Source organism: Kogia breviceps, chromosome 17 (assembly GCF_026419965.1).
Source record: "Kogia breviceps isolate mKogBre1 chromosome 17, mKogBre1 haplotype 1, whole genome shotgun sequence".
In the NCBI taxonomy this organism is placed as follows: domain Eukaryota; kingdom Metazoa; phylum Chordata; class Mammalia; order Artiodactyla; family Physeteridae; genus Kogia; species Kogia breviceps.
In genome coordinates, this window is record NC_081326.1 from 10,616,374 (window position 1) to 10,870,470 (window position 254,097).

The window sequence follows — 254,097 nt, forward strand, 5'->3', positions numbered from 1 at the left end:
GAGGCCCGCATAAAAAAAAAAAAAAAAAAAAAAAAAAAAAGCTCATGGTCTAGTGCAGTGGTTTCCAAAACTTTTTGATCAAGCATTCCTTTCAGCTTAAAAAAAATTTTCTGAGCACATAGCTCTGATCTATGTATATGTATTTATTTATTCACAAATGCTATACATATACTGATGTAGACTTTAAAATATGTCAAAATAGAAAATTTTAAAGGATGAGAAATAATTATAAATAGAAGCACTGAATATAAAATTGTATCCATTATTACCTCATTTACCAAAATATTAAATTCCAGATGGATTAAACACTCAAGCGTAAAAAATAAAATATTAAAAATCCTTTAGGAAAATCTTGGAGACTATAGCAAAGAACTAGGGGAGACCTTAAATGAAAGTGGGAACCAAGAAATTTTTATAAAAAAGAAGAAATGGTCATATTTGACTTGTTTTTAAACAACATTTTTTTTTGGTATGGAAAAAAGATACATAAGCAATGTCAATGTTAATAGATTTGGGGATAAATTTGCAACTCAGTGGGCAGATAGTAACGTTCAAAAATTGATTACAAATTGGGAGTTCCCTGGCTGTCCAATGGTTAGGACGTGGTGCTTTCACTGCCGTGGCCCAGGTTCAATCCCTGGTGGGGGAACTAAGATCCCACAAGCCACTAGGCCAAAAAAAAAAAAATTGATTTCAAGTTGTCAAGGAGGGCGTAAATAACCCTATGGAAATTGGGTTAAGAATATAAATTGGTATTTAATCAACAGAAAATCCATATGGCCAATAAACAAGAAAAGACATTTAAATTCACTTGTAATAAGGGAATGCAAATTAGTATAACAATGAGAATAATCACTTGACGCTGATCAGACTAGCAAAAATCAAAATGAAACAAATTTCTGGTGGGGATACTGGGTAGGAAGAGGACTCTCAGGTAATGCTGTGAAAATGTAAATTATTACAGCCTTTTAGAACGCAATCTAGAAAAATCAATTATTAAAAATAATTCATGGGCTTCCCTGGTGGCGCAGTGGTTGAGAGTCCACTTGCCGATATAGGGGACACGGGTTCGTGCCCTGGTCCGGGAAGATCCCACATGCCGCAGAGCGGCTGGGCCCGTGAGCCATGGCCGCTGAGCCTGCGCGTCCAGAGCCTGCGCTCCGCAACGGGAGAGGCCACAACAGTGAGAGGCCTGCATACAGGAAAAAAAAAAAAAAAATTCATATTTGATACAGCAATTCTTTTCTCAAGAATCTAAGCCACAGAAACAAAAAGCACCAGTATATAAAGACAGTAAGAACAAAGATGTTTATTGCAGCATTGTTCATGTTGGAAAAAAAAAAAACCCTGAAACAATGCCAACAAAAATATCCAACATCAAATGAATGCATATCAATAGTGGAATGTTTTAGTAAATGACAGTATAGCTAAAAACCATGGACCATTATGAAAACTATATTAGAAAGTCATTAAGAAAAGGAAATTAGAGCTCTAGGAAGAGACACAGTGTTTAGTGATAAAAGTAAGATGCTTAAAATTATATGTAGTGTGGGGCTTCCCTGGTGGCGCAGTGGTTGAGAATCCGCCTGCCGATGCAGGAGACACGGGTTCGTGCCCTGGTCCGGGAGGGTCCCACATGCCGCGGAGCAACTAAGCCCGTGAGCCATGGCCGCTGGGCCTGTGCGTCCGGAGCCTGTGCTCCGCAACGGGAGAGGCCACAACAGTGAGAGGCCCGCATCCCGAAAAAAAAAAAAAAAAAAAAAAAAAAAAAAAAAAAAAAAAATTATATGTAGTGTGATCTGATTTTTGAAAACAACAACAAATATCCTACACGTTTATATATTTTTAGATGTTATTGTGTGAGCATGGAAAATATATAGAGAGAGATAATCTAGGTTTTCAGCATATATTACATGAATAAATAGGGTAGGATCTGGGGGACTAGGAGCCCACCATACCAAGAAAAGCTAAAAATAAATAAAGTAACTTTGGGAATTCCCTGGAGGTCCAGTGGTTAGAACTCTGCTCTTTCACTGCAGGCGGCCTGAGTTAGATCCCTGGAAAATAGGATCCCACAAGCCACGCGGCACAGCCAAAAATTTTTTTAAAAATAAGGTAACTTTACTAGGGGGCTGCAAATGTAGTTTTATATATAATGTATAAATTTGCATTAAGTAAAATCATATATGTAATAAAGCGTATCTATGTGTTAGGTTAAAAGGCAAAATGGTATTTAGCAGTTCCAAGGAACTATTTTTTTTTAAGCGGTACGCGGGCCTCTCACTGTTGTGGCCTCTCCCGTTGTGGAGCACAGGCTCCGGACGCCCAGGCTCAGCGGCCACGGCTCACGGGCCCAGCCGCTCCGCGGCACGTGGGATCCTCCCGGACCGGGGCACGAACCCATGTCTCCTGCATCGGCAGGCAGACTCCCAACCACTGCGCCACCAGGGAAGCCCTGTTGTACATTTGTAAGTATGTGAGTGACAAACTAGTGGTCACCAAACAGTCTGAGGAAGATACATATGAGGCAGGAGGCTGGTGGGGCAACCAGTGAGCCTTACTTAGTGCCTCAATGTCTGTAGGACCTAATTCAAAAAAGCTACATGGTGCCGTATGGTTCAAACAAATCTGAGTTTGACTACTTGCTGGCTGTATGACTTTGTCCTAGTAGTCACTTTGCTGCTGAGGACCTCAGTCTCTTCTAAAAAACAGAGATCATGGCACCTGCCTTCCAAGATTGCTGTGGAAATTAGATAAAATAGTGTACGTGAGAGCACTCAGACCAGTATCTAGAAGATGTTCCATAAATGTACATTTAGTCCCATGTCTCTCTGTAAAAAATCTGCTATCTAGAAAAGATCTGATAAAAGCTAATTTATAATGATAAAATTTAAGAGTGCTTGAATACTGGCGGGAAACAAAAGAAATGTCACTGGTTACCTTTAGAGAATTTGAAGGAACCAACTCATTTTTCTGAAAACTGCTAAATAGAGAATCAAACCAAGCATTAAATTTGCCTTTCTTAAATGTACTACACTTCAGTGTAACAAAATTGTTGATATGAGATAATTATTCTGAAAAGTGGTAGCTATTAAGAAACAAGCATCAACCTGCTTTCCTTTACAAACATGCCTCAAGGTAACCCATTAGCTAACAAATGAAAAGGGATGATAACATATCCCTTTGTGTTACTGTTTTGCAAACCATAATCAGATCATGGATCTAGGCAGTGATCATCAATAGCTGTTAATGTTACAAAAAGAAGCACATGAACATTATGTAGCTTCTGATGTAAGAATACACCACCACATATGAAGTATTCTTGCCAAAAAATTGAGCCTGAATCAGATCAAGCCTTTATATCTAATCAGCAGTTTACAGAAAATAAAAGGAGACAAAGGAATTGTTAAATGTCACCATAGGAATGCAATCAGCAGAGTCCTGAATGTGGGAAATTTCTATGGGACAAAAGTCTCAGTTTCTTCACTAAAACAAAACAAGAAATAGTGGGGGGCGGGGCGGGACAGCGTGCTATGTAGATTAAAACAGATTTCAGAGACATATCCACAAAATGTAATGCATGGCTTTGTTTAACATTCCAATTCAAAGAAACCAACAATAAAAACAATAAATAAATGAGACAACCAGGTAAATGTACACACTGAATTGATGACATTAAGAAATAATTATTAATGTTTCAAGCCTGATAATAGTATAGATATGTTTTTCAAAAGAGTCCTTCCTGGCGCTTTCGCTGCCAGGGGCCGGGGTTCAACGCCTGGTCAGGGAACTAAGATTCCACAAGCCACATGTGTGGCCAAAAAAAAAAAAAACAAAATAAAAAACAAACAAAAATAAAATAAAGACTCCTTATCTTTTAGGGATACACACAGAAATATTTATGGTTGAAATGACATGCCTGAGATTAGCTTCAAGAGAATCAAAGAGTTTGCTTGTATGAGGCCTTGTGGTTTATTCCCTGGCATCACCTCTAAAAAAGAAACAACAAAAAGAGTCAAAGAGGCCAAGAAAGAGCATAGGTGAAACCAGTAGGAATAGGTGGCTGGTTGTTGAAGCTGTGTGATGGATATATGAGGATTCATTGTACTGTGCTTTTTACTTTTGTGTATGTTTAACATTTTCCAGAATTACAATATTTTATACATTTATTTATTTATTTATTTTTGGCTGCGTTGGGTCTTCGTTGCTGCACACAGGCTTTCTCTAGTTGCAGTGAGCGGGGGCCACTCTTTGTTGTGGTGCGCGGGCTTCTCATTGTGGTGGCTTCTCTTGTTGTGGAGCACAGGCTCTAGGTGTACGGGCTTCAGTAGTTGTGGCTCGCAGGCTCTAGAGCGCAGGCTCAGTAGTTGTGGCACTCGGGCTTAGTTGCTCCACAGCATGTGGGATCTTCCTGGACCAGGGCTCAAACACGTGTTCCCTGCATTGGCAGGCAGATTCTTAACCACTGCCCCACCAGGGAAGTTCTTGCAGGCAGACTCTTAACCACTGCGCCACTAGGGAAGTCCCCAGAATTGCAGTTTTAAAAACAAAACTATTTAAAAACATAAAAGAAGAGCTCTGTGGGTCAGTGTCTATCCCAAGATCTGGTTTAGAGAAGGAAATATCACAATCTCTGGAACACACTGACCTTTTGACCTATTTGGATATACATCTTTAAGGATATACTGTACATCAGATCGCTTTGTACACTGATCTGAGAAAAATAGTTTCAAGGCTTAGAACAACCAAATATATCCAGTAGTACATGATTAAATCACAATAGCTTAACAATTCTTCATTGGACACCGTGGTAAAACACATTCATTTGTACTGAGATTTACATGACTGAAGCGGATTTAAACACTATTCTCTCTTAACAATACCTGCCTTGAAGCCAAGAGCCCTGAAGTATTAAGCATTAACTGTCATCTTCTGACTGTCCCCTCATGTGAGATCATGTTGGCCCACCAGTTAGCTCTGACCAGTAGTGCTGCAGCTGCACCTCTCCTAGCCACATCCAGCCTCCCTTTGTCTTAAAGTGTCCCTCACATGGGTACTTCACTGTCCTACCCAGTGGTCTTTTACCAGCTAGGTGTTCCTAGATTCTAACTCAGGACCTCTTGAGGCCCATTTCAGTGTGATATATTTTTTATAGACAGGCAATCAGAGCTGTCAAAAAGCAGAACTAGAGAAAGGGTCTCGATTTCCAAGGAAAGTATTGTGTAAGGCTTGCAGCTTATTCAACCTGTCTCACCAAATAGGGCTGTCCTTAAACCTAATATGAGAAACAGACTGATGGACACATCTGGACATTTGTCTGTCCCTTACTTTACTAATTCAGGGTCACAATCACATGAACTGACTGTTTGTCCTTCATGGCTATTATTAATTGGGCTCTTGTGATAAGGCATGCATTGCCCTTAGTATTTTATAAATGTTACACAATCAGTCCTCAGGGCTACCCTTCGAGGGTGACTATTTTCCCCACTGCCAGGAGATTGAGGTCAGGAAATTGAGACCTGCAGAGACTTACAGGTGGCAAGTGCAGAGGCGTATTTGAATATAGGTCTGTCGGACTTAGAAGCCCACAGTCTTTCTACAATAGAATTCTGCCTCACCATCAACCAAAATGAACAAGTGGGAATCTAACCTCATGTTAAATCTCTGCGAGGAAACTGACCCACATCTAGCCTTGGTCATCTTTCTATTGCCTAATATACACTTAATAATGATAAATCTCTTTGCCTAAATAACAGTATTATAATCGTTTAATTTCCTGTTAGAAATCTGGAGGCATATAAAGGTCAAGGGACTTTTTCAAGCCTGTATGTTGAGTAAGAGAGAAATCTTGCTGTTTTTTTCTCCTCTATATAATAAATACTTCAACTAGCAGATGAAATTTCAGTTATTCTGGATTCTGCCAAGAAATCTGAGCCATTAATTTGGGTAAAGAATTCCAGGATCAGAAACACTAAAAAGAAAAGTCTATTGTCTTCTAAAATCCCCAAATGGATTGCCCTGTAACCTTCTACATTTTAAGAATTAGCTATACAGAACAACCACCTAAAATTCTGGGAAGGAGCCTGGGTATATGTATTTTTTTAATTTTGTAATTTACTTAATTTTATTATACAAGAACACATATTAAATATACAAAAGTGGGGACTTCCCTGGTGGCTCAGTGGTTAAGAATCCGCCTGCCAGTGCAGGGGACACAGGTTCAAGCCCTGGTCTGGGAAGACCCCACATGCTGCGGAGCAATAAGCCCATGAGCCACAACTACCGAGCCTGCACTCTAGAGCCCGTGAGCCACAACTACTGAGCCTGTGTGCCACAACTACTGAAGCCTGCGCACATAAAGGCCATGCTCCTCAACAAGAGAAGCCACTGCAATGAGAAGCCCGTGCACCACAACAAAGAGTAGCCCCCACTCACTCCAACTAGAGAAAGCTTGCATGCAGCAAGGGAGACCCAACTAGCCAAATATAAAAATAAATAAATAAATTTTAAAAAATAAATATACAAAAGTTATTGAAATACAGAAAAACCATAATTCTACCCCCAGAGAGGAACACTATTGACATTTTGTTATATATATCCTTCCAAAGTTTTCTATGCATATTACAATATATTCATATTTGCTTTTTAAATCAATATGGAATCATATTTTATATATTTTAAATTAATCATGCCTCTCTATGGGTATATGTATTTTTAAACAAATTCCAAAGTGAAATTTAAGAACCACTGATCTTATGAATAGTCAGAAATTGTATTAGTTATCTATTGCTTCCTATCAAATTACTCCAAAATGTAGCAACTTAACACAATAATCATTTATTATCTCATAGTTTCTGTGCATGAAGAATCCATGTGTGGCTTAGCTGGATGTTTCTGGCTCAGGGTCTCTCTCAAAGCTGCAATCAAGGTGTCAGTGGGGCTGCAGTCATTTCCAGGCTCAAGTGGGAGAGAATCTTTTTCCAAGTTCACTCATATGGCTGTTAGCAGGATTCAGTTTCTTATAGGCTGATATATAGATGGTCAGCGGCCTCCCTCAGTTTTTTGCCATGTGGACCTCTCCATAGGACAGTTCACATCATGGTGGATGGCTTCTCAGAGTGAGTGAAGGAGAGACCAGGAGAGAGCAAGCAAGATGGAAGCTACAATCTTTTTGTAACCTAATCTTGGGAATGACGTCCCATCTTTCTTGCTGTAGTCTATTCATTAGAAGGGAGTCACTAGGTCCAATCCACCCTAGAGAAGAGGAAATTACACAAGAGCATGAACACCTGGCAGAGATCTTTGGGGGCCATATTAGAGGCTGCCTATCACAGGGATGTAAACAAAGAATTAAAAAACAAAGCGGTAATATATGTGCACCAGGAGAGGTTAGATTTAATGATATCCCAGGAGCAACTAGTATACCCAGTATCTAGATTTTGATTTCTAAATACCACTCCAGGACTCCTTGAAGAAATGGAGAAATGGCTGACTCTAATGCTGGGGCAGGAAAAGTACAAGATCAGCCTGGAGCCTCTTGTAGTTCAAGAAAAAAGATGATCAAAAAGCTAAAAAGGAGGGACTTCCCTGGCGGTCCAATGGTTAACACTGCGCTCCCAATGCAGGAGCAGTTTGATTCCTGGTTGGGGAACTAAGATCCCTCATGATGCACAGCACAACATTAAACAAATAAGTAAATTAATTAAATTTTAAAAAGCAAAAACGACACAAGAGTCAACCTAAGAGAGCTTCCAATGGTCAAGCTGGAATAATTTGAGCAACAAAATAAAAATCATATATAGAATATAAAATGAAGTATAAAATAAATGTACATGCATATTTATAAATAAATTATTGAATACAAATAAATGGGGGGTAGGAAGAGAGATGAATCTTCTTTACAGAAGAATTCCAAATAATTTGTATAGATATTCTACTCCAGGGGGTGAAGCTTAATCTCTTACTCTCCTTCAGTGTGGTCTAGATTTAGTGACTTGCTTCCAGAGAATATGGAAAGAGGGAAAAAATGCCACTTTACAGTGGAGAAACTAGCAAACACTACCATGGTCCAGGTGATCGGGGTTAACATCAGCAGTAATTAAGTCAGCATGTACCCCTGATATGATGTGCTGAGAAGGGCATTCCACCCATACGGTATTTTTCCCAAAATTTATAATCCCAGTCTAATCATGACCAGACTCCTCAAGACTGTCGTGGTCACATCAAGGTTATGAAAAACAAGGAAAGACTGAGAAACTCTGACAGACCAGAGCAGTCCAAAAAGACACGATGACTAAATGCAATGTGGCACCTTGGATTGAATTCTGGAACAGAAAGAGGATTAGTAAAAACTGAGTTAAGTCTGGAATTTGTACCAGTGTTGGCTCCTTAGTTTTATAAATGTATTATGATAACGTAAGATGTTAGCATTAGGGGAAACTGGGTGAGGAGTACACAGGAACTTTTTGTACTATCTTTGCAAACTTTTCTGTAAATCTAAAGTTATTCCAAAATAAAGTTGATTAAAAACAAAAAGTGAAGCATCCTACTTATAATTTTTAAAGTGTGATGACTGGAAGATTTCCCCCTAGGTTAGCTTCTGGCTGAGCACATTTCAAACTCTCTTTCTCTTCCACCAGCTAAATACTTCTAGTGCTAGGTGCCACGGGACACATCCATTTGTGAGATGGAATAAAGCACGGCTAGGAGTATTCCTGGAAGCCATTCCAACACAGGGAGAGTCAGCAATAACTTAGGGAAGTGGCTCAAATTCATCTCAACTCTTTTCCCCTCACCCAGATTCCCCAAATGCCCATGGCCACTCCAGGGTACCTAGGATGAAGGGAAATGTGAAGGAAAGGAAATTGGAACAGAAAAAAGCCTTAACCAATCCCCACTGAGGAGAGCTTTAAGACATCTTCCTTTTAAAAAGAGTCGAAAGCTACATATGATAAGGTGAACTCGGTGCTAGGGGCCCACCTTGGGTCTTGGAAAGACCTGTTGCAAGTCCTGGGGCCCGGGCAGAAGCTTCATTAGTTTAGCATAGCTCCACCCTGTTAAGATCTCAGGAGAAACAGGTAAACTTTGTCAGAAATGCGGCCATGCTTTGCCCTGCCCCTTTAGCTCAGGAGATGCTGCTCTTTTCATCCCAGCCCAAGCGTCAACTCCTTCCGGATATGCTGAGAACCCGGGGCAGGCTTAGGCAGGTCTCCCAGGCCCCTCCATATCTCCATTATAACATTTGGTTATATAAGTTAAGTTTGTTGCTAGCCTGTAGGCTCACTGAGGGCGTGGTTCAAAGCTTTTAAAAATCTTTGCACTGTCATAGTGGGCCCCAACAAGCCCTTGTTGAGTAAATGAATTAATGCTCTTGCTGAAGGAGGGAAGCCCTCGCCAGGGGGAGACTGGGGGTCCCAGGATAAGAACATCGGCGCTCAGCTGTCTGCAGACTGACCTCTGGGATAAATTACAATGGGAGGGTAAGAGATGCAGCTAATCAAGCCAATCAGCAACAGCCTCATGCAAGGCCATACAGAAATAGGTTTCTCATTCTACCTGTGAATCTTTTATCGGTACCACACACGTTACCATGCTTAATATATTGTTAGCTATAAACGTAATAATCATTTTCATGACAGAATGATTTGCAATCCAGAGTGTCCTAGGATATTCAGCTATTAAAAACCATGTGTCCCAATGAATCAGACTAAACAGATGCTGGAACTGAAGACTCAGTAAAATCCTCATCCATCAGGCACATTGTACAACCCCACACCCTCACTCTCCCTGAAGACAAACACACCGGGGATACAAAGTCTGTAAAAGGCAGCAGAAGATAAGCCGGGTGAGCACAAGCCCCTACAGCGCGGGATGAAAGAGCTCCACACTGGTTAGCTTAACAAGGGCTTAAGATTCACAGCTTCTTTCAAGGTAATGCACACTTGCTGCTACATTCATTATGTGCTTCTCCCTACACGCCTAGAGCTTGAGGTTTACAAGGCACTTCCCAGGGCAGGGAAGTGAAGACGAAAAGCAAGGTCTACGAGCGAGCGCACGCCCCCTAGCCGAGCCCCGCGCGTGCGCACACTGTGAAAGGCCGCTCCAGGCGCTTCCGGCGGTCGTCTGGCTTTCCCCTCCCGCTCCCAGTGCCCGCCTCAGGGCCGGAAGAAACCGCTGATTGGTCAGCCTGGCCCGGGGTCGGGGCGGAGATAGGGTGATTGGCAGCAACGCCCCGGGTCAGCCAAGCTGGAAGCCGGAGTTGCTGCACGGGGCGCTTGGCTGCCGGGCGGCCGAGGTAAAGTGGGGTTAGCGACTCTGGAAAGCGGTTGGCGTGGGGTCAAGGAGGTGCCGCCGGGCCAGACGGCGGTGGGAAACCCTGGTGACAGGGTAGGCGCTGAAGAAGCCGGGCTCGGGTTTGCGGGGAGGCCGGCGGGCTCCGCGGGCCGTTTGGCTGTCTGCGCCGCGGCTGGAGGGAGGCGGAGAGGAACTGGGGCAGCCGGGGTGGCTGAGGACCCGGGTGGGGCTGGAGATTTGGCGGAGCAGAGGGAATTTGGCCGACTTACCCCGAAGGCTGGCATTCACCCACCCCACAGCTGCGCCCCCCCGCCCCCGGGCTTCGGTCGGTCGTCCGGAGCCCGCAGTTGGCCCGCCGGCCGTCTGGAAGGCCCTTGGCTGCGGTTCCCGTGGGTGTTGCTCTTTCCCGGGACCGGCGGCCGGACTTGGACTTGGCGGGCGCTCCTCCCGGCCAGGCCTCGGGGATTCGGAGGGAGGAGCATGCCTACCGGGTGGCCGGGGAGGTTTAACCAGCCTCCGCTGACCGGCGTTACCGTTTCACTTTCCGCCGCCCAGGACTTTGCCAGTGTCTTCCTGACCAGGACCAGGATTTGCATTAAGCCCCAAGGGGGAAAGAAAAAATCGACCTTTGGACATTTAAAAACACATTTTATTATGGAAATCTGAAAAGTGTACAGAGGTCGAGAGAATAGTGTAAATTTCACCAATTCAACAAGTATCATTAAATGGCCAGACTTGCTCCCTCTCCCCGGGTTATTTTGAAATGTACCCCAGACATATCTTTTCATCTCTTTTAAATATTTCTCATGACCAGTAATCATAATTCTTTTCCAGTTATTTGCTTTCTAGAGAGGTTGAGTAAAATGAGGCACACTTGAAGGCGTAGACAGCGTTAATTTAGTTTGCGCTGCAAGAATGTGGGCAGTTCTCTGACGGTGCAGTTTCATTACCTGGTGCTCAGCTTTTCAAAATCGCTGAAAACAAAGGTGCCAAATAATCTAGTTTTGTCTGTAGCTTTACTGCTTTTGAGTAGCATTATGTATTGATTATTTATTGAAAAATCTTTTTTGTATTGATAATTTATATTTACCGAGGTTTTGATATGTATGAAGCACTGTGAAATTGTTTCCGCCTATTCATTTAACTTTTACAACAGCTGTGTGAAGTAGGTATTATCCCATTTTATAGGTGAGGGGAATAGAGGCTTAGAGAGGTTAAGCAATTTGCCTACGATCACACTGATGTAGCGGGCAGGGGCTGAAATTTAGGATGCTGACCCTGGTCACTGCAAAGTTCTTGCTCTTTTAACCATAAATGAATGTCCTAAGAATTGTGGAGTAAATTAACTGCTGTGGGAAATTCTGTTGAGCTACAAATCCATAATGGGGGGAGGGGAAAAAAAAAAACCCTGGGTATTTATGCGTACAGTAGTAAGATAGGTATTTTGGTTTCTTTGAAACAATAAAAGGTTAATACAATTGAATTTAAAGTTATGAGCAAAGTATATAAGTGTAGTTCAGTAAATAGAATTTAAAACATTTATTTTATAGAATATGTCCAGTTAAAGAGGAAGGGAAAAAAATAATCTCTGCCGCTTTCGGCACTTAGCATATACTGGCAATGTATACTGGATACTTTAATCTGTATCCCTCATCTTTTCTATCTTATATTACTTCTTAGAGAGCATCTTCATCTTCATCTTCATCCAAGTAGTTTTAGAGGAGTGAGGACTAGAAAGAGACAGCTGGGCTTGTTCGGAGGACAGCAGAGAAGACCTGTTAAACTGGAGTTTCGGATTCCTACTGTAGGGGAGTAGTTCCAAAGTCTAGAAGTAAGGTTAGACTCTCACATGGAGGCACTTGAGTGCCAAGTTTAAGGAGTTTGAATTTGAGCAAAGAAGTGACATGATCACAGTCTCATGAGAATATAGTGAGCTGGCCCTGTCAAAAGTGGCTTCACCTGAGATGTGAAGCAATTAGTGAATTAACCTGGTGGAAATAGAAGTTGGTAACTGGTGAATGTATGGATATAAGGAAAGGAGTGGAGAAAAAAAATACTCGGGAACTAAGATCCCACATGCTGCGCGGTGCAGACAAATGAAAAAAAATAAAAAAAAAAAAAATAAGAAAAAGAAAAAAGAGGGGAAGAGACAGCGTGGTACGGTGGTGCAGCAGGTTCTGAAGTGCTGATAAACTTCAGTTTCTACCCCTTTGTTTTCTTGGGCAGTCTTGGTGATGAGTGTTATTACTATATAGCTGCTTTTTGAAATGTTAACTACTCAGCTGTTCATCTATTCTTTTACGTTTATTTACTGTTGATAGAACTTACACAATTTAGATAAGCAACAAAAAGTGATACTGTAATCTCACCATGTAATGATACAGAAGTGCATAAATATAAAGAAGAAAAGGTAGAGAATTCCTTCACCAAGCATCAGACACAAGCAGTGTTAAGCTTTGGTATCTTTTCAGATCTTTTCTTCTGTGTACATGTGTACATAGAATACCTATTTCACCACTATTTCTATGCTTTGTTTTATTTTTTAAAAACAGAATCACATATGTGTTAGTCATTTAGATTTTTATCATGAAATCCTTTCATGTATAGCTTTTTGTTTTAATGGCCATAAAAGAATAGGTATGTTGAATTTAACTATTTCCTTATTGATGGACATTTAGTTTGCCTCTAGAGTTTCTCTTTTACAACTGATACTTCAGTAACTACCCTTACTAGCTTTTAAAAACTAAACATCTTTCTTGAAACTAACACAACATTGTAAATTAACTATACTTCAATTTTAAACAAAGTGTTAAAATTTGAAAAAAAGTGAACACCTTTACTTATGAAGGTATAATTTACTGAATTTTTCCATAAGGGAATTTTTTAATACACATAATATGTAGGTGACAGTAATTATTACAAAACTTATCAAAATCACATTTATAGTGAATTTTCATCAATTTGCTTGGCCCAAGGAAGCACTTTTAGTTAGTGAAAAATATTATTGACTTCCAAGTAGTGTGAGTGTTTTTTTCTGCTGATGTCCAGGACCACGTAAGATATTTGAGCAGTCTTTTCGAAAGATTGTTTTAAAATTGATGCCAGAATACTTAATTCATTTGCATGGGAATACTTAAAATAATGCTTTAAGGAAATTCCTATCTCTTTCACAGGAGAGTTATATGTCAGAGATCCTCACATGAAAATGGCACATCTTTAGTTCAAATGGAAATATAAAGCTACCTCTTAACTTCTTTTATAGCATATGGAGAGAAAGTTAACTTCTAAAAATGTTACAGAAAATGTCCTTTAGAAGTTTAGTTTCATATCTATAGCCCATTAACTTGAAAGAATTTTCATCAAGTTTTAATTAGGTTATGTTCTTAGGTTTCTTATCTAAACAGCCTTTTTTTTTTTGTTTTTGAGAGACGTAGTACAGGTCATGAGATTTATTCATTTGTGGACTGAAAAAAGTTAAACTTATTATATGTCAGACTCTGTGCTAGGTACTGGGAATGTAGCAGTGTACTTAATTTGCATGAATAGTATAGAATATTAATTCAGAATATTGCCAGTAAATTGTACCCATAGGTTGAGTACTATGTTATTGTTTTATAGTGTGGTAAGTGTTCTGACTTAGTCTCAGCCCAGACTGACTTGAAATATAGCAGTGGTCACTAGACTTAAATTTTATTCAAGTTTAATTTCCAGAAAGTAGGGTAGGGCTTTGACAACTTTTTATTATAAGTAAGCATTAAAAAAAAAATCAAAAATAACATTCATCTACTGTCCCCACATCCTAAAAGAAAACGCATTTTCATACTAAAAACGTAAGAAGGACATATTCTCAAAATAAAGGACAGTAACTTTATTTTATTTATTTATTTTTGGCTGCTTTGGGTCTTCCTTGCTGCGTTGGGCTTTCTCTAGCTGCAGCGAGCAGGGGCTATTCTTCGTTGTGGTGCGTGAGCTTCTCACTGTGGTGGCCTCTCATGTTGCGGAGCATGGGCTCTAGGTGCCTGGGCCTCAGTAATCGTGGCTCATGGGCCCAGCCGCTCCGTGTCATGTGGGATCTTCCAGGGCCAGGGCTTGAACCCGTGTCCCCTGCATTGGCAGGTGGACTCCCAACCACTGCACCACCAGGGAAGCTCAGGACAGTAACTTTAAATTGAATAAGTTTTTGTTTCTGTTTTTTACTTCATGGTCCTTATTTTTCTTTTGCATCATTGTTTGCAGCCAGAATGTAGACTGTCGTTTGGGATGCACTAATATGGTTTACCTGATCTCTTAGTTTTCTGAGAACAGGAAACCTTATTCCAATAATTTAGCCAACCAAATAGCTAAGAATGTTCTATTAATCTTTTTAGACTCCTCTGACCCCAGAATGAAATGGTCACACTCTTCTGTTACATTGTAAAGATAATTAAATGGCCATTTCCTTGAATAGTTCCAAAGAGCTTATAAAAATAAGCCCCACATACTGTTGTAGCTTTTAAAGTTTTTGGAATTTTAAGTTTAATGACAACTTTGGTATCACTGCTAACAGGTTTATTGTGAAACTATTGCTAATAACTTTTTAATTATAAGTATCTCAAAAACATACACTGCATTAGTTGAAACAATATTATGTTGTATTATCTTCGATTTGATTGCTCTACACTTTAATTGGTCTACCTGCACACACATAGTTTCATAGTATTTGTGGCGGGAAAAGAAAGTCTGTTTTCACAGTTTATCTGTTTCTCCTTTACTCTTGGTTTTCTCTTCTACTGCCTTGCCAGCTACCCCACCACGCTACTTCTGCACGATATTTCTGTATGTCTGGTCTACGCTAGAGTAGGCTTGACTATAAGCCTGTACTGTCATATAATCCTAGAAGTTAAATTTTACAAACCCACACACATATACATACATGAAGAACCTAGAAAACAAAGTGCAGCCTGATTCTTAGCTATCTTTTTTTTTTTTTTTTTTTTGCGGTACGCGGGCCTCTCACTGTTGTGGCCTCTCCCTTTGCGGAGCACAGGCTCCGGATGCACAGGCTCAGGGGCCATGACTCACGGGCCCAGCCGCTCCGCGGCACGTGGGATCTTCCCGGACCAGGGCACGAACCCGTGTCCCCTGCATCGGCAGGCGGACTCTCAACCACTGCGCCACCAGGGAAGCCCTTAGCTATCTTTTTAAAACCTTTTTTCTTGTGAAGTGTAACGCACACAAAGTGTAACACAGAAAGATGCACAGCCATAAATATACAGCTCAATAAATGATCACAAAGCAAATATCCATGCAGAGACCACCCAGTTTAAGAAATAGAAAGTTGTCTGCCCTCCAGAGAGCTCCTTTATACCCCCTTCCAACTCTTACCCACCCCATCCAACGGCAACCACCATTGTAACTTCTTACACTTTAGGTTTGTTTTGCCTTTTTATGATTTTCTTCATGCCTTTAAGATATAGTGATGTCCCCTTTTTCATTCCTGATACTGGCAAAGTGCCTTTTCTCTCTCTTCTCAGTAAATCTCATTAGAGGTCAATTCTTTTTTTTTTTTTTTTTTTTGCGGTACGCGGGCCTCTCACTGTCGCGGCCTCTCCCGTTGCGGAGCACAGGCTCCGGACGCGCAGGCGCAGCGGCCACGGCTCACGGGCCCAGCCGCTCCGCGGCAAGCGGTCAATTCTTTTTATTAGTCTTTTCAAAGAACCAACTTTTGGCCTGGTTATACGTCTCTGTCTTAATAGTTCTCTGATGCTTTCAAATAGAGGATTTAAACAATTTTGTCCCCTAGTTTACTCGTCCTCAGTGGGAGGAGGGTTTGTCTGAAATTACCTGGTTCACCTATAAATAGAAGTAAAATTCCTCTTAAGCTATCGGTTTGAAATTGAGACAGTATAGAAAAGGCACTAGCTTGGGGCTTAGATGCCTTTCATTTAATGTTCACATATTAACTGAGTAACTGTTACATACTGCGTGTTGTGCTACATGCTGGGGTCACTGTGATGAATAAGATAGAGTCTTTGCACTTAGGGTGATTGAAGTGCCGTGGAGGAGGTAAGCAGTTTAGGTACATTGTTTTAAAACGCTATGTAAGAGAATACAAACAGGAGGGCCCTAATCCTGGTTGATCAGGAAAAACCCCTTTATGACCAAGTCATAAAGGACCTCCTTTGGTATTGAGAATGGTTAGAAGGGGATAGCAAAATCAGTGGAGAGGGTGGTGCAAATAGTCTAGTTAATAGATTTTTACAATAGTATAGACTTAGAAGAGCAGTAAGGGCAATGGAAATGGAATCTGATATGTTGAGGAGGGAAAATAGAACTTGATTGTAGAAAATGAAAGAGAAAGAAGGAGTAAGTGACTAGGTGTGCCATTTTCTGAGGTAGGGAACATGTAAGCAACAGATTTAGGAGGAAAGTTGAGTTCAGTTTCAGATTTCTTTGGTTTAAAAGAAGATGGGAAAAACCAGAAGGTAGCATGGGATTGAATTTAACGGGGCAGAGGAAAGAGAATCCATGTAATACAGGATGGAGCTGATGTCATGAGACCTGTGGGTTGGGGGTGGGGAGGTGTATAATCCTGAGCACTTAGTTGGAAGGAGGGACAGGAGAGAATGGGGGACAGACTTAGCGGGACAGAATAGGTGTGGATGCAGAGATGCCGTTTGGATGGCATGTGGCGTGGCAGGATGTTGAGGGATTTTCTGTCAGAAGACTTCTCTGTTATTTAAAGTAGTAAGCTTGGTCATCTGCTGAGAAATGATGGAGCAAGGGTTAGAGAGATTTGGGTAGCATGGAGAATGCTTGAAATAGCTGCTCCGGAGAATGGAAGAGTGTGGGAAGAGCGGAAAATAAGATTTTCCTGAACGGTAGGCAGCAGTGAAGGCCCAGTTGAGACCAGAGGTAATACATTTGTAACAACATCAAAATGTGAGATATACTCATTTTTCTACAGCCCAATTGTAGGAAGTGTAGGCTTGTGGACTCATCAAGTTCTGGCTTGTAGAATAAACAAAACAGTAGAAAAAGGAGTTGAAAATACTAACAAAGCAGTGGTTCAAGTGAGTTGGGGCTTCATGAGGTAGAAGAAAGTGAAAGTGGGAAGGGATTCATTAGGTTGAGAGAAAGTGCAGGGGAGGAGGCTGAAGGTCTCAGTGTGGTTCAAGGAGCGTCTGAGTGAAAGCTGCAAGGTGAGCTATTTGGGTTTTGTAACTTAGATATATATATATTTTTTTGGCTGTGCCAGGTCTCAGTTGCGGCATGTGGGCTTCTTAGTTGTGGCAGCATGTGGACTCTCAGTTGCAGCATGCATATGGGATCTAGTTCCCCGACCTGGGATCGAACCTGGGCCCCTTGCATTGGGAGCATGGAGTCTTACCCAGTTGACCACCAGGGAAGTCCCTAGATTTTGTTTTTAAATGAAAATTAAAACATGTATTTTTGTAGTATTGTCTAAACAGTACAAACCGTACAAAGAAAAATTTACTTCTACCCACTCTGGCCAGTTTTAATAGTTTGATGTATATCTTTTCATAAATGAAAAGGTCGAAGATTTTTTTTATTGTTTTACAGAAATGAAATCATACTTAGTATATTACTCTTCCTGTATCATATATATACCATCAAGTCATTACATAGACTGTGACTCACTTTTAATAGATGCATAAAGTTTTTAATATGCACATACAGTAATTTATTAACAGGTGTTTTGTTGGTGAACATTTAAAGTTGATCCCAGTTTTGTGATTAGAAAAAGCACTGCAGGGCTTCCCTGGTGGCACAGTGGTTGAGAGTCCGCCTGCCGATGCAGGGAAGACAGGTTCGTGCCCTGGTCTGGGAAGATCCCACACGCCGCGGAGCGGCTGGGCCCATGAGCCATGGCCGCTGAACCTGCATGTCCGGAGCCTGTGCTCCGCAACGGGAGAGGCCACAACAGTGAGAGGCCCGTGTACAGCAAAAAAAAAAAAAAAGAAAAAGCACTGCAGAAAATATCTTTATATATATTCTTTATGTATAATGCTTTTATTTCTGCAAAAGAAATTCCTGAAAGTTGCATGACTTGGTCAAAGGCTCTGTGTGTTTTTAAAAACTTCTATTTGAAGCATAACTTACATTAAGAAAAGTATCTTGGTAAGCTTTCACAGAGTAGACACGTGCAAGTATCTATGTCAAGAAATAGAACACTGCCAGCATCCTCAGAAATCCCTCTCAGGCCTCCTACCAGTCAGTACCTCTGTCTCCAACAATTAAAAACAAAACAAAACTAAGTTTAAATTAAAAAAAATTCATAATCTATGATGAGATTGCTTTCACTTTTACCTGTTTTAGCTCATGATGTAAATAGACTCAAACAGTGCTCTGTTGGATGCATCATCTCTGTGAATATTATAATCACTTCACACCAGCAAGAATATATGTTTATTGGTGTATTAGTGCTAATGAGGCCAAAGTGCAGAATTCCATTTAGGAGAGGACTTGGAGTAGAGAAGAAGTCTCGGTTGAAGTCATAGCTGAGCGATAGAGAATGATTCAGGTGTCCTTCAGTCAACCCTAGTGAGGGACAGAGTGTGGTAAAGCAGTGCTTCCTAAGGAGAGCTTTTTTTTTTTTTTAAATGAAGGTATAATTTCCATACAGCAAAATTCACTCCTTTTGGCAGACATTTCTTTGAACACGGTCACGTAACCACCACCACAATCGAGATATAGACTACTTCCATTTTTCCCAAACCTCCCTTGTGCTTTGCTGTAGTTAATAACCCTGGTGGCCACTGCTCTGTTTTGTTGTCTCTTTAGTTTTGCCTTTGAGGGAGGGTTTTTCAAAGAGCTTATTAGAGCAGTGATTGGTTGGAAACAGCCTTGTTATAAAGTAGGAGAGAATAAGCAAGCACAGGACCCTTTGAGAAGGCTTTGAAGCAGTTTTCTAAAGGGACAGCCACATTTCAGTTCAGCGAGGGAGGGGATGCATACCTTCAAACAGGGTTCCAGAGAGCACGGTGGAGAAATTTGGAGGAAAGGGTAACTAGGAGGCCACCGACTATGTGACCTCTCCTCTGTGTTTTGTGTTTATCAGTAGCAAGAACCATTCCCCATATTGAAGTTTCCTTTTTTTTTTTTTTTTTGGTGACAACACCTCTCTCATTTTTCTATTACCTCTTTGATCATTTTTTCCCCAGTGACTCTTGTTTTCTCTGCTTGATGTGCAAGTATTTCTTGAGGCTTCTATTCTGGCTTCATTTCTTACTCTGTATGAGTTAGCCCGTTCCCTCTTAGGCTGCATCTCCTTTTTCTAAGCCGGTGCTTCCTAATCTTTCTCTCTGGCACAGACTCCTTCCTGGCAAGAATAATTAAAAAAAAAAAAAAACAAACAACTATCCGCTTAAAAAACGAGCGAAAGGGACTTCCCTGGCAGTCCACTGGTTAAGACTTCGCCTTCCAATGCAGGGGATGCGTTTCCATCCCTACTTGGGGAACTAAGATCCCACATGCCTCAAGGCCAAAAAACCAAAACATAGAACAGAAGCGGTATTGTAACAAATTCATTAAAGACTTTAAAACTGGTCCACATCAAAAGAAATCTTAAAAAAAAAAAAAAAGCGAGCGAAAGACACTTCTTAATGGAAGGTATCAGAATGCCCCCCAAACCTGTGGAGAAGCTACTAGAATTGCTAAAATTAAAAAGACGGACAATACCAAGGATTATAGAACAACTAGAGCTCTTGTATATACCTGCTTGCGGGAGTGTAATTGGTACAAACACTTCAGAAAAATGTTAGTTTCTACAGATTTTGTAAAGATTTAGCTATATATCTATCTCTATATAATCTGATGATCTAGCAGTTTTACTTCTGGGTGTAGACTCAAGAGAAATTAGTTCTTTTTTCATTTTTGGCTGTGGTGTGCAGCATGTGGGATCTTACTTCCCAGACCAGGGATGGAACCCACGCCCCCTGCAGTGGAAGCGTGGAGTCTTAACCACTGGACTGCCAGGGAAGTCCCAAGAGAAATTAGTTCTTCTTCTTTTTTTTTGGGTTTTTTTTTTTTTTTTTTTTTTTTTTTTTTTGTGGTATGCGGGCCTCTCACTGCTGCGGCCTCTCCCGTTGCGGAGCACAGGCTCCGGACGCGCAGGCGCAGCGGCCATGGCTCACGGGCCCAGCCGCCCCGCGGCATGTGGGATCTTCCCGGACCGGGGCACGAACCCGTGTCCCCTGCATCGGCAGGCGGGCTCTCAACCACTGCGCCACCAGGGAAGCCCTAATTCTTCTTCTTTTTAAAATTAATTAATTAATTATTTTTTGGCTGCGTTGGGTCTTTGTTGCTGTGCGTGGACTTTCTCTAGTTGTGGCAAGCGGGGGCTACTCTTCGTTGCGGTGCGCAGGCTTCTCATTGTGGTGGCTTCTCTTGTTGTGGAGCACGGGCTCTAGGTGCAGGGCTTCAGTAGTTGTGGCTCGTGGGCTCAGTAGTTGTGGCGCACGGGCTTAGTTGCTCTGCTTGTGGGATCTTCCCGGACCAGGGCTCGAACCTGTGTTCCTTGCATTGGCAGGTGGATTCTTAACCAGTGCACCACCAGGGAAGTCCGAGAAATTAGTTCTTATGTGTACCTTGCTATGTTATGTGCACGAATTGTTTCAGCAACTTTATTTATAGTAGCTAAAAAAATGGAAACAACCCAGATGTTCATGAACAGTAAGATGGGTAACACAACACTGTAAATCAACTCTACTCCAATAAAGTAAAACAAAAAACAAACAGAAAAGCCCCCAGTAAACTGGGCAAGTAAACTGTGGTACAGTACCACAACAAAATACTGAACATCAGTGAAAAAGAACTGTGATTCACAAATTATATGGATAAATGTCACAGACAATGTTGAGTGACAAGTCAGACACAGAAGAGTACACGCAGCCTGCAAAAGTGATAGGCTGTAAAAGTTAGAGTAGGAGTTAGATAGGTGAGGCATGGGTATCGACTGGGTAGAGGCCCAAGGGAGCTCTTGGGGTTCTTCAGATGTTTCACATCTTGATCTGGATGGAGGCTCCACAGGTTTATACATGTATAAAAATTCATTGAGCTGGACATACTTAAAATTTGTGCACTTGCCTGTGTAAGTTATATCTCAATTTTTTAAAAAGTGATAGGTTTTCCAATTACATAAAACCATCCTTTTTCTCTGACCAGTTTTTTGTCAGTCATCTCTAGCTTATCTTTGGCCCTTTGCACTTTTTATTCCTGTTACCTCTCAGAATAGGCAATTATAGATGTTGGTAATATTAAAATATATGTCTCACCAAAGTTTTAGTCCCGACCATTTCTTAGTTATCAATAAATTATATGTTCCTGTCAGCGCTTAGAACTCTTTCATTGGGTACTTTGATCTGTCCTTTGGGCTGGGCTCTTTGTAGTTCATGTTTCACCCAGCGTCTGGCATATTTGTGGCAACTTTACCCCCCCCTCCCATTCTTTGTAATTCTTCATCAGGTTCTCCTCAAAGTGTAGACCACAAATGTTATTTCTGGTCCACAAAGGGATAAGCCTATATCAGAATGTAAATCAAGTATATCACTAAGTCCAGGGGTCCGCAACCCCTGAGCCGCGGACCAGTACTGGTCCAGGGCCTGATAGGAACCGGGGCCGCACGGCAGGAGGGGGGCAGGCAGAGCCTCATCTGCTGCTCCCCACCGCTCGCCCAGTCCGTGGAAAATCTGTCTTCCATGAAACCGGTCCCTGGTGCCAGAAAGGTTGGGGGCCGCTGACTGAGTGCTGCGTACTGCTTTTTTTTTTTTTTTTTTTTAAGGCTTCCTTGACAAGGAAGCAGCACATTGATTTATAGTCTGGTGTAAAGTTGTCATGTTGGAGACCAGCACTTCAGGTAAACTGGTTTATGCCATGTGAGTTCATAATTCTATCAGATATACAGGATATTGATGGGGAGGTGAGGAGGGTGAGTGGCAGGGCTTATAGTGCCCGTGAGTGTGGCTTGTCGTGATTTTATTTTATTTTATTTTATTTATTTATGTTTGGCTGTGTTGGGTCTTTGCTGCTGCATGCGGGCTTTCTCTAGTTGCAGCGAGCGGGGGCCACTCTTCACTGCGGTGCACGGGCTTCTCACTGTGGTGGCTTCTCCTGTTGCGGAGCACAAGCTCTAGGTGTGCAGGCTCAGCAGTTGTGGCTCGCGGGCTCTAGGGCGCAGGCTCAGTAGTTGTGGCGCACGGGCCTAGCTGCTCCACGGCATGTGGGATCTTCCCGGACCAGGGATCGAACCCGTGTCCCCTGCAATGGCAGGCGGATTCTTAACCACTGCGCCACCAGGGAAGCCCTGTCGTGATTTTTTGACCTTCTGGCCTCTGAATTCCTGTTTTATGTTTCCAGAATTCCTTTATGATTTTGGTGGGAGCCAGAACCGGCTTGTAACTATAGCCAGGTAGATTCGGCCAAGCAAATGCCGCCAGTATGGACAGCAGCTCAGGAGCCAGCGGGACGGGAAAGTGGGAACTGGTAGCTTCTGTTCTGTCAGGGGTGGCAGTAGCAGTAGCAGTTGCAGTGGTGTCTTCCAAGACCAGTTCTGCTGCAGTTTTGGATGTCTTTCCTGGCTGTGTAGCCTATAAGTTTCTTCTAAGATTGTTGTCTACTGGGTGCCTTTCTTCCATAAATATATTTTCTACTTATGTCAGCCACGGTAGGTTTTTGTTGCTTCCAAGGTAGAACCCTGACTGGAAAAGAAATACTTAAAAAAATAAAAAAAAATTGTACCATTCGTGTATTTAAAGGTTATCACAAGTACATTTTTTAAAAAATTTGTTTTATTTATTTTGGCTGCGTCAGGTCTTAGTTGAAGATTTTTTTCCTTAAGTAAATTTATACACACAAAGGTTTAAGATGTAGACTAAACTTACTTTGTGAGATGTGTTGTAGACAGTAAAGATTCTAAATAATAATTATTTCACTTTAGTATTTACATTTTAAAATTTCAGTGTGCTTTATGGACCATGTGCTGCTATGTATGCCTGAAGTACTTGAAATGCAAATTTGGAGAGACTTTGCCATCTAAATGCTTGGCTGGATTAAACGCCTAATTAGGATGGTTTTTCAACAGGTTGGAAGCATGCAATCGGTGAGTGCTTGAAACTCATTTTTAAAATCCAGACATTTTTGAGAAAAATGAATCTTATGTATGGCCAACTTATGTAGTATTTAATTTGCTTACTACTTAAATCATGGAAGTGAATCTTTTACCCAGAATCCTAAGTAAGGGATGGGTTGGTTACATTGAAAACTTAACGAATATTCATGTGACTGTTAAAAGCAATGCATTTGTTATTAGTGAGGAAAAGGCTTAAATGTATATAGGAATCATTGAATAAAATATGTTTGACTAATGCTTGACAACTCTGAATGTTATAGAACTATTAATATTGAATGCTCTTATAATGTGGTTTATCACACAGCTGTTTAAAAGGTAAGTCATGTCTCCTACAATATAACAACTATAGATAAAAAGAAAAAAAAATAGTGTAATATGGTTATTCTGTGCCAAAGATGTTCGGATCTTGATATTTTAAAAAGTATTTTCTACTAATACATCATTTTTTTTTCCAGATCCTGTGTAAAGTTACTAGAGCAATACTTGTGCCAAGCATATTTTGTGGAATGTTTCTCATTTTCACATTCAGTGTCATTGGTGACATGGAATTACGTTGTATTCATTAAAGATATAGGCAGGTTACATAATTTGAATATGAGTATACTTTTCAATGCACTACTTTTACTTTTTTGTTTTTATTTTGTGTCTCTTTGAATCTTGCTGAGAGAAGGTTGAACGTTTTGTTCCCCCAGTCCCACAAAGTTCCATCTATTTTCTTTGGAGATAAAAAGCAAAGAACCAAATAACATTACCCCCCCCCCTTTTTTTTTTAAAGATTTTTTTTTTTGATGTGGACGATTTTTAAAGTCTTTATTGAATTTGTTACAATACTGCTTCTGTTTTATGTTTTGGTTTTTTGGCCCCGAGGCATGTGGGATCTTAGTTCCCCAAGTAGGGATGGAAACCGCATCCCCTGCATTGGAAGGCGAAGTCTTAACCACTGGATTGCCAGAGAAGTCCCTACCCTTTTATATATTTACATAATTTTGAGTATTATCTTTCGGATAAACAATAGGAAGATGGTTTGTAAAGTTAATACTTTCATCTTTTTCAGTTATGTCTTCTCATGTTTTGAACTTAATGCAGTATACCACTTTTCTCAATTGCTACTTACCATCATTTGGCTACATAGGGTAGATTAACGTTTCAGTACTGACAGCAGAAGAATTTCTTTTCAGGAAGTCAGGAAGCTTTTGTTGCTAATGATTCCCCAAAAGTGAAACTTTACAGTTTATGATTCCTGTTTATTTGCAATTTTAGTAAGAAGTGTAGTTGAGTGGAAAGGTTGTAGGTCTTGGATTCAGACAAACCTGGATATGAAATTTATCTCTGCCAGTTACTTTCTTCATCTACAACTTACAGGTAGGAAGAACTCCTATTGTACAATGAACCTGTGGATTACATGGCAGTGTATGTAAAATACCTGTCACAGTGGCCTGTATGTAGTGTAGGTACATTCAATGACGGTTAATTTCCTACTGTCTTGCTCTGTCATCCCCTGCCCCCGCCCCAAGTCAGGCAATGTGACCAGTGCTGATTGAGGCCAAAGTGCAGAATTTTGTTTCAGGAACAGATAACACACTTTATTTAGCTTAGTTTACTTATTTAGCTTTGTTCATTTTGAGCTGTAACATGGGTGCCTGTCATCAAAGAATGGACCAGGTGAGAGAGCATTAACTTGCTCCCAATATTGTAATCACAACTGAGGGCCTTTTCTACCAATAGATGGAAAGATCATTTTTTTATGTAACATATAATCATAACCTTTAATCAGTTAACTGAAAATCTATATGAAAATAAATTTTCTCCTAACATTAAGCAATTTGACCCTTTGGAGTTATTTCCTATCTTAGTTTCTGGAATCTCTTAGCCTGCTGCTTAAGAGTAATCTGAATATTTAAAAAAAAAAACTTTTTAGTTCCATCTTTCAATGATAAATACATATTTCTCACTGCTTTGATATATAAGTGAACTTGGTACTATATCTGAATGTATTCAAGAGCAGAAAATGTCTTCATTCTTTGCATATTTTATCTGCTTTAAAAAAAAAGTGCAGGTTTTGAGATCTGCGTTTTGTTTTTGCCATTAGGCCAGCTGGTGATGATTAGCTCTTTGTATTTTACCGTGCACATCAGCACCATCATAATAGCTGCCACTGATCGGCTTAGTATGCCCAGTTTTTTACATGTATTTTGTGTGTTCACTAGGACAACACTTTTTTTTTTTTTAAACAGATGAGAAACCTGAGGTTCAGAGTGTTTAACTGACTTGTGCAAAGTTACCTGACTAAGAAGTGGCAGAGCTGTAACATGTATCAATTTTGATTCCAAAATCCTCTTTTTAGTGTACTTTGCTACCTCTTATAATAGAAGGGGAAGAAGACAATATTTATTAAGGTCGTGTTATATTTAAATACCTTAACTCAGTTTTTTAAAAAAATTTATTTATTTTACTTATTTTTGGCTGCGTTTGGTCTTCGTTGCTGCTCATGGGCCTTCTCTAGTTGCAGCGAGCGGGGGCTACCCTTTGTTGCAGTGCACGGGCCTCTCATTGCAGTGGCCTCTTTTGTTGCGGAGCACGGGCTCTGGGCGCGTGGACCTCAGTAGTTGTGGCATGTGGGCTCAGCAGTTGTGGCTTGCAGGCTCCAGAGCTCAGGCTCAGTAGTTGTGGCACACGGGCTTAGTTGCTCTGTGGCATGTGGGATCCTCCTGGACCAGGGCTCGAACCCGTGTCCCCTGCATTGGCAGGCGGACTCCTAACCACTTCCCCACCAGGGAAGCCCCTCCCTTAACTCATTTAAGGCTCACAGGCTTATGAGGTAGATACTGTTCCTGTTTTATAGATGAGGAAAGGGAAACATAGAGGGATCAATAATTTGCCAGCTTTACGCAGACAATGATAAATGGTAGAGCCGAGCCTACTTGGAAAACCAGGCCTGTATGCTGCCGTGGCCTCTATGTTTTCTCTTCACTGCGTTCCATTTGGCCTCAACATTTGTATGAATTTAAAACTATATACAGTTGACCCTTGAACAGTGTGGGTTTCAACTGTTTGCATCCACTTAGATGCAGGTTTTTTTCAGTAGTAAGTACAATAGTACTACATGATACATGGTTGGTTGAATCCGCAGATGTGAAACCCTGGATACAGGAGGACCAATTGTAAAGTTATATGTGTATTTTGTTGGGAAAGTGGGGGAAGTGTTTGGCGTCCCTAACCTGAGCATTGTTCAAGGGTCAGCTGTATTCACATTTGTCCAAACTTTCTCCTCATTCTGTTATTATTATATTTATGCCGTTAAGTAAAATCGTTTTTAAACTAGAGAAAGCAAGCTATGAAACTAATGTGATTCTGGTTCATCTCAGTATTTTATGTTGAAAAGTTACAGCAATTATCTAATTTGTATTGGGAATATATTTCCAGTAATACTTAAGAATTGCAACCTTGTTTTCCTCTTCTCTTTTGGAGGTAGAATGTGCGTGTGGCCGGGAGTTTAGATAAGGAAGGAGAGAACTGACAGAAGGGTTGTCTTCAGTCGGGGGTTTCACAGTTGTTACAGAATTTCATCTTCCTGTCTCCACCCCCTTCTCCCCAGCACATACCTTTTATTTTCCTCTGGTTCCCTTGGAATTAAGAATTTATACTTTGTTGGGTCCTGGACTCCTTAAAGATTTGATTAATGATATGGACCTTCTTCCCAGAAAAATGTTATATATGTACCTAATTTTGTGTGTAATTTCAGGGGTATGTGAAATTATATATCAGAATAAGAACCTTGGGTTAATAATTACATAGTTTTTCTTGAGAAAAATACATTTGATTAGAATTAAGTTTATATTTTTTCTTGCTAAATGGTGACTCTCAGATAGAAGTATAGATTTAACTAGTCTCTAAGAAATCAATTACCGTATAAAGCTTGAGTGCAGTCATCATGGTGAGACAGATGACAGTTTCAGATTCCAGCCTCACACTTCAACACTTCGACAATAGCATTTCACATTGTTAAAAAAGAACAAATTGCTTTCCTGTTGCCATCCTCCTCCTGCTGTCATCACTTACAGACTCTGTTGCTAGATGCTATGGACTGCCATTACTAGACTCGGACATGCAAACATGCACGCCCCACACAGATTGATTAGTACATTATTTATCAGCAGTTCTTATAAATAAAGCAAAGCAGTTTTTTTGTTTAATAATAATAATAATTAGGGCTTCCCTGGTGGCACAGTGGTTGAGAATCCGCCTGCCAATGCAGGGGACACAGGTTCGAGCCCTGGTCCGGGAGGATCCCACCTGCTGCGGAGCAACTAAGCCCATGTACCACAACTATTGAGCCTGCGCCCTAGAGCCCGTGAGCCACAACTACTGAAGCCCGCGCGCCTACAGCCCGTGCTCCGCAACAAGAGAAGCCACCGCACTGAGAAGCCCGCACGCCACAACGAAGACACAACACAGCCAAAAATAAATAAATAAATAAAAATAATAATAATTACCGTTAATTTTTTCTTAATGGAATTGAATCCTTGTTTCTTTTTTTTTTATAAATTTATTTATTTTACTTATTTTTGGCTACGTTGGGTCTTTGTTGCGGTGTGCGGGCTTCTCATTGCGGTGGCTTCTCTTGTTGCGGAGCACAGGCTGTAGGCGCGTGGGCTTCAGTAGTTGTGGCGCACGGGCTTAGTTGCTCCGTGGCATGTGGGATCTTCCTGGACCAGGGCTTGAACCCATGTCTCCTGCATTGGCAGGAGGATTCTTAACCACTGTGTCACCAGGGAAGCCCAATTCTTATTTCTTAATGAAATCGAATTGTCTAGTAATGACAGTTTTCTCCCTGCCCTCTCTCTTAGATCTGAAAAGATATTAATGACAGTTCATCTTTAGAGGAAGCCTTTCCTTCTCCAAACAAGTATACTGACAAGACACAGTTCAGCCACCAGTTAGGGTAGGAGATGCACTTGGGCCATACAGCCTCCCAGTGCACAGATGGTGACTTTCCATACCATCTGTTCATTATTTCTTCACAGCCATTTACAATTTCTCCCCCTCCATGAGGGCTGAATAGAAAAAATAAAGTTAAGACCTAGTTTTAGACTTCTTGGAAGTTGGCTGCTCCTTCCCCTTACTTTTTCTTCAATCCAGTGAAGGTTATGGCTCCTTTCTAAATATCCCAGTCATGAGCTTATATAGACTCTTGCTTCATAATTTTGGGTGCTGACTGCTATGCAGTTCACAAGTAACAGCACAGCGTCATGTCAGTCCACTGTGTATACTTGAAAAAATAATCACACAAGGCAATCTGTTCTTTTCCTTTCCTTAACTTTGTATCAAAAGCCTAAATAGTCTACTTACGCCTTATAAGTAAAAGCTGAAGCTTTGGCCACCTTCCCTTGTTGAAGACACCTGGTATGCTTTCCTTCTGATATAAAGCAGATGGGAAGATAATAGTTGAAACTTAGCCCTGAAGCATGCATAGCAAGGAAGGCTAAAAGCTGGCAGAAGTCTTAGTTTCTGACCTTGGCAAGTCCTTTTTGAACTTTTCTTCGTGAGCTTTTTTGTCCTCTTCATCTGCAGTTAAGATCTTTGCTTACTGAGGGATGGAAGATTCACATTAGACTATGTAATTTTCACATTATGATGCATAAATAGCATTCTCCTGCATCATAGGGGAGTTTTGACTTATGGCTTAAATAGAAGACATGAGAAATAATTGAATGGTGTAGTTACTATTGCCCTGTGGATATTTTTTTAAAAGGTCGATGCCTATTAACATGTATAATAAGGTAAAGAGTTTGCTTAAATACTGTTTTAGAATTACTCGCCCTTCTTATTTTTTCTTGGCCTCTTTTTTTAAAAAAATTTTTTAACATCTTTATTGGAGTATAATTGCTTTACAATGGTGTGTTAGTTTCTGCTTAATAACACAGTGAATCAGCTATACGTATATCCCCATTTCTCTTCCCTCTTGCTTTTCTTGGCCTCTTACGTTGAGTTTGTAAGACTGTGATTCTTCCCTTTTTCCTCTGGTCGGATGATTTTCCTCCTCTTAGTCCTCATGTTATTAACACTTTTCATGTGATAATCCTCTGTATGATCATTGGTTTGAATGACTTGCTTTCCTGAACTCCACGTAATTCTCTTCTAAGCGTCACAGTAACTTTACCTCTTAATATTCTTTGTTTAATATTCTTATTTCAGTATTGATGTCTTCGTATCTTTCCACTGACCAGTTTTCCAACCTGTCCATCCTTTTTTTTTTTTTTTTTGTGGTATGCGGGCCTCTCACTGTTGTGGCCTCTCCCGTTGCGGAGCACAGGCTCCGGACGCACAGGCTCAGCGGCCATGGCTCACGGGCTTAGTTACTCCGCGGCATGTGGGATCTTCCCGGACCAGGGCACGAACCCGTGTCTCCTGCATCGGCAGGCGGATTCTCAACCACTGCGCCACCAGGGAAGCCCTGTCCATCCTTTTAATTTATATTTCTAAAGCAGGAGTTATAGTTTTTGTTGGTTATAGTAACCAGTGTAGGTTATAGTACTTTCTGGAACTCTCCCAGGTAAACAGTCAGTGAAACTTTGAACATTTTTTAAAATCCATTTAAAAAAAATTGAAGTATAGTTAATTTACAATGTTGAGTGAGCTTCAGATGTACAGCAAAGCAATTCAGTTATACATATATTTGTATATATCTGTTCCTTTTCAGATTCTTTTCTATTGTAGGTTATTACAAGACATTGAATATAGTTCCCTGTGCTGTACAGTAGGTCCTTGTTGTTTATCTGAAACTTTGAACATATTGATGATGAGAATTATATGAGCAGAGGCAGATGCCAGAGGTATAATACATATACCCTACGGTCCTCACTTTGATTCATACTGTTAACCTTAAATTGGATTTCATTGCTAAAATCTAAGAAGTCAGATTGCTTCTATGCTCGTTTTACAACTTGTGCATGCTTTTAGAATGGTCTGAAGGTCTAGTTAGGGTTATGTATTGGAGCCATGGCTGTTTACAGTAACATTGCTTGGTCATACTGTAATTCCATTCTTTAAATTAGAATGGGCGTGGAGTGACTTTAAAAAGGGGTCAGTGTCCATTGCTCAGAATACATGCCAGCTGATTTGGTACTATTTATTTAATAGTTTACGGATGCAGTTGAATGTCTCAGTTGAATGAATTAGTAAATAGTCATATCATTCTCATTCTTTTTTTTTCCAAATTGCTTTTAATAGTATACCACCTCTCTTTACCTCTTCTGTCCAGGCTTTCAGGTATAGCACTCAAAACAGATGGATAGTTTTTCTCTTTAAGGAAAGAGCATATACTTGGGGAGAAGTTTCAAGGTACAATTCGTAATGATTTAACATTCTGCCTGTGCATCTTTTGTTTGCTTTTTGCTCTGGAGGTTTCTGTTTGTTTTTGCTTTCAGCATAGCTTAATGTCCTCTGTGTATTATGATTTCATCGGAACAATTCTCCTCATTTGCGTTATCCTCACTAGCCTATTTAGTACTTCTGTATAAACTAGGAAAAGACACCTTTCCCCTGAGACAAGGCCTCACAAGAAGATGTAGTACAACTGGATTTTGGCCCCCACTCACCCTTGGCCAGGCCTTCTTGTGTAGCAAACAAAATGCAGCATCCTGCATCGTACAAATTCAGATTCTGAACTTTGTACTGATCTGCATTTGTTTTGAAAGTCTATTATAATGTAAGTAGCTTGTAGTTTTGAAAAACTTATAGATAAAATTCTAAAAATATAGCAGAGGAGATAAAGTAGTTTCCTCTGCAGAGTCGTATGAAAACCTAATGAAAATAGATGAGTTTTTACTCCTAATATAATTTTATTTTACAATGACTAGTACTAGTATTTTTTTTATTTTTATTTTTATTTTTTAAACCTTTTGGCCATGCTGCAGGGCTTGTGGGATCAGATCCCCAACCAGGGATTGAACCATCAGGGAACTTCCACTAGTTGTTCTTATACATTTTTATATAATGCTTTACATTAAACTTTATTGCATTAGTAACAACCTGCTGTATATATTCTTTAATTTTTAATTGAGAAATATTAGCTCATTTCCCGTAACATAGAGCTTTGTGATCCCATAATTAATGTGTCAGCATGTCATGCAATTAATTGTCCAGTGCTTTGTATTAACAGTTCTGTAAGTCTTGTAATTAAACTTCTGTTTTTTCCTACTTAGGTACTTTGGTCTGGGAAGCCATATGGTTCATCTCGAAGTATCGTAAGGAAAATTGGTACTAATTTATCTCTGATCCAGTGTCCAAGAGTTCAGTTTCAGGTACTGTATTTTATATATTTCACATTTTATATTAATATGTGCATTGGTGATGTAAATAGGCCAGACAGCTTTAAAAGTACTTTTTGAGCCTCTCCCCACTGTCGATGCTGCTATCAATAAAATAAAAGAGGATAAAAACCACGGTAAAGTCTTTCTAATTTTAGTTCCTCTGCGAAGCGATTATTCAAGCTCTGTAAGACATTTATCCTTAAGAATACATGCGCAGACTTAGAAGCATATAATAAGCCAAGCAGTTGTTAATTCCCAGGTGACCTTGAGCACTGTCTTCTAGCACCAAATCAGGAGTAGCTCAACTCTGCTTGGAGATAAGTTCCTATTTTCTTGATTTGGGTTTTTGTTCCTTACGGTTGTTTTAGTGTGAGAGATGTATCACATAGCTTTATTCTTGTTTTCCAGTTAATTCTCTACAGTTGTAATAAGAAAATCTTTTGGTTTTAAGTATACACATTTAAGTATATAAAGTTCAGCAGATAATCGATACCAATTTTAAATAATAAATAAGCGTGTGAAATGTGGAAGATAAGTTTAACTCATAATTCAAAAGGTCAGAAGTGCCCCTGCGAGCTTATTAGATGTCTTACTTATAAGTCACTCCTCCTTGTAGAGAGAGTTAAAAATCTGTTTCTGAGTAAGTGGTAGAAATTAGCATTTGTTCAGGTTGACTAACAAGGTTGGTCATTGTTATGCCCACTTGCAGATTGACTGGCAAGACCTTTGTGCATCAATCTAGAGATTGACAGATTGGAACTTTCCAGAAGTAATTTTTATCAAATGATGGGCTTAAAAAAAAAAAATCAAAATAGAGAAACCTATGATAGTAATTCTCTCGAGCACAATTTCTGAGACTTCAGTTCATTGAGACACCAATTGCTGATTGCTTTATTTGCCAGTTTCCCTCAAATAACTATTGTGTTAACTAAGACTTAGTAACTATTCTTCTGATTGCTCCATTCCATTAAAATTTTATCTGCTTAACCTAGTTGCAGGAGAACTTGCTTCAGCATTTGTGTTCACACAGCTAGAGATGTATGAAAGGATGTAGAGATAATCCAGCATTTTCTGGTGGCAACCCAAATCTGCCTTGACAGTCAGTGGGCCGAAGTACTAGGGCCAGATTCATTTTCTTGGCAGGATTCCCTTTCTCAATGTTACTAGTCACTTAGAAGTGTCTGAGCAGAATAAGAGTTTTAGGTTTAGTACAGGAGCTGCATTTGAAAAGAGATAGATTAACATAAAGGAGAGGAGTAAGGTAAGAGAAATGTTGGTGACCTACTTGAGAATGTAGTAGAAAACAGAAGACATTTGTTTATAGGGAGATTTTTTACTTCCAGGCAGTTTTGTAGCATGCTGCGTCTTTTCAAATTCAGCATCAATCTTAAAGTGAGTGTTTTATCTGCTACTTATTTAGATATTTTAAATCTGCTATCATTCTTCTGTATCTTCTGTTTTTTTAATTTAATTTTTTTTACTACATCTATCAGAAATATTAAAAATGTAGAGTCTTCAAAAAATATAAGGGATGCAGTTTAAGAGTAATAAAATTGACAATTCATTTTTGCTATTTTTTGGGGGCTCATTTGGAGGTTTGATTGATATGGAATGTATTTGGACTGTCTGGGAATCCAACATGAGTAAATACTGCTACAGAAAGTCTGGAACTGGGGAACCACCGTGGGACCCAGGGAGGGAGACAAACGTTGAAATAGGTTAAACTTAAGAATGAGGTGTTCATGGGTCAATTCAGAAGCAGGAGTTAGTAGCCAAAGCCAGTCCTTTGTTGTCCTTTGGGTGATTTCACTGTCTTTTGGAACTTAGTCTCATATTTTCTTTTCTTCCTCTGCTCCTGCTGACTTTCACTTCTATTCCTTTTCTTGTACCCAGCACTCAATAGGCATCACCTCAAGTTGGTCACCCTCACAACAGTTTCACCTCCAAAATCTTAAACCTCAGTATGTTCCTTCTCAATCACACCATCTTTTCATTGTTACCAGCTGACCCATATATCTGCAGACAAGTAAGACTCACGTAAATGATGGGCAAGACAGGCATGTTACTTTGTGTTGTGAGGGTTAGACGAGATAATCCATGCAAAGCCCTGAATATCGTAACCGGTACCTAATTAGTGCACAATAAAAGTATGCTAGTGGTGGGATTTTATTGTTACTGCCACCTTGCAGCAGAATAGCAGATTAACTTACTTGGTTGTCTAAGTGAAACTCCCTGATTCTACAGATTGGATTTTTTTTTTCTTTTGGCCGTGCCGCTTGGCATGCCGGCTCTTAGTTCCCTGACCAGGGATCAAACCCATGCCCCCTGCATTGGAAGCCTGGAGTCCTAACCACTGGACTGCCAGGGAATTCCCAAAACTTTTGCCTTTTTTTTTTTTAAACAAATTGGATTTCTGTATATTTATAGGTTCACAAATCAGAACACAGATCAGCACATTTATTTACACCTTCATCCAGTGAATGGGCCCAATGAATATTAGGCTGGGAATAAAATGAGGTAATGAATGTTAGAAAAAAAACATATAAAAGCACTCAGTGTTTCTTTGCTCTTTTTGCTGGAATGGGGTTCAGAGGTTTCGATTTGCAGTGATTCTCAATACTGGCTGCATAATTAAATCACCAGGAGCTTTAAAAAATAAAATATCCATGCTCAGGCCCCATCCTCCAAGGCCCCAGCCTCCTCGCAAAAACACTTAGGGAACGTATAAAGAATATAAGGTGTCATCCAAGGCTTACTAAATCCGAATTTCATGTATTCGATTTTTTTTTTCATTTGTTTTTTAAAACCCCTTCAGAAGCTTCTTATGCAGCCGAGTTTGAGGACTTCATTTACAGATTGTGTTTTAGTATTTTGCTAAAGAAAGTTTTCAGCAGTAACATAGTTATCTCTTGGCAAATTATGAAAGTAATCACTAAAGCACCTTTGGGGTCATTTTTATAAATTTCAAATTTTGTGAGTTAAAGGAAAACATGGAATTTAAGTGTGGCTTATTGGGGTAATAAATACTACACTTAGAAAAATCTAAGGCAAACAAAAAAGTGCTCTTGCATACCATCAGGTAAGGGGAGGGTGGGGACTCGGCCCTGTGCTACAGTAGTTTGAATCCCTGCTCAGTAACTTGCAGAACTCTGGGTAATTTAGCCTGGATTACCATTGTTTTCCTGTGGAAACCCTGCCCCAGGCTATTTTCTCGGCTTGCTAGGAGTGATTGTTGGAATTGGTGGTGGAGGGAATGTTCTGTAACCAAACAAGTAATGAATAAGATTCTCACTAAAGTCCACACACTGTGACTAAAGGTGGAAGTCAAACAGCCGCCTGCCACATGAGCCCCTCTTTTTTTTTTTTTTTTTTTTTTTGCGGTACGCGGGCCTCTCACTGTCGTGGCCTCTCCGTTTTAGAGCACAGGCTCCGGATGCGCAGGCGCAGCGGCCACGGCTCACGGGCCCAGCCGCTCCGCGGCACGTGGGATCTTCCCGGACCAGGGCACGAACCCGCGTCCCCTGCATCGGCAGGCGGACTCCCAACCACTGCGCCATCAGGGAAGCCCGAGCCCATCTTTATTTAGCAAATCAACTTGAAATCCATGCATTATGTTAGGTGCTGTTGGTCAGTGGTGAACCAGACAGACACGATCTCTACCCTTCCTGGGATATGGTTCAGTGGGAGAGATATTAGGCAAGGAAGTATGCTGATAAACATAAAACTATAATTTGTACTGTGTGCAGTGGAGGAAAAATTGGTGTAGCCTGGGGAGACTAACAGTGGTGGTCTGGGAAGGCATCCCTGGAGGAATGACAATTAAGGCTTAAAAAGAGCCAGCCCCTCAAAGAGTTAGGGAGAGGGAGGGAGGAGGGGCAGTCAGTGTTGGCCGAGAGAACAGTAAGTGCAGAGGTCCTGAGGCAAGACAGCAGTTACTGTTGAGGAACTAAGACGAGGCCCCTCTGTCAGGAGCTGGTGAGGTGGGAGACATAGTGTGGTATCATGGTCTTTGATGTCTGAGCCATCTGAGGATAAGTACCTGCATTCATACTAAAATTCATTGTTAAACTTCATATTTTTCCCAGTTACTGTCTGATCATCTGGACTATGCTAGCCTGTGATGTCATACTGTATGTGATGTCCATTTCTTGGTATTTTTAGCTATAAAATGGCCCTTAAGGGTAACTGAATCCAGATAAATGCATTATGTTTTATAAATTTGGTAACATGGCATAGGAATTTGAAGCCCAACTCAGTAAATAACTAAAGTTTGTGATGTTTTATTCATTCTCAGTAATTGACTTCTTATAGACTTGTTTTTCCATGGGGATACTGTTACTTACCTTCCTAGGTTATTTTGAGAGATACACACACACACACATTTCCTTCCCTCTTGTCTCTCTGGTCCTTTTTCTTCTCCCTATTCTCCCCTCACCTTGCTTCCCTCCCCCATTCTAGGTGTGTCATGAATAGGAAGGGTTAATAGATGCTCAGTTTTTTTTTAAAGTGACCACATTACTCAGCAATATTAGTGCCTGTCTCAGCTAGAATATTTAGTTTCGTGTTCTTTACTCAGGTATACCTCCTGGCCTATTGGTGTCACTGTATGTCACTATATTAAAATGCAGAAATTCTGCTTTTACTTTTTCTTACTATGACAGGAATTGGTAGAAACAGGAATAAAATCTGTAATTTAAAATCTAGAAGTTTTTTTACCGTGTTGCTTTTAAGAATACATGTTTTGCATTTGGCTGTAAACAAAAGGTGGTAAAATAGACTGAGTATATTTACTGTTACACCGTTTTTGGCAAGAAACTGAGAGAATCCTAGTTCCCAGTACCAGTGTGTTTATTTTAGGAAAAGTCACATGAGGACAAAGCGAGCTCTTCTAATATTTTATTCTAAGTATTTCAACTTTTGTACAAGCTTTATACTTTTCTTTTATGCGTTTTGTTAAATAAATCAATTTCTTCAGTGTAGTTTTACATTATCAGAATGTTTAAAATTACCTAAAATGACTTCGGTAAAATTCTTGAAATATAATTGAATCTTGGATAATTTGAATTGTTTCAGATGTTGATTTGAATTTCTTAAGATCAGTAAAAATACAATGCTCTTACTGAATTTTGCTCTGAATGAAATGCTTTTCTTACTTTCTGAAAGGAATTTGGATACTGATAATCAATAAGCACTAATTTTATTTTAAATTTTATAATGCCCTTGATTTTGACAAAAAATTTTTCTGTCATTTTTTTTTTTTTCCCCCTACTAACAATAGCTGTGGTAGGACAGGACCTTGCTGGAACCTTCAGTAAGTTGACCTTTTCTTTTTCAAACTTCCCATCCGTCATCCATGCATGTCAATAGTGGTGTCTAAATCATACCTCCAAGAATTCCATGCCCTCAGTCGCCCTGCCTACACTGACCTCACCTAAACTAGTACTTTACTAGGTGAACTGTACTTCCTGTTTCATTCTTACGCTACTGAGTGCCCATTTCGGCAACAACTGAAATGGCCTTTTTAAAAAAGATCAGATTTTTTTCAGTTTTATTTTGTTTTTTTCTATGAGTTTCCCCAGGGACTTTGTTAGGCTTCTTTTTTGGTGGCATAAATCACTGTTATAATGTAGGTACATGACTTAAATACTAAAACTACTTTGTTTTGTGGGGCAGGATGTCAATTGGAAATGATACAGGTATTATCAATTCTGGAATTGGTTCTTCACAGTATCATTAACATTTTCATCTCATTGAGTGCATGTTATAGACATGGTATTATTTCAGTGATTAAATATAATCAGTGCTCAGTAAGATTACAGACTAAGTCCTCGGAGTAATTGTTTTTTTTTTAAAGTTTGTGCAAAAAGCAACATTTCATGTTTAATATGCAAAGTGTTACAGGTGTAAAATTGAGAAATATTGTATGATCTTTACATTATAAAATAAAATACTTTGAAAGGCTGTCACAGAATGGGTTTAACTTATATTTTTGAGTATTAGAAAAGTATTTTGCTTCCTTTTATGAACAAAAATATCTGGGAAGAAAACAGTAATTTTTGTAGCTTTTATGGGAAGGTAAGAAGTCTTAAGGTCAAAACTAGATTTTTATTTATCTTAAATATACCTTTCTTCCTACCAACTGGTAAGTGTGTTGGAACAAAATTTTATTTTCTAAACAAAGAGGTAACCAAATTGATCTTCATGAACTAGCACCTTAAGGAAGGGACCATTCAGGTTTTAACCTTTATGATTTGTCACTTGTACAAAATAGCCCATTAAATACTGTATCTTCTAGGAGCTTCCACAGAGCTTGGGGGACCTTCCTGTTCCCGAATCTCCATGTAACACACTTAGAATTTCCATTTTATAATGTTATGGGAGTATTAATATACCATTCTGTTCTTAGTAATGGATAGAAACCAGAATATTGCCAGATTCGAAGGCTCTTGAGACCAGATGTGATGCCCAGTTCATTTATATTATTTAAGTTGTACAGGATACCAATTTACTGAAAACTATTTGTTTATTGACTTTAGATAAATTTCTGAAACATATAAGGGAGAAGTAGAATAATGTTCTTTTTGGTTTTTCTTTGATCATATCCCTTGACAATGTACTTGCTGAAGCTTATACTTTTTTTCTCTTCTGACCACAGTTACTCCACTGTGTGCCTTAAAACACTGGGTTTTTTTTTTTTTTTTTTTTTTTTTTTTTTTTTTTGCGGTACGCGGGCCTCTCACTGTTGTGGCCTCTCCCGTTGCGGAGCACAGGCTCCGGACGCGCAGGCCTAGCGGCCATGGCTCACGGGCTTAGTTGCTCCGCGGCATGTGGTATCTTCCCGGACCAGGGCACGAACCCGTGTCTCCTGCATCGGCAGGCGGATTCTCAACCACTGCGCCACCAGGGAAGCCCAAAACACTGGTATTTTGAAAGCTTTTTCATCTTAATTCCGTTATTCGTTTTTTTGTTTTTGTTTTTGCCCAGGATTAAGTTCTTAAATCTCTACTCTTCTAATATACTTGTTTTCTTTCTTGCCTATACCCCCTGCCCTTCCCCAAAGCCATAATTTAAGGCATTTTAAATACTTGATGTCTTAGTATCTTGTTGTTAAAATGTCAGTTTTCTAATGCTACTCTATGCAGTGGATACTGTTGGATAATTATGATATCTGAATGCATGTACATACCAGTAGCCGATATGTTTAGTTAAAACTTTATTCTTAATATTAAAGATATATTATTTAAAAATTAAAGATATATTATTAAAAAATTTTAACCATATCAGTAGTATGTGTTTGTATGGTATATTTTACGGCTGAGGAACAAGTATTATTTAAGTGTAGCTTCCAAAAGCTTCATCTGGCAATGATAATAGTAAGAGGGTTCAGACAAAGCATGGGTTACTGTAGAAGCTTTCTGATAAATACATGTAAATCTCTTTGGCCTCTTAAACGTTTTTCTTCAATTAAAAAGTCTGCATTTTCTTTTTAATTTAAACCTTACTTCAACTTGCACTTGCAGGAAGTATTACATTAATCTGATAACTATTATTCATTGGGCATCTGGCTCTGAAGCATTACTCTTATAACGAAACTTAAATTTAATTCAATTAAGTTATTTTTCCATTTTTTGAAGGTCAATTTCAGAACTTGCACGCTTTTTCTTTGTTATATTTATTTCAGAATATTCTGTTCCTTCATCTAGGTGTTTAAGGTTAGCTAGAGAATTCTGTTCTACTGCTATTTGTATTTTTGGTTCTTTAATATAGTTAATACTTTAATTTAAAAATCAAGAAATCTAATGATATTTGAAAAACGTATTTTCATTATTATAACAGTGTATCTATATAATATCCATTTAAAAATATTCCCAGATTTAGCACAAATTGGTCACTATACTTTTTTACTAAATCTCTTCAGAAAAGAACTGTTTTCTAATGTTTAAATTCTAAAAATTTTCTTAATGTTTTAGGATGAACAGAGGTTTTTGGTTTTTTTTAATGAGTCTCATTTGACCTATAAAATTAAAGTTGAATGAGTTAAATTATAATTCAGAGGTTGCATGCACTATTAAACAACAGTATGACATAACTAAAGGTCTCTTTCGTGGAGACCTTCAGTGGAAATGCTAGAAACTGTCCATGTGTTTGTAATGCTAGAGCTGATGATTTTCCTTAGGTAAGAAAATGTTTTATTCTACCGTTTTGGTGCTAGATGAAGAACTTTCCCTATTTGTAACTTACAGCTTACCAGCCCTACAACAGAATGGAGCCCCAGACAGCCAGGAGAGGATGCAGTGGTGTCTTTTGCTGATGTTAGATGGGTAGCCAAAGAAGAAGGAGAGTGTTCAACAAGACGAAGGTTAGTCTGGATGGCTGTCAGAGCTGAGATGCTGTATTTAGTATTTCGAGATGATACATTTACAGTATGTCCTTTTATTAGCCTAATTTGATCTCTAGTAACCCAGTTCTTTTTTTTTCTTTTTTTTTTTTTTGAGCAGTCATCTTTTCTGTTCATTTTAAACACTCAGCTGGTATTTGTAAAGTTCTTAGAGACCTGTAACTGTGTCCTAGTCCTTAAGAATTACAGAATTCCTTGTCCTTTGGAAGTTTACATTCTAAAATGAGAAATCAGAAAGACCTATCATAAATATGTTTTGATAAGGAAGTAATTATAATGGTCTTATTGAGGCAGAGGAATCACCGTGGATCATATTAGGAAATTTGTATAGTCAGGATAGTTTTTTTTAATAGATCTTTATTGGAGTATAATTGCTTCACGATACTGTGTTAGTTTCTGTTGTACAACATAGTGAATCAGCCATATGCATACGCATGTCCCCATATCCCCTCCCTCTTGAGCCTCCCTCCCACCCTCCCTATCCCACCCCTCTAGGTGGTCACAAAGCACCGAGCTGATCTCCCTGTGCTATGCTGCTGCTTCCCACTAGCTATCTATTTTACATTCGGTAGTATGAATATGTTGATGCTACTCTCACTTCGCCCCAGCTTGCCCTTCCCCACCCTGTGTCCTCAAGTCCATCCTCTATGTCTTTATTCCTGTCCTGCCACTAGGTTCATCAGTACCTTTTTTTTTTTTTTAGATTCCATATATGTGTTAGCATATGCTATTTGTTTTTCTCTTTCTGACTGACTTCACTCTGTGTGACAGACTCTAGGTCCATCCACCTCACTAGAAATAACTCAGTTTCGTTTCTTTTTATGGCCAAATAATATTCCACTGTATATATGTACCACATCTTCTTTATCCATTCATCTGTCAATGGACATTTAGGTTGGTTTCATGTCCTGGCTTCAGGATGAGTTTTGATTCAAAGGACACAGTATGCAAGAGTTAGAGAAGTGCTTTCATTTATTTGATAGAGCCTGAATAAATTATTGACTACTCTTCAATCTAATAAACACCTATTTAGCTTATTCACTCTTCTTATCAGGCGTCAAGGATACATAGATAAAATAAGACACAGTCCCAGCTTTCCAGGAATACTTGGAAATACTTGCTAGAAGAGATTACAAAAGGAAATCAATAATAGCGATACTGGAAAGACTACTAAATAAATACAGAAGGCCACTGTGGGATGAGAGGTTCAGCAGGGCTTCTCAGGGGGAGGGGATGATAGAGCTGAGTGCCGACGGGGGCAATAGGAGCCACTCAACTAGGAAGGCTGTATTCCAGGTAAAGTGAATGTGGTTAAAGGTACTAATCAGCAGACCATGTGGCATGTTCGGGAAACTCCACATGGCTCCATGAGGCTAGGGAGTAGCAGAGAAGGGTGAGCTGTAGGAGATGAATATGTAAAGTAGGTCGAGGTTTAAAGGTCATACATGTTAGGCTAAGAAGTTTACACTTTTTCCTGAAAGCACTGTAGAGCGATGGAAGAAATTAAAGCATCATAATAATATTATCAAATTTGTATTTTAGTTAAATTTTCTTGTAAACAGTGTAAAGAATAGAAGGGAGCCAAGTCAGGAAATAGGCTAAATAAGAGATAAGACTAAATAATAAATAAATAAATAAGAGTGTGACTAAATTAAGAAACCGACAGAAGGCATGGAGAAAAAGGACAAAATCAAGAGATACTCAGAAGAATTTTAAACTTTTTTAAGAAACTTTTTGGGTATTGGGGTTGAGAAAGGAAGAGTCTAGGATAACTCCCAGGTTTCTGGCTAGGATATGAGAATGGTGGAACAATTAATAAGAATATAGGAAAACAGATTTCTTTCTGGACGGTGGGAGTAAGATGTACTCCAATGTGGAATATGCTGTGTTTGAGCTTCCTGTGGGACATTGACATTGCTCTCGAGACAGTTTATGTAGCTAGATATTGATGAGGAATACTTGCCCTTCAACATGTGGATAGAACGGCTGGTACCCAGAGTACTCAAGGAGCATATATAAGACATGAAGAGCATTTGTATCCTGGATAAAGCTGGCATTTGGGAGTAAATCAGGAGAAAAAAGAAAAGGAAAAGAGAAAGAAGGGACTCCCCTACCTGCCAGAAGTAGCTCAAGAGGCAGAAGGAGAACCAGCAGAGAGTGTTGTCATGGAAGCAGAGGTAGGAGAGCTTCAGGGAAGTAGAGTAAACTTCCATCAGCGTCAGGTACTTAGAGGCTAGGTAAACCAAAAACCTAGCAAGTTTCCATTTTGTTTTGCAGTTGAAAGATTATCATTGACTTTAGCTAGAGAGTAATTTCATTTGAGTGGTATTAGCTGAATAAAATAAGAGTTAAGTAATCCAAGAGCAAAGAAGAAATTTGATTTGAATGACAAGTAGGAGTGAGGACATAGCAGTAGATGAACAGACCAGATTATTGCAGGATTAGCAGGTAAAGAGCCTTTTTTTTTTTTTTTCCTTTAAAGTCTTTATTGAATTTGTTGCAGTACTGCTACTGTTCTGTGTTTTGGTTTTTTGGCCGCAAGGCATGTGGGATCCTAGCTCCCCGACCAGGGATCAAACCCGCAACCCCTGCATTGGAAAAAAATATGGAACGCTTCACAAATTTGCGTGTCATCCTTGCGCAGGGGCCATGCTAATCTTCTCTGTATCGTTCCAATTTTAGTATATGTGCTGCCGAAGCGAGCACAGCCTTTCTTTTTTAAGATGTTTATTTTATTTTTTTGATTAAGCTTCTTGAGATAATTGTAGATTCTTCACATGCAGTTACAAGAAAGAATACAGAAGCATTTCCTGTCCCCTTTACCCAGTTTTCTCCAGTGGTAACATCCTGCAAAACATGGTACACTATTCACAACTAGGATATTGACGCTGGTTAAGTCAAGATGCAGAACATTTCCTTACTACAAGGACCCCTCCTGTGGCCCTGTTAATGGCCACACCCACTTCACTTCCATCTCCAACCCCTCCTTAATGGCAGTCACTTATCTGTTCTCCATTTTCACAATTTTGTCGTTTCAAGATAGTTATATAAATTGAATCATACAATATACAACCTTTTGGGACTGGCTTTTTTCACTAAGCATAATCTCTAGTGATTCATCCAGATTGCTGTGTGATCAGCAGTTCCTTCCCTTTTAGTACTGAGTCGTATTCCTTGGTATGGATGCACCACAGTTTGTGTGACCATGCCCCAGTGGATGGACATCCGGATTGTTTCAGTTCTTGGCTTTTATAACTAAAGTTAATGTGAATGTGTACAGGATTTTGAGCCAGCATTAAGTTTTCATTTCTCTGGAATAAATGCCCATGAGGGCAATTGTTGGTTTATATGAGTCATAAGGTCGTTGCGTGTTTAGTTTTAAAGAAACTGACACACTATGTTCCAGAATGGCTGTATTATTTTACATTCCCACCAGCAGTGTATGGCTAAGCCAGCTTCTCTGCTTCCTCACCAGCATTTGATGATGTTAACTTTTTTCCTTTTTTTTTTTGCCATTCTAATAGGTGTGTATTGTGAATCTCATTTAGATTTGTGTTTCCTTATTGGCTAATAATGTTGAACATCGTTTCATATGTTTGCCATCTTCATATGCTTTTGAATAAAATGTCTCTTCACGTCTTTTGCCCATTTTCTAATTTGGTTTTCTTTTGCAAGTTCTTTTTTTTTTTTTTTTGCACTACGTGGGCCTCTCACTGTTGTGGCCTCTCCCATTGCGGAGCACAGGCTCCGGATGCGCAGGCTCAGTGGCCATGGCCCAGGGGCCTAGCCACTCCGTGGCATGTGGGATCCTCCTGGACCAGGGCATGAACCCGTGTCCCTTGCATCGGCAAGTGGACTCTCAACCACTGTGCCACCAGGGAAGCCGCGAGTTCTTTATATATGCTAGGTATGAGTCATTTTTTCAGATGTGTGGGTTTGTAAACATTTTCTCCCAAATGTAGGGCAAGTAGGACAAGTTAAATCTTATCTTTTCATCTATTTAACTGGGTCTTTCACAGAGCAAAAGTTTTATATTTTAATTCATTCGTTTTTCCCTTTTACAGATCATGCTTTTGGTGTCAGTGTAAGAACTCTGTGCCTATGTTAGATCCTTTGGATTTTCTCCTGTTTTTGTTTTTTTCAAGTTTATAGTTTTGTGTTTTACAATTAAGTGATTGTTTGTCTGGTTTTGGTGTCAGAGTAATACTAGCTTCAAAAAATGAAGCTATCTATTTTCTGAAGAGATTGTATAGAACTGGTGTTAATTCTTTAAACATTTAGGAGAATTATCCAGTGAACCATCCGGACCTGTTGATTTCTTTTTGGTGAGATTTATTTATCTATCTATCTATCTATTTATACATACAGAAAGGCATTTTATTTTAAACATAGCAGTGTGTACCTGTCAATCCCAAACTCCCAGTCTATCCCTCCCTTCCACCCTTCCCCACTGATAACCATAAGTTCATTCTTTAAGTCTGTGAGTCTTTTTCTGTTTTATAAGTTCATTTGTATCATTTTAGATTCCGCATATAAGCGATATCATATGATATTAAGTGAAGTAAGCCAGACAGAGAAAGACAAATATCATAGCTGTCTCTGTCTGACTTACTTTACTTAGTATGATAATCTCCAGGTCCATCCACGTTGCTGCAAATGGCATTATTTTATTCTTTTTATGGCTGAGTAATATTCCATTGTATATATGTGCCACATCTTCTTTATCCATTCATCTGTTGATGGACATTTAGGTTGCTTCCATGTCTTGGCTATTGTAAACAGTGCCTGCAGTGAACATTGGGGTGCATGTATGTTTTTCTCTGGATATATGCCCAAGAGTGGGATTGCTGGATCTTATGGTAGCTCTATTTTTAGTTTTTTTAAGGAAGCTCCATACTGTTCTCTGTACTGGCTGTACCAATTTACATTCCCACCAACAGTGTAGGAGGGTTCCCTTTTCTCCATACCCTTTCCAGCATTTATTGTTTGCAGACTTTTTGATTGATGGCCATTCTCACTGGTGTGAGGTGATATCTCATTGTAGTTTTGGTTTGCATTTCTCTAATAATTAGTGATGTTGAGCATCTTTTCATGTGCTTCTTGGCCATCTCTATGTCTTCTTTGGAGAAATGTCTTCTTAGGTCTTCTGCCCATTTTTTGATTGGGTTGGGTGTGTTTTTTGTATTTTGAGCTTTATGAGCTGTTTGTATATTTTGGATACTACTCCCTTTCTGGTTGCTTCGTTTGCAAATATTTTCTCCCATTGTGTGGGTTGTCTTTTTGTTTATGGTTTCCTTTGCTGTACAAACGCTTTTGAGTTTAATTAGGTCCCATTTGTTTATTTCTGTTTTTATTTCTGCTACTCTGGGAGACTGATTGAAAAAGATATTGCTGTGCAATTTATGTCAAAGGGTGTTGTGCCTATGTTTTCCTCTAAGAATTTTGTAATGTCTGGCCTTACATTTAGGCCTTTAATCCATTTTGAGTTTATTTTTGTGTGTGGTGTTAAAGAATGTTCTAATTTCATGTTTTTACATTTAACTATCTGGTTTTCCCAGTACCGTTTATTGTAGAGATTTTTCTCCATTGTATAGTCTTGCCTCCTTTGTCATAGATTAATTGGCCATAGGTGGAATTGAGTTTTGGTGTGTTTTTAAAATTATGAGTTCAAGTTCCTTAATAGAGTTATGTGACTATCTTACAAATTTCATATTGGAAGAGATGTAGTAGTTTGTATTTTTCAATTTATTGGTCCATTTCATCGAACTGGTTAGATTTATGTGTATAGAATTGTTTGTATTATTTCCTTATTATCCTTTTGATAGCTACGTGGTCTATAGTAATATATCCCGTTTCATTCCTGATACTAGTAATTTATGCCTTCTCTTTTTAAAATATTTGTCAATTTTATTAATCTTTTCAAAGAACAAGCTTTCTCTTTCATTGATTTTTCTTTTTTTTCTTTTCTTGGTTTTCAATTTTATTGATTTCTGCTCCTATCTTATTTTCTTCCTTCTGCTTACTTAGAGTTTATTTTGCTCTTTTTCTAGGTTCTTTTTTTTTTTTTTTTTTTTTTTTTTTTTTTTTTTTGCGGTATGCGGGCCTCTCACTGTTGTGGCCTCTCCCGTTGCGGAGCACAGGCTCCGGACGCACAGGCTCAGCGGCCATGGCTCACGGGCTTAGTTGCTCCGCGGCATGTGGGATCTTCCCGGACCAGGGCACGAACCCGTGTCTCCTGCATTGGCAGGCGGATTCTCAACCACTGCGCCACCAGGGAAGCCCTCTAGGTTCTTTGGGTGAGAGTTGATATTATTAATTTGAGACTTTCTCTTTATTTTGAATTTTTGAATTTTATATTATTTATATTTTATACAGCAGGTTCTTATTAATTATCCATTTTATACATATTAGTGTAGATATGTCAATCCCAATCTCTCAATGCATCACACCACCACCCCAGTCTCTTATTGAAGAGACTTTCCTCCATTGTATATCCTTGCCTCCTTTGTCATAGATTAATTGACCATAGGTGTGTGGGTTTATCTCTGGGCTTTCTATCCTGTGCCATTGATCTATATTTCTCTTTTTGTGCCAGTACCATATTGTTTTGATTACTGTAGCTTTGTAGTATAGTCTGAAGTCAGGGAGTCTGATTCCTCCAGCTCCCGTTTTAAGTCAGGGAGTCTGATTCCTCCAGCTCCCGTTTTTTTCCCTTCAAGACTGCTTTGGCTATTCGGCATCTTTTATGTCTCCATACAAATTTTAAGATTTTTTGTTCTAGTTCTGTAAAAACATGTCATTGGTAATTTGATAGGGATTGCATTGAATCTGTAGATTGCTTTGGGTAGTACAGTCATTTTTGCAATGTTGATTCTTCCAATCCAAGAAAATGTGATATCTCTCTGTTTGTATCATCTTTAATTTCTTTCATAAGTGTCTTATAGTTTTCTACATAAAGGTCTTTTGTCTCCCTAAGTAGGTTTATTCCTAGGTATTTTATTCTTTGTTGCAATGGTAAATGGGAGTGTTTTTCCTTAATTTCGCTTTCACGTTTTTCATCATTAGTGTATAGGAATGCAAGAGGTTTCTGTGCATTAATTTTGTATCCTGCAACTTTACCAGATTCATTTATTAGCTCTAGTAGTTTTCTGGTGGCATCATTAGGATTCTCTATGTATAGTATGTCATCTGCAAACAGTGACAATTTTACTTTTTCTTTTCTGATTTGGATTCCTTTTATTTCTTTTTAATCTCTGATTGCTGTGGCTAGAACTTCCAAAACGATGTTGAATAATAGTGGTGAGAGTGGACATCCTTGTCTTATTCCTGATCTTAGAGCAAATGCTTTCAGTTTTTCGCCATTGAGAATGATGTTTGCTGTTTGTTATATATGGCCTTTTTTATGTTGAGGTAGATTCCCTCTATGCCCACTTTCTGGAGAGTTTTTTATCATAAATGGGTATTGAATTTTGTCAGAAGCTTTTTCTGTATTGAGATGATCATATGGTTTTTATTCTCCAATTCGTTAATATGGTGTATCACATTGATTTTGCGTATATTGAAGAATCCTTGCATCCCGGGGATAAATCCCACTTGATCATAGTATGTGATCCTTTTAATGTGTCGTTGGATTCTGTTTGCTAGTATTTTGTTGAGGATTTTTGCATCTATATTCATCAGTGATATTGGTCTGTAATTTTATTTTTTTTGTAGTATCTGTGTCTGGTTTTGGTATCAGGGTGATGGTGGCCTCATAGAAAGAGTTTGGGAGTGTTCCTTCCTCTGCAGTTTTTTGGAAGAGTTTGAGAAGGATGGGTGTTAGCTCTTCTCTAAGTCTTTGATAGAATTCACCTGTGAAGCCATCTGGTCCAGGACTTTTGTTTGTTGGAAGATTTTTTTTTTTTTTTTTTTTTTTTTGTGGTACGCGGGCCTCTCACTGTTGTGGTCTCTCCCGTTGCGGAGCACAGGCTCCGGACGCGCAGGCCCAGGGGCCATGGCTCACGGGCCCAGCTGCTCCGCGACATGTAGGATCTTCCCGGACCGGGGCACGAACCCGTGTCCCCTGCATCGGCAGGCGGATTCTCAACCACTGCGCCACCAGGGAAGCCCTGTTGGAAGATTTTTAATCACAGTTTCAATTTCAATACTTGTGATTGGTCTGTTCATATTTTCTGTTTATTCCTGGTTCAGTCTTGGAAGGTTATACCTTTCTAAGAATTTGTCCATTTCTTCCAGGTTGTCCATTTTATTGGCATAGAGTTGCTTGTAGTAGTCTCTTAGGGATGCTTTGAATTTCTGCAGTGTCTGTTGTCACCTCTCCTTTTTCATTCCTGATTTTATTGATTTGAGTCCTCTCCCTCATTTTCTTGATGAGTTTGGCTAATGGTTTATCAATTTTGTTTATCTTCTCAAAGAACCAGCTTTTAGTTTTATTGATCTTTGCTGTTGTTTTCTTTGTTTCTATTTCATTTATTTCTGCTCTAATCTTTATGATTTCTTTCCTTCTGCTAACTTTCGGTTTTGTTTGTTCTTCTTTCTCTATTTCCTTTAGGTGTAAGATTAGGTTGTTTATTTGAATTTTTTCTTGTTTCTTGAAGTAAGCTTGTATTGCTATAAAATTCCCTCTTAGAACTGCTTTTGCTGCATCCCATAGGTTTTGGATCGTCCTGTTTTCATTGTCATTTGTCTCTAGGTTTTTTTTTTTTTATTTTCTCAGTGATCTCTTGGTTATTTAGTAACATATTGTTTACCCTCCATATGTTTGTGTTTTTTACATTTTTTTCCCTGTAATTGATTTCTCATTTCATAGTGTTGTGGTCAGAAAAATGCTTGATATGATTTCAGTTTTCTTAAATTTACTGAGACTTGATTTGTGACGCAAGATGTGATCTATCCTGGAGAATATTCCATGCGCACTTGAGAGGAAAGTGTAATATGCTGTTTTTGGATGGAAAGTACTATAAATATCAATTAAATCTATCTGGTCTATTGTGTCATTTAAAGCTTGTGTTTCCTTATTAATTTTCTGTTTGGATCATCTGTCCATTGGTGTAAGTGAGGTGTTAAAGTCCCCCACTATTATGGTGTTACTGTCCATTTCCTCTTTTATAGCTGTTGGCAGTTGCCTTATGTATTGAGGTGTTCCTATGTTGGGTGCATATATATTTATAATTGTTATGTCTTCTTCTTGAATTGATCCCTTAATCATTATGTAGTGTCCTTCCTTGTCTCTTGTAACATTCTTTATTTTAAAGTTTATTTTATCTGATATGAGTATTGCTACTCCAGCTTTCTTCTGATTTCCATTTGCATGGAATATATTTTTCCATACATTCACTCTCAGTCTCTATGTGTCTCTAGGTCTGAAGTGGGTCTGTTGTAGACAGCATATATATGGGTCTTGTTTTCATATCCATTAAGCGAGCCTGTGTCTTTTGGTTGAGCGTTTAATCCATTCACATTTAAGGTAATTACCGATATGTATGTTCCTATTACCATTTTCTTAATTGTTTTCAGTGTGTTTTTGTAGGTCCTTTTCTCTTGTGTTCCACTTAGAGAAGTTCCTTTAGCATTTGTTGTACAGCTGGTTTGATGGTGCTGAATTCTCTTAACTTTTGTTTGTCTGTAAAGCTTTTGATTTCTCCCTCGAATCTGAATGAGATCCTTGCCAGGTAGAGTAATCTTGGTTGTAGGTTCTTCCCTTTCATCACTTTAAGTATATCATGCCACTCCCTTCTGGCTTGTAGAGTTTCTGCTGAGAAATCAGCTGTTAACCTTATGGGAGTTCCCTTGTATGTTATTTGTCGTTTTTCCCTTGCTGCTTTAATTTTTCTTTGTCTTTAATTTTTGCCAATTTGATTATGTGTCTCGGCGTGTTTCTCCTTGGGTTTATCTTGTATGGGACTCTGCGCTTCCTGGACTTGGGTGGCTATTTCCTTTCCCATGTCAGGGACGTTTTTGACTATAATCTCTTCAAGTATTTTCTTAGGTCCTTTCTTTCTCTCTTGTTCTGAGACCTCTATAATGTGAATGTTGGTGTGTTTAATGTTGTCCCAGAGGTCTATTAAACTGTTCTCATTTCTTTTCATTCTTTTTTCTGTATTCTGTTCTGCAGCAGTGATTTCCACCATTCTGTCTTCCAGCTCACTTATCTGTTCTTCTCCCTCATTTATTCTGCTATTGATTCCTTCTAGTGTATTTGTGATTTCAGTTATTGTTCAATTGTTTGTTTGTTCTTTACATCTTCTAGCTCTTTGTTAAGCATTTCTTGTATCTTCTGAGTCCGTGCCTCCATCCTTTTTCCGAGATCTTGGATCATCTTTACTATCATTACTCTGAATTCTTTTCCAGGTAGGTTACCTATCTGCACTTAACTTACTTTTTCTTCTGGGGTTTTATCTTGTTCCTTTTTCTGGAACATATTCCTCTTCTGTCTTGTTTTGTCAGACTTTCTGTGTTTGCAGTCTCTGTTCTGCAGGCTGCAGGATAGTAGTTCCTCTTGCTTCTGGTGGGTGAGGCTGGCCTAGAGGCTTGTGCAGGCTTCCTGGTTGGAGGGACTGGTGCCTGCCCACTGGTGGGTTTGTCCCTCTCATGGGTAGGGCCATGTCAAGGGGTGTGTTTAGATGTGGCTGTGGGCTCAGAAAGACTTAGGCAGCCTGTCTGCTGATGTGTGTGGTGTGTTTTCACCCTGTTGGTTGTTTGGTCTGAGGTGTCCCAGCACTGAAGCCTACAGGCTGTTGGATGGCCCAGGACTTGGTGTCAAAATGGCAGCCTCCGGTAGAGCTCACGCTAATGAGTACTCCCTGGTTCCTCTGTCACCAGTGTCCTTGTCCCCACAGTAAGCTACAGTCCTCCTCACCTCCCCAGGAGACCCTCTAAGACCAGCAGGTAGGTCTGGCCCAGGCTCCTCTGAAGTCACTGCTTTTTCCTTGGGTTCTGGTGCACACAAGACCTTGTGTGTGCCCTCCAATAGTAGGATTTCTCTTTCCCCGAGTCCTGTGGAGTTCCTGTGATCAAGCCCTGCTGGGCTTCAAAGCGAAGTCCTCTGGGGGCTCCTCCCAGTGTCAGACCCCATGACTAGGGAGCCTGACGGTGGGGCTCAGAACTCTCACTCCTGTGGGAGAACCTCTGTGATATAATTACTTTCCAGTTTGTGCGTTGCCCACCTGGTGGGTATGGGATTTGATTGTATCATGAATGCGCCCCTCCTACCATTTCGTTGTGGCCTGTTCTTTGTCTTTGGATGTTGAATATCTTTTTTGGTAGGTTTCATGCTTTTTTATCAATGGTTGTCCAGCAGTTAGTTGTGATCTTGGTGTTTTCGTGAGAGGGGGTGTGTTCAAGCCCTTCTGTTCCGCCATCCTGTCTCCTCGCCTGTCGGGGGCCCACAGCGTGCGTGCAGTCACTGTCCCGCTGCACTGTAGCCTCGTTGTTTGGCCACAGGCTGGCCTGCCTTCGATGCCCATCAGGCCGGAACTCAGCCCTGCCGTTATTTTTTTAAAGTACTTTTTCAGCCTTGCCATTTCACTCCTCTCCTTCTGGGACCCTAATGACACAATTATTAGATCTTCTGTTTTAGCCACACAGGTCACCGAGACTCTGCTCATATGTTTTCCTAGTTCATTTTTTGTTTTCCAGATTGGATAATTTCTATTGTTCTGTCTCTGAGTTCACTGATTCTTCCCTCTGTCTTCTCCATTCTGCTTTTGTTCCTATCTGTTGTGTTTTTTATTTCAGTTATTTTACTTTTTGGTTCTAAAAGTTTTATTTGGTTCCCCACCCCCCCTTTTTTTTTTTGCTGAGACTGTCATTTTCATTTGTTTCAAGAGTGCTGCTAAATGCTCATTGAAGCCTTTTTATTATAGCTGGTTTAAAATCTGTCAGATAATTCTAACATCTCTTGTCATCTCAGAGTTGGCATCTTACTGATTGTCTTTTTTCATTCAGTTTGTGTTCTTTTTGGGTCTTGGCATGAAGAGTGATTTTATTGAAATCTAGATATTTTGAGTATCTGAGACTTTGGATCTTACTTCAGCTCTTTCTTTCAGCTGGCTTTCACTAATAGCAAGGGAGGAGTGGGTGCCATCTTGTTACTACCAGGTGGGAGCAGAAGTCCAGGTTTCCCACTCGGCCTCCATTCACCCCCAGGGCAGTGCTCTGTATTACTGCTGGGCGGCGGTGTGTGCCCCAGCTCCCCACGCAGCCTCCTGGGGCACCATCCTAGCAGATAGGGGAGGCTGCCTCACTGATGCTGGATGGGGTGTAATTCTGCCCCCACACCCCACCCCAGATTGTCTCCACTGTCTTACAGGGAGGTGAGTAAGTCCCTGCTTCCTCTGACACCATCTTGTAGGGTTTGAGGCATCTCATTACAGCCTAGAAAGGAGGGAAGTTAGCCTTCGTTCCTTGGTGGAGGTGGGGCCACAGTGTTTTCTGTGATGTTGGCTGGAGTAGAGCAGTTATTTTATATAAGTTATCTATTGTGGGAGGCTGCCCCTTTCTTGGTCCTTTGGCTAAGAGAGCAGGCTTTTGTTGAGACTTTTTCCCCTGCATCCATTGGCATTTCTGGGTTACCTGTTACTCTAGCGCCCAGTCTGGGATATATGAGGTAAAAGGAAACTCAAGGAACTCACTCCTATGCTGGGTTTGTTTTTTTTTTTTTCTTTTTCTTTTGGATCCCAAGGTCCAACTTAGTCTGCCTTCTCTCTGCCTGAAAGTCTTTTTATTTGCACTTTTATTTTTCTTGTTTTTTTTTAACTTTATTTTTCTGCTGCATTGTCTTTTTAAAAAACTAATTAATTAATTTTTGGCTGCGTTGGGTCTTCATTGCTGTGCATGGGCTTTCTCTAGTTGCAGCAAGCAGGGGCTACTCTTTGTTGCAGTGTGTGGGCTTCTCACTGCAGTGGCTTCTCTTGTTGTGGAGCATGGGCTCTAGGCATGCAGGCTCAGTAGTTGTGGTGCACGGGCTTAGTTGCTCTGCGGCGTGTGGGATCTTCCCAGGCCAGGGCACGAACCCATGTCCCCTGCATTGGCAGGCGGATTCTTAACCACTGCACCAGCAGGGAAGCCCCTGCATTGGGTCTTTGCTGCTACATACAGGCTTTCTCTAGTTGCGGCAAGCGGGGGCTACTCTTCGTCGCGGTGCGTGGGCTGCTCATTGCGGTGGCTTCTCTTTTTGTGGAGCATGGGCTCTAGGTGTGCGAGCTTCAGTAGTTGTGGCACATGGGCCCTACAGCATGCAGGCTTCAGTAGTTGTGGCATGTGGGCTCAGTAGTTGTGGCTCGTGGGCTCTAGAGCACAGGCTCAGTAGTTGTGGCATGTGGGCTTAGTTGCTCCACGGCATGTGGGATCTTCCCAGACCAGGGATCGAACCCTTGTCCCCTGCATTGGCAGGCGGATTCTTAACCACCGCACCACCAGGGAAGTCCGAAAGTCTTCTTACATTTGTTTTATATATGATGTCCAGAGATTATAGTTGTAGTTAGGAGGAAGAATAGTGAAAAGTTCATTTGTTCCATCTTCCTAGAAAAGTCTCTAAAGGGCTTTTCACACAAATGTCATGTTTGTACTGATATGACGTTATGGGGTAGCTATTATGGGGATTGTGATTATAGAGTAATTGAGTTGGCATAATGGATTTGGATAATGGATTTTGTCTATGATGTTGAAAGTAATTGGCTAAAGGATCTTTGGAAAGGTGCCTGGAAGCATTCTAGGTAAAGATAATCTGAACCTGAACAAAGTGAGAAGGAAACAGAGGAGACCCAGCTGGATTTGCACGATGCTCTGGAGGAGGAAGTCGACAGACAGGTGGGAAGTGGCCCCAGAGTTCCAAGGTTAATGACATGGCCCTTGTGACTAGAGAGATTGGGCAGACTTTTTGTTTTGCTTTGTGGTGCTATATCACCTTTTGCATCAGTTGTGATTAACTGTGGATGTGTGTAATAAATCTAGATGGCTGGGAAAGGTACTCTGTGTTATGTTCCTGTGGCTGATATCCTGATAAACAGGCTGACACATCTAAGTCTCACCATCTTCCTAAGGACGGGAGCTTTGAGGAAGCCCTATTTGATCAGTTTCACATACCAGATAAAGTGTGCTTTGTACAGATTGATGAGATTGCAGATTTACCATATCATGTATTTTAATCAATAGGACAAAATAGAAGGATGAAAGCTGATGGAATTTTACTTTGTCTGGACAATTATTTAATACTAGTACTCTTACCAGGCAGTTTGAGTCTTTTTTCATCTGTCATTTTGATATTAACTGCATTTCCGTGGCAATTTTTTATAGCTTAAACTTGTAACTTAACTCATAACTGTAACTTAAATCTTAAAAACATAATATGAAGTAGAGTACTTTCAAGATTTATATATTGCCATTTGAGTGTTTCCCTGCCTGTCACGTTTATATTTATGTAAAAGCCAAAGCTATTCAATGTATTTGTTTCTTATTTCTCCCTTGAAATTTGTTGATGGCATTTCTATAACTGTTGGTTACAATTGTTATGGTATTATCTCTCTGGGAAAGTGGCATGCACATGAGTCCTTAATTGGTTATTGTACAATTGATTGTTTTTTTCAAATACACTGAACTTCAGTTTTTTCATCTCTAAATTGGAAGTACCAATACCTACTTTGAGAGGAGAATTTTGAAAGATAACATGAGAAAACTTATAGCACAGTGGCATGCACAAGTAAGTCCTCATTTTCTTTCCTGTTCTGTATATGTTTTCATTTCTCTTTGAATTGACAGAATGGCCTCAGGATTGGAAAGAAATCTTCATTTTTATAAGAAGCATTGAGATCCTTTGAAAGAATCAATATAACTGATAGTCTTGTCTCAGATAATTAACTTGTTCTCTTTCATAATAGTAGCCTATGGAGAAATGTATAGTGTTTGGACATAGACACAGCATAACATTTGCACCATGTGTGAAGAAATTAAAGACTATAATCTCTGTGGCTTCTAGCAGACATCATAGGCATTGTCATCAAGTCTTGTGTTTTTTAAAAACTAAATTTATTTATTTATTTTTGGCTGTGTTGGGCCTTCGTTGCTGCACGCGGGCTTTCTCTAGTTGTGTCAAGCGGGGGCTGCTCTTCGTTGTGGCGCGCGGGCTTCTCACTTCGGTGGCTTCTCTTGTTGCGGAGCATGGGCTCTAGGCCCACATGTTTCAGTAGTTGTGGCTCGCGGGCTCTAGAGTGCATGCTCAATAGTTGTGGTGCATGGGCTTAGTTACTCCATGGCATGTGGGATCTTCCCAGACCAGGGCTCGAACCCGTGTCCCCTGCATTGGCAGGTGGATTCTTAACCACTGTGCCACCAGGGGAGCCCCTGTCATCAAGTTTTTGATTGCTTTTGGAATATAACATTTTTAAAAAATTTATTTTTTTAATTGACATATAGTTGATTTACAGTGTGTTAATTTCTGCTGTATAGCGAAGTGATTCAGTTATACATATACATACATTCTTTTTCACATTCTTTTCCATTATGGTTTGTCCCAGGATATTGAATATAGTTCCCTGTGCTATACTGTAGGACCTTGTTTATCCATTCTATATATTACCAGTTTGTATCTGCTGACCCCAAATTTCCACTCCATCCCTTCCTCACCCCTTCTCCTCCTTGGCAACCACAAGTCTGTTCTCTTGTGAATCTGTTTCTGTTTCATAGATAGTTCCTTTGTGTCATATTTTAGATTCCATGTATAAGTGATGTCATGGTATTTGTCTTTCTCTTTCTGACATACTTCACTTTGTATGATAACCTCTAGGTCCACCCATTTTGCTGCAAATGGCATTATTTCATTCTTTTTTATGGCTGAGTAGTATTCCATTGTATATATATATGTACCACAACTTTTTTATCCGTTCATCTGTTGATGAGCATTTAGGCTGTTTCCATGTCTTGACTATTGTGAATAGCACTGCTATGAACATAGGGGTGTGTGTATCTTTTTGAATTAGAGTTTTCTCTGGATATATGCCCAGGAGTGGGATTGCTGGATCATGTGTCAGCTCTATTTTTAGTTTTTTAAGGAACCTCTATACTGTTTTACGTAGTGACTGCACCAATTTACATTCCCACCAACAGTGTAGGAGTGTCCCCTTCTCTCCACATCCTTTCCAGCATTTACTTATGTATGTATTTATTTTTGGCTGTGTTGGGTGTTAGTTGCAGCATGTGGGCTTCTCTCTAGTTGTGGTGTGCGGGCTCCAGGGAGCATGGGCTATGTAGTTTGTGGCACACAGGCTCTCTCATTGGGGCGCACAAGCTCAGTAGTTGTGGTGCGTGGGCTTAGTTGTCCTGCAGCATGTGGGATCTTAGTTCCCCGACCAGGGATCAAACCCGCATCCTCTGCGTTGCAAGGCGGATTCTTTACCACTGGACCACCAGGGAAGCCCCTCCAGCATTTGTTATTTGTAGACTTTTTAATGATGGCCATTCTGACTGGTGTGAGCTGTATCTCATTGTAGTTTTGATTTGCATTTCTCTAATGATTAGTGATGGTAAGCATCTTTCCACGTGCCTGTTGGCTATCTGTATGTCTTCTTTGGAGAAATGTCTATTTAGGTCTGCTGCCCATTTTTCATTTGGGTTGTGTTTTTGTTGTTGAGTTTTATGAGCTGTTTGTATATTTTGGAAATTAAACCCTTGTTGGTCCCATCATTTGTACATATTTTCTCCCTGGAGTAGAACATTATTTAAGGAATGTTGAAATGTTTCAAGTTTAACTCCACTTTGTTCATTCTTTATTAATATGTTAATTTCTAATTGTATCTAATTCTTAGTGCCCACGTACGTATCAAACTGAGTATGTATTAAATAAAAATTTACAGGTTCATAGGATTTGAAAGTATTTGAGGTAGCCCTTTTTCTTACACCAGAATGTTTGTAATCTAATGAGTTAAGATGAATGTATTTACAAAAATCTGATATAAGAATAGTGAATAAAGTGAGACTGAAGCCTTTGACTAAAGAGATCAAGTGTAAAAAGGAATGTGCTGTTTTCTAAGGAGTGTCGGGGAAGAACCCCAACCTCACAGAGCATGACGGTGGGTAACAAGACTCCAGAGGAAATGACTCAGCAAGGAAGCAGGCTGGCCGGCCACGGCGCCACAGGTGCCAGTGTGGACCAGGAGACACAGGTCAGGGCAAGACCGTTTCCTCCTCACAGCACAGTGGACACAGGTGTTATTCATTCCCATTTTAATCTCAAGTATTTGACACTAGACATGAACTAATAATGTACATCAGTACAGTACTGCATTCAAGGAAAAAATGTCATTGCCACGAAATATCACTCATAGGAAGATCCAGCTTTTAAAATACAAAACAGGAGACTTGTGTTGCACAGCATCTAGAATAGGCAATGAGTCCCACCAGCCATCTGGCTCTGCAGCCTCACGACAGCCCTGCCTGTTCCCCCTGTGGTCCTCTCATGGGTTACTTCCCTCAGGATAATTTCCCTAGTCCAGTTGTCTCTATCCAGCTATTTGCTCACTTTGAAGAATACTGTTAGCCTTCTACCCACCTTTGTGCTTTCAGGGAACTAAATGACCAGTTTCCCCCGCTTCCCTGCACCCTATTGACAACAGCATGTATTTCTATACCTTTCTAAGCTCTTCTCTCAACTAAAACAGTGAGGGAGAGTCAATAAACGTCATCCAGGGAACACCGCCTTTCACAGGGCACTGGGCTCATTTAAAACAGTCTCAGATTTTGAGTTTTCATTAACTGTGAGGTAAGGGGAAAGGACCCCAGAGGTACATTATATTTAATTGAGGATTTTCTTTAAAATAGTCAGTGGAGCTTAAAAAGCCCTTCCTGTCTGTGTATGTTGTACTTCAGAGTGGCCGCCTTTGATACTAGCATTGAAGAGGTAAGCGAGCCAGACACTTCGTGTGGACGGTGCTCTGCAGGGGAGCCTGCACCCTGTGCCGTAAGGCACTTCAGAGCCAAAGCAAACAAAAAGGGTAGAAATCTCGCCAGCACAAGTCAGTATGCAGACCGTATTTTTAACCTCTTTTTTGGAGTATAATTGCTTTACAATGGTGTGTTAGTTTCTGCTGTATAACAAAGTGAATCAGCTATACGTATACATATAATCCCCATATCTCCTCCCTCTTGTGTCTCCCCCTCCCACCCTCCCTATCCCACCCCTCTAGGCAGTCACAAAGCACCGAGCTGATCTCCCTGTGCTATGCAGCTGCTTCCCACTAGCGATCTATTTTACATTTGGTAGTGTATATATGTCCATGCCGCTCTCTCACTTCGTCCCAGCTTACCCTTCCCCCTCCCCGTGTCCTCAAGTCCATTCTCTAGTAGGTCTGCGGCAGACAGTATTTTTAAGAAACAACCATACTTTGGCTCTTTGTCTTTTGCTTTTGGGACATCCGTACTTGATGCCTCTTTTGTTCTTTCTGTTTTTTATATTTGTTTTCTTAAAATTTCTCTGAATTATACACAAATTTAGTAGAAAAGAGCATTTCTTAGTTTGAATTGCTTTTGCCTCTATATTCTAGCTCTTTAATAGCCTCGTATTCTGAAGGATGGCAAAACAGATTGGTTCTGAGAACGAGTTATTTGTAGACTGCCTTATAAAACAGATGTCTGTGGGAAAAGGGTGTGTGTGTGTTTATAGTTTTAAAGGAAGGGACATGTATGAGAATTTTCATAAAACCTAAGCTTTTCCATATATAAGAATATTACAGAGCACCTCTTTATTTTTTTGCCTTTGGTTCTCAAGCTTCTGTAAATGTCAAATCTTTCTGTGTCTTTGAGAATACATGATCATTTCAGGATTATTTTCCTTTTCCAGCTTCTAAAAATCCACATTTAAACTTCCACATTTCCTATAATTTGTTTGAACCCGTAGCTGTCAACAGTACTTCACACAGGGAAATGCAGAATCTATACCAAAGTTATAAAAATAGTATAGACATATAAAATACAGATGATCTGACACTGTTACTTACATCATTTTGCTAAAGGTCCTAAACTTTTTTCCTCTTACCCTGGCACACTGGTTTTCAAGATTAATGAGTGCTTATCCTTTAATTCTCAGTAGGTGCAAAAACAAAAGGATAGAATTCATCTGGAGGAGTTACTGGGAGAGGTAGAAGCTTAATTCTTATTTTTCTTAAACAGTGTGGTTTGCTGTTAAGTATTCGTTAATTTCCTCTTACAATGTATTTTGGCTGGAAGATATCTGAAAGAAAGGAAGCTGTTCAAACATGCCTTGTAGTTGATCTCTTAATCGAAATCGCCCTATTGTCCAGTTCTGGGTATCGAAGTGTAAATGTTTATGGAATTAGATGATTGGCTTACTTGAGTGATAACATTTTAAAACAAACGTGAGGGGCTTCCCTGGTGGCGCAGTGGTTGAGAGTCGCGGACGCGGGTTCGTGCCCCGGTCCGGGAAGATCCCACGTGCCGCGGCTGGGCCCGTGAGCCCTGGCCGCTGAGCCCGCACGCCCGGAGCCTGTGCTCCGCAAACGGGAGAGGCCACAACAGTGAGAGGCCTGCGTACCGCAAAACAAACAAACAAACAAACAAACAAAAGCCGTGAAAGCATATAATACTTTTGGATCCTGTGATCTGGGAGGGTATACTCACTCCTAAAGTGACTACGAGTTCTTGAAAAAAGTTATTATAACATCTTTTTTTGTTTAGTAGCACTAAAGATTCTGGCATTCAAAACTTATCTTTATTTGCTGTTATAGAGTTTATGAAACCTCTTCACTCATACATAATATGAAAACCAATCATCATCCTTGCTTACGTTCCCAATGAAATATTCATTCTCTTTAGGTAAATTTAGATAAACAAAGCAAAACCCAACTTTCCTGGAAAACGGGAGACGGGCGGGGGTGGAGATGAGTCTTTACCTCCAGGCTCTCGTGCTTCTCTCTGCTCAGCTCCACGTCCACCCAGCAGTCACCCTCCAGATGCTCCACCCTGGCTGCCTGTGGTGAGGCCATCTGTCCCCTGTCCTGAGAGCTCTCTGCCTCTGATCCAGCCCCCGCTCGAGACCCCCAGTCTCCGTTCCTGCTAGTAGACTTCCTTCTTTCTCCACTGTTGTTTTGAACAAGTGTGATACTTTAATTGTACATTTATTTGAGATTTCTATATTTTACCCAGATCTTTTCTCAGGACTAGAATTCTGTCTCTGCCAGTATTCTACCAGTGGTTTCCTTAGTTCTTTCAAAAAGTAGTATTTTTAAAATAGTACTTTAAAACACTTTTTTTTTTTTTCGGTACGCGGGCCTCTCACTGCTGTGGCCTCTCCCGCTGCGGAGCACAGGCTCCGGACGCGCAGGCTCAGCGGCCATGGCTCACGGGCCCAGCCGCTCCGCGGCACGTGGGATCTTCCCGGACCGGGGCACGAACCCGCGTCCCCTGCATCGGCAGGCGGACTCTCCACCACTGCGCCACCAGGGAAGCCCTAAAACACTATTTTAAAAGTAGTGTTTTAATATGTTTTATTAAACAGTTGTCAAGAATATAGTTGAGGAAGCATATTAAATATTTGACATTATACTGATTAAATAAAATTACTCTATGTAAATATCCTCCCCCCAAAAAACTTAAGTAGACTAATTTGTATCTTCTTGTAATTTAATGTTTATTGTATAGAGACGTTTAACGAAATCATTTGACCTACCCTATGAAAGGTAAGTAGAAATCAAAATTCAGTCTGTTATATTAACAAAAAGCCATAGTGATTAAAAAAAATTTTAATGTCTTATTAAAATTACTTTATTTATTGCAGGTTGATTAGAGCACATGCATCTGAACTTATATAACATATAGTCTTTCAATGAACATATTAATGTATTTAATCAGAACATTGGTATTTTTTCTTATAAAAGTTTTTACCTTTGTTTGATCGTCATGTACTTTTTTTAGACATTTCATCACCTGTTTCTTCCCAGTGTGGGGTAAGAAAGGAAATGGTAATTAAAGCTTTGCAAGCCCAATATATTTTCCTACCCCACAGATATTCCAAATTAAATAAAGTGAATGAGGTTAGTATTATTAAAGTTGATTGCTAGCTAGGTAATAGGGTTAGGCAATAATGAGGACATTTATTCTCCAAACGTTTTTGTTTAATAATTAATACTACAGGTAAAAAACAATTTGCAAGCATCCTCTGTGTATGACAGTTTAATTAACAGGGCATAATCAAAATCAGATATGAAGAAAAACAACTGAATTCAGTGCAAAATACCAAAAGCTAAAGGTCCAAGAATTCATTCATTCAGACACTAAGTAGAATAAATTATCATAGCTCTCAAGCAAAAATAAAATAGCAGTATTCAGTTAAAGGAAAACTGAAATACAGTATAATGTTGGTGAATGTTATAACAGTCAATCTAAGTTTGACTACATCAAACAGAAGCCCAAAATAATGGGAAGTTTATTTTTCTCAAGTCAAAAACCTCCAGAGTGGATTGTCTGAAGCTGACAGTGGCCGCACTGTGTCCTCAGGGACCAGCCAGGCTCTTTGCCATCCTTAGCTCTGGCTTCCCTGTCAAGGTTAGCTTCTGGCCTTCAGCGACTCTCCAGGCTCGCAGGAGCAAGAAAGGTGGGCGGGGCTAGAGATGAAAGGACCTTCTTTCTTGTAGACTTGAGTCCCTGCCCTCTAAGCAGCCTTCCAAGGTGGCTCACCATCTTGTCAGACCCAGCTCGGTCACAGGACCACGTGAGACTGTGAGGGAAACTGGCACATGTTAATTAACTTGACTGTGGTGGTTATTTCAAAGTGTACACACATTAACAAATCATCATGCTGTACTATATATATATCTATATGTATATATGTGTGTGTGTGTGTGTGTGTGTGTGTGTATATACACACACACACAATATTTGTCAATTATCCCACTATAAAGCTGGATGAAGAAAAAAGAGAAAAGGGCTTAGAGGCTGGCAAAACCTAATTGTAGAAAATAGGAGGAAATGGATAAATATATAAATTGACAGTTGAAATCTGAATTTTATTCTCAACCTATGAAGCAGTGCATATTAGAAAACCTTTCTTTACGCTCAAGTGAAAATGAGACCATCTGTACAATTACTGCATGGGTTCAATTATAATTACTTTCCCCCCTTTTCAGTTTCTTATGCTGTAATTTGGCCCATATTGTTACAGTGTGTCTTGCAGTTTGGTGTGTTCTATCACAAGTGGAAAACATGGACATCGAGATGCAGAAACCAAGACCCTGAGGAAGGGCTGATGGATTACTGATTTGATTTGATTGTCAAATATAACCAATAATTTGTTTACCTTTTAAAAAAAAATATTTATTTGGTTGCACTGGGTCTTAGTTGTGGCACGTGAACTCTTAGTTGCGGCATGCACGTGGGATCTAGTTCCCTGACCAGGGATCGAACCCGGGCCCCCCCCCGCATTGGGAGCGTGGAGTCTTACCCACTGCACCACCAGGGAAGTCCCAGTTTACCATTGTTAACAGCATTAAAAGTTGCATCACCTGAGTTCAAACCACCAAAACAAAACATGAATTAGCAAAAACATTGTTGGAATCTTTGATTCCTCTGGATAGTGCTGGCTTGTGCATATCATGTAGAGATAAAGATTAAGAAGAACGATGCCAACAGAAACCTGGCAGTGGTGTGTATCTACATCAGGTTGATAAGTGCTTTGTTGTTTTGAAACTTACAGCAGGGGTTTCATGTAAGGTCAGCCTGAAAAGTGGTTCTCAGATGTTTTGTTCTGCTGTGTTCTGATTAACTTTGAAATGATGATTTTTTATATTCCCTAACAAAGCCTGTGACAGCCAACCTTCTGTCTTCCTTGCAGGATAGAGATCCGGTCGAGGCAACCCCTTCAGGATGATCTTCCTTTCTTTGAGAAGCCCCCAGGCAGGCAGTTTTCCTTACCAAACCTGTCTTCAGAAGAGCCTTCACTGCAGACCATGACACTGGCCAATGAGGAAGCACTGCAGAAGATCTGTGCCCTCGAAAGCGAGCTTGCTGCCCTCAGAGCTCAGATTGCCAAAATTGTGACCCTCCAAGAACAGCAAAACCTCAGTGCAGGTCTGGAAGTCCTACGTTTGTTTTAACCAGCAAACTGGAAATTAGGAGAATGCCACTAATTTGAAAAGGAAAAAAAAAAAATGTATATATAGAAGTGTAACTGAATCACTTTGCTGTACACCTGAAACTAACACAACACTGTAAATCAACTATATTACAATAAAAGTTAAAAAGAAAAAAAAAGTAACAGCCATTGGGCTTGTTGGAAAATCAGGGGTCAGTCCTCTGCATTGTTCAGTTACAGGACCCAGTCAAAGTTAAGTAGTTTTTGTTTGTTTTGAACAATTTTAATGCTGTCAGAGAGGATGATGAGTGTATTTTGAAAACACAACATATACATACATTGATACAGTTGAATTGCTACTCGTGAATGCAGTGGTAAACTTAGTTGTCTGTGATAATGGCACCATTCACATCAGACAGGAGGTAATTGCAAAAAACAACCCTGACAGGGTTGAGTGCTGTTTACTGACCTACATGTCCTGAGGCAAGTACTTGGCCTTTCTACCTCCCTTTCCTGCTCTAAGATGGGGATAGTAGTTACCTATGGTAGGGAGTAAACGTGGAGATTATATACAATACCTTCAGCACATAGTAGCTATTCAATAGTCATTTTTCTCCCTCTTGCCCGGAGTGGAAACTGAATTCAGGTCCTTTGACTCCTGGACTACTACTGTTGTTTTTATTTGTGTGGCACTGTCACTTTGGAGAAGAAACTATAGCCTTGAAATCCTAGCCCATTAACCTGTTGGGAGGTAGTGGTTGTTTTTCCGAGTGTTGTTCCCTGAGTCCTGGCGAGACTCAGCAGAAGCCAACTCTAAAGGTTCAAGGATAAGACAGACTACTCTGCCTCTGAGCCACTTTGCTTGTGGTCCTAGAGTTTAATGTAACCCCACGAGGAAACCTCATCCAACCTGGGTCAGGCCAAGATGGGCGGAGGGTGCGTGCACTGGCCGCACCTAGTGTTACTTAAGTGAAATCTGCACGTAACTTATGAAAAACTAAAGTCCTGCCCTTTTCTGTTTAACTTGTGAATTACATTTCTCTTGCTTTACCTCCCTCTTCTGGCAGACTAGAAAACTGCTGTAAATTGTGAGATAATTTGGGGATTTATGTTAGACTTCTATTTACAATCCAAATCCCTTGAGCAAAAACTCGTGTGCATTGAGTTCCCCCTAATTAATATAGTTCACCCCCAGAACAACTCTCTAATCTCCAATTATGCAGAAAGATGAATTTTTAGGTCGTTTTAGAACCACTTTAACTCTTGGTTACTTCTTGTTTTGGAAATTAACTGTAACTTTTTTTTTCCTCCCAGAATTTTTTTTCAACAACAAATCTAAAACTTTAAACACACTTTGGTCAATGTACATTCTAGTTAATGCTCAATTAAATCTTGTATGTAAATATACTTAAAAAGAACCACAAATGTATCAAATGGTTTTTTCAAATACTTACTCTAGTACTAAATAATCAAACTATATACTGAAGATAGTTATGTTTGCAGTACAGATGCTCTGTTTCATCTAAAAGTAGCTACACACTTGGCAGCAGTCACACTTGAACACTGGAGATCACAAAAGCACCCTGTTAAGTTAAATGGAATGTTTCCATCTGGAGAGTTTGGGATTAAATGATACAGTGACTGAGATGCAGGCATTTAGATTCCAACCAAGTAACTGAAGCTTCCTTTCTACTTACGTAACTTCGATTCTTTTTAAGGATACTGTTTTCAGATATAAAGTCCTTAACATAATGTTGCTTTAAAATAGTTTATTTGCCTATTACCAGCAGGATCAAACTGACTTTCCCTTGTTTCTGTAGGTGACTTAGAATCTACGGCATCCGTTGCCACAGCGCCACCCTCCGTCCCGCCAGCTCCCCCTCCGCCACCTCCCCTCCCTCCATCAGGGCTCCACCAAAGCACATCCGCTATTGATCTGATTAGAGATCGAAGAGAGAAAAACGCTTGTGCTGGAAAGACTTCAATCAAGAGAAGTCCAAAGAAATCTGATATGCCAAATATGCTGGAGATCCTTAAAGACATGAACAGCGTGAAACTTCGGTCAGTAAAAAGGTGAGGATACATTTGCCTTCTTTCTCACTTCCCTTGATTTTTTTATGCCTAAAACCAAGTCCTAGGTTTCTTTTTTTCTTTTCTTTTTTTTTTTGAATTTTTGAATTTTTTTTATACAGCAAGTTCTTATTATCCACGTTATACACGTCAGTGAATACATGTCAGTCCCAATCTCCCAATTCATCACACCACCCCCACCAACCCCCGCCACTTTCCCCCCTTAGTGTCCATATGTTTGTTCTCTACATCTGTGTCTCAGTTTCTGCCGTGCAAACCAGTTCATCTGCACCATTTTTCTAGGTTCCACATATATGTGTTAATGTATGATATTTTTCTCTGACTTACTTCACTCTGTATGAAAGTCTCTAGATTCATTCACATCTCTATAAATGACTCAATTTCGTTCCTTTTTATGGCTGAGTAATATTCCATTCTATATATGTACCACATCTTCTTTATCCATTCGTCTGTCAGTGAGCATTTAGGTTGCTTCCATGTCCTGGCTGTTGTAAACAGTGTGGTGATGAACATTGGGGTGCATGTGTCTTTTTGAATTATGGTTTTCTCAGGGTATATGCCCAGTAGTGGGATTGCTGGGTCATATGGTAGTTGTATTTTTAGTTTTTTAAGGAACCTCCATACTGTTCTCCACAGTGTCTGTATCAATTTACATTCCCACCAACAGTGCAAGAGGGTTCCCTTTTCTCCACACCGTCTCCAGTACTTATTGTTTGTAGATTTTCTGATGATGTCCATTCTAACTGGTGTGAGGTGATACCTCAGTGTAGTTTTGATTTGCATTTCTCTAATAATTAGTGATGTTAAGCAGCTTTTCACATGCTTCTTGGCCACCTGTACGTCTTCTTTGGAGAAGTGTCTATTTAGGTCTTATGCCCATTTTTGGCTTGGGTTGTTTGTTTTTTTTAATATTGAGCTGCATGAGCTGTTTATATATTTTGGAGATTAATCCTTTGTCCATTGATTCATTTGCAAATATTTTTTCCCATTCTTAGGGTTTACTTTTTGTCTTGTTTGTAGTTTCCTTAGGTCCCATTTGTTCATTTTTGTTTTTATTTCCATTACTCTAGGAGGTGGATCAAAGAAGATCTTGCTGTGATTTATGTCAAAGAGTGCTCTTCGTATGTTTTCCTCTAAGCGTTTTACAGTGTCTGGTCTTACGTTTAGGTCTCGAATCCATTTTGAGTTTATTTTTGTGTATGGTGTTAGGGAGTGTTCTAATTTCATTCTTTTACATGTAGCTGTCCAGTTTTCCCAGCACCACTTATTGAAGAGACTGTCTTTCCTCCATTGTATATCCTTGCCTTCTTTGTCATAGATTAGTTGCCCATAGGTGTGTGGGTTTATCTCTGGGATTTCTATCTTGTTCCATTGATCTGTATTTCTGTTTTTGTGCCAGTACCATATAATCTTGATTACTGTAGCTTTGTAGTGTAGTCTGAAGACAGGGAGTCTGATTCCTCCAGCTCCGTTTTTTTCCCTCAAGATGACTATGGTTATTCGGGGTCTTTTGTGTCTCCATACAAATTTTAAGATTTTTTGTTCTAGTTCTGTAAAAAAATGCCATTGGTAATTTGACAGGGATTGCATTGAATCTGTAGATGGCTTTGGGTAGTAGTCATTTTCACAATGTTGATTCTTCCAATCCAAGAACATGGTATATCTCTCCATCTGTTTGTATCATGTTTATTTCTTTCATCAGTGTCTTATAGTTTTCTGCATACAGGTCTTTTGTCTACCTAGGTATTTTATTCTTTTTGTTGCAGTGGTAAATGGGAGTGTTTTTCCTTAATTTCTCTTTCAGGTTTTTCATCATTAGTGTATAGGAATGCAAGAGATTTCTGTGCATTAATTTTGTATCCTGCAACTTTACCATTCATTTAGTTTTGGTAGTTTTCTGGTGGCATCTTTAGGATTCGCTATGTATAGTATCATGTCGTCTGCAAACACTGACAGTTTTACTTCTTTTCCAATTTGTATTCCTTTTATTTCTTTTAAATCCCTGATTGCTGTGGCTAGGACTTCCAAAATGATGTTGAATAATAGTGGTGAGAGTGGACACCCTTGTCTTGTTCCTGATCTTAGAGCAAATGCTTTCAGTTTTTCGCCATTGAGAATGATGTTTGCTGTGGGTTTGTTGTATATGGCCTTTATTATGTTGAGGTAGGTTCCCTCTGTGCCCATTTTCTGAGGAGTTTTTTATCATAAATGGGTGTTGAATTTTGTCAGAAGCTTTTTCTGCATCTATTTAGAGGATCATATGGTTTTCTCCAATTTGTTAATATGGTGTATCAACATTGATTGATTTGCGTATATTGAAGAATCCTTGCACCCCTGGGATAAATCCCACTTGATCATGGTGTATGATCCTTTTAATGTACTTCTGGATTCTGTTTGCTCGTATTTTGTTGAGGATTTTTGCATCCATATTCATCAGTGATATTGGTCTGTAATTTTCTTTTTTTGTAGTATCTTTGTAAGGTTTTGGTATCAGGGTGATAGTGGCCTCAGAGAATGAGTTTGGGATTCCTTCCTCTGCAGTTTTTTGGAAGAGTTAGAGAAGGATGGGTGTTAGCTCTTCTCTAAATCTTTGATAGAATTCACCTGTGAAGCCATCTGGTCCTGGACTTTTGTTTGTTGGAAGACTTTTTTTGGGGTTTTTTTTTTTTTTTTGTCTTACGCGGGCCTCTCACTGTTGTGGCCTCTCCCGTTGCGGAGCACAGGCTCCGGACGCGCAGGCCCAGGGGCCATGGCTCACGGGCCCAGCCGCTCCGCAGCATGTGGGATCTTCCCAGACAGGGGCACGAACCCGTGTCCCCTGCATCGGCAGGCGGACTCCCAACCACTGCGCCACCAGGGAAGCCCCCCTGTTGGAAGACTTTTAATCACAGTTTCAATTTCATTACTTGTGATTGGTCTGCTCATATTTTCTCTTTCTTCCTAGTTCAGTCTTGGAATGTTATACCTTTCTCAGAATCTGTCCATTTCTTCCAGGTTGTCCATTTTATTGGCATAGAGTTGCTTGTAGTAGTCTCTTAGGGATGCTTTGTGTTTCTGCAGTGTCTGTTGTAACTTCTGTTTTTTCATTTCTAATTTTATTGATTTGAGTCCTCTCCCTCATTTTCTTGATGAGTCTGGCTAATGGTTTATCAATTTTATCTTCTCAAAGAACCAGCTTTTAGTTTTATTGATCTTTGCTATTGTTTTCTTTGTTTCTGTTTCATTTATTTCTGCTCTGATCTTTATGATTTCTTTCCTTCTGCTAACTTTGGGTTTTGTTTCTTCTTCTTTCTCTAGTTCCTTTAGGTGTAAGGTTAGATTGTTTATTTGAGATTTTACTTGTTTTTTGGGGTAGGCTTGTATAGCTATAAACTTCCCTCCTAGAACTGCTTTTGCTGCATCCCCATAGGTTTTGGGTCATGTTTTTGTTGTCATTTGTCTCTAGTATTTTTGATTTCCTCTTTGACTTCTTCAGTGATCTCTTGGTTATTTAGTAGCATATTGTTTAGCCTCCATGTGTTTGTGTTTTTTACGTTTTTTTTCCCCTGTAATTAATTTCTAATCTCAGAGTGTTATGCTCAGAAAAATCTTGATATGATTTCAGTTTTCTTAAATTTACTGAGGCTTGATTTGTGACGCAAGATGTGATCTATCCTGGAGAATGTTCCATGCGCACTTGAGAAGAAAGTGTAGTATGCTGTTTTTGGATGGAATGTACTATAAATATCAATTAAATCTATCTGGTCTATTGTGTCATTTAAAGCTTGTATTTCCTTATTAATTTTCTGTTTAGATCATCTGTTCATTGGTGTAAGTGAGGTGTTAAAGTCCCCTACTATTATTGTGTTACTGTCGATTTCCTCTTTTATAGCTGTTAGCAGTGAGGTGCTCCTATGTTGGGTGCATATATACTTATAATTGTTATATCTTATTGGATTGATCCTGTGATCATTATGTAGTGTCCTTGTCTCTTGTAACATTCTTTATTTTAAAAGTCTATTTTATCTGATACGAGTTTTGCTACTCCAGCTGTCTTTTGATTTCCATTTGCATGGAATATCTTTTTCTATCCCCTCACTTTCTGTCTGTATCTCCGTAGGTCTGAAGTGGGTCTCTTGTAGACAGCATATATATGGGTCTTGTTTTTGTATCCATTCAGTGAGCCTGTGTCTTTCGGTTGAGCATTTAATCCATTCACTTTTAAGGTAATTATCAATATGTATGTTCCTATTACCATTTTCTTAATTGTTTGGGGTTTGTTTTTGTAGGTCCTTTTCTCTTGTGTTCCACTTAGAGAAGTTCCTTTAACATTTGTCGCAGAGCTGGTTTGGTGGTGCTGAATTCTCTTAGCTTTTGCTTGTCTGTAAAGCTTTTGATTTCTCCATTGAATCCAAATGAGATCCTTGCCAGGTAAGAGTAATCTTGGTTGTAGGTTCTTCCCTTTCATCACTTTAAATATGTCATGTCACTCCCTTCTGGCTTGTAGAGTTTCTGCTGAGAAATCAGCTGTTAACCTTATGGGACTTCGCTTGTATGTTATTTGTCATTTTTCCCTTGCTGCTTTCAATAATTTTTCTGTCTTCAATTTTTGCCAATTTGATTAGTGTCTCGGCATGTTTCTCCTTGGGTTTATCCTGTATGGGACTCTCTGTGCTTCCTGGACTTGGGTGGCTATTTTCCTTTCCCATGTTAGGGAAGTTTTTGACTATAATCTCTTTAAATATTTTCTCTGGTCATTTCTCTCTACCTTCTCCTTCTGGGACCCGTATAATGCGAATGTTGTTGAGTTTAATGTTGTTCCAGAGGTCTCTTAGGCTGTCTTCATTTCTTTTCATTCTTTATCTTGTTCCACAGCAGTGAATTCCACCATTCTGTCTTCCAGGTCACTTATCTGTTCTTCTGCTATTGATTCCTTCTAGTGTAGTTTTCATTTCAGTTATTGTATTGTTCATCTGTTTGTTTGTTCTTTAATTCTTCTAGGTCTTTGTTAAACATTTCTTGCGTCTTCTCAGTCTTTGCCTCCATTCTTTTTCCGAGGTCCTGGATCATCTTCACTATCGTTATTCTGAAATCTTTTTCTGGAAGGTTGCCTATCTCCACTTCGTTTAGTTGTTTTCTGGGGGTTTTTTTTGTTCTCTCATCTGGTACCTAGCCCTCTGCCTTTTCATCTTGTCTTTCTGTGAATGTGGTTTTTGTTCCACAGGCTGAAAAACTGTAGTAGTTCTTGCTTCTGCTGTCTGCCCTCTGGTGGATGAGGCTACCTAAGGCTTGTGCAAGTTTTCTGATGGGGGAGGGACTGGTGGTGGGTAGAGCTCAGTAAAAGTTTAATCTGCTTGTCTGCTGATGTGTGGGGCTGGGTTCCCTCCCTGTTGGTTGTTTGGCCTGAGGCGATCCAACCCTGGAGCCTACCTAGGCTCTTCCTTGGGGCCAGTGGCAGACTCTGGGAGGGCTCACGCCAAGGAGTGCTTCCCAGAACTTCCACTGCCAGTGTCCTCGTCCTCATGGCGAGACACAGCCACCCACTGCTTCTGCAGGACACCCTCCAACAGTAGCAGGTAGGTCTGATTCAGTCTCCCCTGGGGTCACTGCTCCTTCCCCTGGGTCCCGATGCTCACAGTACTTTGTGTGTGTCCTCCAAGAGTGGAGTCTCTCTTTCCCCCAGTCCCGTTGAAGTCCTTCGGTCAAATCCCATGAGCCTTCAATTCTGATTCTCTAGGAATTCCTCCTCCTGTTGCCGGACCCCGAGGTTGGGAAGCCTGACGCGGGGCTCAGAAGCTTCACTCTATTGGGTGGACTTCTGTGGTATAAGTGTTCTCCATTCTGTGAGTCACCCACCCGGCATTTACGAGGTTTGATTTTATTGTGATTGTGTGCCCTCCTACCGTCTCATTGCGGCTTCTCCTTTGTCTCTGGATGTGGGGTGTCTTTTTTGGCGAGTTCCAGTGTCTTCCTGTCGATGACTGTTCAGCAGTGAGTTGTGACTCTGGCGCTCTCGCAGGAGGGAGGGAGCACACATCCTTCCACTCTGCCGTCTTGAACCAATCTCCCAAGTACTAGGTTTCTTGAGAACTTTGTTTTATAACGTGACTACATGAGTAGCTCTAAGTTTTTAGTTTAAAAAAGATAGTTAACTGTGTACAGGAGCCTAAGAGATGAGCAGAACACACACTTGCAGGTCACTTTCCAGTTTCTCCCCTAATTGCACTTGCAGGCTTCTCGTTACTGTGCAGGCATTTCCTCCAGTGAAGCTGAGCTGCGCCCCTGCTATGGCCGTCACCGGGCTTTTGGAGAACAGTGGAACCCTCACTGCCCTGAAGGAGCACATCATCTCTGCTCCTGAGAGCACCTGAGTGACAGTTATTGGGCACCTTTGGGCTCTTTGACTGAGCCTTAAATCTAGGGTTTGCACGTCGCTGCATCAGCACGTGTCAGTGTCTTTGTCAAGTGTACGTGATGCGAGAGAAGTGCTGTCAGGCTCCCCGTGTGCCTCCCGGAGGGGTCAACGCCCCCTTGGTTTATATAAGTTCATTTCTCAGGTCAGAACAAGATGCGAAGCCCAGACGGGTGGATGCCGCTGACCCCGCCGCCCTCATCGCACAGGCTCTGAAGAAGAAGTTTGCTTATCGGGATCGATGTGACAGCCAAGGTGAAGTTGAAAAAGGAATTCCGAAGTCTGAATCAGAGGCCACCTCCGAAAGAGTGTTGGTGAGTACCGGGCAGAGTTCTGTCCTCGTACGGCCTCCGGTAATTCACTTCACTGCCGCACACCGCAAGCCACTCCGCTGTGTTCGCCTGCAAGATTCAAAAGGATGTATGCTACAGGCTTGAGTCCCTGCCTACAGCTAGAGCACCTACTATGGAAGAGCACGCAGAAGGAAGCAGAGGCTCACCCCTGGTTTCACTGCCTAGTGTCTCCTGTGTTAAATTTTCCATGTTGTTTTATTTAAGTATAATGAAGTGAAATTCATTACAATAAAACTTATATCTGAGGACAATAAAAATGCTGTGATATAGAAAGGAAAGATCATTTTCTCCCAGGGCACCCGTGAGGAGGTCTCCTGAAGAGGGAGAGACACTGACCAGGGTCTTGCTGGCTGTGGGCGTGCCAGAGGTGGAGACTGAGCTGGCTCATGGAAGCTGTCGGATATATTAACTTATACATGACCTGTATTCTGGGTACTGTCACCGGGGGGGTATGTGTTTATCTGTTCAGAGATGTAGGTAGCTTAGAAATCCCAGCATCTCTGAAAGTCTTCAGACATTGAAAAGGAAACTCTGTACCTTCCTCAGGTAATTAGAGTTTGCTAGGGCGTAATTTTGTTGTCTCTTTGCCTTTCACTCTTTTTTGATGTCATGTTTATAACAACCTGTCAATTCATAAAGGTTTTAATATTACCTAGCTGTTTGGTTTTTCAAGAAGAACATACCTTTGATCCATGATTGGGAGGGGGGCATATCATTACTGTTACATGAACCAATGTCTTTTTTGTTTCTTTTCTAGTTTGGACCACACATGTTGAAGTCTACAGGAAAAATGAAGGCTTTAATTGAAAATGCTTCAACTTCCTAATAGCAAGCTGAGCAAGACTATCCTACTAGTTCAGCTATTGGTGTATTAGGGCTGTTCGGCTAGTAGAAATCAACACTATTTGGTAAATACCTGAATTTAGTGTCTCCTTTTAAGTCTCAGAGGATTAAGCTATAACAAAAGCACTCTAAGTTTGTTTGCTTTTAAGAGAAGGTCCGTTCTGAGGTTTTCTATAACATATTTATATTCTGACATATTTTTAATGTGTAGCCAAGGTGTTTAGATTTCCAGTCTGGAAAACAATTATATAGATTTCAGAACAAAGAAGGGACCTTTGTAGATGTGAGTTTTTAATTCTTAACGCTAATTTATCTGTACAAATGTTTTATGTGCATGTATTTGGATATAAAACAGGACATGAACTTCAGCAAGGGGCTGACGAGGGTGCTGATAGTGTCATGTTTTCAGTGATCATTTCTATTCAATGATGGAGCAGGTGGGATAACCGAGTTGTTGGAGTGAAATGTTTTTGAGATTGGAATTTCTTCTTACCTTGAACAGAACTTTTTATCTTAGATTCTCTCTCACGTTTTCTTGGATTGGAGATGGGGTTTGAGTAGGAACCAGATAATGTTTGCTACTGAAATTCCATAGTGCTTTCCTTTAAAGAGGGAAGTCAAGGATCATGGAAACCGTTTTCACCGTAGTGCCATCCAGTGCTGAGGAAGAAAATGTGGTTTTCAAATAGTGAGGAATCAAAATGGTTGAAATAAATCTCCTTTAAAGTAAAAACTAGAATGTACCATCTTTTTCTTTCAGTTTAATAAATGGCATTAAGATAACTCGCTTCTGATGCTAATACTTCTGGAAATGTCAGCAAAATGGAGTTAAAAAATATGGTCAAAATAGTAGCTTTATAATGAAACACTGAATAGGCGAAAGAATTTTCTGTAACTTGCTTATCTTTGGTCAGAATGCTGTTTCGCTGAATGACATTATGTAGCGTAAACCTTAGGTGCTGTTGGGAAGTAGACAACTGCCTTTCTCCTCCACGACGTCTAAGGAGTTGCTACGAGTGATCATTTTTAAATGCTGCATGTATCTTCATGATTTTCTGTATTTCTGTTAAACACACATAGTTAACGTCAGAACCTCCTACTATGAGTAGATATTCGGATGTATTATTTAAATCTAGTGAAAAGAAAGTTGTACTTCCTGGGGGGATTAGGAGATGGGAAGACCCTTTTAAGTTATTGAAAACATGTGCAATGTTCTAAATAATAGCAAATATTAGTTGGAGGTAATTTTCATGGTTTGGTTATTCAGCTTAACTTTGAACTGTGGCTTATTTTACACGTGTTGATATATTGTTTCTGATTGTTTTCTGTGGTTTAAAAATTCTGCCTTTAAAAGGAATTCAGAAAATTCGCCTGATGTAAATTTCTTAGGAGGTCAAAGTATGTATTATATTTGTATCAGTATTGAATTTTGGGCAGTGCTCCAATTACAAGGAAGTTACTGTTTTGCAATAAAACAAACTTTTACTTTCCTTGGGCCATGATGCCTATACAAATACTTTCCTTTTTTTTCCCCCCACAATAGGCAAGATTCTTTTATATTATACATGCAGCTTCTTTAGAATTATTTGCTTTCTGCATTTTTCAAGGGGAAATATATTGCCTAGAATATATCACCTCTCATTCATCTTTCTCTTAAAGGGACGTCATCATTAAAAAGCAAAAGGCAGTCACTTGGGATGAGTTTCCTCAGGGTTCTCAGGCCTATAATCCACCTCTAGGACTGGTGCAAGCTCTTTTCTTATCTTCCCTACACCCATCTCATTCAGTGTCTGGTTCTCCCACCCAACACAATACCTGAAGTGAAAGATCTTAACAATAGTTAGCTAAACTCTACATTTTACAGCTGAGGCTCAAAAAGTTAAGTAACTGGTGTAATGTCTTCTCTCCTGTGATTTTGACTAGTCTAGGGACTCACTCTTATAGAGTGGACCCTTGAAAATGTGTGTGTGGGGGGGCGGGACTTCGCCTTCCAGTGCAAGGGGTGTGGGTTCCATCCCTGGTCAGGGAGCTAAGATCCCACATATCCCTCCTGGCCAAAAAGCAAAACATAAAACAGAAGCACTATTGTAACAAATGCAATTAAAAGACTAAAATTGGTCCATATCAAAGTTTTAAAAAAGAAAGAAAACGTGGGTTTCAGGGGCACTGACTCTCTCTTATCCCCCAGTCGAAAATCCACGCATTGCTATCTGTCTCTGCCTCAGCGACAAATGAATTGGTGAATGACTCACCCAAGGGTGGGTAGGAAGCTGTGACACAGTCTGGATCAGGATCAGGACTCAAACCTTCGTTTCTTTTGATTCCACGCACTATGATCTCTGGTCAAACACAAACGTCTCCCCATATGTAATTTAAAGATCTGTAAAATAAAAACACAGGTACTATATTATTTATTGAAACCAGTGCACATGTAAGTGGACCCATGCAGTTCAAACCTGTGTTGTTCAAGTGTCAAGTGTATACATAATGCGTGGGGGTTACAGAGTGCTGGACCTGGAGTTAAAACACGATCCGTGCTTGTGCTCCCGGCCAAGTCACACCTCTGTTTTTAAAATGGGAATAATGCTCAGTCCAAAAAGTGAGGATTCAATAATGATTCTGAACACGTTCTGTAAATGGCAGCGTGCTAAATAAGTTATTACATGATTTTAACACAAGGTCACTGTAGTTCCCAGTAGACGATTTCTCCAGTGTTCCTGGCACCCGGAGAAGGTGCATTCTGTGCACAGGCCTGGGTGGAGCGAGCGGTAGGTCTCAGGCTTCAGTTCTGGTTGTCTTGCCAGTCGTAGGCCCTCCTGCAGAAGGGTCCTGTCCTCTTTTTTTCTTTCTTTAAATTTTCTGACCACCCTGCACGGTATGCGGGACCTTAGTTCCCCGGCCAGGGGTCGAAACCGCAGCCCTTGCAGTGGAAGCGCGGAGTCTGAACCGCTGGCCCGCCGGGGAGGTCCGCTGTCCTCTTGCTGTATTTAGAGCTCCTCTGAGTCTGCCTCAGTGGTGAAGGAAGGAAACACGAGGTAACAGCTGCTGGAAACACACCATCCTCTGGTAGCTTCTCCCCAAACAGGAGTTCTCTCTGTAGGTTAGCTGTGGCAGATACAAGTTTAAACTTTGAGGCGTTAGCCCAGCAGCACCAGCTCTGGGATTGCCCAGCAGAAGGAAGCACTTGCTTTTACAACAGTGTCACTCTTCTGCCTGGTGCTGTCCCAGTCTCTCCCGTGGGCCTTTAGCCCGTTCCCGGGGGTCCTCTTCCCCCTTCCCGTGCTAGCGTCAGCATTCTTCTGAGCTACCCCACTGAGCCTTTTTCTTAAAATCCTTGTCAGTTTTCCCTTGTAAACCTTGTAAGCAGGCTAGTTCTTCATTCGTACTGGTGTGATCACTTGAGAACAGACAGGACAATAAAAATAGCATACCCATGGAAGGATCCAGAAATCCTGGATGTTTCCCTGAAAGCTGTTGTCCTCAGTCCACTTGGTAGGGACTGGAAAACTTAAATGCTCCTCTAGCTGGAGCTTCTCAAACCTCTCTCCCCTGGAAGATTCTCCAGCCTCTTCTAAAGGTCAGAGAGCTCCTTCTGTAAGCTGAGAGAATAATAACATGAGCGTAATTTAGACATTACCAGGAAGCTAAATAAGATGATCCAAATAGCGCCTCCCGTTCCATCCCAACCTGCCGTGGCTGTTGCAGGGCAGTCCAGTGTCTCCGAACCGCTGTCTTCCCAGCTGGAAAAGCTGTAATTTGGGGAGAAAGACACTCTTCACAACAGATTTTTACCAGAGTTGTGAACAGCTTTCTGTTCACATGGCCTAGGAGCCGTCCCTCTCCACTGGACAGTCACGCTTGCTATCAGGGGATGAAAACGGGTGAGAAGCAGGTGTGGTGGGACATCGCTGTGTAACGCAGCTGCCATCAGCGCCGTGGACAGCAGACGGGCCTCTGCGAGGGGAGCGCCAGCCAACGCAGAGACGTCTGTGACTCAGGACGCAGCCCCGACAAGCTGGCCCGGATCCCCCCTTGGGAATCTGAATAGGAAACCTTGAGGCGGGGGCGGGGGGCACAGTTGGTACCCGGAGCTCAGATAAGCACGCCACGAGGTACAGGTGTACCTGGGAGCGGTTTATACAAAACAGATGAGGAGGACGTGAACGAGGACACAGACCGAACGGCGTGTCGGTACCTTATTTTACCTTCACGAGGCAGACATTTCGCAGGTTAGGAGGCCACTCAGAAGAAGATCAGGTGACTCGCGAATACACGACAGAGGACCTCAACACGGTCCCTCTAGCCCCGAAGACGACACTTCAAACCCTTCACTGCCTTTCCAAGCAGACACTCCGAGGTAGAGAAGAGAAAGGAAGAGGAGGCTCTGTCTCAGAGCACTCAGACCCCAGGGTCTGCTTCCACAGCCTTCGGAGGGTTTGTCTCACCACCGTGGACACGAATCCTCAAGATAAAGCCCCCGCTGCCCTGCAGTGGTCTGAGCGAGACTCTTCCCTACAATGGGAAAGGGAACCCCTATCTTGTGAGGATGCTTAGATGGGAATTCAGAAACTGTGTTCTGCAAATGTGCAACTGGGCACTTTAAACACATTCCTTTACGATACTTTCTTCAAAAGATAAAGCCCCTTGGGATACCATGCAGCCTCCCTCCCGATTCTTTATAGGATGCGGCTCGACAGTAAAGAAACACTTCAAATTGATGCTCAAAAATCTCAAACAATGCACAGCTTACACATAAATGTAATATAAGATGAACTTTCTTAACAAGACTATTGATGGGACCAGTGGAAAGTTGCAGTAAACCAATAGGTGACTGTGCTCCAGTTTTAAAATACAGCTAAAAAGAATCTAATATTAAAAATGGGGGTGTTTCTCTTTCCCTGACCATTCTACTAGACTTCAGGATAGGTTCAGGACAACTTAGCGTAGCTGTAAAAGTTAAAAAAAAAAATGTTACCATGATTGATAAAAGTTACTGGTATTTTACTAAAAGTATCACAGTGAACATCTAAGACTTACATTTTAGAATCAGATTTGAAAGTTAAATGATTTTGCCAGTCACGGATGTTAGTAAGATTCAATAATTACTGGAAATGGTGTCATTTTCATCATTAACCCGACAAAATCATTCATTCTCAACAATAATACCCCAACACTTTACACTCATTTTGTGCAATATAGAAACCTCCCATATTACATAACGTGTTTCTTTCCACACGTCATTTTGTCACCCAAACATTTTGAGAACAGAGACCCCGTCTCCGTATTTAGTTTTAATACCTTTATTACATCCAGTGCAGTTCTGCACACGACAGGAACTCGGACACTGTGGCCACATGACTTCGGCACTGACAGACTCGTTTCCACATAATTGCTCACGATGACAGACAGCTGGAAAGGAAACACAGTTCCAAGTTAATTTGCCCAACGTTTACTGACGGCACAGTTCACGCTAGCCCTATGCTAAGCACAAGAGACAAAAAGGTGGAGACGGCTGCACGCCCCTGGCAGTCCCCCCCCCCCCCGCCCCCCAAGCAGCGGTCACTTCCCCTGGAGACAGCGGACAACTGGGGGCCTGCCTTCCAGAGGACACGGGTTGTCTGCAAATCCTCAGCAAACAAGGCATGGCTCAGGCTAAGTCTTGCACGTATCTGGATAACTGTGTTTCAGAGAGATGCTGCTAGTATGGTGATTAATGTCCCCTTTATTTAAAAACATTCCTGGGCTTCCCTGGTGGCGCAGTGGTTGAGAGTCCGCCTGCCGATGCAGGGGACACGGGTTCGTGCCCCGGTCTGGGAAGATCCCACATGCCGCGGAGCGGCTGGGCCCGTGAGCCATGGCCGCTGAGCCTGCGCGTCCAGAGCCTGTGCTCCACAACGGGAGAGGCCACAACAGTGAGGCCCACATACCACAAAAAAAAAAAAAAAAAAAAAAAAAAAAAAAAAAAAAAAAAAAAAAAAAAAATTCCTGAATGCAGATTAGCTGTCGGTCATTGCCCCAAGCAGGAGATACTGATTGGGAGGAGATTTAAACAAAATATTTATACATGAAAAAAAGTACACATGAAAACACTGCAAACCTCCAATGTGAAAATTTTAAAAGTTTTAAGAAAATCGAAAGCTTTAAGAGTCGAGAAAGAATTTTGGAGAGAGGGGCTGTTATAGGAATCTTCAAAGAATTATTTGCACCTCTAACCTGTACCTAAGGTACAAACATATCTCCCAGGTTGGACAGAGGACATAAAATGTTTACTTCTTTTACGTAAAGAGGATCATCATGAACCACCACACTTACAGAGTGCAAATACTGAGCAGGAACCAGATTGTTCTTGTTAAGCTAAGGCTTACCACAGTTTTCTCTCCGAGGACCTTTAGCCTAGAGCAGAGGAGCTGCCCCCATGACGAAGGGCCGGCCCAGAGCCCGAGAGGGCTGCTGCAACGCTCAACACTTCTTTGAAGTCTCCTGTTTTATCTTAAAAGCGTATGTGAATTTCGCATTCTCTTCCATGATATTTAATTACTTACTTAAAATGTGACCTTCTAAATTGCTGTACTGTTTCCTCAAATTTTTCTAGAAAACCGATGTTCAAAGAATATAGGTCCCGTTGAGGCAGCAGGGCTGTGCACGGTAATACCACAGATATGTCACAAAACATATCTTTGCGGTGGGTTTATTCTATGTGTAGGGAGGAGATGGGAGCAACCCTCAGGTGTCTCCCCCTGGAGGATGGCAAGAAGAAGATAATCCTCTGAATAGCCAAAGTGAGAAACACGTAACAGGTCAGAGAAGAAGAAACCAATCATACGCCGGCAGACTGAGCCCAGGCAGGCCCAGCTGCGGCAGGGCCGAGGGTCTGACGTGTCTGCTGGATGTGCCAGTCGAGCAGGCGTGGAGGAGCAGCTCCCGGCAGAGCATCTGTAGCCCCGTTCAGGGGAGCCGTGGTCCACGAACGAGTATCAGCAGGTACGTCCCTGCAGGATGCGTGAGGCGACTTGCCTCCCTCGCTCAGAATCCACGCTCAAGCAACCGGCTGATCGGCCTTTGGCTTCCCGAGAATGTCTGCCTAAAGGGAGAGGATGATGGATAGTTAACATTTCTCATTGTAAATTAAACTATTAACGCTTAAAAAAACCCCATCAGTTTCTGTGAAACTGGTTGGTGTGAGTTTGCTGTGAGATACAGTTCTGCTTTCCACGTGCTGACATACTAGGTGTGTGAGCTTGCAAGTTTCCTTATCGGACGCTGCGTGCGTCAGATTTGCCAAGACGATACTCCTCCTGTAAGTGGCCAACTGACCTTCCCCAGGTAGCCCTCGGCTCCACCACCTTCAGACTTCCTTCCGCGCCCAGCTGTCCGGTGTGGCGGCCACAAGCCACATGTGGCGACCGGGCACCTGAAACGTGGCTGGTCCGAACTGAGACGTGCTGTAAGCAGAAGATACACGCCAGATTTCAAAGACTGTAACAGAAAAAAGAACGTAAAACATCTCAATCGTTTTTTATGATGACTACATATTGAAATGATAACATATTTTGGATACGTTGGAATAAATATTATTACAATTAGTTCCAGCTGTTTCTTTTTCCTTGTTTTAAATGTGACTCCTTGGAAACTGACAACCACTCAGTCGGCTCCCACTGGATTTCTCTCCGACATCGCTCTTCTGTGCAGGTAACGACTGTGTTTGAGTTCAAAGTTTACACGTATCCCTTCTAAGGAAACGGACTTGGCAGGATCCAGGAGAGGCCCAGTGGTACCTTTCTTACGCTGACACCAAAAGTAGTATTAAGTGGCCATTTCTTACTACTTGACTTTTCAAAGGCCAGTACGAGTAGTATTTTAGTACCTGCACGAAGGCCTGAGGTTCCCGCCGTGGGAACAAAGGGCTGTGGAGTCAGGAGGCTGGGCTCCGAGGCGACTTCTCCTGGCTGTTAGGACTCCGCGCACCACATCCCGGCCTCGGCTTGCTCACCCGTGAGGCGCAGGCAGCACACGAGCCCCCAGGACGCTGCCTGCGCCCGGCTCTGCCTGGACAAACGCGTGGCGGGCGAACGCCGGAGCCGAGAAGCGAAGTCTTTGCTTCCCTAGTAATTTAGCGTTATGGTTTCCAACGGACGGACTTTAGAGGTAAATATCAAAGAAGAAAATGTGAAAAGATAGGTTTTTATTCATCAAAAGTTAACAGCAACAGGCACGTATTAAAATGAGTATGGCAAAGCCTTTGACAAACGGCTTTACACTCAAGCTTTCTCCCAAGAAAATGACTGTTGCAACAAACTTGTAAACATAATTAATAAACAGTCCTTTACAGTAACAAGGGAAATACAGTTGAACTAAAAGAAAGCACCGGTTTCTCTTAAAACTAGATTACAGTTGTGCTTACTACACATAAGACATTTTAAAACACGTTACAAAAGTGGAATGTTGTAAGTTTAAAATTAGTCCTTAGATTTTGTCCTAGAAAACATCTGTTCACATCAAAAGGCCCATCAAAGGGTAACGTTTCATCAAAGGGGGAGGGACAAGAAAACAATGCACTTTTTTCAAATCAAAACAAGAAGTTTGGTCACTTAGCTTTGTGCATAGTTTAAGGCATCTGGAGCGATCTGTTAACAGCTGACCTCCCTTCCCCTCCCCACGTGTGGCTGCTCATTATGTCACATTCTAAAATAATAAATAAAAGCTGACGTTCCCAGTCCTTCCCACGTGGATAAATAGAACACATGCACAGTCACACATGCACGAGCGTGCCCCACACACACATCCGCACACACACAACATACCTCTCGCCCCCTGCAGCGAGAGGGACTTCAGTACCCTTTTGCTCTGAAGGACACACTTGCCCATCCCACCTTATTTCAGGTCTGCAATACCCTGAGCTGATTATGGTGTTTTAAACATTCCACCCTTTTCTTGCATGTGCAGGTCAAGTGTACACGAGTGAAAACAACATGCAACGTCTTCACTGCGGAATCATAACACAGCTAGGACACGGGGGTGCGGCCCCTCCCGCCCCCAGTTAAAAACTAATCAGAGTTAAAAAAAAAATTGCATTGCCAGACAGCACTGGAGTGAAAGCTCGGCGGCACTCTAGGATAAATGCTCAGTTTCCAGTGCACAAAATAAAACGGTAGCAAACGGGAGGCTTTGGTGGCATCCAAAGAAGAAGAAAGGCAAACCGGGGGAAAGAGCTGCAGTTTAGGTTTGATCTTTTAAAATTCTTAGTGGTTCCTTCACAATCATGCTCCAAGGCGGATTGAGAACCAACATTTCAGAGCTGGTCTGTAAACATCGAGTCTGGCCAGAGGCGCAGAGGCTGGGCACTTCACATTTCCGTTTTCTCCGAGAGAACTTAGTGGAAGGTACAGGTACACGCTGTTGCACCAGACGGGTTAAATTCCAAAGATTCCCGCTGGAGGCTTCGGTTCGAGTTTCATGATGCTCCGAGAAGCACGAGGGCCACCGCAAAACTTCCTGCAAAACTTCGTTATTCCCTTCGCTTCGCTCCCGCTGGGCTTTGCATATTCAAGGTTTCACACGAAAGCCAAATGCATATTGCTGTATGTTCGGGTCTTGTAATTAAAAAGTGGGTTCAAATGATCCAACAGAGGAAATCTTGGAAATAAATAATGCTGGCGTCATTCACTTCCCTTGGCAGTCAAGAGTAAAGTTCTCTCACCTCAAGACCCCATTCACATTTCTAGCGACCTCCAGAGGCAGTCTGCCCACTGACTGGGGGGGGGGGGGGGGGGCGGGGTTAGGATAACCGGTTCTCCTGAGGTAATAACTGTGAGTTCAGCTCCTCAAATGCGGCGTCAGTGTCCTCGCTGCTGGACTGTTCTCGCTGCAGTCCCTTCCAGCTGGCTTTGTTCAGCCCCACGTGTCCGAGCATCGTCTGGGACAGCCTGGTGTTGGAGAACCGGGCCCATTCTGTGAACAGAGGCTCCACGAGATACGTCATAAAACCTGAGACGGTAAGAGAAAAGGTATTAGTGGATGTTCTGAAGCTTTACAACGTCGAGATAGTGTTTACTCTCTTAAGTCCTATTCCAATATTACCTCTTATTTTTCAAAAGCTGTGTGTGTAGATGTACATATCTTCTCTGCAGAATCTATTTAGGTAACTTACTGAAACCTGAAGTAAAGGTGAACCGACAAACACAGCCCATCTCTTCTGACGACTCCTCTCAGCTGCCCCAACCATATCCTTCTATTTCAGCAAACCCGCGGCGGCCCTCTCAACCCTGAGAAGCAGGGCGCAGTGCGCCCAAGGCTAAGGGGGTCCCCCCGGGGCTGCGGGTGACGAGGCCGGACTGAGGCGCGGCTGCCCTACCGTCCGGGCTGGTAATCGTCACACCTGGTCACGCGCACAGTGGGCCCGCTAAGAACCTCAGGATCTCTAAAGCCAAAACGCATGCCACAAAGTGTGAGTCTAAAACGAACAGAGGAGGTTAGTTTAGACAAGTTAGGAAAGTGAACATCAAAAGTGTACCAGGGGCCTACTTTACAGACACTTCCTACAGCCGATCTCCCTTAATTCACAGTCAGAAAAGGAGGAGGAGTGGTCCCGGGCCCGTCTGCATCGCTGGGTTACACAGCACTCGAGCCCACATTACAGCTGACTTAATACTACGTAGTGTCTTACACAGGGTGAAAGAAGCCTCACCTTAACAATCAGATCACATCTATCGGGAGAAGCAAATGACATTATCCTCCTAAACTTCTGATCAAGGACAGGAAAACGTACATTCAAATTCTATCACTGCTTGTTTAACAGTTTAAAAATTTTTTTCATCTCTAAAACCTTTTCAGCAAAAGACCACATGGACCACAGACAACACAGGTTCCGTTTAGCCAACAAAAAAAATCTCACTGGAACTAAAGCACCCACTGCGGATTCCCAACCACTGCGCCACCAGGGAAGCCCGACATTTCTTTCTTTCATCTCTTCCATCCCCTCCACACGTTAACTGAGAACCTTCTAGATGCCAGGCACTGCTCTGGGGTGGCCATGGATAAGCAGCGGACAGACAGACAGACAAGATGTGCTCTCCACCAGTTACGTCCGGTGAGGAGAGAGAGGACACGGGAAAACGGCAGCACTGCAGTCACAGAGCAGAGCGGCTTCTGGCAGCCAAGCCACCCCCTCAGCCCTGGGTCCGGCTGAGCCAGCCGCCAGCGCCCTGTCTTTTCCGGGTGCCACGGTCCAGTCGTGAGCGGCCGGAGTGTTGTACCCAAGTGCAGGACCTTTATTACCGCAGGTTTCACGCGATCGCTCTTCCTCGATTCTCCCACTCTTCCAACTGGCTGAGAGCTGCACCCTGCTTCCCACCCATCAGCTCTCACTTCTGGCTCTGTGGTTCCTAGGATTCTTTTAGGTCTTAAGTGCCTGAGAACAATGCACGGGCCGGGGCCAGGGACACAGCCAGGTGGCAGGATGCTACTCGTAAGCTGCTCACCCGCCTGTGAGCCCCCCTTAACCGTCCCACAGCCCATGCGCCTCCATCTCTTCTCCTCAGATACCACAGGGCGCCGTGTCACATGCCTCACCCTTGCCCGGTACGTGACAGGACCTCGTGTTCCTACCCAAGACGAAAGCCGCATTAAGTAAACACGACTGCCACCTGCGGACCGCATGCCGGCTCCGAGTAACCGCTGCTTAGCACAGAGTTCATTCCAATCGTCCCCTGACCCACCCTCGGAAGAGAATCCCTGCAAGCCCCGATTCACCTAGGATATGATGTCAGAAAGACCACCACCTTGTCACCGGTAACAAACTGGGCGAACTGGGTGGAAAAGGGCACCAGCAGTGCCTGTGTCCTAGGGTGCCGCGAGGGGTCAGCGGCGCACGTCCGCTGTCACCGCCTTCTACCTACCCCTGCCCCCGGGGGACCGGGTCCACAACTGCCCGACGCCGACAGGGCCGGAAACGACGAGAGCGGTTCAAGCGATCCAGCTTCTTGTCCCTTTCGAGAACTGCAGGTTTTTTAACCTCATTTGCAACGCCCCTCACGCATCAAGGCAGTAATTTACCGAGGCACCAAGTAAGCTGCAGTGTGTGCACAAGCGTCCCCTGCTCTTCAGCTCGGTCCCTGCCGCCCGTATCTCATCTGCTCTTCCGCGCTCGAAGGTCATTCCCTTGAGGGCCAGGCCGGGGCAGACGGGCTGCTTTTGTCCCGTCGCCGCCCGCCCCGCCCCCCCCCGCCCGCGCCTCGACTGCTCCCTCTGCGGCCGCATCACCGCTCCCCGCCGCCTCCCCCGAGGACCCCCTGCAGCACGGCGTGGGCATATTCCGTCTCCGAGTTTCTCACCCCGCAGCGCAGTCCTCCTTTCCGGGTACTATTAGCAAAAAGGCCGCAGTGCTGTGCTACCTTCCGAGCTTCTAGAAATGTCTCCCCCCGAGGTTTCTGCACACACTTCACTATTGTCAACCGAGTCCTGAGAGGCCCTGCTCGCTGTCGGCCTCCAAGATTACGCCCGCCCCTCCGTGTCCCTCTGAGTGACCCCCGCTGGGCAGTCCGCCCACCACGCCCCGAAGCCGGCCCGTCCGCAGCAGGCCGCGCGCTCCTGAACCGCAGCGCCCTCGCCGCGCTCTCGCTCGCGGTCACGGTCCACGCAACAGGCCGCGCTCGAGTGACCGCGCCCCGCGGGGCGGCGCTGGCCCGGGGGACCCCCCCCCCTCGAAGGCCAGGCCGGCGGCACCTGGAGCCGTGACGACAGGCAACCAGCGCCTCACGATGGGGGGGCGACTGCCCGGAGAGAGTGCAAGGTGGCTGCTGGGGGTGACATCGGAGGTGGATCCTCGGGGAGAGGAGGCTGTTAGGCGCACGCAGGACCTGGCGAGGCACAGAGCGCGGGGGGGGGGGCCCGGGGGCCCCAAGTTGCTATCGGTGGACGAGGGGGGGGAGGTGCTGGGGAGGAGACGGAAGAGGCAAGTCGAGGCCACGTTACAGGGGCCTGTGTGGGGTGCCGAAGGGCTACAGCTTCAGCCAGCAGGCAGCGGCGACCCCAAAGCCGGCAGTCATGGAAGCTGGTCTGCCCGTGACCGTCGGGCCCGGCGGTCCCGGAACGACGCCCGTGAGGCTCCCACATGGGAGAACGAGGCCTTCTTTCCATGTTAGCACAGAAAGTTATCGCTACCTGCTCTACTTCTTAGGAACTCAACTCAAACGAGAGTCAATTATAAGAGCCAAGAAACAGGGGAAAACCGGAATAAACTTTCTTAAGTTATTTAAAAATTAGAAATAAGCATAATTTTAATACTGATATTTCAGATGTACCTCTCTTCTTGACAAACTTAAGATCGGTGGCGTTTAAACAACCCGTTATATCTAAGTATGCATAGTTACCAATCTGGATGTTGGCGATAGATTCGGTCTGACGATCGCAAAGTGGACTGACACCCAAGTGGTACTTTTTTTCTAGATCTCCTAGAAATTCAAAGAAGAAGAAAAGAAGACTTCTTAACGTGGAATAGACCTATTGGTTAAATATGTAATGAAAGTCTTCATCTTACCTGTAAGTTCCTTAGGGATAATGTAACACACTTACTCCTCATGAGAGGACGCCTTCTAAATTAGCTCTTTTTTAAACTTTAAGTTATTCGTACATAGAAAAAGGCTGCCAAGCCGGTGTCCTTATTTTAAATGGAGAGGGTGGAAAACTTTTACTAGGTGTTATCCCAAGACTGTAATTCTGTCAGCACTGTAACTTAAAACTCAGATTTCTGAAAGGAAGGTGCATGGAACAAAGATCCTTGGTTCCTGGCTTCAAATCACAAAACATGTCTTACGTGGTCATATATGGCCACGCCCTCCACACAAGACAAGGATGGAGCAAAAGGGCAGGAAAAGCCTTCTGTACAGAATAACGTGCAGCCGGCTCCACGTCTAACTCGTAAATGCCTACACACACATCAGATCACTTCAAAAGAGAACCGCTATTTTTCAAAACAGATGCTCAAGTTGTGCATTACTGGTTATATGTACATCGACTGTGAATTGTCATTACAACTATCAGGCACCTACCGCTAGACTCCGCAACTGTCTGAGTTATTTTATTCATATGATGCTAAAAAATGAACTGAATAGATTATCACTCAATACTGTAACTTGCCTTGATGGAAGAACTCCTCTGTTACTTTTTCACTCCACTGCTTGCTTAATTCCCAGGTCCGACATGGGTTACAAATATCAGCACATTTCAAAGCCATCTAGCAACAAGCAAAATATTAAAACTGTCTTGAGAAAAAGTAAAATTTCAATTTTACTAAGCTGAATGTACGCTAATAGTGGGGAAAAGAACACCTTAGAGAAGAAAAAGAAAACGCTGCAACAGGAAATTCATTATCCTTTATACTGATTTTACGATACTATTAGTTGTAAGAATCATTTTTGCAGAAACACTGAAAGCCTGCTAACTGAATTATACACGCTTGATAATTCTGGAGAGGCAAGCATAGGAGTGCACTAACCAGAGAGCCACAAGGAAATCAGCCACTTCCCTCTCATTTTTTAGATCTGAGAACTTATTAAAATAAAATGAAATGCTTTCCCTCAAGATGTTAACCACTCAAAGACTACACGAGAATATTTCATTTTTTTTCTAATAGTCATACGATTTGCTCTAGAAATAGAATCTCTCCAAGCTCATTTTACCTGTAAAACCAAATGCCTATGCCTGGTGTCTTCCAGACATAAGTCGCCTTTGTCCAGATGGGCCCTAAACAAGGACAGGTACTCGTTCTGCCGGCTGATGTCCGTGGCCAGTATCAGAGCGCCTATCTGAGCCTCCATCTGTTGTCTGGAATTAGAGAAACATAAAGAGAAATACAAGTCTTTCAACTGAATAGCTACTTCTTGATTACTTTTTCCTTAAGTCTGAATACTCAGAAAGCTTTACAGGGCCCTAAGATATTCAACTTTTAACCTACCAAAAAGATGGATTTAAAGAATGCATTTTAAAAACCTACTAAAATAATCTAAAGCTAAAACCAAGAGAGTTTGTAGGAGAATACCAATATGCAAACACTCCAAAAAGAACGACTAAAGGTGGAATCATATGCCGAAGAAAGTCTATGTAAGATTGGCATTGCTGCTTGAGAATATTCTTCTCTGGCATGCAGCGAACGGCTCCGGACTCTCCTGGCGCCTGAGGCCTGGGAGGCAGAGGCCGGGCAGATGGAGGCAGACCAGCGCGTCCAGCCACTGACTTCTGCAGGCTTCTCAGGGCCTCTGACGAAAACCTGACGGAGTTCCACCAATTTAATAAAGTTTAGGCTCAACTACGCTTTCAGGGCCAAATTCAAGAATTAATTATCCAAATTTTCTGGAAGGGAAAAGGTAACATGTTAATACAAATAACAAATACATAATATCATTTTAAAAACCACCTCAGAAACAAATACCGTATGCTAATGCATGCACATGGAATCTAAAAAAAACGGTACTGAAGAACCTAGGGGCAGGACGGGAATAAAGACGCAGATGTAGAGAATGGACTTGAGGACACGGGGAGGGGGAAGGGTAAGCTGCGACAAAGTGAGAGAGTGGCACGGACATATACACACTACCAAATGTAAAATACACAGCTAGTGGGAAGCAGCCGCATAGCACAGGGAGATCAGCTCGGTGCTTTGTGACCACCTAGAGGGGTGGGATAGGGAGGGTGGGAGGGAGACGCAAGAGGGAGGGGATATGGGGTTATATGTATATGTATATGTATAGCTGATTCACTTTGTTATAAAGCAGAAACTAACACAACATCGTAAAGCAATTATACTCCAATAAAGATATTTTTTTTTTTTTTTTTTACGGTATGCGGGCCTCTCACTGTTGTGGCCTCTCCCGTTGCGGAGCACAGGCTCCGGACACGCAGGCCTAGCGGCCATGGCTCACGGGCTTAGTTGCTCCGCGGCATGTGGGATCTTCCCGGACCGGGGCACGAACCCGTGTCTCCTGCATCGGCAGGCGGATTCTCAACCACTGCGCCACCAGGGAAGCCCCAATAAAGATATTTTTTAAAAAAAACAGTTTCAAGCTAAATAAGAGAAATGTTTAAAAATTCCTTCTGTTTCAATGGGCCATCACAAACATTATCTTTGTATAATGATCAGTAAAGAGCAGTCAATAGATTAAAAGGCTCTACGATGTTTTTTGGGGGGACCTAGTCCACCATCTTCTTGGTCTGCCGACTTAACGAATAAAGTCGTATTTCTTGCTTCAAAAAAATATAAAATAAAAGGCTCACAATATTGAATAGTAAATAAACCCTAAGCAAACATAAAAGAATGCTATTATGCAGTATTCCTTATTTTCAGTTTTTATTTGTATTAAAATATGAGAATTCAACAGGGTTAATCATCAAATGCAAAACATGATAAAAAGGGAATAATGAAGCAAACAATTTATCTGCCTTAGTCAAGAAAGAGAGAACTTAAATATGCAAACACTGTGTGGTTTAAGCAGTTTTTATATTTGCACTATGACAAGAAACAATTTTACTTACCGGAAGTACTGTCATAACTCCAAATGGTATCCATGAATACAGATTTAAAAAAATAAAAAGTCCAGCTTTTTTCTCAGGGACATTACCAAAAACATTTTTGTTTTTTTATGAAGTTGTTTTAAATTGTGAAAGGGAGAAAGGAAAGAACAATGACAGTAACTTAAATCTTGACACCTAAATTGTATTTTTATGTCTCACCTTTTTTCTAGAGGTAGGTGGTTTATATCCACTGACATGGTTTTCCTAAGTGCACCTTCTCTTGCTGAGGCATCATTAAAAGCTTCAGTTTGTGGACCAATGACATGAGATGTTGTTGACCACCACCATCATTATCATATTGGGCTCATTTACATTAACGCTTTTTATTAGCCTTTCAAATGGCCTGCTCAACATCAAATGCTATTTTCTAAAAAAAATGTAGTATTTTCTGTTCTTTCAATTCATTAGTCTATCCTATAACCCTCGCAGTGACTGTAGGACTATGTTATTGAGGATACAAAGCATTCTTTTCACGTCTTATCAGTTTTGAAAACTTCCTGGAACAGATTTTAATGAATCTATTTCTTATACAGATTGTTTACTTTCTCTCCAATTTACCTTTACAGCTAGAACTTACGGTTTTATTCATAAAATGGAAAATGCATAAAATGGAAATATGTAATACCATTTACATAAATAAGCAGTAAACCATGACTGAGCCATTGTGTATTTGGAGTGGATTTTATAGTATCTATGAGTGATCCTTCGTAAGAATTCACTGAAAAAAAATTACCACTGACTATTTCAGAACAGGTTGAAATTATTAAAGTTTTGATGTAAATTTGCAAAATGAGATCATTTACCCGAAAATCGTGGAACACCTGAATATAACAACATAATTTTAAAAACTTTATACTGTTGTTTTTGCAACTTAATTTCCACAGTTCATAACTAATTAATTTTGTCTTAATCCAACCTACCTGCTTTCTAATGGCATATGTGAGAATAAACCGGATTCTCTCAATAAACCCACCGCAGATCTCCAGTGGTGATTTTCCAGTACTGAGGTATTCTACAAACAGAAAAGGGCATATCTGAGTAAATGGTAAGTCTTTTTCTGAACATAAAAGAATTATTTGTAAGTAATATCAATCTGATTAAAGTTCGAACATTCACTGAGAATTTGTTTACTCCTTTCACTTCTTTAAACATGACACGTTTTCTAGAATGCAAGGATATTCAATTTTGAGGATGAAGTTGCACTAACCTTGTATAAAGTTGCCAAGTAATGGTTAGTTTTAATAAGGAAAGGTTGATTAACACCTGGGTGATCCAGATCGTGCGTGGCAGCTGCAATTAAGCTCAGCAAGACGTCCCAAGGAGTTACAGAATCGGCAAGCTGCAGTGCGGCAAGGAGTAACTGATTACAGACATATTTGAAAGCCACTCTGCGTCGTTACAGTAGCTGTGCTACATTAGCCCCGACCGAGCGCCGGCGGTCTCCTCCCGCCACGTTTCTCAGACAGCTCATCCCGGCCACGGAGTGCCTGCCAGGGGCCGGTCTCCTCACGACCCTGGCGGCAGGCGTGGTATCAGGGTGTCCCTGCCCACGTGGAATTCATGGATGCAGCTCATCCTTCATTTGAAACTAGCACGATTGCCAGCTCAAGTACAAACCACCCTTTTGAGAAACAAAAGTTTTCAAACAACAGAGAATTGAGGATTTCTGTTACTGTAGTCAGAGAAGGCCTATATGAGGTTATAAACATTTTTTTATCATGGTGAGAACACTTAAGGTGAGATCTACCCTTTTAACAATGTTTAAGTGTACAATACTGTAAACCTATGACTGAGGGTGTGTGTTTATCAATAAATTGGTTACTGAGTTTCAATCAAGAACCCAAACGTGGGCTTCCCTGGTGGCGCAGTGGTTGAGGGTCCGCCTGCCGATGCGGGGGACGCGGGTTCGTGCCCTGGTCCGGGAGGATCCCATGTGCCGCGGAGCAGCTGGGCCCGTGAGCCGTGGCCGCTGGGCCTGCGCGTCCGGAGCCTGTGCTCCGCAACGGGAGAGGCCCCAGCAGTGAGAGGCCCGCATATCTCACACACACACAAAAAAAGAACCTAAACACAAGGTTACTTCTGAGGTCCCAAATGTTGAAGGACGCTACTGAGTAATCACGGAGCGGAAGTTTATGTCAACTTGGTAATGAAATCCTCTCCCAATGGATGGACAGTTCAGAACAGCACACACAGCGTATTCATCTCAGGAAAAGCCATCCTGTACACTAGCCATTATACTCTCAACAGTCATTTACTATTCTTGATAAAATAATCACAATAAATAAGCTTATTTACCTGACTGAAGTTTTCAACGACAAAAAATGCTCCCCTGGAGTGTGTCGCACCTGCTTTTCATGAACCGCCTCTCGCTTCCCAGCAAGCTTCTACTCACCCTTTAAGGCCCAGCTCCACCAGCCCCTCCCCAGCCCACCTCCCTTCTCCACCTGCAGCCCAGCCCTCGCCCAGCCCCAGCCCACAAATGACTGACTGCGTTCTTGCAGCACATTTCACATCCTGCCACACTAACACTGCCGGAGCGCAGCGTGCGCCTGTTTAGCTTTACATTAGGGCAGCGCTCTCTAAACGTGTAGGGTCCTGTGCCCTAACAGTAGAAAAGTATTCTGAGCATAGGCCACCAATATAGGTATACTTACTTACAGGTTACAACACGGAGCCAACCCATATTGCACATGATAAAACACGGATGAAAACTGAAAAGTTTTAAAATATGAGATAAAAGAATATTTGATTCAAATCCTAGTATATTCTTTCTATGCCAGAATGGATTTTTTTTCCATCCCCTGCACCAAGTTCATCTTGGTCTGAAAAAAATACCACTGTCAGAGGGCCTGAATCCACGGAAATAGTGTAAGCTGTTTGAGGGCAGAGAATGTAAACTATTTATTTTTGTATTACCTGTAAACGGTATATAGAGAAACTCAACAAATGGGTAGAAGATGGTGAAGACCATTATTTCCTCTTTAGGATATGCAAAAGCATTAAAAAAAAAAAAAAAAGATTTAAAAAGTGCTGCTTGGACTTCCCTGGTGGCACAGTGGTTACAAATCCACCTGCCAATGCAGGGGACACGGGTTCGAGCCCTGGTCCGGGAAGATCCCACATGTCGCGGAGCAACTAAGCCCCGTGCGCCACAACTACTGCGCCTGCGCTCTAGAGCCCGTGAGCCACAATTACTGAGCCCACGAGCCACAACTACTGAAGCCTGTGCACCTAGAGCCCGTGTGCCACAACTACTGAAGCCCACGCACCTAGAGCCCGTGCTCCGCAACAAGAGAAGCCACCGCAACGAGAAGCCCGCGCACTGCAAGGAAGAGTAGCCCCCACTCGCAGCAAGTAGAGAAAACCGGCGTGCAGCAGCGAAGACCCAACGTGGCCCAAAATAAATAAATAAATAAAAAGAGTGCTGCTTCCTGATCAAGATGAACAGGGGGCACATTCCATGGAGCGTCCTGCATATAAAGCCACATCCCCTCCCGACATAAGGATGTAGGCATGGCTGTGGATATCTTATGAACATGTGATTTGTTAAGCAATATTCAGAAGTGTTATATTCTTATGATAACTCTGGCAGAAGAACAGACGTGTACCAGCCTGGGAGAATGCAATAATCCAGAACTGTTAAAAATTAATGTATGGCTTACACATGACATCAAACAGTCTCAGGCAGATTAAAGAGTTAACTATTAAAAATAGAAACATGAGAAGCAGCAGTTGGGTTGTTAAAGTTCTGTGAAGCAAAAGTAAGTTCTAAGCTTGAAAACAAATCACACATGCAAAAAAAATTTTGAATAAAAATGCAACATTTCTGCTTGTTACGAACATCTTTCATCAGAAAAAAAAACTTTATGGGTTTCCTAACAAAGACAAGGAAGTCAATGACATTAATGCAATTTTTAAAATTAGATTTTTTTTAACAAAAGACAAATGTTATTCCCATTTTGACTGTTGCTATTAGGTGCTGTCAGGCTCAACTGGAACAAAATTATAATCTATATTCTGAGGTTCAGCTTTGAGGACATAAACAATAAATACTAAAGTTAGAGCTGATACAAGTGCGCACAGAAGGAACTTTCAATAATTTCTTGGTTTTCAAATTTTTTTTTTTTCTTTTACTTAGAAGAGCCAGGAATTAGCTTTTACATATAAATCATAAGATATAAAAACCGAAAGCAGGACTTCCCTGGTGGCGCAGTGGTTAAGAATCCGCCTGCCAATGCGGATTCCCCCGTGCAGGGGACACGGGTTCGAGCCCTGGTCCGGGAAGATCCCACATGCCGCGGAGCAACTAAGCCCGTGCGTCACAACTACTGAGCCTGCGCTCTAGAGCCCGTGAGCCACAACTACTGAGCCCGCGTGCCACAACTACTAGAGCCCACATGCCTAGAGCCCATGCTCCGTAACAAGAGAAGCCACTCTCATGAGAGGCCTGTGCACTGCAACGAAGAGTAGCCCCCGCTCGCCTCAACGACAGAAAGCCTGCACGCAGCTACGAAGACCCAACGCAGCCAAAAATAAATAAACAACAATTAAAAAAAAACAGTAACAGCAACAATCCATAAAATAAAAGTTGGTGTTTAAACAAACAAACGGAAGCAGATTTCCCACTAAACACTGTATATAAGGCTTTCTCTTCACGGTCCCTCCCCTCTGCACCTGGATTCTTCTCCGTGGCTGCCTCCTTCTCAAACACCGCCTCGCGGTTGATATGGTTCCGTTGTGAGCTCTCGCCAGCCACCCAGTCATTCCCCAGCACATCACCCTATTTACGTGCCTTCAGAGCAGCAGTTACCACAGTAGAGGTCAAAGTTCTGTTTCTCAGTTTAAAGACTGCCCTCCCTGCCCCCCACCGGGAGGGCAACGTTTTGAAGGCCAGGAACCTTTCCTGTCTTGTTTACCACTGGATTCCTAGCGCCAGGAAAACGGACAGAACACATGAAAGTGAAAACACTCGACAAGGCGATGCCATGTAAAGGACCAGGAAGTAAAAGACGTACAGTCAACGCTGAGTGACTCTGTTTCTATTTTCTTATCTCTATGATAAGGGAGAAGGGAAGTGCTGTATTTTAAATCTTAGTGATTTTTTCTGTATCCTTAACTGAAGCTTTGGCTGAAGGGTTCACCGAGTATGTTAATGATGAAAAGTGTTGAAAACAAGAACGATCAGAGCTACATAGGCAAAAAGTGTTTAAAATTAGTGCTGCCAGAGCTGCATGGGTTCGACAGCGTCTGTACCCACGTTCGCCGTGCACCCTCTCTGGTCCTGCTGGGTGCTGCTGGGTGCTGCTGCCTCTCAGCCCTGGCTTCGGGCTGGGCACGGCCAGTCAGAGGGCAAGGCCTTCACAGCCCCGTGGACGAGGTTCATCTCCTCTGTGTCCCACGAGGCACTCAGCTCCATCATTCCACTTCCCTGGCCGGATGGTGATTACTCACCAATTTCTCCCCCAAGACTGTTCAACAGAGACACTTTAGGCTTGGCCCAAAGTCTGTTTTTAAACTTTAACTAAAAAATTGGGGTGCATGGGAGTATTCATTTATCAATACTACACACCTAAAATGTATGCATTTTACTACTGCATATAAATGATGCCACGATAAAGTTAATTTTTTTTTTAAGTCATAATAGACTTTAAAAACTGGGGTACTTTCACATCCTCCACATCCCTTGAAAAATCAGCAGACTGGCAACCACGCGGCTATATTCTCAGAGCTGGCATCACCTGGCGCCAACTGGCTCAGTCGGCCTCCTTCCCTCCCAACATGCAGCCGAACTCCGATCCCTGGGGAGGGGAGGCGAGTTCCGAAGCAGGGCTAAGGGTGGCAGATGTAACTTTACAACCTCCAGGAACAGGAAACGTCCACGGGCAAACACGGCTTCCAGGAACATCTACAGCCGACGGTCCCCAGCTCTGATTTCTCCGCTATGCCTCAGACTCCTATCCAACCCTCCACTAGACACCTGCATTCGGACACGGCTCGAATACACGGCACCGCACGTGCCCACGATGGAGCTCACCACCCCTGCCAGCCCTCCCTCCCTCTCTGCACTCTCCCCCTCACAGCGACTCCCACCTGCTACCCAGCTGCCGGGGACAGTCCCCACCGACTCCTCTCCCTATTTCACTCCCCTAGATGCGTCCCGACTCCACACCCTCCGTGTTCTGATTCCCAGGAGATCTCCCCAACCGCCCGCCTCTCTCCTGCCCCAAGGCTACCGAAAGAGCTCCGGACAGGAAGCGTGCATCTTTCTGGTCTGGTCTGAGTTATTCTCCCCCCAGCAGCCAGGACAGCTTTGTAAAGTCTCCCGCTTCCCTTCCGTAGCTCCCTATTCGTCACGGGACCCGACGAGTGTCATCCTTGCCCTCGTGGAGCTCAGCGTAGACGCCAGGTGACTCGACGTGTGTGGCCGGGGCCGTAGGGCCAGGCCCTCGCTTGGGCTCCTCCAGCCTCATTCTTGACAACCACCCCAGTTCTCTAGCTGTCAACTTCCAAATACAGCCACACCTGGAAGCTTGATCCGGCTACATCTCACTCTTGTGAAGGAAGCTTCTAATTTTAAGTCTGATTAAATCATTAACTTAAGGAAAAGTATTGGAAATTAAATCAAGGGCATTTTCTCAGGACTTTCACTGACTGTAAATGCCAACACCTTACCTTGGGTTCTTTTAGGTAACAGTGCATGGCCTGAGTCACATCTGCAGCGTGGGCTGCGTTGTGGTAAGGGTTTTGACTGTGGTAATCTTCTTGGATCATAACTGCGTCAAAGGAAAAAAAAAAAAAAAAGACCCCAAATTTAACTGCGAACAGGAGGCACGTACAAATACAAAAATTGCAACAATTATGCGTTCTCCACTTACCCTTCTCATGTGGCTATCAGCTAACTGTTCCGATTCAGGGAGATGATAATCACTTACCATAACTCACATGTATACCCAAGGCATCAACCCCACTTTGACTCTTGTTTGAAACGCTTTACATGGCATGAAGGTATTCATGTCAAAATTATAAAATTATTTTTTCCTTTTTTTCTCTTTTAAAATGTCAATCTATCATGGTGCCACACTCCTCTGACTTTTTTTTTTTTTTAATTTAAAAAGAGTTTCTCAGTTTAATAAAAACTGTACAATTCATTCAACAAATACTCACTGTAGTAGATACTGTTCTAGGAACTAGGAATTCATCAGAGAACAAAAATCTCTATGAGGCTACAATAATACAGATACTGGGGAATGGGAACACGGTCCTTGGGATGCTCCATCAGGGAGGTGAGTTTCGGATCTGCAGTTAGTTTTTCGGCAGTAGGGAAGGGTGATCTGTTAACCCTGCCTTCTCTGCTCAGTGTCTGCATTACGCTACCACGAAAAAGTAGACTAGGAGGAGGGGGCAGAGCTGTCCCCACTGCCACCAAACCTGCACCGTGGCCCTCACAGCCTAACACTCAACCCAGTGATCTCCAGGTGTGGTGAGCCAACGCCAAGGTGGTGAACTAGGACTCACTGGTGAGAGGTGAAGAGCATTAGAATTCTGTATTTACTTGGATCCCATCGTTTAAAATAGTTTTCTAAATATTCGTGGTTAATATCTATTTATGTGTTTTATAACAGATATTAAATGTACAGTATTGCAGGCATACAATTTGTAAGTAAATATGCATCAGAAGTTTCTCAACGTCTTAGGTAATAAATTTATCTTAGTTTGCTAATTAAGAGGAAAGAAAATATTATCACCTCCGTTACAAAAAGAATCCTCGTGCTGATTTTCTTCTAACGATTTTCTTTATTGGGTGAAAGACTCCAATTTTTTTCCTAGCAGAGTGCTCTTAAATATCACTCTGCACACCAAAGCATATTCAAAATAATCTTTGAAGCTTTCTGTCAAGAGATTTCTGGGATCAGAAAAAGAGGAGACCCAAGTGCAATGTACCTGGATCTTTTAAGGTTTTAGCCTTCAAAAAGTTAAGAAAGGACAGAAACTGTGTCATCTTTGTGAGAAAGCCGTGGCTGACGTGGGAGGCTGACAGCAAAGCTGACCCAGCTCCTCACCACGCACCCCCAGCCCCCAGCGGCACTGGGCCTTCGCAGCTTCCCCACCCAGAGGTGTGCCCCCCACCCCCACCTGCCGGGCTCTGGCCACCGGGATGCGGCGACAGCAAGGCGGGCCAGCGTCCAGGCTGGGCTCGGGGGGTCCGGGTGTGCCAGCGCTCTCCTGCTGACCGGCCCCTGCTCTCTGAACAAGCTCGGCTTGTCGTAAAATCTTTTTTTTCCTTTTTTGTTTTTAAAGCGGCTCTATTATGCTGCCAAACTCCCCTGCCTCCTTTTAATTTCACAGGAGATCATGCAGAGCTGAGCCCGGTCAGGCCCGGGGTCCCAGCTGAGACCCACGACGCAGCTGTGTGGCTCGCTGGGTGTCAAGGGCGGGGGCCCAAACACGCTCCGCCAGACCAGAAGCGGCGCTCCGCAGCCCCGCAGACTCGGGGCTAAATAAATGTGTGGTTTCTTTTAAAGCCACTAACTTTGGGGTGAATAGTTTCAGAGTAACAGCTGATATAATTGAGAGAAAAGTTAAACAAGTACCAGTACAAATCTTATTGCTGTTAAATGGGTTAGAATCACTTACCTAAAAATCTACGAAGTTTCATCATATCTAAATGGAAGTACTCAATTAATCCATGAAGACTAAATAAATGAAAGGTTAAACTTACTAGACTATTTCCTAAAAAGGAAGAAGAGGAGATATTAGCAGGAATACAAGCTAATGTAACTGTACTGTGCTTCCAAATATAGGTTTGAATATAAAACATAAAGAGTACTAAGTCCTACTTTTTGTCTATCTAAAATTTACAACTTATTTTACCAGTTTTGAATTTAAATATCACATGTTCTTTCTATTCTAAGAAAAAAAGATTTTCTGGTTTATTTTTCCAAAACCAAACAGCTGGAAGATAAACATTTTTGAATAGATGAGTTTTTTTTTTAAAGACACCAAAATAATTAGAATTGATAGAAAACTTTGAAAATTGTCCACACTGAGTAAGTTGCATTCAATTTCCCAAAGCACCTAAAACATGGCTGCACTTACCTCCTCATAACCATCTCTCCACCACGCTGCTCTGAATGGGGGTGTCCCAGAGCAAAGCGCCTTGGCTGCATATGCTATGTTATTTAACAATTAAACAGACTGTAGGTTTTAATGCTATGTTATTTAACAGTTAAACAGACTGTGTGAGCTCATAAATTACTGCCGGCCTTCAGACAATAATAACATAAACATGATTCCAGTATTCTCGAAAGAAATCTATGATTCTTATAAACATGTATAAAAGACCCAACTAGTCCCACAATGAAAATCTGTAGTAATAATATTTATGAAGAATTACAAAGAACTATCAGGCTAAACTAATTATCCAAGACTGCCTGAACAACTGTTTCGAAGCCCCTAGATGAGGAAAAAAGTAATCTAACTGGAACAAGGTTTGCATAAGCAACACTGGAAAGGATGTGGCAACCAAGAGACAGTCTTCCTAAAAACCATCTGACACATCACCTTCAAACAGAAAGAAAAAACCGTTTCAAATCTTTTCCCTTTAAGGAGTTAAACGTAAAAATGCATTCAAATCCTAGTAGCACTCTACCGGTACAAACATGAGCCCATGTGGTCTAGAATCATTTGTGAAGAAGCGAGCTACGCTTCTGTTATAACCACTGTAACAACCAACTTTTCTTAGCGCATATATAGAGATATTTCAGAATGTATACTCAAAAAACAATCTGGTTTTAAAAAATGGGCAGAGAATCTGAATAGATATTTTTCCAAAGAAGACGCACAAATGGCCAACAGGCACAAGAAAAGCTGCTCAGCATCACGAATCATCAGGGAAACGCAAATTAAAACCACAGTGAGCTATCAACTCACACCTGTCAGAATGGCTATAACCAAAAAGACCAGAGATAACAAGTGCTAGCCAGGATGTGAAGAAAAGGGAACCCTTGCCCTTGGTGCACTGTTGGTGGGATTGTAAACTGGTGCAGCCACTGCGGAGAACCACGGAGGTTCCTCAAGAAATTTAAAGTAGAACTACCGTAGGATCCAGCAATCCCACTTGTTGGTATATATCTGAAGGAGATGGAATCACTATCTCAAAGAGATACCTGCACCCCCATCTTCACTGAAGCATTACTTACAATAGCCAAGACATGGAATCAGCCTAAGGGCCCATCGATGGACAAACAGATAAAGAAAACGTGGTGTATATGCAGTGGAATATTACCCAGCCGTAAGAAAGACGGAAACCTTGCCATATGCGACAACACAGATGGAGTTTGAGGGAACTGTGCTAGTGAAGTAAGTCCGACAGAGAAAGATAAATGCTGTCTAATCTCACTTATATGTGGAATCTAAAACAAAAACAACAAAATCTCGAGCTCACAGACACAGAGAACAGACAGGGCGGTTGGTTGTCAGAGGTGGCGCAAGGGGACAGAATGGGTGCATTGTGTATTTGAATGCTGCTGAGAGCAGGTCTTGAAAATTCTCATCACAGTGAATAAAACCGTGACTATGTCTGCTGACGGATGTTAACTAGACCCACTGTGGCAATTATTTTGCAGTACATACAAATAGCAGATCATTACATTGTATGTTTGACGCTAACATAATGCTATATGTCAATTATGCCTCAATTTTAAAAAAAGAACGTATATTCGTTCTGTATATTTAGGTAATCACGGGATTCTCCCAAAACTGTTTCCCAAACCCAATGAAATAAATTACCAATTTCTAGGGTCTAGAGCAAGTTCTAAGAAAGCTGCAATCAAATGGTAAACTACCCTCATCTGGAATTCAGGCAAATGGCAGTAAGAAACGCATGTTAAGGTCCTCCACCAAGAACCCTAGGGGGATCTGACAAGAACCAATCTAACAAAGTGTACCACCCATATCAAAATTAAAAACTGTATGCAACGTTTTTTCTCATTTTCAGTTTATAAGATACCAACTGACTTAATACCAGTAAATAAGAACACAAGTCAACGAAACATTTCAAAGCAAGCGATGATGCTTAGTCGATACGTGAAACAAGAAACAGGCATAGAAGAAGTTATTTTATATGAGAATGGAAACAACTTCTTGGAAAAGAAAATTGTACTTATAGAAAAGTTACCCTTTATATAAAGATACATCGAAGGACGGACCTGCCTAAGGTGTTACGGCTCTCGACAGGCTTTAGGATGCGATTCTCTTCAATACTTGGGAGCTGGCAGGACTGGGCTACGGCTATAACACAGGCCTGGCAACGAGGGTCCTCATGCACCAGGTGACTTTGGGGGGGGTGACAAGCCCTATGTTGCTACCTCATGTAACCTAACTCATTCCTGCAAAAGCAACATCAAAACTATAGCCTACCAGATCGTCACTACTTCCCGCCTTGCAGTGGACAAGCTGGGAATCAGGGTCCTGTTTCTTCCCTGCCCTCCTCACAGTATCATTTGGGAAATCACCAGAGGAAGAAACACAGAACACACCGACAGGACCAACAGCAGGAAGGGAAAACTATATTCTTGGATACTATGTATGTATATCATCCAGAATTCATTTCAGGCTAAGCAGCTTTGAAAGGAAAGCAGATCCAATTAAATAATGCAAGTTAAAGGAATTTTCTTCTGCCCGTTTGTTTCCCAGTAACATCTCTTCATGTATAGACTTCCTGTAACTTTTGGGTGACAGCAGTGAGCTGAACGCAGACGTCACCAGCTGTGAAAGCACAGGTGGGTGGCTAACCATGGGTCGTCTCTGCTACAACCCCCAACAACTGCAAGAAGAAACCATTCGGCCACCTTCTCCACAAAAAAGGAGTGAGATGATTAAAGGAAAGCCGAGTGCTGAGCTAACTGCACTAGTCACTGTCACCTGCGGTGTCACCCTCTCTCCACTTCTATCGCCACGCCCCCTGACCAGCAGGTATGTTCTTTTTCAAAATAAAATCCAGAGAAATACAATCAACGATTTCAGCGGGTGACAAGTGTCCCAGGAGACTAAGAATAGGCTATGAGCTGTTAGTGTTTACGTGAGGCTAGACCCTGAAGGTGTTAAGGGCCGCACGGTCTCATCTATGTTTATCTTGAGGTAACGACTAAAGTCATATTTGTGTTGCATTAGGAGAGGGGAGTTTCCCAGGTCTAGAAGAAGACGAGGCACCTGTATTTTCAAAAAGGGGATGGCTGCAAGGAAGACAGCTGATATTAAGAGCCTCTGACAGGCCCTAAATGATATTAGAGCCTTTTCCGTGTGGACAGGCCCACGTGGGGGCAGGGAGCGGAGCAGACGCTAGTCACCAGAGGGCAAAGGAGAGGGGAGCAGGAAGAGAAAAGGGGGAAAAAACAAAAGGCAGGCAAGCAGGAGGGAGGCTCTGCCACTGAGGAGGACTTTACTGTCTTTACACTTGCGCCGGGGCCGGGCCACTCCACTTTATTTTCGGTCAGCAGCCCACAGACAGCTAGAAGCTGACCACAGAGGCACCCTCCCTATGCCTGGCCATGCAGCCCAGAGCGAGTGATGCAGCGGCACTGAAAAGCTAGACGCGTGCTCTTCTCAAGATGAATACAGTCCTATTTGCTTGTCCATTTCCCATATTTGGCTTTCTTAAGAGAGGAGCTTTATTCCAAAGCAAAATAAGAAACAACAAAAGTGATTTCAAAGTATAGCAGTGAATCACCTATTTATTTCATTCTCAACCCTCAGAACTGACTTCCTCTCAGTGAACTTTCCACTCTGCTTCATGTAAAACATATTAAGGCAAAAGGGGTAAAAAAGTCTAGTTGGACAACAGGTACCACCTTTTTTTTTTAATGCCCAAAATGTTACACTAAATAAAGAATGATTCTCAAAGGGAATTCTGTTCCCATTCCCAAACAGAATAAAGAAAAACGAACCCTTCCCGCAAAGCAGAACAAAACTCAGAAAGAGGCAAACAGACCAGAACCACCTGTCTTTTTCAAAGTACTCATACTTGCTGTAGATCCTGATGCACCCCCTCAAGAAGCCACGAGCCTCTTCCCCACCCCACCCGACCCCGCCATGGAGAAGCTGTGCCAGAAGGAACCACTGTTGCTGATCATACACACGCCATCTCTCAAGTGAGCAGAGAAAGGAAAGCCTAGGAGCCAGAGCTAGCAGAAAAGCCATCTCTCAAAAGGTCCTTAATCTACCACAGATCTGGGGCTATCAAAACTGGAATACAAGATCAGAGGATGGCGCTGTGACTACAGTACAAAAGAAACCAAAAAAGCAACATCAAGAACAGTGAGAGAGTGATGTTCGCCTTGGGTTATTAGTAACAGTAGCGTTAATAAGGGATGCCCAGGTGACCATGGCAGTGATTACTACCAAGAGTAATAATCACAAAATAAAATTGTAGATGGATGCTCTAGGCTTACAAATCAGTCACTAAAGAAGCAACACAACAAAGCTCTCTCTGCCAGGAGGGCTCCTAACCTAAGCAAGTGAAAGCAGCAGCCCACGAGCGGCTGTAGCATCAGGGCAGCAATCTCAAGAATACATTAACTAGAGTAAGTCAAATTCTTCACTTACCATTTGTTAGTCTATCAAATAGAAAGATATCAAAATTCCAATTTCCAACTTTTTCCAGCATACACTGAAATGAAAACCAAACATGCCTACTGTAATTTAATTTCAGTAACATTCTCTATCTTTTGTAGATAGTCCGCAGGGAAGTTAACGAAAATGGGAAGTGGTTGATTTACTTTAAGACATGTTAAGTATCATTCTCCCTTTCATCATGACCTTTCCAAACGGCTCCAAAACATGTCCAGAGGGATAAACTCCATTTGAAAAAACAATTATTATTTTGTTTTCCAGTTAATAAACGTATAGGTAAGGTTAGTGTTCCCTTCGACTTATTCCAATACTCCCATGAACGGTCAAGAATTCTAATATAACTTAACATCACAGAAGTGTGGTTCATACACTGCATGGTCTAGAAACCAGATTTTAAAAATCGAATAAAAGTAAATTATAATAGCCAAATACTTGCTATATCCCAGGTACTGTTACAAGTGCTTTACTCTTTACTCACTCTTACTCTTCATATCGACACTATCAAGCAGGCATTGCTTTCAATCCTCATTTATAGATGGGGAAAGAGGCAAAAAGTTCTAACTTGCCCAGCAAGAAAGTAACAGAGCTGGGATCTGAAGTCAGGTGGTCTGATTCTGGAACCTAGGAACCAGACACCTACACTATACTACACTTACATTATTTGTTGTTTGGTTTTTGAAAATACACTCCCAATTTATGGGTATTTATTTATATTCTTTAAATATCCTTATAAAATAGTCAATAGCAGTTACTACATTAATTTTTAGGTCGATGGTTATTTCAGCCAAGTAAATAAATCCCACAACCCTAAAACTCAAATAGATATGTTTACACCATGTATGTGTAACCTGAAAATTTTGTGGACTGTGTTTTCAAGAAAAAATTTTTATTTTGTATCCAAAAGTCCACTGTTGTATACATTTATGACCTAATCGACATCAACGACATTGAGGCACTACTGGTTGAGGTTATAATACTAACAACCAATGATACACATAATATTCTCATTCTAAAAAACAAAACTTGTGAACCTTTTAAAATTTAAGGAAAGCGTCAGTACTTTTCCACTGATTTGTTTTATCAAAGTGGGAGGCAAATTTTTTCACTTTAGTATAACCATAGAGTGGGTACCCCGACCCTATCTACACAAACTGACAACATCTGGCCTGTTAAGTATTAAGAATAGTTTTACAACTATTAGAAACGTAAGATTATTGAAAAATTCTCATTTGGTCAAAAACAACCTCAACTAACTTCCACCTTCATTAATATACTTCTTTTAAACTATATAAAGAAAACAATGCACACAATCACAGAGTTTAATTTTTAAAAAATCTAAATCTTCCAAATGTCTCACTGATGCAAGAGACTATGAAAAATCATTTGACTGAAAGTCATGAATCTTGCTGTGTTGGGTTTACTTCGAACCAGCTGGGGGAGCTCACCCAAGTCCCTTGTACTATTTAGTCCCTAGTGTTCTTTTTTTTTTTTTTTAAGGCCATACTGTTCTTAACTACAGAATACAGAAATTAGATCAGATGATCCATAATATTCTTCCCAGCGTTAAGTGTGATCTTATAGCTTAACTTTCCATTGATCTACTTGCTGTTATAATAAATCGAAAACACCTTCATTATTTTAGTTACTTCAGAAATGTTCCTTGCTCTGTAATACCTAATTATAGGATGAACAGCTAGCTAGCTGCTCTAAAGGGAAAACCTGAAAAATGGGTTCAACTGATTTCACATACCAAAAAAAGGCTCTATAAATCAGTACCAAATGGGAAAAACAAGCCTTCGTTACACTTATCTAAAAATTAATGTTTTCTTGCAAAAGCTATACACACCTTAGCTTGTCCATTATAATCATCATCTAAAATGTCTACAGAATTCGAAACGCCGGTACCGCGGAAAAAGCGCGACGATCTAAGATACCGCTGGAAACTCAGTAACCTTCTGATATTCCTTGCAGACACAGAAACTTCGATTGCAGATTGAGCTGAAATAAAAGGAGTAAAAGGTGAGTAGAGTGACTCAAAACTGTGCATACCCTGTCTTTGTTGTACCCCTTCTAGTCACATACAAATATTTCTTAAAATTAATCAGCTGCCATGCCATATTTCTAGGAGAGAAGAGGTACTTTATTTGTACTTTCAATTAAAGAGGTAAGAATGAAGGGGCAAATCGCCAATTTTATCAGCACTTAGAAAGCTAATGAGGAGTGTGGTGAGATTAATAATCAGTTTTTTTTTTTAACTTCCTAAGAATTATTACCTTTCACTCCATCGCTTCAATACACTATACAAACACTATGAAGCAGAAAGACAAAATCTAGTTTCAAACTATCCTTCATATTGAGAAGCCAGGTCCCAAGTTATATATGAGACTTTAAGAATTAATTATTCAACTCAAACATCTCAAATCCTAATGAGGTATCATTTCAAATCTTTCCTTAAGAGAATTTTATTCAGAGGAAAAGGAGATGGAATGGAGAATAAAGTAGCTTATATATACCCTGTAAGAGTTCTGAAGGACAGGGATAAAAATCCTGCAAGATGAAAAACTCTAGGAAAAAAAATGTGGTTCCACATTGGATACGGATATGTTTTCTTTCCATGAGTCTAACCGTCATGTGTCCCTGCAGTGTTGGAATGAACCAAAGTTTCTGGGGCACCAGACAAAATAAAAGACATTGGTTACAAGCTGTCTTGTAGGGCATGAATGTTATCTTTAAATTCTAGAATCTAAGTGAAATGTTCATAATGCAAAACGTGAAAGTGAAGACTAAGGATCAACAGATCATCGTCTCTCATCTTACCCTCCATTAACATCCCACAGGTGGAATGACAGGGAATCAAACACATTCTCTCTTGTGTGTCCAGTCGCTAACTGTTCTGTTAACCTCTATCACCCAGTGTTTTCTCATCTATAAAATAATGGCAATAATATCTAGTTCAAAGGGTGCTGGATTAAATGAGATAATATACACATGAGTCAGATATATAATAGGTATTAAATAAATGATGGCAATGTAGAGGATAATCAAATTGATGTTGATGCCACTGCTTGGAGGTATGCATCTAGGTAATTATGCTAAGTTCCACATCTGTTTATGTTGCTCTAAATAAAAGTATTCACTGATCCCTCATCATTTTAAAATGAACTCCATCTTCTTGGCCTGGAAGAAAAGGCTTCATGCTCCAGGTTCTGGCTCTCTCCAGACTCAACTCAGATGACATCTTTCTGGGAAGTACACCTGGACACCTAGATACACATTCCCCATCTAGGAGAGATGGGAGGCACCTCCTCTGGGTTCTCAAGGCTACCCGTGCAGACACCTATCACACTACTTTTTTTTTTTTTTTTTTCTTTTTGCGGTACGCGGGCCTCTCACCGTTGTGGCCTCTCCCGCTGCGGAGCACAGGCTCCGGACGCGCAGGCTCAGCGGCCATGGCTCACGGGCCCAGCCGCTCCACGGCATGTGGGATCCTCCCGGACCGGGGCACGAACCTGTGTCCCCTGCATCAGCAGGCGGACTCTCAACCACTGCGCCACCAGGGAAGCCCTATCACACTACTTTTGATGCTGTTATTACAATTGCTTATTTATCTGTCTCCTTCAACAAATGATGACCTCCAATACAGGCACGGATTATTTTTTTTCATCTTTGTATTCCAAAGCCTAATAATAGTGCCATGTAGGTATGTAATAAATGCATACTGTTTTTGAAATACCTGATGAGTTTCGAGGTTCCCATACACTCACATAAGCCAGAAATAAGATAACTCACAGTTACATGGGTTTTTTCTCATTTTTCATCCCAGTGGATCTAAAATAGAGTATCTAGAACAACTGTGGAGTTAAATTTTTATCTTTATCAATGTAACTTACATTAAAAGCACTAGAACCAAAATGGTAACGTTATTAATGTCAAGAGATTATGTTTGAACTAGAATTAGTATGTTTGAGGAAATGTCAAGAGATTATGTTTGAACTAGAATTAGTATGTTTGAGGAAATGAGGTTAGTTTAATAAGTTCAGTGAAAGTAATGTTCCAAGTGCTTTAAAAAAAGATATCTAGGGCTTCCCTGGTGGCGCAGTGGCTGGGAGTCTGCCTGCCAATGCAGGGGACACGGGCTCAAGCCCTGGTCCAGGAGGATGCCACATGCCGCGGAGCAACTGAGCCCATGCGCCACAACTACTGAGCCTGTGCTCTGGAGCCTGTGAGCCGCAACTACTGAGCCCGTGTGCCTGGAGCCCATGCTCTACAGTGGGAGAGGCCACCACAATGAGAGGCCCATGCACCGCAACGAACAGTGGCCCCCGCTTACCGCAGCTGGAGAAAGCCCGCGCGCAGTGGCAAAGACCCAGCGCAGCCATAAATAAATAAATAAAATGAAGTTTTTTAAAAAAGGTATCTCATTTAGCCCTCAACAATGTAAAAAAAAAAAAAACGAGTATTATTATCTTCCACTTTATACATGAGCACACTGAATCTACAAGAGATTATGTATAAGATCATACAGCCAATATAGGATGACAACTAGATTTCTTTAAAAAATAAATTTATTTATTTTGGCTGTGTTGGGTCTTCACTGCTGCACGTGGGCCTTCTCTAGTTGCAGTGAGCAGGGGCTACTCTTTGCTGCAGTGCGCGGGCTTCTCTTTGCAGTGGCTTCTCTTGCTGCGGAGCATGGGCTCTAGGCACGCAGGCTTCAGCAGTTGTGGCACTTGGGCTCAGTAGTTGTGGCTCGAGGGCTGTAGAGCACAGGCTCAGTAGTTGTGGTGCACAGGCTTAGCTGCTCCGTGGCATGTGGGATCTTCCCGGACCAGGGATCACACCCGAGTCTCCTGCACTGGCAGGTGGATTCTTAACCACTGCACCACCAGGGAAGTCCCTGACAACTAGATTTTAAAACACAGATCTGCTGACAAAGCCTGTGTGTCCACAGTATTACTCACAAGTTTCTTATTACATCTGTACAGTATGGTTTATTGACTGTTTATGATAAAATTCTGTGTATACCATTATTCAAAATTGTCCTTATTTAGATGAAAGTACGTACAGAAAGAAACACAGAGGGAAAAAAGCTAACACACAGAAATAAAAGTATTCAATTAAATACACACATATATATATTTATTTATTTGGTTGTGCTGGGTTTTAGTTGCAGCATACAGTCTCTTTAGTTGTGGCATGCAAACTCTTAGTTGAGGCATGCGTGTGGGATCTAGTTCCCTGACCAGGGATCGAACCCAGGCCCCTTGCACTGGGAGTGCAGAGTCTTAACCACTGCGCCACCAGGGAAGTCCCAGAAATACAAGTATTTAATTAGACCCTTCTAGTCTTATTCCTAGAAAAGACTGGACCTGGAAGGGCCAGAGTGGAGTGACACGAACACATGGGGAGCAGATGAGAACTAATTAAACCAAAGTAGAAATGCAATACAATTAACGCATTAGAGCCAAGGCATTTAGAAAGCTTCTAAAACATGTTGCAGAAGACACGTATTCTATTCATTATGGAAAAGCAACCTAAAAGAGTTCAAGGTCATAAGCATGACTTCATGAGCATTCCCTTCAATTTACTATCTTAAATCACACACAAAAGGTAACAACTTTATCACTGGCAATTCCTTCGCATCCTGTGTGTGGACACTGATAGTAGGATCACTGCTCCCAAACTGTATGTCCAAACTAATCCACCCTTGAAGTAAACTTGAGAATCTCTTTGGGAGGATAATAACATAAGGTCCAAAAAATTAATAAGCCTCATTTGAAGGGGCTCAATCCACTGTGCTAAGTCCCTACATCAACATGGCAGGATTCACACTGTCAATGGTTAAGACAGATGGCACTGTCTGGGAGTCAGGGCTCTACTCACGAGATCACGGCTGTACCTCCCTCTGCCTTATTCCTATTTTCTAGGTGACTTCTCACAAGTCACAACTTCTCAATGTCTCATTTTCCTTAACTGAAAAAAACGAACCATAATTCGTGTCTTTTTCCTGTTTCACAGAGCCCTGAAGTTGGGACTCATGATCAAGAGTTCTGTTTTGACCATATTAAGTTGAGCACGAGTATTAGATATTAACTGAAGGGGAAAAGCTCACTCAGCATAGGAACCCAGTGCCTTCCAGCAAGACTAATCCCACAAATAACCTATACAACAGGATAAGAAACAGACCTTCACTTAGTGATAGAACCAGCCGTAACAATTACTGATTATCTCACATAATCTAAGAAAGGACAGAGAACCGGTCCAAATGAAATGGCAAATCATCCAGTGAAAAGAATTTTCTTCACCTAGGGGGCCTGAGGAGCCTACACCTAAGAAGAATTCATTCTAGAAAGAACTGAAAATCCCATGAGACTTTGCAGAGATGGTAATTAAAACTACCTTAGAGCTTTGCCTGAGACTTGGTATAGGACCAAAATGGGGGGAGGGGTGGTGGTATCTGATTTTTTTTTCATTTATCTAATTTTTAATATGTACTGCACTCACTTTTCAAAAATGAAAATCAAGGAGGGAAAGAAGGAGGGAGGGAGAAAAGAACACAGTGAAAAACCTTACCCCTACCCAGTTTCTGATCCAACCAACCGCCAAACTCTCCCCTAAAATGATCACCTTTTAAAAGTTTTGCGGGTATCCTTTCTGAGTTTTTGGATCAAATATATGGAAACATCACTATATACTACGTTTCTACTTCTTTTACGTAAATGGCAGCATACCATATAACCTGTTCTGCACTTTGTTTTTTAACTTATCTTAGAGCTCTTTCCCTATCAGTACACAGAGACCTTCCTCATTCTCAGGCTACAAAGTATTCCATCATATGGATGGACCATAATCTAGTTAACCAATCCTCTACTGAAAGGCACTGCTACAACTTCACAATTTGCAAAAATACCTTCATTTTATTAAATATGCTTATATTTCCACTACTTGTTTTCCACTACTTGTCAGCTTTAGATATCATCCTTTAATGTTTTATTATTACAAACAGGAAATAACACTACACAGGAAATCACTCTATATCCCATCTTCTTTCCCTTTTCCTCTTCCAGTGTTTGTTACTTGTTTGAGTGCTCTTTTCCCCACCTTTCACTCCAATCCCCATTTGCATTTTAAGTTCAGCTCTAGCATTAAATATATTCAATATTCAGGTGCTTTTACCATGGCTGCCCCAGTTATCTTTCTTTGCCTTTGGGTTTCAACTATTTGACTATAATGTATCTCTGTGTGGATCTCTTTGAGTTTATCCTGCTTGGAGTTCACCAAGCTTCTTGGATGTGTATATCCATGTCTTCATCAGATATGGGAAGTTTTCCACCATTCAAATCATTTTTTCTGTCCCTTTCTCTCTTCTTTCTCCTGCTGGGTCTCCTACGAGTCATTCGTTGGTACACATGATGATCCCCCCACTGGTTTCTTGGGCTCTCATCATTTTTCTTCATTCTTTTTTCTTTCTGCTTCTCAGTTTGGATTATTTCAATGTTCTTATCTTCAAGTTTGCCAATCCTTTCTTCTGCCTGCTCAAATCTGCTGCTGAATCCCTCTAGTGAATTTCTCATTTCAGTTATCATACTTGTCAGCTCCAGAACTTATTGGGTTCTTTTTTATAATTTCTATTTATTGAGATTCTGATTTTGTTCATACAACGTTTTCCTGATTTCCTTTAGTTCTTTGCCCATGGTTTGCTTTAGCTCATTGAGCACTTAAGACAGTTGATTTAACATCTTTGATTAGCAATTCCAATGTGTGGGCTTCCTCAGGATGGCTTTTTGTGAAGTTCTTTTTTTCATATGTATGGACCATACTTTCCATTTTCTTTTTATGTTTTATAGTTTTTAATCGAGCACTGGACATTGTGAGTATTATGCTGGGGCAACTGGAAATCGAATCTCTCACTCTTCCAGGTATTTATTTCTGCCTGCTGTGGGCGGAAGCCATCTGTTTTGTGACTATTTTGTGACCAAACTATTTTTGTCTTTGCATATCTATTTGACTTTGTTTATTCCTTGTTGTGTGTGGTCACTGAAATTCCTGCTACAGTATCTCTGCGGTCAGCCAAAGACCCAACACAGATTTCCCTTAAATGTCTGGCACCAAAGGCTAGGGGATGGGGAGAGAAGTACCGATTCTTTAAATCTCCTGGTAGATGCTTCTGGGCAAAGCCTCTGCAGCTGAAAGGGCTGAAACCAAGGCAAACATCTGTGCGTAACCCTCAGGATCTGCCAGACTGACGTCAAGAAGCAACCCCCAATTTCTGGAGGGCTAGGTCCCCACTGCCCACCTGGCTTTAGCAAGTCACTAAAGAAACACGGGCCACTCTCCCCACAGGTCGAGGGGCTGAGGAGTGGGGGATGATCACTGGTTTGTGCACACTGCTCAAATGCCAAAGAACAGCAGCCCCTCCCTCATTAAGCACTCCCCTGGTTGTCGTAAGAGTCCAGTCAGGGTCCAGAGTCCTGAAATAGTTAATTCTGCCAATTTTTTTTCCAGTTTAGTGGCTGTTTTGATGGAGGAATCAATCCCTAGAGCTTCCTACCCTGTTATTTTTGAGCCACACTGTCCCTTTCCTTTAAAAGGTGTTCTTCCTGGTCCTTTCTGGGAGTAGCTGCCCTAAGCCTTCTCTTCCGCTCAACCTGGGTTTGAGAATGGGGACAAGGTGCATGGAAAGGCTTAGCAGTCCAGAAACAACAACTATCAACAGCCTGGTGGCTCCAGGTATTTTTCTATGAATTATTTCCTATACACATGTAAACATACAGTTTCTCTTTTATCCCAGACAGTTCACAGCATTTTTTTAACTTAAGAATTCACGAACATCTTTTCAAGTCAATAAATGGCACTTCCATGTGCCATCATTTTTACTAGCCACATATTATTCTAAAGTATGAAACTATGATAATTTACTAAATCTTTCTGCTGTTAGGCTGCTCCTTTCATTTTTCCTACCAACAATTCTGTAATAAACATTCTTATAACTCTTATAACTGAATCTTCGCACACGTCCTGATTCGCCTAGAACAAACCCTCAGAAGTAGAACAAGCACATAGGAACACATTTCAATGGCTTCTAAAACACACTATCAAACTGAAGAACAGGTTTTCTAAAAGAAAATTAGAGAGGTTTCCAGAACTGTCCTAGAATAGCTTCCAAAATATGATCTAGGAAAAGGGAATCAGTAACTATGAATCAAGGATGAAGCATGATGAGATCATGTTAAGGTGGGAAATTTTAGTTTCTTCAGGTTTGCTTCACCCCCTCCCCAGCCTTCCTCCACCACAGACACACACTGATTCCCTATAATGATTAAAATAAAATTCCTATACTGAAACAAGCAAGTAGAGGCCACTGTTGAGAAGGTATCAAGTTGAATATGTAGTATCATTTAGGAACAGATAAAAAGAGGATACATGGGGCTTCCCTGGTGGCGCAGTGGTTGAGAATCTGCCTGCCGATGCGGGGGATGAGGGTTCGAGACCCGGTCCAGGAGGTTCCCAAATGCCGCGGAGCAACTGGGCCCGTGAGCCACAACTACTGAGCCTGCGCGTCCGGAGCCCGTGCTCCGCAACAAGAGAGGCCGCGACAGTGAGAGGCCCGCGCACTGCGATGAAGAGTGACCCCCCGCTCGTCGCAACTAGAGAAAGTCCTCACACAGAAACAAAGACCCAACACAGCCATAAATAAATAAATAAATAAACTCCTATCCCCAACATCTAAAAAAAAAAAAAAGAAAAGAAAAGAAAGAGGGTACATGGGGAACTGGGAACAAGAAAGAGTGATCCTGAGAACTTAACTAGTACTTTCATTCAGACAGTTAAATGGCTAAAAGGCCCACCCCCTGGCCATATTATATAAAACCTGACCCTATTAGCCAATATTCTCACGAACTCATTTTGTGACATGAGACACACCAGTATTTATTTCACAGCATAACAGACAACAGATTAAAGCTGTCTTTCTTAAAGCCCAGCTTCCACCAGGCTAGGACTATTTATTTTAAGTCTCGGGCTTGTTCTAATTTACATGGTTACCTACATTCCAATCCAGCTTAGAAAGCCGACAGGGCTCAGTGACTTAATCAAGTTACTATTAAGAACTGTTGGCGCTGCTGGTTCTCTTCTAAAATATCACATTCCCTCACTCTGTGATCACGAACGAACTAATCAGCCCACCAAAGCTAAATGAGCATCGTTACTTAATGATCATGGAAATTACTTCCAGTCATCTACTCCTGGCTTCTCTGAGCCAGTAATGAAATGTGGGAGAGCAGCAAATTTAGAAGCCATGTTTTTCTCTTGCTCTTCTCCTTCATATCAGAAAGTGGACAGAAAAAAGAAATATAGGTAACAGGTTAAGGAAACAGAAGGGCTGGAAAATCAACACGTCTTAAGCAGTATCACTCCCAACTCTCCTACAGACCCTCTCCTCTGTCATCTAAACGGCATGGCAAGGACGTCACCGATATTTAGTTACTAGACAAAAGAGGTTTTTAACAGAAAAGACATTGGATCTTGAGACTTGACCGCTACTTGCTTTAACTGTCCACAAGAGGGAGTCCTGCAGTCACTATACCTGCTACCTTAAACCGTAACAATCATTTAGATGCATGAGCATGAATTACCCTTGGAGACGGTTATAAATTTTTTTAAAAAAATTCAGTGCTGTAAGGTTTTAACTCTAGTCTAGGGCAAGGTCATATTGAATGATAACTGAATAAAAAATATTAAGACATTCTTCATTCTAATCTCCTCTTTAATTTTTCTTAAAAAGAACGGAAGGGGGCTTTCCTGGTGGCGCAGTGGTTGCGAGTCCGCCTGCCGATGCAGGGGCCGCGGGTTCGCGCCCCGGTCCGGGAAGATCCCACGTGCCGCGGAGCGGCTGGGCCCGTGAGCCGTGGCCGCTGGGCCTGTGCGTCCGGAGCCTGTGCTCCGCAACGGGAGAGGCCGGAACAGTGAGAGGTCCACAAAAAACAAAAACAAAACAAAAAAGAACGGAAGCCATATCAGAAAGCCTACGGTTAATACTGAATAAACACATTTAGCTACATCCAAATTCAAGTTTTCTTGGAAGAATTTTTACATTTAGCATGCGTGGATAAATGGAGAAAAAACAGCTAGGTGTTCAGAGCAATGGTCTTCGGTAGAGTGGCTGGTTCTGATGCAGAGAAGCAGTACAGCAGCGCAAATAAAGACGTCGGCTTTGGGGTTCTGCCCCTCTTACTAGTTTTGTGATATTAGGAAAGTTATTTACGTTACTGAACCGATTGTCAGTTTCCTCACTGTAAAACAGGCCTTACAGAACTGCTGTAAAAATCAAATGAGATAACTCAGCAATATGTCTTTTGGGGCAAAGAGTAAACACTAAGTTGAATGGCTATAGTTGTTACAGGTATCGATTTTTTTAAAACAATATGTATAACTGACATATAACATTGGTTTCATGTTTAAATATTTTTAAGCACATGACTTCATACTATTTATTTTAACAAAGCCAGATTTACTCTTCATGATAGCATAATTTCATCCTGAAGGCCACTGTATACTTTTACATACTGTAGAATTAAATGCACATATTTAAAGATTTCAAAATATGCATACGTCATTACTTTAAAATAAATATATAGACATTCCAAGCTTCACTACAAATCAAAGAAATAAATGAGCTACTCATAATCTAAAATTAGATCCATGTTAACATGAGAATAAACTAATATCCTTTCCCTTAAGCAATTCTTATAACTTTCGTTTGCAGAATTCAATATTCACTTTGACAGGATTTGATAAAACAGTCAATATAAAACCCTTTTTAAAAGATTACTCTTATTGTTATGGATTAGGCATTTCTTTTCTCCTTCATATTAGAAAGTGGACAGAAAAAAGAAATGTAGGTAACAGGTTAAGGAAACAAAAGGGCTGGAAAATCAACACGTCCTGAACAGTATCACTCCCAGGTCTCCTACGGAGACGGGATATGTGACACGTTGGGTCCCTCTAACGCTCACACTTAGGACTTGAACACAGCTCTTTATCTGTTACATTCCTAATCCCCCTATTAGTGAGCTGAGAAAAAAAAAAAAAGGAAAAGAAAGCACACAAATCTTACTGTATAACATACAAAATAAGCTTAAAGTTAAATCTCCAGTTTCTCCAGTTCTCCAAAGGACAGGCAGAATTAAGCTATCATTAAATTTTATTAAGGTCAAGGTCCAAACCATATCGGTTCCCTAACTTATGCTATGAAGCTAGAGACGATATCTAGGAGATAAGATATTCTTTCAATTTGAGACAAAAAAGAAACAAAAACCAGTGGTTTTTCAAATGCAGGCACTTCACGATCTCCTGGAAAACTCGATACATTTTATAAAATACATACAGGTGGGGCAGAATGCCCTGTTTCCGGACTCGATTCAGCACAGCAGGACTCATCTCCACAGGCACCGCCTGGGCAGGGGGGCTGTTACAGGAAGGAGGCGGGAACACGCATGATGGACAGACAGGGGAAAAGGACATGAGATTGTTTCCTGTGACTACGAACTATGACAGAAATCTTTCTGAAACAACCAGATATGATTTCAAGATAAATGAATGACTGGGAACAAACTAAAGTTTAATAGAAACTCCAGACAGATATGGCCTTAGTCTATAATACCAGAACCGTAAGCAGTAGAGGCTGGCACACTCACATCTGAACGAGAGACTGAATTACACATCACGGACAGCCACCTCAGCAAGTCAAACAAATAATGGCTTAAAAAAAAAAAAAAAAAAAAAAGGTTGTAAATAGGAAAGTGATGACCAGGCAGTAAGTACAGTATGAAAGATAATAAGAAAAACAATGTAACACAGAAAAAGTCACGGCTGAGGGAAACGTCACACAACAACTTCTATTCTTAAAGGGAAGAAGCAGTAAAAGCTTCGGAATATAAGAGGACCTGAGTTTGTGTGGGAGTTTACTATACATTAAAGACGAAGATAAACTAAGACAATAAAATCAGCAGGACATAAGCTTTAAAGCTCAAAATAAACGCAGAAACAGATGTTCCTTCTGATCGTATCACTAAGTATGAAACAAGTATCCAAGTCTAACGCAGCCCTGTTAGGAAGATAAGAAACAACACAAAATCAAATGCACCTGAGGGTCTAAGGTGAAACTCAAGAATTTTGTCTGCTTTCAGAGTGGGTCATTGTAATAAAGACAACATGAGACATTTGATTCAACAGAAGGGCAGTAGCCAGCCTGAATTCAGTTTACAGCTAATACAGCTCATACTTAGAGAAATACGAATGGGACCCTATGAAGTCTAACTGGTAGAAGATATCCAGTTTTAGTCAATTGGATACAACATCTCTACAATGAGCCAGAGGCTGCCAGAAGCCAGGAACAAAAAGATGAGTAAGGCGAAAAGCCTCTTAGGCTGCAATGTAAATATCCTGAAAGGTTCCCTAGCATGGGGTGGAATAAAGTGCTAAAATGAATAAAAAGGCTCAAGATAATGGGCAAAAAAGCACATTTACATAGCATGGAACACTACCATGTGTCAGGAGTAAAAGAAAACGGAAAACTGCGCTTGTGTGGACATGAAAAATCATTCTCCTGGTGTTACATCTTGTCCAACATTGGCAGAGAGACCATGGCTTCCAGTCTGGATGACGTCAATGAGCTTTGGTGAATTCCATGAAAATTTCAAGCTGGCAGCTTCCCTTACTACTTAATAACCATGCCAGAATCTTTCAAAGAAGATATCAGTTTTTCTAAGTGCACATGTGGAGCAGAATTATAATAATGCTTTTATGTTTAAAGATATTAGAATTTGTTACTATATATAAGCTAAAAAGAATGTGTAGCTAAAAGAATAATTTACTAAATTTAGGGGCATTAAATTTAGAGCAAACAAGAGATGAATTCTGACAAAAAGTCAATATGGAATCCATTTCATTAAGTCCAACTAATTTAAAAGTCAAAATATTATATTTCAAGAGACCAGGTGTACGGCCAATTGGACATAGAAAAATATCCGTAGGAAAGTCTGGGGCTCTTAATCCACCCTACGGAAACCTGGTTACTAAAGCCAACATACTCCAAAGGAGGAAACTGACAGGAGGGAGGCTCCCGGTTCTCTCTCCACAGAGGGCTGAGCGAAAGCAGAACTCCGAGAAAGGCTGCGGAGGAGGAGCTGCCACGTTAAGGGGGGGGGGGATGCTCAAGAGCAACGAGCCCCGTCAGGGAGCCCCAGCTCTGGGGCACTTTCCAGTTCACACCACCAGCCAGCAGCCTAGCATCTCGGACACTCCCTGATCAATCAGCTTCTCCCCCCCCAGCCCTCTTCTCTAGCCCCCATTCATTACCTCTTTCTCCCAATTCGGTAGCGTGTATATCGCTCATCATTATTGGGTGCCTCAGACCTCGAATTTTCACAACATAAGGTCAGGAGACTACATAGGTTAAAATTAGTTGAGTGCGGGACATCAAGAATCAGTTTATTAAAGGCTGGAGGACCAGAAATCTGGACCTTAGTGGGAGTAATTCCTAGATAGGGCAGGTCTGAAGGGTTAGGGATCTTCTAAAAATGGGATGAAAGCTGAAGTTTTTCAGGAGGTGTCAAGGAAGTAGTAATGTTAACACCGAAGTTTAGACATTTGTCAGAAACTAATCATCTGCCCATTGAGAAAGTGGACCAATCCTTAAGAAAAGCAAAGTTATATAAAATGATCACATGCTTAGAAGAGTTAGCTGCATTATCTGCTAGTAATCCGATAGCCCTAAACACCACTACAGGATTCCATGGGGGGACAGACAAGGGACAAAGAGGTTAAGTAAGAAGCACCAGTCTTAGTTTTTTGTTATCGAAACAAATAATCAGTGATTAGCATACTGTGAATACTCACGGATTGTCATGACACTTTTAAAGTAGTATAACCAGAAACTGCTTTCTATTCAATAAGCAGTTTCACATCTCCTTTTGGGCTGAATAAAAATGTCTGACTAACTTGAGCATCTGAAACTTTCAGCAGAACCTTTAAGGAGCTAAGAGCTTCCACATTTCATAATAAACACAACCCATCATATAACTCCCACTGATACGCATGTTCTATCTCAATTGCAAAATGGAACACTCCCCAGAGTTTTGAAAAAACTATATTCCAAGGAATGTTTCTGATCAGCCTAAAATAATGTCAACAATGACTTCCTTACATGAAAAATCCCTTTTCTCAAACTATATAAATATGCATGATATATATTATCTTTTGCACTATAACATAGGTAATAAGAACACAAATAAAGGTAAAAGAATGCTTCATAAAAATCTCTTCAGTGAGAGATGATACCTGGGAAAATTTGTTTTCCTGCCCCATAGAACCAAGATAATAACACCTGATAAATTCACAAAGAAGTTAGCATGAACAGTCTACTTAAAGCAGCAGAGACCAAAAAACAAACAAACAAACAAAACCCCCAAACAACAGCAACAAAACCTAGTGAAGAATGAAAGCTTCTGTACGATAACTTAAAAATTATAGTAGAATTTATTGATTAAAGCAGAATCTGTGACAAATTGCCAGACTAACCCTGACTGCAGATTTACACCAGGTCTTTTGCAAACACTTCCTGGCAAAGAGGATTCATGATCTTCAAAATCCCTCCACCCTCTGTAACCATGAATACAGGTTAGTTTCAAAACGTCCTCCCAAAGTTTGAATTCTCCCATTTCTTTATAAACAACCACAGACCTGGTCTAATACCAGTTAACAAATCTGCACTCCGACTATCAACCCATGGTTTTTAATAAATGCATAATTTAATTACCATACTTTAAAAACTTTTTGTTTAGAGATCATTTTGAAACACAACTAAAAAATGCAAAAAGTTGCAAAACTAAATAGTACAGGGAATACCCTTTATCACGTACCCTTTACTGAGATTTGCCATTGATAACATTTTATCCACCTGCTTTACCATTTGTAGCGTGTGTGTGTGTGTGTGTGTGTGTGTGTGTGTGTGTGTGTGTGTGTGTGTGTGGTGTGTACTTGATTCTTTTTCTGAATATCTGAGGGTAGGTTATAAACATTCTGGTCTTTTACCCTCAAATACTTCAGTGAATAACGCCACAACCTAATACATGTTCCTATTATAAATAAGACCGATGTGAATGTCTTCGCACATACATTGACATTTGTGTAAGATTATTCCCTTTGCATACACGTCTAGTGCTGAAATCAAAGAGAAAAAAAATGTTTACGACTCTTGATGCATCGTGACGAACTGCCTTCTAAAACGTGTGTAATAACGCAAACTTCTATCACTAGCACCTTAGCTGATCGTTTGCTTAACTTTCTAAATTTGATAGGAATTTGTTTAGTCGTGAAGTTGAACACTGTTTCTGTATTTAATGTACTCATGTGTTCAGCTAATTTTCTTCTTTTGCCTCTTTATACCCTTTCAGAAAGACTCAAGGTCAGAGCTTGCTGCATGATAATGCCCATGGCAAATCCTATTGTGAAGATCCATTTGTAGGAATCCTTACGAAAATAAGGATTTATGACAAAAGATAATCCAAACCACAAAAACTCAAGGCAGAAAAAACTGCAATATTTACATAATAAAATTATTACTGAGGTCTCACTTGCTAATTTTGGAGCCTGTAATTGTCCTCTAACTGGATAAACAGCTAGAGGAGAATGCACCTTGAGATGGGAAACCCAAACACTGTTTCTAGTAAACCGTATATATGAAAGAATCTTTCAATAAAAGCTCAATATTGCAGTGTCGATGTCTAATTTCTAGGCCAATTTAACAAAGACTATTATGTTCAGCGTGGAGAAAATCGCAATCCAGAAACAAGTTAAAACTATTCCAGCACCTAAACACACATCAGCAGCACCTCACAAATAGAACACATAGAAGAAATACACAATTACAGACAAGTAGTAGTTATAATGTACGAATAGTATAATACATGTTTCTAACCTGTCGATATGCATTTTCTCCTGTATTTTAAGCTTTCTCTCTCTTTAAAAAGACCCTGCCCTGGGAGGACAGATTACAAGACAGAATCCTAAAAGTAAGGACAACGGTTAAGAGACCACCAGAATAACCCCAGACAGTGGTGACAGAGGTCTGAATCAAGCAGGATAGGAGATAAGGAGGACAGAAAGGAGAGGAGAATGACAGCTATCTTCGGTTACTAAATACATGGGACTGAATGCAGACTGGATGTAAGCAATGAAAGAACTGAGAGAGACAAGAATTTTACAACAGGGAAACTTAACAGTGAGTTTAAGGTAAAACCAAAGAGATGCAGAGAAACCGTGGGGTGAGTGAGGAGCTGTACACAGAGAAAATTCTAGCTTCAATGAATTTAATACACCTATCCAGAATTTTGTATTCAAAACATTCTAGAAACTGTCTTAACTTCAGCATGCAAATACTTCTGTCACTGTGAAAAAGAAAACCTTATTTCTAATTGTATGCAAAGGAGGGGGCACATTACCGAAGCCTGACTGCTCCGACCCTCGCGGGATCACGCCCGCCCCGCAGCCTGGCCGGGTTCCCGGGACGCGGCCTGAAGGCGGCAGGCTCTCTGGGAGGCTTCAGCCGCGCACCGCCATGCGCTCACCCCCTGATTAGATCACATTTCACAAAATACACTCGATGAAAATTTTTTTCTTTTCAGAATTCTGAGCTGTGTGATAAACAGAACCTACGACACGAGTAGGAAAGGATGACTCATTTTTCTCTATTTAAAAAACCCCTCCAAATTACGTTATCATTTTGGCTTGGAGAGATACTCTTGTTTTATAATAACTAGAGGGTCAGTTCCACAGTGACAATTTCCAGCTACAGCCTAGAGTCTGAGAACATCTGTCACGATGGGGTCGTGAAGAGAATCTGCATACCCAGAAACCGAGTGGCCTCTGCTGTCCTGAGACACCAGACCCACAGAGTCTCCGCGTGGGGAGGTCAGGATGCAAGTGGAGACCCCCAAGCCCGGGGCAGCTGCACACTGCTTTCAACCATTTCTTGCCACTAGGTTTCATTTTTCCCCCAATCTGAGCATCTTTATCTCTCCGAAGGAATATTTTATCCGTTTACCTTTACTGCCATCGTTGATACCTTTGGTCGTACTTTTCTCATTTTGTCCTTAAGATTTTACATCATTTGCTCCTGGTTTCATAACGATTTAGAAGATAAACATCCTATTTGAATTCCAGGAGAGAGTACCTCCAACAATTTGGTCATTTCCAACTTCCCTCTCCCACAGAAATGTCCCATTATGTCTCCTATTGAAGACTTCCAGCATCTCATAACAATTGTAATTTTCCAATCGCCTCTTTCACCAAATGCAGTAGAAGACGAGGGGTAGTAACCTAGAGACTCCCAATGCAACTGTGCTTTTCTTTAGGTCAATATTGAGACTTAACCATTTTACTGATATCCTTACTCAGAGCCAATCTTGGTATATTACAATATTTACAAACAATTTTATTTAAACTTTTCAGTGAGTAATATGTTCACATGAATCAAAATTCAAAAGGGTGTACAACAAACAGCTTCCTTCTCTCTCACGTCCTCAAGCCGCCCAGTTTCCCTCCTGGAGGCAACCCATGTTACGAAGGTCTAATGTGTTGCTACAGAAAAAAACTACATATTGAATCACTCGCGCGTCCTTCCCCAGACGAACCCACTAAGCCTGGAGTATTATTCTTTTAGGCTGTTGGTATTCTTTTTGCTAATATTTTTTTCCAAAGATTTTTTTTATAGACATTTACACTCAGAGTATTACATTTGCCCCTTGAGAGTTATATGTGCTCTATAAAAATAACTCTGGGGCTTCCCTGGTGGCGCAGTGGTTGAGAGTCCGCCTGCCGATGCAGGAGACACGGGTTCGTGCCCTGGTCCGGGAAGATCCCACATGCCGCGGAGCAACTAAGCCCGTGAGCCATGGCCGCTGAGCCTGCGCGTCCGGAGCCTGTGCTCCGCAACGGGAGAGGCCACAACAGTGAGAGGCCCGCGTACCGAAAAAAAAAAAAAAAAAAAAAAAAAAAAAAAAACTCTGAGTGACTCCTTTTTTCGTAATCTGAAGGAATTTAAAGTGCTGTGAAACTAACGCTCAGTCTCTTGAAGGGTCTGCGAAATCTGCCTGTAAAATCTCTGGGGCTCATGCTTCTAGAGAGGCGACTCTTGTGCAGCTTTCTCCGACATGCCGACCCCAGAACTCTTCTACCCTCTTAAAATTTATTTACTGCCCCAGAGAGCTTTAGTTTGTGTGTGTTATATCTATGGATATTTTCCATAATAGAGAGTTAAACAAAAATTCAAAATACTTATTTATCATTTCATTTAAAAATAACGTAATAGGACTTCTGGTTCCTGGATCTGCATATAAGGAGCTTAGAAGTTGCCATTCTGTCCTAACAACACATAAAAAGAGCTGAACAGACTGAAAAATCAACTGTTCTTAGGATCCACCGAAGAAGGGAGGAAAACAGGGCAACTCACTGCCCCAAGATTGGAGGGACAGGCGAAGAGAGACAACTTACTGGCAGGGACTCACAAACGGAAACCTCCTTGGGAACTGGTGCCGGGGCAGCGAAACCTGAACTCTAACTGACGAACTTCTGGAAGCTTCTCTGAGAGTTAAAAACTCCAGGTAAATCCAGTCATGGGGGGGGGAGGGGAGGGGCAGAATTTTGTGAGATTCACCTCCAGGAGCTTGACCAGGTTAATACCACAGTAAATGTCTGCCAGAACTCACACAAGAAGAAGGTACCGATCTGAAAAGGCCTATATCTATTAAAGAAATTGAATCAACAATCAGCAACCTTCCAAAACAGAAAACCTCAGGCCTAGAGGGGTTCACTGGTGAATTCTTTAAGGAAGAAATTATACCAATCCTCTAAAATCTCTTTCAGAGGCTAGAAGCACAGGTAACACTTCCTAACTCACTCTAATCAGACATTATAAAAAAAGAAAACTACAGACCATTCTCTCTCATGCATATAAATGCAGAAGTTCTCAATAAAATATTAGCAAACCAAGTCCAAAAGAGTCTCCTTCCTCCAAAGAGGATTAACACTTACTTCTAAGCAGGTGGCTTAGAGGCACTAAAATCACAGATCACCTTAATCTAATCATTATTTGAGAGAGTTTAAAGCTGGGATTTATTTCTAATATAAAGCACTTCGGGTCTCTAACTGAAGCATAGAGAGTTTACCAGGACAATTCCCCAACCTTGGTGAGCTACGAACACCTGTTTTTGTTTTTCTAGCCTCAAGTGTCCAACAAAAGCTCTGCTCAGCTTCTCACCCACTTTTCCCGGCATCAGCAGATGCCACTAAGGGGAAAAGTAGCCTGAAATGCCTGGCTCAACAGCACGCTGATACACTCAAATACATGTCTTTTCCATTGTGTCCAGTTTTTCTAATATTTAAAATTGTAGTGTTAATCCAAATAATTTATCCAACATTACCAAAAGAGGAACTCCTCCAAAACCAGATTTAATATGGTTAATATTTAAGGGTTTTAGAAGCCCTGTTTTTTTCCCGTTTTCCCTCCCATTATGCACTGGAACCAAACAATGTTTGTTTTCAAAATACGCATTCTACCAAACATCTTTCAGGGGTATGTGTATTTTTAAATAAATCCAAGGGATATATACCTTGTTAACTATGAGGTACCTTTATATAATGTCACCTGCACAAAAACATTTTATCTAGAGTAGTGAAGACAAAACATTTAGAATAAAGCAACTTCTTGAAAATATAGCTTTTAAAAAGAAAAAAAGTACCAAAGTAATTTCACATTTAAATTAGAAAGAAGAAAAACCATATCAGCTTTCATATTTTGATACTTTCCAATTCTACTTGCCTCAAAACATTTACAAACATTATTTAGAAATAGAGTCATTTATCATGACCCAGTATTTTAAAAACATTTTAAACATAGTATGTTTTTCCTTGTATTCGTTTTCCCTTGGAAAATTACATAATTTTATGAAGATCTGAAATTAAAATTACATAATTTTACGAAGACCTTTTACTGGAAGTCTGAGAGAAATACTGTGTCTGCTAACACTCACCGTGAAAAATACGAAAATCAATATATGGATGAGAACCTCTTCTTTCTGATTCAAATCCTGCTCGACTCCTTACGCGTACATCTCCTGGACAGAATCAGGAATAAAACATAAGTTTAGAAGGCTGCTGTTCAGGAGGAAGCTCCCACATGCAATAAAGGTCTATGTGGGATCAAACCCATAACTCAGGCTACCAATGATATAAATGGAATAAGTAGTTAACAGCTGATTTATTTGAAAGGGTTTACAAATTTTTGGCACTGAGTTATAAGGCTAGATGAGGGTTTTTTTTTTAACCTACCCCTATAATAATGATAATCTCTATTTTAGAGTCACCTTCTGAAAGATGATTCATGTATATGATAATCCAACCTCATATCTTATTACTCACGTGGAGTTAAAAAAAATCCTCAGCACAAAACTTTAAAAAAGCCACAATGAGAAGCAAATATTTATTAAGTGTCTACTCTGTGCCTAACACTATACTATAAGGGATATAAAGAAATAGAAAATATATTACCTATTCTCTACAGAGTGAAGTAAGTCAGAAGGAAAAAAACAAATACCGTATGCTAACACATATATATGGACTCTAAGGGAAAAAAATGTCATGAAGAGATTAGTGGTAGGACAGGAATAAAACACAGACTTACTAGAGCATGGACTTGAGGATATGGGGGGGGGAGGGTAAGCTGTGATGAAGTGAGAGAGGGGTGGGACATATATACATTACCAAATGTAAATTAGATAGCTAGTGGGAAGCTGCCACATAGCACAGGGAGATCACCTCTGTGCTTTGTGACCACCTAGAGGGGTGGGATAGGGAGGGTGGGAGAGAGGGTGATGCAAGAGGGAAGAGATATGGGAACATATGTATATGTATAACTGATTCACTTTGTTGTAAAGGAAAAACTAACACACTATTGTAAAACAATTATACTCCAATAAAGATGTTTAAAAATATATATATATATTACCTATTCTCAAGTAGCTAATAATTTTTTAAATGAACAGAAAATGAAAATGTTAAAGATTTTGCCTGAAATGTTTAATTTGATCAATCTTCTTTTTTCTCATTGACAGTGGGTATAGTCAAGGTCTTTAGTTGGGTCTTAAACTTTGTTGTTTATAAGCTCAGCACTGTTTCTTTCTGTATTCATATGACTTGGATCTACTTCTCCATACAGCCACATAACCACTGCAATCTTCTGCCAGGTACTCTTTTTGTGCCTTGTAGACATTATTTCACTTAATTCTCTCACCAACTCTGAGAGATAGGAATCTTAACCCCCATTTTCAGATGCAGAAACTGAGACTTTTAGACGTTTAAGAGCATGCACATGCCACAAAGCTAGTGTAAAAAGGTGGGCCAGGGTTTAAAGCTAGCTCTGCAGGCTCCAAAGGCAGCACCTTTCCCACTACACTTCCATAGCGTCTGAGTTTATAAACCTTTAAGTCTCCAGTCCCTATTCCTGTGCCCTCGCAACTCCGCTTGCCTGGAAGGCTTTCCTGCTTATTCTCTGTTTCAAGGTGCCTGCCATCCACCATGGGTCCATCCCACAACGATTAATCACTTCTCTCACGTGGAGATGCCTTCACTCTCTATCAGATGTTTACTGAGCACTCACTACACGTCAGGTAACGCAGCAGTGAGCAACATACATAAAGTCCCTGTCTTCATGAAGCTCACCCTTCCACGGAGTGACACAGATAATAAAACAAATAAAAAATTTCATTCTATGGCAGATGATAATTAAGCGGCATGTAGAAAACTAACGCGAGGAAAGAAGAGGGAGGGAGGAGTCGGGGAGACGTGGTCATGCCTGTGCTCAGAGACCTCAGTGAACAGGAGGCATCTGCGCAGAGACCCGAAGGCAGTGAAGGAGGGAGCCGCACGGCTGCCTGGGTGGAGACGGGTCCAGCCGTAGGGAGAGCAGGTATGAACACCCTGAGACAGGGGCACGCTTGTCACGTTCAAGGTCAAGCAGAGAGGCCCGCGCGGCTGGAGTGAGGTGAACGAGGGGAACTGGAAGGCGGTGTGGTCAGAGAAATAGGGCCACGTCACACCGGACCTCCAACGGGCTGTTACTCCAAGGTAGAAAACTATCGGAAGATTCGCAACAGAGGGGTGAGATGGACTTAACTTAGGTCTGAAAAGGTTCACTCTGGCTGCATAGACTAGAATCAAGTAGAGATGCACAGGTAGCCGTAGGGAGACACTTAAGGAGTGAGTGCATTCAGCGAGGCAACAGCTGCTACGGCCTGCGGGGAGGGGGAGATGGGGAGATGCTGGTCAAGGGGGTACAAAGTTTCAGTTATGCAAGGGAAGTTCTGGAGATCTAACGTACAACTGTGTGACGACAGCTGCCGATAAAAAGCCGGGTAACTGTGGTTCAGTTAGGGATGGTAACGGCACTGAGGTGGTGAAATTCTGGATACCACTCTGAAGGCATCGGCCAAGAGGGTTTGGTGAGGAAGTAAACGCAGAGGAAGTTAAGAAATAAGAGCCAAGGATGACGCCAAGGTTCCCGACCTGACAACCGGGAAGAATGGAGTTCCACTTTCTGAGATGATGAAAGAATGCAAAACCACAGACCTGGGGAACACACATCTTTTAACACATATGTTAAATGTGAGGTACCCATAACCACGTGGAGACGTTCTGCAGAGTGAAGAAGACAGGAGTCTGAATCTCTGTTTTAAGGAGAGCAGAATCCTGACACGGCTACAGAGAGAGACGGAGACAGTAAAGAAGAAAAGGCTCAACATTTCTGGGGGAAAATACGCGCTAGAGTAGAACGGAACTAGGCAGGTAAGATACACAAGGTAAATTAAAGAGGGAAAAAGGGAAGAAGAGCAAAAACTGGACACTGGGGAACACACAGGCTCAAGGCTAAGAAAAGGAGTTAGTGAGAGAGGCGCGAACAAGCAGAAACACCCCAAGCCAAGTCACCGCCCCAGAAGCAGGTGAAGAATAAGGGTGACTAAATAGCATAGAAATCGAGCAAGGGATTCTGAGTACAGGAGAGCAGTCATGAAGAAAAGACAGTAAGAAAAGATGCGTAAAGGCGCCCACTGGAATCTTCATGTTTTTAATAGCATGCATTAAAGTACAAGGGATCAAGGAGTGCACAGATGAAGAGAAAAATCTGGCAAAGAGAGAAGCTACACACATGTATGTGTGTGTGTGTGTATCGATTATACATGTATATATACACACATCAAATTCATTTTACCCTCTGGACTTGAGTGATACATTAAAGACTTAAGAACTGAGACCAGGAGAAGACAAATGGCCTTCTCAGCAGCCAGCTGAGAACAAACACATCCAGTGACAGGACTACGTGATCAGGTAATTCACGGTCTCGTCTTTGGTCATGTTACCGTTTAGTATTCAGCAACTGTACCAATCTAAGACTCTTTTTATGAAGAATAATCAGGATGCAACTTAAAACTGTATACTAATCACAGAGTCCCGGTTACTAAGCCAGAGATTTCTCAATTCCCCAAACTCTAAGATGCCCCTCTTTATTCACATCATATTAATTTTGGCTTCTAGACTCAACTTCAAAGTAATAGGTCATTTCTGCTGCAAACAGTGATGAAAAGCTACCTAATGAAAGATAGCTCGATCTTGAATAACAGCAGGTAACAAAATTAACTGATATTGGTGCAAAATAAATCATTCTTACCTAGCATACGAATGTACAATGCAGTCTGATCCGAGCTGTCATAGGAGATAGCTCCACGCCTCTAGAAAAAAAAAAAACCCACACATTTTAATGCATGACAATTTAAAATGTGATATACAATTCAATTCAACAAACACGTATGTATTATTTTTTGTGACGCACTGTGCAAGAGAAGTTGGGATATACAAAATGAAATTAAATACGGCATTTGCTCTTGAAATCTCTAGTTGCGAGGAAGACAAATAATTACAATACGATACGATTAAGCATTACTGGGGAAGTGGATACAGAGTGAGGAACACAGTAGGTGGAAATTTAATGTCAGAGGACGTCATTCAAGCCCACTTGAAGAGAGAGCTTCTGCAGAGGTAGACGGAATTGATGGAGAGACACAGTTCAACGACTTCACTATCCCCTTCATTTAAACATGAATGAATACGCAAACAAGAATCAGCAGACATTTGAAGAAACTCTTTAGCTAGAAATACATGGAACAAAATGAAAAACCAAATGGCCCAGAAGCTACAAGAAATAAGAGAATTAAAAAAAGGTAATTAGTGCACTCAAAGACATTTGAGTAAAACAAAAAATGGGGTGTCACTGAAAGAGAACAGATTTAAAAATACATTTTGAGCTTAAGAATAAACAGGTATCAAAAGTATCCTGCAACATTACTCAAAATGGCCCCCAACTGGAAACAATGCTAATGTCTACCAACTAATGCGGTACAGCTGTACAATATTATTCAGTATTCAATATCTAGTGTTGTTGTTCAGACATAAAAAGGACTGAAGTCCTGATACATGTTTACAACATGTCTGAACCCTGAGAACAGTATATTGAGTGGAAGCAGCCAGTCACAAAGGACCACAAAGCGTGTTTCCAATTATATGAAATATCCCCAACAGGCAGATCCACAGAGTCAGAAAGTAGACTGCTGGTTGCCTAGAGTTGGGAGAGTTGGTGGGAAATGGAGAGTGAATGCCAGTGGGCACAGGGTTTCTACCTGCAGTGATGAAAGTGTTCTCAAATTAACTGTGGCAATGACTGCACAACTCTGTGAATACACCAAAAAGCACTGAATTTAAAAAAATCAACCCACTTTAAATGGGTGAATTGTATGGTACATGAACTATACCTCAATAAAGCCATTATAAAAAATAATGAGTCTTGCAAATATTTTAAATATAATTACCAAAAAAAACCCCCAAAACAAATAAAAACAAAAAAAACCCACCTCTGTAAGACCTGAAAACACCCTCAGCAAGTTCTGCCAACTCCACCCTCACACTCATCTCCCTTCCTCCGTCTCCACTTCTTCGTTCTGTCTCAGGCGACAGCATCTCTCACCTGCGATGTTCTGCCCCGCTGACTGGTTTTCCTGCTGCATCTCTTGGCCCCCAGTCCATTCACACAGAAGCAAGAGTGAACATTCCAGCAACTGCTCAGAAGTCCTCCAACGGCCCCCACTACGCTTGGAATAAGCTCCAAACACCCAACTCCTCTCCATGAACTGCCTACCCCTCAGTCCTCTTGTCCTGCCGTCCCTCTTTCTACCACGAAGAGCCGGCCACCCTGGCCGCCCTGGCCTTCCCCGACCACGCCAAACGCACAGGCTTGGTACCGGCCGCTCTGTCCAGGATCGCTGCATCACCGCTCCCTTCTCACCTCTCAGGTTCCAGATGAAATGCCATCTCTTCAGCGAGGCAGTCCCAGACTACCAAACCTAAAGTCACCAGACAGCCACCCTCCCCAAAGCTCCTTACGTTCAAGCTCTGTACAGCACACCTAGCTGACCTGCTCCTGTGAGCTTGTTCTAAAACAAAAGCTCCACAAAAGCAAGAACCATGTCTGACTTATTCACCACGGTATCCCTGGCCCTTAAAACTACTATTATTTAGTAGATGCGAAATAAGTATTTGGTAAATAAATGACTGAATGCACTTATTGTAAATAAATTAGTGAATAATCATTTACAGATTAAGTTGATGAACAAATTAATGAACAACAGAATTGATATAAAGACAAACTAAACATCTAGAAGATAAATTAACCAAACCTCATACCAGAATCTAACCTCTGTGGAGGGAGAGACTTTGTTCAATGCTGTATCCCCAGATATAGAATAAATCCCAACATTTAGAATAGTGTCCAGCACATTCTAATGTAATCAATAATATTAGCTGAATAAACAGGCAAGCAAATTCTTAAAAAACAGTAATAAATAGGACTAGCGTCATGAGCTATTATAAAGCAGTGTGACACTACAGAGAATCTAGAATCAAATCCAAGAGTATACAGAAATTTTGTATATGCTAAACAAAGGATCTAAAATCTGTGGAGAGGAAATTCCCTGGCGGTCCAGTGGTTAGGACTCTGCACTTTCACTGCCGAGAGCTGGGGTTCAATCCCCGGTCGGGGAACTAAGATCCCACAAGCTGTGTGACACAGCCAAAAAAAAAAAAGGCTGTATTATTACCTTCCTACTCCAAAATAAATTACACATGGAACAGAAATTTTAATGTAAAAAAAAAGCATGAAAACATGACTGTATTTAAAAAAAATCTCAAATAACAACAAGGACCTACTGTATAGCACAGGGAACTATATTCAATATCTTATAATAACCTATAATGGAAAAGGATCTCAAAAAGAATATATATATGTATAACTGAATCACTTTGCTGTACACCTGAAACTAACACAACATTGTAAATCAACTATACTTCAATAAAGTTTTTTAAAATTTAAATAACAACTCAAAAAGAAAGCTTAAATAGGAAAGGCCTTTCTAACTGTTCTAGAAAATCCAGAAGTCATGAAAACCAAATCAATTTGGCCACATAAAAGTTAAATTATGTATGGCAAAATATAGCATAAACATAGGCAAAAGACAAACTCCAAACGAAGAAAAATGAGTTCAACAGATACGACAAAGGGCTAATTTTTCCCTGCTACACCTAAAAACGAAGGGAGAAAAAAGAAGTGTCTTACAAATCAATTACAAAAATGATGAATAATAGTGTAGAAAACCAGGTAGGACATAAATACTCACAGAAAGAGAAATAATAAACTAATAAACACAAGAAAAACTGCTGGACTTCATTAACAAAATACATACTAAGGAAATGAGATAGTATTTTTACATATTAATGATCTTCTTTCCTCACAAACCCCTGGCATGAAATTTACAACTCTTCGACATATACCTAGAAATCTCAAGGAAAAAAATCATTTTTTTTTACTGTTATTATAAAGAAAAGTTACTGTATTTAAAGCCCTCATTTGGATTAAGTATGCAAAATAGCTCCCCAAATCATTGTTATTATCTCCTCAGTGCTTATCATTTAAGAGAAAAACATTACTTAAACTGCTATGACTTAATGTATCCTTAAACAAACAAACAAAAAAAACTAACAGTTCAGGAAACAGAAAAGGAACACAGGTCACCAGCAAAAATAAAATTCTAATTTTCAACATTGGCTGCCTCCATGGAAGCTGAAGGACAGACACAAGGGTAGGAAGGAGGACTTTTCAATGAATAGCTTTTGAATTTTGTAGCATGTGTAGTTATTATATATTCATAAAACACATCGAACTAAAATTTAAAGTAAGAATGTACTACACAAAGAAATCTACGAAGAAATGGATGATCTCAGAACCCAAGGGACTAAATCATACAGAACACACTCCTGGCAGCATCATGATGAATAAAGGTCGTATCTTCCACCAACAGAAGACCCTGAGCCTCCTGCAGTGTTTCACGGTAAACTACTTATTCTGGAGCAAACGGCCACTGTAATCACTTGGTATTAAGAGGCACGACTCACACCTGCTGTTCCCATCTCTACCCCAAGACATTTATCTTATTAGATTTCAAGACTCCCCTTAATACCACCATATTAGAGGAAAACCTAGTAGTCTGGAGAGCACATATGTGGAAATAAATATTTCTACTGGCCAAATCATATTCATGAAACCACAGATATAATTATGTAATAGTTTGCCATGGTCAGGACCTATCAACCCACTAGTATCCAATCAAATTGGGTAAATAGCTTGTTAAAACAAATTTTAACCTGTTATCTCTAAGTTCTCTTTAGGAGAAGGGTGGCTTTTTTTTTTTTTTTTTTTTTTTTAATGAGGGGAGGGTATTTACTAAAAGAGCCACTAATTAGAAAGGTAAAGTCTCATTTATCACTTCAAGGGTTGAGAAAGACTAACATCAGCTGTTAAAATAGTACAAGTAAAAAACTGGGTAATGAACATAATCTAGATTATAACTATGACACTAAATTTATTTTAAGGTAATCACTTTAGACTTATTTATAGAGGCACTAACTTAGGGTCTGTATTAGTTAACCATTACAAAAACTTGGCAAAAAGGGTAGAATTTAATTTTAATATATTTAACAAATTACTTAGGGATGTGCAAAATATTCAAGTCATTTAATTCCTTACTAATTTAAGTAAGCCTGGTCCACAAATACTTAGCTTAAATGCTATCCTAACCGGCAAGACACAACTCTCATGAAACAAATCCAAATGAGATAACAGAGAAAAATTTTAAGAATGGATCTTAAAAAAAGGTGGACCCACCAATGAATACGTTCTGAGTGATAATTTACTCATGTATTGCCTCGCAGACCAAGATTTAAATGAATATTATTAAACTGTAAACAGTCTAGGTAAAATAATCTAAAGTAACTCTTTTTGGATAAATACACTATAAATTATAAATTGTAACATTAAAAATTTGATTTCCATGTTAGAATGTTACTTTAAAAAATAATTATATGTGCTTTATACACCAAGACTGCAGCACAGATTTAACCTAGATCTTTGTAAAAGGCTATCACTTTTAAAGCCATATACTAGTAAAATCTTTTTAATAAAGACAGTAAAACAAATGTAATCAAATTCCCCAGTCACACTGTCAGTCATTAAAGACTCGGGAGCTATCGATCGTCCACATTCCCAGCTCAGCTCACCAGTGAATGGAAACAACTGAGAAGCTTCTACTCGAGACGCTTCTAATTTAGCCATCCTGGGAACAGCTCGTAAAGCAAACTAGAGTAAGTGAAAACACGGGTGAGGCCGAGCTAATCAGAAAAGGACAGCCGCAGCATAAACAAGTTAAACTCTAAGGTTCCAAAAGATCCACCACCCCACGGACCGGAGTTCTGGGCGCCCTGGTAAGACACCCAGCCTTGCATCAGGGTGAACCGCCGCTCTTCCGCAAAAGATGACTTACAAAGTAAATGACAAAAGGCGTAAAAATTGTTCCTGACATTAGTTAATACATAACTTCTAAAGACAGACATTTTTTTTGTTTGTTTGTTTGTTTTGGCGTGGCTTATGAGATCTCAGTTCCCCAACCAGGAATTAAACCCGCGCCCTCGGCAGTGGTAGCTCCGAGTCCTAACCACTGGACCGCCAGGGAATTCCCAAGACAGACATGTTTTAAAACTGAGCAAAGATATCTTAAGCGCTATGGTTTTTATCTTGTTTGGGTTTTCCAGTAAAATGATCTATTGTGCAAAGGCGTGTGTATTTCCCTTAGATGGTGAAGTAATGATACATTAACTCCTTGCTGCGCTCCTACTCTGTGCCAGAAAATGCTCCAGGCTCTTTCGTACAGAACCTCACTTACCCGCGCAAGACCTCTGTGAGGCAGGTCTTATACGCCGGGTTTTGGGGATTAGTAAACAGGTCACAGGGCTTAATCACAACGGCGCTAAATACATTTTTGGGTAATGTTACAAAAATGGTAACACACTACAAAAGATGAAGCCCAAAGTTCTGAAAGCAGTTTTCTCTGATGCAGTAAAGTGAGTTTTTTCAGACTGTATTCATCTTACATATGCTAGGAAAGCGTTCGCACCTGAGTGCCTATCCAAGTACGAATCCATCCATGGAACACTATCCTTCCCAATTCTCTTCCCTATGCAAACAATATATTAAAAAAAAAAATCGCACTCTTAAAATACTAGCATTCTTTTTGTTTAAAAACTTGGTTATAACAAAAGTTAAAAAATCTCTGAAAACATCCACAATTCAACTAATGCATTATTAATATTAACGTGACCTTCATTCAGTAACTTGGCGAGCTAATCCTTTAAAAACAATCAGTAAATTGGTGTGAGTGCAACAAAATTCTTAACTTACAAAACACAAGATTTAAAAAATCTGAGTGCACTGTTTTGCTTTAAGAGATTTCTTCAATCGTAACAGGACTGCTTCAAGAAAAAGACAATTATGCTTAAAACAATATGCTTAAATGTGAAAAACATTACACTATCAGGGATTCAAACCTCGCTTGAAGAAGAAATATAAAAGCTTTTGTGTTGCTTGTTAGCAAACACAGTGACGGCCTTATACATTTTAAGTTACTATTCACACTTTTCAATTTCTTAATAAAGGAAGACAAAAGCTCCCTGGTGGATGAAAGACCATCATTTTTATACAAGTATAGAAAAATAATTTCAAATAGTATAATCTTAGGTATTTCCTACTTTGGACTCTCATTCGGATGGCAAAGGCTAGCATTCTAGCAAGCATTTCTCTTCTTTTTTTTAAAATCATAGCATAATTTTAATAGGGAATAATGAAGACAACTTAATACGGAATGCTAGATTCAGCTGATGAAATACTATAGCAAGCATTTCTTAAGCCCGATATTTGGAATCCAAATTTAAAAACAACAGATATATAATAATCTTACTCTTTTCAACATAAGGAAATATATATAAGGAATATATTTCAGCAGCAGGGAGACCTTAAGTGAGAACATGAGAGACAGTGGTATTTAGTTTTTAAGGTTTTTAATTGTTTCGAAATCCTCAATAATTATACTTTAAATTTATAAGCAACAGTAAATTTGCTATCTCCAGAAAAGAATGTTTAAAATACGTACACCAAATGTCTAAACTGTTTAACTCCATAATCTTAAAAGTTGAACTTCTTTAAGTGTAAAACCTTCTTTAAAGGAATGATCCTAAGGAAAGCTACCTCGATACCAAGGAATGATACCATAATAAGCCCTTCAGGAGGAATAGGTGGGAGGAGAACAAAAATTACATGCGGTAATCTCAAGCTTCTCAGCTGACAGGTAAAACGTGTCTTTTAATCAGAGAAATAAAACTGAGGCAAAAGGAGAAGAAATTTGACTAGCAAGTTCATTCCTACCCATATATAAACTAACGATTAACGTCACAATCCTAAAAATAAAGATGGCCTACCTTAGAGGCAATCCACTTGATAAGAACCAAGGCCAGACACCAGATCAGCGTAATTCCCATTGGATCAATGAAAAGCCCCCTGCATAGCCTCCCTCCTCTCCCAGAGAGCAAGGAGCAAGGAAGATTTGTTGGGATCTGACAATAACCAGCTGTCCCGAGGCAGAAGCGAGGGGACACTGCCTGCCTCGAACCTCACGCAGCTGCCTTCAAACAAGGGTCACGTGACTCTGAGAAAAAACGCTGCCAGCCGGCCTTCCTACCGGCGCACGGTTAATGCCACGGCCCAGGGCTGGGGAAGGAGTCAGTAAAGCTGGAAGAGGGGAGGAAACACCTTCGTGAGCGCTGACCTAACAGTCTCACAAAATGCAGGCAAACGAGGTCCCCAGCTGGCGCCCCACGCACATCCTCGACCTTCACACCAGGAATGCTTTCAAATAAATTCCAAAAAATGTTTGGCAGTACTAAAAATTTCCTCATCGCCTCCACATAGACCAGCGTCACAGGTATAATGTCCTGGCATTTAAAAATACGGATGCATTTTACTCTCTTTTTTCAACTTTTAATACTGAATTTGGTCAACTCTATTTCCTTTAGAGCTAGGATTACTTTATGAATGCTAAAGGGCTTTCACAGATAATGTTGTGCTATTTAACATTATAATTCACTCACTATGGATTTATTGACAAAGGCCAGCCTATCTGCATTTTTCAAGCAATTAAAAGTACAACTATTTCTAAGCCCGACTTGCAATCGAGCTTACATGACAGTATTTGTGTTACACGTCTCATTCTTCTCTCGGCTGTGGGTCGTGACCTCGGGGAAAGCACAGTGGGCCTCTCTTCATCTTCATCATCTCTCACAGCAGCCAGCAGAGAAGAAGCCTTTCGTGCAAGTATTCATTAAGCTGCAACTAGGTACCAGGCCCTTTGCTGGACGCCCAGCCCGGGGTATCAATCTTTGAGTGAAAACGGAAAGGGCTCCTGCCCGCCCGAAACTTACAGTTGAGTCAGTCTACATCAATCAAAGTCTGCAAATAAATACAAAACTGCAACTGACACAAGTACGATGGAGCGGCCACGGGAACCGCCAACAAAGCCCCGGGTCTGACCTGGTTAGGAGGTCAGGGGCTTCTCCCCAGAGGGCCTGAAATGTTCCTGAGGTGAACTGCAAGGGCAAGAACACGAAGAGGATGGGAAGGGTGATCCTCACAGACATGACGACGCACAGCAAAGACAAGCAGAAGATTTGGGAAGAAGCGCAGAGGAGGCTGGAGGGCAGGCTGTGGGACCCCCACAGCGGCGGCCCCGAGAAGGGGCTTCGTCTGCACCCTGAAAGCTAATCCCACCCTACTGGAGACTCTGGCAGGTTTTGGTCAAGTGCAGCTCATCGGGGTAGGGGCTGGGGGGAGGTAAGGAGGCCACAGCGGAGGCCCAGGAGAGGCGCCCACGGGCTGTGTTGGGGGGAGACGTGGACGTGGCTGGGAAACACTCCGGATGCCACAGAGCTACATCATGGGCTGCAGTTCGCGGCGAGACAAAGGCATCTGCCTGGTGGCGGTACCCACATGACGGTTCTAAAATATTTGAAAACAGCCCAAATAGTTCAAATACCAATGCTGTTTTCATTATCCAGTCCCCAGTAGGAAGAGTTTATTTTTTTTTTTAAGTTAATTCTCCACCTGTCAAAATGAGGCATAAATTCAAATTACAGATGCACATCACAATTTTTCTAAATTGACGCTATCCATAAAATATGGCCATACATTTCCCACTACACCTTATACATTATATATATATATATATATATATATATACACCTCTTCTTTCTACTGAACTAACAAGCTGTAATGCTAAGCCTTGCACAAATGAAGATAACTTTTTTAGTCTGTCGTGAAACTAGGTGTGACTTGAGGCTGTCAGGCAGGGTCTTGGATTACTCTCTGGGCAGAAAGGTTCCAGCCAGCAAACTCGAAGCATGCCCAGGAACAGGACAGAGCGGCCAAATGTCATCAGCTCCGCTCTCAGGAGAACTACTGGTGGTCATCATTCATTATCTGCCGCACTAGCCTGGGCTGCTACCTCCGTGCTCAGCCCAGAAATACCTCCTATCCTCACAGTTCCCAGCCAGTCAGCTGCTGGACAGGTTGAGCTCTAAGAAGCAAACACGATACTGTTATTTTTGGTACATTTTGATAAATGCCTTTTTGGTTAACGGTGAGGTCAAGAATCTCAACTTGCTTTTCGTCTAAAAGTGGAGGATTGGGACTTGCCTGGTGGTCCAGTGGTTAAGACTTCACGCTTCCATGGCAGGAGGCGCGGGTTCGACCCCTGGTCGGGGAACTAGATCCCACATGAGGCAGGGCGGAGCCGAAAAGAAGTAAGTAAATACAAGTGAAGGACTGAACAAGGGAAGAGGGAAAGAATCAGGACTGAGACACACAGGGAAAAAACAAAGGCAGTCAGTCCTAAGAATTCTCTCATTTAAATGAACTTCTGTGGAGATCATCCCACCATCTCAAAACTCTACTGGGTTTGGAGTCAAGAGCCTGGGTTTATTTCCCAGCTGTACTGCCAAGAGCTGAGTGAACCTGGGTGAATCACCACCGGTAAGGGCCTTGCTTTCCTCCCTTCACAGGAGTTGAATAACATCTGTAAAAGAATACCTCACTCGTAGCAGGCTCTCAATAACATTTAGCCAAGTCCAAATTAAATAATTAAGACCTAACAATGACCATGACCTAACCACTCCAGCTCCACCCCAACTCTGGGCTTAACTGAAATCTCATGGTTCGTGAGGGCAACGTGTGCTGTGCTTGCCCAGTGCCCTGGGAGCCTCTTCTGAGGCCCGGGGGGGCTAAGGTCATTTTTCACACCAGTGAACAGGCTGGCTCCCTAAAATGGTTCCCCAGCATCCTCTTCCTTAAACATCTACTGTATGTCTGACACTGAAATACAGAGATAATCGAGACACAGTCTTTCCAGATCAGAAAATTTCTTATTTGGATAGAAATAGCTACTAAGTTTATGCCTAAAATCATAGCTCCTTCGTTGCTGATGACACGTTTACATCACTCAAATCTTACAAAAAACTCAGGCAATCCAAGTTTTTCTTAAAACAGTACACTTACCTTTCTTAATGGCACGGACCTAAGGGCTTTAAAACTTTTTCCTATTCTGAGATATGAAATATTTATCACTAATTCATCTTGATAAAGTATAAGGCTTCTCGGGCTTCCCTGGTGGCGCAGTCGTTGAGAGTCCGCCTGCCGACGCAGGGGACACGGGTTCGTGCCCCGCTCTGGGCCACTGAGCCTGCGCGTCCGGAGCCTGTGCTCCGCAACGGGAGAGTATAAGGCTTCTCTTAATAAAAAATTTTCAATAAGACAAAATAGAAACAAAAGCTGTTATCAAATTGTATTAACACTCCTTTACGAGATTATGTCTATTTCTTAGAAAATTATCTTAAAATTAATCTTTCTAAATATAAAATAATTTATTATCTCATAAAGAAATAGTTGCCTCTTTTACAATAACAAATGCATTCTTTTGCATTAACTTTTCTCACCAGTCTCAAAGCCTTAGTGAAATATGACAGAGCAACAACAAAAAATCACTTGACTATACTAGAAAAATTAATGCATAGGAAACAGCTAAGTTTTTGAAAACAGAATTTAATACTATAAGAAAAAAGTATAAAACTCTTTACATTTCTGGGGCTTATAAAATTAATATCTGAACAGTCAGGGTATTAAAAGCAAATCTCACTATTTTAGGAGCATGATCAGTAGGAGGAAAAAGTACAGCTTTGATCACTGTGTCTTAAGAGAAGTAATCCAAGCACAAATTTTATCCCTGGGGCTCTTTGCCACTCACAGGACACCTGTCAATCTTGGCAATAGCCTTTAGCGATCCATATAGAGACTCAGCATGTCCTGCTCTTGACCAAACTGGGCTAACTTCATCTGCATTGACATCAGTGTCTATAATTTTGGAATCCTGTTGACAAGAAGAGCCTATCCCAGAGTTCTCTATACAAATGCAGTGTCTGCTGGAAATTATAACCAAACTTATAATAGAAAAATGTGAATACTATAGTCTAAACCTTCCAACTGTGCTTTTATCATTTTGAATTCCAGCCAATTTTAATACCAAATAGTAAATCCGGGTGGGGTTTTTTATTTCTTTTACTAAAAACCACATATCGGAGCTTATTATTTTTCAAATGTTATGAATTTCAAGAGATATGAAACTGACCAAAAATTAATCCTTGATAAGTAACAAAAATTATTTTAAAACTATGGTAACAAGGGAGTTTTACCACCTAATTAAGACCTTTGTGTCATACTGATTTAGAGTTCTGAATTAAGCTTTCTGTTGGATAGTAATTAATGGCAATGAACATGTGATTAGTCTTGGTATGAAGGAAGTATTCAATACTAAAAACACCCTGACCTTTTACGAACATTCAAGTCTCCTGGTCCAGAAAACTACATTTTATGATATTAAAAGAACTCAGAGATTTGCTTATTGAACGACTGTTCACAGTATTTAAAAAATTATGGGAATTTGCTCCTCGCCATGTCTTCTCACAAGACTTTCAGGATCAAGTGATTCCCGGCCAAGAAACGAAAGCAGAATCGTCCCATTCCCCAATGGATTCGAATGAAAACTGGTAATAAAATCAGGTACAACTCCAAGAGAAGACACTGGAGAAGAACCAAGCTGGGTCTATAAGGAGCCTCGCGTATGAAGTGGCACATATTTATGCTGTGTCAAGGTCACTTGCATCTTACCATGTCACTCTGAGGACATCACTACTATCTGAACAGCTGGGTGTGTCTTATTGGGAAAATGATTTTCCTCTTTGTGCTTCTGCATTAGTGTTTTGGCTCAGTAGTAAATATGTGAGACCTTTTGTCGGAAAAAAAAATTATGGAAAAGTAGAAATGGTCAAAATTTCCAGAAGGAAAAAAAAAAATCAGTGGTGTAGATTTGACAACTGTAGAGTTTGGACTTAGGCTGCTAGTATATAAGACCAGGAGAATGTCACAGACACTGAACACTTTAATTTCAGCAAGGCTGCACACACAGTCTCTGGAGGCATCCTTGAGAACAAAACAGAGCAATGTTAGGCTGACTCCTAGCTGACTGAACAAACATAACCAGAGTTTAAGTACCGGATATCAAGCTAGCGGAAGAATTCTAGAGGTAGCTAACAGAACTCTACATTTGACTTTGTCTTGTTCTACAGTTTATTTATTGGGATGCAGATCGGACTAATTCATATCATATCTGCATATAAAACACGAAGTATAAACCACCGTGCTTAATTACAAAATAACTTAAAAAGGGAATGAAGTATGAATTTTAATATAAAATAAACCGCATGCATATGGAACAGTAGAAATGGAGTTTACAAGTTTCCTTAAAAAAAAAAAAAAGGGCCAGAATGTTTAAACTCTAAATTAATAAGAGACAGTAAGTAAAGGCAATCTTAGGAAGCTCTGAGAGTCAGATAAGCATCCAAGTCAAGGATACTCCACTGTTCTCAATACAGGCCACATTTATAAGACTGAATTCAGTTCTCAATATTACACTGGAAGATGCATTCATACATAACATTTTTAAATGCAGATAAGGATAATATATAAACTGCTATAAGATGAAATAAGCCAAGGAGTTCAGCTTTATTCTGTGAAATTATGAAAGGTGGAAGTAGACCAATGGGCACAAGTTTGTGGAAAATAGAATTTGATTCAATATTACTTTCTAAGAACTTTCTACAGTTAGAACCATGGAAATTGAAAGGAGCTGCCTCAAACTAGCCTCTGTCAAGGGGGTTGTGGAGCAGGCTAGAAAAAATGACCTTCAAGGTCTCTGCCAGTTCTAAGATCCCACAATACTATACCTGACTTGATTTCATAATCAAAGAAGCCTTTCTAAGAAAGCTGTTATTAAAGGCTCTTCAATGGGAAATTCATCCCCCACCACACCCCACAGACCTAGCCATAATGATTTCCTCAAAGTTACTAACATCTAAGTGGTTACTTGGTATTTATCTCAAAAGATATATATATATACATATATATATATATATTATTTTCTTTTTTTTTTGCGGTACGCGGGCCTCTCACTGCTGTGGCCTCTCCCGTTGCGGAGCACAGGCTCCGGACGCGCAGGCGCAGCGGCCACGGCTCACGGGCCCAGCCGCTCCGCAGCACGTGGGATCCTCCCGGACCGGGGCACGAACCCGCGTCCCCTGCATCGGCAGGCAGACTCTCAACCACTGCGCCACCAGGGAAGCTCCTCAAAAGATAATTTTTAAATGAGAACTATTTTTAGGTAACGAAAAAAAACTTCACGCTAAAAATAATACTACAAACTGACCACTACTTGTGGGTAAATATATATCAAAATATTTATAACATAAATACTAAAGAAGAAAAATACTAATCTCTCAGAGATTGGTCAAATTTAAAAAGGAAAAGCCACTGTCAACAATTGTTCCCCTATCCAAACCAATCAGAGTAGAAGCACAAAAAACTTTCTGAAGTATACTTGAGGCACACTGAAGAGTACTATTTCATCTCCACATACAGTACTGCAAGGGACAGAAGGAGATGCAGAAAGAGATTTTGAGATCTCCACTGTGTTGGGCACGAAGGATGTAACATAACTGGACACAGTCCTTGCCTTCACACAGCTCAGATCTTTGTGGGGACTACAAACAGTCATAACAAATAACCACGATTACAAGCAAATCTTTGATGCTATGAGTGCCAACTATGACACGTAACCCAGGATTCAGTAGTAGCTAGGAAGACCACTGGGGAAAAGTGACACATAATCTGACCCTTAAATGATTTTATAAGAGTCTGTCACACAAGAGGTGGAGGAAAGAGTTCCAAGCACAGAAAAAGCAGTATGTGCGAAAATCTGAGGTAAGCAAAATCACGGCTTGTTTATAAAAATATAAACAAGGTTCAGTAAATGATAGGACAGCTGGTGGTGGACTAGCACTCCCATCATGAACAGCTAGAGAACTAGGCGATCTCTGTGAAACACCACCGTCAGATGCTAGACAAGCAGTACAGGACTCTGATTCCTGAGAGAAGGGGGAAGAAAACAAACGAGGTGAGACCTGTAATTGCCCAGGTTTCTTGAAAGCAGTTACCAAACCCTGAAGCAGAGCAGAGTAACCCTGCAGAGCAAGAAGTCTCACAAAGTTGAGGACACAGAGACTGGAGTTCAGGGAGGGTACAATACGCGGATTTTGCGGGGCAGAGTACCAGATGGGAAGAGCCGTGAAGATAACGGGCTCTAGAAGTCTGAAAATGGGTCTCCTTGAGTCTTTGGCTAAATACTAAGCTAGCCATGTGTAGAATGAGATACCATGAGGCTGGGAAAAGAACAACTACAGGGGAGTTGGGAAACATTTGGTCCCCACCAACCACAGTGAACAGCTCTCACAGAATACCTGGGACATTCCATAGCGACCCAAGAAATGCCACAGCACAGGAGAAGGGCAAATGTAGCCCATCAATACAGAACGTTCTACTGGAGGGCACTGTTCTGGACCCACACTAACAATGCTTAAAATATGACTAAAAGGATCAGGCTGATCCACAAGCAACTAAATTGCTTACCAGATCAAAACTCAACACTCTTTTAAAGATAACAAGTGAAAAATAACAAATTAGGAGAATAAACAAGAAAATGTGACCCCAAACGGGGTGATGGTGGGGAGTCCATAAAAACCCAGAAATGAACAAGATGATGGAATTGGTAGATTAAGGACTTTTACAATGTTATTGTAAATATATCCAAAGATTTTAAAGAAAATATGCACGCTATGAAAAAAGAAATTGAAACTTAAAAAAAAATGGATCACTTATAGCTAAAAAATACAACATCTAAACTAAAAATTCGCAGTTGGGTTTAACGGCAGACTAAATGCTACAGAAGAGATCAACAGAAATTATCTAAACATTTTCCAAATTTGATGACAATTATTAATTCAGATGTCAAAGGAGCTCAAGGAACCCCAAATAGGAGAACACAAAGAAAACCACACCAAGATACATCACAATAAAATTACTAAAAAACAAAACAAACAAACAAAAAAACTGATACCAAAACCAAAGACATTACAAAAGGGAATCATAAACCAAACCACTCATAAACATAGTCACAAAGATCTATAAGAAAATATTAGTAAATCAAATCCAACAATATATGAAAAGGAAATAAATGCATTATGACTAAGTGGAGATTATCCCAAGAATTCAAAATTGGTTTTCTGTTAAAAAAAAACAATAAATGTAATTCAACATATTAGAATTTAAAAAAATCATATAATCATTTCAACTGATAAAGAAAAGGCACTGAACAAAATTCAACTCATTTATGCTAAACACTCTTACTAAACTAGGAATAAAAGGAAACTCCCTCATCTGATAAAGAACATTTATTTAAAAACCTACAGGGCTTCCCTGGTGGCGCAGTGGCTGAGAGTCTGCCTGCCGATGCAGGGGATATGGGTTCGTGCCCTGGTCTGGGAGGATCCCATGTGCCGTGGAGCAGCTGGGCCTGTGAGCCATGACCGCTGGGCCTGTGCGTCCGGAGCCTGTGCTTGGCAATGGGAGAGGCCGCAGCAGTGAGAGGCCTGCATACCGCAAAAAACAAACAAACAAACAAACAAAACCCTACAGACATCATCATACTTAAAAATAAAAAATTAAGTGCTTTTGCCCTAAGATCACAAAAAAAGACAAGGATGTCTGCTTTACATCTTTAATATGGTATTTAAAGTCAGAACCAATGCATTAAGGCAAGAAAAAGAAACATACAGCATACAAATTGGAAAGAAAGTAGAAAAACTGTCTTTTATTTGCAGAAGACAAATTTAACAGAAGATGAGCAAGATCTGTACAATGAAAATTATAAAACATTTTTGAGAGAAATTAAAGACCTAAATAAATGGATAAAGATATCATGTTGTTACAAGACTGAATTGTGTTTTCCCCTAAAGATTTGTCAAGGTCATAACGCTCAGTACCTATGAATGTCGCGACTTTACTTGGTTCCTTGCAGATGTAATCAAGTTTAAGATAACGGTATACTGGGTTAGAGTGGGCTTGAAATCCAATATAACTCATGTCCTTATAAGAAGACAGAAATCTGGACACAGACACACAACCACACAAATGTAAAGGCCATGTGAAGACAAAGGCAGAGACTGGAGTAGTGCATCTACAAGCCAAGGAATAACAAGGATGGCCGGCAATCACAAGAAGCTAGAAGAGACAAGGAAGGATTCCTCCCCAAGAGCCTTCAGAGAGAACACGGCCCTGCTGACACCTTAACTTCTGACTTCTAGCTTCTAGAACCATGAAAATAAATTTCTGTACTATAAGCCATCCAGTATGTAATACTTTGTTTTGGCAGCCCTAGGAAACTAATACACATGTTTACATATTGGAAGGCTCAATATTGTTTCCAATTTTTCTCAAGTTAATCTATAAATCCAACACAATCCCAATTAAAATTCCAGCATTTTTTTTTTTTTTAAAGCAACTGACAAGCAAATTCTAAAATCTATATGGAAACACTAAAGACCTAGAATAGCCAAAAATGTTTTGGAAAGAAAAAAGAAGATTGGAGGACTTGCACTACCTGATTTCAAGACTTAATTTAAAGTTACAGACAATGTGGTTTTTACATAAAGGCAGACGTAGAGCACCAGAACTCAACAGAGAGTTCAAAAACAGACCCACACTTATGTGGTCAATCGATATTTGACAAAGGTGCCCAAGTAATTCAAGGGAAAATGTAATCTTTTCAACAAATGGCACTGGAAAAACTATATAAACTTTTGAAAAAGAAATCTCAACGTACAATCTCATGCTATACAAAAAATTAACACAGATCATTATATCCAAACATAAAGGCTAAAACAATAAAATTTCTAAGAAAAAGTATGAGACTATATTCATGATTTGGGGTTAAGTAAAGATTTCTAGATACAAAAACACTAGTCATAAAAAATGTTAACTATGCTTAATTTTAATTAAAAACTTCTCTTCAAAGACAGTGTTGAGATATGAAATGCAAACCACAGACTCAGATATTTGCAATATAACTATCTGACCAAGGATTTGATCCAGAATCTATTATACATATATTAATGACAACTCATATCTTAATCACAGCTAATTCAATTTAAAATATAGGCTAAAAACTTTCAAGTCACAAAAGAAGATATACGAAGATATACGAATAGCTAATACACACACGAAAAGACGCCCAACATGTTTAATCACTGGAGAAATGAAAATTACATGAAAATTAAATTTAATGAAAATTAAAACCACAAGATACCACTGCAGACCCAACAAGAACAGCTAAAATTAAAAAGACTGGCAATATCTAGCGTTGGGATGTGGAGCAATTAGAACTCTGCAAATGAAACATACGTCCCCAAAATGACCTGAACATGAATGTTCACAGCTTCACTCATATAGGCATCCCTCAGAGAGATTAAGTGTTCAGTTTCAGACCACTGCAGTAAAGCAAATGTCACAATAAAGCAAGTCGCATGAATTTTTTTGTTTCCCAGTGCATATAAAAGTTATGTTTACACTATCCTGTGGTCTATTCAGTGTGTAATAGCATTACATCCAAAAAAACAATGTACATACCTTAATTTAAAAATACTTTATTGCTAAAAAAAAAAAAATGATAACCATCATTTGACAATGCAGGGTTGCCACAGATCTTCAGTTTGTAAAAAACACAATACCTGCAAAATGCAATAAAATGAGGTATGCCCATAGTCAAAGCTGGTAACAACACATTGCATCCAACAACTAATTAACGGATAAATAAACTGCGGTATATCCATACAGTGGAATACTGCTCAGCAATAAAGTGAAACTACTGATATGTGCAATGACATAGATAAACCTCAGAAAACACTGTGCTAAGTGAAAAAAAAAAAATCAGGAAAAAAAGACTACATTTTGTATGATTCCATTTATATGAAGTTCGAGAACAAGCAAAACAAATCAGTAGTGGTGGTCTGGGGCAGGAGCCCAAGGGAACTTCTGGGGGTGATTGAAGAGCACAGTATCTTGATTAGGATAGTAGCTGCATAGGTGTTGTACACATTTGTTAAAACTCATCACATTGTATAAATTATACCTCCATAAAGTTTAATTTCAAAAAGAGGAGCAAACTCTATTCCCTCCCACCCACAAAGGAAGTTTAGTACAGGTTACAGTGTAAAGTGAAGGTGGGAGTGGTAAGGGAATTAGAGTAAAGAATAAGGACTGTCAACAGTATTGACAGGTCTGAATTGTGTACAAAGGACAAAAGGAGAGTGATGCAAATTATATTCTTTAAGGAGAGTGATGCATAAATTATATTCTTTAAGGAGAGTGATGCATAAATTATATTTTGGAAAAAATACTTTGGGTGCCAGTGGATGGAATGGATTAATACAGTGGAAGACTTCAGTCTTCAGGAGCTCTCTAAGAAGGCTGCTGCCTTAATCCAGAATAAGACAACGGCTGAGATTAGGGTAGCAGTCACAGGAACAGAGAAAGGTAACAGGGTTCAGGAGACTAACGTGCTCTGTTTCAGGAGAGGGCTCAGTGCCCCAGGGACAGCGAAGTGGCAATGTCCATCCAGGAGTCTGGCTTGTGGTGAGCTGAAGAAGGGATTTGGGAGTAATCCCCTCCCAAGAACTCAAGACCATGTGGTAAGATTACTCCAGGGGAAAAGATTAAGACGGTTAAAACCAAAATCTTCAGGCTTACAAACAGGAAAGGACTGGGAGGGCAAAAGACCAGAGCTCGCAAATGGTAACTATTCAAACTAAACAGCACATCCCCAGGCGTTTATTTTCTCTCACACATAAATAACATTCCCTCTTATGCCTCTGTAACATTAAAGCCAGTAAGAAACAGCTTTAACTGTAATGCAAAAAGCAAGTGACAAGAAGGCCAACGCCCAACAAATTTCAAGCTGCCTCCCCTGCAGGGCTTGTCATGGTTTCTTCCAGGCCTAGGCTAGAGAAGGAACTTTTGGTTCAGCCCCTGCCTCCAATCTAGGCTCCCTTAGTTCCTTTACAAAATGAAAGCAAGATACAGCAGATAATATTAAAAATTCTGCCATCCAGTTCTGTAACAGACACTGATTTGGAAGAAGCAGCTAAGAATAAATTATAGCTAATAATCAAGACAAAACCTGTGTTCCTATTCCTATTATTATTTACCTGGTGGCTGTAATGATTCGGTTTAAGTCTCTGAGATCACAGGAGTCATTTGATCACAGGATCATTTCCAACAGCAAACTAGTTTAGAGAATGGACCCTACCATTGAAAACAACTGAAAATGCTGGAAAATACAGAAAATACCTACTGAAATGAATCCATGAGCTGGTAATAAAATAAGGAACACTCAGGAAAAAACTAAGTAAAGGCAGGAATGCATAAAGGCAGGCAGAGTACTGAAGCTGGCTCTCACTGCAAGGTCAAAGTAAAGTGGGTGAACCTGAACTCTGTGTTTTTCACAGCGTCCTGAGTATATTGAACAAAAAAAGCCCAAAGCCCAGGGTCGGGACAAAGTATAGAGCACCTCCCAGTAACTACTGCTAATGGGATACAATGAGCAATAATAATAACATTCTGTGCTCATTTAAAAAAATAGCTTGAATCAAATCGTGCAATTTGACAACCATCAGCTAGGAGAACACGATACAAATTTCTGCAGGCTAGCAAAAAGATCGTCCTCTTTTGAATTTGCTACCATTTTGATGAACTTGATTGCAAAGGCAATTAAGACTAATGCTACCTTAAGGAGCTCGAACTGGAACAATGTATCAAAAGCAATTTGGTAAGGTTCAGAAAAAAGAACTATTTTCTCTTAAATTAACACCATTTGTTTACATTTAATAAAGTGAGAACACAAAGCCTTCTGTACGTCGCATACGTAATTATAATATTTTGTTTAAAACAGAATAGGCAAAGAATTAAAAGGGCAAAAATAATTTACTTTGAAGTACATGGTACTTCTTTGTTCAAAAGAAACACCTTTATAATCAATACTCTACAAAGAAATTTAAAACTTAATTTATATCATTTAACAGCAACAAATTCTCTCATTACAAATAAATTTTCTTCATAGACACAAAAAGCACAATAGAGGTTTCCAGGGGCTGGGAAAGAAGGGACTAGCATTCACTGTTTAATGGGTACACGGTTTCTGTGCGGCCAATGAGAAAGCTGGGCAAATGGAGAGAAATGATGGTTTGTGCATCTAAAAATGGTTAAAATAATCAATTTTATGTTAGGCGTCTTTTAGTACAATTTAAAAAGTACAGAGGAAAAATATTTTCATCTAATTTTCCTCAAAGTCTGGAATTCTCTTCAGTTTGAAATTCATGCCAATAACTATCTTCTTAAAATTGAACCAGGAGAGCAGAGACTTCGGATCACGTACGCGATCATGGGTTCAAATCTGAGGTCTACCCTTCCTATCATGGAGTCTTTATACAAAAGTTCCATTCTAAAAGCCTTGGCTTCCTCCAGCTGGATAATGGGAAAGTAGACAGCTAAGGTATGCTTAAAGGTAATCCAGGAACATCACCGAGGTGTTCTTACCCAATTCTCCAACACAGTCCCAGGGAAGGGTCATTAACTAAAATGTATAAGCCTTTAAAAATCATTTAACACCCTCTAACCAGTGCTTTAATATATTCAGGCATATCAAAGACTCAAATCAAATTCTATAAAATGGCTTTCCCCTCTCTACAGGGCAGACATTAATCAACCCAGCTCCTATTTAAATGACCAGGTTCTCTAAGTTACAATGTAAGACAGCCATGGAATTAAAAAAAAAAAAAAACCTCATTAACTTACTCATTGTTTTTGCTCATGGTAAAAGCTTGACCATAATGCTCCCCTTGTCACATTTTTGTCAGTCATTACCCAATGGTAAGAGTCCATTTTCAGTCAGTGGCACCAAAAACAGGCAGGCACGTAACAATCAGAAATTTACCCAAGTAATTCAGGGTCTCAGTCACAGTTCTACCCCTTCTGGAGATCCGACATGGCGGGCATAGGCGGTGGTTAGCCTTCCTAGGGGTCCAACAGTCCGTGCACCCCACACGATACGGGTTCTCTTCTGACATCCTGCACTGTGTGTAATTTTATACCATTATGATCTGCATATAATGCTGTTCTGACATCTTAAAAACCTTTCTGACTGGGGAGACTGGCCCCTCCATGGGATAGCCAACTCTTAAAGATAGCCAGAAGCATGCAAACCAGCCCATCCAGAGCCAGACCTCCATGAGACCCTTGCATCTCAAAACAACTTATCATCCCAGGGTCAGGTACCAGGCAACTAGGGACCACTCCCGTAGCCCAAAGCCTGCAAAATGATTCAAAGTAACCAATCCTGAACCATTCACTCTGTCCTGCCTTGCCTCTCCCTAGGAAACCTGAATAGAGGCCATGGCCTAACTTTCCCTTCACCCCTGTCTTCTGCCTTCTGACCACGTGGTGTTTTCCCACGTGGCCCTGTGTGGCGTACCAGGGCTCCTGTCTCTAGGACCGTGAGCATAATACACCTTGTTTCTTCGTGAGCTTTTCCCCTGTCTCCTCTGTGGCTGATTAATGTGACTGACCATCTCATAAAAGAATACAAAACACATCCACTGACGAGAAAATACAAAATGATGTAACACTGAGAGTTCAGTAGTTACGTTTAAATGGATTTTATTTAATTAATCACAGGTGTATCTACTTATATTTGAAAAACAATAATATATGTATACGTATGAGTTTGTTTTTTTAAGTTTACTATTGCAAATACATGTGGATTCATGAATCCCTTGCCAAAATCCCAGATTCTTCTGGGATTTGCCATTATCAATTAGGAACTACTGGTCAGAGGATGATAAGGCCAGGTGTGTGTGTATGCATGCCTTTCCCCTTCCCCCTCATCCCCACCCCAATACACACACTTCTGAAAGAGATATGCCCCCTTCAGTACACTATCACATCACTTAAAAAACAAAAACAAAAAACCTGATAAAACTGAGGGGGAAAAGCTGATATGAGAAAAACTGATATCATAAGAAAAACCTATACGATCAAGGTTAAAAGGGGTGACACGCCAAAGAGCACAAAATCTTTAACCCTCTCATCAAATTGCATACACAGCACCTTATCATACATCCTCCCCTATACCCTATTAGCAGCATTATTTTTCATTAACAAGAAGATACAGAAAACCAGTTAATATTTGCCTTTTATGGCACAAATTTAACCTTATTATCTCATTTTCACCCTTTATGTACCCCAATTCCAACCAAAAAATTTGCTCACAATTTCCTGATCAGAGCCTGGACATGACCACTGCCACACCTGTACCCAAGTCATTTCCTCTATCTGGAATAAATTCCCTTCCACTTGGGAAAGTCACATCAGTTTTAACGTCTCCAACATGCAGTTGTATAAAGAGAAAAACAATCAGTCATTTGGGCCATCCCAATGGCTTATTTCAAGATTTACTGAGGAAGCGTTAAAAAGAAACAAACAAACAAAAAACTAACTGAAATATGTAATTTGATACAGCTGAAATATTTATTGTATGAACAATTAAGAGCCAGTTACATGAAGTACAGGCAATTTGCAACTGATGAATAAGATATATTTAAAGAGTTTCTTGTTTTGAACCTGGAATACAAATTGGTACTATGCAGCTGCATTCCTCATTTGAGGTAACGTTTCAAGTACAATTGATTTAAAAATTATGACTCCTGTTCACTGAAAAGTTTCTGAAGTGTTGAGGAGAAAACAATTTTCAAAATTAGACAAGTAAACATTTAATTGAAAGGCAGTTATGAACCTCTCTCCCTCTATACAAATTTAGTTACATGTATTATGATACTTTACAACTTACATGAGTCTTTCTTACATTACTGTTGGAGTATAAATTGATAGAAGCTTTCTGGAAGGTAGTTTGGCAATGTTTCTCAAAAGGCTTTAATCTACACCTAGCATTTTAACTAGTCATACCACTCGTAGGAAACAATCGTAAGGAAATTACTGTAATGGACTGACTGGTTGATTACTAAAGTGAACTATGGACAACGTACAGTCATTTAAAGTCAATGCTATAAAACATAAATGTTCTGTCTTCAAAAAGATTTAATTTAATTCTTGGATACTTTTAACTATTTCAAATTTGTAGTAAAAACAGTGCACATATTCCATATGTGAATACAGAGAGAAAGTAGATGACTAGTTGCAGGCGCTGGGGAGGGAGGAGTGAGGCATGGCTGTGGGTAGAGTTTCTTTTTTAGGCAATGAAAATGTTCTGAAATTAGATCATAGTGAAGGTGTACAATATTGCAAAACTTTGTGAATCCACTATGAAGTACATTGTACACTTTAAAAGGGTGAATTTTATGGTATGTGAGTCATTTCTCAAAACATGCACATATTCAAACATTTAAATTTTAACTCTTTGGGGGCTCCTACCAAAAAATTTATGCTCCCAGAGTAACTTGTTTTCACATATATCTTAAATTAGGCCATCCTCTGGCATCTCTGTATATGGCTCTGACTGTTTCATACACATGTTACTGATTAGCAAAGTTTGGGCTCTGAATTAACCTTCTCTTTTTTCACTTGCGCCTGTGCGTGGCTCCTCGTGTAAAACTGTGCTCCGCCAAAGGAACTAATAAGCTCCATAAACAAATGCAAGGCAAAGCTCAGATGCATCTGTTCAGCATACATTTTCATTAAAACGAAGCAGTTTTCTACTAACAGATGAACATGTAAGAACACACTGGGGCTGTATATTATAATTTTAATGCTTAGTACAACTTGGGCTTACTTTCCTGACTTTATGACAAACAAGATGGACAACATTTTAGGTATCATTACTGACAATACATTGAAACTAACACTTCCAACTATTTTTCCTTCAAACTTCTGGATCGTTAATTTAAAAATATTCTGAAACTGCAAGGAAATCTCTAAGTAAAATGCTGTTAAGCTTTTTTAAACAGCTTTCTTGAGATACGGTTCACAAATAATACAATTCCCCCGTTTAAATACACGGTGCAATGGTTTTCGGTGCGGTCGCACACACATGCAACCACCACCACTGTTAATGATATTCTTCGCACCCCAAAGGAAGCCCCGTACTTGTGAGCAGTCAGTCCCCATTCTCCCTCCCCCAGCCCACAGCAACGACCTATCTTGTTTCTATCCTGACAGCAATCCAATGTTTGGATATTTTATATGAATGGAATCACACCCAATGTGACCTTTTGTGTCTGGCTTATTTTGTGTCTCAGCATGTTTTCGAGGTTCACCCAAGTTGTAGCATGTATCAGAAATTGATTCCTTTTTCTTGTTTAATAATATTCCATTATGGACATAACACTTTTTGTCTGTTTATCAGCTGATGAACATTCAGCGTATTTCTACCATTTGCTTATTTAATAATGCTGTTACTGAGATAAACATTCACGGACAAATTTCTGTGTGGCCCAGTTTTCCTTTCTCCTAGGTATCTACCTAGAAGTGAGCCTGCTGGGTCATGTGGTAACTACGTTTAGCATCTTGAGGAACTGCCAAACTGCTATCCAAAGAGGCTGTGCTGTTTCACGTTCCCACCTGTAGTGCATGAGGGTTCTGATTTCTCCACAGCCCTGCTAAGACTCATTATCTTGATTTTTTTATTCTAGCCATCTCTCACTGTGGTTCTGATTTGCATTTCCCTGATGGAAAAGATGCTGGAGCATCTTTCATGTGTTTTATGGCCATTTGTATATCATCTTTGGAGAAATGACTATTCAGACCCTTGGTCCATTTTTTACTTGCACTGTCTTTTTTTTTTTTTTTTAAATTTATTTATGGCTGTATTGGGTCTTCGTTGCTGCACGCGGGCCTTCTCTAGTTGCAGCAAGCAGGGGCCACCCCTCGCCGCGGCGCATGGGCCTCTCATTGCGGTGGCCTCCCCTGCTGTGGAGCACAGGCTCCAGTAGTTGTGGCACGTGGGCTCAGTAGCTGTGGCTTGCAGGCTCTAGAGCGCAGGCTCAGCAGTTGTGGCGCACAGGCCCGGTTGCTCCGTGGCATGTGGGATCCTCCCGGACCAGGGCTTGAACCCGTGTCCCCTGCACTGGCAGGCAGATTCCCAACCACTATGCCACCAGGGAAGTCCCTCGAGTTCCTTTTCTATCCTAGAAATGACTCCCTTATTAGGTATATGATTTGCAATTATTTTCTCCCACTATGTGGGTTGTCTTTTCGCTTTCTTGATAGTGTACTGTGGAGTACAAAAGTTTTTAACTTTGATGAAATCTAATGTACCTATTTTTTTCTTTTGTTGCTCATGCATTTTTCAGATCAAACAATCCTTTCCAAATCCAAGGTCATAAAGATTCACCCTATGTTATCTTCTAAGTTTTATAGTTTCGGTTCCTAAAATGAGATCTTTGATCCATTTTAACTCATAAGGATCAGTTTCATCCTTTTGCATGTGGCTAGCTATTGAGTTGTTCTACCACAGTTTACTGAAAAGGTACTCTTTCCGCATTGAATGGTTTTGGCACTTTTCTCAAAACTCAGTTGATCAAAGACACATGGGTTTCTATCTCAACTCTCAATTCATTCCATTGATCTATACGTCTATAAGTACAAAAGGAAAGTACTGCAAGCTTAAGTGCCAGTACCACACTGTCCTGACTGCTGTTGCTTTGTAGTACTAAGTTTTGAAATCAAGGAGTGTGAGTCCTCCTATTTTGTTCTCTCTTTTTGAGAGGTTGTTTATTGCTATTCTGGGTCCCTTGCAATTCCATATAAATTTTCAAGTCAGCTTATCAATTTCTATAGAGAAATAAGCTGAGATTCTGTGCTGAAACAACAGATCAACTTGAGGAGTACTGCCACCTTATCAGTATTTCATCTTTTGATCCATGAACATAGGGTATTTTCCCATTTATTTGGATTTTTGATTTCTTTCAATGTTTTGTAGTTTTCAGAGAATGTTTTGCACTTCTTGTTAAATTTATTCCTAAGTATTTCATTATTTTTTTTAAAAATTGAAGTAACGCTGGCTTACAATATTATATGTTTCAGGTGTACAACAGAGTAATTTGATATTTTTATACATTACACATCACACAAAGTTATTAAAATATTAACTATATTCTCTGTGCTATACATTATATCCTGTGACTTATTTATTTTATACCTGGTACTGTGTACCTCTTAATCCCCTTTACCTATTTTGCTTATCGCCCCACCCCCCAATTCATTGGTTCTCTTTATCTGTGAGTCTGCTTCATATTTGTTAATTTGTTTTGTTTTTTAGATTCCCACATATAAGTGAAAACACACAGTATCTATCTTTCTTTGTATGGCTTATTTCACTGAGCATAAAACCCTCTAGGTTCATCCATGCTGTCACAAATGGCAAGATTTCATTCCTTTTCAGCACTGAGTAATATTCCACTGTGTGGCACACACACACACACACACACACACACACACACACACACACACATATAATATATGTATGTATCCATGTATAAAAATAAACACCATGTTTTCTTTATCCATTCATCTGATGATGGACACTCAGGTTGTTTCCATACCTTGGCTATTGTAAATAATGCTGCAATGAATATTTCTGTGCGTATATCTTTTCAAGTTATTGTTTTTGTTTTCTTTGGATAAATATCTAGAAGTAGAATTGCTGGATCATACGGTAGTTCTTTTTCTTTTTTTAGTATTTATTTATTTGTTTGGCTGCGCTGGGTCTTAGTTGCACATGTGGGCTCTTCAGTTGCAGCATGCAAGCTTTTAGTTGCGGCATGCAAGCTCTTAGTTGCTGCATGCGGGATCTAGTTCCCTGACCAGGGATTGAACCCAGGCCCCCGGCATTGGGAGTGTGGAGTCTTGACCACTGGACCGCCGGTGAAGCCCCTGGTAGTTCTATTTTTAACTTTTTGAGGAATTCCCGCACTGTTCTCCATAGCAGCTGCACCAATTTACATTCCCACCAACAGTGCTTAAGAGTTTCCTTTTCTCCACATCCTCACCAACACTTGCTATTTCTTGTCTTTCTGATGAAAGCCATTCTGACAGGCATGAAGTGAAATCTCACTTTGGTTTTGATTTGCATTTCCCTGATGATTAGTGATGTTGAGCATCTTTTCCTGTGCCTGTTGGCCATCTGTATGTCTCCTTCGGAAAAATGCCTATTTGCGTCCTCTTCCCATTTGTCAGCCAGACTGTTTGTATCAAAAAAAAAAATACCTAAGAATAAATTTATCCACTGGGGTAAAAGAACTGTGCTCTGAAACTATCAGACATTGATGAAAGAAACTGAAGACAACACAAATAAATGGAAAGATATACCGTGCTTGTGGACTGGAAGAACTAACGTTAAAATACCCAGATTACCCAAGGCAATCTACAAAGTCAATGCAATCCCTATAAAAAGACTAATGGCCTCTTTCACAGATCTAGAACAAATAATCTTAAAATTAGTGTGGAACCACAAAAGACCCCAAATAGCCAAAGCAATCTTGAGAGAAAAGAACAAAGCTGGAGGTACCATGCTCCCTGACTTCAAACTACACTACAAAGCTACAGTAATCAAAACAGTATGGAATTAGCACAAACACAGACACACAGATCAATGCAACAGAATAGAGATCCCCCAAATAAACCCATGCACATGTGTTCAATTAATCCACGATAAAGGAGGCAAGAATATACAATGGGGAAAAGATAGCATCTTCAGAAAATGATATTGGGAAAACTGAACATCTACATGCAAAAGGATAAAACTGGACCATTTTTTTTACACCACATACAAAAATAAACTCAAAATAGATTAAAGACTTAAATGTAAGACCTGAAACAATAAAACTTCTAGAAGAAAACAGACAAGTATGTGATGTGACATTGGTCTTAGCAATATTTTTTTGGATCTGTCTCCTCAGGCAAAGGCAACAAAGGCAAAAGTAAACAAATGGGACCACATCAACCTAAAAAGCTTTTGCACAGAAAGGAAACCATCAACAAAACGGAAAGGCAACCTACTGAATGGGAGACGGTATTTGCAAAGATATGTCCGATATGGGTAATATCCAAAATATATAAAGAACTCATACAACTCAATATTAAAAAGACAACCTGATGATTTTATTCTTTTTAATGCTACTGTAAATGGGATTGTTTTGATTTCATTTTCAGTTGTTCTAGACTATAGAAACAACTGATTTCTGTATGTTAACCTTGCAACCCTGCTGAACTAATTTATTAGTTCTAATAATTCCTTAGTATTTTCTAAAAAGAAGAGCATGTCATCTGTGAATAGAGTTTTTCTTCTTCCTTTCTGATCTGGATGCCTTTTCTTCTTCTTGCCTAATTGACCCGGCTAGAACCTCTAGCACAATGTTGAATAGAAGTAGCATGACTGGACATCCTGCCTTGTTCCAGATCTTATGGGGAAAGTTTCACCATCAAGTATAATGTTAGCTATGGGTTTTCATAAATACCCTTTATCAGGTTGAGGAAGTTCACTTCTATTGCTAGTTCTCTGGGTGTATTATTATTATTGACATGGTTATTACATTAATTGATTTTTGAACGTTAAGCCACCCTGCATTCCTGAGATAATCCCACTCGGTCAGGGTGTATAATTCTTTACATATGTTGCTGGATTCAGTTTGTTAGTATTTTGTTTAGGATTTCTGTGTCCATATTCATATGATATATTGGTCTGTGGTCTCCTTTTCCTGTGATGTCTTTGTTGGGTTTTGGTATCAGGGTAATGCTGGCCTCATAGCATGAGTTGAGAAGAATACTGTTAATATCTGCAATTTTTCTCAATGAATGAAAAATTTTATCACACAGTCAAAATAAAATAGAAAAATAAATACCGAAGCTGATAATATGATTGGAAGAGCCATCCACAGCCCTGTGCAGACAACACTGTGGGTTGTATGTTCAATGTCCACCCCTCCTTCCCTCCTTCCTAAAGCAACATTTTGTTCAGGTGTCTAGGCAGCCATGTGCTTCAGGGGAGTGCGGGCAGCCTCAGCCCTGAAGAGTGGGCCCTGACTGGTCCAAACCAGTCATAATGGGTCCATCTCTCTTGCCAGAGACTGAGTTAGAAATGGCCACGTAAAACAGGTGTGATGCAAAGTCTGTGGTGGGGCACCTCATGGGATGGGTTTCTTTGAACTTAAAATGAGACAAAAGGGAAGACAGCCCATTTCTTCCTCTGGAAGCTGTCATGTCTGAATACATGGAACTACTAAAGCCACTGTGCAGCCATGCCATGGGCACAACTCCAACCTACTGAAGCTAGCAAAACAGAAAGACAGAAAGAACCTGGGTCTGTAATGATGATACTGAGCTGCTGAATTAACCAAATCTGGAGCCACTCTTGAGTCTTCTTGGTAAGTCTTTTGTTGGCAGAAACTGGAATTCGTTTTTTTTTTGCTACCTGCAACTAACAACACTCTATCTGTATAACGAGTGGTGAGCTGGAGCCAGCGCACACTGGCTCAAGACAGCCAGTTCTGCACTTATCCCAACATCTCGTTCACTGACTTTACATCGAGAACTTCATATCAACCATGCTAAGAGTAAGGACACTACAGAAACTGGCAAACACCACAACTCAGAGATCCAGTCATTAAAACACTTCCCAGCATGCCACTGGATATAACCCAATTTCAAATTTTCTGTTCATTAAACCAACCTTTTTATTCCCATAATGAAGCTATAAATTAGCATTTACCAAATTTACCAATAGAATGCTGCATATATTGGGGTTTCTAATAAGGCTTTATTTAGAAAAAAAAAAACCCCTCAAGTATCTGAAATACTGCTATAAAATACTCCATATGAAAAATTACTGATAATGTAAATTTAAAAATGATTATAAAACATTATGCACAGTAAGAGACAGAAAGAGAGAATATATTTAGATAGACAGATACTAGGATTGTTGAGCTCGACACCAATATGTTCACACTGTCATCTCTGGGTGGTAGAATTACAGATGATTCTTATATTTTTTGCATGACTATTTTTTTCCCTAAATTTTCCATCATGAACATGTATTACCTTAGTAATGAAGAAAAACACAATTTATGCTTTTAAAAGGAAGAAATTTAGTGTTTTTTGTTCATGAACACAAGAAGACACTATTTTTATTTCATTTGTATCCAGGTAGAGCCTATATAATTCTCTGCAGGTAGGAAGATAGTTCCAGGTTTTAAATCGGATGATTCTGTGCTACTATCTATAGTACAAAGTTATAACCTTGTTCTCTGACACTACCCCCAAGAAGATGTTGCAGGCAGAAAATGAATTATAATATGCATTATAAGAAGAGTGCTGAATTCACATAATCATTTTGAAAATAAAATCTAAGCCAAAATCTCTTCCATTTTGAAATACGTACGTGATATGATCCGTGAAACTGCATTAACTCTATTCTTAAAGATAATGGAGTCAAAAGATTTGGTTTCTAGGTCTAGAGGTCAACCTTATTAGCCCTATGCCTCTGGCAAGCAGCAACCTCTCTGAACCTAAACCTTCCCATTTGTTAAATGGGGCTAATACCTACCCATTTCTCTTCACAGTATGAGACAAAGTAGATGAAAGAACTATTAAGTGAAAGATGGTATTATGTGTCACCACTTCATTACAGACACATCTTAAGTCTTGTAACAATTTTATTTTGTTCCACTCTGTTACAAAAGACATCCTTATAACTAACAATGTATGATGCTAGTTTCCCTGGTAACCAGTTAACTTCCTCACTGCTTTAAAAAGCTCTGTATTTTAAAAAAATTTTCTTTGCTTTGCTGCCTTACTGTTTTCGACTTGCCTCAAAAAATACAAGAATGATACCAAGAGAGTACTATTACCGCAACATGATACTGATGGGGAGAGAAAGCTATAGATAATTTTCTGTAAGGGATATTGCTGCAAAAGTCCTATAACAAAATTCTAGCAAGTAGAACCATTAAAAGAATAATATACCTTAGCCAAGTAAGAATCATTCCAGGAATATAACAGTAAGTTAATTTTAGATAATTTAGGATAATTTACCAAATTAGTAGATCAAAGGTGAAAACCTTTAAGCATCTCAAATGCCCCAAAATGCATTTGAATAAAATAAAGAACCATTCCCAAATAAATACTCCCAATGAAGTAAAGATAAAAGGACAAAGTTATCATTATTTGCAAGTGATTATGAAATAAACAAGAAAAGGTACTGAAAAACTATTAGCAAATTCAGTGTGCAGCTGATGACAAAATTAACATACAAAAATCAATAGTTTGGGCTTCCCTGGTGGCGCAGTGGTTGGGAGTCCGCCTGCGGATGCTGGGGACGCGGGTTCGTGCCCCGGTCCGGGAGGATCCCACATGCCGCGGAGCGGCTGGGCCCGTGAGCCGTGGCCGCTGGGCCTGCACGTCCGGAGCCTGTGCTCCGCAACGGGAGACGCCACAGCAGTGAGAGGCCCGCATACCGCAAAAAAAAAAAAAAAAAAATCAATAGTTTGTCTATTTACAAACAGAAACCATAATGAGAGAAAAGATTCCGTTTACAATTGCAACCAAAGAGAAGTAAACCTGAGTATAAACAACAAAAATGATAATGGACTCTAGTTTTCATCTCTATTGAGGGATCTCAAAAAAGACTAGAAGAGAAAGATTCAGTATTAGGATGAGAGCAGCCGTATCAGTTAGGCTCCTGGCAGGAAAACTGGCGACACACTTCAAGGAGTAACCGAGGAGAAATTCATGAAAGAACTATTCACTAAGGACTGGGCAGGGTGAAGCTCCCAGAGGGTAGCAACAGCCGCAGGAAGCTGGTACCACTGTTACTTCGGGGCCCTATGGGCAAGCAAACACCAGGAGGTGAGCCTTCGGGAGACAAACAGTGCTCAGAGGGTGACAGGCTGGGAAATACACCCTCACCTCTCTTCCCTCCCACCCTCCCATCTCCTACTAGTCCTGCCAAGTCCAACAAGAAGCCAGCGACAGCCCGGAGGAGGCAGTCCATGAAGGTCAGCCTCCTGAAAGCACCGAGCAAGAGGGAGGGAGTGAATACAGTGAAAAGTGCAAAAAGAATATCCAGCACAGCAGCTATAGTCTCTTTCGACTGTTCACTCTATGCCAGACACTGCTCTAACCACTTTATCTGGATTGATTCTCATAATGCCAGTTTGCCCAAACAACAAATTCCAACAATCCCAGTAAAAACACCCATAGGATATTTTACGGGTTGTTGAGAGGGGAGCTTCTGACTAATGATAAATTCTTCTAGAATAATAACCATGCATGCACAATCAGGTAGGAGAGAAAAGAGGGGAGAATAGTCCTATAACCTATTTTTAAATATTATTAAGCTATAATTATTAAAACAGTTTAATCCTGGTCCACGAATATGCTCACTGAAACACAACAGGGCCCAGCGATAGACAAAACAGACACAACTTCACACACGATAAAGGCGGCATTTCAAATACATGGGGGAGAAGGTGTGTTAGTTGATAAGCGATTTAGGGGAAACTGGATAGTACGTAGAGGAAAAAAGCTGGATCTCTGCCTTACTCCTTACACCACAATAAATTCCAGAGATGGAGCAAAGATCAAAACGTGAGAAACAAACTGTGGAAATAAAATTATCGAAAGAATAATGCAAAAGACTGCAGGAGCATACATGAAAGATCTATTATCTTGAGGCACAGCAGATAACACTCTATAAGTATGCCACAGAACCAGAAGCCTTAAAAGGGGAAACATTAAACATTTCACTAAGTAAAACTACCACACACACAAAATTACCATAAAAAGTAAAAAGAAACTAGATAAAATATTAGTAATATTATAAAATGAATTTATTTCCCTAATGGTGGGAAATTACGCTTATGATACAAGAAGATATTTTACATATTATTTTAAAATATAAATGCCATTAAAATAAAAACATGCATAGTATCACTTATAACTAAAGAGAAGCGAAACAGACCTAATGAGACACTTTTTTATTTTAACCCATCACGCTGTCAAGGACTGGAAACACTGATAATACCTCACTGCCAGTGAGAGTGTGGAGATGACAGAAGAAAGAAACAGCTGGTATCCTGCATGATTCAAACTCTCACCATCTAACTCAGGAACCAGAGTGTGATCAGTTTTCAGATGGAGCCCTCATTGTCCAGACTGTCCCTACTCTGGCCATCCAAACCTCAGGAACTAAACAGACTTCAATAACACCTCATCTTTCACTACTTGAACTCACTGTACAAACTCTCACTATGCTAAGTTAAGAAAAGATCTGGACAACAAGGAATACGCTGTGAAGTATACGCGGTTTTGTAGTGAGAATGTCAACTGATGCAACCCTTTTGGAGCTATAGCAAAATTGTAAATGCATGTAGCTTTCGACCCAAGTTCTTCCCCTTCCAGAAATGTATACCATGGACATACACGGGAATGTAAAGATATGTGCACAGGACATTCGCTGCAGCACTGTTTATAAGAGGCACACAAAAAAATACTGTTAGCCTAAGTATCTTCTTTTTTCTTTGGCCGCACCAACGTGGACTGCGGGATCTTAGTTCCCCTGCCAGGGACTGAAGCCGGGCGCCGGCAGTGAAAGCGCTGAGTCCTAACCACTGGACTGCCAGGGAATTCGGTAGCCTAAATATCTTAGTTGACAGGGGCCTAAGTTAAAGTACATCCATGCAATGGAATTCATGAGTTCCTAGTCTCCCGGAAATGTCTGATACTGGGAAAAGGCCACTTAGTGAACTCTCTCAAACTAAGCACCAAAATGTAATTATAAAATTGAAAATGATAACTGATTTTCAAGATTTTGACTTGAAAAATAACAAATATAAAAACAAGTTTAAGTTATAGTTAACAAGATTTAAGTTATAATTTTAACTATGCACAAATTCTAAGAATAAAAAAAAGAATCGTGTTGACTTTATTTTTTAGTGTAACCTTTTCAACAAAACTGTATGATAACATAATGTAATACATCCTTCATGTTTGTTTCTCAATCACAATGATCATCTTTTCAAAAATATTGAATGACTTTATCCATTTTTCCTAAGGGTCTCTCTCTCTAATCATTTGCATCAAAAGTCACTGCAATCGAATCAGGCTCCCTTAAAAAAACAGCTAGCATGTTATTACGACCCCGCAATCCCACTACTGGGCATATACCCTGAGGAAACCATAATTCAAAAAGAGTCATGTACCACAATGTTCATTGCAGCTCTATTTACAATAGCCAGGACATGGAAGCAACCTAAGTGTCCATCGACAGATGAATGGATAAAGAAGATGTGGCACATATATACAATGGAATATTACTCAGCCATGAAAAGAAACGAAACTGTCTTATTTGTAGTGAGGTGGATGGACCTACAGTCTGTCATACAGAGTGAAGTAAGTCAGAAAGAGAAAAACAAATACTGTATACTAACACATATATATGGAATCTAAAAAAAGAAGGAAAAAAAAAGGTTCTGAAGAACCTAGGGGCAGGACAGGTATAAAGACACAGAGGTAGAGCATGGACTTGAGGACATGGGGAAGGGGAAGGGTAAGCTGGGACGAAGTGAGAGAGTGGCATGGACATATATACACTACCAAATGTAAAACAGATAGCTAGTGGGAAGCAGCCACACAGCACAGGGAGATCAGCTCGGTGCTTTGTGACCACCTAGAGGGGTGGGATAGGGAGGGTGGGAGGGAGATGCAAGAGGGAGGGGATATGGGGATATATGTATATGTACAGATACACACCATTGTAAAGCAATCATACTCCAATAAAGATGTTAAAAAAAATAAAAACATCTAGTATGTTATCATCTTTGATCTTCAGTTGGCAGTCTGTCAATAGCTTTGAATTTTTTAATGTCACACCCATGAATTTTATGAAAACCTGCATACTTTTTGCAAGATAAGCAATTTCATTTTGCAGCCGATTTTACTATATTTGACCTATAAAAATGTTAATAATGCATCAGGAACAATACTTAAGTGGGAACAAAATTTAAAAGTGGTGCTTTATTACTAAATTTTTTTCTTCCAATAATAAATCTAGTAACATACAAACTAAGCAGTCTCTAAGAGAATGACATACCTACTATACTGATACAAAATGCTCAAGATTTGTGTATTTACGGAACAACGTTTATTATGATCCCATGTGTTTAAAAAAGATTTTCCTATGTATACTTGTAATACATCAAGGTGTTTATATGTGAACAAATTTGCAAAAAATCCTTCAAGAAACTATAAACACTACTTACCTCTGGGGAATTGGGAAGGAAAGGTTTCCTTAACTGCATTCTATACCCTTCTGAATTTTTAAATTTTACCACAAGGAGGTATTACTTTTACAATAATGATGCTGGTGATGATGACACTATAACTAAGCTTTAAATTAAGTATCTAGTAATGATATAGAAAACCTGTGATTCCAGCTCCCAGGAGTTTAAACTAAGTCCTAACTTAGAAATCTCAAATGCTAGTTAATGAAAAGCCTTTCAAAAGACATTCTTACGCAATACTTGACTACCCTAATAGTTTTTTTCCAAATGTATTACTTCAGAGGGCAAACTTTTTATTCCATTATCCTTTAAACAGGAATGAGTTTTAATCGAACAAAGTTTAATGTAACAGTGAGTCAAAAAATTCACTGATATGTTTTAGATCCCACATTGCAACTAACTTCTCGGAAACTACCATTTCTTGAGTTCTGGATCATATCAAAGAAAAATATCCGCAATTAGAAGGACAGGCTACTACAGTACCCCTCTCTTTTCCAACTAGCAGGGCCAGATTTTCTTCATGTACTTCAGCCAAAGCAACAAGTTCCAAGCAGACTGTCTGCTATTAAGCCAAAACTAATGAGATTTGCAAAGTGTAAATCAATGCCACTCACCTCATTAACGTTTTTGCTTTGGAAAATATAGATTTTTTTTCCATTAAAAAACATTATGTTAACATGCAATTGGTATTACAGTTATTATTAAGTGAACAGTATTTGAATTTTCTATTTTATTTTCTCATACGACAACATATCAATAGATGAAACCCATATAAACAAAAGCTCTTTGGAGTCTTCCAGCAATTTTTTAGAGTGGAAAGGGGTCCTGAAACCAAAAATTTTGAGACGGTACAGACCAAAAGGCAAACAGCTGGGAACAATTCATGTACAACTGGCCTGAATGAATTATCACATGGTGGGGGGGGGGGAATGAAATGTTACAGATACTTAATTTGTTTTTAGATATAATTCAATGCCTTTCTAAAAAGCTAAGAAATGGGAAAAAATGTATTTAAAGTTCTCATATTAACCTACATATTTAGATTTCCAGTGTCTTCATTTCATCCTGTGGATCTGAGTTACCATCTGGTGTCATTTCCTGACAACCTTTAGAACTTCTCCTATTTCTTGTAAGGCAGGTCTGCTTGCCACAAATTCTCTCAGTCTCTGCACAGGAATGTATTTCACCCTCGTTTCTGAATGATAGCGTTGCTAAATATAGAATTATTCAGAAGCAGCTGTTTTTCTTCCAGCACTTCAGGTGTGCCACCCCACTGCCTCCAGTGTTTGTGACGAGGAGGCAGCCGCTGATCGTACCCATGATCCTCTGCATGCAATGAGTGCTTTTTCTCTTGCTGCTCTCACGGTTTTCTCTTGTCTTTCAACAAGATTGTCTATGTTGTGTCTAGGCACAGGTCTCATATCTATCCTACTAAGATTCACTGAACTTCTGGATGTGTAAAGTTTTTTTTTTTTTTTTTTTTTTTGGTACACGGGCCTCTCACCGCTGTGACCTCTCCCGTTGCGGAGCACAGGCTCCGGACGCGCAGGCGCAGCGGCCACGGCTCACGGGCCCAGCCGCTCCGCGGCACGTGGGATCTTCCCGGACCGGGGCACGAACCCGCGTCCCCTGCATCGGCAGGCGGACTCTCAACCACTGCGCCACCAGGGAAGCCCCTGGATGTGTAAAGTTTTCCATCAAATTTGGAAAGCTTCCCAAAAGGCTATTTTCTGCACCTTTCTCTCTCCTTCTGAGACTCCCATTACACCTACGTTGTATGCTTGACTCTGAGGCTCTGGTTCATTTTCCTCCAATCATTTTTCTCTGTTTTTCAGATTGAATCATATCTACTGGTCTGTCTTTAAATTCACTGATTCTTTTTACTAGCATCTCAAAACTGCTGTTGAGCCCCTCTACTGAATGTTTCATTTCAAGTATTGTAGTCTTCAAGTCTAGAGTTTCCATTTTAACTTTTGACTTTGGAATACATTTAGATTTGCAAAGAAGCTGCAAAGACAGTAAACAGAGTGCCTGTATATGCTTCACCTAGCTTCTCCTAATGTTAATATCTTACATAATCATGATACATCTGTCAAAAGAAAGAAATTAATATTAGTACAAAACTATAGACTTTATTCAGATTTCACCAGCTTTCCCATCAATGTATTTTTTTCTGTTCCAGGATCCAATACAGGACACCACATTGCATTCAGCCATTACGTCTCCTTGTCTCCTCTAATCTGTAATAATTTCTCAGTTTTTCATGACCTTGACAGTTTTCAAGAGTACGGTCAGGTGCTCACGTAGCAAGTTTCACTCTGTCTGCTGTTTTCTCATGATTGGACTCAGGTTCTAAGTCCTGGGAAAGAACAGTACAGAGGCGAGTGGTTTGTTTTTTGTTTCTGTTTGGTTTTTAAAGTAATTTCTATATCTTTACTGAGAATCTCCATTTGTTGATTTGCTGTTGTTACATTTTCCTTTAATTGTTTAAATATGGTTTCCTTTGGTTCTTTTAACATAGTTATAATAGTTGATTTGAAATCATTATTAAATCTAACATTTGGGGACATTCAGAGACACTTCTTTTGACTGCTTTTTCTTCCTGTGCACTAGTCACACTTTTTTTTGCTGTTTCCTTCCGTGGCTTGTAATTTTGTTGTTGTTAAACCTATGGATTTAATATAATATAGCAACTCTGCACTCTTGATTCTTTTCCCCCTAATAGGTACTGCTGCTGTCTTACTTTTGTTTCTGTCTGGTATCATGTCTGGGCTAAGTATGTGAACTCTGTCTCCCCGTGATATGCCACCACTGATGTCTCTGCTCAGTCTTGTTTTAAACATATCTTTTTATTTTTAAGCCTGACTTCCTAAGGGGTTGCAGCTTTGCATAATTTCATGGTCAGCTTGTGACTGGACAGAGGTTATGCTCAAGCACCTCGAGCCAGTGAGGCTCCCACCTCTGCTGATGGGTACGTGCAGGGGTAGGGAAGCTCCTGCGACATTCAGTCCGTCTTCCAGTTTGCCCCAGGTTTACCTTTCCTCAGGCCCTCTCGCATCTCCTAGGTGCATGCATGGAACTTCAGGGTCAGTCAAGAGTATGTGAATACCTGGGGCCTGCTCAGATCTTCTCTGTGCTTACGCTCAGCCTCATCCAGGAGTACGTTGGCCCCAGACAGTACTGCAGTATGCTCCGTGAGCAGAGCCCCCGGCCCTCCCACGCACCTCTGAAATCCACGTCCACAGAAAGTGCCACTGAGCGCCGCCCGCCACTCCGAAGAGCTGTGCCCTCTTCAAGGTGAGGTCTTCGCGGCCTGCTTCTTGCTGGCAGAACGTCACGCCAACCGAGCTGGCAGAGACTAGGGTGGAATGTGCGTAGCTCCAACCAAGGATGCCAGAGATCCCCATTTTCCTTACTCCAAGTTCGACAGCATTACACTTTGCAAAGCTTTATGCGATCGGCCTTTTGGTCAGTCTCCAGAGCAATGAAATGGTTGCTTTACAAAAGTACTGTAGAAATAAATATTCTATTCAAATGTTCATACTCTTTGGACCAGGAATCCCAGTTCTGTAAAAAACCACCTCAGGGAAACCCACAATGTGGAGAAAGCTGTGTACAGCACATTCCTACTGTGTTATTTCTCCCTTACAGCCTCCTGTACGGCTAAGTGGAGCCACGTAGGTTCTCACCAATGCGACAGGAGTGGCAGAGATGCCGCAGCTTCCTGCTCACCTCCTCTATGTAAACCGCCCTGACACCCCTCTCTTCCCCCTGCCACAGACGGGCGGCAACTCACAGACAACCATGGCAAATGAGATCCCTGTGTTACTTCAAGGAATGGAGTCACTTCACCAGCCCGTATCTATTTTCAGGCTACTGTATGACAATCAAAATAAAAAGGCATCTTATTACTGAGTAACATTACAAATCCACATTTTAAAAAGTAACATATTCTGAAAAGCTACAAAATTAAATGTACCCATTCATCACAACTACCTTAAAATACATATAAAAACACGGCAACTGCATAAAAATAATCATGCTATAATGGTAGGATTATGGATGATTATTCCTTTCAAACTTTCAATAATATTAAGTTAGCCTGATAACTTACAAGGTTGAAATTGTTGAATTACATCTGCTTTGAAATATTTTCCATTCTGTTTTAAGACTGTCTTAAAAAATGGTTTCAAAACAGATTTAAAGGATTTTTTAAAAAATAAATTTTCCCTATTTTTAATTTATTTTTAATTCTTCTGCCGTGACACATGTGGGATCTTAGTTCCCTGATCAGGGATCGAACCCGTGCCCCGTGCACTGAAAGCGTGGAGTATTAACCACTGGACTGCCAGGGAAATTCCAGATTTAAAGGATTTTTATCCTATCCACTTTCATAGTGGTATAAAGCATGGATCCTCTGGCCAATGTTCACATCCAAGGTACCTGGTCTGCAATCCTGCCATTGTGTTCTTTCTTTAACGATGCAGAATTATTTACTCATGTTCCTCTAGGGTACTAGCTAACGGCCTTACCCAAAGACTGGCTTCACATAACTAAACTATTTCTACTTTGTAAAAAAACAAACAAAACACAAAAACACAACAACAACAAAAAAACCTTTTCCTTCATCTTTCACATCTGTATTTCTTAGAGGAAACAAAAGTCTAGTCTCCATGCGTGCAAGGGGATATACAGAACCTGAACCAACAAGAAGCTTTATGCCTTTTCTCACCAGCAACTTCCCTTAACCTAAAAAAATCTTTCTGGAGAAGGACAAGAGCTGGCCCCACTACGAAAAGCAAAGCTTTTAAGACTGAAGTCCCTACACCCCAGAACTAAGAAACTGAAACAGCCAAGCCCAAAGAAAGCAAAACAGAGCTGCTAAAAACTCTGTTGTCCTCTCATTTTTCAAACTACAGTAGTCAGTAGTCCCCTCTTATTTCAGGTTCCGCACTCCACGGTTTCATTTACCCCCGGTTAACCACAGTTCAAAAATATTAAATGGAAAATTCCAGAAATAAACAATACACAAGTTTCAATATGTGCATCCTTCTGAACAGCGTGATGAAGTCTCGAACTGTCCCACCTGGGACGTGAACCACCCCTTTGTCCAGCGTATCCTGCCCATTAGTCACTTAGTGGCCCTCTCGGTTATCCGAACAACACCGCATTTCAATGCTTGCATTCAAGTAACCCTTATTTTACTTAATAATTATTCACTTAATAACGGCTTCCAAGTGCAAAAGTAGTGATGCTGGTGACTCAGATATGCCAAAGAGAGGCCGTAAAGTGCTTCCTTTAAGGGAAGAGGTGAAAGTTCTTGACTTAAGAAAAAAAAAAAATTGTATTCTGAGGTTGCTAAGATCTGTGGTAAGAACAACTCTTCTATCTGCAAAATTGTGAAGGAAAAAGAAATTTGTGCTAGTTTTGCTGTCACACCTCAAAGTGCAAAAGTTATGGCCACAGTACATTTTAAGTGCTTAGTTAAGATGGAAAAGGCATTAGATTTGTACACTAAGATTTTGAGAGAGATACATCCACTTAACTTTTACTACAGTGTATTATTATAATTGTTCTATATAATTGTTCTATTTTATTGTTGTTGTTAATCTCTTACTGTACCTAATTTTTAAGTTAAACTTTATCACACATGTGTACAGGAAAAAACAGTGTATGTACAGGGTTTGGTACCATCCACAGTTTCAGGCATCTCCTGGGGGTCTTGGGACATATGCCCCACAGACAAGGGGGGGGGCTACTATATACAGTCTCTCTAAACATGCAGCTAACTTATACTGGTATCTTGGTATTTCCAAACCTAGTAAGTAAACAAGGTTTGAATAGGGGAAATGTACAGAACCCCATAAAATGTAACAACAAATCTCTCTAATTATAGAAAAAAGAGATGGCCCTGACGCCCTCTAACAAGATGTACTATAAAGTATCATTATTTCTAGAGACACGCTGTCCAGCGAATCAGTAGCCACTGTGGCTATGGAGTGCTTGAAATGGTGCTGGTCAGAACCGAGATGTGTGCTCCAAAAATACATAAAATTTACCACTAACATCTTTTTTGTATTGATTACATGTTAAATTAATAATATTTAGGATAGAGTTGGTTAAATAACATACATTAAAACTAATTTCACCTGTTTCATTTTACTGTTTTAAAGGTGGCTACAGGAAAGTTTTAAATGACATACATGGCTCACACTGCATTTCTACTGGGCATCACTGGTGTTATACCTGAACCAACCAGTCTAGCTTCTAACAAGAAAAATTTTATAACCATTTTCTTTTGGCTTAGTGTTCTCTAGTTCCACACTTATATGCTAAAGAATAAAGAGGGTGGGCTTCCGTGGTGGCACAGTGGTTGGGAATCTGCCTGCCGATGCAGGGGACACGGGTTCGAGCCCTGGTCCGGGAAGATCCCACGTGCCGCGGAGCGACTGGGCCCGTGAGCCACAACTACTGAAGCCCGTGCACCTGGAGCCCGTGCTCCGCAACAACAGAAGCCACCGCAACGAGAAGCCTGCGCACCGGAACAAAGAGTAGCCCCCGCTCGCCGCAACTAGAGGAAGCCCGCGCGCAGCAACGAAGACCCATCGCAGGCAAAAACAAATAAATAAAGTTATATTTTAAAAAAAGAATAAAGAAGGTGTGTTGACCTGGGGCTATATCCCACAGTGTACTGAAGAAAAGGGCTACCTATAACCAGTCGTCACCTGGTTACTCAACAACAAAGGTCTATAATCCATTAAGACAACCAAAGCCCCAGGAGAAATCCAGAGACTTTTTTGTAATTTTATTTATTTATTTATTTATTTATTGGCTGTGTTGGGTCTTTGTTGCTACGTGCTGGCTTTCTCTAATTGCAGCGAGCGGGGGCTACTCTTTGCTGCGGTGCACGGGCTCTAGGCGCGTGGGCTTCAGTAGTTGTAGCACGGGGGCTCAGTAGTTGTGGCCTGCGGGCTCTAGAGCACAGGCTCAGTAGTTGTGGCACACGCGCTTAGTTGCTCCGCGGCATGTGGGATCTTCCCGGACCAGGGCTCGAACCCGTGTCCCCTGCACTGGCAGGCGGATTCTTAACCACTGCGCCACCAGGGAAGCCCTACAGACCTGTTATAAAGTCCTCAAGGTTGAAAACCCATCCCTGATCCTGCCCATGTCATTTACCAGCTTTATATGAGGGGGTCTGGATACTACTACCACTTTGAGGCCCTCCAGAAGTCCTTCAGTCGTCAAAGAATTAAGAGTGGCCACCTTGAGATGGCATGAGATCCTTTAAGACAGAAATGACTGTTGCCACAGCAGCGTATGAGGTGGCATCGCGGGAAGAGGGAAATAGGAGGGAGCGTGGGGAGAGCAGGAAGCTGACTGTAGTATGGGTCACTGACAGGACTTTATAAAGGTTTGACGCATTCGTTTCATTTGCTAAATATCTACTCTGTATGAAGCACTGGGCTGAACAGAGCTAAATAAACAGTGACCACTCTTAAGGAGCTCATAGTTTAACCAAACTGAAATCAGGACAGATAGGCACACGAGGTGGCTCTTCTAAGAGTTAACCCTCGGCTAGAACCTTAAGGATGGACATCAGAGGTGGTTAATAAAATTAAATAAATCAGTAGACAAAGAGCTGCGGCTAAGTGCACTCAGGAGGCAAGGCAGGGTGTGGTTAAATGGGAGCACGAGTATTCTAGAGGTATGATGGGAGGACTCCAAGAGCCCTTTGGAATGTTGTGTATGTTCCTGCATGACCTGTGTACGTGTATGCGTGTGTGTGTGTGTGCACACACGTGTGTGTGAGAAATACATTACAATCAACAGATTCTCTGATAGTAGTCTCCAAACTTGTAATGCATTTATTTATGAATTAGATATATATAATTTTATGTACTCCATGTAACATAAATAAAATTAGAATCTGAAACAATAAGGTTAAAAATAAACATAAATAAACATTCTAAAATTTTATTTTTACATCTTCAGTGGCTTTTCTTGCACAGCCCTCTTGAATCCTGCTCTAAGGGACTTAACCAAACAAACAAAAAAATGACAAAAAGGAAATTTAAAAACACCACTGATGGGGAAATAAATGTGGAAAGCCTTGAAAAAGTTATTAAAACTACACCTCAAATGGAAATGAACTGAGGCCAACCACAAAAAAATTCTTGAAGTCACTTCTGGAAAGTTTTTCTCTGAAAATGAATTTGGAGTATTTTCACTGTGATGAAAGAAAAATGAAAATGTTGGTTCTATACACTGCAGGTAACCTATGTTTTTGCTTTTATCTTCAAATTGTCCTCTTTTATGTTAATATTATAAGCCATTAAAAATCCTCTATAAGACATAAATTCTCTCTAAAATTTTAGAGATTTTAGAAAAGCCATGTAAAATGGGTCCTACTTTCCATTTTTCTTACTACAAAATTTGAGTTACTATCACAAAATTAAAAATGTTTGCAGAAAAAAAAATGTTTGCAGGAGGGGGATAGGTTACATGCCAATTGCTTTAATGGTGAGAATGCTTAGAAAGTACATTCAGAAGTTCTCAAGTCATTCATTTTCAATATATTTTCCAAGCATAAAATTTTTCCTCCAATTTCACATTCTTGGTTCTATTCTGGAAAAGTACTTAGGTCACCCTCCTTTTACAATATATGTAAAATACAAAGAGATAATTAGCTGTAATTTGTTACTGAAAATTAATCCATACAACTTATTAAAATGAAAAAGATCTTTATCAAATTAGTACGCTGAAGACAAAAAGTTTGTGTGGAAGAATTCAAAATGCTGAAAACTTTTATTAACAAAAATTCTCTCTGATGACTACATCATTAAAGAGATAAGACTTACTAGATAAAGGCTTAGCAGTACAGGTAGAACATCATTTTATTAAAAATAGGTCAAGGGACTTCCCTGGTGGCACAGAGGTTAGGAATCCACCTGCCAATGCATGGGACATGGGTTCAAGCCCTGGTCCGGGAGAATCCCACATGCCGCAGAGCAGCTAAGCCAAAACTACTGAGCCTGCGCTCTAGAGCCCGCAAGCCACAACTACTGAGCCTACGTGCCACAACTACTGAAGCCTGCGCGCCTAGAGCCCGTGCTCCGCAACAGGAGAAGCCACCGCAATGAGAAGCCCGCGCACTGAAACAAAGAGTAGCCCCTGCTCACTGCAACTAGAGGAAGCCCGCACACAGCAATGAAGACCCAATGCAGCCAAAAATAAAGAAATTTAAAAATATAAAAATAACTCAAAAAGGTAGAGGTGTGCCACAAATATGACAACAAAGTTTTCATTATCAATATAAAATTTTAAAACTGATTTAAAATATACTAAGCTGCCAATAGAAAAATAGGCAATGGATATAGACAATTCCAAGATAGTTAGTAGGTAACTAATAAACATATATTCCAAGTTTAATATCAAGAAAAATCCAAGAAGTGGAAACCAAAAATATTGAAAAGGTATGAAAAGGCACTCATGTGCTGCTCATGGAAATGTAAATTGGGGTCACCTTTCTGGAAAACAATTTGGCAATATGCTTTGATCTAATAATTACATTAGGAAATTTCAAAATTCAGAGAAAGATTTGTGTAGGAAAATGACATAACATTATTTTATCTCTGCACAGAAAAACACTGGATAAAAATGTTCTAAAATGTTAACAGCAGTTGTCTCTGGGTGGTAGACTACTGATGATGTTTACTTTCTTCTTTATAACAAGCAAATTAACTTCAGTCGAAAAAAAATTAAAGTTACTTTTTAGAATCCCTTTCAACAAATATCACGCAGCTCTTTTTGTAGAAACAAATAGTAAGTGTTTGCTATTTCTAGTCCAAATGGACGGGGCTCCCATTTTAATTCTGGATTTTTACCTCTCACTCACCAACACCCCCATAGGAGCGCCACCGAAAAGCGCTCTAGTCAGGGAGAGGTCCAAGTTCAAATCCTAGCAACACCATTTATGGCCGTGTCGCTGTGGGCGGCACCATTTATGGCCGTGTCGCTGGGGGCGACACCATTTATGGCCGTGTTACTCTAAAACTCAATGCGTCCTTAAATAAGATTAAACAATTTTAGAAATTAAGATGGCTCCAATACCACAGAGGGCAGCTCAGAAAGGATGTGAAGATGAAGGCGCAGTTTGGGGGCAGGGAACAGGCTGGGACTACAAAATAAATGATCAGAATACAGTTTGGGATTCATCCCAAAGAGAGTCATGGTGACCTATGATCTGACACGAGAAGCACGAGACTAAAAGAGTGAGGTTTTCTTCTTTCTTCTGTACTGAACACTTCCTGTGTGTTGTACACGAGGGACACAGCAGTGAACAGTATAAGCAGCGAAGAGCGTCAACAAGATCTCTGCTTCCAGACCACACATTCTATGGCGGCAGGGATGCAGAGTGGAAGCGAGGCAGAAATGGACAGATGCAGTTAGCGGTATATGTGCCATAAATGAAACAAGGTAACAGATAGATGGCGGAGGGGGGCTTTGAAATAGGGTGGTCGGGGGAGGCTCCCCTGCAAAGAGTGAGCTGAGACTTGAAGGAAGAGGAGCCACGGAAGATCTTGGGTCTGAGGGCAGAAGAGGTGCAAAGTCCAAGACGGGAACGGACCTGACAGTGTGCACAGGCAGCAAGAAGACCACTGCCTAAGGAGATGAGACTGAAGTCAGGAGGGGTCAGATTTTATGGGGCTGTAGGATGAAAAGGGGCTTGGATTTTATTTTCATTGTGGTAAGAACCCACTGATGTTTGCAGCAGAGGAGCATGATCTGGTTGCATTTAAAAAATGACTTCGGGGAAGGTCCCTGTTGGTCTAGTGGTTAGGATTCAACATTTTCACTGCAGAGGCCCAGGTTCAATCCCTGGTCAGGGAACTGAGATCCCGCAAGCCATGAGGCGCAGGCAAAATAAGAAAATAAAAATAAAAATTACTTCGACTGATCTGTGGTGAGAGAAGTCTAGTAACAGGATGCTACGTACCTTGAACTAGGCAGGAGGGACAGCACCCGTGGCGGCAGAGCCAAGCAGAATTCCCACAGAGGCTGATTGCAGCTCTTTCTTTCAAACCAACCGTAACGGTCTCTCGTAACACCGTCCCCGGTTCTCCCAGCTCCGCTGTGCCACCACTGAGCTTCACACACGATCCTAATCAAGCACTGCAATCACACATTTACATGGCTGTCTTTCCTGATGGACGCACTCTAGGAATGGAGGCAGGAAGCACGTCTTACGTGCCTCTGAAATACCTAGCCAGGTGCCCGGCACACAGAGTGCTCCATAAACATCTGCTAATTGCAAGAGCGACCAAATACATTTTTAAAAATTTTCAAAGCCATTTGTATTAGTTTCCTAGGGCTGCTGTAACAAAGTACCACCAGCTGGGTGGCTTAAAACAACAGATTATTCTCTCTCCGTTCTGGAGGCCAGAAGTCCAAAATCAAGGTGTCAGCAGGGCTGTGCTGCCTCTGAATGAAGGCTTTAGGGGAGAATCCTTCCTTGCATCTCGGTAGTTTCTGGTGTATCCCAGCAGCCTTTGGAGTTCCTGGCTTGTAGCTGCATCACTCCAATCTCTGCTCCCTCTTCAAACGGCTTCTCTCTTGTGTGTGTGTCAGAGGCTCTGTGTGTCCTCTCCTCTTCTTAGACAGACTTCAGTCACTGGACTTGGGCCTTGCCCTAACCCATCCTGACTGCATTTGCAAAGATCCTCGTTCCAAATAAGGTCACATTCTGAGGTTCCAAGTAGACGTAAATTTTTGGTGGACGCTATACAACCCATTCCACCTTTCAACACGAAAATGGACTGCCTTATAGAGCGGTAATCTTCTCATCCCCAAAATCTTTAAGCAAAAACTGAGCAGCCAAAATCAGGATGTTCCACAAAAGAGACTTCTGCATTGCTCAGTGTGCCCTTTAACCTCCTTGGTTTCAGTTTACTTACCTGGATGTTGAGGGGGCTGACTTCCACAGACTCTTCCAACATTGATGTTCTATGATTCCAGGTCATAAATATTATAGCAGAAAGCTTACCTTCTCAGCTCTGAAATAGGCATAATATTTTTTGTAAACTATCTGCCTCCAAACTCACTTCATTTTTCCATTACAAATGCAGTGCATTCCTCCATACATCATTCCTCCACTATAATTCCATTTTAATAAACCACTTTGAATACCTACTATGTGCCAGTGAATAACTCGTTTCTGACCAACCTATAATAAATTATTAGCTAACCAGACCTAAGTTTCGTCATAACTTTATTTCTACTTAAATGATATTCCACCTGAGTGTAAGTTACTTTTTTAATGTTGTTTTTTTTAAAAAAAAATAATTTCTCTGATTACAAAACAAAAAAAAACCACCAAAGTACAAAAATAGTAAAAGTTACCAGAAACCCCACTACCCAAAGACAGCCACTGTTAACATTTTGCTGAGCGACCTTCCAGACTTGTATACACTGGTGTATACAATAGCCTCCATGTTTTTATTGACAAATACAGATATATTACATAGAAAGTTCAATCAACAGGCTATAATATATACATGCCACTTTTCAGCTAAAATTTTCCCCATTCAAACTGTTATGTATACCCTTCCAAGACAAATATGGATCTGTGGCATCATTTTACTGGATACAGAGGTTTAGGCTGAATTAAAACACCGTATTTTAACAATATCCAATGATGAGCACTGAAATAACCTAAACATCCATCAATACCAATATTGCAAATTGTTGCCAAAAATCTATGCACATGTATCTTAGCAAATTGTTTTAACTGTCCTTTTGGATAAATTATAGGACTGCATAAAGGGTAATATTCACATTTAAAATTTTGATTTGTAAAGACCTACTGTATTCCCAAAAGACTGAATCAAATGATGCTCCCAGCTCCATTATAAGAATACCTATTTTCAGGACTTCCCTGGTGGCACAGTGGTTGGGAATCTGCCTGCCAATGCAGGTGACACGGGTTCTAGCCCTGGTTCGGGAAGATCCCACATGCCGCTTAGCAACTAAGCCCGTGAGCCACAACTACTGAGCCTGCACTCTAGAGCCCGTGAGCCACAACTACTGAGCCCACGCACCACAACTACTGAAGCCCACGTGCCTAGAGCCTGTGCTCTGCAACAAGAGAAGCCACTGCAAGGAGAAGCCCATGTACCACAACAAAGAGTAGCTCCTGCTCACTGAAACTAGAGAAAGCCAGCATGCAGCAAGGAAGACACAATGCAGCCAAAATTAAATAAATAAATTAATTAATTTAAAAAAACAAAAGACCCTGTTTTCCCACACCCTGCTAAGATAGGGTTTTGCCAGTCTTTGCCAGTAAGAAAATGTTTCCCCCACCTCCCAAATTTTTTTAATTTATTTTATTTTGCATTTCCTTTATTACTAGCAAAGCTGAACCTGTTTTCCTATATTTGTATTTCTTCCTGGAACTGAGTGAGTCTTCTGCTAACCTTCTGCTGAGTAGTCTTAATTTTTTTCCTATAGATCTTATTATATTGCCCTGTTAAAAGTAAAGAATCTGGGCTTCCCTGGTGGCGCAGTGGTTGAGAGTCTGCCTGCCGATGCAGGGGACACAGGTTCGTGCCCCGGTCCAGGAAGATCCCACATGCCGCGGAGCAGCTGGGCGCGTGAGCCATGGCCGCTGAGCCTGCGCGTCCGGAGCCTGTGCTCCGCAACGGGAGAGGCCACAGCAGTGAGAGGCCCGTGTACCGCAAAAAAAAAAGAAACAAGAAAAAAAAAAAAGTAAAGAATCCTTCAAGGACTAAGGCCACTCACCACTCCTTTTTAACATCATACTGGAAATTCTTGCTAATGCAATAAGACCATAAAAGGAAATAAAAGGTATATTGATTAGAAAGGAAGACATGAAACTCTCTTTGTTCACAGATCGCATGATCATTTATGTAGAAAATTGGAAAAAAACAGACAAAAAACCTCCTGGAACTAATGAGTTATTACAGCTGGGTTGCAGGGTACAAGGGTAATATACAAAGTCAATCGCTTTCCTATATACCAGAAATGAACAACTGCAATTTAAAATTAAAAAAACAATTCCATTTCCATTAGCACCCCACAAAATGAAATATTTAGGTATAAATGTGTACAAGATCTATAGGAGGAAAACTACAAAACTTGGATGAACCAAATCAAACAACTAAATAAATGGAGAGACATTCCACATTCATGGATAGGAAGACTCAATATTGTCAAAATGTCAGTTCTTCACAGCATGATCTACAGATTCAATGGAATCCCAATCAAAAATCCCAGCAAGTTATCTTTTTTTGGGGGTGGGGGGGCTGCACCATGAGGCATGTGGGATCTTAGTTCCCTGACCAGGAATCGAGCCCAGGCCCCCAGCAGTGAGAACACAGAGTCCTAACCACTGGACTGCCAGGAAATTCCCCCAGCAAGTTATCTTGGGGGATATCGACAAACTGACCCTAAAGTTTATATGGAGAGGCAAAAATCTGAGAATAGCCAATTCAATATTGAAGAAGAAGACCAAAGTCAGAGGACTGACACTACCTGACTTCCAGACTTACTATGAAGCTACAATAATCTAGAGAGTGTGGTACTGATGAAAGAATAGACAAACAGATCAACGGAACAGAATGGAGAGCCCAGAAATAGAGCCACAGAAGTACCGTTAATTGATCTTTGACAACAGAACAAAGATAGTCTGAAGCAAAGATAGTCTCTGTAACAAATGGTGCTGGAACAACAGGACATCCTCATGCAAAAATGAATCTAGATACAGACTTTACACTCTTCACAAAAATTAACCCAAAAAGTACATAACGAATGAGAACCTACTGTATAGCTCAGGGAACTCTACTCGATGCTCTGTGGTGACCTAAATGGGAAGGAAACCCAAAAAAGAGGGGATATATGTACACGTATAGCTGATTCACTCTGGTGTACAGCAGAAACTAACACAACACTGTAAAGCAACTATACTCCAATAAATTTTAAAAAATTAACCCCAAACGAATCATAGACCTAAATATAAAATAAAAAACTATAGAACTCTTAGAAGAAAACAAAGGAAAAAAAATCTTGATGAGCTTGGGTATGGTGATGACATTTTAGATACAGCACCAAAGACACAGTCCACCAAAAAAAAAAAAAAAAAAAAGCTGAAACTTCTGCTCTAGAAAAGACAATGTCAAGAGAATGAGAAGACAAGCCAGGCACTGGGAGAAAATATTTGCAAAGGAGACATCTGATAAAGGCCTATTATCCAAAATATATAAAGAACTCCTAAAATTCAACAATAAGAAAACAACTCAATTAAAAATGGGCCAAAGACCTTTAAGAGACACTTCACTGAAGAAGGTATACAGATAGCAAAAAGCATGTGAAAAGATGTCATCAGGGAAATGCAAATTAAAACAATGAGCTATCACTACACACCTATTAGAATGGCTAAAATCCAGACCACTGACAATACTAAATGTTGGTGATGATGTGGAACAACAGGAATTCTCATTCACTGCTGGTGGGAATGCAAAGAGGTACAGCCACTTTGAAGATAGTTTGGCGTTTTCTTACAAAATGAAATATACTTTTACCCATATGATCCTACAATCACACTCCTCTGGTATTTACCCAAAGGAGTTGAAAACTTATGTCCACACAAAAAAACCAGCAGATGTTTGCAGCAGCATTATTCACGGTGCCAAAACCTGGAAGCCAATTAAGATGTCCTTCAGTAGATGAATGGATAAATAAACTGTGATACATCCAGACAATGAAATAGTATTCAGTGCTAAAAAGAAATGAGTTACCAACCCATGAAAAAACAAGGAGGAACCTTAAATGCACATTACAAAGTGAAAGATGCCATCCTGAAAAGGCAGAGGACTGTATGAATCCAATTATATGACATTCTGGAGAAGGGAAAACTAGAGAGACAGTAAAAACATTCAGTGGTTGTTGGGAATTGAGGGGTAGGGATAATTAGGCAGAGCACAGAGGATTTTTAGGGTAGTGAAAATTCTCTGTATGATACTATACTGATGGATACATTTCATTACACATTTGTTCAAGCTCACAGACTGTACAACACCAAGAGTGAACCCTAATGTATATACATAGTATGGAATTTGCATGATTATGATATATCAATTTAGGTTCATCAATTGTAACAAGTGTACCACTTTGTTGGAGGGGAAGTTGATCATGGGGGAGGCTAAGCATGTGTAGGGACAGGAGATACATGGAAAATCTCTGACATTCCTCTTAATTTTACTGTGAAACTAAAACTGCTCTTAAAAAAAAAGTTCGCTTTTCACAATAACGTCATTGTTTTTCTTAAAATATATGTGCACTATGAAGAATTCAAGCAACAAGTAAAATGAAGTAAAAAAAATTCTACCACTCACCCTCTCACCCTTTCATACATAGTAAACACGTAAATGGTTTAGAGTGAGCTCTTTGTATATCAAGAATATTCTTTTATTTGCTAAAATTCTTTTATTCCCTAAAGTGGAAAAAAAAAGTTTTATTCTTAAGTTAATTTTTAAAATACAGGTGAAATATGTGTTCCTTTTAAAAAGGTTATTCCTGCTAAGTTACACATAAGTCACATTTTAACAAATATCTTCCTAATAGGCCCAATACACTTTCAGTAATGGTTTTGCTTTACCTGACTATATTTTAAGTAGAAGTAACTCAGACATTTTAAAAATTGAGTGTGTTTGTCCTTTAACTTGTTCAAATAATCACTGGTCTATCAGCAAATGCTACTCAAAGGAATAATGTTCAGTAAAGAAAGACTGCTACTTACGGAAATCCTATAAATCAATCCTTTTATAAGGAGTAGGGGTATAGTGAGAAAAGCAACAGATTAAAAGTTGGAAGAACTAAGTTTACAGCTTTAATTTTTCCACTCTCTAATTGTGTGATCCTAGAGAAATCCTGACCTTTTTGAGTCTCGACAACCAAATCTTCAAACTGTTGAAGATAAATTAAATTACTTATAAGGTCTCTTTCAAGCATTAATATTCTGATTCCACTCCTAAAGAAGGCCTAGAATGATTAAGTATGGAGATCCAGGATTATGAGCAATCAAAGCCAGGAAAAAAAAAAAAAACCTGATGTATAAGGTATTATCTCTGTATGCCTATGGAGAACAGTAAAATACAGCATCAAGGTAATAAGGTGAGATACAGTAAGCAGTGGTCTACAAACTGGGTCACGCATACATACCCTGAGGAGCACCCGGGCATGGAGAGTTTCAAGGGAATTGATTTCTAGGTCTTCAACTTCCACACGTACAACTTTCTAGAACTATTCTACTGACACGTCAGTTTTCATTTACCTCCTCTCCCCTTTCACCTCTCCTCTTCTGCCCTACATAAATCTCTACAAGTCCTGAAACTTACTGCGGAGCTGGAGGCCTAACAACAGCTGAGGAGCCAAAAGGAGAGCTGCAAATATTAATGCTGAAAAAGTTAATTGCTCTCCAGACTGGCTATCAAATTTTTTTTTTCAAATCAAGTGGTCACCAGCTCTTATTTCCATGAAAATGGAAGGAGAACCAAATCCATTTGCTACTTGAGAAAGCCTTAAAAGTATTTTTGATTGTGGACTCAAAAGAATGGGTGATACTGTTAAAATAAAGCACTCTTTATTATCATCTACGAAATTTGTGGACAAGTTTTCTCAATACTTTAAAGTAAAAAAGGAAGAGAATCAGTGCAGAACCTCATCTTTTCTAATAATACTTATAAATGGATAAAATAGATTTCTAAATGATTTAAAATAAAATGCATTTCCAATTAAAATTTTACTATTTAATACTTATTAAATTTAATAACTCACATGTTGTTTTGACTGTCCACTGGTTATCACTGTATTGGTAACTCAATCCCCAATAAATGTGACACAGCCTTACAGACACAGGAAATGTCAAATGTTTTAAATTATAACTGTTTTTGCATACAACTCAGAAGAACTGGGTGACACTGCTTAAGTGCTTTCTATTTCCATCTACTACATTAATGAATGAATTTACTTTTGTTGTAGAAAAGTATGACACTGTGATAAAACGCTTTCAAGTATAAAAGAATACATTAGGATAAGAGTATGTAGAGACTGTCAAACAGAAATGAGTTCAAAGAGAAAAATAAGGAATGTAAAGATTCTGTTAAAATTAAGAGCTTGCTCACATTTTATTAAAACAGATGATGGGGATACCAAATTTTAAAAATTTCCCTGGATGTATTTAAAACTGTGATTTACATAATACACCAAAATCTACATCATTTACAAATACACTTGGAAGAAAAATTCTAGATACGTGAGAAGGTATCCAGTTTTTTGTGGGTTTTTTCCTCTAGTTCTTCAAAGGGATCTGTGAGCAAAAAATATTTGAAAACCCTTGTAGTAGAAGTCAAAATATGTCATTAGTCTTAACCTTCATCCTAAGATACTGCCTACTGGACACCCCAGCCTGGAGGACTCCCAGACACTTGAACTCAACATATTTAAAAAGTAAACTTATAATGTACTCCACCGCCCTCCCCCAACCCTCCACACACATGCACAAAAGAGGAAAAGAAGAAATATAAAACCTGCCTCTTCTTCCTTTTGTATTATTACTAGCTTCATGATCTACCTGGTCTCCCAAATTTAAAAGGTGAAGTTTTTGTTTGTTTGTTTGTAACCTCTCAAATCAAATCAGTTCCGAGGACCTAATTCCTGACTTCCTATCTCTATTCCTTCCACCACTGCCGCTGTTCAAGATCTCTTCATGCGCTGTCATCAGACAGCTCTTCTTTAAAACAATAACTATACTTACATTTACTTCCCAACATCCCCCATGGAGAGTGAAGCTACTTTATCATTATCAGAGCGATACAAAAACACCTGTCATGCATACAGCTGAGGTACGCAAAGAATTATAGAATCATGAAGTCAGACAGAACCAGAAAAGTCAAACCCCTTGACAAGAACCTCATCCAAGTATCTTTCGGGAATTTTTAATCTCATGAGGCAGTGTACTTCCTCTCTGGACATCTCTGTCAGAAATCTGGGCCCAAATACAACTTGTTTGACTTTTTCTAGGATTATTGTAGTTAAAACGGAGATTCACGTTAAAAGAAGAACACGTAAAATTGCACAAAATGCTAAACAAAAAGTTAAAAATTACTTATAATTTCAGCATCCACAGATGGCTTCAGTTAGCATTTTGGGATATATATTGGCTTTTTGTCCTTTTGCAATCATGCACAGTATGTGAATATGTATATATTTTGTGATTTAATTTTAAACAAAATCGGGATAAATCTGTAAATACCCTGAGGTATTTTTTGTTTGCTAGCTTAATGCTGTAAGCAATTCTTCATGCAATTAAATATTCTTCAAATTCTTCCAAGTATTTTAGTGGGTACACAATACAGAAATAGTAGAAAATACTAAAATTTATTTAGCCATTTGTAAACTATTTACACTATACATACTTTATAAATTCTTCAATGCATTTTAGTGGTCTCACAATATAAAAATAAATACCATATACTCACAATAAGAAATACTATAGTTAATTTAACCATTTATAAATTATTTGTTTTCAATTTTTCAGTGATAAATACATGATGAATATCCTTGAAGATCATTAATCTTTATCTACATTTCTAGTTATTTGCTCAGGACAGATACCCAAAAGTAAATTATCAGGCAAAAGTATTAATTTTCTAAGTATTACTTTTGCCAAATTACTTTTCAGAAAACGTAAAACAATTAGACTCTACTAGCATTACATGAGTATAATCTTCAAGCTATACACTCATTTTTTTTTTAAATTTGTCAATCTGAAAGCAAAAATCAGTATCATTCTTTTAACCTGCATTTCTTTTATTACTAGTGTGCTTAAACACAAGATCTCCCTTTCTACTTCTATTGTTTCTACCTATTGGTACTCATCTACCCTCTGAGGTAACATCCTTTTTCCACACAGTAAGAGGAAGTAGAAGAGAACACATGGGCTTTAGGGTCAGAAGGACCCAGAGTTTAATCCATTTCCAGTACCTAGTTGTGTGGCCTCGGACAAGTGACAACTTTAAGCTTGGATTTCTTCCTGTATATTAGCAACTGACCTCACAAAGTAGGAAAGGGGTATGTATAGCAATCAAGAACATACAACCAATCAAAACCTAAATTAATCCTCTTCTCCTCTCTCTCACTCACATGGCAATCCTTCAAATACTGGAAGACAGCAACGCTCCACCATCTCTCACCTCACCAAGCATTCCCCACCTCCATTCCCACCCCTCCTGGCCCAAAACCTGAGTCTTTTTTCTCCAGACTAAGTGTCTCCAATTTCTTCAGTCACCTGTCAAACAATACAGTTTTCAAATCACCTCACCACCCTGGTCACTATCTTCAGAGTCTGATTTAGCTTAATCATCTCCTCCTAGAACATGGCATCTAGAACAAAATATTCCAGATATGGTTTGAAAAGACCAGAGCGAAGGTTATCATGTCAAACAATCGTCTCCAATCATCAAAGGTGTTTTCTTTATCAAGATCCAGGAAGCAACAAAATCTATAATCCGTAAACCTAAAAGTCTAACACTATTCCACTCACCTTCACCAATGAGGGAGACAAGTTTGACAATAAGGGTGTGGAACATGGTGGGCTCTTCTCCAAGATCTTGCCTGATGCCTCAGACAAGCGATTTAACTTGCCTGTAAGCTCAGTTTACTTACTTCTTGGTAAAAATGGGATTTAATGTCTCTAAGCTCAGTTTACTCTCTCCTTGGTCAACATGAGAGTACTGCCGATTATCTCATAAAGTAATCTTTTGTAAAGATTCAAAACATCAATTACAGTATCTGGCATGTGGGAGGTCCTCAATAAATGGAAACAAGTAATTATAATTAATACTGAAGCAAGACTACTGCATCTTTGTTAAGCACTGTTTACCAAGTACTTTACATGGTCCTGAGCTAGAGTTTGGTCTACTCAAAACTTCGAGGAACAGAGTAGGTTTTGCCGAAATTTAGTTATCTGATTGATAATTTTTCTTCCCCAAATTATGCCCTGCCTTTGCCCTCTCCTCCCTCTAGCCGTCATCTTCAGAAAGCGAAGAGCCATCCCTACCAGCAGGTGGAGGCATGGAGCAATAATCCAAAATTCCTACTCAAAATTATAAGCAAGAGACTGATGTCAACCACAGGATCAGTGGCCTAGATCCCTTCAGAAGGCTTCCTGCCAGCACCAAAATGAAGCCCCGCAAGCTTAGAAGGCTCATCTACAAATACAGTTTTTATTCCTTTCCTCACATACTGATTGCATGAACACCTACACCTGCATGCAACCATGCAAAAAGTATCATTTACTTGTGAATAATCTTTTGAAAGGCATATTTGGCAACAATGTAAAAATTAATGGTCCACCTTATTTTCAGGCAAGAACAGGCCATTTAAGTGTGGAAGAGAATATACACTTAATTTTCTCTCAATTCAAAATAATTACAAAATATGAGCAATTTGTAGCCAGAAAAAAATATTTTGAGTTGTTTTTAAATTAGAAGATTAAAAATTAATTGCTGAAGTTTTCTGGAGTGGCCAAGGGGAATGTAAGAATGTCCAGAAAACTTCCACTAAAGATACTGAGTCGAGAGACTTCTAACAAAATTAGAAAGATTTTACAGCCACACAACGAATGGGATACACACAGGCTCCAGTACAGAAAAAGAAGAAAATTAAATTCATTAAGAGGATCTGCATGCAATGAGGGTTCTTTTTTTTTGTTTTTTGTTTTTTTGTTTGTTTTTGTTTTTGTTTTTGTTTTTGTTTTTTTTCGGTATGCGGGCCTCTCACTGCTGTGGCCTCTCCCATTGCGGAGCACAGGCTCCGGACGCGCAGGCCTAGTGGCCATGGCTCACGGGCTTAGTTGCTCCGCGGCATGTGGGATCCTCCCGGACCAGGGCACGAACCCGTGTCTCCTGCATCGGCAGGCGGATTCTCAACCACTGCGCCACCAGGGAAGCCCCAATGAGGGTTCTTTATCATCTAAATTTCCTAGGTGTCTTTATGACTATTAATGATCCCAGACAAAAACTGAGTTAAGCTAAACTTTGTCCGTTTCCCTTTCTTCAGCTCTCTTCTTCCAAGCCAGTCTCTATATCCATCCCCAGAAAAGAAATCAATCCTCTAAAACTGCTGTACTCCTTTCTGAAAAAGGAAAAAAGGAATGAAGGGAGGAAGGGAGGGAAGCAGGGAAGGGGAAAGGAAGAGTTGAAGTTTACACTAAAGTATCAGCAGAAGTCTTCTCAAACTGCCTCGAAGAGAATGGACGGTACATCCCTCTCCCTCTTTCCACCCAAAGTGGGCGCCCTAACCTTCCTAACTCCTGCAAAGAGCTTAATATTTTACTTCTCACAGGACATGTGTGTTTAAAAAAATTTTTTTGAGTAGACAGTATGTACAATGGACAGAACTCTAGGCATTGCAACAAGGCACCCAAATCTGGACCTAGGTCTAAAGCCTCTCAGCGCACATCCCACAGACTACACGTATTCCTGATGACAACTTATAAACCAGCAATTTGAACACCCTACTCCACAACCAAATCTGCAGTCCAAACACACTATAAATTTGCGTTAATATTATGTTTGAGCGTGTTATTTGAAGTATAGTATAAATACATATTTGTTCTGAAGTGTAAGCCAAAATACGGTAGTGCTGCACTTAAATCGAAATACGAAGCATTTCTGAAAACAGAAAAATGAAACCAAGGTCCCAACCAAGGGAGTGTCCTGGGAGTGGGCAGGGAGGAAGGTGTCAGGAACAGAATCACTCCCCCGTTCACCGCTGTTCACACGACCCCTGTACTGGCTTCTGAACGCGGGCTTGTGAAAAGGCAACAATTATGCTAACAATATTTGAAATGATGCCATTTACAAACTGTTATTAGATATATAAGAGCCTCCATAAATAAGCACAGGATATGCAAATGAAATGCCACAAAAGAGGTAATGCAAGTGTACAAAGAACAGCTGAGAAACTGTACACTCTTGCTCACTGCAAGTGAGAACAAACTCGGTGTACTACAGCTCATCTACTGAAGCAGTGAAACGTTTATATAAATGTTTTATAAAGTATTTATAAAATGGTTATTTAACATGTAAGTATTACAATTTAATACTATGTGACTGGAGATGGAAGAGATACGCTCATTCATCTTTGCACTGTAAAAGAAGAGAGAATTCTAGAAAGCCAAAGAGTGTCCCTACCTCTCGACCCAATCTAGTGCTTCCACTCTAAGGACTTTATCAAACTTGCATGAAGGTATTAAATGAAGTTTTGCAGCCAACAGCAACAACCTGAAAGTAGCTCTCATGTTCCGCATCCGGAGGACGTGCTACGGACGGATCAACGTGGCGTCACTACTAGCCATCATTAGGCACACTACACACCTGCTCTGCCAATACAGTAGCCACTGGCCATATGGAGCTATTTAAACAAAACTGTATTTAAAATTCAATCCCTCAGTCAAAACTAGCCGTATTTCAAGGGCTCACCTAGCTATATGGCTAGTGACTATCACCTTAGGTACTGCAGAGAACATTTCCATCATCACAGAAACTTCTTTCGATAGTGCTGATCTACAGAGCTACCTGCGCCATCCTCTCTCCTCCTCCCCTACGTGCACCCATTTACCGAGAAACGTCTTCTGAACCTTCAGGCCTTAGCCTAAGGCTCAACTACCACGTGAGGCTTCCCCTGATTTACCCAGGAAATTTAGGTAGACCTTCCTGTAGTCTCATTACAGCTTGATAACCCAGCACAAACATTACGTCACATATAAGCATACCATTTTCCCCACCACAATCCTGTAAGCTTCTTTCAAGGAGAAACTAACTTTTATCCAGGGGGCTCTGAACTGTTCTGGCACATACAGGACCTCGACAACTTGTCATAGACTTAGAACATTACCAAGGACAACAGAGATGTGGACTGTTACTACAGGTGAAAAATGCTGATGAATAAGGAAGGCAATGCTTCAAAGAAAAACTTGGTTACGTTGGCAGGCTCACAAGTGACTTTTTTTTTTTTTTTTTTTAAACTACCAATTCTTTACGTTTTCTCGGCACCTAACACAAGGAGCCTCGTTCACAGAGGCCTTCAGTAAATATTTGTGAAATAGCTTCTGGATTAAAAAAAAAAAAAGACACCAAGCATGAACCCTGTGGTAAACTGTGGACTCTGTGTGATACTGATGTGTTAGGGAGGCTTACGTACTGCTCACGTCGGGGATACTGGTGATGGGGAAGCTATGCATGTTCCAGGTGAGGGAAATCTCTGCGTGTTCCACTCAACAGTGCTGCGAACCTAAAACTGCTCTAAAAAAGTCAAGTCTATTTAAGGAAGAAGATAAAGATGCTAAATTAGAAATCAAATTTAGCTTATTATGGTATTAAAAGCATATGTTTACATGTTAGATCCCATCATTTTGTTCAATAATAATACATATCATAGATTTATGTTAAATTAAGCCTCAGATTTCTAACCCAAATAAGATTTGTTTCCAGGGCATAGAAAATCTGACTGAAATAATCCCAGGTGCGGTGTTTTGTCATGTTATCAATACACTAACTCAACTTCCATGCTTAATAAGCACCTACCCACGCAAAGCACTGTGGCCACAGCAGTGAATCAGATAATTTCTGCTCTCACAATATTTTTTTCCAAATAAGAAACGTATTTTGCAAGATAAATGTTTTTATACTCAACTATCAACAACAGATATCCCCAAAGTGGCAAAAACAGTCATCAATCATCATAAGGATACTAGTCCTTATTTTTCAAATAATTAAAAAATCTGTATTAACCATTTGAGAAAGTAGTACATGACCTGATTTAAAACAGAAAGTTAATGCTTCATTTACTTGGCATCCTTGGGAGAGTTGGTGCTCCATATAAATGAATTTTCCAGATAACTCGGGCTTGACCATTTAAACATCAGCACTTAAACTGTTCAGCATGGAGGTTTTTGTTTTTTTTTTTTTTTTTTAAAAACAGTACAAATCTTTCAACTTTAAAAAACAGACTCCATTAAATACTATTTTGACTAATGTCAAAAACATAACTGTGTTGTATAGCACTCAAGATGCCAAACTTTATGTCCTTTTTAAAAGTTTTTGGCTTTGAAGAGCGTTTCTTTTGATCCCGAGCTTTTGGTGCCTCAGCTGTCAACTTTTGCTGCTATCAGTACGAACCGGACTCTAGCAGCCTCCCATCCCCCTTCAAATCTGCTGCTACTTGGAGAACGAGTTTGTCAGAATTTTGCCTAAAACACACTGGCTTCGAGAGGATCTCCAAATCTACGTAGGTTGCTCAGAGTCTTTGCTTACTTCCTGAATCTGTTAAAGTCTGGAGAGCCAAGTTTTGGATAAAAGAGTTACTGCTCTACCTGGATGAAAGTCCTTTCGTGGATGTCCTATTTTCAACTGATGCTCAGTCAGAGATAACTTCATTAGCCATTCACTCATTCAACCAATATTACTAAGTCCCTACTAAGAACTGGGCTCCCATATTACAATGACAATTAAAAAGACTGCTAGTTGTGAACATATTTTAAAATACAAGTACTCTAATATAAATAACTGTTCTACTTAGTGCCTCAGGGAAAAAAAAGGAAAAAGAAAACCAGATTTCTTAAAGTCTTTTAAATGAAACTATAAAACCACCCAAACTTCTTATAATTCCTGTAACTTAAGGCTTAGAAACTGAAGATTCAAGGGTAAAGAAAGCTTTTGATTTAACCAAATATTTACTTTATACAGCTCTGAGTAAGATTCCAAGATTTTCTACCTCTTTTTCAGTCTATTACAAATTCCCATCTGGCCCTAAAGAAATCACTAGGACATATGTTTTAGTATTAAATGATAAAGTCTTGATAATGATAAATATACCCATTCAGCATCATGGTAAGTATACTGTCATTTTAATATGTGCATCGCTAATTTGAAAAAAGTGTTTGTTCAGGAAAACATCTGTCCAAGTTTTCAGAAGTTCCTATACACTTCACTTTGGGGTACAAACAATTTCTTTTAAGTTTTAATAGTAAGTATGGTGTGACTATACAATATTTGCTTTATCTGCCAATCATATTTTTAAAATTCCATTACCCACTTAAATCTAAGGCTAGGAAAGGAGTCAAGAAGGAATGGAGCTTAAAGTTGGTCTCTGTGGATTAATTAAGACATCAGGTAAACTCCCTGGCATCAGCCTTACTTGTTTTAACTACCTTGGAATCTCCCATCTCATTCACTTTCTCCTTGGGGAGCACAAGTAACTTTATTCACACTTCATAATTTTACAAATGATTACTGATTGCCTTGGTTATTTAGACTGAACCAGAAATGCGTATTAGTCATGTGCTGCTGATATATATGAAAAAGTTACTACCATTAAAAACCTTTTTAATGCATTAGTATCTCTTCAGTATTAAATTTGGAACCTGAAAATGCTTTAAGCAGTACTGTAAAGGCAGATCACGGACCTAACTTTAAAAGTAACTATGTAGCATTATTTTTAGATGTCACTTAATATTATAGTAATCTTTACAAGTTGGCTCTGACCTCATTAGCATACCACCTTGTCCTGTCAAAGAAGTCTGATTTTAAATAAAAACAATTCACAGAGAAACCCAAATATAGGCTACTGTTCTCTCTCTACAAACAATTTAGGCAAAGAAGCAAATGGCAAATATTTACTGGACACACCTACTATAAGTAAATCTCTATCGGGTGTATCCACATTACCAGTAAAAAACAAAAGAAATACCGGGCTCAAGATATTTACAATATAATAGGAGAGAAAAACATATACCCCCATAAAAGAAGCTAATATTAATCAACAGGAAAAATAAATATACGTGATTTTAAAAGTGATCGTGAACATGTGACGTTCTGGCAGCAGAAACAGAGGGCACTCAGTTCAAAGGTAAACAAAACAAAATTCTTCTAACCTCCCTATTTTAAATCCGGCATCAAAATCAGCCAGAAGCAGAAGCTGGGCCAACAGCATCACCATAGAAAAAACAAAACATGAAATTCTCAGGGGCAACCGGTATTGGACCATTCAAAACAAAGTCTTCCTATGAGTGCTCCATCAGTAGTTTTTCTCTTAAAACCTCCTTCTCAAATTAAAAACAAAACTGGTTCCTGGCTATCAACTTTACGAAAACCGAAGCTTCGAGGAAGCACTCTGGAGACCGATACCACTTAGGGTCCATCCACATCATCGAAGGAGTCGGGGAGAAGAGCAACCGGGAATCGGCCTATTGTTCGGAGGACCGCAGGACGGTCCGAGCACCGCAGGGCGCGCGGGAGCTGCGGGAGGCGAGGCGCGCACCCAGCACAGGTGTGTGGGCGTGAGGGTGGCCAGGTGTGCCCAGGGCCACCGCCGACGGAGAGAGTCCCAACGTCCAGACCGAGACGTCGAGAAAGGGAGGAAGACGAAGTCATGCCAGAGTCTTAAGCCGCTGAGCACGGAGGGGGGCGGGCCTGGGAAGGGTCTGCAGGGCTCCCAGAGCCCACCCGGGTCCAGGCTTGAGCAGGCCGGGGGGCTGAAGCCCCGAGGGTCAAGGAAAAGGCTCTCGAATCGAGGGGCCAGACTAGGAATCCCCGCACAATGGGCAGTGCTGGATCTGGGGTGAACGGCGAGGACTGGGGATTAGGAGTCGCGGAGGTTAAGCCAGGTGGGAGGGGGGAAACAACAGAGAAGCCCCCAGGCGTGGGCACCCGGTGGCGGCGTTTACCTGTGAGAGCTGCCGGGGATTGGGGCAGCCGAAGAGCGCGGAGCTGGAGCTGAAGCTGATGGCCCCTCGGCGGCTGAGGACGTGCTGGGGGACCGGCCTGTCCAGGGGCAGCACCGGCAGCTGGTAACATACTTCCATTGAATACGCCCGCCCTGCCCCCGCGCGGCGCCCGCCCTGCCGCGGCCGCCGGCCCCTGCGCTGGGAAGGGGCCGCGGCTCGGGGGCGACGGGCCGAGACGGGGGCAGGGAGGGCGGGCGTCGACCCCGGGCCGGGAAGCCGCGCTCACGCCTCCCCCACCCCAACACTCCACCCGGGTTGCCGGCGGTAAGGCGCTGCGGCGGCCGCGGCGACGGTTACGAAGAGCAGCGCGCGCCCGGCTCCGGGGTGCAAGCGGGGGCAGCACAAGCCAAGTCGGAGGGGGAACCCCGGCGCCGCCAGGCTCTTCGGCCGAGAGGAGAGGGTCCGGGGCCAGCGGCGCAGGAGCGGAGCAAGGACAGAGCAAAGCGGTGCAAGAAAAGACTGCTGGAGCCAGCGGCGAGACCCAGGGCGCGCGGGGATCGGGTGCAGCCACCAGCTCCGGCCGCCGCCGCCGCCGCCGCCGCCGCGGTCCTGCCCCTCCCCTCCCCTCCCCCGGAGCCTGACTTCACTCCGCCGCCAGCGCGAGCCCGGCGTAATTCACACTTTGCAGCCGCGGACCCTGGGCCAACCACCGCCGCCGCCACCGTGACGTCACGACGCTGCGCCGCAGGCCCCGCGCCGCCGCAGCGTCCAGGGAGACCGGCTAGCAGCGGAGGGGTTGAGCCGCCCTCCTCCTGTGCTGCACCTTGGAGCTGTCACCGTCCTCTCCCGCTTCACGCTGCCCTCCTCCCCCACCAATCCTCGTCCTGCAGGCCCCCCAGCCAAGGCGCGTGCGCAGGAGGCCCCACCGTTTGGGGACATTCCCCTTATCGCTAAACTCTGGCATTCGGGCGCGCTGAGGGTGTGGGGTGGGCTCAGCCTACACTAGAGGCGCGGTTCCGGTTTTTCGGCTCCAAAAACCCAAAGCACGCGGCCCACTCGCCGCGCTCAGCCGCAACCGCGGAGTCACCGCCGTGTTTCCCTCCTCGAATTCCCATTCTTGGGCTTCGCTCGGGACCGCTGCGGCAGTGACGTCAGCGGGCCGCGCGGGCACCGTCCTCCCCGCTACGTCACTGCCAGACCCCGGCGGGGTCGGGCTGGGCGCTCCCCTGGCAGGTGCGGCCCCGGGGCCGTCCCAGGCGGAGGGGCCCAGAGCGGAGCCGAGAGCGCGGGCGTGGGGAGGGAACACCGAGACTGAGAAAGAAGAAGTGAGAGTATGCACTGGAAAATATGAGAAGGGAAGGATGAAAATGAGAAGCCAGAGAGGAAAAGGAGACTGCATGCCCTTTTACCAAAAGTGTTTTCGTTTCTTGGCTTTGATTTGTAGAAGGCAGGAGAAAATAACTCTTGACATGGTTTGTAAATTGCAGGTTCATTTTGTCACATTTCTTCCCAAACCATCAAAGCTTTTCAGCTGCAACCCTTTGTTTCAAGTGCATTCCAACCTCTGGGACATCAGCCTGAACAAGCTTTCCCCTGCTGGCAAAATTGTTGATTTGGCTCTGCTTTCAGGTCACCCAAGCTTCCACTTCTGTGCTATGACCTGCCACTGGCAAGGTGGCAGGTCTCTGAAAGTACTGCATAGCCAGTACCGATCAGATCAGGTAACGTGCTCTTATCCCATAAATCAACAGAAGTCTACAAGACCTTTTATCGTCTTTCCATGACATGTTTCTTTCATATCACAAAACTTTCTACCTTCTCGTGGGCATTTTTCTACTTGTCTGCTCTCTAAATGTGGTTTCATGGATTTTTATCTTCACTAGATGGTAAGCTTCCCTTCAGCGCAACTGTTACCAACCGGGGTTCTTGTACACATTACTCAGAGGCCAGACGGGAAGGTCAAGCAAGGCTTTATTGGGCCTCTTGCTACTGCAGGAGGGAGTGAAAACAAGTAACAGGTTCCCTTGCTAACTGGGCGGGCGGGGGAAGCGGGGAGGTCCTGAGCTGGTCCCTTCGATGGGGTGAGGGAGGGAAGGATCCTGGGGTTGTGATGGGGCGGGTGGCTTAGGTAGTCTACCCACCCCTTTGACAGTGTTGTGTGCAGTACCCTGCTTTTGCTCCAGACACCTCAGAAGTGGCAGGTGGGTTTTTGGTCTTTTTGTAGCTTGTTGTTCATAATTTGCCCCAGCTGTGTATGCATGAATTTACTTTTAGTCCCTTATTGTTTCTTTGTATTCTCTTGCTTGAGGAGCTGTTGGTCCAGGTGTAAGCACTGCAGCAGAGGGTCCCAGGTCCCAGCCTGTCTCCCAACAACTGACCCAATTCATCTTTGAAACCCTAATTACTCCCACGACGTCTAGCAGACTTGGGCACCCTCTGTATATTTGTGATTAAGCTGAGTTCTCCCTCGTATTTACATCTGACAAAAACCCCATGAGGTAATAATTTCTAAATTGAAAGGAGGCTCAGGGAAACATGACTTGCCTTAGATCTTCCACAGATAAATGGCAGAACTTACCTCAAATAATGTCTGAACTCTGTGTTCATCTAAACACCCAGAAAGCAGTATTGGTGTGATATCAGACAGTATATGCCAAGTAACTTTGTCATATTTAATAACATCTAAGAGACTTGATGAAATCATTTAACAAGACTCAGATCTCCCTCAGCAGAGTGGAGAGCTAACATTTACTATGCACCCACTGTGAACTGTGATAGGTATTCTATATAGTGTTTAACTTAGCCCTGTGCAACAGCTGCAAAAGTAAAAACTTGATCCCAACTCTAGAGATGGGGAATCGGGTTTCGAGGCCATAAATCATTTGTGCCACTGTACTCTGTTCTGTATGATTTCAGAGCCACGCATTTCCACCACACCGTGTGGTTGCTCAAGACCAGAACTTCAGCTGTTTCCAGTGTTCTTTACTGTATTGGAGAGTGTATTAGGGTTCTTCGGAAAAGCAGAACCTATAGAGTATATACAGAGCCAGTGAGAGAGAGCTAGGGAGAGAGAGGGAGAGCAAGATTGATTTGCCACACGTGTTCCTCCTCCAGAGGGCAGAGAAGCTGGAGAAGCTGCCCCCTTGCCAGTGAGGAGAGCCAGTGGGTCACGTGCAAAATCACAGTGGGGCCTGGGACCCTGCAGGGACCTTTCAAGTGTAATGGCTGGTGCTTCACTTCCACTTTTTAATTCTTTCGCAAATTTCTATTGTGGCCAACCATAACCAAAACTATAAAAGGAAGAGAATTCTGGGAGATGTAGTTCCAACTTAGCTAAGCTGTCAGGACATAACCACCCCAGTCCAACACTTGCCAACTTGACATCCATACACACTCTTTTAATTGTACTTAATTTTCAAATAAAGATGATAGCAAAATAATGCCTCTGTCCATATGATGCAACTCTCTTTCATATAACCCAAAACAGCTCCCTCCTTCCCCAAGAGGATGGAATCTTTGAGTGATGTTAATTCCTCTTCTTGACGAGTCACAGTATGTACCTTGGCTATCCTATAACTTATATACTAAGATATAAGTTTACCTACTGTTACCACGTCAACAAAATGTGTTAATGAGAGAGGAGTAAAAGAGAATAATTGGTTAATAAATACACAGATTCACATCAAAATTAGGAAAAATGCTCAGAACTATTACAGTCCTTGTATCTGTAACTGACAACATTCGTAATTACTATTTATAACTATTTTCTTGTTCCCGTGACCTGTCTCATATCCTGTTTGCCTTCAGCAAGCATCTCAGCTGAAAATGATGTGGTCACTCCACTTGCCTTGTGGAGTGACCCAAACCTTCATTCCTAAAGGATCTGGGCCAGGAGAGGTTCCACTGCAATCGGTAAAAGTATTCTTGGTTGTGGTTCTCCACTGTCATAACACGGAGCGTTGGAGTATTAAGACTAAGCAGCACCCCCCAAAGAATCTCCTGCATTCCAGCCATATTCCTCCCTTCTCCCGTTGTGTAGCAACAACTCAAAATCTGCTTAGTAGCCAGGGTCAGTCACCCCAGGTAGTAGAGCAACCCCTGTCTTTGCATGTTGGTTAACGAGCGCAAGGCCCCCAATGGCCAAGTGGCAGTCTCAGCTTCCAGTTTAACTGAACTCTTACTGTGTACCCTGGGGGGAAACATTCTTCTTTGAGGACAAAGACCTCTTTGGGCTCTGGACCAGGAGAGCCCAAAGCGGCAGGAATGGGAAGCAAAATTTTGCACTAGGGGTAAAAGTAAGAGGATCTACTCCCAGTCCTGCTCCTTGATTCCTGGATCGTGGATATACATTTAGATGTAGAACATACGCCAAAACCCGGAGAATATTATCCTACTACACGAGGTATTGCCACCCGGTTGGTACGAGTGATTACTGAGTCTTCAAAAGGCCATTCCAATGAACCTTAAAACATGCTAAGTGAAAGAAGCCAGATACAAAATGCTAAATATTGTATGACTCCATTTATATGAAATATCCAGAATAGACAAACCATAGAGACAGAAAGCTAATTAGTGCTTGCCAGGGGCTGGGGAGAGGGAGGAATGGGGAGACTGCTTAATGGCTATGGGGTTTCCTTCTGGAGTAGTGAAAAAGTTCTGGAGCTAGATAGAGGTGATGGTCGCACAGCACTGTAAATGTCCTTAATGCCACTGAATTGTACGTTTTTAAATGGTTAAAATTGTAATTTTTATCACAATAAAGAGAAAGGCCATTTGATCATCTATTAAGCCAGCTACTTCAGGGTAATAGGCAACATAATAAGACCAGTAAATTCTATGAGCAGGAACCCATTGCTTTATTTGCTGTAAAATGAGTTTCTTGGTTAGAAGTAACACTGGGTGGAATAGTGTGATGGTGTAAGTCCATGCGCGGTGGTTTTGATAGAAGCGTTGCAGTCGGGGAAGGAAACTCATTTCCAGAATAAGTATCTATTCAGGGAGAAAAAAAGGGCTGCTCCTTCATAATGGAAGAGGCTTAATGCAATGTACCTGATGGCTAAGTGATACCTCCAGGAAATGGAAGCTTAGTCTTACGCTCTGCCGTAGGCAACTTGAGCACTTAAGCAATAGCTGTAGCCAGATTGGCCTTGTTGAGTGGAAATCAATCCTGCTAAAGCCACATCTAACCCTCATCCTGCCACCATGGCCATGTTGTTCCTGAGTCTGTTGGGCAAGGCCAGGGGTTGATGGAGAGAAAGGCTGACTCACATACACAGAATGTACCTCCTCATCCTCATCCACCTGGTTATTATGATCATCCTCTAATGAGATTCCTCTCAGGAATCACATGGGACACAAATACATTCACACCCTGCTCATTCAGTCTATCCACATATACACCTTTCCCAGACCTCCTTATCACCAGCTGTCTAGTTATGTTCCTTCCAAGTTCCAGACCATACAGCCAATCGGTCAGACACTGCCCATCAGTATGATCTGCGTATCTAGCTAGCTCTCTCTCTTCAGAAAAAGTGAACAACCAGGCGCCCGGCTCCAAGTTCTCCCACTGGGAGTATTTCTGTTCACTACCTTCAGGACTACCCCCAAAGAGAGGTCACCGTGCTGCAGCTATCCACTTTCTGCACCACAGAGTACAGAACTATCTGTAAGACAGTCCCCAATAAAATCTGGTTCTTCTATCACTCAACAGGAGATACGGGGCTCCCCATGATACCTTGGAGGAAAGTTGAGAGGGAGGAGACATTGTCGTAGTCATAGGAGTGATGGGCGTGTGGGCCACTAGATTGTAACATTTACCTGCACCTCGAAACACCTGCTTGAGCCCGATCTCAGGTCCACCACTCCCACTTGATGGAGTGCTGCTAGGCACGACCAGCTTTGTGGTTTGGCGCATCGGGATACACTTAGCACACTTTGGGTTGCTCCGGTCACAAGGTAATTTGATAGTTCGTGATCAAGCATTTAGTTTCCACCAGGGCCCAGCGGAAGCAAGAATAATTTCTCAAAAGCGGAATAGTTATGTAGAGAAGGTGACATAGCTTTGTTCCAATATCCTAAAAGCCTGCGCTGATTCAATGATAGAGGATGGTGTCCCTAACCTATCCCAGCAGCATATCTGCTGGGTCACATGGCCCAAGTGACAGTGAAGCTTATATGGCAGTATGGATTCCTTACATACTCTTCTCTCGCTCTGAGCTCCACCCAGCCTTTCATTTTTTTTTTTTAATTGTCGTAAAATATAAATAACATAACTTTTACCATTTTAATCACTTTTAAGTGTAGAAGTCAGTAGCCTTAACTACATTCACGTTGTGCGACATAACCACCACCAGAACTTTCCATCATCCCGATAGGAAACTGTGCTCATTAAGCAATAGTTCACCCTTTCCTCCTGCCCAGCCCCTGGTAACCAGTACTGTACTTTCCATCTCTACGAATTTCACTACTTTAGGTACCTTATATAAGTGGAATCGTACAGTATTTATCTGATTGTATCCACCTGATTTCGCTTAGCACAGTGTCTTCAAGGGTCATTCGTGTTGTAGCATATAACAGAATTACATTCTTTTTTCAGACTGAATAATATTCATATATAATATTCATATATCTATACATAATTTATCCATCTGTCAATGGATATTTGGGTTGATTCCACCTTTTGGCTACTGTGAATATTACTACTATGAACATGGGCGTATAAATATCTGTTTTGAGTCCCTGCTTTCTATTTTATTTTACTTTATTTTATGTTTAAAATTTATTTATTTATTTTTGGCTGCTTTGGGTCTTCGTTGCTGTGCGCAGGCTTTCTCTAGTTGCCGCGAGCGGGTGCTACTCTTTGTTGCAGTGCGCGGGCTTCTCATTGCGATGGCTTCTCTGGTGGCGGAGCGCGGGCTCTAGGCGCATGCGCTTCGGTAGTTGTGGCTCACGGACTCTAGAGCACAAGCTCAGTAGTTGTGGCACACGGGCCTAGTTGCTCCATGGCATGTGGGACCTTCCCCAACCAGGGCTTGAACCCGTGTTCTCTGCATTGGCAGGCGGATTCTTAACCACTGACCCACCAGGGAAGCCCCCTGCTTTCAATTTTTTTTTTTTTTTTTAAATTTTTATTTATTTATTTATGGCTGTGTTGGGTCCTCGTTTCTGTGCGAGGGCTCTCCCTAGTTGTGGCAAGCGGGGGCCACTCTTCATCGCAGTGCGCGGGCCTCTCAACTATTGCGGCCTCTCTTGTTACGGAGCACAGACTCCAGACGCGCAGGCTCAGTAATTGTGGCTCACAGGCCCAGCTGCTCCGCGGCATGTGGGATCTTCCCAGACCAGGGCTCGAACCCGTATCCCCTGCATTAGCAGGCAGACTCTCAACCACTGCGCCACCAGGGAAGCCCCCCTGCTTTCAATTTTAAAACATACATCCAGAAGTGGAATTGCTGGATAATATGGTAATACTATATTTAAAATTTGGGGGGAACTTCCATACTGTTTTCCACATCAGCTGTACCATTTTACATCCCCACCAGGGATACACAATTGTTCCAATTTCTCTGCATCCTTTCCGACACTTGTAATTTGTTTTTTGATAATAGCCATCCTAGTGGATGTGAAGTGGTATTTCATAGTTTTGGTTTGCATTTCCCTAATGATTAGTGATGTTGAGCATTTTTTCATGTGCTATTTGATCATTTGCATATCTTCTTTGGAGAAAAGTCTATTCAAATCCTTTCTTCATTTTTGAATTGAGTTGTTTATTTGTAGTTGTTTTAGTAGTTCTTTATATGTTCCGGATATTAATTCCTTAACAGATATGTAATTTGCAATTATTTTCTTCCATTCTTTGGGTGATCTTTTTATTCTCCTGGTAGTGTACTTTGATGCTCAAAAGTTTTGAATTTTGATGGAGTCTAATTTATCAATTTTTTCTTTTAATGCTTGTGCTTTTGGTGCCATAGCCAAAAACCACTGCCAAATCCAAAGTCATGAAGCTTTCCTCTATGTTTTCTTCCGAGAGTTTTACAATTTATGTTTAGGTCTTTAATCCATTTGGAGTTAATTTTTGTATATGGTGTATGGTAAGAGTCCAATCACCTTCTTTTGTATGTGGATATCTAGTTTACCCAGCACCATTAGTTAAAAAAGACTGCCCTTTCCCCATTGAATGGTCTCAAGATTCTAATATCCTTTGTGATTTATTTTTTGACCATTGACATTTAATGATGTGTCAATTTCCACGTATTTCTGAATTTTCTAGTTTTTTTTGCTGTTGATTTCTTTTTTTTTTTTTTTTTTTTTTTTTTTTTGTGGTACGCGGGCCTCTCACTGCTGTGGCCTCTCCCGTTGCGGAGCACAGGCTCCGGATGAGCAGGCTCAGCGGCCGGGCGCCGCTGCACAGCATGTGGGATCTTCCTGGACCGGGGCACGAACCCGTGTCCTCTGGATAGCAGGCTGACTCTCAACCACTGCGCCACCAGGGAAGCCCTTTGCTGTTGATTTCTAACTTCATTTCACAAGGGCTGGAGAAGATTCTTTTGTATAATAACAATCCTTTTACATTTATTAAGATTTGTTTTGTAGTCTAGCATTTGATCTATCCTTGAGAATGTTTCATGTGCACTTGAGAAAAATGTATGTTCTACTGCTGTTTGGTGGAGTGTTCTGTATGTTATGTATGTCTGTTGGGTCCAATTCATCTATATTGTTGTTAAAGCCATCTATTTCCATATTAATCTTCTATCTAGTTGTCTACCCATTATTGAAAATGGGGTATTCCAATGTTCATGCAGCGTTATTTACAAGAGCCAAGACACAGAAGCAACCTAAATGTCCTTTGACAGATGAATGGATAAAGATGTGGTATATATATATATATATATATATATATATATATATATATATATACAATGGACTACTACTCAGCCATAAAAAGTAATGAAGTAATGCCATTTGCAGCAACATGGACGGACCTAGAGATTATCATACTAAATTAAGTAAGCCAGAAAGAGAAAGGCAAATGCCATATGACATCACTTATATGCAGAATCTTAAATATGATACAAATGAACTTATCTATGAAACACAAACAGACTCACAGACATAGAAAACAAACTCAGGGCTAGGGGGAAAGGGGGTAGGTGAGGGATAAATTAGGAGTTTGGGATTAGCAGATACAAACTATATAAAATAGATAAACAACAAGGTCCTACTGTACAGTATGGGGACATATATTCAATATCCTATAATAAACCATAATAGAAAAGAATATTTAAAAAGATATATATATATATATCTGAATCACTTTGCTGAACATCAGAAACTAACACAATATTGTAAATCAACTATACTTCAATTAAAAATTTTTAAAAAAAGAAAAGAAAATGGGGTATTGAAGTCTCCTGGTATTACTGTGGAAATGTCTATTTCCCCCTTCAGTTCTTTTAATGTTTACTTCATATAACTTGGATCTCTGATGTCTGATGGATATATTTTTGTAATTGTTATATCCTCTTGGTGAATTGTCTCTTTAATAGTGATATCATGTTCTTCGTTGTCTCATAACAGTTTTTGTCCTAAAGACTATTTTGTCTACCATCACCAAAAAGTCTACAAATAAGAAATGCTGGAGAGGGTGTGGAGAAAAGGGAATTCTCCTACACTGTTGGTGGGAATGTAAATTGCTGCAGCCACTATGGAGAACAGTATTAGTTTTCTTAAAAAAAAAAAATAGAACTACTGTATGATCCAGCAACCCCACTCCTGGGATTATATATCTGGGCATATATCTAGAAAAGATGAAAACTCTAGTTTGAAAAGATACATGCACCCCAATGTTCATAGCATCACTATTTACAATAGCCAAGACATGGCAGCAACCTAAATATGCATTGACAGATGAATGGATAAGGAAGATGTGGTATACATAAACAATGGAATACTGCTCAGCCATAAAAAAAGAATGAAATAATGCCATTTGCAGCAACATGGATGGACCCAGAGATTATCACACTGAGTGAAGTAAATCAGACAGAGAAAGACAAATATTAAATGATATTTATATGTGGAATCTAAAAAATGATACAAAGTAACTTATTTACAAAATAGAAATAGACTCACAGACACAGAAAACAAACTTGTGGTTACCAAAGGAGAAAGGAGGGGGCAGGGATAAATTAGGAATTTGGGATTAACAGATACACACTATTAAATATAAAACATTGGGTTGGCCAAAAAGTTCGTTCGGGTTTTTCTGTAACATGAAAAACCTGAACGAAATTTTTGGCCATCTCAATAGATAAACAACAAGGACCTACTGTGCAGCACAAGGAACTATAGTCAATATCTTATAATAACCTACAATGGAAAAGAATCTGAAAAAGAATCACTTTGCTGTACATCTGAAATGCTGTAAATCAACTATACTTCAGTAAAAAAATGATTTTGTCTAATATTGATATAGCCACCCACCTCTCTTTTGTTTATTATCTGCATATAATATCTTCTCCTATCCTTTCACTTTCAACCTGTGCGTTCTCTTAGAGCTAAAGTGAGTGTCCTGTAGATATCATATAGTTGGATCATGTTTTTTAAAGTTTATTCTGCAAATCTATACCTTTTGTTTGGGAATTTCAATCCATTTACATTTATAGTAATTACTGATAGGAAAGAACTTACTTTGTCATTTTGTTATTTGTTTTCCATATGTCTTATGGTTCTTTGGACCCCCATTTCCTCTAAAACTGCCTTCCTTTGTGTTTAATTGATTTTTGCATAGTGGCATGTTTGGATTCCATTCTCATTAGATATTTTCTTTGTGGTTACAATGGGGATTACATATATCATCCTAAAATTGTAACAATTAATTTTGAATTGATACCAACTTAACTGCCATCACTATAAAAACTCTACTCTTTTACAGCTCTCCTCCCACTTTATGTTACTGATGTCACAAGTTTTAGCTTTATGTATTGTGTACCAGTTAACATAAATTAATACTTATTTTTTTAGGTATTTGTCTTCAAAATCCTGTAGAAAATGGGAAGTGTAGTTACAAACCAAAATTACAATAATACTGTTTTTTATATTTGTCCATGTATTTACCTTTACTGGAGATCTTTCTACCTTCATATGGCTTCAAGTTATTGTCTAGTGTCCTTTCATTTCAATTTGAAGGACTGCTTTTAGCGTTTCTTATAGGACAAGTCTATTAGAATGAACTCCCTCAGCTTTTACTTATCTTGGAACGTTTTAATTCCTCTCTAAATTTTGAAGGACGATTTTGCCAAATGTAGAATTTTTGGTTGGCAGTTTTTGTTTTTTTTGTTTTCTTTCAGCACCTTAAACATCATCTTACTGCCTTCTGGACTTCAAGCCTTCTTTTGAGAAACTGGTGGATAATCTTAATGAAGATCTCTTGTATTAATATATCAGGAATCACTTTTGTTGCTTTCAAAATTTTCTCTTTGTCTGTGTCTTTCAACAGTTTGACTATCATGTGTCTCAGTGTGGGTCTCCTTTATCCTAGTGGAGTCGATTGATCTTGGATTTGTAGATTCATGTTTCCACAAACTTGAAAAGTTTTCTGCCATTATTTCTTCAAGTAACCTCTCTGCCTCTCTCTCTCTTCTACTTCAAGGACTCCTGTAATACAGGTATTGGTCCACTTGATTCCCTTAGTCGCATAATTCCCCTAGACTCTGTTCACTTTTCTTCAACTTTTTTTCTTTCTGCTTCTGAGACTTGATGACTTCACATATCCTATCTTGAAGTTTGCTGACTCTTTCTTCTGCCTGCTCAAGTCTGCTATTGAACACTTCTGGTTATTTTTTTCAATTCAGTTATTGCATTTTTCAATTTCAGAATTTCTATTGGTTTCATTTTATAGTTTCTACTTCTTCATTGATAATTTCATTTTGTTCATATATCATTTTCCTGATTTCCTGTAGTTGTTTGTCTGTGTTGTCCCTTAGCAACTTGCATGTATTTAAAAACAGTTGTTTTAAAGTCTTTGTTTGTTAAGTATGATGCCTGTGTTTTTATCAGGGCTAGTTTCTGCCACTTCATTTTCTTCCTTTGAGTGGGTCATGTTTTCCTGTTTCTTTTTATGTCTTGTGATATTTAATTGTTGATCACTGGACATTTAAAAAATAGCCACCTATCTCAGACTTTTTAGACTGGTCCTGTGCCAGGGAAATGTGTCACTAATTACCTGACCCTCGGTTCTAAGCTTTGGGATCAGTCCAAGGAGAAATCATAAGGTCTTTACTGCGCGTGCATCTTGCTTGGGGCTGTGTTTGACTTTTTTGATTTCCCTGTGTATACAGCTACTTTTAATTGTCTTAATATCCCAAAGTGTCTCTTTTTGGGGCCTCTACCCATAATCAAAGTATTTGTGGGCCAGTCTCCCTTTAATTTTCCTAAGCAGCATTTACTGCTTCTTCCTGCTTGAAATCCAAGTTAGACAAAGCAGAGTCCAGTCCTTCAGGCAGCCCCAGGTAGGTTAAAATGTTAAAAATAATATATGCTCTGCTCTCTCTGGCTTATAGGTTTCTTTCTTTTTTTTTTTTTTTTAACTTTGTTTGGCTTTGGGTTTAAGATAATGTTGGTCTCATAAATGAGCTGGGAAATAAACCTTACTCTTCTATTTTCTAAAAGATTTTGCATACAAGTGGTATAATTTTTTACATAAATATCTGATAGTATTCACCAGTAAAACTATCTGGACCTGGATTTTTCTTTATGGAGGATTTAAAATTATTAATTCAATTTCTCTACTTAATAATGCTTATAAAGTAAGCTCTGTATATTCCCTCCAAATAGTCCCCAAGGTACATCCCCCAAATGCTAGAAGTGGTTGGATTATGGTTTTTCCTTTAAAATGTTTTCTTGATCAAGTCTATTTGCCAAGTTTTCTAAGATAAACATGTTATTTTGTAACAAAAATTAATTTGTTGAAAATATAAACTGAATAAAAATAAAATGTTTAAAATACAATGATGAATGTTTAATGAAATCAAAGACAATTGAAGGAAATTTTCACCTGAGGGTTGGTTGTTCTAGACTATTTAGTTGCTCACCACTAATTGACAAGCACCTTTCTTGGTGGTACACTAAGATCACTGGACATTGATCACTGGACATTTACTGGACAATTACTGACTGAATGATCAGTCAGAGGACATCTGGCTAAACACAGCAGATTACATACATGCATCCATCATTGTTTCCCCCCCAAACCCTAACTAAATGACACTGAAGGAAGAAAATAAGGCATAAACCCAGAACGACAAAGAGAAAAGAAGGGGAAATGAAAACTGACAAGTTTTTCTTCTAGACACTGAAAGGGAATGGACAAGTGTACACGTCTTGGCAGAACAGAAAGCTAAAACCTAAGCTTACAAATGGGGAGGTCTATATACAGCCAATTCCTGCTGCAAAGACCCAGAATAATTACAGAAATCAGAGCCCTAGCTGTTTTGGAAGGCAAGGATGTAAGTGGGCTGAACAAGAGATCAATTGAAGTTCTTTAAAACAAGTGGTTAGAACCCCAGATCTCCTCCACAACCTTGTGCTCTCCTTCACCTCAGCAGAAGATTGGACAGATTGAACCAAACAGGCTCTGGACATGGGTTCACCAGGCAGAACTGAGAATGGGGTTAGAGTACCATATGGAAAGCAGTGGAATAAATGAGAATCGGTCTACTTGTTGACAGCCAAGTTAATATCCTTGAGGCAAGGGGTTGGAAGATTTCTCTTTTAGAAAGTGAACCTATCGAAGGCAAAAAGTTTTACAGGTTCTATCAGTTTGGAGTCTTCCAACCAAATAAGTGGGTCCACACATAAATCTAAGGTAAGTCCTACCCATATACATGGAGTTACAAATAGCATTATCAGGGTCTCATTCTTAAATGTGAAAGAACAAGCATTACCACAATTTGAATAAATATCATAAAATGAGAGACAATAGAAAAAACAGAAAAATAAACAAGAAGAAACAGAAACAACAGAGAGAATCCTCCCTCCAAAAAAAACCCCAATAATATCTATTAATAGATAATATCTAAAATTGGGATGTGAGTTAATAATATGGAGTTAATAATATGAGTTAATAATATGAGTTAACAATAATAAATATTGTTAGGAGCAATTTAAAACAGTGAACATTCTTGCCTCAGCAGAGCAGGAACTGGTAGAATATTGAGATGGAACAAGATGCTCCTAGGTTTATTATAATATAGTAGAACTATTGAACTCTAAAAACTATGTATTATTTTTCTCATTAAAAAATTAAAATAGGGCTTCCCTGGAGACCCAGTGGTTAAGAATCTGCCTGCCGATGCAGGGGACACGGGTTCGAGCCCTGGTCCGGGAAGATCCCACATGCCGCTGAGCAACTAAGCCCGTGAGCCACAACTACTGAGCCTGCACTCTAGAGCCCATGAGCCACAACTACTGAGCCCACGTGCCACAACTTCTAAAGCCCACATGCCTGGAGCCTGTGCTCTGCAACAAAAGAAGCCACTGCAATGAGAAGCCTGTGCTCCGCAAGGAAGAGTAGCCCCTGCTCGCCTCAACTAGAGAAAGCCCGTGTGCAGCAACAAAGCCCCAATGCAGCCAAAAATAAATAAATTTATATTTAAAAAATTAAAATAATTTTAGTGTGTTCAACTGTGTTCCCCAAAAGATATGTTTAAGTCCTAACTTCTGGTACTTATGACCTTATTTGGGAAGAGGGTCTTTGCAGATATAATCAAGTTAAGATAAGGTCATATGGGATTAGGGTGGGCCTGACACCCGACAACTGGTGTCCTTACAAGAAGAGGGGGATTTGGAGGCCCACATAAACACAGGGAAGAAAGCCATGTGAAGACAGAGACTGAGATTGGAGTGTTAAGTCTACAAGCCAAGGAACATCAAGGACTGCCAGCGACCATGAGAAGCTAAGAGAAAGGAATGAAACAAATTCTCTTCTAGAGCCTTCAGAGGGAGCATGGCGTTGCCAACATCTTGATTTTGGACTTCAAGCATCCAGAACTATGAGAGAATACGTTTCTGTTTTTCTAAGTCACCCAGTTTATGGTAATTTGTTATGGCAGCCTAAGGAAACTAATACAATCATGTTACTCAACTTCTGTGTATCTGAATTGGAGCAGGAGATGTTCGACAGAGGGTCAGTTCTTCTAAGTACATTTCCACACTTGAGGTTAAAAAAAAAACTAATCAAGTTAGCTGGGTTTTTTTTGTTTGTTTTTTTAGGGCACAGTATAAAACCCATCTGTTCAATTAAGGGACGTGGGAGAACTGGCAAATGTGAAGCACGAATTTTGGTCTCTAGTTATAAATATTTAAGTGTACGCCTGCCTGAGATTTACTTTCTGTTTTTTAAAATACCCTTCTCTCCTGCTCTCTCTGGAGAAGAATAGTTATAAAGGATAGGGCCCTTTTCCTTCACACCCTGCACAATAATAATGTAAAATGCTGAGCAGAGTGAATTATTCAAAACAGCAAACTCTTCTTTTTTTTAATTAAAACAAATTAAAAAAAAATTTTTGGTTGCGTTGGGTCTTCATTGCTGTGCACGGGCTTTTCTCTAGTTGCAGTGAGCAGGGGCTACTGTTCGTTGCGGTGCACGGGCTTCTCATTGCGGTGGCTTCTCTTGTGGAGCATAGGCTCTAGGTGTGCGGGCTTCAGTAATTGTGGCACGTGGGCTCAGTAGTTGTGGCGCACGGGCTTAGTTGCTCTGCAGCATGTGGGATCTTCCTGGGCCAGGGCTGGAACCCGTATCCCCTGCGTTGGCAGGAGGATTCTTAACCACTGTGCTGCCAGGGAAGTCTCCAAAACAGCAAACTCTTTTAAAGTGGGCCTGAAAATGGATTACTAAACATTTTATCCAACTAATAAGTATCTCTGAACTTGTTAACTGTCCTTTTTATATGAAATAGTAACAGATTTAAAGAAACCACTGGTGTTATTTACAGTTCCTACACTTTTAATTCCAGTGTCTTGTCTTAGGGTCCAATATCTTCTTAAAAATAATGAGATAGCTCAAGTAATGAGACACTGAAGATCTTAAAGCAGTTGGTTACAGGGTGTTAAGGGTTGAATTATGTCAGCTCCTCCCCACCCCCAAAAAAGATACACTGAGATCCTAACCCACAGTATCTCAGAATGTGACCTTATTTGGAAATAAGGTCATTAGAGATATAGTTAAGTTAAATTAAGATGAGGTCATAGTGAATTAGGATGGGCCCATAATCCATTATGACGGGTGTTTTCATAAGAAGACAGCCATGTGAAGGTGGAGGCAGACACTGGACAGATGCATCTACACGCCGAGGGTCACTGGCTGTCCCCAGAGACCTGCAGGGAGACATGGAACAGAGTCTCCCTCAGAGCACTGAGAAGGAACCAACCCTGCAGACACCTTGATTTTGAACTTCTGGTCTCCAGAACTGTGAGAGAATAAATTTCTCTTGTTTTAAGCCACCCAGGTTATACAGCATAACATAAATTTTACCATTCGCCACCCAGTTTGTGAAACTTTGAACGGCAGTCCCAGGAAACAAATATTCAGGGCTGGGACTTCCCTGGTGGTCCAGTGGTTAAGAATCCACCTTCCAGTGCAGGGGACACAGGTTCAATCCCTGGTGGGGGAAACTAAGATCCCCACATGCCACGGGAAAACTATGCCCGTGTGCTCTGCAGCCCGCGTGCTGCAGCTCCTGAGCCTGCATGCCCAAACTAGAGAGAAGCCCACACGCTGCAACAAAGAGCCCGTGCACTGCAACTAAGACCCGATGCAGCGAAATAAATAAATAAATAAAGCAAGATGTCCCAAAATTATATATATATTCAGGGCTTTTATCAAAATTATAATACCTGGGGTGAGGGAAAGAGTCCTTTAAAATTTTTTCAATCCCATTTTTTTTTCATTCGTTTATTCATTAAATAGTCGTTGAGTGACTGCTATGTGTTAAGCCATCCTCTAGTCACTAGAGAGAAAATAAGACAGAGAAAGGTCCCTGACTGAATGAAGTGAAAACTCTAACGGAGAAGAGTGGTAAACAAATACACACACAGCATCACGTAACAAGCTAGTTTTAGGTGCTGTGAAGAAATATAAAACAGGGGAGTGTATTAGAAAGCGGTATTTAGAGTTTATAGAAGGTATCATTGAGAAGATGACATCTGAGTCCTGAATGAAGTAAGGAGGTAAGCTAGGCAAGGATCAGTGGGCACAGAAGAACTTTCTTTTTTTTTTTTTTTTTTTTTTTTTTTTTTTGCGGTACGCGGGCCTCTCACTGTTGTGGCCTCTCCCGTTGCGGAGCACAGGCTCCGGATGCACAGGCTCAGCGGCCACGGCTCACGGGCCGAGCCGCTCCGCGGCACGTGGGATCTTCCCGGACCGGGGCACGAACCCGCGTCCCCTGCATCGGCAGGCGGACTCCCAACCACTGCGCCACCAGGGAAGCCCAGAAGAACTTTCTTGATAGAGGGAGACAGTACAGACACCCGGCACATGAGTCAGGCCAATGTCGAGGGAATACAGTGATTGAGAAGCAGGGAAGGGAGATGAGACCAAATCAATGTAGGCTCTGATAGGCCTGGTTAAGGATTTGGATATTATTCTAAGCCGGACGGGAAGCCACTGGAATGTTTTATTGTTTTGTTTTGTTTAATCAGAGAAGTGACATTCTCTGATTTCTATGTTTTAAAGGTCTCTCTGGGTGCGCTGTAGACAATGGTTTCTAGTTAAAAAGTGGAAGCAAGGAGATCAGTGGAACAGCTTTTAAACAGCCTGAAAGAGAGATGGTGGTTATTTATAGATAACCATCTAAGCCAACAAACACCATCCCCTTTTCAAGCTAAAAATCACAGAATCATGGGGTTCTCCCACATCCACTGAACTTCCTTTTTTTTGGCCATGCCGTGCAGCTTGTGGGATCTTAGTTCCCCGACCAGGGACTGAACCTGGGCCCTCGGCAGTGAAAGCGCAGAGTCCTAACCACGGGACCACCAGGAAAGTCCGCCCGTGAAATTCTTTAGAGCAGATGCTAGCCAGAGTTTCTGAATAAACCAGTTAACATCCATTTAGAACATCTTAGTCACAGCTCAAAAACAAAATAACTGTACAGTTGAGGAATAAAGATGAAATTGCTATTGAAAAATCTCAGCATTAATTGTTTTTAGGTAAACAACTTATATAATTAAAAATTTACAAGGTGCAGCAAAATATTATTTATATATTAGCAGTAACAAATCAAGTGTTTTTTTGTTTGTTTTTTTGTGTGGTACGCGGGCCTCTCACTGCTGTGGCCTCTCCCGTTGCGGAGCACAGGCTCTGGACGTGCAGGCTCAGCGGCCATGGCTCACGGGCCCAGCCGCTCTGCAGCACGTGGGATCCTCCCGGACCGGGGCACGAACCCGTGTCCCCCGCACCGGCAGGCGGACTCTCAACCACTGCGCCACCAGGGAAGCCCTCGAATCAATTTTTAAATGCAACCAAAATAATTCTTCTACTTACAGTATTTAGAAATCTCACATTGTCTAAGAATTAGTAAAAAAACTTCACAATTCTTAGAGTGAAAGGAGTCAGTATTCAAAATTCAGTTCAGTTTAAAGTGATATTTGTTCATTTGGAAATAAGTGAATATAATTCGTAATAATGGTGACTGACTCTAGAAAATGAAATGATCCAAGGTCAAAGCTTTAAAAAAATTTTCCCAGGACAAACAACTCAGTTTAAAAATGGGCAACAGGGCTTCCCTGGTGGTGCAGTGGTTAAGAATCCGCCCGCCAATTCAGGCGACAAGGGTTCGAGCCCTGGTCGGGGAAGATCCCACATGCCGCGGAGCAACTAAGCCCGTGCGCCACAACTACTGAGCCTGCGCTCTAGAGCCCGCGAGCCACAATTACTAAGCCCACGTGCCACAACTCCTGAAGCCCGCGCGCCTAGAGCCCGTGCTCCGCAACGAGAAGCCACCGCAATGAGAAGCCCGCGCACCGCAACAGAGAGTAGCCCCCCCCCCGCTCGTCGCAACTAGAGAAAGCCCGCGTGCAGCAATGAAGACCCAACGCAGCCAAAAATAAATAAATAAAAATACCTCTGGAACCACAAGAAACAAGTTGCTTTTACTTTAGACAAAGTTCAGTCTCATGAAAGAGATAACTGGAATAAATGTTCTCCTTAATCTGTGGAGAGTTTCACCTGACAAAGAACCCACAGACGCCCCGCCTGTGAGAATTCTGCACCAAGCTGCCTCTTTAAACCTTAAACCACTAAATCTACAGTGGAAATGATCATCTTCCCTGCCCAAATTTCTTCCTCTGTTCTCCTTATGCTAATGACACCACTGCCTTTGGATGCAAACGACCCAAATGCACCTGTCCAAACCTCTCATGAAGTCTTGCTCACTTTTATGTGACAAAGGGTATTAAGTCATGGAAAAAACACTAGAATCAAAGTTGGCAGTTCTGAAACCCACTGTGGTCATTAACTGATCATGTAGTTTCAGAAGAGTTTTTCATCTGTCTAGCCCTAGTTTCTCATCTGTAAAGTAAGTTTGGAGAAATGATCTCTTTAAGTTCCCCTCCAGCTTTAAGAATTCTCCGAAATCTATCATCAAAATCCAGACTATGTCCAGCGTCTCTTAGCAAAAACCAATTATGAGTTCTGAAAATATTCACGATGAGTTTTTCCTTCCATCTTTTTCTTGCTCTTGCCCAAGTGTGGCTGCCTCTGCTATGTTATTCCAATCAGATCTTTTGCTTTCCCAGCAAAATCCTGGTTCTTCTCTCTGGAATTCCCTTCCTGACTTACAGTGGTCATCTGCTCAAAAACTATTATCAGAGGACAGTCTCTGCAAGGCTGGATAGGTCAAGTTTGATTATTACATAATGAAGTTACCCATTTACTGAAGTCATTTCTATGTACTCGGTACTTTGTTAAGTGCTTCGTAAATACTATCTCATTTATTTCTCACAACCACCCAGTGAAGTAGGTATTTTTACTCACATTTCACAGATGAGAAAACAAGCCTCAAAGAGGGTTAGTGAACTGCCCAAGACCACACAGGGCATTCTCTAACATTTTAAAAATTAGACATAAAACACTCTTAACAATACTGGTTGTCTTTCTAAGCTACGCTGCTTAGAAACACATGTCTGGCTACCACATTGTGACCTTGCAGTGTCCAGTTCTGACCCAAAGATATCCATAAGACCTACACTGCAAGCCAAACTGGTTTCCTTTTTGCTTCAAGGAGAGAGTTGTGATATTGCTGATAACAGTCATTGAGATTATTGTGGCAGATCGAGGCATCTGTTTTCATCAGACTGCCTTTAACTCTAAATTCGAGTAAAGCAGTGAAGATTGGTGTACTTTAGACGCTGTCTTTCCAAATGAAACCTTCTAGAAATGGCACAGCAAAATTCTCAAGAATAATCTCCTCTCAACCCTTGGGATTCCATTCCAACTGCTGATTTGCCAGATCCATGTTTTGGTGGCCTTCAACATAAAGTTTCTTTCAAAGAGGGTTTTGTTTCATTTTGGTTTGGTGGGAAAGGTTATTATTTCTTTCTCTACTTCCAGAATGCACTATGTTTTGATTTTGTGAGTTTTACTTTCCTGATTTCATTTACATTTTAGCCAGTTAAGTATTTTTGGCAGAAATTCCATTAAAAAGTTATTATGAATTGAAGATGGTATTTGAATCATTTGGTCTTATTGCTTTTGAAATAGAATTCAGTGTCATAAAATTAATTATTTTAGTAGAAAATGAAAAGCCATTAAAATTGTCCATTCTATTAATCAGCCTTAAAGAAGTTATTATCCCAAGGAAAAGCAAATTCTCACTCATCAAAAGTTAGGATATTTTGAGTTACAGCAAGATACAGTTGGCCCTCCATATCTGGAATCCCTGGATGAGAAGCCAGCAGATATGGGCTGACTATATATAATACAGCCATTTGATATAAGGGGCTTGAGCATCTGAGGATTTTGGTATCAGGTGGGTCGTTGAACTAAACCCTTGCAGATACTGAGGGTCGACTATAGTTCTATGAAAGAGAATCTGTGGACTCTTATGAGCCTAGTTACTGCTTTTTCAGCATCGTGCCAGAAGCAACTTCTTTCCTATAAGGGGTAATTAGCCTTCAATTGTTCTGTCATCAGCTTCTCATTATTTTTCCCTTTTAGAAAATTTCCTTTTCCTTACCCTGTAGATGATTTATTTCCTCATCTAATTTTCTCTATTTTTTTCTTTTCCTGAGGCCCTTTCCTACAGACCCTCCCCCAAGTTTTCTTCCATATCGTCCATCAATTTTAAAAAGCTTACAGTTTTCTTACTAGTTTATATCAACTCAAAAATTAGAGCATGTAGAATAATGATAGAGATCTTAGGACTATTTAGCTTTCATTTTGTTACTTTATTAAAGTAAAAGAGAAAGGAAATAGATGGCTTAGAATGGAATACTGAGTATCAAAGGCTGCTAAGAGAAATTTCAGTCTATTATTTGTGTGATATTTTTCTTACATGGAACTCAAAACTCTTCTGTGTATTTGTCCTTATATATGGTTTTGCTAAGAAGTTCTGGCCTGGCATCCTACCTTAGAAGATCTTTGGGAGATCTAGTCTCTACAAGAGTAATTACTATGCAAAACAGTATGCAGGTTCCTCAAAAAATTAAAAATAGAACTACCATATGACCCAGCAATTCCACTTCTGGGTGTTTATCCAAAGAAAGAAAACACACTAATTCAAAAAGATATCTGCACCCCCATGTTCACTGCAATATTACTTACAATAGCCAAGACACGGAAACAACATAAGTGTCTACCAACATATAAATGGATAAAGAAGACGTGGGGTGTGTGTGTGCGTGTGTGTGCGCGCGTATGTGTATACACACAATGGAATATTACTCAGCCATAAAAAGAAGGAAATCTTCCCATTTGTGACAACACGGACGGACGTAGAGGGTATTATGCCAAGTGAAAATGTCAGATAAAGACAAACACCATATGATCTCACTTATATGTGAAATCTGAAAAAAAAAGGGGGGGCATAGATCATAGATAAAGAGAACAGACTGGTGGTTGCCAGAGGGAGGGGGTGGAAAGCAGATGAACTAGGTGAAGAGGTTGAAAGGTACACATTTCCAGTTATAAAATAAATAAGCCATGGGAATGTAATGTACAGCACGGTGACAACAGTATTACAGTTAATAATACTGTACTGCATATTTGACAGTAGCTAAGACAGTAGATTTTTTTGGGGGGGGGCCCACATTGTGCCACATGCAGGATCTTAGTTCCCCAACCAGGGATCGAACCCATGCCCCCTGCAGTGGAAGGGCAGCGTCCTAACCACTGGACTGCCAGGGAACTCCTGAGAGTAGACCTTGAAAGTTCTTACCACAAGAAAAAAATGTAACTATTTACTGTGACCAGTGTTAATCAGACTCACTGCGATCATTTTGCAATGTATACAAATATTGAATGACTATGTTATATACCTGAAACTAATACAATGTTATATGTCAATTATATCTCAATTAAAAAAAAAAAGAATCTATACAGGATAAAGTCGGATCTGACAAGTCCCAGCTCTAATGAAAATTTCTCCCTGTCACAGACTTTAACTGCTAACAAAGCCATAGCATGAATCCAATTTTCTGGTCCCTCAGGAAAACAGATAGAGAAGAGATACTTGGGAAAACCATGATAAATAGGTACGTAGGTAGGTAGATAGATAGATAGATAGATAGATACAAAGATAGAAAGGAAGGAGGGACGGAAGACAGTGGGACAGAAAAAGGAGAGAAGACGGAAGGAATAAGAGAAAGGAAACTCAAAAGCACTGCTGCTCTAAGTATATCATCTTAACAAGAGATTAAATCATCAGAAGTGTTCCAGAAACAGACAAGACTTGAAAGGCAAACTATACACCCAACTCTGAATCTTTTGTGATGTCAAGGTTCTATTAATTCATTAAATATGTTTTAAACAAAGATATCATTCCTCTGTCTCAAGTCTTAACTCTTCATTGTAACAATTAAGCATTTAGATGAATGCTGTTTTAAAATTCAGAATTAGACAAATGCTTTATTAAGGTGGTATGATGCCAGTTTTACTTCAGTGCTGTCCTCTCTTTTCTAACCATTAAAGAATGAAATTGATAATTTATTATTTTACCAAAGTTTCACAAAATCCTTGAATTTGTAGATGACTCTCTAAAATTTGGAATTAAGGTCCACATGGCTTCTGTCATAGATAGCTGTCACTAGGAGGGGGACAAGCTTTCTCTTTCAGAGCTAAGAAATAAAAAGAAACCTCTGGAGCAGGTTGGGGGAGAGGACTCAGCTGTTTGTTGTCTAGCCCTTTGTCTTGAGAGGTGTTGAGCTTATAAAATGATTTCTGTTATTGCTTCCCTCGCAGTGAGGTATGGAAATAAATTCCCAGATTTAGTCTTTCATTTGAGAGCACAGCTACTGTCTTGTTGGCTTCCAGATGCACCGGGTTGAGAGGTCGCAGGCAGCAAAGCCAGACTACATGATTCTCTATTTTTAACCAAATGATGCACTCATGATTCAAATCATTGTTACAGAGATGCTGAGAGAACAATTAGATTAAAAACTTTTTTGAAAAAAAAAAAATTACTCTCTCACCCCTGACGCTCCAATTCTTTTCATTTTTGCATGTTACCTTCCAGTCCTGTTGATAGGTAAATATATAGTTGTGTGGTTGGTTGCAATTTCAGATCCTCTTTCTTAAAATAACGGCATTATTCAAAAGTCATTGTTGCCGTTTACCTCCTTGGGTGACATTTAACTAAGCCTGGGTTCATAAACATCAAGTGTGAAGGGCCAGAGAGGAAAGCGTTGTTGTTACATAATTTTAGCACTGATTACTCAAATCTCTAGCATGTTATCTGACCTTCCCAGTTTGGCCTAAATTTCATTTTCTGCTCCTATTTTAAAGTATCCCACCCCCAATATTTCATTCAATTTTGGGGGAAAATAAACAGGTATAATATCTGACGTTTTAAGGAACTATATAATTTTTTTAAAAAATACAACCAAGAATTTTGTAGCTTATTTACAATAGACTGACAAAGCGTTGCCATGGAAGATGTGACATCACCAGGACAATGAACGTGAGAAAATTGTCGAGAGTGTCCCAATTACAAAGGAGAAATAAAAGGAAAGGAAAGCTTTAACTTGTCAGGAGGTCGAATCTCCTAGGAAATGAAAATATTAGGTACAGTTGAAGTGCCATGATTTTTCTAATTTAGTGTTCTAAGGATCATTAAAGCTGTAATATTTATCTAGAGAGACTGCTGCAAAAGAAGTGTTGGTTTTCCTAGCTTAATGGTCTGTTATGAATTCAGATTTTACATATTACTTAATCATACTTGTGAAAATTCTGTTATATTCCTATTCAAATAGAAACGGAAAATTTGATTGAGAAGAACCTAAAGAAAATACATTAGAGAATAACATTTCGGTGATTTTTCTATGGTATTTTCAAGGCACATTTCAAATCATCTCACTGCTTCTTTTCTGTGTTCTCAAGTGGGAAAATTATAACATCTTAAATATGGAAAGGCTTAAAGAGCCTATTAGATTTATAGAGCATTAAAAGAATAGTTTTCAAATCCACACGTTTGTCATTCATCCTCCCCTGAGAATAAATTTTCATCCTTTTTTATATGATATCATAGATTGGTGACGAACGCTGTAAGAAATCATCTAATCACTCCCGCTTTCAGGTACAAAGAAGTCTTGATCTAATCTGGAAGGAAAGTTTTTTGTAGGGAACTAAAACGCTTTTCTCAACACTGCTCCTTTTCCTTCTGGTTGAGCAGACCTGCTGGGATGGCCTCGGATTCTGCATCTACATTTCTCTTAGGGCGCCTGGTAAAATCTGCCCCAGGCATTAATTCTGGGGATAGCCAGTTCCTATTTGATGTTTCCCATTTCCCCTAGTGGGGCCTCTTTTCTTCCAGGCCCTACCTGGTGCCCTGCCTGGCTCACACCCGTGAGGACAGCCGTGGGCTAGCGGTCTAGGCAGGCTGGCTGGGCGGGCACTCAGAGGATCCCCCCTGATTGCGCCTGGGCTGCATTTCCACGGTATTTGTTCCTTATTCTCGCAACTAGGTAATTTCCCTTCATCGTTCCTAGAAAATTCTACTGAAAATTCCTGAAGTCTCAGAGAAATATGGCTTCAGTTAGTTGTCAAGTTTATTCGCTATAATAGGAAGTGAACTTCTTTCTTCCGGAGAAGCAGACTAACTTCTTTTAAATCATGATTTATTTCTGTGTAGAGATGTATGTGCTTCTCCATGTGTGGCTCGCCGGGTGAGCATTCCAGAAGTGAGATAAGATGGGATCAGGAGGGCTTCCCTGGTGGTGCAGTGGTTAAGAAGCCACCTGCCAATGCAGGGGACACGGGTTCGAGCCCCGGTCCGGGAGGATCCCACATGCCGCGGAGCAACTAAGCCCGTGCGCCACAACTACTGAGGCTGCGCTCTAGAGCCCGCGAGCCACAACTACTGGGCCCGCGCGCCTACAGCCCGTGCTCCGCAACAAGAGAAGCCACCGCGACGAGAAGCCTGCGCCCGGCAACGAAGAGTGGCCCCCACTCACCACAACCAGAGAAAGCCTGCGCGCAGCAACGAAGACCCAACGCAGCCAAAAGTAAATAAATAAATAAATTTAGGGATGCTGAAGCTTCAGGTCCTCTTTTTACACCGGTCTTTCCAAGGCTTGGGGAAAGGCCTGAGCAATGTGCACACGTGCCATATGTTTTGTAAAATGAAGATATTTAAGCCGCCCTCAGTTAACAGTACTCTCTCGCCCCTTTGACTTGCCCCCTGTAGTGTGTGTCCTTGTGTTAGGTGTGCTGGAGTGGCTGGGGACATTATAGGATCCTGGTAAGTGGAAGTTAAGTTGGTGATACTGTTAGTTTAGGTCTCATGGGGTATGTTTCTGTGGTTTGCAGTCATTTCTGTGGTAAGTTAAGTTATAGCTAGGTGTCCTGGTGAAGGAATAGCTTTCCCATTATGCTGAGCTACCTGGCGCCATGACATAAAGGGGCAAAGCCGGGTTTATACAACATGAATGGGTCCTATCACACCTCTTACCAGGATTGTGTAGGCAAGTGGTGGAGAAACGTGTTTGAAATGTCCTAAGCTAGTGTGTGGAAAATTCTTCCAATCATCGGATGTGTAAAACTGTGAGTAGAGGATTCAGTTTGCATAGAAGCCTAGGCATAACCATGGCTTTCCAGTTGGAATATATATGATGATGTAATGTACAATTGTCAACACACCATATATGTCTTTCTTTTGTGCTGAGAATTGTGCGAAATAGAATTGATCAAAATTCTTTTGATTTTAGGGCACAAACTTGCAGCAGTACTAAAAATAGCAAGTATGTCTGTGTATGAGGTTGTGATGATTTATGCATCCCAAGTCTCAATATGTAAAACAAATTCTGATCAACTATACCACAAGAAAGACTGAATTACTTTTCTATTCTCTTTATAGAAGATGATATTACAAAATAGCTGTTGTATAAAGAAGCTACCAAAGTGCATTAAACAAAAAAAATGTATAAGAAAAGTAATATAATGGTATGTCAGGAAGTTAATTAATAAAAATATCATGTAATTTTCCTGGAGTTTTTATTATTAATGGTTATTTGTCAGCATTAGAATGTTTTTAACTTATTGTAATTTGTATTATCATTCTAATTTTTAACCTCATTTTGCATTCATAATTTTGTATTCTTTGTTTTTTTAAACAGATAACTTTATTTTTTAAAATATTTATTTATTTATTTGGCTGCGCCGGGTCTTAGTTGTGGCACGTGTGATCTTTAGATGCGGCACGCGTGATCTTTAGATGCAGCATGAGGGATCTAGTTCCCTGACCAGGGATCAAACCTGGGCCCCCTGCATTAGGAGTGTGGAGTCTTAACTGCTGGACCACCAGGGAAGCCCCATAATTTTGTATTCTTTTATTTAAAGAAGAGCCCCCAATTATGTAAGCTTGCATCTGTACAAAACCTGAATCTGCCTCTGAATGAAATGAGATGATCTAAGTCAAGCTGATCCCTGGCATCTGACACAATGAGCTCATCAAATAAGAAATGAAGGGCTTCCCTGGTGGCGCAGTGGTTGAGAGTCCGCCTGCCGATGCAGGAGACACGGGTTCGTGCCCTGGTCCGGGAGGATCCCACGTGCCGCGGAGCGGCTGGGCCCGTGAGCCATGGCCGCTGGGCCTGTGCGTCCGGAGCCTGTGCTCCGCGACGGGAGAGGCCGCAGCAGTGAGAGGCCCGCATACCGCAAAAAAAAAAAAAAAAAAAAAAGAAATGAAGTTAGTAAGAAAAATAGTAAAAGTAAAAATAGTCAAGGTGCTATTAGCTAAGCAAGGAGCAAGACGTATCTTTTTTAAAAAATAAAAACATATTTTCTCTTGCTGGATATGATGGTCATAGGTTTATATGAGATTACATAAGGGAAAGTATGTGACTTGCTTCTATATTTAAATTTTTACTGTATTTTTTGAGCTTCACTTCTTCTCTCCTATTCCAAAATATACTATTAGTTGCTTAGCACTGGAGGATTATTAATGTTAAACATTTTTTTAAAAACTTACTTTTGAGGGGCTTCCCTGGTGGCGCAGTGGTTGAGAGTCCGCCTGCCAGTGCGGGGGACGCGGGTTCGTGCCCCGGTCTGGGAGGATCCCGCATGCCGCGGAGCGGCTGGGCCCGTGGGCCGTGGCTGCTGAGCCGGTGCGTCCGGAGCCTGTGCTCCGCGGCGGGAGAAAAACTTACTTTTGAGGGTGTTTTTGTCACCAGAATTTTTTATGAATTCTTCCATTTATATTAGAGGAATTTTCTCTAAACAACACAAGCCCAAAACATATACGTAAGGTACTCAGTGGATTATTGAATTGAATTGTCTTTCCTACCTACTTAAGCAGGGTTCTGTCCAGGGGAGCCTACTTTTCATTTCAAGTGTATGTACAAATTCAGCTCCTTAGAAAGTGTAACTAAGTGTCAGTGGCATGTCAAGCTATAGATTGTTACAGTGTCTTAGAACCAGTTTTCTTGCTGCTGCTTCTATAAATTCTTGTTAGGATGATTAGTTAATTCTTGCTTTTCATTCCAAAGGTCTGAATTTCCCAGGCAAGCAAAGGCACATTGTCGGTGGTAGATTCTTGTGTCTGGAATTTGCATTCCTTGTTATCTTTCTGAGATCTGGGAGTTTCTGATCCTATCTATCCCAAACATATACCCAAAGCCCTCAAAAGTGCTATTCACTCTTGGTTTCCAATTGACCGACCTTCATAATGAAGGGTAATGGTATTGGAAGAAAAGCACAAAGAAACGGTCTTCTACTTCCGCTGCTGCTTGAATTTTTATCTTTTCGTTCTGGAGTTAGATCCTTTTTCTTGGAGTATTTATGATCAGGTTTTCATTCTCCAGTATAAATCTTACAGGCCGTATGTAGTTGATTAATGATAATAACTGGATTGAGACTCTGCTAAGATCCTGCTCTGTCTGCTTGTCTCTCTCTTTTGCTTGAGCTCTGCTAAGAGAACTACTAGACAGTTTTGCTCAAACTGTGATGGAGCACAACAAGGCATTTAGAAAATCCAATCACGGGAAACAGACTGCATCTGTCATGTTTTCCACACATCCTAATGCAACACGGAGGTATAAAAAATATTATGGCAGGGACTTCCCTGGTGGTGCAGTGGATGGGACTCCGCACTCCCAATGCAGGGAGTCCAGGTTCGATCCGAGGTCAGGGAACTAGATCCCACATGCATGCCACAACTAAGAGTTTGCAAGCCACAACTAAGACCCGGTGCAACCAAATAAATAAATAACGATTTAAAAAATGAAACAAAACAGTTACCAAGGTCACTGGCCTCTGGGCCAAGACTTCAGGAAAAAAAAATATTTTATCAAAAAACTTTTGAGGGGCTTCCCTGGTGGCTCAGTGGTTGGGAGTCCGCCTGCCGATGCAGGGGACACGGGTTCGTGCCCCGGGAAGATCCCACGTGCCGCGGAGCGGCTGGGCCCGTGAGCCATGGCCGCTGAGCCTGCGCGTCCGGAGCCTGTGCTCCGCGACGGGAGAGGCCACAGCAGTGAGAGGCCCGCGTACCGCAAAAAAAAAAAAAAAAAAAAAAAAATTTGAGAAGATATACAGAAGTTGCACTAAGCTTCATTTTTAAAAAAAAGTCATAAATTTTATCCATTTGAGGAACTACATTTAAGCTACATGTTGGTTTTATTGCCATGAATATTTGCAATTAGTTAAATCCATTGTGTTCTTTGTGTTGGAAGAATGACTCGGTAGAGGTTTGTGAACTGCTAAGCCAGTATGAATGACTTTCTGTAGACTGTTACACCAGCTCACAAAAATCAGTCCCCAGAAGCATGGCAGCAAATCTGCCAAATGGCACAACTTGGTGCTTATCAAGTCAAAAGCCTTTTCTGTTTATTAAGCTGTTCAAGGATTGTGAGGAGAATATGAACCATTATATACCTCTACTGCATTTTACTCACAAAAAACCAAATTTCTTCCAGGCAAATGCTCCATAATCTGAAAATACTGATAGTGTAACTTTTTTTTTTTTTTTTTGCGGTACGCGGGGCTCTCACTGCTGTGGCCTCTCCCGTTGCGGAGCACAGGCTCCGGACGCGCAGGCGCAGCGGCCCTGGCTCACGGGCCCAGCCGCTCCCCGGCATGTGGGATCTTCCCGGACCAGGGCACGAACCCGTGTCCCCTGCATCGGCAGGCGGACTCTCAACCACTGCGCCACCAGGGAAGCCCTGATAGTGTAACTTTTATTCAAACATTCCAGCAAATCATTAGCCATTGTGTAACACTTGCCACAGAATACTCAGATTCTATTTGGTCAAGTTTGACCCTGCCAGTATTTTAAGTAAGTTTTTATATACGTCTATTATTAAATGTATTATTTAATACCTATATTATATAACTTATATACATATATAGGTAATTCTTATACACAAAAAGATTTTAACCCAAACCCCCAAAGGATTAACTACAGAACTGGAAATCAGAAGACACAGATTTTCTCATTTTGTTTTCTTATAGTTTTGCTTTAATTATTAAAACAAAACATATACGTAAAATGCTCATGTTAACAATAGATGGACATAAAGAAAAAAGTTAATAGTCTTTCCCTGCTTCCTTTCCTAAATCGCTACCTTCTAGTAACTAAAACTAACAGTTAGGTATTTTCTCACACCTTTTTCTCTAAGATAACACAGCACCATAGATCAGATTTTGCCCATGACTAGCTGGGAAACAAAGCACGAGACTCAAGACTTGCTTCCTCTTGCTAAAAATAAGAATGATTCAAAACCACAATGAGATACTACTTTAAACTCATTAGGATAGTTAAAACAAAAAATACAGGCAATAACAAGTGTTGGCGAGAATGAAGAGAAATTGGAAACCTAGTATACTGCTGATGGGAATGTAATATGGTGCAGCCATTCTGAAAAGTAGTTTAGCAGTTCCTAAAAATATTAAACATAAAGTTAATACATTTAATATATTTTAGATATAGTGTTTAACATATTCTTTATATATATGTATGTATATCATATAGCAAATAATGTGTTAGAATATGACCTAGCAATTCTCCAACTAGGTATACATACAAGAGAAATGAAAACGTATGTCCACACCAAAATAAATGTTCTTAGCAGCATTGTTAATTATTGCCAAGAAGTAGAAACAACCGAAATATCCATCAACTGGACGAACAGAATGTAGCATATCCACACAACACAGTATTATTCAACCATAAAGAGAAACAGGATACTGACGTGAGCTATAACATGGATGAACCTTGAAAACATATTGTATGATTCCATGCATGTGAAATGTCCAGAACAGGCATATCAGAGACAGAAAGTAGATTAATGGTTGTCAGGGGCTAGGTCGTCAGGCTTCTTTTAACCCACAAAAATGTTTTATGATTAGATTCTTGTAATGGTTGCACAACTCTGTGAATATACTAAAAACTGCTGAACTATAAACTTTAAATGGGTAAATGTTATGGTATATGAAGTATATCTCAATAAAGCTATAAAAAAGAAAAATAAGACTGTTTAACTTAGTTGCTCTACAACATCTCTTTAGATAACAGAATTTCTCTCTCTTACACAATGTGAAGACACGTCCATGTTCTTTCTTACTTTGTTGACAAATTCATTTCAATATCAAGTTCTTCACCTGTTCACTGGAGTCACTAAATTTTCCTCCATTCTCTTAAAATAGTTCTTCATATTTATGCTAAAGTTTAATATTTATTCTATGACATGAATAAACTTGACATGAGCTTTTATTTAGGACAACATAGAATCCAAAATATCTTGGTAAAGAGGCAAACAAAAGTGAGTTGTCATAACTAGTGTCCTTCTGGCTTCATATACGCAGTAGGGTCTGTTATTCGTCCTAATAATTGATCAGAGTCAAGAGAGCAAAATATTGGACCAATCTTGTATGTATGGGATATCAAATTTTAGTTTCTAATATTTTTAGTACAATTTTCATATTTTGTAGCCTCAAAACAAAATATGCAAATAAACTTAATTTAGCTGTCATTTTGGCCAAGTCAAATGTCCAACAAAGGAACCATCCCTGTACAGACCTTCAGTGACTGGTCTCGGATATCTCAGAAGGCAGGGGCTTCTGGGCTGCAGCCTGTCGCAGTGGGGAGGGGACCAGAGACTACATTTGCAAAAGCTTGAGGAAGCTCCAAGTGACCATTTATGTCCACACACATTACCGGAAGATGTATGACAATTAGGGTGGGTCAGGGGGAGCGGGTAAAGCCTGCCCCCACCCTTTTCTTGGTGCTGGCACTGGCCTAGCATTTTGTCAGTACTAGCAATAATTTTCTCCTTGCCTGTACTTTCAAGGTAGAAAACTCCTCTATACACACTCAGAGAAGGCAAACCTGAGCGTGCCCCTGACTCCTAGACGGTAGCCAACTAGTCCAGCGTTGGGCCTTTTATTTAAAATAAACGTATAGCACGCTCTCTTCTTAGAACTCTCACTTCTTGGAACTGAAGTCAGTGAGGTCATATATTTGACTAAAGTAAGATACAACCTAAAGTAAGGGAGACAGAAAATAGGTTCAGAAAAGTAAGTTGCGGTCGGGTTGTAGAAGGCCCAGAGTGCCAGATTAAGGAGTTGGAATTGTGTCTGAGAGGTGAAAGGGAGAAATGAAAGGTTTTGAAGAGGAGATTGACAAGAGTAGAGAAATGGTGCACGGGAGAAGCTGATGGAAGACGGCCTCTGAGTATAAGTCTTTGCAGGCGACTGCCATGGTCCTGTTAAATGGTCTGGACGAGAACGCCCGAGGAAGGGGTGAAGGAGGAGGAAGAGGTTTCTGAAGCATTGAGGGGTACGAGTCAGTGGAAGTTTGTGGCGGATCAGATATGGGAGTAGAGGGAAGAGGGCGAGGAATTAGCAAAGCACGAGGGGGGTGTTAAATCTCAGAACAGTGAGACTGCGATGCTGTAACGTCAACAGGAAGTCGGGGGGGGGGTGCATTTGGGGTCTAGGTAAATGGTTTAATCAGCAATTGTCAGGGCCAGACATGTGAAATGAAAAGTCCAGCAGGTCACTGAAGCCAGGGAACTGGAGCTGAGGAGTGGTCCCAGTTACACCTTGGGTCTTCGTAGTGGGACAGCTGATGCTGCGAAGCTGGACACGATTTCTGAGGGAGGGCTTGGGGGGACAGGAGCAGAGGGCTGACAGCTGATCCTCGGGGACCCACCCCTGTCCTGGGACAGGAGGAGTCCAGGAAGCAGCTGCCAGGAAAAAAGGAGGTATGCCAGAATCTCACTGCATCTCTGAACACCAGGAAGAAAGGGGTTTCCGGGGTTTCCGAGGAAGACAGCAGGGAGTAAACTATTTCAAAAGCTGCTAAGAGAATGAGGGTGGAATTTGGTGAGGAGTTGAGCTTAAGTACATAGTTGCAATGGAATCCTCAGGCCGGAATTCACATAATAAGGGAGTAAAAGGACAGTAGTGGAGAGAAAACAGAAGCAGAAAGTAGGGTCACTCCTTATACGAATTTAGCAATGAAGAAAGTAGAAAAACAGTAAATTATCTGGGAGGAGTGGAAGGGGTTAAAAGAAGAGTTGCCTTGTTCCACTTTCTCTCCACTAGAGAAGAGACCTGCATGTATGAAGATGGTCAGGAGAGAGCAAAAACAGTTAGAACTACTTAAAAAGAAAAAAATGAGAGAGAAAGGTCCACATATTTTAACGGTTTTCAGTTTCTGTTAGAGCTGTTTCTTCAAATCAGTCTCACAGGCAAAACTAATATGTAAAATAAAAGTGGAGTTGCTCTGTTGAAGTTTACTCTGTGTGTGTGGGGGGGTGGGGGTTGGGAGGTGCTGCCTTGGGGTTCAGTTTCTTCCATGAAAATCAATGACATGCCTCACTTGGCCTCCACATCAATGGGGAAGGCATTTCTATTGTTCCTAGTTTACACTTGAGGAAAATGATGTAGAGTGGCTTAGTGACTTATTTAAAGTCACACACCCAGTATGGGGCAGAGTCAGGATTAGAACCCAGATCATACAGCCCCGAATCCCTGTTCTTTCTGATACACCACTCAAAATGCCTTGTTCTTTCTGCTACAGCACACTGTCTTCCCTGTCTAAAGGAGGTCCTTTGAAGAACCAGGAGAAACAAAAAGAAAATAAAGTTCTGGGGACAATATATGGTAAATAATAAGTAAGTAAAGTCAGCAAAGTTGACTCATTTGTCTCTTCAGAGGCCCTAAAATGTAGTGCATTTTAGGAGGGAGTTGCCATCACATGGCCTCTTCTTTTTTTTTTTTTTTTTTTGTTTTTGTTTTTGGCTGCATTGGGTTCTCGTTGCTGCACACGGGCTTTCTCTAGTTGTGGCGACAGGGGGCTACTCTTCGTCATGGTGCATGGGCTTCTCATTGTGGTGGCTTCTCTTGTTGCAGAGCACGGGCTCTGGGCACGCAGGCTTCAATAGTTGTGGCTCGCGGGCTCTAGAGCGCAGGCTCAGTAGTTGTGGCACATGGGCTTAGTTGCCCCGTGGCATGTGGGATCTTCCCGGACCAGGGCTTGAACCTGTGTCCCCTGCATTGGCAGGAGGAGTCTTAACCACTGCACAACCAGGAAAGTCCCCCCCCACCATGGCATCTTTTAAAAAATGATTCCTTATTGAAAAACATGATTTTTCTTCTTTTCAGAAAAGACAGGCATTCCTGATGGAAATGTAAAATGGTGCAGCCTATGTGGAAAACAGTATGGTGGTTCCTCAAAAAATTAGAAATAGAATTACTATACGACCCAGAAATCCCATTCTGGGCATATACCCATAAGAATGGAAAGCTGAGACTTAAAAAGATATTTGTACATCAGTGCTCATAGCAACATTATACACAGTAGCCAAAAGGTAGAAACAACTCCAAAGTTCATCAACAGGTGAATGGAACACACAAAATGTGGCAAATACCCACAGACAATTGGGATGTTGTTCAGCTTTAAAAAGAAATAAAATTGTGATACATGCTGCAACACGGATGAACCTTCAAGACTTTATGCTGAGTGAAATAAGCCAGACACAAAAGCATAAATATAGTCTGCCTCCACTTGTGTGAGGAGCTCCAGAGAGTCAAAATGATGGAGTCAGAAAGGAAAACAGTGGTTATCGGGGCCAAGAGAGGGAGCACGGGGAACTACTATTTAATGAGTACAGAGTTTCTGTTCGGGATGATGAAAAAGTTCTGGAGATAAACAGTGGTGAACGGGTGCGCAACAATGTGAAAGTACTTAACGCCAGTGAATTTATACTTAAAATGATTGACACGGTAAATTTTAGGTTACATATATTTTACCTCAATAAAAACCAAAGAAGAATTTTATCCTTTGTTGCCTTCTCTGCCATATTTAGAGTAATTTCTTGGCTTCCATAATCACTGTTTTAGTTGAAAAAGCAAGGCAAACTTTGCTCTTCCTTGCAATGGGCATGCTTTTGCTCACCTTTAGCTTTTCTTAGCATGCCTGAGAGACCCTCAAATGGTGATCATCAAACCTCTATATTAAAAATGATTCTTCTTAGATTTTTCTATCTCACCTAGATTTTCTAGGCATATGTTTCTTATTTCTGGATCAAGAAATGTAAATGAAATCAAACAATAAGAAGTCCTAAATTTTTTTCCAGGAAGCATGGAAGCCTACTAAGACACATCCCAATATTAGCTAACTTACTCTGATGTGGACAGCAGTTTGATGATATTAGTAAACTAGGAAGATCATCTAGATCCTTGATACTTAAACTGTGATCTGTGGACCAGCTGGGACAGCATCACCTGGGAGCTTGTTAGAAATGCCTAATCTTGGGTATCATCCTAGACCTACCAAATCAGAATCTGCATTTTAGCAAATCCCCAAGTGTTTCCTATGCATATTTGATGTCTGTGAAGTCTACCCTGCTTTCTTAAATGCAACATAGAAATTTTTTTCTCCTTGGAGAAAGAGAGCTAGAAGTAGGGCACGGACATTTACTGCAGATTTGCTATGTGATAGGCACTCTAGTATGAGAATCACCAATGCTATATCATTTAATACCTACAATAACAACAGAGGTATAATCTATTGTTCCCAATTAGCGGATGAAAAAACTGAGGCTCAATCTCCCCGTTGTCATCCAGCTAGGAGGTGCCAGGACTGGCATTTGACATCAGGTGTTTCCAACGCCAAAGCTTTTTCTATTACACCAAGCTATCTTTTAAGCATATGAAAGAGGACATTCTAAAACCTTCTAGAATAAAATATTACTTAAGACTTTCACTAAGGAAAACGTGGCATGAGTCAGAATCATAAAACTATAAACATTGAGCATTTATTTTTATCATTGCACAGTCCTTTCCTTTGTTAACCCTCACAATAACCAGGTGAGGCAAAAATTATCTCCATTCTGTAAACAAAAAAGCTGAAGCTCAGAGTAGCTAAAGGTTCGCCCACAGTCATAAAGCCATGAGTCAGAATTGGAAGTAAGGTGAGAAAGCTTGACTGTTAACCCCCAATACCTTGACTGACTCTCTGAAGTCATTTAGATACTTAGAGAGCCAAGGTAACTCTTCTACGGCTATTAGCTACTATAGTTGGTAGCCAGCTGGATTGATATGGGGCATTCAACTTTCCTTAATGGGACTAAATGAAACCACGTGGAACCCACCCATGCATCCCTGCCTGGCTTTGCCCTGCACTGTCCACCAGTGTGTATTAATTGATGAGGTCCTATGATCAAATTCTCAGAAGACAGTAGTCTTCAAAACTCAGCACGATGTGAGCCCGAGTCTCCCTACCTATTCTCTCTCTTCTTATGTGACTTGTCTCTGGGATCTGGATGCCCAGCCACCCCAGGGTTCTCTCACCACTGCCTAGAATAGGCTGCACCCCTTCCAAACTCAGGCCCGTTGCACAGCTATTTCCTTGGCTTCTAGGGCTCACACTCCTCTTTGCTAAAGTTGATTCATGCATTCTTCAGGTCTCAACCTTCCTTTCACTTCCTCAGGGAAACTCTCCCCAGTGCCCTCGTCTAGGTCTGGCTCCCCTGTTGGAAACTCTCCATCATGGTACTTATCACAAATGTCATTTATTAATTACTTGGTTAGTAATTTCTTCAAGGTATAACTTCCTGCACTAAACTGTGAGTGCTGAGAAGGCAAGAACCATGTTTATATTTTATACTATTCTCTCTGGGCACAAATACCTAACACATAATTAATTTTCAATAAATATTTGTTGAATTAATCAATGCATATCAATAATGTCTGTGAAAACATTTTTGTACACTGTAAAGTTTTATACACGTGGTATTGCTATAATCATTATCTGTACTCTACTTAGAATTTACCTTATATTTTAGTGTGATTGATGATAAATAATAAATTTATACATGTTAAATTAGCTGTAATACATTTTCTTTTATTTTAATAGCTGAGACTAACTTTGGTCAATCTTGTGGTTTTATATGACATGCATAGGAAGGGCAAAAGTTAACCAGACAAAGGCAGGCAGATTTTCATTCAACAGTGACAGGAGAATCCTAACTAGACGAGAAGGGTCTAAATTCCACACCTGACCTCTTGCCCTTAAGATGAGGACTCAATTCTAAGAGATTCACACTCAAACTAGAGGAGTTGTGGCAATCTTTCTGGTACTCCTTGTGTTTACAGACAAGTGTGTTTGGTGTTTGTTTGTTTTCTGGGTCAGAAAACGTAGATCATGTTACACAAGATGCTTCCAACTTCTGCCATAGCTTCCAAGATATTAAAATAAATTCAGGGGGCTTCCCTGGTGGCGCAGTGGTTGAGAGTCCGCCTGCCGATGCAGGGGACACGGGTTCGTGCCCCGGTCCGGGAAGATCCCACAAGCCGCGGAGCGGCTGGGCCCGTGAGCCATGGCCGCTGAGCCTGCGTGTCCGGAGCCTGTGCTCCGCAACGGGAGAGGCCACAGCGGTGAGAGGCTCGCGTACCGCAAAAAAAAAAAAAAGAAAAAGTTAGTAAGATAAATTCAGTGCCCAACTTTAACTCTTCAAAGTTTGGCATTCCGTACTTTTCTGCTCTTTTTAAATGACTTCTGTTCTTATTCCTAATTGTCCTGTTTTACATTGTATTAAGAAGTCCAGAGTCATTTTGGGCAGTAGGCATGATAAAAACCTAAAAAATATATATATATGATAAAAACCTAATATATATATATATATATATATATATATATATATATATATATATATATATATATGGCCTGAGCTATCATTAGTTCAAGAAGTAATGGCATTTTAAAGGAGGAGCTGGCAAAAATAAAGCTATTATCTTTACTACAGTAATGGAATTCAGACACTGTGGCATTTGGATTGGAGAAATATACTGTGCATTAAGCTTTCTTCAGTGTTCCTCAAATTAAAATCATATATAACTCCCCTTTTGACTAAGATGAAGTTATCTTTAACAGGATCTCTAAGGCTAGCCACTCTTTTTTATTTCATAGTATAAAGTCAATAATGTGTAAGAAAGCACTTTGTAAACGTTATTTAGTAAAGGTTCTACTCAAGTGTAATTCTACAGTTATAATTATTCTTACTCTTATTACATAAAATATCATTTAAAATGTTAAGTGTATTGAATCTTGAATATTGAATCCGGGCACTTTGAGCATCATTAAATAGCTGTGTACTGGCTTCTTTCATTTTAAGAAACTAATTTTTTGCTAGCAAGCTAATGACAAGCTAACATTTATTAAGAATTTATTGTATGCCAAGCACTGTGTTAAGTACCGTAAGCAAATGATCTCATATAATCCTTACGATCCTAAGAATAGAGCCATTATTATTTTCACCCTCATTTTCAGATGAGAGGAGAGGTTAGGTAACTTACTTCAAGTCAAGTTTGAAGTTTGTTAGATATAAACCAGAGTGATTGATGTTCACAGCTTTTAACGGTAGTTACGGCAGGGACACCTGACAATCAGTGGATACTGACTGTAACCCTGCAGGGTCCAGAAGGTCAATACATTTCATTTAGTTCTTGGATTACTGGCCAGTCCAGAGGTGGGATCAATGGCCTGGGAATTTAGCTGAATATCAGCTCTGAACATAAAACAAGACATTTGTGTGGTGAGTAAACGGAGTATTAGACTGAGAATTCAATCCAGCAGATACCTGACTCTGTGCCAGACACTAAGCAAGGCCCTCAGGGTGGAACAGGAAAGAGGAAGATGTGATCTGTTATTTTAAGTAGCTTGGAATTGGAAGACCTGAGACTTGGTCTTAGGTCTGATTTGGGGAGCTGGGTGACCTTGAGAAAATCACTAGCTTCTTGGAGCTTCTTGGAGCTTCTTGGAAAATGGATTAATTTTCTAATCGGTACAACTCAGGGTAAGCAGAGGGTGATTGATTTTTATGGAGCCGTAGATCATTAGTGACCACTTCTTAAAGATCTGCAACTTCCTTCACGTATATGTCATGTTACATTTAGCTGATGCTATTTTCTTTTTTGGTGGCACTGTGATAGTCTGAGTTTGAACCTCTATAAAGCAGCAAAATTGATTCGAACTGTTAAATAATTTAGACCAACTAAACCCTGTACACAAGTATGTAATTATGTAAATTGTTGTTATTGAAGTTGGAAGGTAACTGTTTACCCAATGAAAGCTAAAGGTGTTCTCTAATTAAGGTCTTTTAAGTTCATGCTGATATTTGTACAGTTGAGATGCCATAATTATGTTCAAATGAACTCTTGGAGCTTCAGGGAACATGTGGCTATAGAAAATAATAATCTTGCTATAATTATTTTCAGTGTTTATTTAATGATATAATGGCTTATGCAATGTTAATGTTCAGATGCAATGGCTTGTTAATGATGTGATTATTGAAAACAGCTAAATATGTTATCATTTAAAAAATCTGTGACTAACAATCTAATTTTTGTTGCATTATGCTAAAGCAATACTTTCTTCACATGCTGGATGATAAATGTCATGCGTTACTTTCATACATGGTTCATTATATAAATATGCTGGGATAGGACTGTCCAAGGTTCACATTTAGTGTGTACTGAGAATGCACAGACTCTGGTATTTATCCATCCTCATAGAAACACATATTCCTGAATGTTGTCAGCAACTGACATTCTGGTAAGTGAAGCAACACAAACTAGGGAGACGGGTAAAAAGAAGCAAAGGATTGACATGATATTTCATCTTATAGGACCGATTCCTTTCCTACCTGTAGCACTGAGAGAGCATGCTACTCCTCGTATTGGTTTTATTACACTAAGGCCCGAGTGAACTATGTTCATTGAACGCTTCCATGAAACAACTACACCTGCTTCAACTACTGAATAAGACTGCATTGTCCAAATCGCCAAGGCCCCGGTTAGTGGGAGCTGGACATTTGTATGTTCAGAGTTAAGAGACTAAAGAAGCCCTCATATCATTGTGTATGAATACACCCATGGAGGGGCCATTCGGTTTTGCTTGTCCCAGGACAATTGATGGCCTAGTACTGCATGTGGCAATGTTGGAAAGTGTCAGGTGGACCTGGGTTCAGATCATGGCTCTGAAACTTAGCTGTGACTGGGGTCAAGATAACCTATTCTCTCCGACTCTCAGTTTCTTTAGACCAGGGTTTCTCATCATTGGTTCTACTGACATGTTGATAATTCTTTATTGTGGGGGAATGTTCTGGACATTGTAGAATGTTTGGCATCTCTGCTCACTAGTTGACAGTAGAAGTTCCCCCCAGTCGTGACAATCAAAAATGTCTCCAGACATCGCACATCACCCCTGGCTGGAAATCACCGCTTCAGATGTTAAATTATGAATTACAGAACCCACTTCATAGGTATGGTAGGCAGAACAATAGCCTCTGAAGGTGTCCCTATCCCAATGCCTGGAACCTATGATGATGTCACCTTACATGGTAAAGGGGGATTAAGGTTGCAGATGGAACTTCGGTTGCCAGTCAGGTGACCTTAAAATAGGGAGATTATTCTGGATTATCTGGGTGGACCCAATATAATCACAAGTGTCCTTACAAGTGAAAGGGTGAAGCAGAAGAGGTCAGAGTTGATGTGATGTGAGAAGGACTTGGATTACCTTTGCTAGCTTTGAAGATGGGTAGCGTTCCACAAGCCAAGGAAGGTGGGTAGCTTGTAGATGCTTGAAAATGCAAAGAGAACAGATCCTACCAAGAATGTACAGGAAGGAACGTAAAACGCCCTCCTTGGCTCCAGCTCATGTTTGTGGGCTCTAGCTTGTATTTGCTTTCCCCAAACTTATGTCAATCTTCCTTTCCAATTTGCCTGCATCAATCTTCAGCCTCAGAAGCAGATACAACAGCCTTATAGAGATTTATTAAGCAGCTTCACAATTACATAATGTCTGCTGTAGCCGACACTCTTTTGTATATATTCATATCTCCTAGCAGTTATGCCCCTCTGATTGAACTTAGACCGACACACCAAAGCCAATATTTCTTCAACAGTTTACTGATCTCCCCATAATGGACTTCCATAATTTTCAGCAATAGCTGGGGATGGTGACATCCTGATTTTTTAAATAAATGTTTTATTTTAGAATAGTCTTAGATGTATTAAAAAATTGGGAAGATAGTGCAGAGAGTTCCCATATTCCCCACCCCTTAGTTTACCCTATTATTAAATCACCGCTTTATTGATATTATATAATTCACATACCATACTACTCACCCATTTACAGTTTATAGTTCAATGGCTTTTAGTATATCCAGAGTTGTGCTTCCATCATCACAATCAATTTTAGAACATTTTCATCCCCTCTTACCCCCAAACCTCTACCTATTAGCAAACACTTCCTATTTCCCTCCCACCTCCCCAACCTTAGGCAATCACTAACCTACTTCATGTTTCTATGGATTTGCCTATTCTGGACATGTCACATGCTTGGAATCATACAATATGTGGTCCTTTGGATTGGCTTCTTTCGCTAAGCTTTATGTTTTCTGGGTTCATCCACCTTGTACCTACTACTAATATTTCACTTATTTTTATTGCTGAATAATATTCCATTGTACGGACATGCAGGAGTTTTAAAAATCTATTCACTAATTGATGGACATTTTTGGCTATTTGAATAATGCTGCTCTAAACATTTGTGTACTAGTTCTGGTGAACATAAGTTTTCTTTCTTTTCTTTTTTTTTTGTTTTGGCTGTGCTGCCACATGGCTTGTGGGATCTTAGTTCTCTGTCCAGGGATCGAACCCTCATCCCCTGCAGTGGAAGCGCAGAGTCCTAACCACTGGACCGCCAGGGAAGTCCCATGAACATAAGTTTTCATTTCACTTGGGTATATATCTGAGAGTGGGGTTGCTGGGTTTACATCTAGCATTTTGAGAAACTATCAGGCTGTTTTCCAAAATGGCTACACCATTTTACATTTCCAACAGCAATGTACAAGTGTTCCAATTTCTCCACATCTTTGCCAACACCTATTATTTGCTGTCTTTTAAAAAAATTATTATTATAGCCATCCTTTTTGATTACAGGGTGTGAAGTAGTAGCTCACTGTGGTTTGAATTTGCATTTCCCTGGTGACTAATTCTTGTGCTTTGTTTGCCATGTAACTATTTTCTTTGGAGTAATGTCCATTCAGACCCTTTGCCCATTTTTAATTGAGATATTTGTCTTTTTATTATTGAATTGTAAGACTTCTTAATGTATTCCAGGCACAAGTCCTTTATTAGGTATATGATTTGCAAAAATGTTCTCTCAGTTTGTGGGCTGTCTTTACACTTTCTTGATGGTGTCTTTTGAGGCACAAAAATTTTAATGTGGATGATGTCCAATTTATCTACTTTTTCTTTTGTTACTTGTGCCGGTAACATCATCTTTTAACTGAAATCCTGAACACTAACCTGTTTCACAACACCCTCACTGGCAGTAGAGTCATTTTAAAACAAAACAAAACTTGTAATTTTGATAAAATTCGTATCTCAGTAAAACTATAGCTTAAACTCTCATCAGATGAATTGGTGCATGTGTGCAAGGCACCACAAATGCCCGATACCGTCTACAACTTGCACCGCCGAGATATGCTCTACTGAAGACTGACTCTTTGAGATGAGGGCCAGATCTAATCTCTAAAATAAACCAGACTTAAAATGGGAAGCCCAGTGAAATGACCCATAATTTTCATTCCGACAGCTGTTGCCAAGATCATAACTAATATTCCTCATCTCCCTTCTCCACAATTCATTTTATATTTTCTTCGTCCTTGGTGTAGATATAAGAAATATAAAACAACTCTTTAAAATGTGAAGACGCTTTCTGGTTCTGGACTTACATTCTTTTTCCCAGAGTTTTGCTCTCCTTTCCCCGTCAAAGTAAACCTTCTAGAAATTGACCCATACTATGCGGTTTTATGAAGAATTCATTACTCAGTGAAAGACAGTAAAGCCCAAAGAAAATCAGCTTCATTTTCTCTATTCTGATGCTATCTCCCCATAATAATTGCCCAGGGAAGCAGTATCTGATTTTATAATGTTCCATTGCCAATTACCTTAATGATTCTATATACCAGCAATTTATCAGGATTCATAACTGACAGTAGCAATTATTCGTAATTGTAACTTTTTATAACCACATGTACATTTACATCACCTCTCTATCCATTTTCAGTGAGAAAAAAAGGACAAATTAGAAAGAACTAGCTTTTCTTTTGATTCTCCCCTTTAAGTATAAGAACAGGTAAAAGATATTCTAAAATCTTGAAAGAATTCATTTTTTTTAATCTTTTACACTTAGACTCTATGCAGCTAAGCAGTTACAGAGTATTTGGGGCCTATGATATCAAAATGAAGATCCTTCATTCTATGCTTCTATTATAGCATTTCTCACATTGAAGTGCAATTAAGCTTTTCCACAATCATGTCTCTCATTGGGAGTTCCTTAAGAAATAACAGCCATTCAAAATGTCTTCGTAGGATGCTGTATATATTACATGAGTTAGAATGATCACAACCAACGATCATTTTGCAAGAGATAAAAAGTTGGTGGCAAGTAAGCAAAGCAATTCTAGGTAAAAGGACAAATCTGAAAACCAGAGCTGATCAACTTCAATTTCTATATATCAATAATTTCTTCTCTACAAAAGAGCTGCATGTTAACAAGCATGTCTCAGATAGGAACTTCCCTAAAGGAATAACGAAACTTGAAGTTAAAGTGCATACCGAATTTGATTCTGGACCTGGGAGACAGCTGACTTCAGTGACAGCCTCCTCTGTGAGCTGTATAGCTGTCCACGAGAAAGGGTCTGATGTGGGCTCAGAGCAGTAAGTAAACGACCCTGTTTTCACTGAAAGTCAGAACCTGCCTTAAAAATGCTCACAGTGGAGTCTCAGGCCTGAACAGAGAAGAACCTGTAGGACATCGGAGGGTGAGAAGAAAGTGGGATCCCTGGCTTGCTCCTTGCTGGGGGCTGAGTGGCTGTGTTCTCTGGCAACCCTCTTCGAACAGCACTTTCTCCGGATTCTGGCAACCCCACCGTTCATGCCTAGAGGTGGTAAGAGCTCCCTGCTGTTGCTAGCACCAGGGTTCTTCCCCATCTTCTGCTGGTTTCCCGAAACCCTGCTCACACCTCTATACATAGACTAATTATTAATTCTCTTTCATTACTTAGTTGAGTTGTGCTGTCTCCTGCCGGGACCTGAGGGCTATGCCCATGCTGCTGTGTGATTCTCCTCGCAGCCCCTGGGGGTGGAGAGCACAGATTTATTTACAGTTCACCTGTGCTCTGAGGGTGTAGACTTTTGAAGTTCCAGACTTATGGAGAAGGAACTCTTAGCCTGAGAATTCTTTTCTTCTTTTATCAGCTCACTAATGCTTTTTAAAAGATGATGTTTTACCTTTTATCCAGGACTCTCAATTGTTTTCAGCATATAACCACCATATTACCCGAAATGGAAGTCCTCTGTTATTTTTTTTGTGTGTGGCAGATGAGAATTTTTATCTTTCTCACACCCTTTTCCTCTCCACTCTCCATCCTCTTGATTTTGTACAACACAGGGGCTTTCAGTTTAGTTTAGCTTTGTTTTTGTTTTGCTTATTCTATATTCAATCTTTTCCTGCTTTGACTATGAAGATATTCAATGCTGAATCAGAAAAAATGTACTATGATTACCTTTCCTTTTCAATTTTTCCAGTTGATAATCAACTTTCCTTAATTTTCCTAGTTTTTCTTTTAATCTATGACTAATCTTTCTGTGCCATACTTATCCTAAACATCTTGACTGATAATTTGATTGGGTATAAAATCCAGGGATACAAATCATTTATCAAAAGATTTTTAAATGCATTGATCCATTGTCTTCTAATTTTAACGTTGCTACGGAAAAGTTTGATGCCATTCTGATTCCCAGTCTTTTGTATGTCGGTGTTTTTTCCTCTCTCTGGAAGGTTTTAGGATCTTCTTTTTTTCCCCCTACAATTCAATATAGTGAAGTTGATATGGGTATTTTCTTAAATTCTACTTTACTAGGCATTTAGCCACTAATATCTGGAAATTCTTGTCCTTCGGTTTTGGACAATTTTCTCAAATTATTTGGTAACTTTCCCCACTTAGTTTTCCTTTTTTCCTCCTGGAACGCTTATTAGTTTGATGTGGTACCAGTCTTCTAGGACTGGAACTCTAATATTCTTATGTTTTATGTTCAAGCTTTGTCTGCTTGTTTTCCTTCTGGTGAGATTTGTTTAACTTTTCCTTCTAACACTTCTATCGAATTAAAAAAATGTTTGATGATAGTTTTATTTTCAAGAGCTTATCCTGGGAACTCTCTGGCGGTCCAGTGGTTGGGACTCTGTGCTTTCACTGCTGAGGGCCCGGGTTCAGTCCCTGGTCAGGGAACCAGGATCCTGCAGGCTGTGCAGCACGGCCGAGAAAACCCCAAACAAAACAAAACAAAAGAAGAGTTCTTATTCTCTGTTCCTTTTATACAACATATTTTTCTTGTTTAAATATGAAACATCTTCCCTTATCTCTCTGGGGATGTTAATTACGGTTTATGATTTCTTTCGGTCTCTATCTTTTGTGTCAGAGGCTATGCTCAAAGAACTGGTGACACACCAGAAAGTAGATTAGAAACTCTTTGTAGGGAGTGGCTTGCAGACTGGTAAGCATCACTGTCAGTCAGTAGTTCTCTATACCACCCGCCCCACCACCTAGGGACATTTGACAGCAGTGTCCCCTCTACTCCTGCTCCCCCAACAAAGAATCATCTGGTCCAAAATGTCAGTAGTGCTTAATTAAGAAACCCTGGTGTAGGGGTATGGCCAGCATGCTTTCTCACTGTGGACCCCCTATGTCAACAGCTAAAGGACTTTCCTCTGGTGCATGTGGTCAGTTTCTCCATGGAAGAATCTTCCAGTCCCCTACCAGAAGGTAAAAACCTAGATGCTCACGTTTAGAATGGGCAAAGGGAGGGTGCTGGCAGGGCTCTTGAGCTTTAATATGCAGACTTTTGCTTAAAATCCTGGTTTTATTCTTGTTCACCTGACCAATCTCTTTGTTAGTATCCTCTCTAGTTCAAATTTCTCCTGAGGGCTGGTCACCAGGATGAGAGAGGTAGGAGTGAAGATGTGACAACTCAATTTTTCCTTGTACAAACTTCTCCATGACCTTCTTCTTATTAACACTTCTTATTAACATCCTCACCTTTCAGAGTGCTGGTGTCTCCGCTTTCTGAGCCATACTGGGATCCTGTGAGTCAAACTGGCTTGCTTCTGGCCAGTATCACCTCTGCAGGCACTTAGATTTGACCTCCCTGTGTTCTGCTAAGTCATTTATCATTCTTCCATCTGATTTCCCTCCTAGTATAATGTGGTTTGGGGTTACAGATGTTTCCTAGATTCAGAGATGAAATTTAAGTTTCTGTTTCTTATTCTCCATGTAAGCAGAAGGCCCTGGCAATGTCTTTAAGAAGGAAGTAATCAGGGCTTTATGCCAAACTGCAGAAAACTCTTATTCTCTCCATCTTTAGTTGCTTCAAGTTCACAATTAAGCATAGTGTCTTCCTTTGCAATACGATGATAGAAGCTCTTTGAGCCTCTCTCTTCTGAGCCCTCATGCCTCCATCACAGATGTGCTATAGCTATTCTTTTTTATGCAAAGAGGACAAAAGTAATGAATAAATACTTTGGAGGCCCAGAGGCGAAATGAACACTTCGGTAGAATGCAGGAGGATTTGAGAGAGGGGAGTCTTTGGTTGAAATTTAAAGGCTGTTGAGCACCTGGCTGTCGAAGAAGGGAAAGAGAATGGAGGGAGGAAGGTGGACAGAATTCTAGACAGAGCAAACTACAAGTAAAAAAAAATGTGGCCCTGTGCAAGAACGGTGAGGGAGAATAATAACGGCTGACTCTTACTGGTGCTTACCTCGTGAATTCATCTAATCTGCACTCGCGTTAACCCTGTGAGGAAGATACCGTGATTATTAACATGCTCCTCACTACACATATGAAGAAACTGAGGCATAGAGAGGGTTAGCAACTTGCCCGAGGCCCCTCAGCTAGGAAGCAACAGAGAGGGGACGGGAGGCCCAGGCTGTGCGGCCCCACAGAGCGTGATCTTTACGACCACACTCGACTGCCCCTTGGTGAGAAGTGTCACTACCGAGGTCGGTGAGAGCTGGGAGACAGGACTGGTGAGGAAGTTGGAAGCCAGTTTGTTAAAGGGTCTTGTATGACAGGCTGAGGGGTTTAGAATTCATCATATTTATCAAGTTTCTACAACTCACTAGCCTGGGAATCCTCAGCAAGGCCAAACTAAGAATTTATCTCTAAGTCCCATTGAGCAATAGCTCCCATCCACCAAATGAAAAGTTCTCAGTGCTTCTTCTTTCTGGGATGTTTTTTAAGTCCTAGGGCTGCGAGTTGCCTCCAGAGCAGCTGTTTTGGCCTAAACCATTTTTCAAATCTTACTGCTGTTCCAACTATCCCCCCACCCTGAGCTAGTATGGCCTCTCCCAGTCAGCGGCACTACTGATGCTCTCTGGTCAATTGACCTTTTGCAAATGGGTTCCTGATCACACATACCTCTGCTGATTGTCTCTGGAAGGATCAGAAAATGGAGTAAAAATCTAGAGAGACATTTACAGAAGGAGTGTTTATATGCTGATAAAATATTCCTTGGAATGTGGGGCAATTTCTCATTTTGTTACCAGAGAGTAACATCCAATGGGATCATTAAATAATTAATGGTCATGGATATATTTACATAAGTATGTTATAGTTATAATGAATTATATATTAAAGTCTCTTTTCACAAAAGTGCAATACAGTCTGACATTGGTAGAAGATTTTGAGCCTATATGCTGTTGAGCACTTGATAAAAAAAAATCAACAAATATGATTGAGCACCTCCTAAGTGTATGGGAGATAAGAAGAAGGGTCAGGTATAGTCCAAGACTTCAAGCAATATATAATCTAACCATGTGCCATTTGGAATGATTTTATATACATTTTTGTCTGTTTCTTATTCTTCTTTCCATGTCTCAATTATAAATTACTGAAGTAAAAAGGTCCTGCTAGATATCGGCCCTTTTATCAGACATTCATACATCTTACAAAACTTAGCACCTTGCTAGTGTCATACCAGGAACTTAGTCATCATGGCTTCCTTTCTCATTTGCAGCTTCTATACACTTTAATGGTCTCTGCAATAAGGTAAATTCTTTATTCACATCAATAGTGGAAGACCTAAACATTTCTTAGTAGTATCATTTATTTCTGGATATACGTTCTATTCAACTAGTTAATTCTTTCCAAGTTCATGTAAATATAAATAATATAAAGGCTATACTTTTAATTTTCTTCTGATTATAAAAGTAATACAGTATAGAAAATGGTAGAAAAAATAAAAATCACTCATAATTCCCCCACTCACTCAGAGATAAGATTGTTAATACTGCAAAATATTTCCTCTCCAGATTTTTATATTTATCCTGAGGAAAGCACCAGAAATGATAAGGTTCTTTTCATCTTTTATGCATATGGATGCCTATTATAACATTATTTATCATATTTAAAATTAAAAACAAGGGCTTCCCTGGTGGCTCAGTGGTTGGGGGTCTGCCTGCCGATACAGGGGACACAGGTTAGTGCCCCAGTCCGGGAAGATCCCACATGCCGTGGAGCGGCTGGGCCCGTGGGCCATGGCTGCTGAGCCTGTGCATCCGGAGCCTGTGCTCCGCAACAGGAGAGGCCACAACAGTGAGAGGCCTGCGTACTGCAAAAAAACAAAAACAAAAACAAAACAACATAATTGTTCGAAAGAGAGTAATTATTTTGGGGAAGTGTTCATAAGAATTCGTATTAATTTTTCATTGGTAGAATTCAGCAGTGAAGTCAGGGCCTGGGTTCTTCTTTCTGAGTAATTTTGATTCAGTCTTTTACTTGTTAAAGGCCTGTTCAGATTGTCTATTACTTATTGAGTTAGTCTTAGTAGTTTGTGTTTTTCTAGAAAGTTTTTCATTTCATCTTACAGTATTTGATGTTCAATTGTTCATAGTATTTCTTTATCATCCATTTTATTTTTCTATGGTTAGTAGTAATGTCCTCTCTTTCATTTCTGATTCTAGTAATTTGAGTTTCTTTACTTATTTCTTGGTCTATCTTGCTGAAGATTTGTCAATTTTGTAGATATTTTCAAAGAACCAGCTTTTTGTTTCATTGAATTTTCTCTACTGTTTTTCTACTCTTTATTTCATTAATTTTTTCTCTAATTTTTATTACTACATTCCATTTGTTTACTTTGAGTTTAGTTTGTTCTTTATCCAGTGTCTTAAGGTAGAAGGTTAGATTATTGACTTGAGATCTTTCTTCTTTTTGAATATAGGAATTTATAGTTGTAAAGTTCCGTCTAAGCACTGTTTAGCTTCATCCCTTAAGTTATGGTATGTTGTATCTTCATTTTCATTCATCTCAGTGCATTTTCTTATTTCCCTGCTGAGTTTCCTTTGACCCATTGATATATCTTTTTCTACTCTTTCACTTTCACTCTATTTGTATCTTTGAATCTAAAGTGTGCTGTAGGCAGCAAAAAGTTGGATCTGGTTTTTTAAATCCAGTTTCATAATCTCTGACTTTGGGTTGGATTATTTAATCCAGTCACATTTAATGTTATCACTGATATGGCTGAATTTATGTCTGCCATTTCACTTTTTGTTTCCTATATGTCTCAAGCCTCTTTTGCTCCTCTATTTTTCTTTTACTGCTTTCTTTTGCATTAAGTGAATATTTTCTAGTATAATATTTTAATTCCTTTAATTATTTTTTTCATGATTTTTTGGGTTATTTTCTTAGTGGTTGCTCTAGGGCTTATCATATGCATCTTATTAGAATCTATTACAGATTGACACTAACTATTCCAGTGAGATATAGAAAGGTTACTCCTATTTAACTCTAGTCCTTCTTCCCCACTTTTGTGCTATTGTTATTATTTTACATATTACACCTATATATTTTATAAATTCAATAATATAGTCCTAATTATATAATTTTAAATCTTTTAAAAAAGGTGGAAGTAGACACCCACATGCAAAAAAAAAAAAAAAAAAGAATCTAAACACAGATTTTGTAACTTTCCTAAAAATTAACTCAAAATGGATCATAGACCTAACTGTAAAATGAAAAACTATCAAGCTCCTAGAAGATAACATAGAGGAGAAAACCCAGATAATTTGGCGTATAGTGATGCCTTTCTTAAAAAGAATACCAGGGACTTCCCTGGTGGTCCAGTGGTTAAGACTCCACACTCCCAATGCAGGGGGCCCAGGTTCAATCCCTGGTCAGGGAACTAGATCCCGCATGCTGCAACTAAAAGTTCCTGCATGCTGCAACTAAAAGATCCCACATGCTGCAACTAAAGATCCTGTACATGGCGAAGAAGATCCCGTGAGCCATGACTAAGACCCGGCATAGCCAAATAAATAAATAAATATTAAAAAAAAAAAAGGAAGAATACCAAAGGCACAATCCATGAAAGAAATAATTGACAAACTAGACTTCATTAACCTTAAAAACTCCTGCTCTGTGAAAGATGATGTTAAGAGAATGAGAAGACAAGCCACAGAATGGGAGAAAATATTTACAAAGGACACATCTGATAAAGGACTATTATCCAAAATATAAAAATAACTCTTAAACCTCAACAATAAGAAAACAAATAACCCAATTGAAAAATGGATGAAAGACCTTAACAGACACCTTATCAAAGAAGATATAAGGATGGCAAATAAACATATGAAAAGATGTCTCACATTGCAGGTCATCAGGGAAATGCAAATTAAAACAACAATGATATATCATTACACAACTATTACAATGGTCAAAATCTAGAACACTGACAAGATCAAATGCTGGTGAGGATGTGGAACAACAGGAACTCTCATACATCACTCATGGGAATGCTATACCCATCACTCATGGGTATAGCCACTTTGGAAGACAGTCTGGCAGTTTCTTATAAAACTGAACATATTCTTACCATGTGATATAGCAATGGTGCTCTTTGGTACTTACCCAAAGGAATTGAAAACATAGGCAGAACATTCTTGGACATAAATCACAGCAAGATCCTTTTTGAACCAGCTCCTAGAGTAATGAAATAAAAACAAAAATAAATAAATTGAACCTAATTACACTTAAAAGCTTTTGCACAGCAAAGGAAACCATAAACAAGATGAAAAGACAACCCTCAGAATGGGAGAAAATATTTGCAAACGAAGCAACTGACAAAGGATTAATCTCCAAAATATACAAGCAGCTCATGTAGCTCAATATCAGAAAAACAAACAACCTAATCAAAAAATGGGTGAAGACCTAAATAGATATTTTTCCAAAGAAGACATACGGATGGCCAACAAACACATGAAAGGATGTTCAACATCACTACTCATTAGAGAAATGCAAATTAAAACCACAATGAGGTATCACCTCACACTGGTCAGAATGGCCATCATCAAAAAATCTACAAACAAATGCTGGAGAGGGTGTGGAGAAAAGAGAACCCTCTTGCACTGTTGGTGGGAATGTAAACTGATACAGTGTGGAGGTCCCATAAAAAACCATATGACCCAGCAATCCCAGTACTGGGCATATACCCTGAGAAAACCATAATTCAAAAAGAGTCATGTACCTCAATGTTCATTGCAGCACTATTTACAATAGCCAGGACGTGGAAGCAACCTAAATGTTCATCAAGAGATGAATGGATAAAGAAGTTGTGGTACATATATACAATGGAATATTACTCAGCCACGAAAAGGAACACAATCGGGTCATTTGTAGTGATGTGGATGGACCTAGAGTCTGTCATACAGAGTGAAGTAAGTCAGAAAGAGAAAAACAAATACAGTATATTAACACATATATGTGGAATCTAGAAAAATGGTACAGATGAACCTATTTTCAGGGCAGGAATAGAGACGCAGACATAGAGAACGGACTTGTGGACACAGGGTGGTAAGGAGAGGGTGGGACTAATTGAGAGAGTGGCATGGACATATATACACTACCCTGTGTAAAATGGGTAGCTAGTGGGAAGCTGCTGTATAGCACAGGGAGACGAGCTCGGTGCTCTGTGATGACCTAGATGGCTGGGTTTGGGGGGTGGGGTGGGAGGGAGGCTCAAGAGGGAGGGGATATATGTATATGTATAGCTGATTCACTTTGTTGTATAGCAGAAACTAACACAACATTTTAAAGCAATTATACTCCAGTTAAAAATAAATAAAATGAGATGCCATTAAAAAAAAGAAAACTTATACCACACAAAAACCTGCACATGGATATTTTTAACAGCTTTATTCATAGCTGCCAAAACTTGGAACCAAAATGTCCTTCAGTAGGTTAATGGATAAATTAACTTTGGTACATCCAGGCAATGGAATATTATTTAGTGCTAAAAAGAAATGAGTTATCAAGCCATGAAAAGACATGGAGGAGGAATCTTAAGGGCATATCCCTAGTGACGGAAGCCAATCTGAAGGGCTGTATACTGTGTGACTGTAACTATACGACATTCCAGAAGATGAAAAACTACGAAGACAGTAAAAAGATCGGTGGTTTCCAGGGTTGGGGTGGATGAAAGTGGAGAGACAAATAGGCAGAGCATAGAGGATTTTTAGGGCAGTGAAACTGGTCTGTATGATATCATAACGATGGACATAGGTCATTGTACATTTGTCCAAACTCATAGAATGTGCAACACCAAGAATAAACCTTAAGGTAAACTGTGATCTTTGGGTGATGATGATGTGTCAGTATGGGTTCATCCTCGGTAAAAAAAAATGTGCCACTCCTGTTAGTAATGTTGCTGTTAAACAACAACAGGACAACGAAAACCTTCCCCCAGAATATCTTCCTTGTAAATTCCACTTTCTCTTCATTGACAAGAACGGTTTTCATGACCACTGTCATCTTCAAAAGAGTTTGAAAGAAATATCTTAGCTCTGGAGTCTCTGTAGTTGAGAAAGACAAGGGGGAAGACTGAGTATGGCGTTTGGGTCATCAGTCCATTATGTGACACAGCGCAAGTTCACATAGCTAGTCAATGGTGCGGGACAACTCTCTTAGCCTCTCTAACAATCCGCCTGCAGGTGTTCAAAGACTGGAATATACGAGTGATGAGTGTAACATTTTGCAGTTTTATGACTTTTAGATTTGTATCCACAGAGCCAGACAGAGGACTGGGAGAATTCATGATCCATGACATTAAGATGACATTAAGAGGGCTGGGAAGCTGTTGTCTGAGAAAGATCTAAAAAGAATGCAGATTCAATCATGCAAGAAAAGGATTAGTTTAATTCCGCTAGGGTTAACAAGGGGAGGGTGGCAGGTGGTTTGTAGAATTCCATCTACCAAAATCAACGTATAACAAATAAAAAATAATACCAATTAAAAATAATAAAGCTGAAAGAAGAAAGGTAAAACAAAGCCAGGGAACAAGTATTAGAATCCTGTCTTTCATAGCTTCTGTTTGCAAGCATGTATCCTCAGGGCTGTGTCCTGCCTGGAATCTCACCTGGTAAGTAGCTCTCTCAGGGTCTAATGGTCGGCACAGTCACCTCAACTCGCCCAGGATGCTACAACTTCACTTCTGTCCAGCTAAGTGTCCTTCCAACCACATGGAGTTTTAGAATTAAATTTAAATATAATAAATTTAACCAACCCACAAATAATACTTTAGTGTAGAGTACAGGAATTAGTAATCATTGGGGTAATCTATACTTGTTGTTTAAAGTGTAATGCTTAAGGAATCTGACACATCACCCATGTGCTTTCAGCTTTACCTGCATTATTGATTTCAGACTTCTAATTTTAAATTAATAGGCATAATAATTTGGCTAATTTTATGAATAGTTCTTAAATTTTTAGGATAATTTGAGATTCACTGAATTAGAATTAAATTAGCTCATGAATTGTTTTGCTTGTAACGATTATTCAGTTTACCTTAATATCTTAAAAGAGAACAGTAAATATGTGAAATTTGCAAATGTAGTTGAAATGTTTAAGGAAGTGATGAAATAACGTGGGGAATTTGTAAATGGGAATGATTAGTAAAAGGAATTTCGTTTGTTTAGTTTGATTTAATCAAATATTAAGAAAAGAATGAGTAAAAATGATTCCTATTTTATCAGAATTATAAATAGAAGAATATGACTTGTAAATTGCACTTAAAATGTAAGGAAATTAGGTTTTAAATTTTGTAATGTTAATAATGAAATATTAATTTGAAGTTAAAGTAGCTGTACATAGTCCTTTCTCTGCACAAAGGCCCCTCGTGGACCTTAAAGGCTACTTGTTGACACATGTCATTCAGGATGAATAGAGGCTTTATGTGGCAGCTCAGTGGTTGCGCAGCGCATAGCACTTGTCTAGACAAGGACAATAAGCTGCTTAATGCCGAGTACGAAGGGAGCAGCAGGTTCCAAGAACTCGCGGTGCGCTCCCGTTTCTAACGATAAAGAGAAACATGGCCTTGAATTAAGGCAAACCGATTTGGGGCAAACCTGTCCCATTCGGCAGGTTTGATCGCTCTGACAATGGAGCTGACTTTACACTGCTCAGAGGATCCCTGAACACGTGGCCTTGGGCCTGTGTGCTCTCGGTGAGAGGCTCCAAGACCCTCCAGAAAAGGGAGAATTTGATATTTTCTGTAGAACAGGTGAGTTTAGGTTGTATCAGTATCCTTCCTCGTTCAACAGAACTTCAGTTTATTTATCCTGGTTACGTCAGCATTGCTGGATTGAGAATTCATCTGCTGAAGCATCATTCAATTCACTGTCCTCTGTGGAGTATTTTCCTTTTTACGTGTCTAAATTGATTATCAGTCGAATAAAGTCCTGTTTCGTCGGGAGGAAGGGAGGGCTTACTGGGTTGTTCTTTACGGCATCTCCCTTATGTGGAGCTGCAGGAGAAGGCATTCCCCAACGGGTTTTAGTGAGTTTGCTGTTTGTTGGCAGACGCGCCCCTTGAAGTAGGCAAGGGTGTCTCTGTCTTTGACAATGAGTCACCTATTCCTTGGTGACAATCTGCCTCCCAAGTAGTCAAGAACCCTCTAATGCACTCCTTCCTAAAATCTCTACTACTTCAGCAAAGCTTCCTTCGTCAAGTGGCTTTATTTTAATTTTAAAGCATTTACCTGACACTTTTCAAGAGTAACAGTTCCAAAGCCCTGTTGTGTGAGAGGACAGAAGAATCCACAACAAAACGGCTTCCCTGATGGCAAGGCACACACACCGGGAACAGGTCGCTCAGCCCTTTGGCTTCCAGAGGTGATGTCTCACCACACGGCGTCCTCAGGGCGGCAGGGGTTTGGGGTGGGTCTCCAGCCACATCTTGGGCGCAGGCCTCCGAGCCACGGTCTGTGCCTCCTGCAGGCCTTCCGTGTGGCCACAGATACCGTCTGTTCTGGGCCCTTACCTGTGCCCTCTCTCAGCTCTGTTAACATCCTTGCCCTCCGAGTCTGGCGTCTGGCCTGGGCTGTCTCTGCTTTCTCCAGCTGGGGCACCAGACCCAAGTGTGCAAGAGGGTGTGGCTGGGCCCCTGCCACCATCGGGACACAGTGCAGCTCACTTTCACGTGCTAGAAACCACCTGGAGAAACGTACATTCTAACCTATCTTCCTCCTCTCTTTCTTTCTCTCCCTCCCTCCCTCCCTCCCTTCCTTCCCCTCCTGCTCTCTCTTTCTTTTTACTGTTCTCCCTTCCTCCCTCCCTCTCTCATTCCCCCTCTCTTTTTTGTCTCTTCCTTTCTTTCTACTTTCTTTTCCCCTTCCTTCCTTTCGTTCCTCTTGTCACTAAGAATCCTGTGCCTAATTCAGGCTATGTGAATTCTGTCTCTTCTATGAACTTGAGTTATACTTCAGAACATTTCCTTCTACACCCACACCGGGATCCAGGGGAAAAGATGTGTGCTGGTGGTAGTGCTGTGCTGAAGCTCATCGTGTCATTCAAATGGCAGCCTTTTAAAAATTCCTTCAGGGCTTCCCTGGTGGCGCAGTGGTTGAGAATCCGCCTGCCGATGCAGGGCACGCGGGTTCGTGCCCCGGTCCGGGAAAATCCCACATGCCGCGGAGCGGCTGGGCCCGTGAGCCATGGCCGCTGAGCCTGCGCATCCGGAGCCTGTGCTCCGCAACGGGAGAGGACACAACAGTGAGAGGCCCGCATACCGCAAAAAAAAAAAAAAAAAAAAAAAAAAAATTCCTTCAATTCAAAAATGGCTGCCTAGATTCACTATGGATACGTGTTTATAGCGTGTCAAATAAGACTCTGAAGATAATTTTCTTTATAACACTTGTCTTTACTTCCTTTTGAAAAACAAGGCTCAGTATTTCGGGGGTTTTTTTGTTTCTTTTTTAAAAAAAATTATTTATTTTTGCTGTGTTGGGTCTTCGTTTCTGTGCGAGGGCTTTCTCTAGTTGCGGCGAGAGGGGGCCGCTCTTCATCGCGGTGCGCGGGCTTCTCACTGTCGCGGCTTCTCTTGTTGCGGAGCGCATGCTCCAGACGCGCAGGCTCAGTAGTTGTGGCTCACGGGCCCAGTTGCTCCGTGGCACGTGGGATCCTCCCAGACCAGGGCACGAACCCATGTCCCCTGCATTTGCAGGCAGATTCTCAACCACTGTGCCACCAGGGAAGCCCCTGTTTTTTTTTTTTTTTTTTTTTTTTTTTTTAATTCACTCTTTAGAAAAAAATAATGTTCCTACTAAATTCTGGTGACATTACTGCTGTTGGTTCTCAGAATCCCCACCAGTAGCTGTCACTGATGATAAAACTCATGTTCAAAATAGCTTGCCGATTATGCAGGGATGGGGAAAAATTGTTTTCCATAATTAATTTTTAAAAATCCCGAATAAAGAGGATATAAGTTTTGTTTAAAAACAGAATTGAACCAAGAAAGTCTGAAGATCTAAGTGGCCTTATTCAATGCTTCATGAATCAGGCAGCACCCCATATAGCAAATACAGGCGTACCTCAGAAAGTATTTCGTGTTTGGTTCCAGGCCACCACAGCAAAGCGAATATCGCAGTAAAGCAAATCATGAATTTTTGTTTCCCAGGGCATATAAAAGTTTTTTATACTTTACTGTAGTCTATTAAGTATACAGTGGAATTCTATCTAAAAAACAATGTCCGTACCTTAATTAAACAATACTTTATTGCTAAAAAATGCTAACCATCATCTGAGCCTTCAGTGAAATGCAATCCTTTTGCAAAGGTAACATTAAAGATCACTGATCACCGTAACGAATACAGTAATAATGAAACAGTCGGAAACAATTTGAGAATTACCAAAATGTGACACAGAGACAAGAAGTGTGGAAGTGCTGTTGGAAAAATGGCACCGACAGACCTGCTCAAGGCAAGGTTGCCGCAAACCTTCAATTTGTAAAAAAAAAAAAAAAATGCAGTATCTGCGAAGTGGAAGTGCACTAAATCGAGGTAAGCCTGTCGAGAGACGCTCAGAGAGGTTGTACAGAATGGAAGGTTTTTATGGGCCAAAGGAGGGTGGGGCAAGAAGGTATTAGCAAAAGAAAAGAAAGGGTTGTTTCAGGCCTGGCCTCCTTCTTTGGGAGGAGAGGAACAGCAGGGGTCTTTATCCTGCCGATTACCGCAGCACTGTTGACCAGGAACTTTCAGATTGACCGTCATTTCTGGGAGGGATTCAAACTGCAATTAAGTCTCAGTTTGGTATCGTTGGGGGCAAATGGCTCCATCTGGGGCCTTCTGCTGCTCTTTCTTTTTCCCTTAAAAAAAAAATAGTTTCTAGGGCTTCCCTGGTGGCGCAGTGGTTGAGAATCCGCCTGCCGATGCAGGGGCACGGGTTCGTGCCCCGGTCCGGAAAGATCCCACATGCGGTGAGCCATGGCCGCTGAGCCTGCGCGTCCGGAGCCTGTGCTCCGCAACGGGAGAGGCCACAGCAGTGAGAGAGGCCCGCGTACCGCAAAAAAACAAAACAGTTTCTAGTCCTTAATTTTGGAACTGAGGGCACTGCAGTCATTATTTTGTATGGCATGTGCTCTGTAAATTATACTGGCTTGTGTATTCTTTCTTACTTTTTTTTTTTTTTTTTAAACTCTTGTAGCAGCAGCTGGTCTCATACACTTACCAAAGACACTGGGTTTCCGCCCTGTGTTGTCATGTCAGATGTGGTCAATGAGATCCTGTTTCTGCAGGAACAAGTACAGCTTCCTGCATGCTGCAGAAGCAAAAGCTGCCTCTGAGAATTAATACATTCCATGCAGAAGAGTATTCTAAAAATTATCATTATAAATTAACTTTACAAGAGAGGAAGCTCTAATGACAGCTAAACATTGTTGATACCACTCTATGCGCACTTCCAGTTTCCCAACCTTTGCCCAAAGGCCTTGAGCAGATCAAGAAGATGCTGGTAATGTTGCTGGGCCTGGCACCCCGTTATACCCTTCCGGGACTGTTCAGCTGAAAGGAACACCTTAAATCTGTGAGGCTGACTCCTGTTAATTTCAAAGATGGGCAGGATGTTTGCTCGGGTTTGGGCGGTCAGCAGAAGCAGGGATATGGGCCTGGACCCTGAGAGGATCTCATGTTCAGCAAAGTGAAACAGCAGGTCAAAACTGCGCACTGCACTTTGTTACCCTCCCTCCTTAAAAAAGGACCCGTTTATCACGCTGCCAGTTTCTAGTGCTGCCAACATTATTTCTATCACTTCCCTGGCATCTAAAAATCATTTAAATACGAATATAGCACTAGCACTAATAAGCATTTACTATGAGCCAAGGGCAGTTATTTAATTCTTTCAACAACTCCTTGAAGAAATTATTATCTCCACCTTGCAGACAAGGAAACTAAGACTCGAAGAAGTTAAGAAACGTGCTAAAAGTCCAGGAGAACACCAAGAGGTGGATGTGGATGTGATCTGCCCTGTGTTCAGGCAATGAGGAGGTGTACTGGCTGCTGAGATTTAAATATAATAATAAAACTGATGAAGAGTCAGACTCTCCTTTTTTTTTAGCATTTAAAAAAATTGTGGTAAAATGTACGTGACATAAATTTACCATCTTAACTCTTTTTAAGTGTACAGCTCAGTGGCACTAAGTCTCCTTATAGTATTGTGCCACCATCACCAGCATCCATCCCAGAACTCTTTTCATCTTGCAAAACTGAAAATTTGAACGAATTAAACAAGAACTCCTCATTTCCCCACCCGCCCCACTTCCAGTCCCTGGTAACCACCGGTCTACTTTTTGTCTCAATAGCTTTGACAGCTCTAAGTACCCCATACAAGTGGAACCACGCTGTCCTTTTGTGACTGGCTTATTTCACTTAGCAGAATGTCTTCAAGGTTTATGCATGTTGTAGTGTAGGTCAGAATTTCCTCCCTTTTGAAAAGGCTGAATGATATCCCATTGTATGTATATACCACATTTTGTTTATCTATTCATCCATCAATGTACTCTTGGGTTGCTTCCACTTGTTGGCTATTATGAATACTTTCCTATGAACATGGGTGTGTGTGTGGGGGTGTGTGGGTCTGCATGCATGTGTGCACGTGCATGCATGTGTTTAAATCATTATATACCAGCAATTCTAGATAATGTCAGGGATAAAATATTCCTTCCAGAAAAAAATCTTTTGCTGGCCACATTTTCAGCAATTGTTGTGGGTATTATGGAATTCTAATAATAGAGTATATGCCTCAAAACTAGCACTTTCTTTTTTTAAACTAGCACACTTGAAACCTTACTTTTCCTTTAATAAACACTGGATTCTACATGGAAGTGATCTGAGAACAAGAGTTAGAGAGTCTTCCTCTATCTATTTAGAGAAATTAGTGATGCGTTGAAATTGTTTGAGCTTGCTTTGAGTGCAATTCATATCTTGAACCCCTGTGGAACTACCTATTCCTGTGTTTAAATACGAAATTTAAAATAAACAATGATAGCACATGATTGTAAATACAAAGAACAGAACTTGAGTCGCTTTAATGCTGTCATTCTATGCGAACAGTTTGGAGTTTTTGTTTTTCTTTAAAATTTAAAGTAATGAAACAACTGCCAACTCTGAGGTATAATCTGTTCACTTATTAAATATTTGGCTGAATTTGGATATTGTTGGCTTCGAAATGTACTTTTAAAAAACTGTTAATTGTTTTAAAACTAAAGAATTAATCAAGAAAATAATGACCATTTACCAATGATCACATAAATATTACTGAAAAAGCTTTGTTGTACAGCAGAGAGGATGTTAAAAATAATGGCTTACTCAGGTTGTCAAATATTCTAGGTACATCAAAGTCACAAGCTTATAAGTAGCAGGGCACATGTTCAAATCCAGATTTGTCTATTTCTAAGCTTTTGACCCCTACTCTAGGCTATTATTAGTAAGCATGCCCATTTTCTAAAGATAGCCTACTATCGAGCAGTCCCTGTAATGGTTAAAACACCTGCTACAGAGCAGGTACAATGTCATGGTGAACGTGGCACTCTCCCTCTCCTCTCAGTGGAAAGGAAAAACTGTGTAATAGGTGGAGTGTTTTTTAAAAATTAACTGGTATTTTGGTTTTTATATTGCTTTTGTTCTGAGTGTGGAGCAATGCAAATCGAGATCTTTTTCTATTTCTACCTAGATGGAGAGCCCTGCATCGTGCTTGTAAAGCCCAGTTACCTTTTACCCACCCTATCCTATGTGGTTGTAAGGGTGGCCCTGAGTTTGCCAGAGAACCAGTACCCAACTGGTTGGCACACATCTTATCTGCTTCTAGTGGACTGAGGAAGAATATTCTGGTTTGACTCAGGGCAGAGGAAAGAGACTTAAGTGGGAAAGACAGGAATGCTTACCTCTGTGTGTGTGCGTGTGTGCGTGTGTGTGTGTGTATGCACGTGTGTGCACGTGCATGGGGCAGAGGGGAGCAGAGGTTTCCCTAGATGTAAATAAAAGTAAGGAGTTTGAGGGTTGCTCTCTATGGTGGGGTGAACTCTGCCTTAGTGGGGAGTCCATCCAGACTGGCCAATCCATGCCGAGGCTCCGAGTGGCTGGGAGGGGTCTGTGTCCTCCTGCCACCGGTGGAGAGCATTGCTGGGGTGAAGGGTGGTCCCTGAGTCCACCAGACAACCAGCACCCAGCCAGTCAGCTGCAGCATCATACGGCCGGAGAACCCGTTTTCTGGTGTCGCATGAATTCAGAAATCTTGGCTGACTTCACGGGAGTGTGGGACAGGGCGGAAGCTCAGAGCCTGCCTTCTTCTGATTCAAGAGGATGAGAGTGAGGAGCGCGTCCGGCTGATTTTGCTCAGAACGGAATGCGACGTGTCTTGCGCCTGAGTAGCGAGGAGTGAAATTCCTCGCTACACAGATAAACAAGCAAGGGCAGCGCAGAGGCAAGAGCGACGCTGGGTGACGCAGAGTGCACAGGGAGCGCTCGGGAGGGGCAGCGAAGCCTCCTAGGAAGAGAGGTCCAAGCGGGAGGAGCAGCATCAGCTGGGAGAGGGGGTGCTGGGACGCACCGGAGGACAGGGACGGGGAACGGGGCTCCAGGCAGGAGTCCCTGAAAAGGTAGGGTGGCTGCAGAAGAGGTCATAGGGGGAGGGCTGGCACCAGGTGAGATAAGCTGGGGGCAGACCAGGAAGACCCCACTCTGGGAAACCGGGGATTCATCCTGAAGGCAAATGGGGAAAACGACCGTTGTGTTTTACGCAGAGGCATGTAGGCTTTTGGGAAGATCAGCCTGGCGGCCAAGGGGAAAACAGACCGTAGTCGGGTGAGACCACTCAAAGGGAGGAAACTCAGGAGGCCACATCTGATGTTCTGTGAAGCCTCATCAGAAATCTATGAAACCCTCGAGGCACCTCAAATCTGCATTCTTCACGGATCCCATGATAAATTCATTCTCCATTTAGGCACCTCAGATTTTATATGTTTCCTAGGGCTGCTGTAACAAAGTATCACAAAGGGTGATTTAAGACAAATGAAATTTATTCTCTCACAGTTCTGGAAGCTGGAAGTCTGAGATTAAGATGTTGGCAGAGGGCTTCCCTGGTGGCGCAGAGGTTAAGAATCCGCCTGCCAATGCAGGGGACACGGGTTCGAGCCCAGGTCTGGGAAGACCCCACGTGCAGTGGAGCAGCTAGGCCCGGGAGCCACAACTACTGAGCCTGCGTTCTAGAGCCCGCGAGCCACAACTACTGAGCCTGCGTTCTAGAGCCCGCGAGCCACAACTACTGAGCCTGCGCACCTAGAGCCCTGCTCTGCCACAAGGGAAGCCACCGCACCGCAACTAGAGAAAGCCCACGCACAGCAACCAAGACCCAACGCGGCCAAAAATACATAAATTAATTAATTTTTTTAAAAGAGAAAGAAAGATGTTGGCAGGGCCACGTTCTCTCCAGGGCTCTGGGGGAGAATGTGGTCCACGCCCAGCTTCCAGTATTGCCGCGATCCTCGGCGTTCCTTGGCTTGTAGACGCATCACTCCAGCCTCTACCTCTGTCGTCACGCGGCTCTCTCCTGTGTGTCTCTGTGTCTTCATACTGTCTTCCCCCTGTATGCCTGTCTGTTCTCCTCTTCTTATTAGGACATCAGTTAGATTGGATTCAGAGCACACCCTACTCCAATATGATCTCATCTTAACTAATTGTATCTGTAAAGATGCTTTTTC

The 254,097-nt window shown here is 40.8% G+C and overlaps 2 protein-coding genes, 1 long non-coding RNA gene, 1 other non-coding gene and 1 pseudogene across 9 annotated transcripts; 2 read left to right on the forward strand and 3 right to left on the reverse strand.

Annotated features, from left to right (window-relative positions):
* Nucleotides 1-10,210: 10,210 nt before the first annotated feature.
* MTFR1 (mitochondrial fission regulator 1) lies at nt 10,211-73,667 on the forward strand. Of its 2 annotated transcripts, none has more exons than XM_059042632.2 (8): nt 10,211-10,294; nt 23,253-23,392; nt 31,627-31,725; nt 39,978-40,093; nt 62,967-63,202; nt 65,027-65,279; nt 71,834-72,002; nt 72,799-73,667. In XM_059042632.2, the coding sequence occupies exons 2-8, from the start codon at nt 23,330-23,332 to the stop codon at nt 72,865-72,867; spliced, it is 1,005 nt and encodes a 334-aa protein (XP_058898615.1). In that variant the 5' UTR covers nt 10,211-10,294; nt 23,253-23,329; the 3' UTR covers nt 72,868-73,667. The 2 variants fall into 2 exon arrangements, with proteins under 2 accessions (XP_058898615.1, XP_058898614.1); XM_059042631.2 differs by having other exon boundaries at nt 10,243-10,386.
* Nucleotides 42,732-42,838, reverse strand: LOC131744278 (U6 spliceosomal RNA). Its single transcript, XR_009332067.1, has one exon. It is a non-coding gene; the product is annotated as a U6 spliceosomal RNA (small nuclear RNA).
* A 4,515-nt stretch (nt 73,668-78,182) lies between the features above and the next one.
* Nucleotides 78,183-80,669, reverse strand: LOC131743717 (uncharacterized). Its single transcript, XR_010837576.1, has 4 exons — nt 80,463-80,669; nt 80,199-80,360; nt 79,427-79,965; nt 78,183-78,293 (listed from the first exon to the last, which is right to left on the reverse strand). It is a non-coding gene; the product is annotated as an uncharacterized lncRNA (long non-coding RNA).
* A 380-nt stretch (nt 80,670-81,049) lies between these two features.
* Nucleotides 81,050-192,442, reverse strand: PDE7A (phosphodiesterase 7A). 5 transcript variants are annotated; one of them, XM_067017938.1, is made up of 14 exons: nt 192,312-192,442; nt 191,311-191,430; nt 127,855-127,915; nt 124,166-124,249; nt 104,923-105,074; nt 103,050-103,113; nt 98,082-98,177; nt 96,120-96,220; nt 90,655-90,786; nt 90,368-90,459; nt 87,560-87,704; nt 87,018-87,114; nt 86,252-86,332; nt 81,050-82,868 (listed from the first exon to the last, which is right to left on the reverse strand). In XM_067017938.1, the coding sequence occupies exons 1-14, from the start codon at nt 192,423-192,425 to the stop codon at nt 82,660-82,662; spliced, it is 1,548 nt and encodes a 515-aa protein (XP_066874039.1). In that variant the 5' UTR covers nt 192,426-192,442; the 3' UTR covers nt 81,050-82,659. The 5 variants fall into 5 exon arrangements, with proteins under 5 accessions (XP_066874039.1, XP_058898609.1, XP_058898610.1 ...); XM_059042626.2 differs by lacking the exon at nt 192,312-192,442 and having other exon boundaries at nt 191,311-191,493; XM_059042627.2 differs by lacking the exons at nt 191,311-191,430; nt 192,312-192,442 and adding an exon at nt 135,096-135,324.
* LOC131743713 (large ribosomal subunit protein eL39-like) lies at nt 139,673-139,830 on the forward strand (annotated as a pseudogene).
* Nucleotides 192,443-254,097: the final 61,655 nt, after the last annotated feature.

Coding starts and splice junctions, on each gene's coding strand:
- MTFR1 (XM_059042632.2), top strand. CDS start 23,330: ATGCTTGGCTGGATTAAACGCCTAATTAGGATGGTTTTTCAACAGGTT. Junction 40,094..62,966: donor GAGTGTTCAACAAGACGAAG/GTTAGTCTGGAT, acceptor TCTTCCTTGCAG/GATAGAGATCCGGTCGAGGC. Junction 65,280..71,833: donor AAACTTCGGTCAGTAAAAAG/GTGAGGATACAT, acceptor TTCATTTCTCAG/GTCAGAACAAGATGCGAAGC.
- PDE7A (XM_067017938.1), bottom strand. CDS start 192,425: ATGGGAATTCGAGGAGGGAAACACGGCGGTGACTCCGCGGTTGCGGCT. Junction 127,916..191,310: donor ATCCCCGGCAGCTCTCACAG/GTAAACGCCGCC, acceptor TTTTTTTTCTAG/AGGCGTGGAGCTATCTCCTA. Junction 96,221..98,081: donor GAAACTTCGTAGATTTTTAG/GTAAGTGATTCT, acceptor CCTTTGACGCAG/TTATGATCCAAGAAGATTAC.